General features: G+C 43.1%; 3 protein-coding genes and 1 long non-coding RNA gene across 4 annotated transcripts; 2 read left to right on the forward strand and 2 right to left on the reverse strand.

Annotated features, from left to right (window-relative positions):
* The first annotated feature begins 82,931 nt into the window (after nt 1–82,931).
* Nucleotides 82,932–124,492, forward strand: VANGL1 (VANGL planar cell polarity protein 1). Its single transcript, XM_045546895.1, has 8 exons — nt 82,932–83,077; nt 92,174–92,380; nt 99,717–99,849; nt 103,729–104,336; nt 118,103–118,236; nt 119,591–119,723; nt 120,588–120,822; nt 124,209–124,492. The coding sequence occupies exons 2-8, from the start codon at nt 92,310–92,312 to the stop codon at nt 124,467–124,469; spliced, it is 1,575 nt and encodes a 524-aa protein (XP_045402851.1). The 5' UTR covers nt 82,932–83,077; nt 92,174–92,309; the 3' UTR covers nt 124,470–124,492.
* An 8,026-nt stretch (nt 124,493–132,518) lies between these two features.
* Nucleotides 132,519–194,592, reverse strand: CASQ2 (calsequestrin 2). Its single transcript, XM_045546896.1, has 11 exons — nt 194,116–194,592; nt 172,145–172,229; nt 169,278–169,378; nt 167,078–167,189; nt 162,371–162,444; nt 155,845–155,975; nt 154,381–154,426; nt 147,703–147,757; nt 137,165–137,265; nt 135,106–135,180; nt 132,519–133,939 (listed from the first exon to the last, which is right to left on the reverse strand). Exons 1-11 carry the CDS (start codon nt 194,347–194,349, stop codon nt 133,727–133,729), a joined length of 1,227 nt encoding a protein of 408 aa, XP_045402852.1. The 5' UTR covers nt 194,350–194,592; the 3' UTR covers nt 132,519–133,726.
* Nucleotides 144,621–181,820, forward strand: LOC123635090. The gene is made up of 3 exons (XR_006734044.1): nt 144,621–144,873; nt 171,430–171,533; nt 181,687–181,820. It is a non-coding gene; the product is annotated as an uncharacterized LOC123635090 (long non-coding RNA).
* A 63,035-nt stretch (nt 194,593–257,627) lies between the features above and the next one.
* NHLH2 (nescient helix-loop-helix 2) lies at nt 257,628–260,814 on the reverse strand. Its single transcript, XM_045546897.1, has 3 exons — nt 260,691–260,814; nt 259,970–260,288; nt 257,628–258,224 (listed from the first exon to the last, which is right to left on the reverse strand). Exon 3 carries the CDS (start codon nt 258,214–258,216, stop codon nt 257,809–257,811), a length of 408 nt encoding a protein of 135 aa, XP_045402853.1. The 5' UTR covers nt 258,217–258,224; nt 259,970–260,288; nt 260,691–260,814; the 3' UTR covers nt 257,628–257,808.
* Nucleotides 260,815–288,358: the final 27,544 nt, after the last annotated feature.

Raw genomic sequence — 288,358 nt, forward strand, 5'->3', positions numbered from 1 at the left:
TCTTCTCCATCCCAATTCTAACTCTGACACTGATTCGAGCTCCCCCACCCCATCGCCTGCTCACAAAGGAGACAACATCAGCATTTGTGTAGGGCTATTCAATACTGAGCTCAAGCTGTGCAGTGTATATATAACCACATGTATGCAGTGGAAAATACTTGCAGATCATCCATCTCAATTTATGAACCTCTTTGGCAGCCTTTGTTCTATTCTCACATGTGGCTCTGCCAAGTTTATAAATACTTCCTCTGAATGACAATAAATTTGGTCTCTCCTAATCATTCACTCTACAGATAAAATCTCATTGAGGTTGCAATAGTATTGACACTTAAAGTTAACTGTTTTCTTGATTGATCTTAACATTCTAACCAAGTGGATATTGAGGGCCTCCTATTCATGGGTCATAGCTATTTGACTCAAGGATTTTTGCCTATGCGTGTCCTAACAGTTGGAAGCCAACTCACTTGGATGCCTGCCTCTCACACTGCTCTATTTTATGCAGTCAAGACAAGACCACTGATAAAACCCAGACAGTTTACAGAGGGGCCTAGAGCAGGTCATTTCTCTGGACACTTGACTGTACCACTCCAGCAACAGATAAATTTACCAGATGGAATGGAAGCAATTCATTTTTTTCCCCCCATGGAAGATGAGGTTGTCCTTTGTTTTAAAGAGCCCTGAAGACTTAACGGTAAGAAAACATATTAATACTATATCATGTCATTTCTGCTTTTTCTCTTAATTCTTTCTTCTTTATTTTCTTCTGTAACTTGCCAGGTGTTGAATATAATACCAGGTACATACAGACATTTTTTCAAAGGCATCTTTCTGCCATCACTACTATCAGCATTACAACACTCTTTATTCTTTTCTGTGTCTGCTCAGATACACAAAACTCACTTGACTGGTTTGTAAATTTTTTTAAAAAGTGGCCAATGCAGGCTACAATTATCTTAATTTTATTTTGTTGCCTGAATTGATAATTGACTGCTCAATCCTTTTTTCAATGCAATGAAAATTACCAAGTAGTTAATACCCTGACAATATGCTGTGGAAGAAAAAAATTACCTTTGAATTCTACTTTCTTTCCCTATCCAATGTCAAATAAATGTGTAGAGAGAAAAGACATGGAGACACAAAGGAGAACTAGGCAAGAGTAGAGGCCAAGGCATCATGAGGAAAGACGCGGGCGCCCAGGTGGGACCTGTGCGGTGAATCTGCTTTTGTCCCTTTTCCCTGTCCCTTCTCTTCCGTCACTCCTTTGCCTCTGTTTCCACTTTATTGCTTCTTCTTTCTTTTCTTCCCATTCTCTCCCAATTTAAAATCAATTAAAAAATGGAATCAAATAGTTATGCTTTCTTTTTCAAAGATTGTTATTACCACCTAAATAACATTGACTAATAATTTTTCTTTTGAATTTTGTACAATTTATTTACTAGTTATTAATTATTTGATAATAGGATTTATTTCTTGGATCCTTAGCCTGTTGCTTCCACGTGTCTTGAGAGGTGTAACTGTAAACGGGAAATGAAATTCCTTCCTTGTCAGAACAGAATAAGCAATGATGATTTAGGTTATTTTGGTTTTTCCTTTTATCCCTCCCTCCCTGCCTGTCCCTGGTTACTCACACTCAGCTGTGTCACTCACCTTGGATTTCTCCTGGGGGCAGTAATGACTCACAGCAGCCCACTTCCCTCCTGTGACTCCCACCTGTGACTTTCACTGCCACAGGGCTCTGGGCAGGGCTCTGTACACAACACGGTCCTCAATCAGTGAGGACTGTCGATTGGCTGAGGGCCCGCATGGCTGGCAGGCTGGCTCCTGGCCAATGCACAGTAAAGATGACACCAACCAGGCTTGGAGACATACAGAGATGGCTTCGGGGAGTTAAGAATGAGATTTCCCACTGTCAGGCTCATAGACTTTGCTGCTCCACATACCTGGATTTAAACTTTGGCTCCAGCTGTTGAACTTAGGATTGGGAGACCTTGGGCTTTTCTCATGATATATCTGAGTCTCATTTTCGTCTGTGAAACAGAGATAAAAGGCTGCCTGTCTTGTGAGATAAGATAGGTAGAGTACCCAGCATGGCACCTAGCAGATGAGAAAGAGCACCAAGGACAGAGGGGAAGAAAAGACAAAGGGCAGTCGCTAGGATCAGGCACAAATTAATTGGAGGCTGTGTCGGGGAACTGGTCCAAACAAGCCCCAGATATGTAAAGGCACCAAAGGCAAAGTTGGGATTCTGTGCTTGAGTGATGGTTATTTCCTGAACTTGCTAACTACACAGCACCATCTAGGGGCAGAGCATGCTCCAAACAGTGGTGGTCTTGGCAAGGTCTGCTGACCCCGCGGAATTCCCCTGTCCCCTTTTGCCCTTTTACCCCCAGACCTCCTCTTGCCTCTGCTCTCTTCTGTCCCACCACATGTCCTTTCCCACCCCACACTTATTCTTTTTCTTCCTCTATTGTCTCTTCCTGGTGCAGTGTTTTTCGTAGTGGGATCCTCAGGGCTTTATGAACATTCCCAAACATCTATTGTCCCTCCTGTGTTCCATGTCACTGATGTTCTTTGGATGGCACCAGAAACTCCGGGATTGGTGGTGCTGTCGCTGGACTCCCATCGTGGTGCCATGGATACAGGGTCTGGGTGTTAGCGCTGAGGGCGGTGAGAGGATGACAGTGAAAGGGACACTCTTGCTTCAGGCCTACATCCCTTGGACCCAGTTTCTCTAGTGTGAATTCCCCTGTGTGTCTTTTTTTGTTCTCTAACTAGAGAAAGGACTCTACCCAGAGAGCTCACAAGCTAAAGACAGCAGCAGAGTTTTCTCTTAAGATTAAGAAAAAAAAAAAAAAAAAACCAAAAAACACAAAACCCCAAAAAGTGAAGGACACTTTTGGCCAAGTCTGCATCTCGTGAGACAGACTTGCCAATTTCTATTCCCCATTTTAGAAATTGTGATTTAAAAACAATGCTGAATTATTTCTTTCAAAATATATTTGCAAAGAGATTTTGGATTCAGTTCAACATTCTCTCCACACCTCCCTAAATCTCTCTCATTCCTCTCAAGAGCTAAGATTTGCTTTCAAATCCCGACAAGTTGTTCTTGAAATAGCATCAAGTTTGTTCAATATAAAGTGCTTTTGAAAGCTCAATAGGAACATTGTAACATGGTAATGAATTTCCTGAAACATTATTAGAATGCGTCTCTTCCACAAACTTTACATGTTCCTGTGTTTCCAAGCAAATTATTGAATGCCAATTTAAGTGCAGAGCAGGGAAGAACAATAAATATAAACCTATATTGTTTATTCATCTTTTCCCAAACCCAAATGTTATTAAGCATACGCTTCTGCTCTGATTGTGGCCATTAGTAAACTAAAATTTGTTTGGATTTTACAAATTGTCCAGTTCACATCAGGGAGTTAGACTTAGTAAATACTTTTAAATTCCAGCAATTCTGATCAAGGCAAAAATGTATGTGGAAATAATTACCTGTGCCAACTGAAAACTAAATAAAAACACAATGAACACATTTCCTTTTCATTTTTCCCCTGCTGATGGCCATCTGTTGTATGTGTAATGGAACTACTTACCCAGTCAATTTCTCTGTCTAGAGCACGCTCTCCCTCCAAAATCTGCCTAGAAAACACCTCATCATTCTTCAAATTTCATGGAAATGCCATCTACTCGAAAAACCATCTCTTAACTCCCTGGAGCACTAAGGTGCTGCTTCTCAGTGTGCCCAGAAGACTTTGTGTATGCTTTTATTAAAGCAATGACTTTACTGTAATTTTTGGTATTAATGCTAATCTCCCTCCTGTTGCAAATGCCTTTGTTCCCAGTACAGTAGTAGCTACCACTCTGCACCAAATGCTCTTCCGAGAGCTTTACATGTGTTATTAACTCATGTAACATTTCATAGTAATTCTTGGAGGAGTGTTTCTCAAATGGGGGTCCAGGGAATCCTAGTGTTGTTGCTATGGCTTTCGTAATATATCTTGGTTGAAAAAAAGAATAAGTGTATTCTTTTGTTTGATCCTGTAACCCAATGCTAGTATTCATAGTGAGGGACTGTGATGGAACAGCCCAGTTAGCAACTTCATTAGGGGTCTTTTGGCCCTGCATGGTAGTGCAAAATTCATTTGGTAGAGTCCATTCTCAGGTTTTGGCACCACTGATAACTGGAGAGCATTTGTATTGCACAGAGAGGATGATAGTCTGCTGACCTCAGCCTCTTCCTCCTGAATTTCCTCCTGCAGCCTCACCCTTCCCACCAGAGCAAATAAGCCCTACTAGTATGAAAGCAAATCAGAAGGAAATTTTCATTTTAAGAAGGAATTTTTATGTGCTCACTTACTTCTCTGTTGCTGTACTGTTGTTGTAAACATTGCAAAACCATGGATTGTATAGGGTACAGGTGAATTATATTATGAAGTTTTTGTACTTTTTGCAATTTTCTCATTTTAAGTATTTATTAGTGTTTTATAGACACGTCTGACCATCCAAAATGACAATATTTGAAGATAACCTGTAAGATGAGACAGGAAAATACTAAGCCTAGAATGCAGTATAAGTACTAGGCCTATTTTGAGTCTGATTATGTCTCAGTAAGAAAATGTTTTTTCAAAGTCTTGCATAAAATTGTGTATCAGGCTAAGTTTTTATTCATGTGGTTTTGGCCTATGATTTGAGTAGCTTTACTATTTAACATAGTCAATAAAATTTCAGGTTGCCAATAATGCTAATTAAACTTAGTACACCGTCTTCATTTAAATGAAATCTACATAGTCTACCTTTAGAACAATTAAATCAAAATTTGGCTTAACCCAGTTATTTAACAGAAATTTGTTTTATTTGCCTTACAAACTTTTCTCAATTTATAAAAGGAAAGAAAAAAATAATTTCATAAAAGGCAAGCTAATCTTAACTTCCTTGTTTGTCAAGAAAAGTTGTCCAAAAAAATCATTTTTAGATTTAGATGGGGGAGAGTGAACTACTCTTGCACATTTTTCCATACCTCATTAGTATCTTGTATTATAGACATTTATGATAAGATTTCTAGGCCCTATTTGGATAAAGTTAAAAAAAAAGTGAAAAATTTTAAAGTAGGAAAAATCGAAGTATTCTCTAGCTATACTACTGACCTACAGAGTTAATATCCTTTGCTGGGAGGTAGAAACCACACACAAAAAAGTAGAATATATCATGCAAAATAAACAGAGCCATAGAAAAAATATGTTCTCTACTCAAAAAATCATAACAATTATAGTTAGATTGTTATATCTACAACTCCGATTATGCCATTACACTGTGAGCTGCAGATATAATAAGATTCCTGACAGCTTCAGCCTCACAGAGGGAGGAAGCAGCAGGATGGATGGATGAATGGATGGATGATGTAGATGAGCCAGGTTTAACATCTACCTGTGAGAACTTTATATGAGCAGTGATGATCCATAATTTCAACTCTTTTGTGTCCGAATTAACGTGATAAGTAAGTAATGGTATAATCCCTGAATGTGCAGATGCTTGTAAAATACCCCTGAATTAAGTCAGAAATCTGCCCTCCTCCACTCTCTTGCATCTTGCCTCACTTTTCCCCCTTCTGCCCTCTGCTCTTTTGCATTCTTGTTCCCCCTGGTCTTCCATACTCGGCACTGTTCCCACCCAGAGAGCTCAATGACCCACCTGCTCTGTGAGCTGTTCTCTCAGCAACACCAATTCCTGATTCTAGGTCTCCAGTCCTCACTCGTTTTCCTTACTCTACTTCTTGGTTCACCAAATCCTTTCAACTCTTCATTTTCACTCTGAGGCCCCGATTTCTTTGTTATCCTGCCTCTGCTACTCTGCTCCTTGCTCTTGGTGGCTTCCTGTCTGGCTGCCCTGTCTTCACCGTTCCTCAGTCCAGGCCAAGCCCGGGCCCCAGTGGCTTACGCTCCGCCACCAAGTTCCCAGACATGGCTCTCAGTTAGAATCATGGAGTCTGAAGTTTGGAAAGGACCTTAAAGGTCAACTAGTCCATGTGATGCCTGAGTGTCTGGCACAACATCCATGCTAAGAACAAGTTAGCATCAAGTATAGAATTCAAGAGAATTAAGGCTACAGGAAGAACACTTGGGTTGACAAACTTGTGTATATTTGGTTGAAGTGCTTTAGAATTGGCCTTCAAAATTGAAGAGGTCTGTCTGTGATTCCAAAATGAAATGTGTAATTAATTAATTGATTTAAACCTGTGATTATTGGTGGAGATTTTATGTATATGGTTTTTAAACATTTAAGAGAACCTAAGAAGCCATCTTTATTATTTTAGTTTATTAGACTTATGAGAAGTTTTGTCAACTTACTTAAAAAGAAATCAAGTATATTAAAATCATAAGCACAGTTTAAAATATTTGAAGGTGTTTAACTTCTCTACAGGCCCTCTTTTGCCACCCTATTTTAACATGAATCCCTTTTACCTTTCCCATCTTACTTGTTTTCACGGAAATTACCACCTTCTAATGTAGTATATAATAATAATTTATTTGCTTACTTTGCTTATTTTCTGTCCTCCCCCCATTAATATGTAAGCTTCATGAGGGTAGATGTTTTGTTTGTTTTGTTCCTGATATATCCCCAGTGCCTGGACCAGAGCTTGGCAACTGATATTTTTAGTGAATAAATAAATGAATAAGATTTATAAGTTGAACTTAAAGACGTAAGCAAGAACATGGATTTTGAATGTGTAGTTTTGATAAAGTAAGTATTATTTGTTTAAAAAAACATAAACTTCTGGGAAGTCTTTTCAGAACACAGAAATAACCCTCAGGTATACCTCAAAGTTCACTTTTAACATTTTGCAATTTCTTTCAGTTTCCTGGACCAGGAGGCTTAATGTAGAACACATAAGTACTCTCTAAGAATTCTGTCATCTCTCAAAAGGCTCACATTGTCCTTTATTACAGCAAATTTTCACCATGGAGATCATTCTCTTAGACAAGGAAAGCAGGAACGAATTAAGATCCAAGGAACTCCACTGTTTCTGTATTACTTGTCAGTGCTGCACTGTCAGGCCCAAATGGGGGACCTATTGCTTTTCCTTTTCTTGCTTTCATAGAACCTTAACAAAAAAAAAAAAAAAACTTTATTTTTTTTCTTTACACCTCAGTGCAATTGAGGTTTTAACTTTCCTGACATAGGATCATGTCAAAACGTCCTATTTAGTTCAGTTGTACTTTGTGCTATTATTTTAAAGTCCAAACTCAAAAAGAATTACCTGGCACACACAGCTACACTGGCTTCCATAGGTCTTCCCCGTCTGCTTCCACATCTGATTCAGTTCAATCGCAATCTCAGCATAGACATCAGACAAGCACCAACAGCTGCAGGACCCGTGGCACTGTGGCAGTCCCTATGGACATTGGTAGCACGCATTAGCATCTATTGCCACAATAACATTACATAGCAAACAACTCTAAAATTCAGTGGCTTAACACAATAACCAATTATTATTGCTCACAAATCCATGGGTTGACTGGACAGTTCCAGTTCTGACTGAGGTCAGCGAGGTTCACACATGGGTATGGGTTAGGTATGGGTCAACTGCAGCTTTCTTAATTTTGACTTGGCTCTCTCACATGTCTGCAGCTCTGCTGGGCCTATTAGGCTAACTCAGCTCTGCTGCCTCTAGTCTCTCGTCCTCTAGCAGCCTATCACTGGCTTGTTCTCACGGTGGAAGCAGGATGTGAGAGACAGAGATGTATGTAAGGCTTCTTGAGGCTTAGCCGCAGAGCTAGCATATTGTCACTTCCTTGGTATTCTGTTGGCCAGAAAAGGAAACAAAGTCATCCCAGATTCAAAGGATGGGGAAGTAGATTTCATCCCTTGATGAGAGGAGCCGCAAAGGGGCCATTTCTACAATGAATCTACCAATAGCATAATTGCTTCTCTGGATGATGACAAAAGAAGATGTCACCAAAGTCACCCAGAGAAGAAGAGGCTCTAAGATGATTCCACAGTGAATGGATTAATCTTCTGAGCACATGCAGGCAACACCTGAGAAAGTCAGAGCTACTTGAAAGGATTGTGAAGAGAGTTTTCCTAAAAAGCAGGAGGCAACAGAGCCTGATTGTCAATGCTGTTTTTACACCCTAGCTGGTGAACCTGAAAATATGGGTAATGTGGGAAGGTTTGCAGCACTCATATAATCCAGGCCTCCAGTGTTGCAGCAAAGTTGTGGAACACACGTAACTCTCTTTGTTCACATTACTGAATATTGGATCACATCCTGTAACGTGACATAGAAGTGTGGGTTGCTTTCTTGTAGCTCCTATATAATAGGTACTGACATATTCAACAAATTAAGTCTATTGTGTCGGTAGCACTCCATTTGATGATTTGAAGCAACCCCTGAAAGCAGCCCTACTGTCTGAGGAACTTCCTGGCCACCATGTTGCAAATGCAAGCTTCCTTCCCTGAGCCTCAAGCTTTCTCAGTCCTTAGCCTGGAGCCTGTCACATGTCCCCTCCTTTTGTTCTGTCTCATTTTCATCTGCTCTTTTGTTTGAGTAAGCAAGTAAACCCAGAAAGCAATGTTTAAGAAGGAAAACTCTAAAAACAATCAAACAAACAAAAATCCAGCTGCTATAGTTTAAAGCTCATTAATGCTTGAGGAGAAAACTGCTGAGTGTAAAATACATATCAGTAAAATTTTTGGAGGGGAATTTGGCAATATCCATCAACGTTTAAAATTTTTACACCCTTTGGTGTAGCAATTTCACTTTGGGAAGTTTATAGATAAACTTGCACAAATGTGCAAGTGTGTGTATGTGTGTTTGCACCAAGACACATCACAATACCAACTTATAAAGGATGTTGATGGCAGCATTGTAAGAGTAGGAAGCTAGTAACACATAAATGCCCATCAGTAGGGCCTGTTTAGATAAATTAAGGCACATTCATATGCTAGATTACACCCAGTCATCAAAAAGAATGAGGTAGACCTATATGTACCGATTTTGAAACATGTTTTAGATATATTGTTAAATTTTTAAAAATCAAGTTACAGAAGAGTATAATGTGTTCCTTTTGTGCTTAAAAAAAATTAGGGATGTGTATGTACACATTTTCAAGAAGAACCACTGAGAGTTATGACCTCTGTGGAGTCAGACTGAAGAGTTGTGGGGAAGACATTTTTTACTTTATACTCATTTGTACTCTTAGAAAATTTTCACCCAGGGGCACAATTTACATTTCCAATTTTAAAGTAAATTTAAATAAAAAATATATAATTAATTCAACAAACTTGTGTCAAGCATCTTCCATGCCCAAGTCATTTGTATCAATCAAGATGCTTAGTTACTGCCGGTAGAATTTACTCTCGTCCATTTCAACAGCAAGGGATTTATTATAAGATACTGGAAAACTCACAGAATTGATGGGAGAACCAGAGCACCAACTTCAAGACCAGCCTTCCAGGAATGACTCCTAGAGCTGCAGAATTGCAATGAGGGAATCATTGCCACCACCATCCCAACCCGAACTGCCTCTGCCACTGTCTAGGCCCCGCTCTTGGAACTCATTTCAAGCCAAGTCTTGCTCAGGTAAATCTGACCCATGGGATCCAAGTCATATGTCTGATCTCTAGCAGCAATGGAGGCTAGGAAATATAAGGATTAAAAAAAAAATTCTTCTATGAGAAAGTAAAATTTACAATGTGGAAAATACCCAAATGTAGAGACATGCCATGTAAAAGATGGGGGCAGTTGTTTGCTATAGGTTCCCCCTCTGGGATCCTACTCAATTAAACATATTTTATCAGAATGAAAAAAACTTACTCTAAAATTGTGCTTGTGTCAGATTGAAAATGATTGATAGTGGCAGTCTGGATTATCCCTTAGTTAATCATTTGCCAATTACGTGGGGATAGCTTTCTGGAAGAAATAACTTGAATTTCAAAGGTCACTGAAATACAAGAAATTCTGGATTAGAGGGTTTTCTCTGAGTACTGGTATAGTAGTAATGGCTACCATTCATACAATGCTTATCATATGATTAGACACCATGCCAGGGTCTTTATACATAAAAACGTGTTATGGTTAATTTTATGTGTCTACTTGACTGGGCTAAGTAATGCCCAGATAACTGGTAAAACATTATTTCTGAGAATGTCTGTGATCATGTTTCCAGAAGAGATTAGCATTTAAATCAGTAGACTGAGTAAAGAATATCACCCTCAACAATGTGGGTGGGCACCATCCAATCCACTGAAGGCCCAGATAGAGCAAGGGCAGAGGAAGGGTGAATTTTCTCTCTTCTTGAGCTGTGACATCTATCTGTTCCCGTCCTCAATACCAGAGCTCCTGGTTCTCCAGCCTTTGAACTCAGATTAGGACTTTCACCATCATCAGCCCTAGTTATCAGGCCTTTGAACTTCAACTGAATTACACTACCAGCTTTCCTGTTTCACCGGCTTGCAGACAGCCTATGGAGGGACTTCTCAGCTTCCATCATCTGAGATCATTCCCATAATAAACCTCCTTTCATCTATCTATCTATCTATTGATCGATCAATCAATCAATCTATCATCTATCCTATTGGTTCTGTTTCTCTGGAGAACCCTGACTGATACAAAAAGGAATAAAAAATTGCTTTAAAAAGTATTGCTGCAGCCACCAACCCAATGCCCTATATATGAAGAGACAGTGCAAGGAATTGGCTTATGCCATCATAGTGCTGGCTAGGCAAATTTGAAATCCACAGGATAGGCCATCCAGAGAGCAGCCTGGACTCTTGGGCATGGGCTGAAGCTGCTATTCACATGTGGAAGTTCTTCTGTAGGGAAGGTAGACCCACCCAGATGATCTATAGGAAAATTTCCCTTACAAAGTCAACTGATTATAAACTTTAATCACTTCTACAAAATACCTTCACAGCAACACCTGCATTAGTGTTTGAATGACTGGGGATTATAGCCGAGCTATACTGACACATAAAACTGACCTTCGCTCCTACCTACTACCAAAAATCCAGCAAACACAGGGGACATTTTATTTTAGAAAGACTGCTAATGGATTTCTTTAGTCATGTAAATAGGCCATTTGGCACTAGGTTGGAACAGGAGTCACTGAGAGAAGAAAGCTTTGGATTCATTTCATTCATCCAGTTCATTTACTCAACAAGTACAGTGGTCCCCCTTATCCAAAGGGGATACATTCGAAGACCCCCAGTGAATGCCTGAAACCGTGAATAAGACCAAACCCCATTGCTGTCAATCAGAACACATTTCTCTTCGTGTCTTGCACCCACAAATTTAATGCCTGTTTCATCTTAACTAAGCACTTATCAGACACTGTGGCCATAACTTTTGCAGTTTAAGATGAGACTAGTATGAATTTTTTTTTCTTCTTCACAATTTCACAGAGAGAAGATTTGTTATTACCATAGATCTTAGCAACCTCAACATATGATTTTTTTTTCTTTCCGTATTAAGTTGAGAACTTTCACCTTTTCACTTAAAGGAAGCACCTTATGGATTCTCTTTGGCATATCTGAATTTCCAGCACCACTACTCTTGCACTTTGGGGCCACTATTAAGTAAAATGAGGGTTACTTGAACATGGCACTACAATACTACAACAGTCCCCCTGATAACCAAACTGTCTACTAAGTGACTAATGGGTGGGGAGCGTAGACAGTGTGGAGATGCTGAACAAAGGGATGATTCACATCCCAGACAGGATGGAGCAGGACTGCACAAAATTTCATCATGCTCCTCAGAACAGTGTGCAATTTAAAACGTATGAATCGCTTATTTCCAGAATTTTCCATTTAATATTTTCAGACCTCAGTTGACCTTGAGTTACTAAAACTGCAGGTAACAGAAATCACAAAATGTGAAAGTGTGGATAAGGGAGACTACTGTAGCTATTGAGTACCTTACTGCATGTCATTGTTTTTGGTGCTGGGGATATATCAGGAAATAAGACAGACCAAGATTCCTGCCCCCCTGGAATTCATATTCTTTGTACAATGTAATAGAATGGTGATAATTTTGAGTTTTCTTTTGGCAGTTGGAGAGGATTACAGTTTAGAGGTCCACAATCCAAGAAAAGAGCTGAGGAAGACAGATTTGGAGAGACAAGGAGTTCCAACACAGTGGCAGTTTGGGATCAAGAAAATGATGACCAGTGAGAAATCCCTTTGTGCTGCTCATAGGTGGCTATTAAGAACAATGATATCCAGTGTTCCTATTTCCTGTTCTCTTGTAATATCTTTAATTATCCCCAAAGCATCTGTTAAAGTTGGTGACACACCTAGCCTTGGGTTAACGAAGAGTGGTAGTGCCTATGCTTGGAGCAAACCAGTGCAGAGAGAGGACAGCAGTCACAGGAAACAAGAGGGCTGGGGTGGGAGGGAGTGGAGGGGAGATGTCAAGTGTTCAGCAAGGATGGTGTATCAGTCAGGGTTCTTCTGAGACAGAACCAATAGGAGAAGATACACATATATACACACATATCTATTTGTATAATATGTGTGTGTATGTGTATATGTGTGTTTATGTATATATATTAGGTAGATAACAAGGGATTCAGGTCTCCTAGGGACAAAAGTGGCCATTGCTGCAATTCACCCCCCCACCCCGTACAGAAAATGGGCTTTCAGAGAGGCTCATGGGAGATCTGCATGTGCAGTAAGACTCAGGTCACGCAACTCCCAACTGTCCAGTCAAAGTGGTTCCATGGTGACCTCTGAACCACGAGGGAGGTCCCTATCCACACACTGTAAAATAAGATGCTGACCATAACCAAGCCCCTTTTGCACCCTTCCTTTGGCTCGCCCTTTGCTGCAACAATGGGTTTGATTGTCATTTGGGACATATGTACCATGCTCTGTAAACCTATATCTTGCTCCTGCCCTATAATCCTATCTTTCTCTCCTCAATAAACCTCATTTTCATGCTTGCCTAGCTTTGGTATGTCTGGTCATTCTTCAGCCACCAGTGTGCCAAGAACCGGCATTTCAGACTAAAACCTGACATATTCACACACATACAAAAACACACACACACACATACACACACAGTCATGCGTTCCATAACAATAGGGATATATCCTGAGAAATGTGTCATTAGGCAACTCTGCCCTTGCAGGAACATTGTAGAGTATACTTTCACAAACCTGGATGGTATAGCCTACTACACACCTGGGCTACATGGCATAGCCTATAGCTCCTAGGCTACAAACCTATACAGCATGTTACGTACTAAATACTGTAAGCAATTGGAACACAGGGGTAAGTATTTGTCTATCTAAAGATACCTAAACACAGAAGAAAAGGTACAGTAAAAATATGGCATTATAATCTAATGGGAACATCATCTTATATGGAGTCCATCATTGACCAAAACGTTACTACGAGGCACATGACTGTGTCTATACACACACACACACACACACACACACACAGGCACACCACACACACATATGTGTTAGGAGATTTATTTCAAGGAATTGGTTTACATGATTGTGAAGGCTGGCAAGTCCAAAAGCTACAGGGCTGGTCAGCAGACTGGAAACTTGAGCAGGAGCTGATGCTGCAGTCTTAAAACAGATTTACTTTTCCTTCCAGGAAATCTGTTTTGTTCTTAAGGCCTTAAGGCCTTCCAACTGGTTGGATCAGGCCTACCCACATCATCTAGTTATCTAATCTCCTTTTAAAAGGAAAGTCAATGGATTGTAGATTTTAACCACATCTGCAAAATACCTTCACAGCAACACCTAGATTTATGTTTGTCTGACTGACTGGGTACGATAGTCTGGCCAGGTTGACACACAAAGCTAACTATCACAGGCAGGAAATTGGAATGATGACCAGAAGACTCTAAACCCCTAGAGTCTAAAATTGAGAATGGAACTGGACTTTTGTGCAATGGAGCTTGAGACCATTTGTTTGTTAAGAAGAAAAGATCGACAACTTGGAAATAGGCAACAGGATGACCGCATGTCCTGTGAGTCTCATCTGGAGCACCACCTAGTAGGTCCACCCAAGGATTATCTCATTCTCTGGAGGCTTGGACACTTGTTTGACTCACTATTTACTCCTGATTACGAGATTTTACAACTTTTTAAGGGTGAAGTAAACTTGTCGAAAATGATTCTTATCTTAGTGCAATGCAAATATATTTTGTCCCATAGAAATGAAAAAAATGTTTCTATCCATAGAAAATATAATCCCCAGAAGTAACAGTCCTATTACCCTGTGGACCATTAAATTTATTATTATTTAATTTAGCAGTTTTACTCTAGTATTATTTCTTTCCATGACTATAAATATTTCTGTCTTTACTAGACTCCTTTGAACCAGTTTTACAATTTTGCTGCTTCCCTCATTAATGAGTTAAAAGGTCTTTGACATGTATACATTCTATGTTCGAGAAGTCTACTTTTAACTTTTGAAAATTTTGCTTTGCAAAAGGAAAGGGTGAATGACCGCAAAAGGCTGAATAACTTGGGGATATTTGGGTGGTACATACATCATCCTATTTAATTTTCACAAAAACACAGTAGTTTAATATTATTATTACTATTTTAATGGAGAAAGAAATAGAGACTCTCCAAGGTTAAAAATTTGTCCAGAACTACAGAAATAATATGGGTCAGAGCTAGACTCTGTTGGGGCTCAGGACATGCCACCCCAAAATATGACTGTAGGAGATGAATATGCCATCTCGAAAAATACTTCTTTGGCATACTTTGAGCACGTGATTTTAAAAAAACTGCAGACACAGTAGTAGTTCTAAAAAGCTGCCCTTTTGTAAAGACAATTTACATTTGTAAAGTAAGTCTACATTAGTAAAAATGTCTGTACCAGGAAAAGTGTTGTCTAAACTGAAAGTGGGTTAGGTCTAGGTCCAGTTGGTCCTCGCACAAAAATCCATTTATTGAGATAAGGAGGATTGCCGAGGAAGAAAGGAATTTTTAATATGATATACATCTTGCCTGGAGACCAGGAGAAGCTGCCTCAAATCCATCTCCCCAACTAACCTGGGGGCAGGTTGTGGGAGATGGTGAATCTTGACCTCAGGAAATCTGCCATGGGGCCTTCAGAATCTGAACTCCTTTGCCATGTAGAAAATATATCATTTCAGGCTAGTGTGGTGGCTCATGCTTGTAATCTTAGCACTTTGGGAGGACTAGGCAGGAGGATCACTTGAGGGTAGGAGTTTGAGGTTGCAGTGAGCTATGACAACTCCACTGCACTCCAGGCTGGGTGACAGGGCCAGATCTTGTCTCGAAAACAAAACAAAATAAAATAAAATCCTGATAAGTAGTTACTCTCTTCCATCTGACAGGACTTTCTTAACCATGTTGTAGGGGCCATGAAAAGACTTTCCCTTCTCCTTCTGAATGTTTGCTGAAAAATTAACTGAAAAAATGGCAAATTAATTGGAGAAAAGATATACAAATTTATTAATGTGCACATGGGGGAGAACCACAGAGTGATTGCTCTGTATCCCAATGGGGCCCAAATACTTATATATCCTTGTTTCAGAGGGGGTTGGGGGTGGAGGGTGGGGAGAGATAGGGAGGATAGGTAATTCTGTTGAGGGACAATAAATGATTACTAGGGAGAATGAATGGATCAGGAAGCAGAGATTAATTTGTAAATAGTCCTCTTTGGAAATTGAATGAGCCTGAGAGGTGGACATTATCTTGCAAATGGGTCTGCTCAGGTGTAGTTACATTCTTGGTCTTCTTTTCTGCAATACATAATGAGATAACTGGGAGGGGAAGAATAAACAATTGTTCTCCTTAGGTCTAGTCTTTATGTAGGGGGGGGGAGTCTCTTCCAACATCTGTTGGTCTCTAAGGGCCTTTAATTTAAAATACTCATTAAACCAGGGAGCCATATTTTGGGGTGAAGTTCCCTGCACTCCTTCGTTGTTCCTACAGTTCTTTTCCGGCTCATCCTCACTCTTCTCACTCATTCTTCAAAGTGCCACAGACTTCAGATCTTCAGCCTCCTAGACACTAGACCATGATCAATTTGTGATTATCACTCTTCAGGCATGACATCCTAAATTACATATAATAAAACTCTATATTGGGCTGACAAATGAAAAGCTGAGAACTATCAATCAACTTTCTTTTATAACAAATATTCTTTCATTATTCAGTCTAAGATTGAATTAACTTTCTTGATATTTTCAATAATTGAGGGTACATACCCATCTTGCATGCAAACAAAAAAAATCATAGGTCTTATTTGTTCCACTACTTCTGTTTTTTCCCTGTCTTTTTGGCAGCAATGAAACAGAAATACATGGCTCAGATCTAAGGAAACCATGAGAGGAGGAAAGTAGCTCAGTGCAGTCTCAGCATTTATTTTAATTTAAAGAAATTAAATTTATAGAAGATATCCTTCGTAAAGTAGCTAAGGCAGCCAGCTGCAGAGGACAAAATATATGTAAAAAACAGAGATCGAAATTTAACCAACATAGTCTAGAAAATACACTAAGGCAGACAGAGTCATTTGAAAGTTTCAAAGTGAATTTCTGAACCATAAAAATAAAATATTGCAATGACTCAAGAAATAAAGCTGTATTTTTCAAAACAAACAAATAAACCTGAATTTTGAAAATAAGTCATTTGTGTTTGGTTTCAAAAAGAGTTTAATTACATGGGGAGCTGTTTGTTTTAGCAGCTGGATGCTAATGATTGCATGAGGAAATGATAACACATGTAAATGCAATAATGGATCTTTTTATACCAAGAATAGCACTAACCTTACCTGAAATTGCTGAGTCTGTGGCACTGAGCTGTGTGAATCAGGATTTTTCTGGTTGCAGGTGACAGAAACCTATTCAAACTTGTTTTGGCAGACAGAGATTTCATATACCCGTAAGAAAGGCCACAGGGATACCCATCAAACTATCTTTGACTCTGCTTCTCTGAAAGTTAGTATCCATCTCTTCTGGACTGTGGGTGCTATGGTCATCCTACAGACTCACATCTTTGCACCCAGAGATCTGAGGCTCTCAAAGTAATCCTGGAAAGGGTTCTCACTGGCCCATTTTAGGCTTGGTTCATGCCTGTCTCTGCACAATCGACTGTGGCCATGGAAGAAGGATGATACGATTGGGCTGGCTCAGGTTAGATACTGATCTCTACGAACCCATCACTGTGGCCAGTGGAGACGGATCTAAAAGAAAATTGCAAACCTATTCAAACCACATGGTTGCTCTAGAGAGAAGAAATATATCCAGGAGAAGGTAGGAAAGTACTCTTCAGGGCATTCTGAACAATACATATTTGCCCTACAGGAATGACTAATAGTTTGATATTTCATTTTTACTCACAAAGAAACACCAAATGGCTTTTACATCAGAGTAAAATTGCTACCTATTTCAAATGATTATTCCATGTGTCAACGGAAAAAAAAAAAACCCAAACTCTGTGAAATAATTTAAAGGTTTATTCTGAAGCAAATATGTGCAACCATGCCCTGAAGAGCCATGCCCAAGAAGGCTGAGCAAGTATTCTCAGCATGGTTGAGTTACAGTTTGGTTTTATACATTTCAGGGAGACAGGGATTATACATAAAATCAAAAATTAATACGTGGAAGACATACATTAGTTTGTTCCAAAAAAGTGGGACATCTCAAAGTGGGGAATTACAGGTTATTAAGTGGGTTTAAAGATTCTTTGACTTGTAATTGGTTAAAGAAGTAAAGCTTTGTCTAAAGTCTTGGAATGTTTTAAGTTAAGATAAAAAAGTCTGTGAATCAGAGACAAGTCACCAGACATATACTGAGAGTCATGAGATCTGTTAAGTAAATTGATGACCTGCAGGTGTGGCTTAAGCTTTGCCTTGCAGAGCCTTAGGCCTGTTGATGATCTACAAAGGATATCTCCAAGAAGGGAGGGAGCATGACAAGGCACGTCTGACCTCCCTTCTCATGGCCTGCAACTCAGCTTTAGGGTATTTCTGGGGTCCCCCTAGCCCAAAAGGGGGTCCACTCAGTTGTCTGGGACGCTTAAGATTTTATTTTAGTTCACACATGTATTCTATGTGCAAAATTAGGAGCTACCATAGTGTTTTGAAGGGCCTACAGGTATAGAAAGGACTCATGGCTTTTTATGAATATGTCTCTCCCTTTCACACCTCCAAAAGCTATTGCTTCTTGGCACCCTCTATTAAGCCTTTGATAGAGTTCAAGGTGATTGGATTATTATATACTTTAGTCTCACTCTGGTTGGACTTATCTCCCTACCCTATTCCATTCCTTTGATTATTGTTCTATTCACTCACTCAACAAATAATTAATGAGTGCATATTATGTGCTAGTTGTATAGATATAAAATATATATAGAAACAAAGCATAGCCCCTGATCTTAAGGGCTACATCAAAGAGGGAACATCAGACAAATAAACAGATTATTGTAATACTGTGTAGGGGTCAAGAGAAAACTTCCTCTTTACCCTCTGAAGGTTTGCTGAAAATCAACTGACAAAGGGCAAATTAGTAGGGGGAAAAGGCATATGAATTTATTAATGTGCCATTCACCTTATCTTATGTAAAATATAGATTTCCTGGGCCTCACAAGAATGTAACCATTTTGCTAAATTTTCTTCTAGAATCCTTTTGGTTCATGCCTACATTTAAGTCTTTTATTCATCTTGAATTAATCTTTGTGAGTAGTGAGAGGTAAGAGTCCTGTTTCATTCTTCTTCATGCGGCTCTCCAAAATTCCCAGCACCATTTATTGAATAGGGCTTCTTTTCCCCAGTGTGCATTGTTGTCTGCTTTGTCAAAGATCAGTTGGCTATAGGTAGATGGTTTTATATCTGGGTTCTCTATTCTGTTCCATTGGTCTGTGTGTCCATTTTTGTGCATATACCATATTGTTTTGGTTAGTATTGCCTTGTTGTATAGTTTGAAGTCTGTCGATGTGATGCCTCTGGCTTTGTTCTTTTTCCTTAGGATTGCTTTGGCTATTTGGGCTCTTTTCTGGTTACAAATGAAACGTAGAATTATTTTTTCTAAATCTGTGAAATATGCTGTTGGTATTTTGATGGGGATTGCTTTGAATCTGTAAATCACTTTGGGTAGTATGGACATTTTAACAATGTTGATTCTACCTACCCATGACCATGACATGTTTCTCCATTTGTTTGTGTCATCTACAATTTCTTTCCTCAGTGTTTTGTAGTTCTCCTTGTAGAGATCTTTCACCTCCTTGGTTAAGTATATTCATAGGTATTTTACTTTCTTTTTAACTATTGTGAATGGTATTGAGTCTTTGATTTGACGCATCTGTGGTTTGTGTTTTTCTGGGTGCATCCTCAAACTTTGGTTTAAAAAGTCTCCATTGATTGAGATCTTTGGCCCCAGTCACTTATTTTGGCTTGTCAGAGTTCTCTGTGAAGTTACTATTAACCAGGCACCATCTTAATGTGTTGTTAAACAGTGCCTGTTTTCCCCTGGGTACTAGCCATCACTGAGTTCTCTTTTACTAGAAATGTGAAGTTGTATATTTCATGTACTTGCTTTTATGAGTCCTTTGGCTCTTCTAGGCTTTTCTTTGCTTTAGTTCAGACCACAAACCTAAGTGAGTATTTGTTAATATTTCCCCAGACCACTATTCAAGAAAAGGAACCACTTGATATTAATCATGGTGGCAGAACTCCTTAACTGACAGTCTTTTATTCAGAATTCCTGAGGCTATGGTACCTGTGGCTTACTACTGTTCAAGCTTTGTTAATCCAAGAAACTCCCTGAGGAGGTGGCTAGCAGTTTGTTAGCAAATCAAAGCCCTCAGACATTCTGTTTGAAAGGGTCTCGGGCAGGACCCAGAAACTGTAGTGTTAACAGACCCACCAGCTGATTCTGGAGTAGGTGTTTTGAAGAACAAACTCCAAAAACCTTGCAATATAGGGAGTTTTTTCCTTATTAATGAAGTATTTAGTTCGTGGGGCAAATGCATTCATTCAAGTACTTACCAAGCACTTACTAGGTGTCTCCTAACTGGATTTTCCATTTCCAATTATTTCCAATTTAAATTCCATTGTCAGTTTTCACTTTTCTTGGGAGAGTCGCCAAGGGTGAGGCTTGAAGAGACAAAGTGAAATTGGCTGCAAGAGTGGTCACTCCAGCTACAGGCCAGGAGGTGGGAGGGATGACATCCAGGCGGCTGGAAACCATCTGGTAGGAAGCAAATCCGATGATGGTCCTCACCTAAGGAACTTGGCTGTTTGTCTAAGCCTCCAGAGGGAGTGATCCCTGGCCCCATAATGTGCTGAAGCCATTTCCAGTGTTATGAGAGCATGAAGATTTCAACATGTGTGATTGGAAAGCTGAATAAGACCTTTATTTGGGCAGCAAGCAGGCCCCCTTCTGTTTTCTTAACTATTGTACTGTGACTAACAATTGAGTGTTTTATTTTGGTTATAACTTGAAAACTGTTGTGCTGCGTGTGAAATGATGTCTTATAAATATTCCACATGGAATATTCCATGTCCTCAGTTCGCTTGAGGTATTTCTGAAGGATTCCAATCCCCCAGCTTAAACATAAGCTCCATTTTAGGGCTGACCCCCAGATCAGGGGGTAAGATGCAGCTTCCTTCAAAGAGGCGTCATCCACCTCCCAGACTGGATCTTGCAAGCAAGGCAGTCCTGAACTTATGGTTAGTTGGTTTCGCTTTTTAGTTTTCTTTTTGGGAGTGGTGGTAGAATTTTATAAAGATTTGGTAGGGGAGGGTGGGGAGAGAGATGTCCCAGAGAGGAGAAGGATTTTATACCCCATACCACTGTTGGGGCTCAGAAAATAGTACCCCCAAATGAAGGCCTCAGAAGCAAAAGTTTCTCTCTGATCTTCTCCTGTCCTCTTGTCTCTCAGTCCCATCCATTCTCCCCCAAGGCTGGCCATAGAAACTAGAATCCCTCTCCCTAGGGAGGGTCACAAAGACCAGAACCCCTGTTCTCAAAGGCCATCCATAAAACCTAAAATTATTCTGTGGAAAAACTGGCCATAAAGAAATTATCTGACCTACTTTGTTTGACTGTAGGTCAAAAGACCCCCATTCCAGAGAGGGCCCTGCCTCACACCGAGAAGGAAGGAATGCTGCTCAGAGATACCAAGGATATAGACAGACAGGCCTTGCTGGGCTTCGCCACTCAGTCTATTAGCATTAGATCACACCCTTTTCGTCTAATCATATTTCTACATGGCTGTCTATACTTTGTTGAACCTAAGCATAAAAGTGGACAATTTCCCCTGTATCTTTGGGCCTTCATTCTAAAAGTTCCCATGTACACATTAAATAAATTTGTATGCCTTTTCTCCTATTAATCATTCTGTCTCGTCAGTGATTTTTCAGCAAACCTTTAGGAAGCCAAGGGCCTTGGTCCCTACACCACCTTCTGATTTTACTTATTTTAATGGGTTTGTGACTTGTCTTCAAAGAAGACTTGGATGTGTCAAATGTGTGTGTGTGTGTGTGTCTGTGTGTGTGTGTGTGTGTGTGTGTGTGTGTCGGGAGAGGCAGTGGTGCAACACCAGTTTGAGTTTTTCCGGGATGTAGAGGTAAAGCGTGTGGGGAGCAGTCTGTGTTTGCTAGGGGAGGCAGCATGAGCATGAGTGGGCGCACAGTGTTCCCATACCCGCCACCAGGCACCCGATTGCCAATCCATAGTATTTCTAAGAGCAGGGTCTGGAAAAAAAAAAAAAGGAAAGAAATGTGACTTGCTTGGTTTGCCCCCAACAAATGTGGAATTTTCAGAGTGCTGCTACTTGAAGTACATGGAGAACAATGATTTCAGCTGGGATGAAGGAAGGTGACAGACAACAAAAATTTAAGGCAGAGAGGGAAATCCCCTGGTGATGCATTCTCACCCAGCCAGTAAGCATCAGAGCCTGTGTTCCTTCCATCCCACCATGATAAAAGTAGATGTCCATGAGGACAGGACACCCCCATGGGGAAGGTGACATGTGCAATGGGCTGAGTGCTGAGCCCTTGTGGGTGGCGGGGAACCTGTGGCCTTTGGGCCACATGTGGCCTTCTGGATCCTTGAGTGTGGCCTTTTGGTTGAGGGGTCATACTTTGGGGATATGGAGGGCCACGTGTGGCCTTGAGGCCACAGGTTCCCCACACCTGAAAGTTTTGCCTGTGAGTGTTCATTTTCACCCTCTGCCTTCCCTCCTCCTTCCATTGCCACTCCAAGCACAAACATGGCTCAGGAGATATTTTTGCTCCCAGAGAAGCTTTCTGGAAGTCTTGCTCGACAGCTGCCCTAATATTATGGATTTGCAGGGCAGGACCTGCTTCTTGGGCACGTAACCTTCTAGGTTGCATGGGGCCTTATGTTTAGAAAGGTCCCAGGCTTGGGTCAATGCTCTACTTTAACCATCTTAATAATTTTTATTGTTAATAATTTTTAAGCAAGGGGACTGCAAATTATGTCAAAAGGGCTATTTACAGGGTCAGGAAGATGCTTTGGGCTCTATCAAAGTCTTTGGGTGGGAAGTCAGCAGGGAGGGCTTCCTGGTCTTGTCCCCTCTAACACAGAGAGTCTGTGAATCTCTTTAAGGCTTATTCCTCATCACCTGCCTTCTTCTTCCTTCCTGTTGGAACTGGACCTGGCAGAGGGGAGGGGAGACAGAGGGGAGAGCTTTGTTGGAAATTATTACTGCTTCTGGTAGGATCAGGAGGTAGGGAGGGCACGGAGGAAGATACTGAGTATTGGGACTGAATGAACCTTGATTAGGGGAGATAACAAGAAATTGACCTGAGAACAGGCCCTAAACACAGGGACAAATGCTGCTCAAGGGGGCAGTGGCCAGGCCTTAGTGGGATGAGCTCCTGCCATGACTACCTTTATTAGCTGAGTCTCCTTCCCCCAGATCAATACATGCCCTGGCTTGGATCCTGGGGACACCAGGGCTCAGAAACCTCATGTGGCTTGTCCTTACCTGACTTGCCTTGGGCTTGAAGTGCTGCTAAGGACAGAGCCTCTGTCTGCTGCTCCTGCCTACTGTCTGCTGGCACATACTCTGACCTCATCACCCCAGAAAGGATCAAGCTCATGAAATAGGAGAGTGCTTGAGGTCTCTTCTAATAGCTAGTACTGGCTGCTGTTTATTGAGCATTTGTTTACATACAAAGCAATGGGACATTCATTTAATCCTCAACACAGTGCTGTCAGGAAAGTCCTATTATTCTACCCATTTCATAGATGAGGAAACTGATGTTCAAGGGGAATATGTAACTTTCCAAGGTTGACAGCATTCATATTTGAATTCAGGTTTTTCTAACAACAACCTGGCTTTTTCCCATTACATTCTATTGTCTCTCTAATATCTGTCCCTCTCACTGGGCCTTGGTGTCTAATATGAATCCCACGTCAGTTACAGGTACATAAACATGTGTGTCAGTCAAGCTCCTCCTCTGCCTCCCTTTGGCACATGAAAGGAGCCCGTGGTTATTATCCCCTGTAAGCCTAAGAGATCAGGATAAAAAAGACTTCCCCTTGCCTATTGAAATGATGCATTTACTCCTTGTTCAACCATCTTGCTCTTTCCTGCTTAGTGAGCACCTTAATGATAGAGCAATGGTGATGACTAACATTTATTAAGCACGCTTTATCCACATTTCCTCATTTAATACTCACAGATACCCTGTGAGGTAGAAATTTTCATTACTTCCATTTTCAGATGATGCCACTGAAACTTGGAAAGGCTCAGAGCCAAGTTCATAGACATGTTTATGGATTCACTTAACAAACATTCTTTGAGCACCTGCCATTATGTCAGATGCTGGGCCAGACCCAAGAGTGAGCAGAATCCCACACAGAGACTGTCCAGTGGCGGGGGTAGACACAAACCAGGGTGGTCAGGGAAGACTCCTCTTAGGAGATCTAAGGTGTGATCAGGAGCTAACTAGATCAGGAGGGTATGGAATATGGGAGAGAATTTCAGCTGAGAGACCATGCTGTGGAAAACTTGTGGTGGGACGTGGCACAACCTATTCAAGCAATTGAAAGGTCAGTGAGACTGAAGGACTTGGGAATGGGGCCAGATAAGCCTAAAAAGGAAAGGAGTTACTCTGAAAGACCTTTGAGAACTTTTGAGAACTTTGATGTTTATCTTAAGGTCAAGAGAAAGCCACTGATGAGTTTTAAGCAAAGTGACAGGAACCAGATTATAGTTTGAGAAGATCACACTGAGTGCTGTGGCGTGGATAACACACTGAAGAGAGGCATGATGGGAGGTGGGTGACCACGCAGTCAGCTATTGTAGATGTCCAGAAGAAACACAGTGGTGGTTGGTGGAGGGTGGAGATGGAAAAAATGAAAAAACATGAGAGAGGGTACAGAGGTAAAATCAAAGGACTTGACTGTGATTGGATGGGAGAAGTGAGGAAGAGAACGCTTTCAAGGATTTGAATTCAGGTTTGCTAGTCTCCAAAGACTGCACTTTTAACCACTGCTCCTTAGAATTTGGTCATTCAGGATTAAGTTCAGCTGGATGTAACCAGAAACTCCAAATAACAGTAGTTTAAATTAGATACAGATTTATTTTCCACTCCCATTAAGAAGTCTGGAGGTAGTCAATTTGTGACTAGTTGAGAGTTAAGGATTTGGGCATCTTATATTTTCTTGTTCTGCCCTCCTTAGCACATAGCTTCTACTACCTGGTCCAAAATGGCAACTTGAGCAAACATTCTATCTGCATTCCATCCAGCAGGACAGGGGAAAAAGAGAAAGGTCGGGTTTCATCCCTTTGAAGGCATTTCTTGGAAGTCACAAACCAAACTTCTACTTGGATCTCATCTGTCAGAGCTTAGTCAATGGCTATACCAGCTGCACGGGAAGCTGAGAAATGTCATCTTTGTTTTGGGCAATGAAGCACCCAGCTTAAAAAACAAGGGATCAATTACTAGGAAGGGAAAAATAAATGTCAGGGTACAACTAGCAACTAGCAGGCTCAACTACAACCACTAGATTTGAGTTTGCAATGCCAAGCTATACACTAAATGATGAAAAATCAAAAGCAGAGACTCGAATATGATGAAGTAAATTTTTCTAGGTCTCAATTTTATGCATATTTTGATGTTCCATTTTTGTCCAGTTGCTAGACTGTTTGCTAGGTTAAAAATACCCACCTTTAATGAAAAATGCCATAGCCACTATGGAAAATAGTGTGGTAGTTCCTCAAAAAGTTAAACCTAGAATTATCAAATGACCCAGCAATTCCATCAGTAGGCATATACCTGAGAGAACTGAAAATACATGTTCACACAAAACTGTGTACATAAATATTCCTAGCAGCATGATTCATGGTAGACAAAAAGCAGAAACAGCGAAATGTCCATTAACTGATGAATGAATAAACAAAATACAGCCATACAAGGAAACATTATTCAGCAATAAAAAGGAAAGAAGTACTGATATATATGAGGACACAGAGGGACCTTGAAAACATTATGCTAAGTGAGAGAAGCTAGGCATAAAGGACACATATTGCATGATTCTTTTTATATGAAATGCCCAAAATAGGCAAATCCATAGAGACAGAAAATAGACTAGTGTGTGCCAGGGAATGGGGGAATGATGGAAATGTTGTAGAATAAGATAAACATGATGGTTGTACAACATACTGAACATGCTCAAAACCACTGAATTGGACACTTCAAAATGGTGATTTTCAGTTATGTGAATTATTAAATATATCTCAACTAAAAATTCATCTTTGGTTCCATATGTACTTCTTCAAAAAGGCAAAAAATCATATATATGATTTTATATATATATAAAGGTTTGGTTAAATCTAATGTTTATAAATTATAAGGATTAATTCTGGCATTTGATTCATACCCTCAGAATCATATTTTAGCCTGTAGGAAGCCAAATGTTTGTGGGTTTTGCCTGGATTTCAAGTTTTTCCTAAAGATGCCTGCTATGGACTGAATGCTTTGAGTACCCCCAAAATTCATATGTTGAACCTTACCCCCACCGTGATGAGATTAGGAGGTGGGGTCTTTGAGAGGTAATTAGGGTAAGATGAAGTCATGGGTGTGGAGCCCTCGTGAATGGGATTACTGTCTTCCTAAGAGAGCTGGCTTCCTCTCTCTGCCATGTGCCGACTCAGACCAACCCAGGTACAGTGTTAGAGGGGACTACACCAGGGCATGGATACCAGGAGGCAGGGGCACTGGGGCCATCCCAGAGCCTGGCTGCCCCAGGGAGACAGCAGACCCAGAAGCCGGAAACAGTGATGGTTGCCAAAGTGCCACACTCAGCCAAACGGGGCCTGGCTTGAATCCCGCAAAGCGAAGACCGCATCTGCCCAGCTGGAGCCACACACCAGAGGTCTGGCCATTAGTGCTGCTCTGGCAGCTGTCACTGAGGACAGCACACAGAGGGCAAAGCCACCACACCTGGAATGAGGCCTCTCTGAATTCACCTTGCCCATCACTCCCTCCATGAGCCTGGATGAGTCTCTTTCCCTCTGCAGGCCTCTGCCTCCCCTTTTGTAAGAGAGACAATGTGACTGGACCAGTGTTTTTCTATCTGGGCTCTCTTGGCCTCCGGGGATCCAAGGATATACAACAGCGTAAGCTGCAGCAGGTCTCTTTGTAAGAGTTGATTTGGGAAAACCTTAAATAAAAGTGTGCAGCTGATTAAAGATAATAAAAGGAGCAGGGTAAGCTGGAAAGCCGCTGTGCTGTGTGATTTGTAAGCTCCCTCTATGCTTTCACTTTGAGCGTCCCGATCTCCAAATCAGGAAAGCCTTGGCTATTGGCTCATTCTCCACCACGCTGAAGGTAGCAAAGAATCTGAAGTTATGCTCCACCCTGTGGTTGGCTAACCAGAGGGAAATTGCCCTCATATCACATGGCACAATAATTGTCATTCAATCATTTTCTTGTTGCCCAGAAGGGGAGCAATCATCAGGGAAGGGTAGGGTCCACGGTGTTGACATGGGGCCAATGTACCTGGATGGAAAGTGAAAGATCAGTCAGTTCCCCAGACTTGAGGCCTGAGCAGAGAGGGCCCCAGGAAGGGGCACAGGGCTGGGCTGAGCAGGGGCGTAAGCCTGGAATCCTCTGAGCCCCACTCTCCTCACCTGTAACCCCTCACAACCCAGTGAGCTCAAGGCTTGCTTGGAATTTGTATGAGGCTGTCATACACCAGGCAGTGGTGGCACATGAGGGCAGAGGGAGGGAAAGTCCCAAGGAATGGGGGACAGCCTCTGCCCAGTTCCCTCCACCCATTACTATGAGGGAATGAGGGCCAGGGTTGCCAGACCTTCACACTTTTCAGGAGAAGTCAGAAACATGGGTTTTTATGTGAAATTTTCCAATTTTTAAAATACTATGCAGGTGAAAAAAAAAAAAACAAAAAACATGTTGCTGGGCCAGATCTGATCCACTGGCCACCAGTTTGCAACCCCTGAATTCCAAATGAATGACTTCATTTAAATCAAAACGCCAAGAAAATTAGATAAAATTTTCCATTCTTCTTCTGAGACCTTCTTGGCCTCTGGAGGCACATTATTTATTCAACCATTAAGTGCCTACTGTGTGCCAGGCACAGAAAGGGTTCCAGAATGTTTACATTTTCTCATCTCCTCTCTGATCATAGATAACCTTTTCTCTCTTGTTCCGTGCATTAGGTGTGCTGTGCATGGGAATGTGGGAAGAAAGGAAGTAGAAGGGAAAAAAATATAGGCTTGGAATAAAAGTTTGGCAAATGTTTCATTCCACAAGTAGAGGGTAAAATTATGCCTCCAAATCCACGATGGTTGTGCCCTCAGCAACCAGCATGGAGCTCATGAAGTAGTTACTGAGAGACCCAGCAACAACAAAAGCGTATGTTGATTGATCACCCATTGATTATGTGCCAGCCCTAGTGGTCTTATTATTCTATCACTGGGCTATGCATGTTAGCCCTCATTGCATTTCTGGGATTCAGGGACCTCCTTTTATCACATGAGAAAACTGAGGCCTAGAGAGACTAAGTAATTTTCCCAAGTTCATAGAGCTCTCTTGGTGGGACTGGAATTTTAATAGAGATGTGCCTGACTCCAGAGCACACATTTTTAACATTATGCTGAACGAATGAATGAGTGAGCAAGCTGAAGCCCTGCTCCCTCTATCCCTCACCTTTCACTCCCCCCAGCCTCACCCTGACCTCCCAAATCATGCACTGGTTCTGAGACTTAAAGGCCTGAGTTACATTTTTGCAGATTTCCCAGAGGCACTGTGGTGCCATCACTACCCTCAGTGGCTCAGGGCATTGCCATCTGATGGGCCTCCCAGGAGCTGTCCATATTTAGGTATCCACTTAGCTCCCTTCCTGTCACACGGATACACTCAGCATCATTTGCCTTTGAAAAAAATTGGGTGAAGGGAAAAGATTCGAGAAGGCAGCATGTTTTATGGATCAAGGAGGGTTATTATTTACCAGTGCACTCGTTTCTGTTATTTTTTTCTGTACCCTAGTGTGTAATCAGAGCTCATAAAAGTGCTACTGTGTGGGAGGTCTACATTTCCTCCCGATTAAGCATCCCCAGATGTTCATAGATCCTGACACCTCATGCCTCCCTGCCTGCTTTGCTTCACCTTCCAGCCTCACTGTTCCTCTTTGTTTCAGTCGAGGAGCTCAGCATGTCCCACCCTGCGGTCGGCTAATCAGTCATCATTCCCCAACGCTGCAACTCAACGTCTGCCTAGAAGCCTGTTTCCTCCTTGATGTGGTCAGGTGCCTGCTGTCTGCTCTCATTCAGAAATCCCTCTTTCATGAGAACCTGACTCCCAAGTACAGATGGATTTCCTTGCTGCTTTTGGAAATCACCGACAGCACTCGCTTGGTGCAATCAGAGAAGTCCCTGTGTGGTGCAGGCTGACCCCATGGCTAGACAGGGATTCATCAAACATTCTTACATATTGCAGTTAGCAAACTTACAATTTCAGGAGATGCTATGATGAAATGAGGAAACACTGTGGTCCTCCAGATGGCTCTGATGGTCTAGTTTTGCAAAGTATCAGCCTTTGCAAAGGATACTCAGATGTCCCAAATGGAGGCCTCTTTGCTTTCCCCCCAAGATCCACCCAAGGACCAGCTCTGTGGGCCGATGGCTCTGGCCTGAGGACTTTGGCCTTTATAACCCAGGAAAGGACACTGCCAGGGTCTTAGAATGACCTAAGACTCGGAGACTGCAGAACTGGGATCAGATTCTCACTCTGCCACGTACAAGTTTGCGATACCAAGAAAATCACTGAATTGGGGAGCTTCATTTTCCTTGCTTATAAAATAGAAATAAGGACAAAAATGACCTCACAAAATGATTGTGAGAATTAAATATTAGCAGGTGTGAATATACTGGGGATAGAGTAGGATTTCATCAAATGTTAAATGAATTTCTGAAATGAAAGAATGAAAATGTCCCCTTTCATTTTTCCTTCTCACCATTAGGTAAAAGAAATAGCATTGCCTCAGGTGAGGAGCCTGCACCCAAGCCTGAGAACGACTGTGGGTGTGGTGGTGGGGTTCGGTTCATCCCAGTCCTGGTTTCTTGTCTCTCTGGCCAAGAAGTCTGGTGTCACGTCTTAAGTCTATTCTTTCATTTATAAAAATTTTTATTATGAAAGATTTTAAGCATACAGAAGAGTAAAAAGAACAGCATAATGAACAATATACCAGCTAGTTACAACTATTAGCACTTTGCCATGTTATATATGAATGTACATATGCATACATATATATACATGTATATGTGTACACACATATATGTATTTGCTAAACTATTATATTACATACATAATAATTCATCATCCCCATATTCTTCACCAGGCATCTCCAAAAGTTTTCATTATTTTATATAACTATTAATACAACATTATGTACTAACCAAATTAACAATTCTCTAATGTCATCTATTATCTATTTCATGTTAATATTTCCTCAGTATTTCCAAAACATATCTTGTAACTTTTTGGGGGATAGGGATCCAATCAAAGATCCATTTGGTTGTTATGTCTCTGAAATCTTTCAAAATCTGGAACAGAATATTTCCCCATCCCCCAAAAACTCACCCCCACTCCCAGCCTACATGCCATAAGCATACACTTTTGGTTCCCTTTCATGCTAAGTTTGCCCCCCAGCTAGGATGGGGACCAATCACCTGGCATGCGAGCTGGCTTTTGGAGCCAGCTTGGAGGGACGGATGTGGAGAAGTGTGGAAGGGTGTCTGGTAAAGGGAACAGCATGAGCAGAGATGCAGAAGCAGGAAAGCCAGGGGTGTGGATAGGAATCTGTTGAGCCAGTGTAACTAGAGGTGGGAGAGTCCTGCTGATACAGCCCACAGAGATGGAAAATACAAACATAGTCCATTTCCAGAAAGGACCTAACTTGTCAACCATGATATACTCAACATCCAGAAGTCAGAGCAAAGCTTTCTTCACTGTTCCCCTGGGTTTACTGCACAAGCGCACCCGGGGGATCCCTTTCCCCTCTGCCTTCCTCCTTCCGATTCACCTCCGCTGCCCTTAGGGTCTTGGCTTCACCTCACTGCCACCTTCTTTACTTCCGCTGTCAAGCCCCATGTCTCCTAGATCTTAAAGAGCAGCCCCTGTAAGGCAATCCAGTGTCTCTCCAGCTAAACTGATGGCCTCTCATGGCTCTGATCCATTATTATGCTAAAATGAGCTTAGGACGTGTGTGGTGAGAGACAAAGGGGTGAAGGCAGCAGAGAACCCTGTACTGATCAGTGAGACGGGCAGGATCTCCAAGTGGCAGGAATAGGTTTGGAAGGGTGGGTTGGATTTGGTCATCAAGGGCTTCCGAGCAAGGGATAAGAGCCCTTGAAATGTGTCAGTCTTGGAGTGATGCACAAAGTGGGTTGGAGGGAGAAGCAACCCAAGGAGGGGAAACTCAGGTGGGGACACCAGCTGGTAGGGGGTAGGGGAATCTGCAAGGTGGATGCCACTGTGCAGAAAGAATGCTGAGATAGAGAAGAAGTGGCTAAGGAATCCTCAGGACACAACCAGGGTCTGGGAGGTTAAAAGGCACCTGAGTAGAAGGCAGAATAGACTCGTTCTGCCGAGGAGGAGGAGAACCAGCCCACACCTGCGTAACAGAAGCAAGTAGGAAATCTTCCAAAAGGAAGGAGTGATAACAGTATCAATGCTGTTGCAGAGGTAATGAACTGAGCAGGAGACTTTGAATTGGGGGTCCCACAGGCAGCCTTCCTCCTCCAGAACATCACTTGCTTGTCAGCATCCCTCTTCCTTTCCTGTGGTCCTCTGCCATCCTCTGCTCATCTCTCCTCTGAACTCCAGGTCCCATCCCCATCTGCCTCCTTGCTCCATCATCTCCTGTCTCCTTTCCTCCTCCTCAGCCAATGCGGAGGCTCAAGATGCTTCTATCTTAAAAATGCAAACCAACCAACCTCCCTCAATCCTACATCTACATCTGAATCTTGTCTACATTCAAGCTCTTTGAGAAAGTTATCTTATCTGCGTCCGTTTCATCTTCTTTCATTCGTTCCTTACTGCTGTCCCCCTTCACCAAAGCTGTCCTTGTTAATGTCACTGATGAACTCCACGCTGCTCAGTCCAACTGGCAATTTTCTGCCTAAATCTTATCTGGCTTCTGTGAATCACTTGATAATATTATTAATAGTTAGTTCCTTTTGTTTACAATCTCTTCCTGCCTTGCTTTTGAAATACCACTTATTCTTGTTTTTTTTTTTTTTTTTTTTTTTTTTTTTTTGAGACAGTCTCATCTGTTGCCCGGCTAGAATGAGTGCCGTGGCGTCAGCCTAGCTCACAGCAACCTCAAACTCCTGGGCTCAAGCGATCCTACTGCCTCAGCCTCCCAAGTAGCTGGGACTACAGGCATGTGCCACCATGCCCGGCTAATTTTTTTCTATATAGATTTTTAGTTGGCCATATAATTTCTTGCTATTTTTAGTAGAGACGGGGTCTCGCTCTTGCTGAGGCTGGTCTCGAACTCCTGACCTGGAGCAATCCACCCGCCTCGGCCTCCCAGAGTGCTAGGATTACAGGCGTGAGCCACCGCGCCTGGCCTCTTGTTTTGTTTTGTTTTGTTTTGTCATCCCTCTCTGTTTGTTCCCTCTCTGTCTCCTCTACTCCAGGTCTGTCCTCAGCCATCTGTTCTTCTCATGTGGCATGGTCTTTAATGTACAGTCTGATCCTGTCTCCACCTGCACCCTCTGCCCTCGTGCTGAAAGTCCTCCAATTTGTCCCTAAGATTTTAGGATTGATAAAACTCTCAGTCATAGAGTTATATAGATATAGACATAGATATAGATATAGATACAGTCTTCTGTCTTTTAATTGTTGATTTATTTGTTGTTCTCATCCACCATCTGTAAACTTCTTTATAGGCAGAATTAAGCATTATTGAACTGTGACTCTCCAGTAATCAATAAGCTTCTGTTGAATGAATGAATGAATGAATGAGTGACAATAATCTGAATGGCATTATAATTGGATAATTCAGTGTTTAAGGGTGTGTGATCTAAGATCAATCTATTTCAGTTCAAATCCCATTTTAACTGTCATTTACAAGATCTGTGACTTTGGGCAAATTTCTTAATGCTCTATGGCTCAGTTTCCTTGTCTATATAGTTAGGCTTAATAAGAGAACCCATACCATAGGTTCAATGTGGTAATTAAATGAGGTACTTTATATAATTCATTAGCAAAATATTTAACACTTATGTGCTTAATAAATATCTGCTATTATTATCAATTTTAAATTAGGAAATCAATTGCTTTTGAGGGCTTGGAAGTTCTTTTAAAAATGTAGGTTGAATATTATTCCTGAAAATTTGTCATTAATTTTAATACTTTCTATAAATTGCCTTCATTATTGCTAATTTGCATAGTTAAAACTTGGTTTATAGCAAGGGACAATTCAGTACAGCTCCTAGCATAATTATCATAACTTCCAAAAAAAGAAGAGCTGAATTAATGAGATGATCTTACCCTGTTGATGGTCCCAAATTCAGATGGTGGGGGGATAGCATCTTTCATTCAAGGAATGAAGGAAGGAGGTGGGAATGCTGCCCCTCACTTGAGCTTCTGCAGTTTCCTGAGTCAGAAGAAGCTGGAAGATCAAGGTATATACACTTACCCACACCCCAAAGACCCACTAAATGTTTCTGCCCCTGCTCCCCAGCATAGTCCAGGGACAAGCCCTGTCTTTCACGGGTTGGAAGGGAATGGAGCTGCAAGGACATTGGATATTTGTGAAAGCAATGCTGTTAATACTTCAGACCACTTAAATAAAGCAGAGTATCCTCTAAGGCAGAATACAGATAATTTACGACCGAGCCACAGATTTGGAATATACAGGTGAGGAAACCCCCCTTGGGGACACAGGAAAACTGACTGTAGAATTTTGAAAAGCCTGTCTTGGCTACTAAGGAGCTCAGTTCTACAGCTAATTAAACAGTATCACAAACTTAGTTGAAAAACCATTGATTTGTTCAATTTCCTCTAATAATATCCCTCTACCTGCATGAACGTTTATGTTTGGACCCAATCCAGCTGTTGCTGCTACCAGCTGGTTTATAAATGCATGCTGAGACACATCTAAGAGGTAACATCTGGAAATCTTTGAATCACATTCTTCTTGCTAAAATATCCCTGGGGGAACAGGGGCCTGAAAAAGAGAAAAATCCAAACCTTTAATGGTTATCGTGAAGAATGTGACATATTAAAGTTTTTCTGTCTTAATTAAAACTTTCAGAGAACAAAACAAAAATTGACCTAAAATTCTAATTGAAAAAGCATTAATGCCATGTGTAAAGGAGTACCACCTTTCAAATTGTATTACGAAGATGTCATTCTTGATCTTTGTGAGATTGAAAATTATAAGGGCATCATGTTTAATACAAGTTTATGAAAATGTCCAACCACTTGCAAAGTCTGTGCTCAAAATCCTTTGTCTAGCAGTGGTTACAGAACCGCAGTGACCCTCCACAGATATGTTTGTATCAAGGGGTCTGGAGCAAACCACCTCCCTGGATTGTTGCATGATTTATAAACTGTAAGGGGCTACATTAACACTTGATTAGTTGCTGGTAAAGACAGGCTGCTTGGGTCAGAACTCACAGTACAGAAAATAGTCATGAAGTAGAGCCAAGTAGACACGCTTAGCTCAGGCGGGTACAAAACCACAACTCAGTCTTTATTTTCAAACCAGTGTTCAAACTATCATAGTCAATGAGTTGGTTTGTATTATGGACCTAGGGTGGAGGGTGGAGGTGGTTCTTGTTTTTATCTAACTTTGAAATTGCTATTAACTCATTGAATAGGAAATGTCTGATTTCAAATAAAAAGTTTAGTTTATTATATCTCAAACAGGAAGCAGTAAATTTTATCAAAGTATGCACCTAAACTATCGACACAGTTTTGCTACCTTAATGGTAGCTGGTTTATGCCAGCAGTAAAGAAACCTGGAGAGCAAGTGGCAATGAAATCGCAAAAGGCATTTTCCACAGCTTGTTAAGAATTGAATATTTTTCCTTGCAAGAAGTGGTCCAAAGCCTGGAAGAAGTGGTAGTCAGTTGGTGCAAGGTCTGGTGAATATGGTGGATGACAGAGAGTTTCCAAGTCCAGCCTCTGTAGTTTGAGCAGCGTTATTTGTGGGACATGTAGTCCAGCATTGTCTTGCAAGAGGATTGGCCCTGTCTCTACTGTCCAATCTCTGCTGCTTAATCACAAGCATCCTCATCACTTCATCAGACTGGTTGTAGTAGACATCTACTGTAATCAGTTGATCAGGTTTCATGAAGCTGTAGTGGATAATACCAGCGCTGAACCACCAAACAAACACCATTAGCTTTTTTTGATGAATATTTGGTTTTGTACTGTGTTTCCACACTTCATCCTTATCCAACCATTAATGTTTGTGATTGTCAAATAGAATCCACTTTTCATCACACATAACAATATGGTGTAGAAATGGTTCGCCTTTATGTAATGACAGCAAAGAAAGGCAAGCTTTGAGACGCTTTCTCTTCTGACATTCGTTTGATTCATGTGGTACCCTTCTATCCAGCTTCTTTACCTTGCCAGTTTCAAATAGTCCAATATTGTTGGAATAGTAAAGTCAAACCTTGCTGCTAACTCATGCATAGGTTGAGATGGATTCGCTTCCACTACAGCTTTCAGCTCATCATTATCCACTTTGGTCTCAGGTAGCCCACGTGGCTCATGTTCAAGATTAAAATCATCAGAATGGAACTTCTCAAACCATTGACATACTATGCATTCATTAGCCACATCCTTCCCAAACACTTCATTGATATTTCAGGCTGTCTGCACTGCATTGGTTCTATGGCAGAACTCATATTTGAAAATAACATGAATTTTTTACTTATCCATGGTTTCACAAAAATTGCTCTAAAAAAACTTTGAAAGATAATCACAAGCCAAACCATGTGTTTGAAAGAATGAGGATGTGCCTTCACAATAAAAATAATAAACAAGATGTGTCAAAGTGAAATGTCAGAGATATCAACTGTCAAACTTAGTACTTAAGGAAAATGGACATTTCATACTTAATAACCTAATTCCTATATAATGTTCTCCTAATTTGGGACTGACTGCCTTTCCTATGTGTGGATTTCAGACTTTCTGGGGCCACAGAATTATCACAAAGCATCCATGGGTCCTTATGCAGAGCCAGCCCTTAGTGTAGACTGGACAATATGCTTTTACTAGGCCCTAGAGAAATATATACTGATGAATGAATGAACAAATGATCCATCTCATTCATTTACATTTTGGTTATCTATTATTGTGTAATACTGGCTTCAGATAACAATAATTTATTTTTTCTCATGATTCTGTGTATTGACTGATGGTTCTGCTTGTTGTGTCTGGGATCACTTACATGCTGCATTCAGCTGGCAGATTAGCTGGTGACTTGTGCCGTAAGGAGGCAAGACCAGCTTTCTCTCATGCTGGCAGCCAGGTTCCAACAAAGCAAACCCCAGTGGGCAAGACTTACCCAGCAGCTGCTTGAGTCAAGTGTACTGGTGTCCACAGTCAAGCCCAGACTCAATGTGGCAGAAAATTAAACCTTGAGGTTTGATTCTTTGTGGAACCATAGTGTGATAATCTATGATATTGTAATTATTTGCAAATTCATTTAAAGGACTTACTGAATTCATAATGGCTTTTCATCATAATGTTTTCTCAATCATTAGAAGGTTAAAACTTCAGATACTCTTCTGAGGAGCCATTACATTGTTTGACTTTATAAAGGGATCCTTGTAGTCAACAAGGATGGGAACCTCTGCTCTAAATAAAGGCACCGTCTGCCAGAAATTTAAAATATTTGGTCTTATTGATGTTTGGGATGAGATTTGACACATTTGGAAAATGCTGCTTTAATGTTTATTTATTTTTCACCATGCTATGACCATGAGTATTAAATGAATGTTTTAGAAGTTAATTCATCACTGCCCCTTTGTTAGAAGAATAACATGAGGAGTTTGTTCTTTCTCATCCAAGGCAGACCATGTCACCCTGAAAGTCTCAGGCCTACCCCTGGCTCCTATGGCTTTAATGTGGCAGAAATTAAGGATAAAGTACCCAAAGTCAACCTTTGAATAATGTAACATTATAAAAAGGTGGCAACTGAGAAATATAAAACCTCTACTTTTGATGCTAGTTTTAATTGTGAAATCAAGAATGTAAGATAATGTAGCATAAAGTTTATTTATTTTAATGTCTACATACTTTTTAAAGTGCCAGACAATGACTATAAAGTGAGAAAGGCACCGGCCAATAACAGTACAGATGAGGGAAGCAGTGTACGAGTAAATTGCTAAGTTGACAGAGAGAATCTATTGCTCAGAGGATGAAATCAAAAGTAGAAACTTAAGTTTCCTGGTGAGTTGGATATTTTTCCATCTTCATTAATGGTAATGAGTCAGTATTCCGAGCAATCAATGAACTCACCATGTAGAATGACCCAGAAGGAGGAGACCCACTTCCTGTCAAAGAAATCTCCCTACAACAATCTACACTGCACAGGTGATTAAAAAGCAATTCATTGGCTCATGGCTGCCTGCAGACAACTTCGCTCCAGCAGACTCTGAGAGGCTGCATCTTGGCATGCTGCCCCCATAAGGGAGTAAGTTGTCACTCACCCCATCTTTACTGGTGCCTCCTGGGGTGCCTCCCCACTCCACCCCTACAGTTTTCTATCTGGGCCTGATTGTTTCTCTTGAGACATTTCTAACAGACCATTTTCTCAGTTTCTCTTATGTGGCTTAGCAATCCTCTCTAGTCTCTTTTTTGTTCCGTAGTTCTTTTCATTAATTTCCTCAACATGTATTGAATAGCACCTGTGTGCAAGGCTCTGTGCTACTTACTGGAGCTATACATCGGAAATGCAGTTGGTTCAGGAAGAGATATCACCAAATAGTCTCAAAAAAAAAAAAAGTAGGAATGATCATTGTAGAAGGGCAGGTCCCTGGATGACCTTGGCCAACTCGGCTCTTTCCCTTCCCGCTTGTAGTTCTCAGGATAACTGTAGAAGGTACCAAGAATGCAATGTCCTGGGATAAGGAGGAGCTCTCTGGAACAACCCAGACTATGCCCTGTTCCTTCTAGAGCAGGACGTTCTGCAACACTTGTGCTCAGTGATTTCAGTTACGCCTAGGGTATAAAGTCCAGGGCAGAGTGATTTCAGGGTCTCTCAGCTGCAACGTGACCTGGGGCACATGCAGATAAGACTCTATCCACCCTTGGCAGCTTTCTTGAGCCTTGCCATAACAGCTTGCCATAAATCCTAGGCTTCTGCTTATCTGTGCATAACAAATCTGCTTTTCCTAACTTGTTTTGCATGGGTTCTGTGTCACTGGACTAGACCTAAAAACTTTTGCAATAATAAATATCGTCAATGGTCAAATAAATAGTCAGAGGAAGGAACTGTTCCACTATTCTGCTACTCCTCCGACCACTGCTTGACAGCTTCCTTCACAGGCTTCTCTTTCTCCTTGCCAGCACTCACTTTCCACCCTCTTCTCTCCTTACTCTCCAGACAGTGCATCTATTCCTTCGGCTTCAACACCTCGTTCCCAGCCCTAGCCATTCTCCTTAACTCCCAACCACATTTTCAACCAGCTCCTAGATGTCATTATTGGAGGTTTCTAGGCCTTATCTCATGCAGCGTGTCTAAAACTGAATTCATTCTTCTGAAACTTACTCCCCCTCCTGTATGCACAGACTCCAACAATGACTACAAGCTGGAAACCTCAGGTGATGTTGATACATTCTATGTTTGGATTTCTAAATCTAATACTTCAGCAAGTGTTAGCTGGTTTCACCTTGGTTTTTATCTTTTTTACCAGTAGTTTGGTTTTACTCTTGAAATTCCTCATCTCATCCTCTTACTGATTATTTAATGACCTGGTTATTCTTTCCCAGGACCATTATACCAACTGCTTAACTGCACTCCCAACCTCCATCTCTTTCTTCTTTAAACTATGTTCTACTGTTACCAGAGTGATTCCTTTTAATATACAAAGTGATCATCCCTGCTTAATAACCTTATTGCTGTGCAGTTAAGTCCAGATTTGTTAGCATGGCATGGAAGGCTTTCACAATCTGGTCTCATTGGTGACATATAAATACCACCCCCGCCAACCATACACACTTGAACTCTTCCAAAAAACCTCAGGGCTTCTCAGAGGGAAAAATTGTCAGAGACTTGAAAATGAAGGAAAGTGATTGCTAGAAGTGCTTTCCATGAAATGCCTGCATTGTCTTACTAGGACCTTCAGGGATGATCTGACTCTATAGGGTGGTGTGCTTCTAATTGCCTTTGATTAACAAGGCTATTCTGCAACTCTGTAGCAGTAGAGATTAAATTATAGAAAACTGATAGTGATAAAAATATTTTCTTCTGAAAAATTCACTATGTTTGAACTAGGATATCTATCTTCTCCTGCCCTCAGATGTAGGTACTTCTGGTTTCTAGCCTCGAACTCAGACCAAGACTTACACCATTGGGTCCCTTGTTTCTTAGGCCTTTGGACTCAGACTGAATTACACCACCAGCTTTCTTCATTCTCCACCTTGCAGATGACAGATGGGACTTCTCAGCCTCCATAATCACCCCTTAAATCTGTGCTGATCCCTCTTTGTCAAACTCAATTGGAAGCCAGAGAACAGGAGAGCCCAAGAGGTGTCTTATGTGACGACATGCCGCCTGGTGCACTGAGATGGTAAAAACCAGCTGGTAAAGGCTATACATGGAGACAAGCAGAGGGAAGTGAACAGAGCCTGGGTTCTTGATCATATCATCTGGCTTCTGCACCATCCTCAGAACTACTTCCTATAGACTTTTTGTTATTCCCAATGCAATGGAAGTCTCTTTTAAAAAAGATATATAGACCATTGGTGCCCACATGCACCATTCGGGGGCCTGGGAATTGATCTGCCCACCCACTATAGCTGGAGCCACCACCCATGCACATCATCTGAGGATCTAGGGATTAACCTACCATGCTTGCCACTGTCAGCACCCATGCATGCTATTTGGGGGCCTGAAAACAGATCTGCCCTGCCTGTCACTGCTACCACTGGTGCCTGAGGGCTGTTCACCTGAGATCCCCATGCCCAGAAAAGCCTTGCCACAACCTCTACTAACAAATGCAGTATAAGTCACTGAGGAAGTCACAGATACCACTGATGCTGATTACAGTCAAAGAAATCATACAAAGACTACTCTACTGCATCCACTCAGATCAAAGCCAAAGCACTGTACTCCAACAACACTATAGATATATCTATAAGAAAAAGTTTTTCCCTAATAAAGACAATCCATAAAATTGGAAGAAGCAACAGTTACACCAGATGCACAGATATCAATGTAAAAACACAAGAAAAATAAAAAAGCAAATAAACCTGACACTTTCAAAGAAACATAATAATTCTTCAGTAACAAATCCTAAAGAAAAGTTATGAACCACCTTAAAGAGAATACAAAATAAAGATATTAAAGAAACTCAGTGTCTTTAGTACAAAATACGAATGAGATACAAGTGAACACAGAAAAACAATACAAAGAATCAGGAAAACAATTCATGATCTGAAGGAGAAATTCAACAAAGAGATAGATATTAAAAGAACCAAACAGAAATGCTGGGACTGAAGAAATCAATGAATGAAATAAAAATACAATTGACAGCATCAACAATAGGCAAGATCTAGGAGAAGAAAGAATTTCTGAATTTGAACACAGGTCTTTTGAAATAACCCAGCCAGACCAACAAGAAAAGAACAAAAAAGAATGACAAAATCCTATATGACATATGGGATACCCATAAAGTGACCAAATATTCAAATTCTGGGAGTTCCAGAAAGAGAAGAGATGGGCAAAGACATAAAAAAAAAAATCCTATTTAATGAAATAAAAGCTGAAAACTTCCCAAGTCTTGGAAGACATATACACATATAGATACAGGAAGCTCAAAGATTACTCAATGGATTCAACCCAAAAAGATCTTTCCAAGGCACATTATAGTCAAACTGTTAAAAGTCAAAGACAAAGAGAGAATTCTAAAACAGCAGAGAACAGCATCAAGTTACATATGTAAGGGAATTACCATCACACTAACAGCAGATTTCTCATTTGAAACCTTACAGGTTGAGAGAGAATGTTACGATATATTCAAAATGCTGAAAGAAAAAAAACCACCATACGAGAATACTATACTCAGCAAAGCTTTCCTTCAAAAATGAAGATGTAAAGTCTTTCCCAGATAAGCAAAAACTGAGGAAATTTATCACTGCTAGACCGGCCCTACAAGAAATGGTTGAAGGAATCCTACAGCTGGAAGCAAAACAATAATATCTACCATCATGAAAACATAATAAAGTATAAAACTGACTGGTATAGCAGATATACAAATGAGAAAGAGAAAGAAGTCAAACTTATCACCATAGAAAACCACCAAACTGCAAAGATAAACAATAAGACAGGAAGAAAGGAATGAAGGATATACAAAACAACCTTAAAACAATTAACAAAACGACAGGTATAAGTCCCCACCTATCAGTAACAACTTTGAATATTAACAGATTAGATACCCCATTTAAAAGATATAGACTGAATGGATTTTTAAAAATCACTTAACTGTATGTTGCCTACAACAAACTCAAGTTCACTTATAAAGACACATAGACTGAAAGTGAAGGGATGGAAAAAGATGATCCACACAAATGAAAATTAAAAGCCTGTAGAAGTAGCTATACTTACATCAGGTAAAATAAGACTTTAAGTCAAAAACTGTAAGAAGAGACAAAGAAGGTTGTTATATAATGACAAGGGGATCAATTCAGCAAGAGGACAAAACAATTCTAAACATATATGCACCCAACACCGAAGCACCCAGATATATAAAAACAAGTATTATTAGATCTCAAGGGAGAGATAGACTACAATACAATAATAGCTGAGGATTTCAATATCCCATTCTCAGCATTGAACAGATCACCTAGAGGAAAAAATCAACACAAGAACATTGGATTGAAACTTCACTTTAGACCAAATGGACCTAACAGACATTTACAGAACATTCCATCATACAGCTACAGAATATACATTCTTCTCATCATCACATAGAACATTCTATAGAATAGAGCATATGTTAGGCCATAAAACAAGTCTCAACAAATTTTAAAAAGTCAAAATTATATCGAGTATCTTCTCAGACCACAGTGAAATAAAACTAGAAATCAGTAACAAGAGGAACTTGGGAAACTGTAAAAATACATGGAAAATAAAAAACATGTTCCTAAAAGACCACTGAGTCAATGAAAAAATTAAGAAGGATATCAAAAAGATTCTTGAAACAAATTAAAATGAAAACGAAACATACCAAAACCTACGGTATACAGTAAAAGCAATGCTAACAGAAAATTTTATAGCAATACATGTCTTCATTAAAAAAGTAGAAAGATTTCAAATAAACAACCTAACAACGCACCTCAAGGAACTAGAAATGCAAGAACAAACCAAAGTTAAAAATAGTGGAAGAAAAGAAACAATAAGATCAGAGCAGAACTAAATGAAATAGAGACTAAATAAAGAATCAATGAAGTGAAAAGTTAAGTTTTTTAAAGATAAAAATTGATAAATGGCTAGCAAGACTAAGAAAAAAAGAGAGAAGACCCAAATAAATAAAATGAGAACAAAAAAAGGAGACAATACAATTGATGCCACAGAAATACAACAAATCATTAGAAACTATTATGAACAACTATACACTAACAAATTGGAAAACCTAGAGGAAATGAATAAATTCCTGGACAGATACAACCTATCAAGATTGAACCATGAAGAAATAGAAAACCTGAGCATACCAATAATGAATAACAAGGTTGAATCAGTACTAAAGTTCTCTCAACAAAAGAAAGCCCAAGACCAGATGACTCTACTGCTGAATTCTACCAAACTTATAAAGGACTAATACTAATTCTTCTCAAACTATTTCCAAATATTGAAGAGGAGGAAATTCTTTCTAGCTCATTCTATGAAGCCAGAATTATACCCTAATACCAAAACCAGATGGGGAAACACACACACACACACACACACAAAGAAAACTACAAGCCAATATGCCTAATACACATACATACAATAATCCTCAACAAAATATTGGAAAACTAAATCCAACAACACATCAAAAAGATAATACATTATTACCAAGTGGAATTTATCCCAGGGATGCAAGCATAATTCAACATATGAAAATCAATAAATATGATATATTGTATCAACAGAAGAAAGGTCAAAAACTATATGATCATTCCAAAAGACTCAGAAAAAGCATTTGATAAAATTTGACATGCCTTCATAATACATCTCTCAACAAATTAGGCATAGAAGAACATACCTCCATGTAATAAAAGTCATATATGACCAAGCCACAACTAATCCCATAATGAATTGGGAAAAGCTAAATCCTTTCTTCTAAGCTCTGGAACAAGACACAGATGCTCACTTTCTCCATTCTTATTCAACACAGGAAGACCCAGAGCAATCAGGCAGGAGAAAAAAATAAAAGGCATTCAAGTTGGAAAAGAGGAAGTCAAATTGTCCCTCTTTACAGATGACATGATCTTATATATATTAGAAAAACATGAAGACCCCACCAAAATACTCTTAGAATGGATGAATAAATTCAGTAAAGTTGCAGGATACAAAATCAATACAAATATCAGTAGCATTTCTATATGCCAATAAGGAACTTGTTTAAAAGAAATTTAAAAAGCAATCCCATTTACAATAGGCACAAAATAATAATAAAACACCTAGGAATAAATTTTGTCAAGGTGGTGAAAGATCTCTGCAAGGAAAACCACAAAACACTGGTGAAAGAAATTGAACAGATCACAAACAAATGGAAAGACATCCCATGTTCATGAATCAGAAGAATTAATATCGTTAAAATTACCATACTATCCAAAACAATTCATGGATTCAACATAATTTCTATCAAAATACCAATGGTATTCTCTACAGAAATAGAAAAACCAATTGTAAAATTTGTATGGAACCAAGAAAGAGCCCAAATAGCCAAAGCAATCCTGAGCAAAAAGAGCAAAGCTGGAGGTAATATAATGCTATCCGACTTCGAAATATATTACAAGGCTACAGTAACCAAAATAGCATGCTATTGGTATAAAAACAGACACATAGGCCAATGGAACATAATAAAGAACCTAAAAATAAATCCATGTATTTACAGCCAGCTGATTTTCAACAAAGAACATACACTGGGAAAAGGACACCTTCTTCCATAAATAGTTCTGGGAAAACTGGATATCCATATGCAGAAGAATGAAACTAAATGCCTATCTCTCACCATATACAAAAATCAACTCCAAATGGATTTAAGACTTAAACACATGACCCCAAACTATAAAACTATTAGAAGAAAACATAGAGGAAATGCTTCAAGACATTGATCTAGGCAGATTTTATGGCTAAGACCTCAAAAGTACAGCAACAAAACCAAAAATAGACAAATGGGAATCCATTAAACTAAAAAGCTTTTGCACAGCAAAGGAAACAATCAACAGAGTGCAGATACAACTTGTAGAATGGGAGAAAATATTTGCAAACTATTCATCCAATAAAAGACTAATACCCAGAATATACAAAGAACTCGAACAACTCAACAGCAAAAAAACAATCCTATTAAAAAGTGGGCAAAAGATCTGAATAAACATTTCTCAAAAAAAGACATATAAAATCGTCAAAAAGTATGTGAAAAAATGCTCAACATCACTAATCATCAGGGAAATGCAAATCAAAAACCACAGTGAGATATGATCTCATCCCAGAAAGAAAAAAAATAACAGATGCTGGTGATGATGCAGATAACAGAGAACTCTTATATACTGTTGGTAGGAATATAAATTAGTGCAGCCATTATGAAAAACAACATGGAGGTTTCTCAAAAAACTAAAAACAGAAATACTATATGATCCAGCAATCCCACTATTGATTATCCAAAAGAAAGAAAGTCAGTATATCAAAGGGTTACCTGCACCCCGATATTTATTTCAGCACCATTGGCAATAACCAAGATATGGACTCAGAATAAGTATCCATCAGCAGATGAATGAATAAGAAAATGTGACATATACACAATGGAATATTATACAGCCATAAAAATGATTGAAATCCTATTATTCACAGCAGCATGGATGGAGCTAGAGGTCATTATGTTAAGTGAAATAAGCCAGGCACAAAAACATAGATATCATATGTTCTCACTCATGTGGCAGCTGTGGAAGCTATTAATAAAAAAGTTGATTGAGATGTTTGCCTCAGTCACTTATTTTGGGTTTTCACAGCCAAGGCCTTAGCTGGAGTGTCACAAGTGAGGATGATCCTTATTTAATTGAGTATGACCAGCTACTCGAAAGGAACAGGGTTGACTTCTCTTGTCACTTATGGAGCTGTTGCCTACGGAGCCCCATTGGGAATACAGATGTGGCGTATAGGGTCCCATTCTCAAAGATGGTAAGGAAGGCCACTTCCTGGAAAGCCAGGGACCCTAGCAAATTTGGGGGACCTCAAGAAGAGAAGGATTTGCTGAAATGTATAAGCACTACAGGTGAAGTCTGGTGGAGAGAGTCCCTTGGGTTTGGGCTTTCCAGCATGCTGTTGCCTCTGCCTAAAACCTTCACCTGCACTTTTCCATCAGAAGGATTCCCAAACCAAACCCAAACATCCTTCCAGGCCTAACTCAAATGCCTCCCCATTAAGGAAGCCTTCCCTAGCTCCTCCTCTAGACAGAAGAACTCTCCCTCCCTGGTTCTCAAAGCACTTGCCTGTTTTACTTGTCCTGACACACTTAGGGCAAAGCGCAGAGCAAGATACAACATAGAGCTGAAACTATAATGACCTAATGAATGACCAAGTGATAAATGAATGACCTAATGAAGAGATGGCTTGCAGCTAAGAGGAGATATTATTTGAATTGAGATTTTGAGAGAGATCAAATTTTAAAATCGACGGTAAGCTAGGTAGAGTGAGGCTGTTGACACTGCTACCTCCTAACCACATTGTCCCACTCTTGGAATCTGCTGCCGGGAGGACTGTCCCAGTCCCTCCCAGAAAGGGGGATATGAAACCTTGGTGTGAGAAGCTTGGAAGGCAGATCTGGGCTGGAATCCTCTATCCCTCACTCTTGGGCGAACCAGCAAGTTGCCTAATCTCTCTTAGCCCTCAATTTTCCTTATCTATGGGGTGAGAAAAACAACTTCCAAATTCTAGCATGGCTGTTAGGATTTAAGCAGACAATGTCTGTAAAACATTTAGTCCAGTTACTGGCACAAAGTAAATGGTAGCTATTGTATTATTATCATCACTTCCTCCCTCAGGGTTCCCAGGGCCTATTACATTAGCAAGTTAATAAGCTGCCTGACCTAATCCTTCTCCCCTAACACATTTTTAATCCTCAGTGGTTGCTTCTACTTACCAAGGCTCTTACCTCTGGAGGTCAGGGCCTGCAATTGGTAATTTTTCCCTAGGTGGATGTGTGTGTTTCTGGGACTCCGAGGTTCTGGGTGCCCCAGGTGACTACGCCCAGCCCAGGAGTTTGTTCCCAGAAAAGTTTCTGCATGTCCCCAGTGTGTTCCACGTGTGTGGGTTTTGGCGGCTGCTGCTGAAGCCGGAGTTGCTGGGTTATGAGGCCTGGCCCCTCTTGGGTGGACTGAAGCCCTGACCCTGTATGTTAGAGAAAAAGCTGGCCCACCCACCTAGAGAAGGCAGAGGGACGGCCAGGCAGCTCTGGGTCTCAGGCAGACCAGAATTTACCTCATGAACTTATCCTAACTGAAGGGTTCCCTTAGAGACAAGGGGAGAGGACGGCTGGGAGCTAGAACTCTCCCACCCAAGCACCTGCTCCGTGTCAGATCCTCTGGGACCCTCTACAGCAGGGCCTTTCCCTGTTTGAGAAAGGCCCAGGCTACTTCTGTTTCTCAAAGCTTCTGCTACATTTTTAAGAAATGGATAAATGCTGCAATGGGATTTATAAATTTTTCATTAATACTTTTAACAAAAAGAAGTATAACTGAATAATCACATTTGGAGATAGGACAGGGCTCACACCTCAGGCTTGTCTGGTGTGGTCCTCCAGGGCGACCAGTGGAAGGGGTGTGTCCAAGGGGAGTGGGCTGCCACATGAAAGGAAGTGAACGGGCTGGAGAAACACAAGCCAGGTGCTGGGCATGGGGCACAGTTTCCTCCTGGATCTGGGTGTGAGGAGGGCCAGAGGACCCCAGCCCTTCCTTCCACAGCACTACCCAGGCTCCACTCCAGTTCAGCCCTCTGTTAATTTGTAAATGGTCATTTCTTTGACCCTGGGCCACAGTCAAGTCCCCTTACTGCAGGGCAGACTCACACGCTTGGCCCTGGGCCCCGGGAGTGCTGCTGTGGCCTGTCTGGGCTTGTGGGGTGCTCGCTGAGGTCCTGAGAACGGGAAGAGCAGGACTGAGGAGGGGCCCTGGGGAGAGAGGATGGACAGAACAACCGTGGCGAGCACCTCGCAGCTCGAGGCTCCCTCTCTCTGGGCAGAATTGAGACCCCTGGGCTTTGCGTTAGAGGGACAGGGTGGCAGCCACTGAGTGGGCTCAGCCAGGCTGACCAGCTGCAGAGCTGACCTGTGGCCTCTCAGTGCCTGTGGCTGTCCTTGATCCAGATTATGCGGCAGGAGCCCTTGTGCTTGTCCTGGGGTCCGGTGACCAGGCTGACGATGGTTCGGTTCAGCTCCAAGCCACTGGGGCCAGCCGTGGGCATAGACCCCCTGGATTCCTAGGCTTATAGTGAGAGCAGGACAAGGAGAGGGACCCTTTGCCCAGGGTCCACACATGTCCCCAGGGCCACGACCAGAGTAATACCAGAGGGTCATTCCTTGTCATTACCAAATTGTTAGTGAGCTCCTCCTCTGGGCAAAGGTTCATATTTGGCACTTTGCTCAGAGAGCAGAAGTGGCTCCCGGGTTGAGAGAGACGTGGAGAGAGCTCAGACTGCACGGCTCCTGTCCTCTCCTCCTCACCTGGAAAAGGGAAGCCAGCTGCCCCCAGCCCCATGTCACCTCCAGCTGACTTACCAAACAGGGAACATGGGGCCTGACGGGCCCCTGCTGCTGTCTGGCTGGAGAGGCTGAGGGGCGAGAGACACCCTTTTGCTCTGTTAGAGTAGAAAGACGTGAAATGGATGGGCCAGAGTGTGGGGCCGGGGCACAGCCTCCCGGCCTCCCTCTGCTTCTCCGAGTTACAGAAGCAAACAGGAGAACCGGGGAAGGGCAGAGAGGGAGAGCCATCTAACATGAATTGAACACCTCTAATTCTATGAAATTACTGTTTTCGTAGATCACGAACAATCAAATACCAGCAATTTCAACCTAATATGTGCTCGAAATATTCTCTCTTTGAGCAAAACCTGGAAGATACATGCTGTCACTTCCATTGCTCCACAGTAGGCATTAATGAATTGGCCCCAGCGTCTACAGTCAGGTAAGTTTGGGGCTGGGCACAGGTCTCTGTGGCTCCAAAGATCCACTGCATGTCCCCGTACCTCATGCTGAAATTGGGAAGACCGAACATTAGAGTGTGTGTTTCATGGTCCCAGGTTCTTATGTCGGATATTCTCTTCCTGCTCCACCAAGAGCCTTGTCCTGCCTTTTCTGCCCTGCTCTCTGCCTGCGTCAAAGACCCCCATCCTCTGGCTTTGCCTTGGGTTTGGCCAACGGGAGGCCCCCACAGAGATCCCAGGAGGCAGACACTGGGAGGAAGCAGAGATCAGAGGAAGGCCTGGTTGGGGGGTTTCTCCCCTGGCTCCCTCCAGGCCTGGCTCCCTCCAGGCCTGGCTCCCTGCCCCCCCATGTGTGCCCTCCAGTTGACCTCTGGCCCGGGGACAGGAATGGCTCTCTCCTCCCCTGTTGTTAGCACGACTGCCATCACCTTTCGTAGGTTTTCCTTAATGCTACCCATTTCCTTGTCCTTTTTTCTCTCTTGAAACTCTTGTGGGGGTGAAGGGAAACTTCCCCTTTGCCCTGGAAGTTTTGTTGAAAGATCAACTCACAATAAAGCAGACTCATAAGAGAAAGACTTATTTACTCTGCACACAGGGAGAACCACAGAGTGATTACCCAGCACCCCAATAGAGTCCAGAAGTTTATACACCCTCACTGAAGAGGGGAGGAGGAGCTGCGGAATATAGGTAATTCTGAGTGGCAGTAAGTGGTTGCTAGGGGGGATGGATAGACACTTGGGAGAATGATGGATGGGGGCAGACAGACTGACTTGTAGACAATTTTCTTTGGAAATTAAAGTAACCTGAGAGACAGATAGATATTATACTTAAAATGATTTGGGCCAGGTCTGGTTGCATCTCAATCTTCTTTCCTACAATATATTTAGCTAACAGGGAGGGGAAGGAAATCAATTGTTCTCTTTGAAGAGTCTGGTTTTCTGTGAAGAAAGAGGGAGAGCCCCTTCCGAGGCCTGCGGATCTCTAAGGGCCTTTAATCCAAAATACTCTTTATACCAAAGAGTCAGATTTTGGGGTGAAGTTTCCCCGAGCTCCTTCGCTCACCTCACCCTCCCTGACTGCGTGTGCCCCCTCTCTCCGTGGGCTCCCGGCTGACACGGCCCCCAGTTTGCTCCTTCGCTGGGCTGTGACCCTCCCGCCTTCCCTCCTCAGTGGCTCCGTGTCCCCTGTCACGCCCAGGCCCCCTGCACCATACTGCACAGACATAAGCAGCTCCAACCGTCTTTTAGACCAAAAGGCCAGAGGAGGAGGGTCCTTGACGCCAGCCTTTTGGCCAGCAGCGCTGTCAGACCACCCGGCTGTGTCCGCACACGCTGCGGGGCGGTCAGGGACACTTGCGGGGGGCGGGGGGACATCACTGCGGAAGCGGCTCATGTGCCGGGGAGTGGAGGGAAGAGCGGGCCCTGGTCCTGTCGGGGGCTGGGGAGGCAGGGAGCAGGGGGAGCCTGGGGGCCACCGTGCCACCATCGGTCCCCTAGGACAGGCAGACGAGGGGCGCTTCTCAGGAAAGAGGGACAGGACGAGCCAGGACCTGTGGCGGACCCTGCTGGGGACACACAGACACCCTGGCTGAGAGGGGTGGGGGTCTGGGCAGGGAGGAGACCCCTGAGCTCTCCCGGCTCTGCCCCTGACTGGGTCTTGGGAAAGTCACGCTGTCACTTGCCATCCCGTCTGCGGGATCAGCGTGGCCCGAGTCAGTCAGCAGAGAGTTCTCCCTGCCCGCCCTTGCCAGCAGCTGCACCTCTTCCAGGCAGACCTTCCTGGGGGTGATTGATAGCGCCAGGGTCTCATTTTGGTCAGCTGGAGAATTAGTGTGTGTGTCTGGCGCCACCTGGTGCTCCAAGGCCCACCTGCACCCTCTCAGACAGCTCTCTCCAGAAGGCAGTCTGCCTTCTTGCGGTGCAGATTTTCTCAGACTAGGCTGTACATGAAAGTCACCCGGGATGCTTGTTAAAAATGAGGATTCCTGAGATCCAAACCCTGAGGTTTTAATTTAGTTTGTCTGAGAAAGAATCCAAGTTGTGTTTTTCTAAGAATCATCACAAGGGCTTCTCTGGACCGCACTTAGAGAACCACTCTGGTGAAGGACTGTATCTCTTCAGTGTACCGTTCTGCATGGATAGTTATGACACTTGCCTGGTTTTGAGAGCCATGCTGACAACTCCCAAGTCTCTATCCTTAGGCAAAATCTCCTGAGTTTCAGCTGGTATTTTTTAATGGTTTGCTTTCTATCTCCAAAAACAGGTGCATAGAATTAACATGGCTACATCTGAATTTTTAATCTCTACATGTCATCCCAACCCCAAAATAACCCTTGTCTTAGGATTCTCCAGATAAGCAGAACCAAGAAGATGTACATATGTCTATAGAAAAAAGATGTATTAAAGGAATTGGCTCATGCACCTGTGGAGGCTGAGAAGTCCCAAGATGTGTAGTCAAGCTGGAGACCCAGGAGAACCATGGTTAAGTTCCAGTCCAAAAGCCAGCAGGCTCGAGATCCAAGAAGAACTGATATTTCAGTTCAAGTCTGAAGGCAGGAAAAGTTCAGCGTCCCAGCTCAAGGCAGTCAGGCGGGAGGAGCTCTCTCCTACCAGCCTTTTTGTTCTATTCAGGCCTTCAACTCATTGGATGAGGCCACTCAATTAGGGAGGGCAATTTGCTTTATTCAGTCTACTGAGTCACATGTTAATCTCATCCAAAAACACCTTCACAGACACACCCAGAATAATATTTGACCAACTTGACCCCATGGCCAAGTCAACACATAAAATTAAACATCACAAGTTCACCCCTTCTCCACTTGGCATGCACACACCTACTTACACCACACTTAATCTCCAACTGAAGATGATAACGTAGTTATGAATCCACTTACAATGACACAACTATCCTGTGTACAACAGAAGATACACTAACCCCTTCCCCAGAAGAGGAGATAAAATCCTTGAGTGATGTTCACTCTTCTCTGTGATTATCCCAAAACTTAAACACTATAATGTAAAATTAACAATAATGCTTAAATATTATGATATAAAGCCAGTACATGTTATTTTATATGATAAAGGAAAAAGAAAGGGAGGAAAACAAAGATATTTGATACACGCACCTGTACACATATTATATATCTTATTACCTTCTTCCACTACCCATTCTATATTCCCTTTGTTTTCATCAAGCACCCAACTGCTCTTGGTTGTTTACCTGGTGGAGTAACATAAACCTTCATTCTTGAAGGGTATGAGTCATTAATAATCCTGTTGGAACTGAGTTGTTTTGGTTTTTCATTGACCTTACTCACAGGGCACAGTAATACTGACACCCTAAGGGATCTCCTGTATTCAGACATACTCTTCCTTACCCCCACTGTGGAGTAGCAGCCCAATTTCCCTTTACAGTCTGGATCAATTGCCCCAGCCAACACCATAACTCCCTTCTCGGCCTGTTGACTCAGAGGCATGAGGAGCCCAAAGTGTCTGGGTGGCAGTCTTAACTTCCAGTTCAGTGGAATGATTGTTGCGTCTCCTGGTGGAAGCTTCCTCCCTTTGGAACTAAGACCTCTAGGCTACCTGAGCATAAGGTCACAGGAACAGGAAGCAAACACTTTGCTAGTGGATCATTGGGGTGACAGTGGTGGCACTCCTATTTCCACTACTTGATTCCTAAACCCATAAATCCTGGCTATGGGGGGAAGAGCACCGTATATGGAATGCTGATTCAGACCATATACCGCTTTCTGGAGAATCTTGCCCCAACCTCCAAGACATCACCACCTAGCTAGCACTGTTACTGAATCTTCAAAAGGCCATTCCACTGTTCTATCAGACTGGCTGCTTCATTTGGGATGTTGGGGGACATGGCAAGACCACTGGATTTCATGAGCATGTGCCCATTGCCCCACTTCCTCTTGCCTAACTGGCTTTGAGCTGGGACATCAGTGTTTTCCTACCTTCAAACTCTAACCAAAATATTGGCTCTCCCTGGGTCTCAAGCCTGCCAGCCTTTGGACTGGAACTACACCATCACCTCCAGCTTGCTCACTGCAGATCTTGGGATTTGTCTGTCTCCATAATTACAGGAGCCAATTCCCTATAATAATTAATTAATTAATCTCCTACTGGTTCTGTTTCTTTGGAAAATCCTGCCTAATATAGATTTTTGGTACTGGGTGTAAAGTTTGAACACATATCTGGGCAACCTATGGCTCAGTCAAGTTGACACATGAACCACCACAACCTTTTTCTTTCTCCTTTAAGCACCACCATATTCTCAGTCACCAAACCAGAGAACTGGGAATTGTCCTTGATTCTGTCTTCTTCCTCAGTTCCCCATAGTTATTCAGTGAGGGTTTTATGCTGATTGTGCCTCATAAACTTATGTCCTCTCCTCTCTATCCCTACTAGTATTTGAGTTCAAGCCCTTCTCCATTCTTTTGCAGACAACTCAATTGCCTCCTAAAAGGGTTTTACCAGTCCTCTCTTGCCCCTTTTTAAATCCATTCTTGTTACACTAAGATTTATTCTTCTTTCACCAAAGTGAAATTCTTGTCGATTCACTGTTTAAAACCCTTCAATAGTTTCCTACCTCCTAGACAAAGGGTCAGCAAACCTTATCTGTAAAAAGGCACACAGTAAATATTTCAGGCTTTGCAAGCCATGTGGTCTCAGTCACAATGACTCAGGTTTGCTGTTTTAGAACTAACAAAAGCAATATCCAAAATAGAAAAATTCACTGGATAGGTTTAACAGGAAAATGAAGATGTCAGAGGAAAGAATTGGTAAACTCAAAGAAATTAATCTTAAGAACAGAAAGAAAAAAAGATTTTATAAAATGAATAGAGCCCCAAGTACCTGTGAGCCAACAACATAGAAGGTCTAATACTTGTGTCATTGGAGCTGCAGAATGAGAGGAAAACAAGATGAAGGATGGAATGTATATGTCAAAAACTTCCCAAATTTGATGAAAGACAGAGTGTAAACTGGATAGACTCAAAGAAAACCATGTCTAGACTCATCATAAGCTGCTAAAAACCAAAAATAAATAAAAAATCTTGAAAATATTCAGATAAAAATAACACATCATACACAGGAAAACAGTTATTCAAATGACTATGGATTTTTCATCAAAAACCATGGAGACTAGAAGGCATTGATTGGCACAACATGTTTAAAGTGATGAAAGAAAAAAATGACAATCCAGAATTCTAAGTCCAGGAAAATGTCCTCAAGGAATGATAACAAAATATAGACACTCTCAGGTGAAGGAAAACTAAGAAAATTTGTCATAAGCCAAACTACTCTAAATAAAATGCTAAAAGAAGTTCTTTGGGCTAAAGAATAACAATACCAGAGGAAATTTTGGAACTTCAGGAATGAAGAACAAAGGAAATCATAAAATCTGGGTAAATACAGTAGACTACTTTTTTTCTCTTAATTTCTTTAACATATGCATGACTGCTAACAGCAAAAATTACAACATTGTCTCTTGGGGTTTACAATGCATATGGATGAAATATATGTGAAAATTATTTTTTTTAATGGGAGTAAAGGGACATATGTGATTGTAAGACTTCTACATTTTATTTGAAGTAGTAAAATATTAACTCTATGTAGAATGTAAAAGGAGGAAAGAAAAACAATAAAATCAGAGGGAATAAACAAAAAAACAAATCATAAAATGGTAAAGCCAATCATAAAATATTACATTATGGATAAATAGTCTCATTATATCTATTTAAAGATTAAACTTTTTCAGATTGGATTTTTATAAAGCAACACCCAATTATTGTGGCCTGTGAGAAACCTACTTTAAATATAAAAGCACAAACAGATTAAAGGTCACAGATAGAAAAAGGTATACCCTGCAAACATTAATGGAATGGCTATATTAATGTCATACAAAGTAAACTTAAGAACAAGGAATATTACCGAGGATAAAGATAGTGATCACATAATGATTAAGAGGTTAATTCACCAAAAATACATAACAATCCTAAATGTGTATACACCTGATGACCGATCTTGAAATCAGAGAAAGCAAAACTGATAGAACTAACAGGAAAAATCAATAAACCCACAATTATAGCTGAAGATTCCAACAGCCTCTCAGTAATGACAGAACAAATAGAAAATCAGCAATGGTATAGAAAACCTGAATAACACTATTGAAACAACTTGACCTAATTGACATTTATAGAACACTGCACGCAATGACAACAGCATAATGTATGTTATTTTCAAGTGCACATGAAATTTCACCAAGATAGACCATATTCTGGGCCATAAAACACACCTTAGCAAATTAAAAGAAATGAAATTGTACAAAGTATGTTCTCTGACAACAGTGGAGTTAAACTAAAAATCAGTAACAGAAAGATTTGTAAAAGCTCCAGATATTTGTTTTTTAAACAAAAAATATTTGAAATAACTCACGCGTCAAAGAAGCCATAGGGGAAACTAGAAAATATTTTGAACTTAGTGAAAATGAAATTACAACATACTAAAATTAAAGCAGTGCTCAGAGGGAGATTTACTGCATTCAATGTTTATGTTAGAAAATAAGGAAGTTTTCAAATCAGTAGTCTCAACTTTTACTTCAAAAAATTAGGAAAAGAATTGGCTAGGTGCTGTGGCTCATGCCTGTAATTCCAGCACTTTGGGAGGCTGAGGTGGGAGAATCACTTGAGCCTAAGAGTTCAAGGCTGCAGTGAGCTATGGTTGTACCTGTACTGGGCAACAGAGAAAGACCCCGTCCCTTAAAAAAAAAAAAAAGAAAGAAAGAAAGAAAAGAAAAGAAAAAGAAAATTAGGAAAAGAAAAAAGAACAAATTAGACCCAGAGCAAGCAAAGAAAGTAAATAAAGACGAGAGCAGAAGACACCAATTTTAATAACTGATATGGAAAAGAGGATATCATTATAGATTCTACATACATTTAAAAGGATAATAAAAGAATACTACAAAAGACTTTATGCCAATATATTCCATAAAATTTAAATTTAAATGAATTAATTTCTTGAAAGACACAAATTACCAAAGCCAACATGAGAAGTTAAACAATCTGAATATTTCTATATTGATAAACAGGACTCCAAGTTCATACTGCCTTGGTTTAAATCATGGTTCTACCACTACTAGCTGTGTAACCTTGAGAATGTTACCTAGTATCTCTGGGCCTCAGTTCTCCCATATGTAAAGATACTTAATAATACCTCATAAGGTTGTTCAGAGATTTAAATGAATTAATATTTGTACAGTGCTTGGAAATACTTGACACATAGTAAAGGTATAAGTGTTACTAAATAAACTACCTAAATAAAAATAAGTCTATATAAAGACTGTAGAACACCAAAAAAAAAAAAAAAGAACATTAATGTAGAGAAAAGAGGGATTAACCATAAAAATTGACAATTGAACAGATAATTGCTCAATGATAACAATGTGAGGTAAAATATAATGGAATAATATCTTCAATTTGCTATGAGAAAAATAACTAGAATTATATAACAAAAACATTTTTCAGATAAAAAAGATGAAATCAATTCATTTTTAGGCAAACAAGAACTGAAAGAGTTGATCACAAAGGACCATTATTAAAAGAAATTCCAAAGGTGTTCTTTAAAAAGAAGAAAACTTATTCCAGAAGAAATAGGTGAGCTGTGAGGAAGATTGAAAAAAATAAAACAATAAAGATATGAGTAAATCTAAGTAAAACTGACTATAATGCAGTCATTTGTAATGCCTTATGATAATAATGCCTTATGAAATTTAAAAAGAGAATGGTAACAGCTTGACAATAGCATGTAAGTTTCAAGGGGATCATCAAAGTTTGTGTTCTAAGAGTCTCTTATATTTTCAGAGGATAGTAAAAAGATTGATTAACTTTGATTAGTATGCATGTTAAAATTTCTAGATTACTATAGTATGAGACAAAGAGTGAATAACTTCTGAACTAGTAAAGTAGGAAATGGAATAAGAAAACACATTTAATTAATTTAAAAGAAGACAATAAATAAGAAAAAAATGAGATAAATAGAATGTAAAAAATAAGATGGTAGAAATAAATCCATATATCAATAATCATAATAAATATGAATGGCTTAAAAGCTGTAATTAAAAGATAAAGATTGTCAGACTAGATTTTTTAAAATTCATCTATGTGTTGGTTAAGAGACACAGCTGAAAAATAAGGATACAGAAAAACTGAATACAAAATGATGGAAAAAGATATAACAAGCAAATGTTACCAAAAGAAAGTAGTGTAGCTGTATATTAAAATGAGCAAAATAGATTTTAAAGCAAATAATATTATTACAGTTAAAGAAATTGCTACATGAAGATGAAAGATTTATTTTACCAGAAAAAAATAGAGATTCTAAACGTGTATGTACCTAGTAGCCCTAATCTATAAAAAGCAAAATTGACAGACCTACAAAGAGAATTTCCATCATGATAGATTTTATCATACTTTCTCAGTAACTAATGGACCAATCCTGGTGGAAAATCAGTAAGAATACTGAAGATTTGAACAACACAATTATCTAATGGACATACATGGAATTTTGTATACAACAACTAGAGACTATACATTTTCCTGAAGCACACATAACATCCATTTTTAAAATGATAGCCTTAAAAATCCATACATTTGAAAACTTAGAAACATACTTTCTAATAACTCATGAGTCAAAAAATTCATCACATTGGAAATTAGATATTACTTAGGTTTGGGGAAACAAACTTTGTATGCCTCAGTCTCTCAACCATCTCCTTCTTTCTCTCTCTTGGTCAGGGGTCCACCCGCACCAGGTTGCCTCTATACTTTGAACTTCAGTGAAGCGCCTCGCTTTCGGACATGGGACCTGGCTTCCTGGGAAGTCAAGGAAGGACTTTCTGGAAATGCAGGGTAAGGAGTTTCCCATGGTGTGAATCTTGACTGTTGGAAAATGGGAGATGCAAGGCAGCTGGGGAAATAAATCCCTGCCCCTTTCTCTCCCGTGCAGTTAACTCCGAGGTGGGTCCCTCATTGCAACCTTTCTGGAGAAATTTAACACACTGAGGGACCACAGCTGCTGAGTAACCACCTGCCCGTTTGTGGCTCATTGTGAAGCAGTATGTGGCACAGTGAGGCTGGTGTCACATTTCATTGCATGTTCCCTTGCCTTGCTTCTTGTTTGCTCATCCTCACTGCCCTGGGGTTGTGCTGTCCAAGCGTGTTAACATCTTCCTTATTGCTTCAGGCTCTGCTTTCTAAAGGACCTGGGCTAAGACTTAAAAGTGAATGACGATGAAAATACCACATATAAAAACTTTTGGAATACAGCTAGAACCATCTGAGAGGAAACTTTATACTTTAAATGTCTATATTAGAAAAAAGGATTGAAAATTAGTGAGTTAATTATCCTGTTAAGAAGTTAGAGAAGGAATAGAAGAAATCCAAAAGAAATAAAAGAAATAATAAAGTTAAGAGGAATTAATGAAATGAAAAACAAAGATATAGATCAATAAACCCAAAAGTTCGTTCACTGAAAATATGAGTACTTTAGAAAGACCTATGATAGAATGATCAATAAAAAATAGAAAAGACACAAACAAACTAGTAATGAAGAAAGGGACAAAAAACTACAGCAAAGATTTAAAAAAATAGTAAGCAGATATTTTAAGTAAATTTTACGCCAATGAGTGTGAAAGCCTAGGTAAAAATGACAATTGTCTAGGTATAACTTCAATACTGAGTCAAGAAGAAATAAACTGGAATAGAAGTTGAATCAGGACTTTTGATTCTCATAGCATAATGGCAGCCACCTAAAGAAAGATCTCTATAGACATCCTCCAAAAACTATACAGGATGGATGATGAGGAGAACAAGTAAGATTACTCTTAACCCGCACCTATATTGGAAGATAATTTACATACAGGTGGGGTATAAATCTATACAAGGAGTAGACCCAGCTTTAGAGCTTTCTCTGGAATGGAGAACCAAGCAGGGATTTTGTGCAAGAGAAGTGCAACAAGATCCAAGCAGTAGCAGAAAATAAATAGCCTTCGTCAGAGTACAGCACCAGAAGGAGAGCCCTCCATCCTGCATGGAGAAATACTGACAACAAGCTTGGTACTAAGTAGACCTGAGCAAAATACAGAGCCTTAAAAAGTGTGTGAGCCATACAGACTTTAGGGGAAGAGGGAGGTAACCTGGAAGAAGGAGGCATCCCTTATAGGCTGGAGACCAAAAGAAAAGAAGAAACAACTGAATTTAATGTCATCACAAACAGTGTCATGCTGGGCATGGTGGCCCATGCCTGTAATCTCAACACCTCCCAGGTGAGAGGATCACTAGAGGCCAGGAGTTCAAGACTAGACTGGGTAACATAGCAAGACCCCATCTCTACAAAAAATAAAAAAATTCACTGGGAGTGGTGGCTCACACCTGTAGTCCTAGCTGTTTGGGAGGTGGAGGCAGGTGGATTGCTTGAATCCAGGAGTTTGAGATTGCAGTGAGCTATGATGATGCCACTGCACGCTAGCCTGGGTAACAGAGGGAGATCTTGTCTCAAAAGAAAAAAAAGAGAGCGAGAGAGAGAAAAAGATAAAGAAAGAGACAGTGTCACAAAATCAGAAGTATGCATACCATTTACAACACACAGAGACACCATTCATTAAAGAAACTGAACTTCACTGTTCCAACAGAAGAGGGCACTGTTGAATTTGAAAACCCAGTGGAGCCAGCAGTCAGCCCGGTTCCCACAAAAGCAGAGCTTGAGAACAAAGCTAGCACGCAGAGGATTTATTTTGAGAAGTGATTTCAAGGAACAGGAGTGAGGGACTAGGGAAGAGTAAAAGGAAAGAGGGAAGATCAGGCCAAGGGTGCATGATCGAGCTGACTATTGCTGTAAGCAGCTGGGGCTCAGTCTTGCCGGGAACCCTCTGTGGACCCCTGGAGGATGCAGTTGTTGGCCCTGGGGCCAGAAGAGGGGGGATTTAACCCACTGGTTCCCTCATCCATTGGTTCATGTGCAGCCATGGAGTCCTCCTCAGATCTCCCTTCAAGGAAGAACTTGCTGTTTAGCTGCAAGGAGGGCACTTAGCTGAAAGCCTCCAGCTGCAGTGTCTTCGGAACCCGCCTCAGCTTTTGAGCCAAAGTCATGGTCCTCTGGGGCAGAAACAGTTAAGCGGGCATGGTGGGGGTCCTAGGGCCTTGCCGTTTCTGCCCAACGTGAGCAGTCTTTGTTCCAGAGCTCCCTGTTGGGCTAAGACCTTGTCAGATGTGCCTGACCATTTGAGGCTCTCCCTGCCCAACCCTACATCCTTTCCTGTTTTCTTTCAGAGGTGTCTGAGAACTGCACTGGGGTCTGAAGGATTTTCCTACCCAATGCTGCTTCTCCCCCTCCCCCACATTCACTTAATCTTTCATAGGAGTTACACCCAAATAAACCACTTGCACTCCTAAGTCCATTTCAGCATCTGTTTCCTGGAAGACATAACTGATACAGTCAAGGACTGCCCCTCTGGGTTACCTCCCTCAAACTTCCAGGTTTGTGCACGCCTCAGAATGGCTGGGTGGGCTCATGGGGCACTTCACGTGGGGATGCCAGAGCAACCCCAGGGAAGAGATATGCAAACTGGATGTGCAAAACTAGACATGTGCGATGCAGTGCACGCCAAATGCAGTCAGTTGATCCCTGTGCCCAGCTGGCTGCCCCAGCAGTAACTAGAGTAAAAAAGGGGTGCTGAGAAGATGTGAAGCCAGACGTATAGAGGTGTCGTCTGACACAACCAACTTCCCTTTGCACCACTCAGATTCCTGCCTAGCACTGTGTCCAAGCTGTTACGAGCCTTCAAGGTACAGCCAGACTTAAAACACAAGATGGAGCAAATAAACTGGAGGGTGCACTGCTGCAGCTGGTGCCAAAGCTAGAGTTTATATTCATCATGTCCCTCCTCTGTCACTGCTAGATTTCCCTTCCCCTCAGCCAGCGCTTCAGTGGGCCCAGGTTGCGTGCTTCGTGTGGTGCTGCAGACTTGCACTGCAGAGGGGTCAGAGCCTTTGTTGAGCTATGGAAAGTACAGCTCCTGGCTTCCAGATGTACTTGTGTTGTGCAGCAGAACCCCTAGATCTCCATGGTAGCTAGGGCCAACCACCCCTACCAGTGCTGCAACTCCTTTCTTTGCCTGCTGCTCCGCTGGCATGAAGAGCCCAAAATGAGGTAGTGTTACAGCTTCATTTTCAGTAGAGCCCTTACGTGTCCTTTGAAGGGATGCATATAACCCTTCCTCCTCCTCTGTCTCCTCCCTCCAGTAAACAGCCAGCCAGGTTCGAAAATGTCAGTCACCTCTAACTGCAAGTAAAACACTTCCCTTATTTTCTAAGAGTGGCATTCTTTGGGCACCTATACTTGACTTGAGGGTAAGGCAGCCCCCATGTAGGGGAGAGGAGGAGAAACTACAGTGTTCTTCACTCCTACTGGTTCCCTTTTAGGATCTCCTTCCTTCCTCTCTCTTTACAGGCCTGAGGTGGGTAGGGACCTCTGGACAGCTTGGCCATCCCTCAGCATCCCGTGCAGATGGGTCCAGCGCCTCTCTTTGAATGCACTAGTATTTATCATCTACCACGTTTAGTTTTCAGCAGATATTTTGAGACAACCAGAAATGTCCAATTCAAAATGAAAAGATGTTCAACTTCACTGTAGTCATAGAAATGTAATAAAAGCGATAATGAAATGTCACTTTTGACTCATAAGTTTGGCCAGAAATTAAAAAGAGCAATAACAAGCGATATTGGGCCGGACTGAGAGCAACTCTGCAAGGGGCTAATAAGAATGCAGTTATCCTTTTTTTCCTTCATATGGGGAAAGAGGCTTTTGTACCTGGAAAATACCAGTAACAGTTCATTAAAATCTAATTATGCAATATATTAAAGCTTTAATTTTTAAAACCTAGATTATCTTAAAGCTTTAAGTTCAACCTGCAAATCTTGTTCCATTTACAAAATTAGCAATTAAAAATAATTTTAAAAATCATTTCTACTGTCTCTTTGATCAATGTTCAACTAACTTAAATTTAATAGATTAAATCATTCTTAAATGTTTACTCCACTTATTTTTTAATTAATCATATTTCCTTAGACATTTGAAACTATAATCACAAACTTAATATATCAGATTCTTCCAGGCAATTGAAACTCCTGTCGTGGCAGACTTAACAAGCAAAATTGTTCTCAGCAATTATGCTACTTTTATAAATTAATAAATCAGTCTTATAAATGTGGTTAATCAGATTCTCTTACCCATTTCAAACATCATGAAAACAGAAAAGCAAACAAAACATATACAAAGCAGAGCAATAATTTAATGATTTCAAGACTTATGATGGATTCCATATAACACAACTCACACTGAAAAATTTCTCATCCATTTTTTTCATTATTTCTATACTTATTTGTATACTTGTCCAAGATTATAGATTGCTCCCGCAATCTAGGGAAAAAAATTACAGTCTCGGCAGAATGATCCTATCCAAGATGCAGGTTGAAAAGATGCCTAATTTTGCAGCCTGGTGTGAGATGTGTCTGCACCCTCTCTCTATGTATATGTCACTTGCCTACCTGTCTCATCACCCGCTTTTCTATGACACTGTGTTGGCACTGGTGGAGGTGTTGAGCCTAGATGGAGTGGTCATACAAGCCAACAAGACTTCATACCTACGGGCTGGCGAGCTTACACCTCCTCGAGTTATAATTAGAGTCTAACCTTTCCTCCACGCCAGACTTAATGGAAAATGCCATGCTAGCCCACCCCACTAGAGCACTTATACCCATTTAGATGTACAAGTTTCCATGACAAGTTTTTTTTCATTATAAAATTTGACTCTGGGTTCAAAACCAAGCCCTTTCATACTCAGCCAGGGAGGACCAGTTTAGTAGTGACACTTCCATTAATGAATCTTTTGGGGGAAAAAAAGTCCTTTCATTTCAGTTAGCCATGGCACAAACACACACACTTCCTAAATTATGTTGGCATGTCATATAGCTTGGCAGCAAATCCTTCACCCTTACCTGTTCACCCCAGGTGGAGTCACTGATACCCTCCTCCTGCCTCTACTTCTTCCTAGTTCCTCCACTCCCCTGCTTGCCATTTGGGGGGCTGAGAGAAGGTCTTGTTTATATGGACCTAACACTTCACCACCATAAGTGAGCCTGCACAGGCCGAATTAGCAACCTGATTCCACTGTTGTCTGGCTGGTCTGTCTATAGGTCTAGTCTTCAGTCTCCATTGTCAACAAAACACTCCCCTAAAACTGGAACCCTCCCTGCTATGGTTTGAATGTGTTCTCCCAAATTTCATGTGTTGGAAATTTAATCCCCAATGTGGGCTGGGCGCGGTGGCTCATGCCTGTAATCCTAGCACTCTGGGAGGCCGAGGCGGGCGGATTGTTTGAGCTCAGGAGTTCAAGACCAGCCCGAGCAAGAGCAAGACCCCGTCTCTACTAAAAATAGAAAGAATTATATGGACAGCTAAAAATATGTATATATAAAAAATTAGCCGGGCATGGTGGCACATGCCTGTAGTCCCAGCTACTCGGGAGGCTGAGGCAGTAGGATCGCTTGAGCCCAGGAGTTTGAGGTTGCTGTGAGCTAGGCTGACGCCACAGCACTCTAGCCTGGGCAACAGAGTGACACTCTGTCTCAAAAAAAAATCCCCAATGTGGCGGTATTGAAAGGTAGGACTTTTAAGAGTCCCCCAGGCTCCTTGGCTGGGACCCTCCCCTGTTGTAGCAGTGTTTCTTCAAGGGTGGCCAATGATCACGTGAAGCAGAATCACCTGAGGTGCTTGTTACGATGCAGAATCCCAGGCCACATCCTAGACATACTGAATCGTTGGGGTCGGATGTGGCAATCTGTAAATTTAAAAGGTGATTTTTATACAAAGTGGATTGTAAGAGCCATGTCCTTGATCATTCTTACCTGTGCCTTCCCTTGGACCAATGGAGGTGGCATCCTATTCCCGCTGTGAACGGCCTGGAGCTAGGACTCCATCGTCCACCCCCTGACAATTCACAGTGAGCCACTTATTGGGTATAATTCTTAACCATTTTTACTTAAAACCCAGCAAGCCCTGTATTCATGGTTTGACTTACACTCTTGCTTAATTTGACTTGACTGCTTTTGTTTTTTATTTAAAGACAATTTGTTTCGTAAGTCCCCTCTTTTTACAACTCGAAATGCTAATGTCACGCTAATTTCTCTCTTGGCTAAGTTAAGTTTCCACCTGATTGGATTACTGTATTGATCAGGGTTATTCAGAGAAAGAGAATCAATGGGATATTTATAGATATATAAGAGGAAATTAATAATGGGAATGGGCTCCCACAATTACAGAGGCCAAGAAGCCCCTCTGCAAGCTGGAGAACCAGGAAAGCCAGTGGTGTGACTCGTTCTGAGTCAGAAGGGCTGAGAACCAGGGGACCCAGTGGTGTACTCCCAATTGGAGGCTGAGGGATGGGGAAGGGGCAGTCTCAGGGTCTGAAAGCCCGAGAACTAGGAGCCCTGATGTCTAAGGGAAGGAGAAGATGAAGTCTTTGCTAAAGAAAAGAGAATTCACTCACCCTTCCTCCACCGTTTTGCTAAGTTTGGGCCCTCAGTGGCTTGGATGGTACCCACCCACATTGGTGAGGCTGGATCTTCTTGACTCAGTCTACTGATTTAAATGCTAATTTCTTCCTGAAACATCCTCACAGAAACACTCAGAAATAATGTCTTACCACCTGTGTGGGCATCTCTTAGCCCAGTCAAGTTGACACATAAAAGTAATCATCACGGACACTAAGGAGCCACCAATCACAGACTGGTAGATTTCAGGCCAAAGAACTCCTTCTTTCTGTTAGTTATAGGACTGGAAGCTTGTACTGAATTGTGCAGCTGTGGGTGTGAGGGACTTTCAGGTAGGGAGACAGACCCCTGTAGGAAAGGCAGTGAATCCTATTAGAAGATGGAGCTTTTGGATTTGAGCTACAAAATGAACCGGCTCTGCAGAGCAGGCCTGGGCAGCACCATGAAGCCCATCTTTTTCTCCTTTCCACTCTGAAGAGCAGGCCACACACCCTTCCAGATGGGACTTCACCCACCCCCTTTAACACCTGCTTTTGTGGGTTCTAACTCTCACTGAGAGATAAACCTACACAAATGATCACTCAGTTGATGTGTTATGTAATCTTCACAAGCCATCCACAGAACCATAGCATGCCAGGCCTTAGGTTGTCTTGTCCACCTCCTTCTCTGTGGATGAGGAAATGAACTGGAAGCAGGGGAGTCACGTAGAAAGGGATGGAGCCTGATGTGAACAGGTAGGGGTCTACTCGGAGCCTGGTCCTTCATTTCTAGAGCCTTCTCTATACCCTCTTAAAACCATATCGAAATGAGAGAAAGAATGAACAGTTCTCCAAATACTGCCCTGCCCTACTCCATCCATTTTTATCTCCAGCCTTAACCTCACATATTCATCCATCCATCCATCTACTTGACCGTTCCTCTTGGGTGTCAAACCTCCCATGTCTAAAACCAACCTACATCTCACCCCCTTCCAAACTTGCTCCTCCTGTGGTCTTCCTTAACTTTAGTAAATGGCAAGTCTGTCCTTCCAGTTGCTCAAGCCAAACAATGTAGACTCGTCCTTGTTCTTTCTCTCACATGCCATATTCTATCCATCAGCACATCCTGTCAGCTCCAATCTCTACAGAATCCAGTGTTACAACCAAGGTCATAGCCATTATTTCCTTTAACTGCAATCACTTCCAAATGGTTTCTCTGCTTCTACAGCTCCCTGCTCCCTGCCATCTATACTCAATACAGTACCCTGGGTGGAGGGAGGACCATATCACTGCTCTCTTGTAACGTGCCTATGGCTCCCATGTCAGCTAAAAGCTGTGGTTCTTCCCATGGGCCACAAGTCCTATATGACATATGACACAAGCCAGGGCTGCCTCCCACCCTCAGCTCCTGCTTTGTCTCCCCCACTCTCCACTTCCCCACTCTGCTCCAGCTGCCCTGGCCTGCAGGCTGCTCCTTACACTTGCCAAGCATGCTACAGACTCAAGACCTCCATGTTTCGTCTTCACTGTCCTGCCAGCTCCTGCTCCCCAGGGCTTGGACACTCGCTCCCTTGCTTCCTTCAGGCCCTGGTCAAACATCACCTAGTGGAAGGGGTCTTCTTGGCCACCCTATATAAGATTGTAATGGTGGCCCTTCTCCCCCATGCTCCCTTTCCCCTAGCTTGATTGTTCTCCAAAGTTCTTACCATCAGACATATTTTACAGTTACTTGTTTGTTTACTTATTTATTTTCTATCCCCCTGCTCTAGAATATGAACTCCAAGATAGTGGGAAATTTGTTCATTACTGAATTCCCAGCATGCAGAACAGCACATGGCACTTAGCAGTTGCTCAATAAATATTCGGTGAATAAATGGACCAATGAGTGATTCTGGGGCAGCCACTGTGAGTGGCATTTTATGCTCGTTATCTCTTTTCATCTTCATGACAAACCTGTGGGATTTTTCTGATGAGGAAACGAATCTGATGAGGAAATGAGTGCTCAGAAGGGTTCAAAACTACAAACAAAAGGTTCACAGAGCCCATTGTGATAATTGGTAGAGTCAGGATTTGAACTGAATTCTAACACTTATTCTAATATAAAGCCAAACCAAAGGAATCAAACGTACTACCCTTCTTTGGAAGATCCGCATGTTAAGATGGACACAGTATGGAGAACTTGGTAGTGTTGCATCCCTACTGGTGGAATTTCATACGCTGTAGCATTACCCTTTCCCCAGAGCCTCAAGCTGTATCCCATAGGTGCCTTCACTGCCTCTCTGCTCACTCCGTCTGCCACATGGGGTGCCTCAATAGGCCTCTCTTCATACCGTCACCCTGGGGGAGATTCCTCTCCTGTACTTCAGAGGTGACCTGGGTAATGAGAGTATGGGATCTGTATTCTGAACACCTGGATTCCAACCCTTCTCCACAGTGTACTCAGTGGGTGACCTGGGCAAGACGTGATGCTCCTTTGAGCCCAGCCTTGCTTGGCCCCCTTCATGGGGTAGTTATAAGGCCCAAAATCAGACACCTGGGCAGGTGCTCTGCAAAGTGTCACCCCGACACGTGCTGTCATATTGCCCTCTATGCTAATTCTGTCTCACTTATAGCTGGGCACTTGCATCTCACCTGAAACATTAGTACTGACGGGTGAAACACATTTCTCCAGGGCTGCTCTAAAATTGTGATTGTATCAGCAATTCCTCTCCTCGCCTCTGAGCTGTGTCACACCTTTGCTGGGGCACTCTCCTCCTGCCACTCACACCCACACCCTTTCATTTCACACACAGTTGCTTGCTCTCTTGGACACACACACAGCTTTTTCCCCCCTATTCTCAGCTTTGGATGGGCAGAATTGTCAAGAGAAGGCAGACTTGTGGGTGCAGAGTAGAGCAACTTCATTGAGGGAACACCTCAAAGAAGGCCACACAGGCAGGAAAGGGAGCATGTTTGAGAAAGCAGGCTGGGGTCTCTCTCTGCGTTGTAGATGGCGGGGTTGGAGTGGGTTGAGGGACTGCTGGGGAAACAGCTTGAAGGGAGGTAGGGCCAGGCGGTCCTGGATGGAGTGAATTGTGGCAGATGTTCTCAGCACAGTCATTTTACTGTCCTTCCTCACCCTGTATGGGGGGCAATTCTGGCTCAAGGTGTTTCAGAAATCCTCCCAGTCAGGGTTTCTGTTCTTGGTTGATGGCTGCGTTCTTGCCTCGGATAGAGGTGTGAGCGTTTGTGACCCTCACTCTCGATTTCCCACGCCCTCCCACCTCCCAGGAACCTCAGGCTTCCTGCCTGCCCCCCTTCTCCCCATCCCTGTACAGACCTCACACCCGTCTCATCACCTGCCGGTCCAAGTACATAACCTCTCTGAGAGCTTAGTGCCTGCGTGTAAAATGAGAAACTCACCTCTTTGGCTCATTGAGAGAAAAGAGAGAATACGATGATAAGAAAATGGGACTTCCTCTTAGGATGGAGAAAGCTGGAAAGCATGTTAGTCCTGCTGTAACAATAATGAAAACCTGGATAAGCTACAAAATTAGAAGTTTTAGGAGCCTGTGAGAGAGCTGAAATCAAAAGGCCATCAAGTAAACTAAACCCCAAGGAGGGACAAGGCCCTCAGATGCAAGGCTGGACACACACAAAGTCTCTCCTTCTGCACAGCGTGAGAGAAAGACGTGGTCTTCAAATAAGCGAGTAAGATGAAGTAAACTAATATGTTAACAAATTAGAAGAGGCTGTTTTCACTGGCAAGTTCTCCTTCACAAGCCTCCAAGCCTGGGGGCGGGGCAGGGCCTGAAGAGAGACTCCTTGCTGGCACAGGAGGGAGGAAGGTAACGGATAGCTGAGGGGAAAGGCACGAAGCCTGCTTGCTTCCCTGGACCTTTTCTCCCACGAAGCAAAAGCCTTAAGCCATTAGGAATGAGAGAGCAAAACTTCTAAATCCATGGCTTCTTGGAGAAGACTAGAAGTAAAACCCACTTTTCTCTGGAGAAGGTAGGAAGCCTCTCCCAGCACACAGGCAAAGAGCCATTGCTACTGGAACAAGGGTAGAAGCAAACTCCTCTACTCCTAGGGAGGGCAGGAAACCGCTTGGGTCTGGAATCCTACACTGATACTGCATGGCTGGGAATGGGCTGTCAATTTCCACCCAAGACTGGCAACAGATATAAAGCAGACTGCGGCTGCCACAGTGAGGAGGACAGGGATGTCAACTAAGCCTCACCCCTGGTCCCAGGTGCACAGAGTTCACCTAAGACTGAGACCAGTCCAGGGTGAGAGAATGCCTTGTGCCACACCATGAGCCTGGCACTGAGTTACAAGAACTCTACTGCTGAGGAAGAGGGAGACGCAGTGTGAGAAACTCCCCTCCATGGTGTCAGCGCTCAGGAATAGCTGAAAGTTGAGGGGCAAACAGAAACACTGAGAAAAAGTCACTGGCACCCCAGACCACCCTAAGCAAATGGTAATGGCAGCCCACTGCTAGAAGAATTTGAAGCCCAAACCCGTTCAACTCTTGACCAGACTGGCTCAACTCCCACCTCCTCACCTCCCACCTGCCATTCCTACATACACACTAATGGCCTAACAGGAGAAGAGGCATTTATATTTCCAGGTGTGCAGGAGAACAGGTCCCCAAATGACTCTGGTTGACCCAGCTGTTTCTTCTCTTGCTTGCAATTCAGTGGAATGCTCTGAGAATGCAATATACTGACATAAGAAGGAACTGTCTGGAATAGCCTGGGCTTTGCCCTCATTCCTCCTAGAACAGGATGCCCTGCACCACTTGTGCTCAGTGATCCAAGTTTCCCCTGGGGAATGAAACTCAGAGTGGAGTGCTTTTGGGGCCCCTCAACTGTGGTACAAAGTGGGGCACATGAACACAATATTCCATCTGCCCTGGGCAGCTTTCCTGAGCCTTGGAGGACTGGCTCACCACAGATCTGAGGTTTCTGTTGATTCTTGCTGCCCATTTGAGTAATAATGTTGCTTTAGCCAGTCACAGTGGCTAGTGACTATAATTTCAGCTACTCAAGAGGCTGAGGCAGGAGTATCACTTGAGGCTAGGAGTTCAAGATCAGCCTGGGCAACATAGTGAAATCCCATCTCTAAAAAAAAAAAAAATGAAGGAAAGTAGCCAGGCTTGGTGGCATGCACCTGTAGTTTCAGCTACTCAGGAGACTTGAGCCCAGGAGTTTGAGGTTGCAGTAAGCTATTACTGTGCCACTACACTACAGCCTAGTGACAAAGTGATACCCCTTCTCTAAAACAAAACAAAAATTAGTTGCTTTGCCTGACTTCTTGTGTGGGTGTTCTATCTAACCAGACTCATATTCTAGGTAGCTGGGTTTGTGCAAAATCTCCTGCCATATCTATGAACCTTAACAAGGGATAAATACTATGTTTCTATTGTTCTTTACACATGATTTCTTGCATTAAGTAAAAAATTATGATACAAACAAAACTGCAAGACAAAACAACCTATTTTTAAGAAATAAAGCAATCAACAAAACCAGAATCAGAGATTATTGAAACATCAGAACTATCAGACAGAAATTTTAACATAGCTAAATAATATGTTAAAGGGTCCAAGGGAAAATATAAATGCATGAAGAACTAGGGAATTTCAACAGAAAGATGGAAATGATGAGAAAGTATCTCTGCTAGAAATTAAAACCATGATATCAGAGATGAAGAATTCCTCTAATGGGCCCATGAGTAGACTGGACACAGCTGAGAAAAGAACCAGTGAATAGGTCAATAGAAACTATTCAAACTAAAACACAAAGAGATAAGTTAATGAAAAAAAGAACAAAGTATTCAAATCTGTGGGACAATATTAAATGGTCTAACATATGTATAATTTGAAGATAAAGAAGAGAGTGGAAGAAATATTTGAAGACATAATTATCATGTCTTTTTAAAAAAATGAAATACATGAAACCACGGATCTAAACGTTACAGAGAACCCCAAGCAGAACACATACTTTCAAAACACCTAGACACAGCAGTCTCCAACCTTTTTGGCACCAGGGACTGGTTTCATGGAAGACAGTTTTTCCACGGACTAGGGTGGAGTTGGGGGGGATGGTTTCAGGATGATTCAAGTGCATTACATTTATTGTGGACTTTGTTTCTATTATTATTACATTGTAATAATGAAATAATTACACAACTCACCATAATGCAGAATCAGTGGGAGCCCTGAGCTTGTTTTCCTGCAACTAGATGGTCCCCTCTGGGGGTTATGGGAGACAGTAACTGATCTGACAGGAGGCAGAGCTCAGGAAGTGATGTGAGCAAAAGGGAATGGTTGTAAATATAGGTGTTTTGCTCGCTCACCCACTGCCCACCTCCTGCTGTGCAGCCTGGTTCCTAACAGGACATGGACTGGTACCTGTCCGTTGCCTGGTGCTTGGGGACCACAGCCTAGACATATCATTGCCAAACTGCTAAATACCAAAGATAAAGAGAAAATTTGAAGGCAGCCATAGAAAATAGAACCATATATAGAGAAAGAAAGATTAGAAATACCACGATCTTGTCAGAAGCTATACAAGCCAGAAGAAACAGAGTGATATCGTTAAAGAATTGGGGGGAAAACCCTATCATTACCGAATTCTTCACCCAGAAAAAAAAACATATCTCAAAAATGAAGGCAAAATACTTTTTCAAACAAACAAAATCTAAGAGAATTAATTTCAGCCAGACCTGTTCCCCAAGAAATGTTAAAATTTAAGTTCATGTAAAATTTAAGTTTCATGTAAAAGGAGTATGATACCAAATAGAAACATGAATATAGTCAAGGAGTGGAAGAGCACATATGAGATAAACATTAAGATAAATACAAAAGGTATTATTCTGTAGTGTGTGGTGACTCATGCCTACAGTCCCAAGCTACTCAGGAGGCTGGGGTGGGAAGATCACTTGAGGCCAGAGGTTTGAGACCAGCCTGAGTAATATAGTGAGACTCTGTCTCTTAAAAAAAGGGGTAGTGGGGTGGGCATTACTCTAATTACTTATCTTAATTGCATAATAAGATAATTGGCTGACTAAAGATAAAAGAATAACGGCATCATGTAGTTTGTAAGATATCTTAAAGTGAAATATGTGACAGAAATGGCACAAAAGGATTGGGGGGAGAGATTGTAAGTATATTGTTGTTAAGTTTCTTATACTATATATGAAATATTTGAAGATAGATACAAGGTAAAGATATAAATTGTCTACCAAAGGCCAACCACTGAAAAAAATTAAAAAGGAATATAATTAATGAATTAAAAAGGGATATAAAATTAAACCACAAAGAAATAATTAATACACATGAAGGCAGGAAAAGAACAAATCAAACAAATAGAAAATGATAGTAATGTGGTAGGTGTAAAGCCAATCACATATAATTAATTTAATGGTAAATGGTCTAGGACTCCTGCTTTTAACCAAGATGGAATAAGAATCACCACATGTACTGTCCTGCTGGAAACCAAGAAACTGGACAAAATATACAAAATGATAATTTTAGGACACTGAACATTAGTCAGCAGGGGACAATGATTCCTGAGAGATAGAGAACAAACAAGGTGAGACCTATGATTGCCCAGGTGTATTCCTTTGGGAGAGTTCTAGGCTGTGGTTCAGGGAAAGCAAACCCAGGAAAAGCCTAGAAGACTATCTGATGAGATGAAGCTGTGAGTCCAGTGAAACTAAGGCAACTAGATTTTTTAGTAGAGTACCAGAAAGGAGGAGAAACTTGAGATCCAGAGAGGGTCCCTTTCAAGTATTCTACAGAGTACTGATGAGTGCACGAGTGTGAGGAAACTACCTGAGACGGAGGAAAGAACTACCCAAAAGGATTAGAGGGACTAGTACATGGCACTCACAGTGATGGGGAATAGTGCCTATTCCCACCAGCCAGGCTGGAAAACCTGACAATCCATAGAGCATTAGGTAGAGTACTCAGAAAGATCTTCCTCATTGTTGGGAAGTAATTAGCCTTAGACTTGGGTCCCACTGAACATACCTTACAAGCAAGACCTAAAAGGATCAAATTGCTTCCTATTAATTTAAGTGTATTCCAGAACAAAGCACAAGAATATTTATAGAAATACAAAAATATCCAGCACACAAGGTAAAAGTCACAATGTCTAGCATCCAATAAAAAATTAACAGGCATGCAAAGAGGGGGAAAATAAATCACTTGAAAATGACATGAAGTTGATATGGATGTTAAATTTAGCTGACAAGGACATTAAAATAGCTCTTATCACTGCATTCAATATTTCCAAAAATTTAAATTAAAACATGGATGATATAAGAGACCCAAATAAAATTTTAAGGATAAAACTACAATGTCTGAAATAAAAAGTACATTGGATGAGATTCATTACTGATTAGACACTGAAGAAGGGAAGGCTAATGAACTTGCTGGTAATTAATTCTTTCAGATTTTGTGTGAAAATTTCTTTATTTTGCCTTCATTTTTGAAAGACATTTTCACTATAGATGTATATTATATATATTCTATGCTAACGGTTTTTTTCTTTCAGTACTTTAAAGATGTTACTCTATTGTCTTCATGCTTGCATTGTTTCTGACAATAAATTTGCTGTTATTCTTATCTTAGTTCCTCTGTATATAATGTGTCTTTTTCCTCCTCTCTGGGTGCTTTTTTCTTTGTTACTGGTTTTGAGCAATTTTATTTTGAAGAATCTTGATGTTGTTTTCTTCATGTTTATTGTGCCTGGAGCCCACTGAACTTCTTGAATCTGAGAGTTTAGAATTTTCATCATATTTGGAAAATTAACTCCATTATTTCTTCATTTATTTTTTTCTATCCTCCTCCTGGGGAACTCCTAGTACATGTATATTATACCACTTGAAATTGCCCATGACTTGGTTGGTTCACTTTTTAATTATCTTTTCTCTTTATGTTTCATTTTGGACAGTTTCTATTGCTATGTCTTCAAGTTTACTAATTTTTTCTTCTACAATGTCTTATCTTTTGTTAATCCTGTCTAGTATAATTCTTATTTCAGAAATTGTAATTTTCATCTCTAGAAGCTGAACTTGGAATTTTTTTCTGCACTGTGCAATCTCATCCAGTGCTCACAGCCTACAGGTGCAGCTGGGTAATAGTTCAAGGCTGCAATTTACCCTGGCATGGGTGCAGCATGAAACCCACAGAGAAGCCCCCCCTCCCCCAATTTGGATTTGTTTTATATCTTTCAGTTCTCTAGCTTATCATGTTGAATCTTTCTTCTAGCTTTTTGAACATATGAAATACAATTAAATGACTATTTTTAATGTCTTTTTCTACTACTGGCATCATCTGTGTCAGTTCTGTTGAGTTTCAATTGATAGAAATTTTCCTCCTCATTATGGGTCATAGTCTCCTGCTTCTTTACATGTCTGGTGATTTTTTAATAGGATCTTAGGCACTGTGCATTTGCTTTGTCAGAGGATGGATATTTATGTATTCCATAAATATATTGTTGAACTTTGTTCTGGAATACAAAGTATTTGGAAACAGTTTGACACTTCCAGGTTTTGTTTCTAAGCTTTGTTGGGCACAAGCAGAGCAACATTTAATATAGGGCTTTTTTGCCACACTACTGAGGGAATAGCATTCTGATTGCACTACCCAATGCTCCACGGTCTGTGAGGTTTTCCAGCCTGGCTGGTTGTAACGGGGACTGTTTACATTCCTGGGTGAGTTCTAGGCATTGTTCCACCTTATCCATTCAAGGGATTCTTTTCTCCCACACCTGCACTGAACAGTACGCAGCTGAATACTTGAGGGGATCCTCTGTAGATTCTAGAGTTCTCTTTCTCTGTAGCTCTCTCATCTCTGTTACTCTGCACTGCAAACTCTGGTCTCCTTGGCCTCCTTGGAATCCTAGGCTTCCCTCTTCAATGCAGGGGGACCAAGAGGCTCCGTTGGGTTCCCCCTTCCTGCACCACAACCTGAAAACTCTCTCTAGGCAGCAGGCTGGGACAATTGTAGGGACAACCTAACTTGTTTCCTGCCTCTCAATGATCATTGTCTTCTGTTGCCTGATGTCCAATGTCTTGAATACTGTTGTTTCATATATTTTGTCCTAATTTATAGTCATTTCAGGTGGGAGAGTAAATCTGGCCCTGTTACTCTGTCCTGGTCCTGGTGTTTTTAAAAAAACATGTAAAACCAAGTACATATTTGAAGACTTTATTATTGAACTTAAAATGTAAAAATAATTATAAGTTCAGAACTTAAAGTCTTTTATAATTAGAAAAAGGAATTTTGTTATATTCTGTAATTTTTAATTTATTTGTCTTTGAGATTTTCATCTGGGGCACAGTGGGGGTGGGGACTGACAAATAACATTGCAAAGGAACTTTTTTTTTTAAGAAAGGGAAGGGTAGAAAGAAAAGTGGCTGGGCAGTGATCATTAATCAGGGAAGAAAGAGGGAATAAAGAAACAACAAAAAGAAATCTACCAGGTGTGGTGGTATGTGCCTGAAGTCCTAGCTAGTTGGGAGGCTGAGGTAGGAGGATTGCTTGAGCCCATTGTTCAAGTCCAGCCAGGGCAACATAGTGAGACCTCCCCTCCCCACTCTGTCTCGAAAGAAAAGAAAGAAAGAAAAGAAAGAAAGACAGAAAGAAAGAAAGAAAGAAAGAAAGAAAGAAAGAAAGAAAGGAAGGAAGGAAGGAAGGAAGGAAGGAAGGAAGGAAGGAAGGAAGGAAGGAAGGAAGGAAGGAAGGAAGGAAGGAAGGAAGGAAGGAAAGAAAGAAAGAAAGAAAGAAAGAAAGAAAGAAAGAAAGAAAGAAAGAAAGAAAGAAAGAAAGAAAAGAAAGAAAAGAAAGAAAGAAAGAAAGAAAGAATCTGTCTTGGTTATCTACAACTAGTGTAGTAGGAAAGTTCTGTGCTGGGAACCAGAAGACCTGAGGTTAGCCTCAGTCTTGTGACCTAGGGAAAGTTATTTAACCTATTCGAGTTTTTATAAAATCTCTATTTTAGATTGTTACCAGGAAAATACCATTAAATAAGATAGCAGATAAAAGATGACGATTATAATGCCTGACACATTGTAAGAACACAATAAATATTGTTTCTGACATTGTAAGAACACAATAGATATTGTTTCTATCTGTCCATTTATATAGTTCACAAATCAGCAAAGATTCAATGCAAACCCTGTTTTAAAATGTAGATTTTATTATATTCAGGTACGGTGAGGCCAACAGGTCAGAAGACAACTGCCACTGAAAAGGTAGTCTGCTACTCATAGTTCCCAAGAGGAGAGGGCATGCCATGCCGTGGCCAGAGTCGGCCAGGAGGCAGAGGGAGCAGATGGAAAACATGGGTGAGAGCCTTTATTGTGGGTCCAGTGGGAAGAATCAGGCCAGGCAGGGTTAGCAGGCTCAGGATTGGCCAGTGTGAATAATTTCAGCAGGCTCTGGGGTGTGGGGGCTGTCTCTACTTGTCTGCTACCTGACCCTGGAGTGTTTTGGGCAGGGGGATAGTGGCCCAGGATATGAGTCCCACAAGAGCCTGATAAAGCAGATGGCTGGGGTACAGGCTCTGGATTGGTTAGTTTGCACGTGAAAAGTATGTTCATGGGCGAGCCTTTATTATTTCTGGGAATTAGCTAGCCCCGGGAGGGGCTGACCCCTCCTGGGTCAGCAAGGCCCCAAAAATCAAAGCATCAGAAATACAAAAATAAAAAGGCATGAAAAATACAAACGCTGATTGCTAGGATGGGTTAACAGTGCCATCCTGCTACGCCCAGACTTGGCCCTCCCCTCGGCGGCTCCCGCAGAGACAGTGATGACTCAGGAGGGAGGGTGGATCTGCCCTGGGCCAGAAGCCAAGACCTTCCTTCCACGCCTGCGTCTCCTCCACAGCCAGGAGGAGTCTGAGCCGGGGCCAGCAGCTCCAGAGGCTGGGTCACCCTGGGGAAGTAATGCCACCTGGTGTTAGTCCAAATAATTAGTTTAACACCGTATGTGGTGTGTTATTCAAGTGTTTCTCATAAATAGTTAATGAATTACTGATGATGATGTCACAGATTAAAAAGCAACATTAAAGAAGAAACTTCCAGGTCCCAGAAGGTATCATAGTAGCCTTTGTCCAGCTCTGCCCATGGTTGGCCCCGAGTGTGAGCCTTTGCACCGCCCAGGCAAGGGTAATCATTTGGGGAACACCCAGCAGCCCCACGCCCTGTGCACTGGCTGGTGTCTTCATCAGGCTCTCTGCCCCTGGCTGGGCTCCTATCCTTTTCGATGATAACAAGGCTGCCAAAGCTGCAGGCCTGGCAGGATCCTGCTTCTGAGATCTGATATCTATCTACCTGACACTGGGCTCCCTCCTCCCAGCCCCTAAGGTAACGCTAGTGGTCGGGCCTGGGAGTGGGCCTGCCTGCCTGTCAGGGCCTGCAGAGCAGCCTGGCGCGATACCAGCGACAGGGCGACTGGGGAGTAAATGCACTTGGTCCACAGACCATGACTGCTGGTTTAGGCTCCCAGGGGCCCAGTGGCTTTATACAGAGCGTGCTTGTTTCCCGTCCACAGACTACATTCCCGAGCCCAGGCAAAGGTGTTTAAGAGGAAATCCCACCATTGCAACTGCTTTTTCAAGTTTCCACTTGAACATCCTACCCTCAACTCAAACCCGATTCATCACAGATAAAAATTACTAGACATAGAAGAGAATTTAGAGAGTATCATACTACCTCTGGGGACCCTGGAAGGGCCTCAGGATCTGTAAGCCCAATTCAAATTGTTTGTAAAAATTTGGGGAATGTGCATGTTTCTGTGGTTTCTATGCCAGTGGCAATCAGAGTCTCAAAGGGCCCTGAGAAGCCATCAGATACATCCCTGCTCAGCTGACACCATATACTGGGCTTCCTGGTCCTGCCAGAGCTTCTTGCCTCCTGCTTCATGGAGAATGCTGGGACACCCTTGACCTCCTGCACCTACCTGGTAGTCTCACCTGACTGCACCTGTACAAGGCTAGTCCTGTCACCTGTGCTCTTGAACACACCATCCTTGCCCCCCAAATTACCCCTTCTTTCTTAAATTTTGAACCTCTCTCTGGTTACTTCTCCCTGTCTGTAAAAAGGTTTAAGAGTTTCCCATGGCGAAACAAAATAATGGCACTGTCCCACCTCTGCATGTCCCTGTCTTAGCTCTGCTCCACATCGTCTGTATTTCTCTACCCACCTCTTGTTCTTTTCCCTACTGTATCGCCAGCTACACAGAATCTCTGACAACTATGTTCATTATCATTAGTCTCCCCTCTTCTGAGTTCTAAACCCACACTGCCAAAAAGCAGTATAGCTTATGGATTAAAAATGACGAATCTGGGGTCAGCAAAACTGAGTTCAAAGCCAGGCCCCACCGATTAGCAGCTGTGTGATCTTAGTCAAGTTATTTAATCTTTCTGTGCTCCAAGTTTCCTTTTCTGTAAAATGTAGATGATGTAATGCCTATATCATAGGTTGTAATGAAGAATAAATAAGACACGTAGAATACTTAGCACAGTGCCTGACCCATAATAAATGCTCAGGAATGTGAACAATTATTCTGTGCACCTGCACATCCTGCAGGTAACTTACACTCAACATGCCTAGAACGGAACTTACCTTTTCTCCTTGAACTTCCTCCTCTTCCTGGTTCCCCATTTGTGACTGAGGTTTCCCTGCAATGGCTGCATTAACTCAGGCCTGCTCATCACTGTGGGCTTCTTATGTCTCTCTGCCTTCACTTTGCCCTGTCACCAGGCCACTCTCCACACTGCAGTCAAGCTCTGCTCTTCTTATTCCTCTCCATAAAAACCCTTCAGTGGCTCCCCATTGCCTATCAAACAAAATCCAAACTTCTAAGCCTGCCAGTAGGGTGCTCTGAGCTCTGGCCCATGCCCACCCCCTCCCACCCATCCCAGTCCCTCTCCCCCCTCATCCTCCCTCATGCCAAACTGCCAACGGGTGCCCTGAAGAGCTGTCCTGCTTCACACTCTGTGCCTGCCTTTCCTTCCCCCATAACACCGTCTCATTCAGAGCCTTATCCCTCCAGACCTGCAGTTCTACAGCAGCTGCCTGGGTGGTCCCCTGCCACCAGCCAGCTCATCAGCCCTGCACGCCACCACAGATGTCACCACAGATGCACCTTCCTGACTTCCTGGACCTACTCTGTCACACTTCTGTGCCTTTGCCCAGCATGCTTCCTCCTTCTTTATCTGCCAAGTCCTCATCCGTTTCCTTCTGGTCCAGGAGTCAATAGCCAGGTGAAGCCATGCCCTCTCTGCAGGCCAAGCTGGCCTTCTCTGTGCTCCCGCGGTGCTCCCATCCTGCGCTGGTCTGTCAGGGAGGGCACTGTCACATTCGATTGCAGCAGTCTCACCCTGGCGCACCGGAGCTCCTCTAGGAGGGTACTGTACATGCCCTCACCCCGCATCTCCTATCTCCTTTCCGACTTTATGTTCTCCTTAGCACTTGTTCCCATTGGACACCCTATACATGCTGCTTGTTTGTCCCTCTCTCCTCATTAGAATATAAACTCTATGCATGCAGCTTTAATCTGTTTTGATGTATCCCCAGAGCCTAGAATAGTGACTGGTACACAGTAAGTGTTCAATAAATATTTGTGAGTAAACTGTTGAATCACTGATCAACGTTATATTACCTAGCTTTATATCTCTAGTAGCTAACATATTGCTTGGCACATAGCATTAATAGATACTAAGTATATGTTTTTTGGATGAATGAATACTTTATCATGTTGCTAGCCTGTTTTAAAAAGTTCAGAAGCTGGCCCAGTGGCCTGTGTGCCTGTAGTCCCCGCTGAGGTGGGAGTCTAGCCTGGACAACAAAGGGAAACCCTGTCTCTAAAAAATAAAATTAAATTAAAAAATTAAAAAAAAAAAACCCTTGGAAAGGACATTTCAGGCTTACCTGTAGTGTTTCAGCATGTCCCCTTAAGAAAAAAAAAAATTCAAACATCAGTGTTGGATTCCAGGTTCTCTACCTTCTAATCCTAGGCACTCAATGTTGAATCCTCTGTCTCAACATAAGCCCTCCTCTTGAGCCTGGCTGCCCTGTTCCCTGCCCTTGAGTAGATAACCAAGGTCTGCCCACTCTCCAAATAGAAATAGTACTGACCCATTTATTCAACACAGACATAGCGAGTACTTGGGATAGGCCAGTCGCTCTCCCAGCCACTGTCCCCACATACACCTACTCCATTTCTCTTTCCTCAAGGTGAGGACAAATTGACCCTCCTTTGGGAAACCTTCCCTGACCATCTAGGCCTGTGAGGCTCTTTTGGGGCATTAATGGCCCATATTACAGCACTTCATTACTGGCATTATTAACCGATAGACATATATTAATAATAAACATGTAGATTTTACAGAAAATGGCCCTTTAAAGAATCAGCACTTTTTAATATTTCAAACACTTTGGATGGAAATCTTTCTAACATTTATTTCATATCTTCTTATCTTCTTAAATAGAGTTCTGTACACGGAACAGCCATCTAGCCTTCTACAACTAAGGCTCTGTGCGTCCCTGGCTATTTTCCTGTGATGTGCAGCGTGCCAGAGGAGCAGCTGGTAAAAAGAAAGGGCAAGTGCTTTGCAATTAAACAGTCCTCACAGTGACCCCCTTGGTCACCTCCTGAATCTCTTTTAATATTTTTCTAATCTATAGTGGGCTTAGGAATCAGATAATGAAGTTAATTAGAACTGTCTATAAATTAGGTGTAAACAGTATCTAAGTGAGGCACTAGAGATTCTCCTATTTATAAAGTCTCCACCATAAAGCATAGACTTTGCACAATCTGTTTTGTGGATCAGAGGCCTTTCTTACTTAACCTTTTTTGGGGGGGAATATTCATAATTCTTGTGGCTGGTTACGTAACTTCTTTAAAAAGTGTGCCTTTAGTGCCTTTAGCATTTTATGTATTATCTTTTGTTGTTAACTACCTTTATGTGCATATATCACAAATTTTCAATTAGATCGTTCACTAGTTAGGTTATTAACTTCCCAGGGGCAATTTTATAGTCATTCATTCTGCAGCAGACACCACTTGGGTGTCCTCTAATTCAAATCAAATCTGACACTACCTACCTGGATAGCATCATGTCTCACAGGTTGAAGGCTCAGTCCCCAAGACTAAAGCTACTTCAGATGCCAGTTGCAAGTCCAGACATCCAGAACTTCTGACGGACTGGTTCCCACACCCCCCTCATCATGTTCGATTAATTTGCTGGAGAGGCCCATAGAACTCAAGGAAACACTTATATTTACTAATTTATTATAAAGGATATTTTAGAGGATACAAATAAACAGTGAGCTGGAGAGATACACAGGGTGAGGTCTGGAGGGGCTCCATCACCATGGAGTTGGGGTGTACCACCCTCCTGGGACATGGATGTGTTCTTCTTCGCCCTCCTCGAAGCGCCCATGTGTCAGGCTATCTGGAAACTCCTGAACCCAGTCCTTTTGGATTTTTATGGGAGCTTCACTGTGTAGGCAGGATTGGTTAAATCATTGGCCATTGGTGATCACTTTAATATTCAGCTCCTCTCCCCTGCCAGCTGGTGTCTACCACACAATTGGTTGCTAGCTTGGTGTATGGGGAAACACTCCCACACATTGGGTCACAGAAGCATTCCACGTTGTGAGAGTATAGTAGGAAGAAACAGAGTTTGTTTTTTCTTCTCAGCTACCCACTACAATTTTTCCTGTCTGCCAAGACCCAACTCAGATACCACCTGTGGTGTGAAGCCTTTCCTAGCCTCCCAACCAGAAACTTCTCCTATATGAATTCCCGTAGCACTCTGAATTTTTATGCTCACCTTCTTACGTTATATTGGTTATTTGCATCTTATCTCCTCAATAATGTGTAAAAACTGTTGGCTGAATGTTCCAACCCTCTGAGCACTCCCTGACAGCCAGTCCCCTCTCAAGGGTTATCTAGGGACTTTCCAAAATTCGCCTCATTAACATAAGCTCAGGTGTGATTGAAAAGGGTTTGTAATAAATAACAAAAGACTGTCTTTCACCTTTATCAGTCTGAAGCTGTTTCCACAGCTGCTCGGGGAACCAAGGACAAAAGGCCAAACACTAACAAAAGATATTGTCATTGCTCTAGTCACTTAGGAAATAACAAGGCTTACAGGAGCTGTGAGCCAGGAACCACCAAGGATGAAAACCAAAACACAGACATAATACCACAGTAGCATGCCGGGATTTGGGAAAGCTGTGAGAATAAGACTGTATGCATGCACGCATTTTTGGAGTGCGGTCTTGAGAGCACCCAATACATAATATTGTACTTCCCAAATTGAGTTTGGAACAAATGGATTCATGAAACAACTGAAGGGAAGATGGTGCCCACAACATTACCCGTATTGCTAAGGCTGAGCTGGAGGACTCAACTTCAGGCAAAAAGCAAATGAGGCTGAACCACTTGGTGACAGTCTACAAGAGCTGGGGCAGCCCTCCAGCTTACGCAAACCACCACCCAGCTCCTAAGTTTTCCAATGCTTACCTTCCCAACTTGAAGACTTAAGATTGTTGGATAAAAATGAACAGCAAATGGCATTTAAAGGTGAATTTTATTTCAAAATAGTTTACTTTGGACTACTCCTCTTTGCCACAAAAGCATCATATGGTAAGGTAGCTAGACATAATAACCTAAAGTGATTTAGAATTACTTTCTATGAAAACTCATTGAGGATCTGTATATTACGTTGGGCTATTCAGGAACATCATAACTAGAATCGGAAATCCCTGGCCTGTTTGAACCTTGAAGGTTCAACATTTTAAAGACAAGAGAGACATATTTTTATAAAGCTCTGCATTTCTGCACCTGAGGGCTGATTTGGGTGGCCAGACTGCTGGCCTTGGCTGCCTGGGTCAGCAGCATCTGCCCTCTGGAGCCCGCTGAGAGGCTGGGGGGTGGAGGGCAGATGGTCTGGGCCGCTGAGGGGGCAGCAGAGCCTGGTGGCTGTAAGTGGTGAAAATCAGCTACGCTGAACATATGGGTGTCCTCTCAAGGACGTGTGATACATGGGGGAGAAAACTGGAAATAGAGGAGATGAGGAAGAGGTGCTCAAGGGGAGTGAGGGCTTCTTGGGGCTAAAGTTCCCTGACTAAGGCTAGCTCAGGGTGGGCATGTTTCCCACTCCACTGCCCACGGTGCTCCTGCGGACAACCTTTACAAATTCAGCACTTCGTTATACACTGCTCCACTCAAAAAGCCTGTGCCTAAACACATTTGGGTCCCAGCTAGTTTAGCATGGATCCCTAATCCTACCAACACAAGACTACTTAAGTAAGAAGAGTGAAAATATTCATGAAAGTAGTTGCCAGTTGTTCAGTGACTACTGGGCATGGGCCACCTACTATCATCCTCACCGCAATCCTGCAAGGAGGACATTAGCATGCCCACAGCTTCTCAGACAGGGAAACAAACAAAGGCTCAGAGAGGGAGGCATACCTGGTTGTATCAGCACCAAACCCTCCACTCCCCACCTGCAGAGATGTGCTCTTCCAACAGTTTCTAGGAGACTGGGGCTAGGGGTAGTGCCTGGTCCTTCAGGGGAGGAGGAGGAAGAGGCTGGCAATGGTGGCCTGTAGGGTGTGGGGTGTGTGTGTGTGTTGTGTGTGTAGTTATTTGTGGGGTCAGCTCCTGGGCTACATGTGAGTTTAAGTGTGTGTTTATGGGCTGAGGCGTGCGTGCATATGACTACTTGTAGGTCAGTTCTTGGAATGTGTGTATGCGTGTAGCGCGGTTGGAGAATTAGTCCCTGAGCCGTGTGAAAATGTGGGTGGGGGCTCTGGTGAGCATAGACGAGCTTGGATTTTGTGCATGATTGTATGTGTGTGTGCATGTATGTATGTGAACTTGAGATTGCAAGTATGTTGGGGCGCTGAGGCTGCGTGTCAATCCCTGGGTCGTGCGTTTATGATATGTGTATGTGTGTCTGCCAGAAGGGTGGGCATTGGACTGTGCGTGTCCGTGCAAAAGTGAATGTGTGTGCATGTGGGGGAGTCATCCCCAGGCCCCGGTGTGTATCTAAGTGTGACTGCGCGCGCCTCTGCGTGCGTCCCTTGTATGTGGGGGAGGGGAGGGCCCTGGAGGGCAGGGGGACGCCGGCCGGGCCCCGCCCTCCGCTGCAGGTGGGCCGGGCCCGCGGCGGGGCGGCAGCGCTCGCTGCTCTTGGCTCGCGGCCGCGCCGGGCTCGCAGGGCTGGGCTCGGGCTGCGGGGCGGCGCCGGGACAGGAAGCGGAAAGCAGCAGTGCAGCGGCGGCGGGGCTCTGTCTCTCCCGGAGCCCAGCGCAGGCCGCAGAGCCGGGGCCGCTGTGAGCCGAGACCACGGCCGCGGAGCCCGCACGGCCGGCGCGGAGGTGAGTCCCGCGAGAGGCCGAGCGCGGCGCGGCGGCGGCCCCGGGGCGGACCTCCGGCGGGGAGACGCCCCCACCCCGGACCGCGCGCGCCCCTGCGCCCTCCTCCCGCAATCCCACTCCCACCACCGGACTTGGATCCCGCTAGACTGGCCTCCAGCCTCCGGCTGGAGCCCCCTCTCCTCCCGCGGACCGCCCCGGGTCGTGCTTTCCGGGACCTCACTCCGCTCCCGTCCCTGCACGGTGCGCCCCTCCTGCCCTTGCCCTGCGCTCTGCGCCGCACCCCACTCCCTCGGGTCCCAGGGTTCCCTGCCCACCCCTCGGACGTCCCCTTCTCCCCCGGCTGGCCTTGGGGGTGCGCCCCTCGGGTGTGCCAGCCGGGGCGGCGGGCGGGGAGTGGCCGAGCGTTGGTGGAGGCACCGGGCTGCTGCATCTGCCGTGCGGGGCGGGGGCCGGGCGCGCACCGTGGTTTCCATCTCTCCGCGGGGCTCGACCCGGGTAACCGCCAGCGCCCGGGGACCGCCTGGCCCTTCGCCAGGCACCGGGACAGAGCTGGCCTGTGTTCACACCTCGCTTACAGAATTGAGCCGGCCCTGGAGGCCTGGGGGGCGAGTCCGGTTGCGCCTCGGAGAGCGCAACAGGCAGGTAGGAGTTTACTTTCAAAAACGCCGGGGTGGAGCAGAGGTGTCCCTGCTGGAGGAAATCTCGCCGCGCTGGGGCAGCCTTCGCCGCCGACAGGACCTCATTTCCTCCCGCAGCCTTTGAACTGCCCCAAGCCTCGCGCCCAGAGAAGTGTGAAGCTTTATAAAAATTTAAACGCGTCTGTGGTGAAGGCAGGAGTGGGGCGGAGCCGTGGCCTGGCTACTTGGGGATGAGCTGATGAGACCTGGAGCCGGGAAATCTGTTGCTCAGCTTTCTCATCTCCAAACAAGGTCTACCAGGTCTCAAGCCTACGCCGCCGGGAAGGTGGTGTGAGCTCTCTTGGATGCTTGTTAGGAGGTGTTAGAGCGCTTTATTGTGATGATTGTGTTGGCTGGCACGTGCATTTTTGTTAAAACTCTTTTGACTGGGCTTTTGTTGGAAATGCATGTTGTATTCTTAGACACTTACTCCAAAAGCTAGCAAGCTGTAAGGAATCTGGTATTTTCACTGACATGTTTATAAATTTTACAGGGTTGCTGAAAAATATTATAACTTGTGTCACCAATCAACAATGCTAATTAGCATTCTCCTTCCCGTGGGTGGGTTGTTTGATTACACAGCTCCTAGGCTATGTAAGTGAGATGGCAGAAACTGTCTGAATCCAGGGAGACGTAATTAACTATTTTATGTAACCACTAATTATGGAGTTTTTAGAGTTAAATTAAATCAATGTGATATATTTGGGGCTTTGATTTGTAGGAGGAAACTGTTTTTTTCTACAGTTCAAAAGTAACACACTTCACCTATCCATGTGCATTAAGCATTCCCAAACGCTGGTGTCTCTCAATTTAATTAGTGAAAACGCTTGGTGTGAAATTTCACTGTTAACAATGTTGGCAGTGTAAAAATGGGAGAAGAATTTTGAGACTGGCATATTTGTAAGGACTGCTTGCCAAGCAGTACATTTTTATTATTTTATGTGTGGAGCAATAGGACAAGACCATAAAAGAAATTTAGTTTCCTTAACAAGAAACAATCCCATGATACCCTGGTCTATTGAACAATAAATAAATGTTTAGTGAATGCTGTATCCTCCCCTTCATTCCGCTAATGCACATATCCTAGATTTCAGCTATTTGGGTTGAATGGGCCCTTATCACATTGTGTTTTAATAGGAGGTTTCTGCCTTTGGGCTGCAAGCTCCTTGGGAGCTAGAACTATTTCAGATTCATTTCTTTTCTCCTACACACCCCACAATGCTTGGGACACCAAACCTGTGAGTAGGAATTGAAATTGCAAAATTCTTTGTGGGGTTATGTGTGGTTTAGGACAATTTATGATTGTTGCCTACCCTTCTTCATGTAAATAAACAATTCTGGTAATTGCTACATTGCTGTAAATTTTCCATAGCAAAGTGCCCAGGTTCTGGAGTTAGACTCTCAAAGTTCAAGCCCTGGCTCTAGCACTTACTAGTGTGTGAGCTTGGCTTCTTTAGCTGTAACAGGAAATGAGTATTTTATTTCTCTTAACAGCTTGTTCTGAGAATTAAGCAAGACATTACATGTAAATACTTAAAACAGTGCCTAACACATAGTAAGCCCTTGATAACTATAAGCTGTAAAGACTGTTATTACCATTATCTCTCTGTAAAGTTAACAGTTGGTTTGGTGTGTGATTTGGGCATCATGCTATTCTGTTTTCCTTAAGATGGATAAGATTAGGTGGGCTTGTGGCCAGACCATGCTTGTGTTAACAGTCTTGGTCTTGCTGAAGTTTGATGAAAGGGTGCATGTGTGTTTGGCTGCTGTCTCTAGCAGTGGCCTCCTGAATCCCATTTACTGGACAGCAGTCATTGGACCCAGCACCATTGGATTTACAGAGGAGGTAGTACTCATGAAGTCTGTTTTTCTGAAGTTTAAAAATCTGGCAGGGGACAAGGCAGTCACTTGAAAACAAATATACATCAGAGCACAACAGACATGTTAACCATTCACAGCTCCTCAGAAATCTATACCAAGCTGCAGGAGGTGTTTGAGAGGTAATTAATGCCTGGAGCCAAGAGCAGTTATTCTGGCAAGGTGAGTTGAAATCATTGGCAAAACAGGTAAAATGAAGTTGACATTTTCTTTCCTTGTGAATAATTACGCAAAATCATTCATTTGTAAGAGTTTTGTTGTTATAAAAGAATCGTTGTGTTTGTCACAAATGCCACGAGCCCTACAAATCCTCACATTAGTGAGGTGGGTAATGTTTTGTGGTTTATGGACCACAAGTTCAGCAAATGTTTTATAGACCTTGCCATACTTCTCCACTCCCTGTGCCTCTCCAAATAAACATGCTAACACACACAATCTTCTCTGATCTCTGCCAATCATTTCCAACCTGGGGACAGTAAATGGAGGCCTGCAAGGAACAGAATGGAAATCACTAAATTGCTCAGCTACAGTTAATAATGGTCATTATAAAGGTATTCTTTCTAACTGAGGGAATTTCACTTTTATGAATAATAACAGTGGTTTACAGTTGCTAATGATTTTTATGAATTATCTCGTTTAATCTCCACCACAGGCCTGGAAGATAAGTAAATAGAATTCTGTTGTTGCAGCTAGGGAAACTGAGGCAGAGAGAAGTTAACTTGCTCTGAGGTCACACAGCAAGTACTGATAAGACTGGAGCCAGGGTTTGAATGCTGATAGTTCTAACTCTAGAACCTAGTCTGTTTGCTACTTTTCCTCTAGAAGAGCTGACTCTAAACAAAATCATTTTAATTGTCATTTTTCCCTTCAGTGCCACATAATTAAAAATGGATACCTTAAGAAAAATGTTAGCTTCAAGATAATATAAGTACTGGAGTAAACCTTTTGGAATTCTGTGTATGGTAAAAATTAAATATTCAAAGTAATATATACAGTGTATATAAACACAGTTGTACAAGAAACTTCTTTCCCTTGGAAATACATCCACTGCAGAGGGAGTAGAATGGCCCTTTAAATTCAATGTGTCTCTCTACTCCTTGCAGGGTAACTTGCTATCCTCTAAACCAGAGCTTAATTACTCAATAGCTCTAGGCAGAGCAGTTGATGTGTTTATAATTTCCTTTTCAGGAAGGTTAGCTTATGTTTACCACTGTCATTAACATATTATTTCCTTCATATGATTTTCTGAACACTGTGTTTTTCTTTTAAGTAGTAGTCAGGTATATTTTATATGGGTGAACATGATTTTAGGGGAAGGTTCTATTCAAGGCCACGGATCTTCACTTTGCTTTTAATAAGGGGTGGTGAAGGAGGTTCTTTCTGACATTTTTGCCTGGGAATTTCAGAATTTAAGGTACTGGCATTCAGACAAAAGTCCCCTGTGCACCTGTTTCACAGTGCTCTCCTTGCCTTCGTGTGATGTGGTTTGATGAGCTGGCCCTGTCCTGGTTTCGCCTCCAGCCTCCACCCAAGCAGAGCCTGTGGCCCTTAAGGGGTGGGTGACAGGGGGACAGGATGCTCTTGGGTGGCTGCTGAAAGATGCAGCCACCAGTTTTTACTTAGTGTGTCTGGAATATAAATTCTGCCCCTGAGTAGGACTGCCAGTGAGTCAGTGGTACATCTCCATTCTTGATAGTTCTGACATCACTGCCCTATCTAATCTCTGTATCTTTTTTTCGCCTATAAAACTAACGATTTAAATAATCTCTAAGGTTTCTTCCACAGTGAATCTATGGCCTCCATGTCCTGGCACAAAACCCTTCATTCAGCAGACATTTATTGGTTGCCCACTACGTTCTAGGAGCTGGAGTGACAGCAATGAAGATGCTCCCTGTCCTCATGGAGCTTACAGGAGCCAGGACAATAAGTAATCACACAAATAAATGTATAATTGGAAGTTGTGATGGAAAGGAAGAGTACAGGGTGGTGGGAAAGGGCCTGATTTGGATCCAAGGATCAGGAAAGGCCTCTTGAAAGAAGCATTATTTAAATGGAGAGGGACAAGTAGGAATTTGGCAAAACAAGGCAGGTAAAGAGTGGGTACCAAGCTGGGTGTGGTAGTGTGGGCCTGTAGTCTCTGCTACTCAGAGGCTGAGGCAGGAGGATTGCTTGAGCCTAGGAGTTCAAGGCTGCAGTGAGCTAGGATCCCACCATTGCTCTCCAGCCTGGATGACACAGTGAAATCTTGTCTCTTAAAAAAAAAAAAAAAAAAAAACCACATACCAACAGGTCTACTGGGCTCTTCCTTACAGGACCTGGAACTAGAGGAGGAGGAGGGAGCTGGAGCGGTGGGCAGGGCATTGCATACCAAATTAAAGATTCTGTATTTTATTTAGAGTGCAGTGGAACACCATGGAAGGGTTTTAAGCAGAGAAGTGGTGTCTGCATTGTAATTTAAAAGGTCACTCTGGTCCAAACACAATATGGGTCATATCAGAGGCCAGTATGAGAGAGAGACGGCCTCAGATTCTAGGATCCACATTCACACCTTTGTATGACTCCATCCCATTCAGGCCAGTGCAACAGCCTATGGGTCTGCTACCCAGGGAACCTGATTCCTTTTCATTACTTTACTATCTTTTCTGATAAGGGATTCCTTCTGACCTTATCAGGAATTCTGTTAATTTCTTGTATATGCAAGGAAACTCTCTCATAGATATATCATTGCCGTGATAAGGTTCAGGATATGCTCTTCTGTTAAGTCTATTGAAACTCTCACCTTGGCTCAACCTCTTTTAAAATGCAATCACTCTGAATTTTATTAGCTTGCCTCCTGTGGCTTCTCCTTAATTCTCAATCAGATCTTGGATGGGACAAGAGTTGATAGCCATGGTAGAAAGAGTGTGGCTTAGAATAGGGGCCTAAACTTCTTTCCGATGGATTAAGTGAGGAGACCTGGAGGCATTGTAGTACATTACCCAGTGTTGATGGAGCCTGGAGGAAGGGGAGGATCCTCGAGGACAGGTGGAATTTAGTGACAGTGGATGTGTAGGTTGAAGTGGGAGAGAGCACTGAAGATGGCACAGGGTTAGGTCCATAGCATCGTTAGGGTGATGGTATCACCTTGGCAGAGGAAATTGGAAGGAGTAGGCTGGGACACTGGAGAGCAACTGTGGGTGGTGTTGGTAATCCCAAGGGGAGTACTAGGGATTAATTCTTTCAGTGGGTATTTGTTGGGTGCCTGTTATGTTCAGAGTATCCAGGAGCCATAGCTCCTGTCTCCAAGGAGCTCATACTATAGGAAACCCATGGATGGAGACACATAATGGGGAGAGGTTTGAGCGTCAAGGGTAACTTCATGGGGGAGAGGGGAGGGAGTGTTGGAGAAATAGCAGCATAAGTGACATCCAATTGGAGGCCAGCCAGCAGCAGAAAGAAGCTCTGTGAGGGCAGGCAGCGTGCCTTTGTCACTGCTGTGCCCTAGCACTGCTTAGTGTGGCCTCTCACAGCTGCTTATTAACCTCACAAGTGGATGAATGAATACAGGGTTGAGAAGGGCTGGAGAAGGACGAGGATGTGACCTTTGGATTTGGCTCAAAGCAGTCTCTGGCTAACTTAGAGTTGTTTCAGGGGAGTGTTGAGGATGGGGTTTGGGGTGACAGTCAAGAGGGAGGGAGTGACAGTGGATACAGACCACCCCTTGGGTAAGTACAGGGATTGTGGGAGGGAAACTGGGACAAGGGTGGTTGGTAGAGTTAGGTAAAGCCTTTCCCCAGAGGGCACTGGGGAGCCCGTGGTTTCCTTTGAGGGACATGCCTGGAGTTGCCTTAATGGATAGCTGGAGGTTTTAATGGGGATGAAGAATGAGGTCCTCTGGCAGAAGTGGAAGGAAATGAAACTTGGGTTATCATATGCCAGACACTTTACCTCGAGAGTCTCCTTTAATCCTCACAACAACTCTAGGAAGAGATAATATTAAAGGACCTCTTTTCACAGGGGTGGGAAATAGAAGCTGGGGGAGGCAAACATCTGACTCCCGATATCACAGCTGGGAAGCACCAAGCTAGGATTGGCCCAGGTTTTGAGGGGCTTGAGCCACCTGCCTCTGTGGTACCCCAGCAGCACTTAGCAACAAGTAGCTAGAAGTTGGGATGCAACAGGGAATCAGAGTTATGGGTTGGAACACAAAAGAAGTGTAGGACCTGTGAAGGGTTAATGAACCTAGAAGAGGGCAGTCAGTTTTCTGGGCCAAGCAGCCAGGCATTAGAATCTGGGGGACAGCAGAGAGCTGGGGAAGGGACTTTCAGGGAAAGAGTCTGAGTTCACAAAGGGCTGGAGATCTTGGTTGCACCTCCTAAAGCTGGTGTCTGCCAGGTATGAAGCAGGTGAGAAAGCAGCGAAGCTCAGAGCAGAAAGCAAGTGAGACTCTAAGGTGCTGAAAGCTCATGGAAATTGCTAGGCAATGGTAGGAGAGAGATGTAGAACAGGACTGAGTAGGGACAAAAAAGATGAGCCGGCTTTTGAAGTCTTCTAGGAAAGTGGAGATATGTCCAGGAGCAAAACTTAACTTTTTAAAAAATCTCTGGTATGTTCATTTTGACGTTTGATCTTTATAGTCACCCCCCACCGCCCCCGAAATAGGCTGCCTTGTTTCCTATTTATGGGACAGGAAACCTCTGAGGCCCCAAGGGGAAACTACCTTGCCTAAGGACACAGCTAGTTAGGAAGCGGTGGAGTGAGATGCAAGCCCAGCTCTGTCCGACTGCAGGTGACCTGTAGGTGAGCCACTAGCTCTCTGCTTCTTTCTAAGCTTTTCTCTTATTGAGAAAGACAAGGAGAGCATGGGGTTTTCAGAAGTGGCAAAGGGAGTACTGACGCCACCAGCTTTCATTTAGCTAGAACATCTGGAGCCTGTGCTGGGCGCTCTCATGGTTATTAGCTCTTTTAGTCTTCACAGCAACCCTGATATTTGCATTCTATAGATTCATGTTCAAATAGCTTTAATTTGACTGAGATCTCATAACTAATAAGTAAGCAAAGCCTGAGGTTGGAATCCAGCTTCAGAGACTGTGTCTGCTTATATTTTCAGATCAATGAGGAAACTGAGGCTTAAGAAGGCAAAGTGGCTTATCCCAGGTTGTACTAGAGAGTGGCTGAGCTCAGCCTAGAACCCAGGCTTCCCCATGGCTAGCTTTGGGCTCTTGATGACAGAGGAGATGTGAAATGAAGAGTCAGGACATCGAGGACAAGGGAGGCTAGCCCTGGTGGGCAGACCTTGGAAGTGAATGTGCCTCACTTCCAGGCAGAATGAATGGTTGGGGCAAACCCGTCCTAACTGGTATTTATCTGAGGCTCTGGGGCCTGAGTTGGTATGTCCCTGAGGCCTGATTCCCTCCAGACTTGTTGCTGGGGTCAGGGAAACTTGGCCTCCTCCCAGTAGGGGTAGGGGTATGGCATTTGCAGCTCTTTTGTTTTTTCTTCACACTTATCTCACTGGCTGTGTTTGCAGTTTCTGCTTCCAGGGGCCCTGGGAGAATGAACGTGTTGGGCTGAGACTAGCCGTGGGGTGAGGGGTGTAGGAAAAGACAGAACTTGTGGATCTCAGTTTTCCAGAAGTAAAGGTTTAGCATGTGGGAGCTCAGGAATGTACTTGGAAATGTTTCCAATTTATTTTTATTGCAAAGCAATATCTAATGAAAATGTGGGAAAAGACCCAGGAGCCTGCAAGTAATAAATCACCTGCTTTCATTTTCTGTGTCCCCTTTTAATCTTTGTCCTTCCATAAGTGATTTGATATGATTGTAACTGTAATGTAGATTCACTACGTATCTACAATTCTGTGTCCCACTTTTAAACTTTATCATTATATTATAAAAGCTTCAATTCTTCATAATTATCATTTTAAACAGTTATGTGATATTTCTTTGGGTGGATGAGCCATGTTTTCCTTAACTATTCCTCTGTTTTTTTGGCATTTAGATTGTTTCTAGCTTTTTTGCTATTACAAGACAATGAAGTAATGATAATTATTTATTTAAAAAAAAGAAAATAGTTTCCTAAGATAAATTCTCAGGAGCTTGGATCCTGGATTAAAGAGACAGAGAATTTTTAAAAATTGACTTTTGGAAATAACGACCAAATCCCTTAAAAGCAATTTCTCTGGGCATTGTTTTTATAACCAGTGAACTGGCAGTGGGGGCTGGGCACTGTTTCTAGGGCTGTAGACGTGGGAAGCAGCTTCCTCCAAACCAAAGCTGGTGAGTGTGCTCAGGAAATGGACCAGTGCCCAGGTCTCCCCCACCTCCGGTTTTCCTGCTGCTGTGACTGGTTCGGCTTGCTCAGCACCTATCCTGTCTCCCTCCCAGACACCTGGGGAAGCTTGTTGCTGCATGAGTGGAGCATTTAGGTTCAGATGCTTCACCTCGCTCGCTTGTTCCATAGTAGAGACCCCAGAGAGGGGGTTGCGGTTGTGTCATTTATCTTTCAGCCCCATTAAGGTTGGCTTTGAAGATTGACATCTTTTTCTCTCCCTTTTCCCCAGAATTTGTTCCTGTTGATGTGTGGCTCCTCCTCTGATTCCCAGACTCCTGGCGGTTTTATGAGTCTAGTAGGTGAAATTCTCTACCTCTAAGGAGAAGCAGTATCTGCTCCTCCATCAAGCCAGGCGCTCCATTGCTATGGATACCGAATCTACATATTCTGGATATTCTTACTACTCAAGTCATTCGAAAAAATCTCACAGACAAGGGTATGTAAGCTATAATTTATTCCACTTTTCCTTTTGGGAAAACCTGCAGGTTGGTGGGGATTTCTAGCCTCTTCAAACAATGACTCAGGTGCTGGGGGTTCAGCCCATTGGCGTGTGAGAAGCCGAGCTTTTTAAAAGTGTTTAACATGCTTGGGAATAACTACACTAGCAATTTATATTTTATAGCCACCATTAGAGTTGATGACCTTAATTTCTCACAATTAATTTTAAATTAAAGTTTCTCCCTGCAGTGGAAATGTTTTTTATTTCTAAGTACTTCTCATAGATGTCAGTTCTCTCAAAGTTTTACCAAGAATGTACATGAAAGTTTTAAAAAAGTGTTCATTTGTTGTTGCTTTTCCCTCAAAGTTGTTGACTCATTGTCCATTACGACTTTGCCTTGAGACTTATACACTGAACTGGTGGGCTTGGCCTGGTGCCTTATTTCTCTTTGGCTGGTCTTTAAGTGAACAAGCCTTGGTTTGGAACATGCTATTCTGGGTAATGGGGGCAAATTCTCCCTCCTCTGCAAAATGAACAGGTCTGCGCTGGTATTTTCTTAGGGCCTGCTGTGTAACTGACCTGTGGAATGTTTGCTGAGTAGAGGAGTGAATGAATGAAGAAATCAATGAATAAATAGGTGGTGGTGTACTGGTTAGGAATGCAGTTGGTAAAATTGTAATGCTGCCACTTCCCTAACCTCCTCATCTGTGAAGTGGGTACAGCAGTCCTCTCCTTACAGGGCTGCTGAGAAGATTAAATGAGCTGACGCATGTAAAGCAGGTAACGCAGCATGAGTAGGTCGCTAACCAGTGGCTGTATTAATGCCTTAGCACTTCAGCTCCCTGTTCCAAGGTACCAGCTGGCCCCAGCCCAGTGCCCGCCTTTGATCGCAGCTCTGCACTGGCTTGGGAACAGTGATGTTAGAGGTATTTCCCTGGCTGAGCCATTCCCCCCCCATACAGGCAGCTGAAGGCAGAGCGGAATTTTGTTTTTGAAAACAGTAATGAGGTATGCATATCTAATTTACTTATTTACCCATGAGCCCATGAGGATTTACACATAGAAAGAGGTCTAGGGGGACATTCTCCCAGTCGAGAGTAGTCATCTGCAGGAAGGGGGCTCCGCCAAAGCCGGAGACTGACAGCAACTTCCGTGTACACATTATCTTTCTGTACTCATTCAGTTTTTTACCAGTGTGTATTTTGTAATTTTAAAAAATGGATGGAATGAGGTGTAAATGAAAGGTTTTCAAAGATTATTTGATAACATGAGAAAGTGTTCATGATACCATGTTATGAAAATCAGGATTCAAAATTTTGTACATTATAATAGTTATATATACAATCATGAGATGAATATTAACATAATGACCATGCCTGTCTCTGACTATAGGATTATGGGTGGTATTTTCTTTTTAACTTTCATTATTTTCTAAATTTTTATGTATTGCTCTCATAAGAATTTGGGGAAAAGATATAAATGAGCTTGTTCTGGAGCCAAAGATGGGAAACAGAAGGAATTAGGGGCAGAGCCCAGATCCCAAGAAAGTCACAAACTCTCTGTGATAAAAATTTGATCACAAATTTCAACCAGTGGATAAACTTAGCAGATTTGGTTCAAAATAGCAGAAACTTATCAGATTTAGTTTAAAATATCAACTCTTTGGACTTAACTGGAAAAAGCAGCTCCCTTGTCAGTGTGCCAGGCATCCCATGGCAGAAGTGGGAATCTGGGGTTCTCTCGGTGCCTGGGGATGAATGGAGGAGGATGGCTCCCGGTTTTCTGTGTGGGAACCGTCCCCGACCTCCTGTGTCTGTACTCGTGTCCTGATGTTCACACCCCAGGGCCCATTGCTACGCTCTGCTGTTCCCTTAGGCCTCTCGGGCCCTCAGACACTGATACTCCAATGCCCTTGTGGTAACTTTAAGAGACTATAACTTTCAATTAAACAACATGCAGAACTCTTAGTGCGTTCTTGGACCCATGTGGAAAGTACTTGGAGAATGTTCATGCGAGCTGAGACTTTTAGTCAGTTAATCAAGGCATGTCACTGAATGCCTCCTCTGAGGACAGCTCTGAGTGAGGGATGAGCCTTGGAGATTTGTAGGTCTGCTCTGTGGGTTGCTTGGTGGCGAATTCTCTGACTGAAGGCGATGGGGGGTACAGTAGCTGTGGGGGGAAGGTTGTCATCCCTAGACATTACGTGCTGTGCTGTGGAGTACTTTGCCAGAGGGTATCGGCTCCCTTGGAGTGTCCCTGTGAAGGCTGCTCTGCTCGGGGATTTGTTGGGAATTTGAATGAAAGAGTTGGAAAGCAGGGAGGAGAACCTTGCTTTTTGGTCATTTTAGTGGAACTCCAACTCAGAGAGGAATAGTGAAATGCACCAAACTTGATATGCCTGATGATACCGTGGTCATCTTGGAGGGCTGGCCAGGCTCCAAGCAAATGACAAGTGACTCTTTTTTAACAAAGAGGTCAGTGGCCTGATTTTGTGATGCCTGCATTCTCCAGGGGATGTCCAGTTAGCTTGCTGGGAAAATGGAGCAGACTCCCGCCGACCACGTTGTTCACCTTTGGGTCTGGAGCGTGAGTGCCCTGATTTAAATGGAGCAGCTCTGCGAGGGCCCTCCCAGTCATTATCTCCTGTCCTCATGGCAGTCCTAGAAAGGCTGCAGGTGGTAGCCCCATTTTACAGGCGCTGAAATCGAGGCACAGAGAGGCTGTGTTATTATTTGCCTAGAGTTCCAAGGTTAGTAGGTGCCCTCAGCAGGTTTTGGGGCTAACTTGTTTCTTTGGAAGGGAAATGCCACTTGTTTTTTGTTTTTTTTTTTAAGACAGAGTCTCCCTTTGTTGCCCGGGCTAGAGTGAGTGCCGTGGCGTCAGCCTAGCTCACAGCAACCTCAAACTCCTGGGCTCAAGCGATCCTCCTGCCTCAGCCTCCCAAGTAACTGGGACTACAGGCGTGCGCCACCATGCCCGGCTAATTTTTTCTATATAGATTTTTAGTTGGCCAGATAATTTCTTTCTATTTTTAGTAGAGACGGGGTCTCGCTCTTGCTCAGGCTGGTCTCGAACTCCTGACCTCGAGCGATCCACCCGCCTCGGCCTCCCAGAGTGCTAGGATTACAGGCGTGAGCCACGGCGCCCGGCCGGGAAATGCCACTTTTGAAAAGCGAAGTGAAATGCACCTCATGTGACTAATTTGCTAAAATGCACAAAAAGAGGTGCCTGGGCAGTGGAGGAACCAGTGGGTCTGCTCTGAGGCTGTTTTGGAGGCTGTTTTGGAGTGCGGCATCTGTCCCGCGCTGGCCCTCACCCCCAGAGCCGGGAGGAAGCAGCTCGCCAGGCCCCAGCAGGCAGTAGAGAGAAAGGACAGGTCGTGGGTGGTGGGAGAGGAGGAAAGGGAGGAGTAACCGGTGGGGCCGCTTTCCCCAAATAGAAATAGACAAACAACAGAAACAGGACTAAATCATCTTCCCAGGACATGCTGACTGGAAGTGGGAACGGTATGGGAATTACAGGGATTCTGGCTGGAGCGAAGGGGCTACAACAGCCCCCAGGGGCTCAGCTGTAGACTCGCCCCAATAGGTGCATTTGCACGCGCACACACGCAGTGCAGACACATGCCCGGGCCTCCTGCGTGCCGCCGCTCGCTCGCCCCGCCCCGCCCCCCCCCCCCAGATATGCAGTACTTATCTTTACTCACACGGGCAGATGTTGCATGGAGGCAGATTGGGAGATAGAGACACAAAGAAAGATTCCTGTGCTGACGCAGCTGTCCAGCAAAGGCACACAGGTGATCCGGACCACTTGGGCAGAGTGAGAAAAACACACAAGTGTACTGTGTTTATGACACGCCTTTCCATGCTTTGATAGCCATTTACTGCCCTGGCACCCCACTTCCATACTCTGAGACACCAGGAGCTGATTGTCATCATCACCAGGGAACCCTCTCTCAGAGGGTACCTAGCAGCCACAGGTTTTCCCTGGAGTGACAGCATCTGAGGCACAGGGACGAGCGTTTGGGTACGTATTGCAATAAGGTGGCCACACTGAGACTCGTGCTCCTGCAGACTGGAAAGCACTGGGCAGCAGTGTTTTTGTTGGATGTCGCTCTGAAGGCCTGGCTTGGCTCAGAGACCTTCCTGGAGTAGTAATGTAGGACCGGGGATTTCTAATAAAATTTTCTAAGAAATTTTTTCAATAAAATCTGTCTGACAGGTCCCTGCTCCCTTGGTGAGCAGTACAAGCAGCAGCCGCGTGCCTGGCACAGTGCTAGTGCTGGGTTGATGGGACCTGCCGTACATCTGCCTCTCACCCGACAGTGGGAGGCTCTCGGCTCCGGGCACTCCTCAGATGTCATTGCATGCTGTCCTGAGCCTACCTCCCAACTTTGTTCATTTAATACTATTTTAATAAAGAAGCGCTGTGTATTGTAACATTGTACAGCTGAGTGTTACAGTCAACGGCTCCCATCATTGAGCCCCAGCTGTGTACAGAGCACCTTACTCATAGACTCCAAGCAGTCACTCCAGCAACCTCTTCCCCAGGAGCATTTGTGTGGGAGAATCTTGGGGAAAGTTTCCTGGACCACCTGGGGTGCTGGTGGAAAATGTAGATTTCTGTTGTCTCCCTCCCAGACATGTTCTTTGAGGGTGGGGCCAACAAATGTGCACTGGAGCTCATACCCTGGTTGGCTTTCCTGCACACTTTTTTAAGTTTAAGAAGCACTGGTTTAGGATTTCAGGCTTGGAGGATGAGAAATCTTCCTTGGATTATCAGATAATAGGCTCTTATCTGGTTAACCTCAGATGTTACCAGGGGAATTTTTAGTTGTTTTGCATTTGGGTGCCCCAGGCTCTTTAAGAGCCAGGCTGGGAGAGTTGGTGGTCTAGAGCCCTGGCTGACCACAGAGAGGCTGTTTCCAGCCCTGGATGGCTTCCCACCTGCTTTCTGGCCTGCTGGTGTTCAGGCTCCAGGAATTGGCGCTCAGTGAAAGAATTGTGATTTCCAGTGGAATTTGTGCTGTCACAGGATTTGACCCGTGGGACTAGTGAATAGCTAGATGGGTTAGGTGAGCACGTGACTTGGATGGTGGCCTAGAGTGTGATAAATGTGAGAGCGGTTGGGGAAAGTGGAAATGGATTAAGGTGGAAGAGGGGGCCTCATTCATCTGGCTGAAGGTGGGGTGGGCAGAGGAGCACTCTAGACTTAGCCTGATGCTCATTCTGAGGATTGACCAACCACATGGGAAAGCTCTCCCAAATTCTTTATTGTTTCTCACAGTGGTTGCCCTTTGAAGTGATTGTCTTTGACAACCCTGAGTGTTGGGCGCACAGCTTTGTGCTAAGGTCACAGTCCAATCGTGACTCCTAGCAGTAGCTTCAAAGGCATATTTCATAGCTCCAGTAGTTTGTCCGGGTATGAGGATGAGCATTAGGAATATTTATGCTATAGGATCTTCTTATTGCTCTTCAAAACATTGCCCCATAGTGGGTTTGAATAGAGGTGGTGGCAACACACCTGGATTTAGATCCTCCTCTGCTACTTATTACAACTTTGGGAAGTCACTTAAATTCTGTGAGCCTTCATTTCCTCATCTGTAAAATGGGGGCAATAATATTGGCCTCATAGGGTTATCGTTAGGATTGAATGAAATTAATGTAGTAAAACACTTAGCAAAGTGCTCTATAAATTGGAGTAGGGGTGGGATGACTGGCATTATTAGTTGCATCTCTAGGTACACCACCAAATTCTCTGCTTACTTGGTGGTTTCCCTGGCTGCCTTGTTAAAACACCTGAGTTGACCAGAACACATCTCTTTCTAGAATCTAATTTAGCAATAGATTGTAATTATAAATTATGCTCTAGGGACAGAGTTGTTGTCACTGAAAGATTCCCATGGGGCCATGGGAGTCTCCTGGCTCTTTGAAGGAATTAATCAATGCTTATGCCAGGGAGGTATTGATAAAGTAGAAGTTTTGGCAAGAAATCTACATTTTTTAGAGGAAAGTAGCCAGTTAATGGGAGATATGTGTATGGAGAGGAGTTACTAGTTCCATTTACATCTCTGTCCAAGGTATACTACTGTGCTTTGCAAAGTCAGTCCACGATTCCTTGCCATTGGCTAGTAGTAATAGCAATAATAAGAGCTAATGTGTATTAGCTCTGACTCCACACCCCGTATGGAGCACTGCGGTGCATTATGTGGTATTATCATTGTCCCTACTTCTCACATAAGAAAATTAAGGTTTTTCAGAGGCTGAATAACTTAGACAGGGTCACACATCTAGTCCAGACAGAGCCAAGATCTATTTGTCTCCAAATCTGCGTGCTCGATGCTACTTCTATCCTGCCTGGGAGACCGTTGGAATGAGTGCAGTTGGTTGCAGGAAGGAGGACTGATATCAAGGTGGCTGGTGGGGACAGGAGGCTCAGGAAACTTACTGACCCTTAGCCACTGAGGGGCTCCCTTGGTGGGGGCTGCCTGATTTGCTGTTGGCAGCCAGAGGCTGGGGTGCCAGTTTCCATAGGTGGTTATTGACCAGGATGAGCTCCGGGCTTGGCCACAGTGATTGGTTCCTTTTGTAATTTCAGGATTGACCCAAGGCAGGGTGTTTTCACAGTTGTCCTAGAAGACCACCCAGGAAGTTCCTCTGGAGTAAGATGATGAAGCAATTTGCTTCCTTAAAGGGCCTGAAAACACACACACAGCCTTCACACCTCTTGGTGTCTTTTGTCCTAGTTTGTTTCTGTGGGTGTCTTCAAGTTCAGCTAGAACCTATGGGAATGACTTTTAGTTTTGAATTTGTAAGAACGAGAAGTGAATGATTCTCTATACTAGTTTGGAATTTCCTTTCTTCTCTTGTCCAAGGTGTAAGGTGTACAGTGTGTCCCACATTTTTTTGGACAGACCAAAAGTCAAAAGTTAGATATTCTGCAGTGTTGTCCCAGTAAAAAAAAAAAAAAAAAAAAAAAAAAATCCTAGAAAATTGGTTTAGGCAAATTACAACCAAATCAAGTTGATAAATATTGAAGTCAAATGTGCCTTAGCTACAGAAATTCTAGAATTACAGTTTTAGGCTTTGGAAACATAAGGTCACTGTTGAGAAAAGAAGAGTGATGGTCTTTGTTTTGGGTCTTGGAATGGCAGGAAAAAAATTAAGTAGGGAGTAAAGATCAGATTACCCATTTGAAGGAAGGGTGGGTAGGTATGGGTGCCATGTGTGTGTGTAATTTCCTAAATTCAAAACCAAATTTATAATACATCTCACTGAACCCAAAGAATTAATTAACCTGGCATAAATATGCTAGCTGGTTGGATTTTTTTCAGGGAGAGAACTAGAGAGAGACACAAATCACCGCGTAATAAAGATGTCAGAGCGTCAGAAAAGTCTGTCACCATTCAAGCCCCCACCGGAGAGCCTCTGTTGGCAAACGATTCTGCTCGGACAGAGGAAGTTCAGGTAAGGCTCAGAGGTGGTCTGTAAGCACACTGCCACTTGACCAAGACTCCTTTCTGTAAATGTTTTCCTAAGTCTTGTTGCAATAGGTTCTCTTGGGTTTTTATCTTTATTTTTCTAGCATGTTAATTAGTTTATCTATGTCCCGTGGTCTCTTGTTGGCCTAAGGATAGCCTGTCCTGCCATTGGGTAGCTTGGGGATTCTTCTGACGTGTGATTGGCTGGCCTCCTCTGAAGGGTGTTGAGGACAAGCCCGCAAGGCTGACAGGGCAGTGAAGGGGAAAGTTATAGGCCAGAGTCTCCAGAGACTCATTCCAAAATGGAACAGTGTAAGAGAGGAAAGCAAAACCTAAGTAGTGTTAGGAAGTCCGTCCTGTGCAGACAAGAGCATTACTACTAGATCTATGAAATAAATCGGGGGCTACACACTCAGGGGCCTGGTAGGGAAACATAAATGAATTAAACATAAATGAATTTGCCCTGGGTCAAAAAGAAGGGGCAAAAATATAAGCAGGCTTTGGGATTAATAGCAATCTGTGCAGTACCTTAGTGTCGATGCCATGGCATGGAGCGAAGGAGTCTGTGATAAACTAGAGAATGCATTTGCTCTGTCAAGGGAACAGCAGCTCCTCAGCTCCAGATAGTTAATTGCTACTCAAGAATGCAGGGATTCAGTGTTACTGGGTCTTGCAGTGTTTAAGAAAAGCTAAGAATTATGATTTTATGTGAAATCCTAATTTCATGTAATTTTGAAACACTGGAAGTTTATTAATTTAAAAGAAAACATTATGTGGGCTCTTCTCCAGGTCCCAAGTGTCTGGCAGCCCACCTGATTTAAATAAACATCTGAGCTATATCTAGAAACATGTTTGCATGCCCTCCACACATCCTGAAATATAAGCATGTCCAGCCTTGCCCCACATAAACAAAGCAATGTATGCATACACAGCTGTAAAGATACATTACTGTAGATAAGCATGTATCTATGCACACCTGGAGATACACAGATATGTGTTTATAATCCAACAGATGGACTGAAACTGGAATTCCTCAGAGCACACAAGTTGTTCCTGGGACCCAAAGCTGCAGTTGTGGGTTGAATGTGGGGTTTGTTCAACGACAAGCATATATATGCCTTTAGTACTGTTATACTGCTTATCTTGGCTCTGGGAGGGCTGATCCTAGGATTAGACTACCCTTAAGTGCTTCGGGAGGTCAATTTCCTCCTAGATGTGGATTCAGAGGTGGTGGTAGCCCAGTGGGAAGATATTTCTTTCTTTTTTTTAGCTTCACTATACCTTGTAGCTCACTAAGAGCTACACTGGGAAGCTGTTGTATTTACCCCAGGATGATCTGGTGGGAGAAGCATTGAGATGAACATTGTAGGCTGTATTTCTCAGTAGCTATTTCCTGGAGCAATCACAACTTTGAAGGCCTCAGTTTCTTCCTTGAAAATCTAGGGGATTAAGCTGGGCACGTTGGCCCCTGACTGTAATCCCAGCTACTTGGGAGGCTGAGGCGGGAGCATCACTTGAGGCCAAGAATTTGAGACGAGCCTGGGCAACGTAATAAGACCTCATTTCTAAAAAAAATTTTAAAAAGCAAAATCTAGGATATTAGGTTAGAGGATTTTAGATCCTGTTTGTTCTAAGAACCTCAAGTTTGAAAGGACCCTTTGCACATCTACATTGTTTAGGCTCACATGCACAATTTCTTAAAATGGACAGGGGATCTAGTTAGCAACTCTGGCAGGAGAAAGGATGAGTAGCTAAATCAGAGCAGTATGGTGGTCAACAAAATGAATATAGGATACTAGTAGTAATTATTTCAGCATTGATTATCAACTGAATACTCGGCCCAATACAAAACACGGAATCCAATATTTGTTTTCACTAAGAGTGTTACAAAGAAGTCAATTTTCTGTATCCTGTGAATTTACCATATATTAAAGCAAATTGTATACTTCAAAGAACTAACAGTAGACCCACCATTTTATCCAGCAATCCCACTATTGGATATTTACCCAAAGGGAAAAAAGTCATTTTATCAAAAAGACACGTGCACTCAAATGTTTTTTGCAGCACAGTTCACAATTATAAAGATGCAAAATCAACCCAAGTGCCCATCAATTCATGAGTGGATTAATAAAATGTGGTATATGTATACTATGGAGTACTATGCAGCCATAAAAATGGTGAACTAATACTTTTGTAACAACCTGGATGAAACTAGAGACCATTCTTCTAAGCGAAGTATCACAAGAATGGAAAAACAAGCACCACATGTACTCACTATTAAATTGGAACTAATTGATCAACACCCATGTGCACATATGGTTGTAAAACTCCATGGAAACCAGGTGGGTGGGAGGGGGGAGGAGGAGATGGGTAAATTTACACCTACCAGGTATAGTGCACACCACCTTGGAGATGGCACACTTATAACTTTGACTCAATTGCACAAAAGCAAATCATGTAATTAAAATGTTTGTGCCCCTGTAATATTCTGAAATAATAAAAAAAATAAAGCAAATTGTGTATCTTTGAATTTATGACTCTCTTCCCTTGCTGATACATTTTTTTCATTTTAAAAAATTGATCTAAATTTACACACAGAGAAATGAACAGATCTTAAGTATACAGTTTGATGAATTTTAACAGATGGATATACCCATATAATGCGCACTCCTACCAAGAGATATATTTCCATCACCCCAGGAAATTCTTTTGTGCCCTTTCTACTCAATCTCTGCCCCACCCCCACTTATTGTGTTGATTTCTATCATTGTAGATCAGTTTTGCCTGTTTTTGAATGTAATATAATTAGAATCATACTGTTTCCCCCCCCAATCAGCATAATGATTTTGAGATTTATCCATATTTTGGTATGTTTCAACAGTTCATTCTTTTATTATTTTTTCTGTGTAGTATTCCATTGTATGAATCCACCACAATTTGTTATCCATTTTCCTGGTGGATGGACTTTGGGGTTGCACCATTTTGGCTGTTATGAATGAAGCTGTTAAGAACATTCTTGTATAAGTCTTTTCTGGATATATGTTTTTGTTAACTTTGGGTAAAACCTGGGAATTGCTGGGCCATATAGTTAAGCATTACATTTAAGTTTTTATGAAACTGCCAAATCAGTTTTCCAGAAGCACTGGACAGTCGTACACTTCCACCAGCAGTGTTTGAGAGTCCTGGCTGCTTCTGGCTATTGTCTTAAAAAGTAGTTTCTCTCATGGTATGTTTAGTTTGTCATGAAAACATGTTTTGGAAGGAATTTTTGAGCTGATCTGACCATAGATATAGATTCTTAAATTTGCTTAGCTTAGTCACTGAGAAATATTGTCAAACAGTGCTCGATCCTGATACTTGTTAAGTGGATCTTGCAAACATCACGTGGAGGTTTGCAGAAATAGGTGTATTCGCTGCAGGTAAGCTTGTAGGTTGCCTTGCCAAGGCCTTTGTTCTTCAGGGCTACCGCAGGGTGTACTAATAATATACATACCCAGCGTGAACTGTAAAGTGAATTGGAAAGACAGTGCAGGATAGGTGAGCTCTCACCAGGCTAGTCTAGCTACTGGATTGTTTATTGCAGGGCAGACAGCCCCAGGCCCTCAGAACCTCTCAGCGCTTTTCAACACAGCCAGATGATAATCAATGTTATGTTAATGAATCACTCAAAACAAAAAGATTAAATTATGCTTTCTCTATTTGAAAACGTAAACACATAATACAGTTTGGAAATTTCAATGAAAATTGTTAAAGTTAGAACATTCCATTTTCTAGAAGCCCCCGAGTGCGCATGGGTAAACGAGGCAGGCCCTCCATATTCTCTTTGTGGCTTTAACAAATGGCCTCGTTGTCTTCTCCTCACCAGGATGACAACTGGGGAGAGACCACCACAGCCATCACGGGCACCTCGGAGCACAGCATATCCCAGGAGGACATTGCCAGGATCAGCAAGGACATGGAGGACAGTGTGGGGCTGGACTGCAGGCGCTACCTGGGCCTCACCATCGCCTCCTTTCTTGGACTTCTAGTTTTCCTCACCCCCATCGCCTTCGTTCTGTTACCCGCGATCCTGTGGAGGGATGAGCTGGAGCCTTGTGGCACAATTTGTGAGGGACTCTTCATCTCCGTGGCGTTCAAACTCCTCATTCTGCTCATAGGGACCTGGGCCCTTTTTTTCCGGAAGCAGAGAGCTGACATGCCACGCGTGTTTGTGTTTCGTGCCCTTTTGTTGGTCCTCATCTTTCTCTTTGTGGTTTCCTATTGGCTTTTTTACGGGGTCCGAATTTTGGACTCTCGGGACCGAAATTACCAGGGCATCGTGCAATACGCAGTCTCCCTCGTGGACGCCCTCCTCTTCATCCACTACCTGGCCATCGTCCTGCTGGAGCTCAGGCAGCTGCAGCCCATGTTCACGCTGCAGGTGGTCCGCTCCACGGACGGCGAGTCCCGCTTCTACAGCTTGGGACACCTAAGGTAAGGGGGAACATTGGGGAGACAAGAAGGATGACGCTCTTCAGCGTGTGAGGGGTGATGACAGGTGCCAAGTGCTCGGACCAGGGTCTGACTCCTTTCTGTTCTGGTTTGGGGGGGGCAGCTTTGTGAGTGCCAAGATGTGTGTGGGTGATGGTGGGGAATCTGTTGCATTGAGACTCTGGACCTCGGATGGGGCAGGGCAGTGGCTGGGTCTGTTCTCAGAGTTGTTGACAACTCCCACAAGTGATGGAGAAAGAATATACATGGTGATGGCTGCCTACTTTGACCTTGAAGTTGGCCTATAGATGATAGATAAGGTGACCAGCAGCTCCATTTTGCCCAGAATGGTATATCTGGTTTACTCTGTTGTCCCAGTGGAAGTATTAATTGTTCCCTTTTTTCCCCCCTACTCTCAGAGGTATCCTGATTTGGGCAATAAATTGTAATAGTCACCCTGGTGACCCTCCAATAAAATACCAAGTGCAGGTTAGAGACTCCAAATGCGTAAGGGTTGAGTGTTTTGAAAATGTATGCATGAGGAAAAAAGTTAGAAATCAATTGGGATGTCATACTTTAAATCTATGCATAAAATCTAATTTTGTGGTTAACTGAAAGAGTGATGATCATCATTTATTTATGTGTACCTCAAGGTAAGCACTCTATGTAGATTGCATATTTAGTCTCCACAGAACCCTGTGACATAGTCCCAACGTTACAGATGAAGAACCTGGGGATTTAAGTAATTTGCACAAAATACTATGGCCAGCCTTGTTTAGGATTCACTCAGATGGCATGAAACCAGGGCTGAGTTAAGCCTCCATTATGGCTTGTCTCACTTTGTGTTTTGTGGCCTGTTTTCCCATCTGTATAATTATGGACTCCCTGAGGACAGGGGCTGCCCTCACTCCTCATAGCACCCTCGGTGCCTGGCCTGGAGCATGGCACGCAGGTGGCACTCAGCCGGTCAGTGGGTGAAGGCATAGCCCGATGTCTGACTGCGAAGCCTTTGCCCTCTCCGTGGCTTATCTGCCTCCTGGGGCAGCAGATGCTGATGTGCGTAACCTGCGTGGTGCATGGTAGGCACTTAGTTAATTGTACCTATTACTGTGATATTGTCACTGGCAAAGCAACCACCATTGCAAGGGCACACCTTAGTGGGTTTCAGAACAATTGGCCTTGTCATAGTTCTGGCTGCAGTCCAGGGGGGTGGCCCAGCGCTGGTTTGGAGTCAGGCCACACTGCCAAACCGTGTTCATGTTGGCGTGCACCCTTGTCCTTCCTCTGGCCTCTGGCTTTCCACCTGAGGACTGAATGATTCAATGTCAAGGTTGCTGCCATCCTAACTGATCCATGGAGGGGATCAGTGTCCAATTCCCTTGTCTGCTCAGGAAAATCTGGCATTTCACGTGCTTCACAGATTCCTGTAGGGTTCTGAAGGGAAGTCGGTACCTGCTGCATACTCATCTCAGACAGCTTTCTTCCCCATGTTCTACATTGGAGAGGGACCAGCAGGCTCCTATTACATATCTGCTAAGTGCAAGCCCAGGACTTGGGGTCCAGCAACACAAGGATGGCTGCCTGCAAAGCTCGGTCTGTGACCTGGGAGCTCACAGTTATTTGGGGAGAGACCAGCGCACCGCTGTACAGCAGACAGATGCTGAAACAGGTCTGGGTGCGGGTGATAGGAACACAGGAGAACAGGGGACTTCAGACTGTGGCAGCTGTAAAGCCCAGGAGATGGTCTGTCTGAGAACAGGTCTTGCTGAAGTTAACGCAGTGTAGAGGTCTGGCTGTGGTCCCCGTGGAGGTGAGTGAAACTGGGGCTCTATAAATGTAAGTAGCCAAGATACTGGCCAGGAGTGGGGCCCGCTGTGGTTTTATTTTGGGGCCTTCAGCCCTTGTTGGTGTGAATCCCACCTGTGCAGGTGGGAAAGGGTAGGGCATCTTCTCACCTTCAGTAGCCCAGGGTGGTGGGACTGACTCCCCTCCCTGGGCTCCCGCGTGCTCCTCCCTCTAAGACTGGTAGAGCTGCACACTCGATGGGGTGGGGGCAGGTTGGGGGGCAAACCACAGCGCCCGAGGAAAGTATGCCTGTGGTGTGTTCAGAAGACGTACTTAGCAGCAGCCCTGGTGTCGCACCACACTGCTGTGCTGGTCGGGGTAGAACCAGGTGGGCGAGGCCGGGCTGATTGTGCTGCACAGCTCCCAGGCTTGCTGCAGACCTTAGTCCGTCCCCACTGGGACCAACAGCTGCCCAGTCTTTCCTCCTAGAACTGAAGCCAGTGACCTCAGCTCCCCAGGAGACCCAGAGGGGGGTGAGTGTCAGCAGCCCTGGGGGAGCGGGTGCTGAGGTGGTCCCCAGCCTCCTCCTTTCAGCTGCTCTTCAGGGCCGTCTGTTTCCTCCTCTCCCTGCCTTTAATAAGGCCCCCCTTTTTCCCTCACAGGGAGCCCCTGGGTCATGAGGTGAGAGAATGGCTGGGGAAGGAGCCGTCTTTGCTGCAGAGAGAGCCCTCAGGCAGGGCCGGATGCCGAGCCAGAGCAGGCCGGGCATCTCTCCCTGCCGCCATTGTGTGGGCCCGGTCACCCGCCGGTCCCTGGGCTAAATCTGGTCCGAACCCAGCGGTGGCTGGAAGAGTCGCTGGGCCAGAAATATAACTTCTAAGCCCTTTTGTGAAGTGTGGAAACAGACAGGAGGGAAGCGGGAGCGGGATAGACAAAGTGAGTCTCGGAGATCAGAGTAGCAGGGGTCTGACAGTCGCAGGCCGTTGCTCTCCCTTCATGCGAAGCCTCCGCCGTAGCAGCAGCCTATTGGGCTTGGGCACAGGGCGCGGGTGAATTCCTTTTTTCTGTTTTCAAAGATGGTTTCATTGAATCGACTGAGCTATTTTTGAGAGTTGTTAAAAGAATGCCTACTCTTTAGTTTCTTAAAGAAAATAGGCTTCTCGTTAGCCCCCATAAAAGGCACTTGCTGTGGCACTGCTTGTTGGCAGGAATGGGGTTTGGGGCTTATTTCAAAACTTTCAGAAATGTAAAAAGTTATTGTTATTGAAAGTGAGATACCACAAATACGTTGAAACCTTTGCCCAGTGCCTTAGGAGTTACAAAGGGCCTTTCCTAGGTTTGGGCTCATTTGCCCTCCCTCCCTGCTGCCCTGTCAGGGGTCTTAGCATGTCAGGTGCCGGTATCCCCCTCAAACAGTTGAGGGCCCTGAGCCACAGGTCATAGGGGACCTGCTCAAGGTCACAAGGAGCTAGCGCCTTCCTCTGTATCACACCCCTCGCCCACTGTCCTCTCCGCAGCACCCTGGGGTCTCGGCGCAGTCGGTTTGTGACTCTCCTTGCGAACCTCACTGGTCATTTTTCTTGGCCTCTTTCTCACAGCGAGTTGCTAACTTTTCCAGAATTTCACCAGAGAGCGGCAATTTTTGATCTGACTGTATTTGGGGAGGAACTCAGAAGAATAGAAGAGACTAAAAATGACACTTAACTATCCTGATTAATAGTTTCTCAGTTTTGAAATCTTCAAAGGGAAATTCTGTGAATATTGGCAGATAGGTGCTGGTATAGTTGATTAGATCCGAGATGTAGAACAACAAAGAAAACCGTTAACAGTTACATAGTCCTTACTATGTGCCTTCTAAGCTGTTAACATGCAACTCACTTAATCTTCACGACAATCCTGTGAGATGGGTACTGATATTCTCCTTTTCAAATGAGGAAACTGAGGCACAGGAGAGTCAAGTAAGTTGTCTAAGGCCTCACATGGTTTATAATTGTGGGAGCCAGGATTGGAGCCCAGGTTCTCTGGTTCCAGAGTGATCTTAACCATTTTACCATTATTCGCTGCCTGTGAGTGGAGGGTTCATGTTCACCTCACTGCTTTAAGAGCACGTGAACAAGCTGACAAGCAGTGTTTGAGTGCTTGCCACGTGCCAGGCTGCATGCGAGCATTTCAAGCGCAGCTTCAGAGCTGGAACAGACAGAGTGCAGGGGATTGTCAGAGATGACTTGGACTCTGAGGTCTGTTCCTTAGCTCCATTAGTTATTCACTCCGTCAACCGAGCTAGACTTCTTAAATGGCAGCTCAGGGGGCAAAAGAGCACAAAAGCAGAAGCTGCCAGGCCTTTTGAGGCCCGGGGCCTGGAGCAGGCGCAGTGTGACCTCTGCTGCATCCCCCCGATGGAAGCAAGCCCCAGCCCCGGTGGAAGGAGCGAGGACTCACGAGGCAGAGAACACGCGGAAGCTCAGCACAGCGCAGCAGACTGGCACGGCCAGGACGGGCTCTTGCCCTCAGAGTCTGCTTATTCTCACTTTGTGTGTGGCTCTAACAGATTTACTTACTGATTTCTGTATGTTAAAAAGTCCAGAAGTAGCTTATTTGGAGCCTGGGCGAAGAGCTGCTTTAAAGAGATGCATGACCGTCAGTGAAAATGGTGGCTGGTAGTCATCAGCAGGGAGCGGGCCAGAAACCACGAGGACAGATGCAGCACTCAGCACCCTGGGGCACTTTCTACTCACAGTGGCCCGTTCTGTAGGATATTCATATCGCTCAAGTTCCCTCGTGCCTGATTCCGCCAGCAGATTTTAATTGTTTGGTCTGGGAACTGATCACAGAACCAACTGCCCGTGCTTTTGAAGAAATGATTCTTGGATTGCTTTTCAAACAGTGGAAGTTTGTGATTGTCCCATTATTGTGTTGAAAAAAACTGTTATGGACTGAATGTTTGGGTTTCCCCCAAATTCATACGTTGAAGCTCCAAGTCGCAGTGTGGATATATTTGGTGATGGGGCCTCTAAGGAAGTGATTGAGGTTAAATGAGGTCATAAAGTAGGGCTCTGATCCCATAGGACTGGTGTCCTTAGAGGAAGAGACTTCAGGGACCTCGCCTGTCTGCACACACATGCTTGGGAAAGGCCCCGTGAGGCCATAGGAAGAAGGCGGCTGTTCGTAAGCCAGGAAGGGAGCCCTCAGCAGGAACCGAATTGGCTAGGACCTTGATCCTGAACTTTTATCCTTCAGAACTGTGAGAAAATAAATTTCTGTTGTTTAACCCACCCACTCTGTGGTATTTTGCTATGACAGCCTGGGCTAAGACAGAAATATTATGTACACTGGTGATTTTTGACCCCAAAGCTCCAGAAAACCATGGGGTCCACTCTCCCCTGATTAAATAGAGCTCATCTTGTCCTTTCTAGCATGTGTGTGTATCCTCCCAGCTTGAATGGGGCCTTGCTTCTCTGGGCTGCACTTTGGTGTTCTAGTTTGAATTGAAGATGGAAGAGTCTCCTAGGGAGGTTAAAGTTACTCCAGGCTATATCTATAATATATCGAGCTCCTTTTGAAATCTTTGCCTCCATCCCATGTTCAAGACTGGCACCAACCAACAGTCTCAGGAGGGCCCAGAGCCATTGGCTGTGACATTGGAGATTCTTTTAAAATGATCATCAGAGGTGTTGGCTCATATTATTACGATCATGGTTTCATGTACAATCTCATTTTTAGAAATGTGTCTTTTTTTTTTACTTGTGTAATTACTTTTCAATAAAGATATTTTGCCAGCCCTCACCCCTACTACCTAAAAAAGCAAAGGACGAAAACGAGTAAGAGCTGAAAAGTAGAGTGTGAGGCTTTTGCTGAGACTCTGCTTTGCTGTGGGGGAATTTCGAAGGCGGGAATGGAGCTGCCGTTTGTGGTTAGGTCCTGTGGTGCCTGTTAAAAGTGGCTTTAATGAGAGTGTAAGGTGCTGCACACTGAAGCCCTGTGTTTATTCAGCTGCCTCCTGGCAGCAGCCACAGCTGGATGGTTTGCCCACAAGCCTTGCGCCCTCACAGCGTGGCTGCCCAAGGGGAAGGGGCGGGTGAAGGTGAAGCTGGCTTAGGTGGCCGACCTGAGGGGCCTCTGGGAGCCGGTCGAGCTCCCTGCATGCTGTGCTGTTTGTTTCCTGAAGGACTCATGCTGCAGGCCCGGCCCGGCCTTCTGCACACTCACACAGATCGATGGGTGTGATTTGGTACAGCGCATGGTGGGGCGGTGACACTCCGGAAGGCCAGTGGACGGAGGCTCCTTTCGCTCTCCTGTAAAGCCACAGCACAGCTCTGCTCTGGGCCCCGCCCGGTCTCTGTGAGTGGAGATCCAGCTGGACAGGCCAGTAGCCCCAGGCTCCAGACTTTTCCTTGTGTGCACCTGTAGTGTACTCAAGGCCAGGCCACAGGTGTTGAGGAAGGTGAGCATCTGGGTGGGTCTGGAGATGTTCTTAGTGTGTATCTAAATGTACTTCTTACAACACTCTTAACAGGCAGTTGTCTTTGATCCCCGCGTCTCTGCTGTTTATCTTGGGGTGATTCAGCACCATAATTTAAGGTGCTGGGAAAGCTGAGTTCCCATCCCAGGCAGGGGAGGTGCAGCTCAGGTTGGACCATGCAGGGAGGGGACAGTGTGACAGGGTCTGTGCCATGGCCGACAAGCAGAGCCACAAGCCCCCCAGCTGACTGTGGCAGAGCCAGACCTGTGGCCGAGGGGAAGCTGTCTCGTGGGTGCCCGGTGGGGGCGGTCTGCCGGCACCTCTGTGCTGTGGGGAAGGCAGCCAGAGGGGTCCAGCCACAACCGGCTCAGCTGCTCAGAAGGAGGTTGTCCGACAGTGTTGTCTCTGCAGTCGGAACTGCCTGCTAGATCGTGGCGTTACGCCCAGGAGTACGCGTGACAGCTCTGTGTTGTTTAGTTCCTGAGACCAGAAGAACCAGGTCATTGCATGAGCTGTTAGCTACTTCTGGTTCTCACAAACTTCTCCCAGGAGAGTGGTCTCCTCTGGGCACGCTCTGGGTGTGGTTTTCTTTGTAGTATTAGAGAGGAAATTTTCCAGTATTATACTTTATTATCGGAAATTTAAAGTGGGCACAGGAAAAGGCATGGAGAAGTGTCCTGGGTGTCCCTAGTCTGTACTTGCAGGCCATTCCCTGAGTACCAAGTCGTGTCAATTCTGCCTCCTTGGAGCTCTGGGATTACATATTCCAGGATTTCAATCTGCTTGTGCATTTTTCAGTGGGGATACTCCGAGGGCTTGTCCATAGCTGGATAGTCAAAGCAGAGGCCAGGGACACTTTCCAGCTTGCACATATTGATTCAAAGAACTTGGTTGCTGAAGCTTTCACGTACCTGAGGAGCCAGCAGGCCTGGGGCATGGCTGAGTTGGGGTAGCTGGGCCTCCCCAGCTGGACAGAGCCTCTGGTCTGTTTTCCCTCTCGGAATAGGTGGTCAAGGTCTCAGGCAGCAACCTCTGGCTCTCCTGCTTTATCCTGACAAAGCCCCACAAAACCCAGGCTTTCTCTCAGCTCGTGTGCAGTTTAACCTGGACCTGTTAATGCACCTGAGCTAATCCAGTTTCTGCCCCTCCTTGTCCTTCTCAAGTTCCAGGGTGATCATTAGCTGCTATCTGTGTGGGACTTGTGTAAGCTGACTTCCCCAATGCAGCTGTTGGACACACATTTTAATTAAAAGGCAGAAGGGTCAGGAGATATAAACACTCATGTGCCTGGATGTCAGCGAAGGCGGCAGTGGCATTCAGGAGCTAATTATATTTGCTTCTCTGGGACTCACACAAATATTGTCCTGACTGTCAGACCGAAGTCATTTATCTCCACATGCAGGGAGCAGTGGAGCCCACACATCCAGGTAGATTTAGCTTTTGTTGACGCTTCTGGGAAGTAGCAGGTGGATAAAACTGACAGCATCACCTGTCTCGCCTTGGTTGGGGGTCTTCACAAAGACCTAGGTTTGGGCCCTGAAATGCAGCCTTACCTTAAAGAGTAGGTGATGGGTGGCCTTAGTATCCAGGCAGCCTTTAGTACTGGCTTCCCTTGGTGGTCCCTGCCACTGACCCTCTCTCCTGCCCACCCTCTCCCCTCACCCCCTCACCTTGCATTCATGCAGAGCCTCAGTTAGTGATGGCGTCAGCCCAGCCTTGCCCTTCATCTGCCTCTATCCTTCCTTCCCTAAGTTTGCCGTAACAAAGTACCACAAACTGGGCGGCTTTAAGACAGTTTTCTCTCTCAGTTTCTCAGAAGTCCAAAACCCAGGTCTTGGCAGGGTGTGCTCCCTCTGAAGGCTCTAGGGAAGAGTCCCCCCCGCTTCTCCCTAGCTTCTGGTGGTTCCTGACACCCGGGTGTTCTCTGGCTTGCAGCTGCATCACTCAGTCTCTGCCCCCAGCATCGCGTGGCCTTCTTCTCTGTATGTGTCCCTGTGTGTCTTCTTTTCTTGTAAGGACGCCAGTGAGACCTTACCTAAACTAATGATGATGACATCTGCAAAGATCCTCTTTCCAAATAAGGTCACACTCTGAGGTTCCAGGTAGAGGCAAATTTTGGGAAACACTGTTCACTACAGCAGGTTTCTCAAAGCTGTCCTGTGACTGAACACTGACCCCATTGCTCCTGCTGTAGATGTTTGGGAGGATTAATACCAGCCTGTTTCTGCTCACACTGCTTCCTCTGCCTGGAATTTTCTTTACAGCCTGTTGTCCGCATGGTGTGACCATCATTCATCTTTTAAGACTTACTCCAAACCTCAGCTTTGCCTCCGCTGTGGATCTTCAACTGGAACACCTCTCCCTGCCCCATGCACAAGCTCTGTCACAGTCTCTGAATCACTCGAGGGTACCTATTGTTTGGGTGGTTGTCAACAGCACTTGGAGTGTAAGCCCAGGTCATAGAATTCAGAATTGTCCCCACTGATGTTTAAGCTTATGAGATTTAACTGCTGCGAGGTGATGTCCACATCAGCCAGCCGCCAATATATTTGGATCTCACAGGCTGTAACTGGAATTCCTGACAAGCTGCCTACGCCAGGCCTGCCCCAGTCATTTCAGTAGCCTTTCAGTAATACATTTTATGCCACTGAACACTTTGGAGCCACTGACCATGTTATAGCAGGTTTTCTGTGTTGTTACTCCCATCCTTCAGATGAAGAGTCTGAGGTTTGGGGAAGTAAATAGTTTGTTCAAGGTGAAAGAGTCAAAAAGCATGTTGTCTGGGGCTGGAGCCTGCACCCTCTACGCAATGCATGCTTCATCCCAAGGTCTTTGCGTGTAGACTGAGGCCCAGAGTGTGGTGGAGGGTGCATAGGACATTAAGTTGGTTTATTATCAGAACTTGTCTTTCAGATTTTTATGAAATAATATTTGAACTAACAAGGTGCTTCTCTCCGGGTCTGTTTAAGAAACGTACCACAAGGTTGAGCCCCTCTTCTCTGTTGCCATAGCAGTCATTTAACAGTTGTCAACAACACTGCAAGTGCTTTTGTGGTTGATTAGACACCAAAGACCATGGCATTTCACATTCCACCCTCTTTGTCCTGCAAAGAAAGCAGGCCAGTAAGGCAGCATGGTCAGCAGTGAGTTTTGAGCTAAAATGTGGCTGTCACATCCCCTCAGCCATTGCTGCACCGCCCTGACCAGGAGTTCAGATTTGAGCCAGCCTAGACCAGGCACAGCTGAGGAGGTTGCTTTCCCACTGGTGACAACATCAGCTTCTTCTGTTCCGAATATTCCATTAGCCATGTTGTCTTTTCGTTTGCATATCTGGTATTCCTGTATTTGTGTTTTCACATAGCTCTCCAGTGATTTTTTTTCTCACAATAGGCATCTCCGTGTGCTGTTTTCCGCAGATCCACGTGGTCTGTGAAAGGGCATTTCCCTGGGTAGAGACGTAGGAGGCTGCCTTGGCAAGTGGCATTAATTGAGCTCAGAGTTCTCTATCTCGGGAGAACTCTGTGCCACAGGGTTTTGGTGGGACCAAGCCCACAGTTTATACCTCAAGCCATACCTACTGTAATACAGGGTTCCTGCGTGAGAGCTGTTAGTCGGGTTACCGCCCTTTCTCACCCAATGTCATGGTGATAAGAGAGCTGGCAAGTTTCTCACCAACTCCATTTTTCTTGCCTCCCTCCTTTCCCAGAGATTATCTAATCTGGACATTGGGATTAGTTGAAGGGTTTGCTTTTGTTCATGGTTTTATGAAATAAATACTCAGGACTGATCCGAGACCTGGGAGAATGCTGGGGTTTCCTGAGTGAATAATTTAAGCGAACAAATATTATATCCCACGGAGAAAGCCCCTCATGCATGGGGGATTTACGTAGACAAGCTTTGAAGGGGCAAGACTAGGCTTGGCCAGTCTTGGCTCCCTCAAACATCACAAGTCACATGTGATGGCCATTGATGCTGTGTGCTTGGGGACAGATCATGGGGACCGAACAGTTGGAAAAGGCTTCCTGAAAGGAGTCAGTCCTGCTTTACCCATGTATGGTTCCATGCTTGGAGGATGCAGAGGAGTAGAGGCAGGAAGAATGCTGAGCCCTGGACTGGCCCGGGGAACCTGTGCTCCCTGTGTCCTGGCCTTGTGGGGCTGTGACTTAGGCCAGTGCCCTGGCACAGCAGTTGGGAGTGACTGATAGCCTGTCACAAGGGGGAATGTAGAAGAAATGTAAACAAAACAGCCTGAGTATTCAGGCTTGCCGCAGCATGGGACAGATGGCCTCTATCTCCTGATCGGTCCCGGCGTCGTCCCTGTGTTATGTACTTGGCGCAGCTCAGTGACTGACGCATTGTCATCGTCCTGAGTCATTAACAAAGCTGAAATCATGTATTGCTTAGCTCGCTCTCTTCACAAAGAAGAAGAAAGACATATGGGATTTTATTCCAAAAGATCAGAACCATTCTAAGTTGGGCACTTCAGTTATGTGTTATTTTCAGTTATGTGTTATTTTCAGTTATGTGGAAATTCTCATTCCCCAATGTTGCTAGATACGCCGAGCATCAGGCAGACCGTTTTCTGTCGGTGCGGGTCTGCACAACTCTTAGACATTTGTAAACTTTGTCCTGAGAGCCCTTCGGCTCCGGCGTAGGTTTGTCAGCCTGGGAGGCCGGCCGGGCCGCGGCTGGTTCTGAGTCACTTGCTGCCCTGTTGAGACGGCGGTCCTGGGGGAAGAGAAGGATGCCGGCGTTTTCCCCCTGTTTGGTTTTTCTGAGCAAAGGTTCTTGATCCTTTGAGGATGGTGAGAGCCACGCCTGTGATACGTGGGGTCCATCCCATGGTGCCCACCCCACCCCAGGCACATCACAGGGGACACCAGGGCTCTTCCTGAGTGGTGTTCAGGTGGGCTGCGGACCCGTCCGTGTGGGGAGCATCTGTGGAGGCCCCGTGCTGGAAGGTGGCCTGGCAGAGCCGTGCTGGAGCTGGCCATGGACAGAAGCTACTTCTCTAGGCAGCGCACTGTCTGTGGTCACGGGACAGAGGGCTGAGAAACACAGCCATAAAGCTCTGGCCCAGCCGTCCCTCCCAGGCCCTGACTGAGTTAGTGAGATTCCCTGGGCTCCTCTTTGTGGCCTGGCTGAACAGAAAAGCAAAACCCAACAACCACAGGGGAGTTTTGCTTTGAAGACAAGCCTGAAAATAATATGGGAAAAGTGCCTTTTAAGTTTTAGATTTTGATCAGGGGAATAACTTTCTATGGGAACCCAGGAGGCTAGAGATGTTTCTGTGTCGGTACAGGAAGGTGGGATGACATGGTTTGGGACCCCAGTGTGGCTGTCTGTATAAACTGAGACTTATTTCTGTGCAGGGGGACTCCCTGTCTCACTAAAGCCCAGAGACTCTGGAAAAGCAACATACGGGGGCAGGTGGTGTAGGTGCGCAAGGGAGCGTTTGTGTGTGTGCCTTATTAGGGAGAGGAGGTGGTAGATCCCTGGATGGAGTAGGAGATGAAGGATCATGTGCCCCTTGGTAGAGAATGCCAGGGACAGGAGCAGGGAGGAGGTTAGGGCCACACTGAGCTGGAGATCACCATGCAAGGCTGTCAGAGCCGGAAGAGTGGACTTCTGTATGAAGATCTGTAATGACACACGAACCCCAACTCAAGGGCCACCTACTCAGGAAAGCTACTCTTGCACCCTCCCCTATCCCGGGCAGTTAGGAAATCTTCTCTGTGCTTGCTCGGCCCCCATGTATTACAGAGCGAGAGCACACTCATTGTCATACGGTTTATGTTCATGCATCTGGCTAAGGAGAAGCTCCGTCTGTCTAGTCCCAGTGCTTGGCAGACACAGGTATTATACTTAAATATGAGAATGACAAGTGAGTGACTGAGTAATTGAATGACTATGACTTTCAAAATGTGGATTTGCTCTTAGGAATATTACATTTCCATTGTGCAAGTTTGGTTTCATCAACTTTCCCTTGACGGTGTTCCCTAGCCTCACACGATTGCACGTATCCAGGATGACATTAAATACCAACCGAATGCAGATCACCGAGCTGGGCACTGTTGGCGATATAGCTAAGAAAGCTTTCCCAGGATTTTGCTCTTAGGGAGCTTAGCCAACTTACTTCCAGATTACACTCTGTTAAACTCTTAAAGCAGAACCCCAGGGGCACCTAAGGAGGTGGATTGACAAAATTTCCAGCCGATAGGTAAGGGGCTGCATTGTCTCGGTGTGAAGTGCAGATCCCTGAGCCTCTCTGACAGTATTGGAACGCAGCGTGGTCATCCAGGCATCAAAGGCAGCCCCCTCCTGGCACTCTGGCTATTGTAACTAATCCTTGTAAGCCCATCTCCTTAGCAGAGAACTAGGAAGGAAGATCTAAAGGGCAAGATAAAATATATTTGTGGTATTTAGCACACTGGTAGTTGGTGAACAACTTAAGAGAACTGGAGATGTCAAGATGTGCACTGTTACACGGAGGCCACACGTGACAGGGAGAGGCCAAGCTGGGGATTTGTGAGTCTCAGGGGAGTGCCAGCTCTTCTGTTTATTCAAGGCGTGCTGTTGTGCAGGTCGTAGATGTTTGAGCCCCAGTTTTCTTACCTCGAATGTTTGTGAGGGTCAAATAAATGAGGTGTGTAAAACCCTTGCTGTATCCTTGCAAGCTGCTCTGCCCATCTCTTTCACAGATTCTTTTCATCTGAGACCAAGAGCGTGTTCTTTTGCCACCCAAACTCATTGCTGAGCATGGGCATCCCCCACGTCCTCCCTCCTGCTTGCTGAGATTGCCTCCTCTCTGCTCCCCGGCTGCTCTCTGTGGTCCATGCAGGTGGTAGGTTGGAGACCTAGGGCACAGGGACAGGGATGGCCTCCTTCATGCCCCTCTGCTAAGGGCCAGAGACAGCACTCCAAGGCCTGGGGGCCTCGCAGACCAAGAAAGGTCAAATGGTCTCAGCTGAGGCCTTCTTTTAAGTGGCTGGATGGATGCATGCCCTGTACGGATGCAGTTGTTCTGGTCTGTATGAAACCTAAACCCCGGGATTTCTTACACCCAGGGACAGTGAGGCACAGGGACAAAACGCTGAACTGGGACCTAAGAAACCTGAATCTGCTCTTTATTCTTTCACTCATTAGCTCTGCAACCATCAGTGAGTCTCTTGCCCATTTTGGGATCCTCAGTTTCTTCTTTTGTAAACTGAGGAAAAATAGAAAATGCTCTGTATAGCTAAACCTAGATGCAAGTTATGAGTTGTAACTTCTACCTCTTTCAACTATTGGCCAGGTGGGATGTGGCTGATGACATAGCCCAGAAGAAGGCATAGAAGCCACTTGGCCACGGGTCTCAGTTTTATCTTTAAATTGTCATCCTGGAGACAAAAGGTGTGGTGGAACCCAGACTTCTGTGTGAGATTATCTTTGCTGTTTTGTTACTTTACATGACTCCAAAACATTTTCACTTAGAAACTACTTACTCAGTCAAAAAGTTTTGCATTAATTTTCTCTTTTTTCTCAGTATTCAGCGAGCAGCATTGGTGGTTCTGGAAAATTACTACAAAGATTTCACCATCTATAACCCGAACCTCCTAACAGCCTCCAAATTCCGAGCAGCCAAGCACATGGCCGGGCTGAAAGTCTACAATGTAGACGGTATGTGCCTGGAACCCGTGTCTGTGGTGTGTGTGGTGGGCACACGGGCGACTGCTTAGTTTCAACTTCTTGGTACGTTTGGTTCTACTTCCCCTCTGTGCTTACCTTTATGGTGCTTTCTCATTTCAGAACAATTTCTTTTCCTTTTCTTTTTTAATGCAGGTAGACATTTTTAGAAGAATATTGACTTACAGTCTACATATGTGGGAAGCTCATTCATTTTGGGATTTTATGATTGAAAATAATAGTGGTGTGTCTCCCACCTCCTGCTGGGAACACCTTGTATTGAAAGCTGCTTTTGAAAATTTGGATAAATTACCCAAAGACTCAGCAAGCTACCTAAATCTACAAGACTAGAAATCTCAGTAGTTCAGGCATCTGGTGAGACACTTACAGGCGTTTCTCAATCCTGGCCAGGAGCTGGAGTTGAGTGGGTGTCAGGAGGCTGGAGGCCGGGCTGGGGAAGCCTGAGCTGGGTTTCAGGGTATCAGATGGTTTAGTGCAAGAAACAGGACACGGTGTCATTTCTTCCTGGGTACCTTGGGTGAAGGCAAGAGTTTGCAAAGCCTGGGAGAGGATCATGTTGTCAACAAATCAAGTGATTTATATATAGTATCAATTTTTAGTGGCAATGTTACCTGTGATCTGAAAACTTAGCAAGCAGCGATTCCCAGTCGTGAAACCAAGTCACCAGGCAAGTAGGTTATCCACAAGAAAGCCTAAAATCTTTCTGAAGAGTGAAGGTGGTCAGTGGTCATAGAACAAGGCAGGAGTTGTAAGCCTGTATTAATAAATGGGCCATTACGTGTGTCCTCAAGCGTTGGTATTTTCTGTATGTTGTGGCTGCCATGGCATTCCATCCTGGCTTGTTTGCCAGTGTGTAATCAGTGTCTTGTGTCCCTTGACTTTCTTTGTTCCCCGTCTGTCCATGTTCTCCTTGTCCCTCTCATTCTTTCTCATTGTCTTGTTGCTGAAATGTGATGCCCCAGCTGCCCTTATGGCCAAACTGAAACTTGATGTAACAGATGGTAAGTGACATCTCCGGCACACTCTGTGTATTGTTTTTGGCCAACGTTTTAATTGTCGGACCTTCTTCATCCCCTTCTGAGTTCTTTTTCTATTTCCAGTGATCAGATCAGGGTTTAGGGAGACTTCCCTGCTTTCATGCCTTGAGTTGTACGTAGTGAGCGCGGAGTGGGGCCATTGTTTGCCTCCTGGGAAGTTACCTTCAGGATTGGTGTGTGCTTCCCTGGGGCGGGTGACAGCACTGACAGACTGTGCTACTAGTTTTCTGCTCAATTTTCCAGCCCCTTAGTATTAAAACTATTCTTCCTCGTCCGTCCTTTCCCCAAAGGCCCCAGTAACAACGCCACTGGGCAGTCCCGGGCGATGATCGCTGCCGCCGCCCGCCGCAGAGACTCAAGCCACAATGAGCTGTACTACGAAGAGGCGGAGCACGAGCGGCGAGTAAAGAAGCGGAAAGCAAGGTATACCACCCTCCTGCCGCCAACGCCCTCGTGTTGCAGACTTCTTTCTTTTCTTACTGCTAGAGTGAGGTTTCTGTTTATAAACATGACCTGCTTGAGCCTTTAGTGTACTTTGCTCCAGTGTTTCTCAAACGTGAGCACGGATGGCATCACTGGGAGGGCTCGTTCAAACACAGATTGCAGGTTCCAGGCCCTGCAGAGGTTCCTGCAAAAGTTCAGTAGGTCCTGGGTTGGGCCCAAGAATTGGCATTTCTAAGAAATTCCCGGGCGATGCTGACGCTGCTGGTCCACTCTCCGAGTGAGCCTGCCCTACCTCCCCAGAGCCTCGCTGGTTTTCACAGTCTGGTCGTGTTGACTGAAGGGGACAGCACTGATTTCCATCGCGTGTGCTGTGCCTCTTCCTTCCTTTTCCCGGGGACTGCTGGTCGGTGTGGGTGGCTGGATCAAGGGGACGCGGTTCTGGCTCTTTATAAGGCTGCTTCTGCACCACCAGGCACCTCTCTGCGCAGAGCCTTTTTTAGCCAGAGTTTGAGAGGCCTTTGAATTCTTTTCATCTAACCCTTCATTGTAGAGATGAAAAAAGGATTGCAGTGAGTTTCCCAAGCTTATCAGTGGCAGGATTGGGAACAGAGTTCATCTCGCAGTCCTGGGGCTCCTTCCTCCTCACCCCTGTGGCCCCCATTTTGCATATTATTTTTGCATTGCCTCCCTTTCTCCCTCCCCTCTCAACCCTCTGGGGGACAGCCGGGGATGTGAGCAGAATGATTGGGCCACGGCAGGGTGGGCAGGTGTCTCTCCAGGTTCTGCGTGACTCTGTTCTCAAGCGGCAGGCCCTGTCCTGATGACTGTTACATCGCCTTCCAGGCTGGTGGTCGCAGTGGAAGAGGCCTTCATCCACATCCAGCGTCTGCAGGCCGAGGAGCAGCAGAAAGCCCCCGGGGAGGTGATGGACCCCAGGGAGGCCGCCCAGGCCATTTTCCCCTCCATGGCCAGGGCCCTCCAGAAGTACCTGCGCACCACGCGGCAGCAGCACTACCACAGCATGGAGAGCATCCTGCAGCACCTGGCCTTCTGCATCTCCAACAGCATGACCCCAAAGGTGCGCTGCCCTGGGCTGGCTCTGCCGGCGTCAGCCTGGCTTGTCACTGAGCTTGGCCAGTCACGTATTAGGGTGTTACTCGACACGATAAAATCACAGGCTGCTTCTCTGAAACACCGAGTAATAGGAATTAGTGGTTCCCACTTATTTTATAATATTACATTTGCTTTTTAAATGTGCCTTTCAAAGGCCTCTAGATTCTAGCGGAGGAGAGAATTTCACTGAGAGACAGTATAGAGTAGCGACTGGGGTGCTCTGTGGACTCTGGAGCCGAGTTGACTCATTCTAACCTGGCTTCTCCACCAGTGAGCTGTGTAGTCTTGGGTAAGTAGCTTAATGGCTCTGTGCCTCGGTTTCCTAACCTGTAAATTGGTGATAATACTAATAACTACCTCCTGGTTGTTTTGGGAGTACTTAAAACAGTACCTGTCATATGATAAGGACTGACTAAATAGCTATTATTATTATTAGCAGTAGAAATAATGCCATTAGGTATTTTGGATATTGTGAAATTTGTTTTACTGAATGGTCTTTTGGATTATATTAGCACACTTTTAGGGATATTACAAGAAATAGCTGTATACCTAATAGAGGGGAGCAGCCAAGTAGGCAGACTGGAGTAAGGGGGTAGCATGTGACTTCTCTAAAGAGAGGTGGGTTTAAATCCTGGTTCCACCACTTAACTGGTTTGTGACTATGCACAGGTCACTCTACACTTATTTCAAAATGGGGATCATAGTAATATCTACCTGATAGAGTTGTTGTGTAAAAATTATTAATACATTAAATATGGCAACATGGCAAATAAATCATATAGTAGAAAATAAATGAATTTGGCATGTAGCATGCATGTAACATTTGGTAGCTATTGTTTATAATAAGGACTGTGTTCATACATTGCACCATATATATGTCCTACTGATTACGTGGTCAATCACTAACAACCCTTAGGAAAGCAATACAGAAATACTCAGTAAGAAACCATAAGGTCTTCTGTATTCTTTGATTCACTAATCTCCCTCCTAGGAAAAGTATTCAGCACAATCAGATATATACAGGAATATACACAAAGATGGTTTTTGTAAAATAAGCTGTAATAACTCCAAACTGGAAATAAATTGAAACTGTAACAGTGGCTTATAAATTATGGTATATCACCTTTTGAGTCATGGAAAAATCTTTGTTAGAATGTTAAGGTACGAAAAGCAGAGTGCAGAAAGGTATGAACACTGTGGTTGCAAATGAGGAAAATACGTGTGCGTTAGCAAAGGGATGGCACACGCCATGTAGAATGAAAATTGTTTTCCTTTTTTCAAGGCTTTTAAGTTTCCCGGTTGCTTTCTATTTCATTTAAAAATTTTATACTTTTCGGAATTAAAAATAATAGCTGTTATTTGTATAAAAATCCAAACATTAAAACAAAGTATAATGTAGAAGGTGAAGTTTTCAATCTAAAGCTATCCCTTGGCTGTCTTTTCATGTCAGTAAATACAGACCCAACTCATTCCGTTAATGGCTGCATTTTACTGTACCAAACTGATTGCCTGTGGATGCACATTTGGATTAAAGGTTTCATTAGTCAAAGTGAGGGCTGGCTGTTTTGATAATCAAATTTTACTGGAGCACAGCCACTCCCTTTTATTTACATATGACCTATGACTGCTTTCACTCTGCACCAGCAGAGTTGAGTAGCTGGGACATAATATGGCTTAAAAAAACTGAATATATTTACATTTATAGAAAAGTTTGCTAACCCCTAGTCTAAACAGTATTGCAGGGAATACTTCTTTACATAAGTATTTGTGCAAGTATTTCTGAAGGATAAATTTCCAGTAGAGGAACAGCTGCATCAAAGTTATAGATCTGCCAAATTGTCCTTCTAGGAGGTGTTACCATTTTATACAGTTTGCCTCAGATATCTGGGAATTTTTATCTCTCCATATAATTGGCATCTTTGCATATCATTCTTTTTAATCTTTGTCCATCTAAGAGGAGGAAAATGTTTTTAAATTATTTTAATTTATATTTCTTTAGTTATTTATATGACAGAAGATTTTTTCATGTTAACTTTCCATTAATATTTATTCTTCTGTAAATTATTAGTTTCATTTCTCTAATCATTGAGTTATTTCTTTTTTTTATGATTCGTAAGTGCTGTTTTTATATTAGAAGTGTGGAAGTAGGCAAGGCTCTATTTTCTGCCTTGCAGTAGATGCCACGCAGATCAGACATGATATACCTGGCCACAGCAGTGAGGTGTGGGTGGAAGGGGAGACCACTTAGAAACTGTCCTTGACTCTGTCTGGGACCAGATGGACATATCCCGGTATGTTTCCATCAGTGTTACTGGCTCACTCTTTCCTTTTCTCACATCTAAGTCAGTGTATGTATTAATATTTGATTGAATTCACATGCTGTTGAACTCATCGTATGTGCCAGGCACATTGGAAATTCAAATTTAAAAAAACATGGCTCCTGCCCTTCAGGAGAGTGAAGTCTAGCATGAGGAGTGGACAAGCAAGCCAGCAATCATTGTTCCCGAGGGAAAACGTCACACGAGAGTTGACGATCATAGTGGCTTGGAGGAGGGCGTGGTAATCTGTCTGAGCGCTTCGGGGGAAGTGGTTTCAGAAGATTTGAAGGGCAAGGAGGAATGTGCTGAGTGACAGCGTTTAGCAAGAGGAGCAGCATATGCAATGGTGTAGCACAGTCGGGGGAGGGAAGGTGCATAGCCATGTGTGCACTCGGTTCAACATAAAATAATCACCACTCACTCACTCACAGCCAGGCATTGCTGCGGGTGCGTTCTGAGGGTAACCCTTCCATCCTTACAGCAGCCCTGTGAGTCAGGTAGTGTTACTGTCTCCACTTACAGAGAGGCTGAATAACCTGTGCAAAGTCACAACCAGGAAGTGGTAGAGTTGTACAGTTTTTGTTCCTGCAAGAATATTCCTGTGTCTATTCAGCTCATATTCACTAAGTGTTTCTTCGGGCCTGGTACTTGCCCGGGCCCTGAGGAACTTTCAGTTCAGGAGGAGGAGGAGGTAGAGGGACATGTTTAGTGGGGCCTGTACCCATGGAGGGGGTGAGGCATCAGTGATGGCTTCCAGGCAAACGCTGATGGCAGCCGGCCCACATTCCCTCACCTCCGTGGTTACCGCCACCCTGCAAAGGAGAAGGAGGACGTCCAAGAAGTCTTCCCTCCCCAATGGTGATGCAATTGTGAAGGTCCGGTGGGAATTCACTGTGATAATCTGGGCTCTGCTCTAAGGTCTCGGTCTATTTGGAAAACATTTTTTGTAGGTATAAGAATGGGTAGCCGCCTGGCAGGACTTCCCTGGGAATGGGGTGTTTCTTCCCTAATATCCTTTCTCCTCTGCTTTCAGGCCTTCCTAGAACGTTACCTCAGCGCGGGCCCCACCCTGCAGTATGACAAGGATCGCTGGCTCTCTATGCAGTGGAGGCTTGTTAGTGACGAGGCTGTGACTAATGGATTACGGGATGGGATTGTTTTCGTCCTTAAATGCTTGGACTTCAGCCTTGTGGTCAATGTGAAGAAAATTCCATTCATCTTACTCTCTGAGGAGTTCATAGACCCCAAATCTCACAAATTTGTCCTTCGCTTGCAGTCTGAGACGTCCGTTTAAAAGTTCTATATTTGTGGGTTTATATTAAAAAAAGAAGAATATATATATAGATATATATATATATATGTATACCAGAGGGGTGTCCTTTTTTTATTCTTCATTGCTGACTGAAACTGGCAGATGATAGACCAGTATCCCTTGACCATCTGCACTTTATTTGGAAGGAAGCAGGGGATGTCCACCCTGAAAAAAAGTGACTGATGACATCTGACTTTTGTAACTGGGACTTCTCAAGAAGCCGTTCCCTGGAGTTTCTGTCACAGCTGTAAACCAAAGCGGAGCTGGTGCATTCTTGGGAGCCTCGCCTTACAACAATCAGTTCCCGCCTTTCGTGCAGGACCACGTCCCCCATCGCTTCTGGTCGACCCACTTGTAGATTTCTAGGGGACACATCTTTATTCTCTTTCAGGAAACCAGTCGCTGCACGTCCACATTTGTATTTGTGTATGTAAATGTCCAGTACCACATCACCCTCGAATGTCGTGGGCAGTTCAGGAAATGCCTGCCTTCATCTTTGTTCTTTGTTGCCTTAGGTTCTTCAGAGAAAGATCACAACAAAAAACGTGCACTGTCAGTTTACAGCTGTTAAGTGATTTGATTTTTTATTTCTCCCAAAGAGAAAACCCACCTGCCCCATTTCTGATCCTGCCCCTCTACTGTCTTGAAGCAGGGAGCCCCTTCCTAGCCCTGTGACTGCCCACCCAGTCTCTAGCCCCTCCCACCTTCACCTGGCTAGCAGCCCTGGCCAGGGGAGCTCAGCCTTTCCGAGCCCACGGGGACCTGGCTGTCCCCATGTGCCCTCAGGCTCTTTGCACTGCTGCAGGTCAGTCCCACAGTGACGTGTGGAGTGTCCACCCGGCGGAACACGGGGAGAGCAAGCCTGCCCGATGCCCTCTCAGGCTGCAGTAGGAGCCCCACCCTGCCCAGTCCTCCTCCGTGCTGCGCCACACCAACCAGGAGAGGACCAACACTGTGACCCTGGGGCCGGTGGGTGCAGGTTGGAGCTGTGCAATTTCCTGGGGAGGTATGTTCCCACAAAGCTCCTACCAAGCTGCCCTGCCAAGGGAGACCAAATAATGCCAACCACACCGGCAACTACTGCTGTCCAATCCCTGTGTTTTCTGACCACTGTCACTGTGCAGCTCATCACCTCTGCCATTTACTACCAGGAAAGGGGCTTGTTTAGCTCCTGATGTGTAAATTACTCTGACTTATTAGTAGGGTGGGGATAAGGAAAATGGACACTCTGCGAGTTTGTGAAAGGGAGAGTAGAGAGCCAATCTTGTCCAGAATGATTCATCTGTGACCTGTTTCTTAAATGCAGCTGGTTTCAGTGGGCTTTCCCCTGGTCCTGGGGAGCAGGCGCTGCCAGTGTTGTGGGCAGAAGAGCCATCCTGGGGGGGGCCCTGCTGTAGGGGAGCCCCTTAAGGAGCCACATCTAGACACCTTGCAGGGGGCTGTCTATGCCTCCGTTTGCCTTCCTGCATCAGCAACAAAACTTTTAGAAGTATTTACTCCTGCTTTTCCCAGTATTTAGGGTAATCGGTTACCTTGTGTTAGTAAAGGATCGCACTGTCAAAATGCTCCTTGTGTGTACCCTTACTGTTTTAAGTATTCCACATGTGGTACAGTATTTCGGTTGTCATTTTTAAATCAGAATTGGCTTTGGATATTTGTAATACACCTGTACCTGAAAAATTAAACACCATTCTTGAATCAACAGCCTTCAGCTCAAAAAGATATGCTGGAAAAGGAAGGGGAAACCCAGGGGTGTGGCGTGGAGCCAAGATGTACTATTTAACTACATGGTTTCGTTTATGAAAAACACATACCGTGTAACCATGGTGCTTTTGTTCTTCTCAGTTTTTGCCTTTAGGTCCCTTCAAACTGAAAATTCCTTATGAATGTCTTTCTCAGGAAATATTTGGGGAGGTGGGGTAAGGGGTGGTGACTGTGTGTGAGACTTCGGCTGTGTTAGAGGCTGCTGCAGCATCGACACGGTGCAGTTGGAAGTGCCATCAATATATGTGCATATAGTTAATAAAATTCATCAGCATTCTAAAATACTGTGCTTCCAACCATATCTTAAATTACCTGTCCAGAAGGGGCCATGGTTAGATTCATTTGCTTTGGCATGTGCATTCCCAGCAGGGTGAAGAAAGGCTTAAATTAAGGAATTTATTTTCTCTCCCCCACCCCCCAGTCTTAGTATAGAAGAATGTCAGACCTTCTGAAATTATTGTCTCTGTTTTAAATTGAGTATTGATTTTTTTACATTGACTTTGTATTGCGTCCTTTTTGAAAGAATAACAAAATAAAATGCAGGATCTTTGTAAAGCCTTTGCACTTTCAACCTCTTAATAGCTTGAGTTACTGGTGCAGTGGGAACAATGTAAATGACATTAAAAATACTTAAGGTTTCAGAAAGCTGCATTAAACAGTTGAACACAATGCATTTTCATTTCAGTTCTTGGAACCAGTAGGCTATTCTTTTTAAAAGGGGATAAACTGTGCCCTAAGGCTAGTAGAATATAAATTCATATTATAGGAGACAGGATTTCATTTGCCTTAGATGTTTATAGATTTTCTGTAATTTTCAACCTAAGTTATTAAAATTCAAACATTGAATGTTAAAGAGAAGAACTTAATGAGGAGTATATATCTGAGATTGCTCTTTTTCCCTGATTGTTTAAAACCTGTTCTTAATTGTGGACTTTTGAAGATATGACAACTTTTAATAGTTCATGAACTGAATGTTTAAAAAGTCTGCATTCTTAGAGTTGGAAGGGATTTTAAGGCAATGTAGTTCATCCTTCCTTTGCATTATCAAAATGTTAGGTCAAAATTCATAATACTTTTGCTAAGGTGGATAAAGTAAGCCCTAGAGAAAATGCTTGCCCGACAATTTTTTGCCCAACCATTACCTCCCTTTTCCCCTCTTTGTCCGTCCATTTTGAAATCTGCGTAGAGGACAGATTCTTCACAGCAACGGGTGAGAGGTAGCCCTCCTGTATTTATCCTATTGTGGTTCATTGTCTGGATTTGGGGCTCCGTTTTTAATGGGGTGGCTGGCTGGATAGGTGCTCACCCGCCCTGATCTTTACCGTAGGGGTGAGCTCTCATGCTGTTCCATCTTCACTTCCCAGTGTATGTATTTACACAATAGCTGAGCCCTGTGGGATGCCACTGGTGTATTGAACTGACAGAAATGGATTACGCATGGCTGAGGGTTCCAGCCACTCAATGAAACAGACAAATTTGAGTCCTTGATTCTTCAATCTGGGCCCTGCTATGTAAGCCTTCCTAAATGGGGGTGCCTATTTGTGGGTATTTGATTCCATATATGTGAGCATTTCTCTGTGAAACATCTTAACATCCATGTTATCTGTAGCACATGGGTATGTATCTCAGCAGATACATGGGCCTATGTATATGGCTGAGTGTAGCAGGGTGTATGTGTTTCTATTATGTCCTAATGCCTGGGAGATTTCCTAATAGCTCCTGTCTTTAGGACATTACTCTAAAGCCAGTGACTTCTACCTCCCCTACTTTATTCCTTTTCCTCACTTGCACTTGCTCTCCCCGCCCCCCAGTAAATGGCTTTAGCACAGCAGTGTCTTCTGAGAGCCTGCTGTCCTGCAGGCACGTCCATTAGACTCCTGGCTTTAAAACCCAGGGACGAAAACAGCAAGAAACAGACAAAGGTCAAGCTCTGTGAGAATTAACTGCTCAAACTTAACTACCCTGGAAGCCTTACTATATATTTCTTAATATAACTTAAAAATTGGCCTTTATTAAAAAAACGATTGGTTACTAAAAGCACAGAAATGTTAGCATATTTATTGAAATAATCCTGCAGTAGAGACCCTGAGATTATAAAGTGATGTAAGTATTTCTGGGTAGTGTTTGTGTTTTATGGATTTCTTACAAAAATAAATCACTACTGTGAATTTACTACTTACTGTGTAACCTTGCGGTGGTATTCCATTATAAATAAACTATGAATTATTCTTAAGCCCATAGCAGAGTTCTTGATTGATACTCAGTGCAATAGTGAATTGAGATAGTTTAGATACTGTTGAAATAACTGTATTGAGCTTTAACCAAATGGATGCTCAGAAAATTAGATTTGACAAAACATATTTTGGTCAAAGGAAGAAGGGAAGGGGACTAACACTTTTATCAGATGTTGTATATCAGATACACAGCCTTGCTATGCCCACATTCTTCTAAGGTAGGCATTATCTCAGTTTTACAGGTGAGAAAAAGGAAGATCAGAGAGGAAGGGACTTGCCCAAGGTCTCATGGCTGGTAAATGGGATTTCAGATGAGGTGTTTGGTTGATTCCAGTCCCTCAGTCTACTATACCTTGAAGTATGATCCAAATGATTTGGCATTTCTGGGTGTGGAGGAGGGACCTAGAGACAACCTTGAATCAAAATCTGGGGTTGGGCGTTCACTGGGAGGTGGGACCTCTTTCACTTTGGGTTTACACCATGTGGTCCCTTGGGAAGTTTCCCCACCGTGCTGGCAGATTTGTTAGGAAATTCGACGGAAAGACTTGAGAATCCTCCTCCCCCAGGAAAACTCAGTCCTGGCAGTGTTGCACCTGCTGCGAGATAAGGCATTATTGTTCCCGGCAGCCACTTTTGCTTTTGTCTCACCCACCCCCCACCCCCACCCTGTTGGCTTGGGCAAGATGTGCACCTTGGGCACAGGGAGACGTGCAGGGGCTGGGCCTGGCTTCTTCCTGGGGCTATTGTAACATTAAGCTCCAACTGCTTACCCTGGTTGGGGTGAGAGAGGGGCTGTCTGCAGGCCCAGCCTGGGGAGGTTTGGAGCTGGAGTCCCTGGCCACCAGCATTCTCAGCAGGCCGTGTGCATCCCACTGTCTTCCCCACACTTGCCCTCAAGACTCGACAGAACAGACATAAAATAGGATTCTGAAAACACCGTTTCTTTGCTATTCCCATGTCTAAGTTTTGATTCAGTTGGGCACAAACCATCTTTTTCTGCCCTGCTGTTTGCTTTCAGTGGAGAACAGGAGGGGAAGATGGTGCTCACGCCTTTCGGCATTGCTTCTCATTGGGAATTAAGAGGAACTTTCAAAGGGTGGGTAAGAAATGTAAAACTACTGATTAAAATTAGATTTTGGGACTCTGTGAGTCCCTTTTTACTGGGTTCTGTCCGATTTCTACATAACCCAATTTGTTTTGTTTCACCTGTAAAATAAATCTCTGTCATGGGTTGTTTTAGAGTCTCTATAAGAAAACCATAGATTCCTAAAACCTGATGCAGACAGTGAAAAGTTACTTTCAATATGGCGCAAAGAGCCTGCAATTTATGTCTTTCTCAGCTTAAAAATATCAGTGTTTTGTCCTTATCTTAGTGGAAGAAAGGCACTTATTTTAAGCTTCAGGGACAAATGTGACAAACCCCAGGCTTTTATCTTTGGAGTGTCTTTGGCACTTATTTTGGCACTGAAATAATACTTGGGTAACTTTTGAATGTACAGATGTCTGGTTTTGTATGTGTTATGTTTATCTGGGTTTTCACTGTGGGCATGGGCTTTCACGGTGAAGTTGCTCATCATGTAGGAATGTTTAAACCCCAGAAAGCCCTCATCTGTGAGGACCAGAGACTGTTGGTCAGGGAATCAGTGATGGGGCTCAGGCATCTGATCTGCAGGTGACAAGGTCAGTTCAACACAAGTTGTAGGAAATATAGACATTTGCACATCATCACCTTTCTAGGGCCAGGTAGAAGGATGTGACAGTTGCTTTTCATTAGCGCCCGTTAGTTATAGAAGCAGTGGACTATTCACTTAGTGTTGATCATGAGTCTTTAAAAAAAGGAACACGAAAATCTAAACTTTGGTGATAATTTCCTATTTTTACAATGGATTCACTGTAGGCTTTAATTAAATGGCAAACTCATCTGGGACCCCTAAATTATGTCATGATTAACCAAATTTGATTTCCAAGCAGTCCTTCATGAGTATAACTATTTCATAGAGTGCAGAATGGCAGCAAGCATGAGGGTAGGGGTAGATACTGGCTCACTGAGGTGATGAATTTAACGCACCTTGTGAATGACCCCTTCCTCAACAAAGATGCTAGCAAGGGGATCAGAGAGGCCTCGGCCAGATCTTACTTGAGAGAAGATTATTTGACAAATGCTTTTTCTAGAAGGACTTTATATTTCTGGATTTCTAATCCAGCATCAATATGGAAAATTCAGTGATGAAACCATCTGTCTCTATCTGATAGTTATAACTGCAAAAAATGTGGCTAGGGATCTTTTATGTTCTTTCCAATCAGTTAATACCGTACTTTGTAAGTAAGAGGGGCAGTTTTGGCAGCCAGCCTCTGCTCATGGTCACCGCAGGTGTATGACGAAGCTGGGTGGTGGGTGCTATCAAGACATTTCTCAATGTGTAAATGAATGAATTATACTCCCCACAACCATCTGCACAAGTCTGTTTACTTAATTCATAAAGTTTATGCTATGAAACCTCTTCTCATTGTGATGGCAGTAACAATGTGAGTGTCTCTAACAGACACAGCGTACCTGTCATCCAAGTTATTTTGTTCCCATCAGGGTCCTCCAGTTATAGCCCTCCCCCATCCCAAATCACTGTAAAACATCTTACACATTACATTTTTCATACTGTAAACTTGCAAAATAAATTGAAATCCCAAATTGTATGTTGCTTATTTTCTTCCGTGTGATTATCTCAATCTAAAAAGTTGTTTACTTTTTAGGACATGTTTTCTCTCTTGCATGATTTTGATACCCTCTTAAGACAACCTGTCATATTTCTATGAAATCCAAGACAATTATAATGATAGACTGGGAAAGCAGAGTTACCATTATAACAAAAACTACTGATTGTCAATCATTTTATGGTGAAGAAAATATTCTAAATGAATAGATAATTAAAAATGAAATCCTTAGGCTCTAAAAGTTGGAGATGAAACAGACCTATTGAATAAACCAGCAAGTGAAAAAATCTTTATGAAGGAGAAAAGTGGATGTGGGGGCTAGTGAATATCGAATTGGTTTTGTGAGTGGCTTGGTAATTTAATTTAAATTATCGACTTATTTTAGATAGAACTATTTAAAGGGAACTTGATTGTTTGAAAAAGAAATGTTAAAGCTTGCCTTCTGCTAGATTCAGCTATCCTTAACCTGCACAGAATCCTGATAACACAGAAATTCTTATCTGTTGCATGGACAGGAATCAGTGAAAGAAATTGGCTTGAAGATATTCATCGTATAGATTATTGATAAGCTCTGTTTCTTTGAGCCCTAGCCAAAATATGTACAATTTATATCTGCACAAGTAAACCCTGCTAATATACCCTGTAAGCTCTGTTATCCAACAGTGCTAGGGAATTACAGTATAGGTATTCTGCTTAATTAATTATTTATCCATCATCTCAATAAAGGAGTGTTTACTTTGTGATGGGCAAAGTGCTAAGTGCTGGGATCCAAAGGTAAATAAATTCCTTGCCACTAAAAAGGTTACAATTTCGTGAAAGAACAGACATGCAAATATGTTATAATTTAAATAAGTACTATGGTCCAGGATATGAACAAAATGCCATGGGAGCAGAGGGAAAGGGGCACCTTCAGGTCACCCAGACAATGGGATGGATCAGCCCCATCCAGACTGGGACTCCATGGAGAGGAGGAGAAGTTTAGGGGAGAAGGTAATGAGTTCAGGTCTTGTTGTGTTGCGATTGAAGTGCTTGTACCACATCCAAGTCAAGATGTTCAGAAGCAGTTGAATGAGTGGGTCTAAAACTAAGGCAAGAGGTCAAGGTCAGAGACCCATATTTGGAGGTCATGAGCACACAGATGGTAGTTGATGGGCATGATGATATTGCCATGGATGAGTATAGAGTTGAGAGATGCTGTGAAACACCATCATTTAAGGGGCAGGCAGAGGAAGAGGAGCCAGAACAGAAAACAGAGAAGGTTTAGAGAGGTAGGACGGGAGCCAGATGAGAATGAACAGGATCAGAAAAATCAAGATAGCCTCAGTATTTTCAAAATACGAGTTTAATGACAGAGTTAGTTAGCTACTATTCCACAAAAGATTTTCCCAGTGTCTTACACATGTGTTAAAAGATTGAGAAAATAAATTAGAACTTTATACTGCACACTTAACGCTAAAACTACCAAGCACAACATAACTTTAGACAGCTCAGAAGGCACTTTGGGATTTTTTTTCCAGTGCTTCGGGGCATCGTTATGAGCTCCAATTATCGTTGCCCTGGTCAGCTGTGGGAGTGCTGATGAATGGAGAGTTAATTGACCGCTGGATAAAGCAACCTTTACTCTAAGTGGGAAGTGTCACTAGCAGCAACAGAGAAGGGGTATTCAGATCCCAGCCCGGGCCAGGCAGCCAGCTGACCTCATCAGAGACATGAACCCATCAGAAAAATTTAAAACCTTTAATTCTTCCAGTTTCTCACCTCCCAACCTCCCCCCCCCACTACTGCTGATGAATTATGTGAGACTTGCCACCTAGAGAAAAGTTCAGAGAGCAAATTAACCTCCCATTCCAGTACCCCAATATACTAGAAATGACGGTGACACCTGTACACATGTGTCAAGGCCTTTCAATAGCCATCCAAGGCTTGGCTCTGAGTTCTTAATGGTCTGACCCACATTTGAAATAATAATTTTAATAGAGCCTAGAGCAGCTGATTTATAAATTTGTTTCCAAGGCTGAGCCTTCCCTCAGAGGGATCCTCTTGGCTTGAGGAGGGATCCCCACTGACGTTCTAGGTGTAGGGGGGCTAAACTGATTACTTGTGCGTCTTCCCTGGGCCCTGGTTATAAGCTCACTCCATGCTTGTGAGTTAGCAAGCTGCCAATTCTGTTACTGTCATAGCCAAAGGCAACAAGTAAACTTGTGTTAGGGGATTGTTCTCCCCAGGCTGCTAGATTCCAGCACTGCCACGACCCCTGATGGTATGGCAAAGAGCAAGAGCTGTTCCGTGACAGTCAACATGGGAATAATTCCCCTCCTGTCCCTGCTGCGGGGACTGCTGGATGTGGAAAGGCATGTGCTGAATGGTACAGCTTCTGATGAGAAGGGAGAGGGAAAAGAGCTGATGGCAAAGGGAAAGGAGCTGGAGCTGGCTGGGCGTGGGGCAGGGCTGCTTGCCACTGCCTTGTGCGATTATCTGTATGGTAGTGGGTAGCTGTGATTTTGTTTTCACCAGAATCATCTGGAGTTGGGGCTATTCATCCTCATCATCACTGTCATCATTATCGTCTTCATCAGAATTATCATTGTCATCATCATCATTGTCATCATCATCATCATCTTCATCTTCATTGTCATCGTCTTCAGTGTTTATCTTTCCAGAAAGAACATCCTCAATCCAGTCTTCCAGCTCCTCAGCTGTGGGCAGGTCATCGTCATCTGGAATATCCATCCAGACACTGTCAGCCTGCAGTGAGGGACAGAATGAGTGAGAGGGACAGAATGAGTGAGTCTGCATGAAGGTTGAACAGGACGGGAGAGTTCCAAGTAGCTGTGCTGAATGGGCTCCTAGTTCTCTTATACTTATCAGGAGTGTACACATGGTTAAATGGAAACGCCAAGTTGCAGAATGGTGTGTGTAGTATCCTATTTGTGTAACAGAAAAGGAAATGTGTATTGCATTACCCAGTGGAATTGTATGTACGAAGGATATCCACCCGCCAATGGTTCCCCCAGGGAAAGAGACCAGGGATTGGCTCAGACCAGTGGGAAATACTTTCCCTCTTTGCCATCTATCCTACTTTTCCATTTTAAAATGTTTTAAATTTGAGCATATTTTTAAAATTATTATCATTATTAATTTTAAAAGAGGTTTACAAAATAAATAAATGTAGAGTTTCCTAGGTGACTGAACACCTACCAACAGGGCAAAAGGACATTGCTAACTGGCCCCATTCCCAAGAGATCCCACCTCAATTAATTACGGCTCTAATGATCCTCTGTGATCATCATCATCATTGTCACCATCATGTATCTGTCACCATTTCTGTTTTGTTATGGTGGAATTGTATCAGATGTCTGGACTGAGGTCTAAAATTCCTCATGATCTGCCAGTGCACCTACTGGCCTATCCCACCCGCAGCTCAGCAGTAACTGAATTGTGAGAAGAATCCCTTGACACATGATTTTCTTCCTTCCCTTTTATAAGCCTGGCCTCCTGGCCATGGGGTGGTAGCCTGCATGGGCTTCTGAGCTACAACCTCCCCATCACCCATCGTGCAATGACAGCTCCAGGTATGGATGTTCTTGTATAAAGAGACCTTTGTTCCAGACCTTGTTTGGCTATAGGAGAGTTTACTCAGCTGGAAAGTTCTCAATCAGTGAGTCAGGTCAGGCCAGTCCCATAGCAAGGAGATGTGCCCATGGAAGAAAGCCATGGAACCGTAGATTGGGACTGGCTCAGAAACCAGGCCAAGGCCACCCTGGCAAGTTTCCTGAGCTCAGACAGGACCAAAAGTCCTGCTCATTTCTGAAGGAGCTGGACTCCTATGGACGATCCCACAATCTAGGCTGCAGAGCAGAAGACAGGGCAGGCTGAGTGTGCCTGAGCAAGACTTCATGGGGGACACTCACATCTGTCACATTCACCACCCCAATCTGTGGCCTGAATAGGTCAATCTTGAAGGTCTTCTCCCAGTAGGCAACAAGCTGCAGCAATAAAAAATAAGATTAGACAGCAGGCAGGAGGCGTTCCCTGTCAAAGCCACTTTGTGTGGCTGGACCCACCCAGCGTCCCATCACAGTAACTAGTTCACCATTGGTTAAAGGGCTCCTAAACAGCTGGGGGCACTTAAGAAATTGAAGACTTGGCCCCAGCCCTCAAGCACTTTAAATTTAAAACATTAAATAAAAGATGTCATAGCACAAACTATGAAAACATATAATAGATAAGCTTCTACAGCTGTAAGGAAGAATGTTACAGAGATAGTCCAATGTTGATTCCCAAATTTCTTGTGGCTCTTTCATAGTTTACAGAGCCATTTCCCTACACCTCTCTTTCAATGTCCCATTTTAAAAATCCCATCTCTTGTGCCACTCTGCTACATGAGATGGCTGGGGAAGCCATGTTGTGCCCTAAATTGACACACAGGTAAGAAGAAGGCTTCTTCATTCAGGCAGCCATGGGCTCCACGTGGACAAATCTCCAACTGGGGCAGGACTGAAGGAGCAAGAGGTGACAGGGTTAAGAAAACGGAGGTGGACGATCAGTGAAGGAAAGTCTTCCTGGAAAATATATGGCCTAATGGGAACTGGGGACATTCAGGAATCTGGGAATCAGAATAATCTGAAATTTTCTCCTTTGCAAAAACCAAGGCAAACATATAGAACTGGCCAGGAGAACTGCAGACCATCTGCAAACTTGCATAACAGAACAGTGAAATAAACTAGAAATACAAACAGGCAGAAGCTAAATAAACAAAACCGTGCTGTATGCAGTCTTGCATGGCCATGATGTTATTATAATTACCCAGTGTGATGACATTGGTCTCAAGGGTCAGGGAAGTCTCTGCCTTTGAGTCACCCACCCTCTAGGTAGGATTGGGTTTCAGGACCCTTGCGATCACCAAATCTCTCTGCTTTTCTCTACTTAATCATAGTATCATCAGTCATGATCTATGCAACTAATGATAATTCCCAGAATATAAAGTTATAATTTATAGCCTAATGGTAACTAAACTTGTACGGATTATGAGCAGTTTGCTCTTACCTAAAGCAGTCACTAGATAGACCAAGTTTTGGCATCACATAGACCTAGGTTGGAATATCACACATATCACTTATTAGCTTTAACCTCCCTGCTATCATTTTTTTCATCTGTGTGATAGGGGTTATAATAGTACCTACTTTATGGGGTTGTTGAGAGGATTAGCTGTGACGATGTGTGTAAAGAACTTACGATAGTTCCAGACACACAGTAGAGTATATTAGCCAACTTCATTATCTTTACCACTGGCTTCAATTCATGTATTGTACAAATTCTGTTTATTCTTTTTAAAACTAAGCATAATCAAAGCTTCCTGGCCATGGATCACTGACACTCACAACAGTTTGGATTTCAAAGTTCTTACACATTCAACACTATACTAAGTCCGAGGAGAATATGGTGAACAAGACAGGCATGCTCTCTGCCCTCAAAGAGGTTCCTCCTTCTCTCCACAAAGTTCTTAACTCTATGAAAAGTGTTCATCTCTGATTTTTAGTACTTAGTAATTCTGGTTGCCTCCAAGTGAGGGCCACACCCAGGAAATAAAAGGGGTTCTAGGGAGGGGCAGTGGTGGGGTGAGGGGCAACTATGGAGCTGCTGCAGAAGGAATTAACCCCGCTCACTTGGGTGTCTCTGCCACACACAACCCCCCCCACCCACAAAAGGGTCTCCAACCCTAGGCCTCCAACCTCGGGTCTCCAGGGAGTGAGAATAGTAAGTCTAGCCATTTCAGTGTCAACACCAGGCCCCAAGTTCCATGCTGCCCCTAGGGCCAAGATCTCTCATACTGGATGGAGGTGGCCACTGGGTTTCTTCAAGTGCTCCTACCTATTTCACCTCCTCCTTGATGTGTGAGGGTCTTATATTAAACACAAACATGGGGCTGTGGAGGTGAACAAGGGCAGGGCCCTGGCCGGAACCACTCACCAGAGGAAAGTCATCCGGGTCGATCCAGAGGATGCTCAGGTCAGGGTTGTCAGTATTGTCCCGGGCAACCTGTTTCAGGATCTCCAGGAACTCGTAGCCATCTGAAGCAGGATTCAAGAAGGTTGATCAACCCCTGCACACACATGGCTTCTAACATGGAGAGCCGAGTGCAGTTTTTCCAAAAGGGTTTCTTAGGCCATTTGGTATATACCCTCGATTACAGGATTATTCTATAAAATGAGTCAGATGAGAGCTCCAGCCACAAAGCAGCTTATACAAAGGAAACAATAAAAAATTTGAACAAAGGATTAAAAGTTCATGGGGAACTGGCTGGTTTTTAACTGAAAGCCAAGCTCCCTTTGTTCATCTGTATGTGAAAACTGACCAGTCCTGGGTCAGAAATGTCAGTGCCAGAACAGAGAACCCCTGCCTGTCCTCATGGATCCTGTGTCATCTCTTAAAACAGATAATTTGCTAGTCCTCAGAGATCCCCATAGCATTTGCTCTGTGGACCAAGAACATTTAAGTCTGGACCCTTAGTTTTCTATGACCTGGGATTCCTAAAACCTTCAGACTTGGTGAGCTTGTGAGGTACAGTTGGTTTCACAGCTTTGAGATATGGGTAAATTTGGGTAAATGATGTTCCCTTGTATGCAGTGCCCTCCTTCTATTTAGGCAGCAGCCTTCATTGCCTCCAGGGGAGGGATGATTCATAAGAAAAGCAAAGACAGACCATATAAGCCTCAAGAACACAAGCTTTTTAGCCTCACAAGCCTAAACCTTGAAGGACTGGGAGCACACAATTTTCGCCATAGGCAAAAAATTAGGAGAATGTTTAGTAAGAGATAGCATACTTTCAACCCACAGCACCACTGCCCCACCCACCCCAGCTAGGAACAGAGAAAAGAGTTGAGATCCTACAAGTTTCTGAGAATAAACTCTGTGCTTCTGTGTGTGTGTGTGTGTGTGTGTGTGTGTGTGTGTGTGTGTACACGTGTGCATGTTCAGGAGCACAAGCTATGTGTGCATGTGTGTCCACATACATGATCTCCATAGTTTCAGGGAATCCCAGGGTATAGGAGACCCATGCTTTGTTTCAGAATGAAACTCAGGAAAATGGAAAGACCCCAGAATCTCTTAGAGAACCCCTTTAGTGCAGGAGCCCTAGGGCAGAACAGCCTGGCAGAAGGCCCCACCAGGTGTCCGTGGTTCTGAGGAATATGGACAAGCTGGGAGGGGAGGCTGACGGGAAGCAGTCCTGCAGCTGGCATGAACAGGACCAGCGGTAACCTGCTTGCAGCAAGGGCCAGATATCGGACAGAATGACAGACTTCTTTGTAGATGCCAGTGTGGACGGATGGCGATGACTCCTACCAGATGCACAGACCCCAGTGGGTGTGGGGGACCACTAATTGTCAGACCCAGTTTCCACCACTGAGTGGCATACAGCTCAAAAAAAGAAAATTTAGGTTCAGTTCTAAACAATAAAAGTTACATTTCTTGCATAGCTAAATTTTGGGGCTGAAATTTATACCTTTAAAACAAGCAGTTCTCCAACTGCTTGGGAATTCAGTGTGGTAACTGCCTTTTCTTTACAAAGTTTTTCTTTTGCCCAGAGTCCTAGCAAACTCAAGCTCCTTTCTGTGGCCTCTGACAAACCTCTCCTCTCTCCAGGCACGCTAGCCTTTGTTTGACTTTTTCAGACTCTTAGTAAAGGTTTTTCTGCACACTTCCTTATCGCTAATACATTCCAGGAAAAATGCATACTATTCTTAGCAGCACTGCTTCTGGTCTGTGTAGTCACTTTAAGTGTTGCTAGCTCACCCTGAAGACTCAGATTGAGCCCCCCCAGGCCTTATTACCTGGAGAGCAGAGCGACCTCTAGTGGAGAAGAGGGTCTTTGTGTCCCGCAGCCCCTTCCTGCAGAGATGCAGGGTTGCTCTAGGTGGTTTTTCAACCTCTGCTCATAACTATATTACAAATGAGATTATAGGTCAGACACCTAAAATTGACATGGCCCAATGCTTTAGAGTTCATTTATTTGTCATTGCAGGGATCCAGGTGGAGGTGGGGTAGGGGTCCTACTCTTGCTGCCTGTGGGTGTGGCTGAGAAGGTCAAGCCCCTCCAGAGTGTCACTGGTGCCCATGTGAACACTATGGCTCCTCCTCTGGGTACATGACCGTGTCACAGGAGAGGAAAATACGGTGCCACCTTGATTATCTGTAGACTTAGGGATCATGATACACAGACCACGAGGGGGAATTCCACCCAAACAACTTCAGTTGCTGTTTCCAGCTGCAGAGAAGAAAGGAATGATAAAGGAAGTGACATTGCCAGGACTCTGAAAGACGAGAGAGAGTCAAATGTAAAAGTGACCTTCCTTGACAAATCTGAAATTCACAAATCGGATGAAATTCAACAGCACAGACCCCAATGCAAGTAGAAAGTGAATTTGAGGTGCATAAAGGATAAGGAGATACTGTCCAGGCACAGCGTTGTATATGGGCAAGATCTGTGATCAGAGGTACAAGCTGAATATACAACACAGTGCTGTCATTTTCTGATGGGAAAAACCAACATAACGTTGGAATTTATAAAGAAGGATATTACATACAAGAACATATATCACATTCCTACTCTATATTCTAGAGCAGGTTTAGAGATGAAAAGAAAAAGCTTGAAAAAACAAAATTGAGTTCTGCAAGAAAAATCAAATGGACTACAGTTTTTACATAAACAAGAGAAGTCAAAAGTGTAACTTAACATCCATTTTCCAGATGATGAAATGTTTGTATCTACAGAGGAGCAAGGAAATCCTAAAAACCATTCATACGATATGTTGATAAGTAAGGTTACATTAAACCTGGAGAAGTTTCATCTAGATCCAAGGACAGCTTTTTGACTTTCGGGGTGATAGATTCTATCATGGGCGACTGTCTATGTCCCTGAATATTTTCAATAACAGAACACAGGCTGTTTTTCAGGGAGGCAGCCCAGCATGACACTTAAACACACAGACTCTGGGGCCAAATGACCTTGGCTCAAATCCTGGGTGTGCACTTAGCGTGTGACTTAGGGCAAGTTATTTAACATCTTGTTCCCTTGTCTGCAAAATGGGAATGATGACAATAACAGTATCCACTTCATAAGGTGGTTGAGCTAAATGAGTCAGCATCTCTGAAGCACTTAGTGCCTGGCATGCAGTAAGGTTTAGCCATTATTCTTCCTAAAATCTGACATTTTCATGTCTGAATGCAAGAATGCTGGATGGAACCCTCCAAACCTGGCCATTCATCTGTTCATTCAATACGAATATAAAGTGCGGTGATCTGGGCACCAGGAGTGGGGTAGTTACAGTTTTGGATCCATGTGATAGAGAAGATGCTCACAGAAAATTCCACCAAGACAGTACATCATGGGGCAGTTCCTTCCTGCTACTGTTGCTACTTCTGTGACCGAAGGCTTCAGGGATGGTTGTACCGGCTGGTGTGACTATGAGAACCCTGCCTCAATCACTGGGTTAGAGTAAGGTTTGATTTCTTTGTTTTTAGGCATTAGCTCACTTGAGTTTTCCTGATATGAGGCTTACAAACCTCAGAGGCTCTCCCCTCTTCAGACCCCAGCCTTGAGCGTGGACTTAGTTGAATGGATTCTCATGCAGCTGGGAAAGCTGAGCTAAGGCAGCTAAACTGGTCTCACAGGTATTCAGTTGCTAAAATTGTAAATTACAAGTTCAATTTCCCCCTAAAGAGGGCTTCTGCTTCCTTGTAAAACTGGCAGACCCTCTGGAAAAGGTAAACATCCACTGTGGATCCTCCCTTTTCGACCAGGAAGGGGCAGGTGTAGGAAGCCATATTTCACTCCTGTAATTCAGTGTTATGCACAGGAATGGTTCACAGTTGCAATTGCATGCATGAATGAATGAGTTTGCAATGAGTAAATATTTCCTTTATTAGTGACAGGCCTAGCTTAGAAGTCTTTTAAGATTGTAACCACTTATCTTTCAGACGGAATAGCCCATAATTCAAAAAAAAGTCGGTCAAGAGAAAAAGAAAATATTCAGAGATTTGTAGCAGGCTAACGGTTATCTGGACATAGCAACTACAGGATTATTCTCTGCAGTTATTAGAAAAGCACCAATTCTCTAAGCCAGAAGAGACCCCCAAACATCCCAAATATCCAGGTAGGTGAATAGTCCCACTCAAAACATTTGCCTGTCTTTTCTCTTGAATATTTCCAGCGCTGAAAACCTTTGACCTTCCTAAAGTTGACTACAGAATTGGTAATTCTAACAGCCAAGGAACTTTTTCTCACTTCTAACTGAAACCTCCTGTTTTCCCAAGAAGTTCAATTGTTTATGGACACAGGACATTGTTCTTCATATGCAGAAAGCGTGTAATCGTGCCTCCACAACCTTATTTTATGAGTATTTATTGATAATCATGCCTCCACAACCTTTATTTTATGAGCATTTATTGATCACTTGCTGAGTACTTTTGCATTTAATCTTTATAGCTAGTCTTAATGGAGGTTAGGAAGATTTTCTTATCTCCATTTTTAAAAGGATGGAATTGAGACCCAGGTAGAATAAATAAATTGAACAGCATCACATGTGAGCAAGTGTTAGAGCCGGGAGTCTAACTCAGGTCTTCAGTCTGCCCATCTAGAGCTATTTCCATGACCTCTGCCCTCTGAGGTCTCAGCACTCCTACCAATGTGGCTGGCACCTTCCTTCTTCAAGTTTGTGCTTGAGATCCCCAAGCCTGGGGTGAAAGCTTCAACATCAGGGAAACAGGGGTTGGGACGCTGAGAAACTGCCCACGGGTGCAGCCTTGGTGCTGGTGGCTGGTCTCTGCCTCGCCCACGGAGTAGACCCTTCCCTACTTCTAACCACACTGCTGAGTCCTCTCCTCCCCGCAGCCACAGCGTGAGGGCTTGGTTAACTCGGTGATGGCTCTGAGTGGGACTGGAGTCTCAGAGATGGACCTAAACAAAGAAGAGGGACCTGGAGCTGTGAGAACTGCGATTCCTTCCCTGCCACACGGGCTTTGAGTCCTGAGAGTCCATGACCCAGGGCTGAGGGATGCATGTTCAGCCAGAAGGTTTCCCACGGCAGGCGAGTGGCCTCTGGGAATCACATCTTTGCGGGAGGAGAAACCAGTGATTATCCTCTCCCGTTTCCCTGGCAGGGACTGGTGGGAATGAGGTTGCACCAGGCCCTGGGGGACCAGTTCTAGGCCAGGCACAGCCATTTTGGGAGCCACAGTGCCACTCTGCAGAGGCACTTGTGTCTCAGACCAAGCAGTCGCCCAGGAGCAAACAGGCCTTCAGCCTGCTGCCCACCCTGTCCTGCTTCCCGTCCTCGTGCCCCCTCTTCTTGGGGACCCGGCTGTGCTCATTCCACACAGGCACTGGGAGAAACCCTCCCTGGCTCCGTGCCACGGGTCTCTGCTCTAGGAAGAGAGGCCTAGGCTTGGGAGAGCTGAGCTCTCAGAGTGGGGGCCTGACATTGCTCGTGGGGCAGGTAGACAATAAGTGGCAGGGGCTGGCATCATGCAGCTTGGAGGTTGTGTCTGGAGAGGGCACGAAGCTGGAGTCTGAAGACATTGCACAGTCACTTAACCTCTCTGGAACTTCCATTTCCTCCTCTGAGTACGGAGAGATGACTGTCTCATGACCACAGGCTTGTTGACAGTAGCAGGAGGCTATCATTATGGTGTGAAGATCATGAGGCTCATGCAGAGGGCTATAAAGACTTTCTCTGCCTTCTTCCTTTCCCTCTTCCACACATCACCCTTTTATTCATTTTAAGTTTTCTTCCCCTTGACATTTGTCCCTCACTGATGGGAGGGGTTCAGCTTTTCATCAGGCAGGTATGTTTTGAGTGCCCACAACGTATCAGGCCTTAGGCCAGGTGCTGAGACACAAAGATGTATAGGGCAGGTGACTGCCCTCAGGTACTCGCTCAGAAAGGCTTCTCAAGCCAGAGCCCACTCAGTAGGTGTGGAATCCTCAAAAAGCAGCATGGCATCTGAACTTGGGCCCTTGGGAGAGCCTCAAGAGGACAGACAAGGCTGGGAGGTCTCTTTCGACAAGATAGAGTTGCCAAGAAGTCACCAGTGAGAGTGAGACATCCACTTAGGACAGGGGACATTATGTGGGCCCTGTGGCTTTGAGATGGCACTTGGGACACATGAATACCCTACCACTCCTTACCACAACCCTGTTTCTCTGCTCTGTCTTCTCCTGGCCCTAGGACCCCAGAATTGGTGAAAAAGTCAAATGATACATTGTCATAATGGAGAGAGGCTTAAAGCAGTGGTTACAGAGCCCAGACTTGGAGCTGGCCTGCTGGGTTTGAATCCCACCTCCACCACTTATTATCCATGTGAGCCTGGGCCGTTATTGAACTTCCCTGTACCTGTGTTTCCTCATCTGTACACTGGGAAAGAGAATAACAGTACCTGCCACACAGGGCTGTGGCGAAGATTAAATGCATTGATGTTTGTTAAGTGCTTGGAACAACGTTTAGCACACAGTAAGAACTAAATGTCAAATTTGAAAAACCAAATTTAAATCTGAAAGCTCAAAGAAGAGGTTAGTGTTCCTATTTGGGACAACCGGTCTCAAAAACATTTCGCAAGAACCCGAGGCCATCGATGCTCAGGAGGAGGAACAGGGCCTGGAGACCTTCCTTGCAGGGCCCATCACTGATTCTGTTCCACGCGCGCAGACAGCAGCCTGTCCTTGCGTTTCCAGCTTGTTAGCGCCAATATTCCCGGTGCCCTTGGAGGATATGCATCCAGCACGCACTCATGTAGAAAGGCCGCTTTGCAAAGCTTTCATCAAGTGTTGTAAAGAAGATGTCAGCCTGACACAGGCACATCTGGGGGCGGCAGGGGAGAGAGTCGCTCGTTTTCAAACCTGTCAAACCAGCAGCTCTGGCCGGCGCTCTGAGCGCAGGAGCCTGGGGAACCAGGCAGCCGGCAGGGGCAGAGCGCGGAGAAACGTCCTTGCCGGCCAGGCCCGCCCGCGGGGGTGACAGCCTGCAGCGGGAGGGACCCAGCGATCGCCCTCCAGGGCCGGAGAGCGGACCCGCCTCCCCCCGGGGAAGGCCGCCTGCCCTCAGCTCTCCACAGCGGGTGAACACAAGCTCGTGGCTGCGAGTGTCACGTTGGAATTGCTAGAAGACAGTCCCCTGGGGGACCCAGGTCCCTGGCACACACGTTTGTTGCTGCTGCTGTATAATCTTAGATCCCAAATATGCGAACATCAGAGGACAGCAGTCGGAGGAAGTCGGGCTTTTCTTCACTAACCCGGCTCCCGGGCGTCAGGCGGTTCTGCTCTCTGCTCACTTCCCTGTCCCTCCCCTGCTCTCCTCTCCCGCGGGGCACAGTGCCGCAGCACTGCGCATGCTCAGAGCCTGCCCGGGCCAGGCCTTGCTGGGGAGGTGCTGTCACAGCGTCGTAGCGGGTCGGTGCCCGGAAGGAGCCCTCAGGAGGTCTAATCCCACGCGCTGTGCCTAAAACCCTGTGATCTTGAGCACGCCCTTGAACGTCTCTGGATCTCCGTTTTCTGAGAAGCCAGACACCTCCAGCCTTATTCCAACTCCACTGCTTCCCAGAGAGGTGAACTCTCTCTGCCTCAGCTTCCTCAGTCGGAAAATGGGAATGAAAATAGTACCTCCCTCATGGGGTGGCTGTGTCAGGTAAGCACACAGTGACAATCATCACCTTCATCAGAGTCACCACGCCTTCAGAGGTCAAGAAAGCCTGCTAGAATTTGAATCTTGGCTTAGAACATGAGTGATTTGGGCAAGTTATTTAACCTCTAAGACTCACTTTTCTCAACTGACACTGGAATAATAAGAATCATACACACGTTAGAGTAGCTTTAGGGACTAAATGGGATCATCTATGTAAAGTTTCCAGCATAGTTTCTCAACACTGTTAGCTCTTTAAGAACTGTATTATTTTCCTGGATATATGACCTTCCCTCGGCCAGGGGGCAGGTAGCAGTTTGGTTGGGACAATAAATAGGCTGTGTATAACTTGTTAGCAAGAGCAAAGTATCCAGAGGAACTGTCATTTTGCAGGAATGAAATTCCTAGTCCTGCAGCCAGGCCCCTCAGCCTAGGTTACACATCAGTGCCCTGCAGGTGAATCACTGATTAACCACAGAGTCAGAGTCAGAGACTTTCACAGACAAGCCTTTCCCTTTCCCAACCCAGCCCAGAGTAGTAAGGCCCTCCCTGGCTGAAAGAAGAGGCTTAGAGAGCCCCTATCCCTCCCCCACCCTCAGCTCAGCGGCAATACTGCTTATAGCTTCCCAGTGACAAGCCCCAGCTTGGGCCCTTGTGGGGAAAGGCACAGCTTGGGGCCCAGGGATATTTGTACAAGGAGGAGGTGGAAGCAGTTTCAGGAGTTTGATTCATTAGAGCAGCAATCTCCGTCAAACAGGTTCTTGCAACTCCAGAGAGGCCTCTTTGTTCCATTGTTCCAGAGAGCCAGACAGGCCTCCCCACAGTCCTGGAAGGGGCAGGTGGGGCGGGGAAGGAAGCCCCCTGGAGTCTGGCCAGCAGGCTGCTGCCCATGGCAACCTCATCTCTGTTCACTCAATGCCAGGGATCCGATTCTGTTTGATTATACCGCATAAACCGTAGGCAACTGGCTTCCTTTGTTGTTTGCTCCTCCAGGGGCAGAGGGGTGGCCAGAATCTGTCCAAGGAAGCTGAAACCACACTGGCAGTTTTTTTCTTTTGGACAAAGACTAGATTTCCTTGAAGAGATTTTCCAACTCTGTAAGTCTATGATGGAAAATCTGGCATATCAATGGACATTTGGAAAGTTTAATGAAAAAAAGTAGGAGAGCTCTCAGATAATTTGGAACCTAAATTTTGTTTTGAAACAATGGAATATTATTCAGCCCTAAAAAGGAATGAAGTTCTAAAACATGCTATATAATGGATATGACTTAAAAATATCCTCAGTGAAAGATGCCAGACACAAAAGGCCACATATTATATGATTCTATCTGTATGAAATGTCCAGAAAAGGCAAATCTTACAGGTAGTAAGTAGTGGTTGCAGAGGTGGCAGGGAATGGGAATGACTGCAGATGTTTGCACAACTTCATGAATATACTAAAACTCACTGAATTGTATACTTTAAAAGGGTGACTATAATGATATGTGGATTATATCTTGATTTAAAAACCTGTATGATAAAAAATTTAGGTTTCAGTCTGTAAGAAACTATAGAGGCTGATAAAGTATTATCAAAAAAATTTTTAAAAGCTGGTCTGACAGTGAAGAAATTGGGGCTCAGTCTGGGTCAGTCATCACACTATCTAATCATCTGCCCAACAAATATTTATTGAGCACCTACCATGTGTCAAGGCACTGTGTGAGAATAAGGTATATATTGATGAACAAGATAACCTTCCCCTCCATGATCTGCCACTGCGTTTTCTTGGGCAGTTTGTTTAACTTCTCTGAGCCTCTGTTTCCTGATCTATCCAGTGGAAGTTATCTCTAGATCTCTTCCTAGGAGTGTACAAGAGGTTGAGATCACCGGCAAATACCACTGAATCCTGCATTACCTGGAACTGTGGTTCCCAAACCTGATGGTGCATCAGAACTTGCCGCAGGGCCCTGCAAAATCCTGGCCTCCTGAAGGTGCTGTCTCAGCCAAACCCAGCCAGAGGTGGGTTTGGTGCTTGCAGTTTTGTGCAGCGTCAGGGTTTGGAATGTCTGCCCAAGCTTCTCAAAGCCCAAGGCCTGGCTGCTAAGCCATCCTCAGTGAAGATCTTTGTCTTCTCTGGTTGCATTCTAGATTGTTCCAGATTTTCTAAAACGCACTTCAGAATCTCCATTTGCACTTTCCCTTTAGAGAGCCTATGTCTCACAGAGCACTGCCGTAGGGATCTAGCATTTTACCACCTACAAAAATAATTTTTCCTGTACTTCACTTTCCACCAGTGTTGAAAAGAGTGAAACCAGGGAAAAGTTGTCCAAGTTCCAAAAATAGAACAAAGTTACTCATTTATAGGGTCATCTTGCACTTTCAAAATAAGTTGCTTGTTTTGTCCAGTTCTCATTATTTAGGGGAATATTTTCTATTCAGTTTCCTAAGCACAGACAATATTTTATGGATCAAAGTATACATTTATAATTATTTTAAGGTAGGATTGTGATTTATATAGGCTAGATCACAATGTTGATAAATAAACTTGCAATGTGAACAGAACTTCACACACACACACACATACACACATTCATAAAGCTAGGATGTTTTCATACTCTCCCCAGTGCCTGGTTCTCCTTCTTAGTTTGGGCAGCTAAATGGAATATTTGAGATTCTGATCTGTCCACACCTCCTCTCCCCTTAGTAATGTGCACAACAGGCGACCACCAGGGGGTGCCCAACATCTTGCGGTTTGATTGTAGATGGACGTGAGGGAAGAGACAGGTGAGGGCTGACAAAGGTGAGAAGTCAGTTTTTGATAAAGGCATAAAAGAGGCGCTTGAGGTTTTCCTACCTGGGTCGCTCTTCTCTGCAAACGCCACAATGTGGATCCCATTTATGTCATCTTCCTATAGGAGAGAAGAATCAAAGATTACACACCCAGGTGGAAAGATACAAAGGAGTGTGAGCCAGGGACAGGGACTCAGAGGCTGGAATGGAAATGGGGGAGGCAGGGAGAGGTGTGGAAGGAGGCGTGCACATCGAGGAGGGGGATGGTGATGAGCAACTGGCAGGAATGCATGGGGTTTTGATCAGGGATTTGGATAAATGAGTTGGCAAGACAGGAAAACACCAACTACAAAACAAGACATGAGCACTAAATGGGTCTCACTCCCGTGGTCTGGTGGGTCCAGGAGAGCAGCAGCAAAAGGCAGAATGAGGAAGAATGTGAGTGTGGGTTATCAGGCGCTGCAAGAGCAGCAGTCACTCTGGAGGCAGCTCAGCAAATGCAGCTGTCAGTCTCGGTTTGAACAAGTCACCACCAGCGATACAATCAGTGATGCACCAGATTATGAAAACTTACGAATACTGCGGACAGATCCTGAAACTAACCCCAAATGAGCAGCAGACAGGAATCAATTAGGTCAATGGAGGTCAACTGAGGTCAGTAAGGATATGGGTCGATGCTGTTTACGTAAGAATCATGTATAGGTGTAGTACTTCTGTTAGGACTCTGCCTACACCTCTTATTGAAGAAACAGAACCCAGTAGGGGACACTTTGCTGACTGTGACCTCCAAGTGGTTTCCCTGGGGTCCTTTCTGTTCTCTCCCCAAAGCTTGTCAAATCAGTATAAGCCCCCAGAGTATCTCTATGAGTGTGGGATGCTCCAGGAAGAGGCTGGAAGTTGGGCCCGGGAAGGTTGAGTGTGTGTGACTGAGAAAAGTGGGTATGGCCATGGGGGCAGGGGTAAGGAAAAGAAACTAGAAGAGTATTTTAAATCTATGGGCAAGCAAAGGGCATTTCATGTTTCTATGTCCTGGACAGAGAGGACCACATGCCTTATATGCATTGCATCTCCCTTGCATTGGTTGTTCCCAGAGAAAGAAGAGCAAGAGCTTGGAGGGGCCTCTGTTACAAGAAATGTCATCTTGGCCATGTGCGATGGTTCATGCCTATAATCCTAGCTTTTGGGAGGCTGAGACAGGAGGATCACTTGAGGCCAGGAATTCTGAGACCAGCCTAGGCAACAAAGCGAGACCCCATCTCTACAAAAAATTTTAAAAAATTATCCAGACATGGTGGCACATGCCTGTAGTCCCAGCTACTCGGGAGGCTGAGGCAGGAGGATCACTTGAGCCTAGGATTTCAAGGCTGTAGTGAGCTATGATGGTGTCACTGCACTCCAGCCTAGGAGACAGAGTAAGGCCCTATCTCTAAAATAAATAAATATGATCCTGAGGAGCCTGGGAGGAATATGTGTGAGAACAAGGCACCTGGGGACAAAGCCAGGCGAATACTGATTATGGCAGACATGGGGAGAGGGATTCACTGGGCACCCTGAATGTCATATCAGAATCATCCTATGGAAAAAACTCCAGGCGTCTCAACCCTCCCATGATCTCTGTTTCTATTTCAATTGATTTTAATGCCGGTGCAATCCTATCTAAATGCTAATTTTTTTCTTTGAGTTTGGAATTGACAAAACCTCCAAAAATTCTAAGAGAGATTAAATGGAAAATATTATTATTAAAAACAAGAGAGTGGGCACTGCCTTGGTCAGATTCTGTGGGGAATTGAATTTTACAGATGTATATGCGTGTGTGTGTGTGTGTGTGTGTGCGCGCTGGTTTATTACACAAATCCGACAGCAACCAGAAGGGGAGTCTGAGGTTTCACTGTTTTACATTTGCTATTATCGCCAGACAGAATATCCCAATCAGTTCTCATTAGGCTATCCTGTGCCTCTGTCTCCTGCCATCAGCTGGAAGTGCGTGCTGTTAATTCTGTGAAGCAGGCTTCATTTCTGTGTGCCCTTCTAGGACGCACTTGGAAATTGGTTTTAGAATTAAGAATCCATATTGGTTTTCTAAGACGCTGCTCATAATACGGCTGTCAGTCCCCGGACCTGAGACAGTCCCTGGATGGAGAACTGTCACCAAGGGAAAGAGTGTCTCTTTGTGCGTCTCAGAGATTCAGCACACAAGCCTGCCTTGAACACCCTCGAAGAAGCAAGCCTGTGCTAGGAGCCAGGTATTTTCAGTGATAAACTCACAGGGCAAGAGTCCATGGGCAAACTGGGAGTCTGGGTTACTCAGCAAGAACCCAGCATGCACAGGGGAGGAGGAAAGCAGCTGATGTCAGGACAGAGCGCCAGCGACTTCCTCTGAACCCCACAGCCTTTGCTACCCAGATCACCCATTTGGACTTTAGATCACATTGTCTTGGAAATTCTTTTTAATTGCACAAATCTTCCCTCCTCAACTGGATGGCAAGCTCTCTGAGGGAAGGGTTTATGCCTTAAAAATGCCAATGATGATTAAAAGGGCAACAATATCTGCCATTTGCCACTTTATATGAGTACATTGTAAGTCCATCATCTTGAAATCTCAAATGAAAGTCACTCCTATTTAATGCTTACAGAATTGAAGTGACTTACCCAGAGCTGGAAGTGACAGAAGTGGGATTCAAGCCAGTCTGTCTGGCCCCAAAGCCCACTGTCTTGGTTCATTCAGGCTGCTCTAACAAAATATCACAAACTGGGTAGCTTATAAACAATAGAGATTTATTTTTCACTGTTCTAGAGGCTGGGGAGCCAAGGCACCAGCAGATTCAGTGTCTGGTGAGACCCCGCTTTCTGGCCTATAGACAGTGCCTTCCTGCTGTGTCCTCATGTAGTGCAAAGGTCACTCACTAGTGGCCCTCTGGACCCTTTTTTATAAGGGCACTGATCCCATCATGAGGACAGAGCCCTCATGACCTAATCACCTCCGAAAGACCCTACGTCTTAATACCATCACCTTGAAGGTTAGGATTTCAACATGTGAGTTTTGAGGGGACACAAACATTCAGGCCACAGCACCCACACTCTTTCTTTCTCACCACCACGAGCGGTAGAACAGCCTCCATGAATTGATGGCTCCTCTACAGGGTTTGCAGAAAGTGTTGCAAACTCAGATCAGTGGCTCTTACTGAAGTCGAAAGAAGCAGAAAAGGGACCTGTATATAAAGTGACTGAGCACAAGATCCCCCAAAGAACTGGAGACTTGGGAATGACTTTGATGAACACCTTCCTCTGAACTCCCCAGCACGTTGTACGGCCCTCTCTCACAGCAGGGAGCGTACTGGGCTGGTGTTATATGTCCTGAGACTGTTTCTTCTACTCAGCCCTGAGCTTCTATGGACAGGACAGCAACATTCATTTTTATAACCTCAGGGCTTAGCATGGAGGTTCTTTTTAATGTCTATTGACTCAAAAGAAAAATATGGCTATACAAATCTTACTCATTGAAGAATATTAGACAATATTAGAGATATCAAGAAGAAACCAAACTTATCAATTATCCACCAATCAGATATATTACTACTGTTAATATTTTGCTCTGTTTCCTTCCAGTCTTTGTTGAATGTGTGTTCTCATGTGGAATGAAGAGACGCAAGGAAAAAATGCAGCTAAAACTAGCAGGCTCTGTAATTAAGGTGCAATGAATTGACCTAGCACTTGTCTGGGGGGCTCTAGCCCTGCCTGGGAAGTACTTTGCTGTTGTAGTAGAGGGAAGATTCCCTTAGAAGTAATTGCTGACTCCCATCCCCTGGGGACAGTTGCCCAGGACTCTCTCTGACCAGTTGTCAGGATGGAGTGTAGTGTCTCCAAGGAGAACGACAGGTCAGTGCTGGGTCTGGATTGCCCTGCTTCACCTTGACGTTCACTGAATATTCAAAATAAATAAATAAGTAGCTCTCTGATTTATACACAGCAAATGTTACTGGACACCAATTTATTTAGTGATAATATACGATGTGCTTTCTATGGTTTGCTGCTTTAAAAACCTGCACAACTGGGGAAAGAAAAAGGTCAATAGTTGCTTTTGCCCTTGCTAGATTTCCTGTCTTATTTAAATATGTTGTAATGTCTGGGGAAGAGGGTGTTGAAGATAAAGACTTTTAAGTTCATTAACGGGTCACGTTCTACAACATCTGCAGTTTAGGTTGCTGTGGCCAAGTGGCCAATGGAGGTGCCACTCTTTGGAGAAGGGTCCTTCTAGGGGGCACAGGTGGGTGGGGAGGGGGTCTAGGGAGCTGTTTCCCAGAGGTCCTTCTGACTCAATTAATTTCCGCTGCTTCTTTTATAAGGATTTAAAGATGATCCTGGAGGGGCCTGTCCTGCCTTTCCTCCCTCGCTGGAGACTTGGATGGAGGGGCTGGCTAGGTCTGGTAAGGGCCTCGGGGAAGTCGGTGGCTATTCCAGAATGAGGTGTTGGGAAGGAATAAGTCATTCTAGTTGCCCTTGTCTCTACCTGGTTAAATCCAATACACCACCCTTCCCCAATTGGGAAACAATTCAATATGCAATAATGTGGAAAATATGAGCCATCACGGTTATTTTATATTACAGCAAAAGGCTGTAATTTATCTTATTCATTAAGAGAAAAGAGAGCAGAGTATGGGTTCCAATGAAGACAGCGAACTTCCTTTTTGAACACCTATCTGCCTCTGAGATAACACGAGGGAGCATTTTTGCAGGAGTGTGAGGTGTTGGTGTCTGTGGTCAGGGGAGGATGCAGGCTCTGCAGCTCTGGAGTGTCATGATCTCAGTGTGACACTGCTGTGTCAGTAAGGACAGTCTGGGAGAAGGGTTCTACAGTTTTACATTCTCACCCTTTCCAAAACCTACATAATTGAGACGTGTCTCTTAGGGATAAAGGAAATAAAAAGAAAACCCAAAGATAAATCCATAGCAGAACAGAACAGCAATAATCACTCTTAAGTTAAAATGGTACTTTGTGTCAAGAAAAATCAAGACAGAGCAAGAATGTATTCCAGATTAAAGGCAACCAAAGAAACAAAGCAAGTGTGAGATCCTGGATTGGATCCTGGGCTGGGAAAAAGAAAAGTTTTTCTCTTGCAATAAAGGATGGGACAACTGGTCAGTTTGAATAAGGTCTATAGATTATATAGTGGAATTATATCAGTGTTAATTTCCTGATTTTGATAATTGTACCATGGTTATATGAGAGAAAGTGCTTTTCAGAAAACACCTGAAGTATTTAGGGATAAAGGGGAATTGTATTTGCTACTTATTCTCATCTCAAACAGTTCAGAAAGAAAATATTTACATATATAAAGAGAAAGGGAGAGTATGATAAAGCAAAGGTGGTAAAATGTTAATATTTAGGGAATCTGGGTGAAGAAATAATGAAATTCTTTGTACTCTTTTTGTAAGTCCGAAATTATTGTAGAGTCAAAAGTAAAAGCACTTTTAAAAGAATATTATTTTTAAAGCACTGTTATACCCTTTTGTTATTATTATTTTTGAATCTAGTAATAAAATCTTTTAAAGGTTAACCTTTTGAAAGGTTTAAATGTTAGGAAAATATGTTTCTATTGTGCTGAGTTGTTCTTAAATAACCCATTCCTCTAGACTGGATTATTTGCCCTTCAGTGTCTTGTGAAATGTTTATTCTACCTTCAAACATCCAAATAAGTCACAAGCCGATAAAACAGTAAGTGTCAAGTTACTCCCTGTTTCTGTTCATCCATCACTTTTGACTCTGAATCAAAGAACTAGCTAAATAAATGCTTCCATGTTAATCCCTTTCTCCCCCCAACTCCAAGTGGTTCCTTGTGGGGACATGGCCACTCTGGGGAGGTACACTGGAGAGGACAGGAGATTTGGCTCCAGATGGCTAAATTTAAGTTCCAAGAACTAATACTTATTAATTCTGTGTTCCTGAGTAGTCAGTCTCACCTGTGTGAGCATCACTTTCTCCATATATAAAATGGGACCAAACTAATATTCATTCTGCATCATTCTCTAGAGCTTTTGAAGGGTCCAAGTAAGATGATTCATGAAATCCTTTGAAAAATGGTTCACCAACTTTGGTGGTTATTATTTATGGAATTCTATACAAAGCCAAGGCTGGGAGCTGGGGGAATATCTCCAAGGCCCTCTTTCTAATATTCTTTGAGCCACCTGACATGTTGTCCATGACACAGCCTAGAGGACAGCTGGCTTAGCTGCTTCCCAGTGCCTTGAGGTGACATTTACAAGAACAGCTATGATTAATTAAACAAGTGTCTACTGTGCTCTGAACTCTTCATATCACTCATCCTTACAAAGTGTCCCAATTTTAAATGGGAAAACTAAAGCTCAGAAAGACCACATGATTGGTGTAGGACACAAAGCTACAAGGTGGTCCCCAAGTCTGTATGACTTTACAGCCTGAGCTCCTTCCACCACGTTACCCTGGGTATCTGGTAGCCAGTGCATGGAATCGTAGTCATGTGGGAAGTGAACTCAGAGACAGAGTAATTTTGACTTGTAAGTAGCACCAAAGAGGCTAAACTTGTGTCCATGGAGAACTGGGTTTTAACTGAATGTGATGTTGTCCATGTTTCAAACACCGCACCATCCAGACACCCACCCCAGCCAAATAAGACTTAGTTTGAGTCTGGAGACTTAATCAAAAGGACACTACTCTTGGGGAATATACTCATTTCTAAAAGGCAGAAAGAGCTTGCCACTTTCTTACCCATGTTTCAAACATATCTTCTGGGCGTAGGCGACGTAGAGTGGGTCTGGAAAAAAAAAAAAAGAGTTTCCTTGAGTAGGAATCACCATGGGGGATACTGCAGCCTCAACACAATGAAATGTAGGGTGAGAGGTTGGTGCATTTGTGAAGAGCCCCATAAACCCCTTCTTCCCTGAGGAAGTAGACCTGCTCTACCCTGCTGTGTCGGACAGAGCTGGGCCTAAACCACTCAGCCTTTTCACAGACACACTTGACCCAAGGATTATAAAGTCTATTACAAACAGTGGGTCAGAGGCCACAGGGTCAGCTCATTCCCAGGGCAAGAAGCTGTTTCCCTCCTCACACACAGGTGCCAGTGCTGAGAGCCTGCAGCCGGCCTGGAATGAGGAAACATCACAGAGAAAACAGAAACTCTCAGTTCCCCTAGCCCAGAAGTACCTTTGTTCTATCACCAGAGTCATCCATCAAAAGCCCTTTAGGGATGTTTGGGGGAACAGGTGGGACCTATATTTTGCTCAAAGTTCACGTCTTTCTGAATGTTGGCAAGTAGTGCTAGACATGTTAATATTTGTTCCTCCAAGTCCTGCCTCCCTGAAGGGGCTAGGACTGTCCAGGTGAGGAGATCATGGTGCTCCGAGTTCAGTGAACACACCTGTGCATATGCGGAAAGGGTGGCCGAGGGGGGCAGTGAGCCCACTGCCATGTTCCATGTTCCCGTATTGTCCCTCCCTCAAGAGCAGGGGTCAGCAAACTACAGCTGGTGGGCCAAATCCAGCCAGTGACTTCTGTTTTTGTAAATGAACTTGTACTGGGACACAGCCACACCCCTTTGTTTACACGTGGTCTGTAGCTGCTTTCAGGCTGCAGTGGCAGAGTTGCGTGGTTGCAACAGAGGCCATCTGGCCCACAGAGCCTGGAATATTTACTGCTTGGTTCTGTAGGGAAAAAGGTTGCTGATTCATGCTACGGCTACTCTAAATGGTAACAAGTCTTCCTCTCCCAGAAGTTCTATGTACAGAATGTTCATCCTTGGCTAAGTTACTTAACTACTCTTGAGTCCAGTTCCTTGATCTCTAAAGTTGGTATAGCAATAATTACCCTGTAAGGTTAGATAAAATTGTTTTCATAAAGCACTCAGCATGGTACCTGGCACATAGGAAGCTTTCAATAAATTGCTATCATTTTTAGTGTAGAATTTTATTTATATCTTGCTCTGGCTCTAAGGTGATTTGCTGACTGGCGGGAGGTAGTCTAATCCTGCTTGCAAGTGCAGACCCATATTCAGATGGAGTAACATCCCTGCTATTTATCAATGACCAACACAGCTGTACTGCTGAGGTCTGCTCTTTTGGGGTACTGACTCTAGGATGCTGCTCTTGGTGGGTCTGAGATGTCAGCACTGAGAGGCTCTTCCCCATTCTCCAGACCCTGGAACCCCCATCCCTTGCATGCCATCTCAGGCACCTTTGGTGTTCCTTCACAAACTCCACGATCTCCTCTTCTGTGTAAGGTTTGTCAGGGATGGCAATGGGCTCATCCATAAATGGCTCATAGAAGTCAACCTCATTCATCTTCAAGGACAATTTCTTTGCAACCTGTAATAGTAAGAAATAAAATGAAGTTTATTGGAATGCTAGTCTAGAGAAGCAATGGGCTGTCCATCTAGGGGTAGTGTGTGGTGTGTGTATTCTCTGGCAAAGACAGGAGAGCACATGCAGTTTTAACTTCAATGTTGAAGTGATAGGAACACATCACTTAAGTCCTGGGCTGAATAGAAAGAACAACTCTTATTTGGCAAATGAGTGTCAAATCGGGGCTGGGAACAGCTGGAATTAAAAGTGGAAAATTTAATTCTATAATCGCCATCACTCTACTGTATTTATCAGGGCTGGAGGGGGACGCAAAGCCAACGGAGCATGTTTACTGTCCTGAGCTGTGTGGATTTCATTGAACCAATTTTGATAGAACAGGCGATTGACGGAAATTCTGAAAACATTAGGTACTCAGAATCAGAAGCCAACTCATTAATCTGTCCTTGATCAGCTCACAAGCTCTGATTGCTGTTTGGGTTGAGGGGCTGGCCCTACGGTTAAATCTCTCAGAGCCAGGCTTGCTTGACGGTTTGTCAGGCTCTAGGAACCAGTCATAAGGCGACCAACCGTCCTGCTTTGCTCAGGGCAGAGGAGTTTCCCGGGATGCAGGACTTTCAGTGCTAAACCTGGATAGACCCCAGCAAGCCAGGATGAGTTGCTCACCCTGTAACAGATATTAAATAAAAAGCTCAGGGCGCCAGCCCACAGCCTGGAAGACGTTTTCTGTCTTGATTCAAGTGGCCACATGGTCAGTGTGTTGTCAAGGCAGAATGGTTGCTGTGTTGGCCAGCACAGCTGCTGAACTCAGGACCTCTCTTTGTGAAATGATTTGAGAGGCCTGGAATGTGCAATGCTCTATAGAAAACCAAATGCCATTCTTTTCTCGTTCCGAGCTGTGATCCAAGAAAGCACAGGGATGAACAGTGGTTCCCTTGACACTGATGGGGAGTTGCCTAAGAGCTGACATTCTGTGGTGGTAACCCATGGCGCAGTGACCCCGGGCAGCTGTGACCATCTGGGGAGGGGGAGGAATTGGGTATACATAAACTCTTACACAAGGAGGTGCATTCTGAGGAAGCCCTGGTATTCATAGGGTTTTTGTCAGCAATTGCTGTCAATTCCAGGTCACTATACTCCAAAAGACAGTTCTTATAATTCTTAAGGGAAAGAAATGCTATCATCCTGCTTAGAGATAAAGAAAACAGGCCACGTTAAGAGCTACAGTCGGTCGAAGGGGATTTTATTGTCATTTTGATTTTAAGAGGGGGAGATGTGAAGTTTTTTCTTGCTTTTTCCCTCTTCTCTGGGATATGGGGTGGCATGGATGACGGGGGCATGAGGCAGGGAGCTGGGGAGGGGCAGCGAATGTACAACCAGTGTCTGAGTTTACACACAGTTCTTTGCCAAGCTGAGCCTCGGGTAGAGTGGGCTTGAGAACAACAGTGGGGTCTGGGTTTTTGAGTTCACTTACTATGTTAGGAACCAGAAAACTGTGCTTCTATGAGTTGGGAAGTGATCAAATGAACAGAAACAGTAATAACAGCAAACATACAGGGTATTTATTATGTGCCAGGCAGTATTTCTAAGTGTTTTAGGTTTATTAATATATTTAATCCTCACTTTGATTGTATGAGGTAAGAATATTATTATACTTATTTTACAAGTGAGGAACCTGAGGTGCAATTGGGTAAGCAATCTGTTACAATCATGCATCTGGAGGGAGTAGACCCAGAATTCAAACCCAGGCCATGGAGTATTCTAAACCTCCAACTTGCCTGTATTCCAACTTCCTTTTCATTTGAAAATTACCTTCTCCTTGACAGTCTAAATATACATGTCTGTAAATATTGCATTGGCACTGCACATGTTTTCGTGAGATATTTCCTTGCTCCTCTTGTAACATGTTCTCATCAATTCATCCCCCACCAGAGTGTGCTGTGATTGGCCTCGTGAAGGGGCCGCTCAGAACCATGGCCACGGCAGGCAGCATGGGCATGTGAGTGTGAGTCTGTGCGTGAGTGTGGGGGCAGCAGTCTCTGGTTCCCGAATGCAGTGTCTGCGTCCACAGTGTTAGGTCTATGAATGTGAAATTGGATTTTCTTGGCCTTAAGTTTAAGTCTTGGGAACCCTGAGTAGAATTTTCTAGAGGTCTCTTCACTGTTTCCCACCCCCCATGAAGTGCCCCCTTCTTATATCTCAGAGGACCCCTTTATTTTATCCTTGTAATTGCATCTTAGATGGTAAGGACTGAAGGAGAATTTGACTGATTGAAGCATTTATTCATTAATTTATTGAACAAATATTTGCCTGGGCCTGCTGTATCCAAGGCCCTGTGCTGGGAGCAGAGCCGGTTCATGGGCATTGCAATTACGTGAGAACAGATTACACCAATAAGAGCTGAAAAGGCCCAAAAAAATGAGTATTTTCATGCTTTTCTTCTTTTTTAACTAATTGGAATAGATTTTGACAAAGACAAGAAAACTACAAGGTACAATGCCATTTTTCTGATATTTGCATGTATATAAATTTTAATACAGATAGTTTTCCTACACGTTAGCAAGACGTTTCAGTCACTGGCAGTGAAAACAACTCAAAGTGAATTTAGGCCTCCTCAGTATCTATCTTCTCTACTGACTTTGTTCGGATAGTCACAGCTCCCTTTGGCCCTAATGTGATTCAAAAGGGAAAGTGGTTTTTCATCTGACCGGTCACTCAGAGAGAAAGGACCAGGCTAGTGGGAGGAGACGTGGGATAGTAAGAACTGACGCTTCTCAGCCTGCAAGGTGCAGCAGAGTGGACATCAGCTTGGCTCTCTGACACTTGCTTCCTCCAACTGCTTCCTTGGAGAGGCTGGGCCTTTGTGTGGCTTGATTTAGGATGGGGATCAGCAGTTCAGCAATGGTCCCAAACCTGTGTGCCCTGTAAAAATTCCCTGGGACATTCAGAGGATGCAGATTTCCGGACCTTGTCACAACCCTAAAAAAATCCAAGTTTCCAGGGGTGGGGCCAACAGATTAATGGTTTTAAAGGCTCTTTGAGGTATACCAATATGGACAGTGGTTGGGAACTACTGACTCCCAAATCTACATCAGCAGCCTTGACATCTCACTCTCATTATGGTTCTTCCACTCATGTGATATATTTACTGGTTTGTTTATTTATTTACTTTCTGTCTTTTCATCTCCTCTTCCCCACACTGAACTCTAAATTCTACAAGAGGAGGAATCTGTTTTGCTCAACATTGTGTCCCTGGCACTGAGAAGACTGCCTGGCACATAAAAGACACTCAATAAATACTTGTTGAGTCAATGAATGAATTAATGAAAGACACCTCCAGTTGAATGTTTTCCCAACTTGTAGAAAATAGGACTTATAACCCCATCTATGTTCCTCGATAGATTCTTCTTCCTAGATTTCCAATGTTTTCAGTAGCTTCACAATTTTGCTGTCTTGAAGTCAAAACTTGCTATCTTAAATTGTTTTGGGGTCTTTTCTTTCTCTAATTCATCTCATTAATGGCCAGGTCCTCTTGTCACATCAACTTTTGCCAGTTAGTTTTTTCATCTCTGTGATTGTGTTAGTGCTTTCTCGTCCCTTTCCTTTCCTGGTTTTAAACCTCTACAAAACACGTCCAGGTGCGTGTGAGATTCCTGTGTGTGGTGTACAAACATCTTTTCAGCCACCTCCTGTCATTTATTACTTTCCCCCACCTCTGTTCTAGCACCCCCTGCTGGACACCATTGGGTACAGCCATGCCTTCTGGACCCCACCCGCCCCCTGCCCTCTCCGCTGCTCCAACCGAGGGGTCCAAGTTCTTAAGTCCCAAATGGCATCAGAGTCCTCTCAGTGCAATAGCTCTCCCCACATGTGTCTTTCTTTTTTTTAATGTCACGAAACTCCACAGGCTATATGAAAAGTGGCACTTATGACTCAGTGTCTTACAGAGTTTTCAGTAAAGCAGCTTTCCGAGTTTTTAATTATAGCCTGACCTCACCTCCTCATGGGCCACAGACATGAAGCCATATAGTTGGACTGGGAGGGGCTTCTGAAAACAGACACTGCCCTGAACTCAGAGTGGAACCACTCCTCTAAGAACTAAGGCTGTGCTGCTTGGTCAGGCTTGTCTGCTGCCTCTGTTCTTTTCTGGTGGGTCCTTACCCAGGGGCCACCTTAGCTATTCCTGGCCCATCAGAACTAAACGTCAGTAATGGATGCAGCTTAGGCTTCTCTGTATCTCCCCTTCTCTACTAACACGCTATCCCAACCTCCCGTCCTCCTGAGCCTAGAGGACTACCTTCTTACCATATAGTACTCACAGCTAGCTAACATTGAACGCTTACTGTGTGCCAGACACGAGCTAAGCATCGTACATATATTGCTTCTTTCTCTGAGTATAGTAGGACAAAGCACTGACTTAGAAGTCAGGCTGACCTGAGATTATAGCAAGCTTCACGATTTGTTAACTACGTGACCATGAGTCAATCGCTTAATCTCTCAGTGCCTCAGCTGCCTGCTCTGTGGCATGAGAATGCTGATTTCTCCCTTGCAGGGGTGTTGAGGAGATGAAATGAGAAAACCTCCATAAAGCTCTTAGCACAGACTCTGTCACACAATACGTACTTAATAAATGATAGTTATAATAAATGATAGCTCAAGATCAATAAATGAGCTTAATAAATGATAGCTCAAGATCTCTCCCAACCCTAATCCCATGAATTAGGGTAAACTTTTTTCAAGTTTAGATTATATTACTTAGATTATAGACCTCTCTTCTGGATTACAAGCTTGAAGATAGGGCTGTACCCATAGAAATGGCTCAACATATACATGAACTGAATGCAATCTCGTTTTCTCATGCCTTTTTCCTGCCACCACCCCCATGTGCTTCCTCTTGTTTTCCACGGAATACTTAACTCACCATAATGTAAAGGCCCAGCACTGTCCACCAGCCATCTACTTCTCCATAAGCCACTCTCCGATTAACTTTTACTTGAATTTGGTCAAGAACTTAGTTTGTCCTAGATTTATTTGTTCCAGAAAATATGGTGATTTAGGGGTTTCTATTGAGGGGTGTGTGTGTTATGTGTGTGGGGGGAGGTGGGATGGGTGTGTGTGTCATATGTATGTGTTATGCATGCATGCATGTGGGGGGAGGGTGTACCCTGAATCTCAAGGGCAGGTATACAGACTTTTATTTAGTAGTGTGGTATAGAAGAAAGGAAGCAGGTTTGGGGCACAGATTCTCCTAAATTGGGATCTCAGTGCTACTATTCATTTGCTGAAGACCTTGGATATTGCTTAACCTTTCTAAATCTGTTTTCTTTTCCAGGAAATAGTTCTTACCTTTCAAAGGTATTTAAAGAATTAGAGATAAGATCAGTGCAACATATCAAATTGTTTCCATCACATAGAAAACACTCAATAAATAGTAGCCACTTTAGTAGTAACGGGAGCCAGGGTACGGTACTCTGACTGCAGTAGAACCCGGATAAATTACCCATTGATTCAAGGTCTATCTCTGCTGTTATTTGGCTTATAATATCAATTTCCACATCCAGAAAATAGAAAGCATTTGTATTGTAGAAAAGCACATCCACGATACCTCCAGAAGATGTAGGTAACTTTCTAAAGCACCAGGGCTTCAGATGGTCAATGCCCCTCCGCATTTCAACACCCACCCCAGCCCAGGAGGAGGGGAAGTGTGCAACCCCGGGAGGGGAGAGGGTGCCTCCTAAAGGCAAAGGAAGCAATGGCTCTGTGGCCAGGCACACCCTGGGCTCACATATTTTCCATTCTCAGTGTATGAGAAGATAAGGATGTGCCCTCACTTTTCACTGGATGTTTTTAGAAATAGCCTTATGTCCTCTGACTTAATCCTCTTTGTACTCATCTCTCATTCAATAGTGATCGACTGCCATGTTCTTAACACTTCTGGAGAATGGGGCAAAATGGTTCATGTTGCTAAAAGAAAAGAAAGAGTGCCTAGCACTCTGGGAGGCCGAGGCGGGTGGATTGCTCGAGGTCAGGAGTTTGAGACCAGCCTCAGCAAGAGCGAGACCCCGTCTCTACTAAAAAAAAAAAAAAAAAAAAAAATAGAAAGAAATTATCTGGTCAACTAAAATATATATATATATTGAAAAAATTAGCCGGACAGGGTGGCGCATGCCTGTAGTCCCAGCTACTGGGGAGGCTGAGGCAGTAGGATCGCTTAAACCCAGGAGTTTGAGGTTGCTGTGAGCTAGGCTGACGCCACGGCACTCACTCTAGCCCCGGCAACACAGCGAGACTCTGTCTCAAAAAAAAAAAAAAAAAAAAGAAAAGAAAGAGTGGTGAGAAGTTCAAATTTTAATGCTTCATGCCTACGAAACTGTTCAAATGGGGGTTTCATAGGTACTTACCCCTTTGTCAAAGGTGGCAAAAAATTTGATGTAAGGCTGGAAGTGTTCAGATGCTTCTTCAAAAGCCTTGTAATCTAAGAGGAAAGAAAGGGTGAGACATTTTCAAGATGCACACTGCAGTATCTTCTCTTGTAAATGATGCAGAGATAGTGGAAAGCCAATTAATCCTGACTGGATAATTATTTAGTAGATATTTAAGTAGGTAATAATTTAGTACTACATAAACCCATGATTTCTCCCAAGGAGTTTGAGTTGACTGGCATTGAATTGCCCGGGAGAAGATCTCTTCACTACGCTTTTATGAAGTTCATAGATGGAAAACAGGAAACCGAGAAAGGACAAAGGAGAGAAAAAGACATGTGAAACTCCAAACCAAAAGAAAAAAGTCCTTCCACTCAAACTCACTGCTAGTTATAATCATTCCCTCTAGAGAAAGTGCACTTTGCCATATAAATGAGCCCTAAATAAGAAGGAAATTCACCTTAATGTGTAAAGCGACCTCAATCAAAAATGACATCACAGCAGCATTTTACACTTTTTAGCAAGAGGTCCCCTCTTGGTGAATCCTAGTTTTCTTTTCTTTTTTTTGAAGTGTGTTTTTTCCTTTTTTAATTCTGTTGCCTTGAGAGGATTATCTAAATTTAATCAAGCCTATGCTTGACTCTGGTCCCAAACTTGAGTCCAAATTGGTCAAGGTAGGCATGAGACCACGTGAGTGTGGAAATGCTGGGCCTTGGCACACCTAGGCAGTTACTTGGTGAAGTTACTCACAGTCAAGCCTTCGATGTGAGACGGTGGTAATCGTGGGGGTGGTGGTTGTTCTGAATAAACTCCGTAACTCTGAGAATCACTGAGCCTATGATTTATTCTTAACAAGATTAACTTTTTTCCATTTTATGGAATTTCACATCCCTTAACAATAAGAAGTATAAACTTTTGCTAGAATTCTGGGACCGTGCAGAATTTTCTAAGACTTTATAAAAAACACTGTGTTTTTAGAATAATGCTGGCTCAGGGGATAGCAAGATAAGTAAGAAAAAGACACTGATCTCAAAAGGCTCTCAGCCTAGCAGGAGCTATGGACCCTTAAACAATCACAGGGCAATGCAATAGTTGTTATAATAGAGGTGAGTGCAACTCACTCAGAGAAGAGAGGAGTTGAACATTTACAAGAACACTTGTACATACTGATACACACTTGTACTAACTCATCCACATAAAGATATCCTGTAGCCTGATAGCTGGGGTAGAGGATTGGGTAAGCGGGGAGAAGATGGTTGGGAGCATTTGAAGAATGAATAGATAGAGGGTGAGGAAGTAGAATGGCTAAAGCAATACCTAAGCCGTCTGTGTCTAAAGCTGCAATGTGCTCCATCAGAATCCCCTGTCTCCCTTTCCTCAATCTCCCTGTTCCCGATAAATTTCTCCTCCACTCTGGGAACTCCCGCCATGATGGAAGGAAGGGCTTCGGCCTGTGTTAGGAGCCCCTTTCTTCTCTTGGAGAGCTGGTCTACATCACTTAAGATGAAGGGTGGGGCAAGGTGACCCCTCAGGTTGGTTATTCAAGATGAGGTTAAACCTGTAGCCTCACCCAAATAGCAATTGTCTTCCAGGATACTGCACCTCGTCTTCTGCTGGGTCTGATCTCGTGTAATCTCTAGATTTTTCCTGCCCCCACGTCCTGTTTTGATGCTGACTGGCTTCTTCCTGGTTCCTCCCAGTCTGACTCCCCAGTTTCCTTGAAGACTCTTTTCCCTTCTGGAATAGGCTGCTGAACATTCAGCCCCCTCCACCTTACTAAAGATTTATCTAAGCATTTTCCTCATCTCTCAGGGTTTTCCCTTCTGAATATAAGTATACCAGACTTTAGTCACGGGGTGTGGTTGACAGCACCAGCTAGAAACTCAGGAGAGAAATGCTCGGAATAACACCATTTGTCTTACAAAGAAGAGCCAAACCAATTTGTTGGGGATAAAACATACATAGAAGTCGGTGAACATGTGAAAATATTTTGAAAACACTGCCCAAGTTCATGTACTGATGGTGCAGGTACAATGACAAGAAGGTATAAAGACTTTACACTTTCTTTCTGAAAATCTTGAGATTCAAGTAATATTTACAGAAAAGCTCTGTCATATAAAGGTTTGCCTGTGGATCTGAATTCCACATAAAAGGTTGTAAAAAAAAGGTGACTAATAACATGTAAACTAACGTAGGTTACCTGTTTAAGGAGAGTTTTATGAAGAGCTTATCAGCTAAGAAGTAGATTGAAAGGTAAATTGTGAATTACACTCACTTTGAAAAATTTTGAGGGATAATTATGGGTTTCAAAAAATGAGGGACCTTGCTGAGAACCTACCTGACTGTATTTAATTGAAAATTGCAAGGACCATGTGTAATAGATAATATACTGACAAAGTTTATTAATTTAAAAGCAAAAATTCAACCTTAAAAAGGAGGTTAAAATGATTCACTAGCAATTTTATTATTTAAATTTTAAGAATAATTATTAAGACCAGTAAAGTAATATCTGTACCTTCCTAGGAAAAACTTTATTATTATTCTGAAATATAGAATATGAAAAAGTTGAATTAGATTTGCAATCCTTTCAAATCCATCCAAATTATCGTAAGGAATACGAACATTACATTTATCAATGAAAAGAAAAGTAACAGCTATCTGATTGAAAGAATGTGCATACCCTTGAAGGACACTTTAGAGATTGAATTATATGAATTATGTCCAATGACAAGAAAAGAATGTTCATCAGTCAAAGAAAAAGCAATGAATATTGTCCTCCCATCCACATGTACAAGTGATGTCTCTTGTCAATGGTGACTATCAAGAATTTGAAGAGATCATCATTTAAAATCTCGATCAGGAATTGCATGTTGTTATTTCAAGCATAAAACCAATATCAAAAAGCCACATTCTTGGAAGCAAGCACAAGATGCTTATTCAAAATATTAGAATATTTTATTTGGAAATTTTTTACAATGCAGCATGTGATATATTTCCTATTATTTTGTTTTTTGTTATTTTTATATAACATAGTAGGTAAAAAAAAATTTGTTCATTAAGCCCAAATCTCTTCCACTTTATCCACACTTTATGCCATTGAAGCATCATCATATTTTATGTGTGCAATGCCCTCAGTTTGCGAAGTCTTGTGTATAGTGTATAAACTCTAAAGTCAGATTCCTGGGATTTCAGTCTTGGCTCCACCACTTATCACCATGTGTGATAACGGGGGAGTTAGTTGAAACTTTCTGTTCCACCCTTTCATCATTATTAAAATGCAGATAACAATGGTAACCACCTCACAGGCTTGTTGTGAGAATGAAATTAAGATATCCACATAAGCTCCTAGCGTAGGCCTGGCATACGAAGTGTGTTAATTAAGTGGCGTTGTTATGATTACTGGTTTAGGGTAGGGGAAGAAAGGAACTGGAAGGTGTGTTCTTTATCCTAACCATGGCCTTGCCTCCCTCCATCTGCCATCCTGAGCTTAATGGAGGAGGAAAGAGAAACATAAGGATGGAGCCAAATTGAGAGGGAAGGACTGAGAAGAAAAAGGGGAAACAGAAGGACATGAAATAAAGGGGAGAGAGTAGAAGGGGCAGGAGAAGAAGCCCAGCGTAGTCAGCACGGACATGGAAGTGTGAGAATTGAAATAAAGTCGCCTAAAGAAGAACCGGGGCAAAACTCCCCTGCTAGCCACCTCCCCCAACACGTCCATTTGAAGCAAATGAGTGAGAAGAGGGTTAAATTGGGGCACAGGAGAGAGAAAATAGGTGGGTGGTGGCTGGTGAAATGGCTAAGGATGCTAGTGGACAGATTGGGTAAAGAAATGGTTTGCAAATAATTTCAAAATATTTTGTGGTTTCCAGAAATAGTCATAAGCAGCTCACGTTTACAGCTCCTACTTGTAGGAAGGCTGCCAGATTCTCTTTCATAGTCACGCCCGCCCCCTCTCTCCAAGGCTGAGACACCAGAAAAAGGCTTAACTCACTGGGCCCATGCTGCCAAAGCAGTGTTTTTTTAAGGTACAGTACTCAAGTAGTTACCTTCCTGGTCCCTTCTCCCTGTTCTTCCTGACTCCCACCCGCCACCCTCTCATGCCGGTGATGATGCCACCCTAGGTCCATGTGCCCACCCAAAACCTGCCCACAAAGCTTTCAAAGGGAACATGCCCAAGGGTGGGGCTGCACTATGGCAGGCAGCCTCGGTGGTCAGCTGCGGGCTTGGCCAGCAATTTTCCACATTCTGTAGCAGCTGCTTAGTCTATTCCTACCCAATTTTTCCTCCCATGCTTTCCAATTGACTGAGAAGCGCTCCAGCTGGTGACCACGAAAACTGCCAATGTCAGGGAAACAGTTCACTGTTGGTCCCGTTATGGGAGAGAATCCAACTGGGAGGTGGGCAGGTGGGAAAAGTGAAGGAAGCGCTTTCCTCTCTTCTGTAAAACATTCACCCACCTTCGAGGCCAGAGAACACGGCCCAGCCTTAATGTCCTTGCAGCTCCCCTCCCTGTCCTGCGTAATTTTTGCAACTATTTTCCACTGCGCTAGGCACAGGAAGGATTCTAACCTCTATTCTACCGAGCAAAAGAGATGCCAAAGATCCCTTCGCTTTTGGGATGTTCTAACATATCTTGCTGGGAATGTAGGCTTTAGACTGACAGTCTGGGGAAGACAGACCACTTACATTCTGAGTCCTCACTCTTGAAAAAGCCGATGAGTTTGATCTGGTCCTCAATGCGTTCAAAGGCTTGGACTTCCAGTTTGGTGTTAAGGATCTCCACTGGGTCTTCAATTAGCTGAAATGACACACACACACACACACACACACACACACACACACACACACACACACACGCAAATATGTTCAAATTAGAGAACTCTTTCTCCACTGGGGGAGAAGTTGTGGTGGGCTTTGTGGTTGGTGCCTCAACCCACCTCCACCCCAGCGAGCCCAGAAGCAGCACCTTTTGAAGAATTGTTCTTGACTCAAGGGGTGGAATGATTGGTTTGGGGATAATTTTCTAGGAATAATTCTATTCCTCTTTCCAGTTTCTAAATTTATTTTATTTTTAAATTAACAAATTATAGTAGTATATATTTATGGGGTACAAAATGATGTTATGACTTATGAATAGAATGCAAAATAATTAAATCAAGCCAATTAACATATTCATCACCTCAAATACTTATGATTCTTTGTGATGAAAACATTTGAAATTTACTCTTAGTGATTTTGAAATGTATAATACATTATTATTATATTTACCGTATTCATCATGCTGTGTAATATATCTCAAAAAACCCTTATTCCTCCTGTCTCATTGAGGCTTTGTACCCTTTGACCATTGTCTCCCAACTCCCTCATCTCTCTCAGCCTCTGGTAACCACCATTCTACTCTCTGCTTCTATGAGTTCAACTGTTTTAGATTCTACATAAAAGTGACAACATGTGGTATTAGTCTTTCTGTGCCTGGCTTATTTCACTTAGCATAATGTTCTCCAATTACATCTGTATGGTTGCAAATGACAAATTTTTTTCTTTTTTATGACTGAATAGTATTCCATTGTGCACATATAACACATTTTCTTTATCCATCCATCTGTTGATGGACACTTAGGTTGATTCCATAACTTCTCTTCCAGTTATTGCTTCAGGAATGGGCAAGTGACTGATCCAATGAGGATAGATTTGCTGAAGGCTTTGGGAAAGTTCTTTCCTTTCATGAGAGTGATGGGAAGCAAAATCTGTTTTTTTCTATCAGCAGAAATGAATTCAGAGAAGTGATGTATCAGCTCCTGCTGCTGGCCATCTTATAACTAGCTTGAGAATAATCAGCTTGAGGACACAGGCAACAGACTGAAAACAGAATTACCTGTGATTTACAAAGAAAAATGGAGCTAAAGCCCTGATTTGATCAAGTCTAAAATCTGCTCTAACTCTGGTCTTCTACTTATGTGGCTCAATCACATTATTTATTATTTAAAGCAGTTAGAGTCCCATTTCCAAAAGCCTCTCCCTAGCTGATAAAGTTGGGGCAGTGCCATGTTGGCCCAGAGTTGTTCTGTTGCCCTTCTCAACTTTCTTAGGGCTTGCAGTAGGGGTCAATGGGATGGCCAGGTTGGGTCAATGGGCACTTTATTTGGTAGGAGGTGGCCTTCAAATCACTTCTAACTTTCTCTCTGGCTTTTGAGGCTGTAGAGAAAGAGCAATAGACCACTGGGTACCAGGTGGTAGATGAGGAATTATCAGTATGGATTCAATAGTAGGTATTTTATCTGTGCAAGAATATGTGTTAAAAGCATTGAACTTCACAGCTGTTACTGAAAGTGTGAGTTCATCTATGGACGAAATATTTTATTTTTACAGAGTGTGTTCCTCCATGCATGTGGATCTGAGGGTGTGGTACCTTCATGCTGAAAGTGAGTGTAATACTGGGGCCTTTTTAGTGTTGCCCTTTCTTTCTGTTGCTCTGAGGTGACATGGCTGATTGGTACTCCTGTTTCTCCTCTCTCGTCAGGTGACTAGTTATCCCCCCCTTTCCCACATCCTCCACCTCTTCTTCGTCAGCTCTGGAGCAAAGCCGAGGGAATGTCAGTGGATGTTGGTGTATAAGTGGTAAAAGAATTGACATGTTACCACTACATGGTCCTGACTTTTGACCCTCTGGTCACTAATCAACAGTTTCTAGGGTGACTTAGGAGCCAGTTTCCAAGGAGAAGTAGTGCAATGATGCAGGTGCTCCTTAGTTTCTTGTGGAGCCTGAGAAACCTGTCTTAGACCAGGTCAGGTTCTCCAGCTTCCCTGTTCTCACTTTGGGGTTTTACCTCCCTCTCTATTTGAGTCCAGACAGCTCCAAGCAGGGTCACTGTGCATAAATACTTACATCTAAAAGAAACTCCACTAAAACATCAGCTGCAAACTCGCCATCAAACTCAATTGTGCGATCACCCTTAAGAATGTATAGGCTTCCTTCTTCATTAAAACCTGGAAGAAACAAAGAGGCCCAAGAACAATGTCATCCTGATGGCAGAGCCATTGCATCGGCTCAGGCCTGGTCAGGGTCCCTGAGTGATGGTGGGGTCCCGGTTAGGGGAACTAGCACTGACCCAAGCACCGGTTTCCCCAAAACAGCACTTCTGAAGGGCTCCCAAAGTGGACATTTAATTTGAATAACTCAAGAACTAACAATTCCAACAGGGTTTTAATTTAAAAGAAAAATCTGTTCTCCACCTCACCACTACTTCAGTTTTCCAAGCATACTGCTGACCTATGTCATTCTCCTTATCAAAAATTTTTAATGGCCACTGTCCACCTCACTCATTAGCCTGGCATTCGAGTCCTTCGACAACCTAGTGCCAGCCTCGTCTCTTTCATTTTCCCTTGGGTAAACCTGCACTCCTGTGAGTGCTCCCTAGTCCCCTGTGCAACTCCCTTTGTCATGTTATAACACACTGTTATCACGGGGTATAAAAAGGAAAAGTCACAGAGCATGATTCTCTACACTTCAGTTCCCCTGTTCCCCAAACCTGGAGCGACCTCCATCTTGGTTAGCTCCTCCAGGCCTCAGCTTAGGACTCATTTTTCCTAAGAAGCTCATCCCAATCTCACTGGGCTCATGTGTGATCTTTCCTCAGCCCCATTTACAGGTCCTCACTGTCACAGTGCATTCTCTGAGGGCAGGATCATTGTCTTCTTTGTACCCCAGTGTCTCTCACAGAGCCTGGTGACGTGGGCACCTTGTAAGTGTATGTGGCAGAACCAGCAGCTTGCTTTCCTGTTCTAGCTGGATCTCACACGTCTTCCCTACCCAGTTAGCTGACAGAAGCTGCAAGGGCAGGTTCTGCATCTTCTCCTTTCCTGCTTTCCAGCGCCCTTGGTGTACTGCTGTGTTCTTTCACAAATGCTTGCTGGAAAACTGCATTCCCCTCCCCCCAGGAATGCTGAATAGCTGAGGCTGGCGTTTAGTCCAGCTGCATGGCTTACTTGATTCCATAGATTAATTGTTTTCAAACTCTCTGTTAGCTGGACAATGTTTTCTCCAAATGAACTCTTCTTTAGAACCTCTAGGGGCAGGAAGGCTGGATGCTGCCTACTGTGTCCCAAGTCATGTCTGAGGAGCCCCTGGCACAATGGGGAGTGCCATTTGTAAATCAAAAGGAGCGACAGGCCAGGTAGTCCTGGAGCCCTGGATGGCTGATTTTTTTTTAAAAGGTACCATAGGGAATATTGTCACTCTCCTGTTGGATTTTGCCTTGAGCGAAACCAGTTAGAAGGCTAGTGCACTGCTTCAGGCACAACCTGATAAGGTAAATGGAAGTGGTGAGGAAGCTGAAGGAGCAGGTTCACGAAGTACAACCAATGTCCTGTAAAACCCCATGATCAAATAGCCAGACGGAACCTGCCCCAATTCCTCCCAGCTGAGATCGGACAAAAGTTTGTTTAGACGGACCAAGCCCTGTCAAGTCCTTTGCTGCTCGTCTTTATGAATACTTGCCAAGCTGGTCTTCCCTGAAGTTTTAGATCGGTGGGACACTAGCATTTTCCTCTAACTGCATTTACTGCAAATTCTCCCAAATTCAACTTCTCATTAAAACGATGGGAAGGGAGAAGACTAGGAGGCAGTAGGCTGCTGGGGGAGGAGGCAGGACTCATTAAATTGTTTTGGACTCCAGGGGAAGAGTTGAACGTATTTTGCTCCCATGCTCATTGGGAAAAATATTTCTTAATGTGTCTCCAGGGAAAGAGATATCCCAGACATCCTTAATAATTCATTATCATTTTATAGTCATGAGTTCTTCTTTGTGTCTAACATAAACAGTCTCTTATAATTTAAATTTTTTTTTTAAAAATCTGGTCTTCTTGAAAATAAAATAGAAAATGGTTGTTTGTAATTTTCTAGGATAATGAACTCTTTGTATCTGAAGGTATTTATTGAACCACCACTAATCTTTTTTATTCTGTGCTTACTACTCCAAATCCAATTAACCTTTCTTCAAAGGTCCTGTTTTATCACCTCCTGCTATTTTTTTTAACAGCCATTCTTCACTGGTCATGCAGAAAAAGCCAAATGGCAGTACATGTGTGCGGTGTTTGGACACCAGAGGAGTTACCTATATTCTCTCTCTTTGGGATTACAGAGGTAAGACTCTTAAAGTGCACTTGCCCTTAAACACGACATATTGACACGAGAGATTACAACTTCCATTGCGTGGTCACTTAACCGTTACTTCACCTAAATCCTCCCTCTCGTCTTTGGTGATAGTGCCCAGCTGGGGTTAGCCTTAAAGTTAGAAACTACTGGGACCCTTGAGTCACCACTAGCAATGCTATCTTTTGTTGGCTGCTTCAGCCAAGAAGCAAGGAAATAATAAATGATGGAAGAAGAGATTTTAACTCTCTCAGAGAGATCACCACAGTGGTGAGATAAGAGAAGCTGGCCTTTTAGTCTGCTTTAGGAGCTGAAAATAAAGGCTTGAACCTTTAGTGTCACTTTCTCCACGAAGCAACCCTCTTCACTGTACTGTTACAAAGATATATTACTTGATTAATATGAAACCACTTAATCTTAAACCACAGGCCTATCTTTACTTTTGTGGAGCTCTTCTTGAACCCAAGACTAACGTATCCCAGACCATTTTATATTTATTTTAAAACAGCCCAGTTATCTTACAAGAATAAATGCAACTTTTTTTTTTTTTGCAAAATACACTGTTTCTTTCTGATATACAGTATCTCAAAAATCACACTTACCCAGTTTCTTGGCAAGCCTGGCTTCTTTCTTGGAATCCACCATCACAAAGCCTATGTCTTTATGTTCCAGGATCTGGGCCACAAGCTGAAGGGACAAATAGAAGGATGAGTAGGATAAGGACAAAAGTTGGTAGGAAATACCACACTGCTGCTGCATTCATAGGAGGGTTTTCCTCCATACTTTCCTCCATACTTCCTGTTACTCTGTGACCCAATCAAGCAGAAGCGAAGGGATCCTATGCTTGTCCCCTCAGAAGAGGGAAAATTCAGGAGAATGCTGAGAACCAAGAAGAGAAAATCTGAGGAACAGGCCAAAGATTAAAGATTTGGAAGAATAAATCTACTATCACATACCATTTCCTGCCCTCAGAGCAGATAAAATTTGGATCAGGAGAGAGGAGAATCAGAAAGGAAGCATGGATACCTAACAAGGGGCCCTGGGCCCTTACCCAGCCGCAAACGGACCGGGGATGGAGTGAGGACACAAGAGGACCTGAGCACAAAGGAAGCCTCTGGCCCCATATCCAAGCATAGCTCTCCAGTCTTCCGGTCCTTGGGCTTGTGGAGTAGGGATGCTCCTGGGGCATATCTGCCAATAGACCTGAAAGGTTTTTTGCAGCACATTTAGAGAAAGAATGACTGGAGTATTGGGATCGGGGGAGCAAGGAGGATGTAGCAGTGTCTTAGAGGGACAGATGGCTGAAAACTGCTCGGGGTAGAAACTGGCAGAGCTGATGACATCAAGCACAGTATTGGCATCGTAAGTTTCCTGAAACTTAGATATGAGCAAGTAGAGAGACCTTCAACTGACCGAGATCTAATTCTTGCCATCTGGCTGAAGGGGGGTGTGAAACAGAAATGAAATGGAGAAGCTACCAGGAAAATCATAAACTACTAATGCTACTTTTTTTTCATTAAACTTTTTTTTTTTTTTTGATACAGAGTCTTGCTCTGTTGCCCGGCCTAGAGTGAGTGCCGTGGCATCAGCCTAGCTCACAGCAACCTCAAACTCCTGGGCTTAAGCGATCCTCCTGCCTCAGCCTCCCGTAGCTGGGACTACAGGCATGCGCCACCATGCCCAGCTAATTTTTCCCATATACATTTTTAGTTGTCCAGACAATTTTTTTTATTTCTATTTTTAGTAGAGTCGGGGTCTCGCCCAGGCTGGTCTCGAACTCCTGACCTTGAGCAGTCCACTCTCCTCGGCCTCCCAGAGGGCCAGGACCACAGGCATGAGCCACCCCGCCCGGCCTCATTAAACTTTTTAAAAAAGGTAGTTGTAGATTAGCATGCAGTTGTAAGCAATAATACACAGACACCCCTTGTACATTTTATATAGTTTCCCCTAATAGCAACATCTCGCAAAACTGATACAATATCGCAAACTGGATATTGATGTTGATACAGTTAAGGTGCAGAGCATTTCCATCACCACAAGGATCCCTCTGGTGTCCTGAATAGTCACACCCTCTGGTTCCTGCCCCCATCCCCTCTTTAACCCTGAGCAACCACTAATTAATCTGTTCTCCACTTCTATTAATATAATTTTGTCATTTCAAGGATGTTATATAAATATAATCATATAGTATGTAACCTTTTGAGATTTTCTTTCTCTATTTATTCCTTCCTTCCTTTCGTTCTTTCTTTTGTTCTTTCTTTTAGTAAAAGTTTTATAGTTTATACCCAGGCATGGTGGTTCATGGCTGTAATCCCAGCATTTTGGGAGGCCAAGGCAGGAAGGTTGCTTGAGTCCAGGAGTTTGAGACCAGCCTGTGTAATATAGTGAGACCCTGTCTCTATAAAAAATAATATAAAAAAAATTATCTGGGCATGGTGGCATATGCTTGTAGCCCCAGCTGTTTAGGAGGCTAAGGTAGGAGGATTGCTTCAGCCTAGAAGTTCAAGGTTGCAGTGAACTATGATCACCGCACTTTAGCCTGGGAGATCAAGTGATCTAAATCTAAATAAATAGTTTTATAATTTTACATTTGACATTTAAGTTCGTGATCCATTTTGAGTTAAATTTTGTGTACAGTGTGAGACAGGTTGAGGGTTTTTTTGTTGTTGTTTTTGGCCAATAGATGTCCAACTGTTCCTCACCATTTGTTGAAAAGACTGTCTTTCATCCATTGAATTGCTTCTCCACCCTTGTTAAAAATCAGTTGGTATTTTCATGTGGGTCTATGTCTGGTTCCTCTATTCTGTTTCATTGATCTATGTGTCTGTCCCTCTGCTGATACCACATAGTCTTGGTTACATTTGCTATATATTAAATCTCGAAAACAGGTAGGCTGCGTCTTCCCATTTTATTCTTCTTTTTCAAAATTACTATAGCTATACTAAATACTTTAGCATTTCCATATAAACTTTAGAATAATATTGTTTACAGCAAAAAAAATTTTGCTAGAATTTTGGTAGGACTTGAATTAACTTGAGGAGAATGATATATTTACTATGCTGACTCTTCTAATTCATGAATGTGTTATGTCTCTCCATTTAAATTAATCTTCTTTGGTTTCTTTCATCAGTATTGCATAGTTTTCAGCATATAAGTATTGTACAACTTTTGTTAGATTTATACCTAAGTATTTAAATTACTTCAGTAACCATTATATTTTTAATTTTAGTGTCCATGTGTTTATTTCTAGTATATAAATATATTATACACTTAATTTGTTTATGTTTATTTTGTATCTTACAACCCTGTTTTACTCACTTATTAGTTCTAAGAAGTTTTTGTTTTGTTTTTCATAGATTGCTTGGGATTTTCTATGTAGACAATCTTATCATTTGCAAATAATTTCTTCCTTTCCAATCTCTAGGCCTTTTTATTTTCTTATGTTTTCTTATTGCACTGGCCAGAACTTCTGGCACTATTTTGAATAACAGTGCTAAGTGTTTTTTCTTTGTTTCTCAATCTCAGGGATTTGTTTATTTTTCCTTCCAATTCTCTCAGTTTTCTACACGTTTTGCAGTTCTGTTGTTTGCTGCAGATACCTTTAGGGTTTCTTGTCTTCTAGGTGTATTGACCCTGGATCTAGCTGGCTCCACAGCTCACACTATACATCCTTCTACTTTCTGTTCTATAGTTGCATCTTTCATATCTTCTTCATTCCTATGTTTTTCTTTCATTTTTCCCAGCACCTGTGGCTTCTCCCGTGGCTTTCGTCTCCTGTTATAACTTCCTGAGGTCTTTCTTTGCCTATTCATTCTTCCCTCCCTGACCTTCTCACCTGCTCCTCATTCTCCCTCTTTCTCTCTGGCTCCTACCACTCCCTTCCTCTGAGAGGCAGGAGACTGGGCAGAAGCACAGAGAGCTGCCCTGAGGGGTGGCCTTGGTGGGGAGAAGGTAACAAATGGCACTGCTGCCCCTCCCCCTTGGCCCAACCCCCATGCAGTTTTCTTCTTGGATTTTGGCTGGGACTAGGACAGACTTAGGATGAAAGGCAGCATCAGTGTTTGTGTATGACTCATCTTGAGCTTTCCTACAATGCCTAAATAGACCAGTCTTTCTGCAAGGTCACTTGTCTTTCATCTATTGCATTCAAATTATTAGACAAGGTCATTGTTGAATGAGTTTTCTGGTTTTCGGTGTAAGCCACTCTGTCCCATTTAATGCTGTCAAAACCTTAAGCTAAATGTTCCCTTGTCTATCATTGAAAGTCAATACTGATGAGACCTAATGGCTTTGTGACATAGTAAGTTGTCCTTCTCCTAGAATTTGAGCCTCTGACAGTGGTTCTTAGTGTGCATAAAAATCACCTGGGGGATGAAATGGGGCTTCCTGGACCTCAGCACCGAAGAATAGAGAATAGAGCTGGATGGAGCTCAGGAATCCACATTTTTATAAACCGCACTACCACACCCCATGATTCTGACACAGCAGATCTCAAACCACACCCTGGAAAACACTGCTATAAATGGTTGTCAGTTCATCCAAGTGACATGTCATAGAGTTCTACCTGTGACCCATGGGCCCACGCTTGGCATAGGAAAGAAGTATTAATAACAGTAAGAATAACAAACAAGAAAGAAATTAACTCTGAGAATTAAACAGGGAATTTAACTCTGACCTCTCCTAGGCATATACTACCATATTTTGTTCTTAGGTAGATGCAAATGTGTGCCTCTCCTAGGCATGGAAAGCATGGCCTTCTAGTCATCTTATTGATATTTATATGTGACTTTTGGAGATATAAGAGTGGGAGGTGCTATCTCAAATGAATACAATTCTGTTTTCCTGACTTCCTGGTTAGCTAAGTGCAGCCAATCATCGTCCTGTGCGGTGGATGGCTAGACAGAGCAGGCAATCACAGATGGGCCAGGATTCCATGCTAGCTGGGGCCTGCCCGCCTCCTCCCTGGCACCCTTAAAATCCCAGCAGCACTCCCGTCATCCTCGCCTCCCACCCTGATTAGGCCCCAAGCCTGCCCACTTGAGCTCTGTCATCACTGCCGTCAGCCTCAGCAAGCACCCTCCGTAGGCCTAAGCTGAGGGTGGCTAGGGCTGGGAGCAACCCCAGAGAGCAGTGAGGCTGGAGGGGGAGAAGGGGTGTGGTGGAAGCCTGGGGCATTCTGGGCTGACTCCTGCCATGGCCTGGCCCCCTCAGGACCAGGGGCCCCTGCTGGGCCAAGGGGCAGACAGGACACTGCCTCTCACATTTGGCTCAGCCCTGCCTCTGCCTTTGCTCCGGCCTTAAATCTCTAGCTCACATGTTCGCCTCTCTTCTCTCCTGCAGCCCAGTGTCACTGTGCTCTCAGGTCGCTGCCAGCCCTAGTCACCCTCATCTGCAGAGCCCAGCTCTAGGCTCCCCTTTCACCCCATTCTCCTATCTGGAACTCCAGCAGCTCAGCACAGGAGCACAGTGGCGCTTATTCTATAATTGTCGGAGTGGCGCATAAGTCTCTTTGGTATTGTGACTCTTTCCTTCCTAAGAAGGGCCCTGTGTTGGGCTCCTTCTGTATCTTGCACAGTTCCTTGGAGACACTCAGCATACTTGGGGATGAATGGAGGGATTGGTCTGAGTATATCACAAGTTCAAGGGGCCTGTGAGCCAAAGACACAAGAGACAATTGTCACCAAAAACAGCGACTAAGAGTTAAATGTATGAGTAGAAAAGGAAGCATCAGTATGTCTCATAAATTCCCAGAAAATTGGCATTCTCTTTTTAGATGTGATTGCAATTTTCTCTTATTGACTTATAACCATTCCTCTGCTGGTTTTGTTTGTTTGGTTGGTTGGTTACTTCTCAGACAGTCTTGCCTGCCGTCCGTCCATCCCAGAGAGCGGAGCTGTCTCTCATCGGTTGGTTATGTGCAGCCCCTGGGCATTGGTCAGTGTTTATTCTTTCTAGAAACATTAGGATTTGCTCTAACCATTGCTGATTCTTTCGAGTACAAGAAGAACTTTTTAAAAAGGTCTATGTAAATAATATGCATAATTCAATAGGAAAGAAGTGGATATTTATAGTATAGCCATACTTGGTCTTTTTTAATATTGTATCCTGTAGGTATTTATTGCATCACTGTCACCTCTGCAAAGCCAGGGTCCAAGTAGATCTCATCTTCAAATGAATAAATGACCCATGGAATAGTATATCCCAGTAGTTAAAAGCACAGGCCTTAGAATCAGAGACCTGGATTCCTGACTTGGTCACAAGCCTGTGCTGTGACTCCAATGTCAAATGTGGACAATAACAATATCTATTTCATAGGATGGTTTTGAAGATTAACTGAAATAATTTATATGAAGTGCTTGGCACAGTTCTTGGCAAGCAGTACGTGCTTAATAAACATTAGATTTTCTTCTCAGTATTATGACAGGTGGATAGGGTTCTGGATCCTGTGCCAATTCAATAGTACCATAGCCTAAAGTATTGTAACAGAAAGAGAACAACAACCATTAATCGAAGACCTACTGTGTTAAGGTACTGTGCAAAACAAAAATGTGTAAGATGCATGTCAGCTTCAAGAACCTGGTGATTTAATGAAGGTGGAAACTATTAAACAATAAAAAAAATTAGCTCTAGATGCTAAAGGACTGGGACAGAAAAGGGCTTAGGAGACTTAGAGAGAGTGAGCTCATGGGCTGGGGATCAAATCATGCAGAGCCTAGCGGGCTGTGGTAAGTACGGTGGACTTAATTCCCACGCACTGGGGATGAATCTCAAATCCCTAACATGGCCAACAGCATGGTTTGGACCACCTGCCTTTCTGGCCTCATTTGGGGTCACGCTGTCTCTTAGCTAATGCAGTCTTCTTCAGCGCCTCAAAACAGCAAGCTCCTTCCTGGCTCAGGTCTTTGCACAGGATCACCTCATTCAGCTGTGCTCCAGCGCCCTAGGCAGGGCATGGCTTCAGCCGCCTGCAGGGGGCGCCTTGTCCTAATTCACCCCACACATGCTGTGCCTCCACAAACGCCCTTCCCTCTTTCTAGAAGACCCTTCCCCCCATTCTTTGACAACTTCTCCTGTTCCTGAAGTCTACACTTAAATGTCAGCTCCTCAAAAGACATTCCCTAACTCCCAATCTCAGTTTTTACTCTTTTTATCCCTTTCTACCCTTGACCGTAGTGCCCTCTGCTTGTCATTTGCAACCCTTTCTCAGTTTGTAAGTGCACATCAACTTACATGATTATTTGTCTATCAACTGCCATGTAAGCTCCGTGTCCATGTCTGTTTTTCTCCCTACGTTATCTCCAGCACCTGGTACAGTACCTGGGCAGAGTAGATCTCAAAACATAGTAGTTTCTTACATAAAAGAATGAGGGAAGGGGGAGGCTGCTTGGAAGAGGGGGCCCAGCGAGACCTTGGAAGAGGAGTGTGAGGACGGGCGGATGGGACAGCAAGGGCACCCCGGGAAGAAGAAAGGCCTGAGCAGAGGCGTGCAGGGGTGGTTGTGCGGGGGTGTGGGGGAGAACAGGCTGAGCTACTTGAGCAGTAGACTTACTTGGGGGGCTGAAAGGAGTCCTGTGTTAAGGCCTATGAGAAAAAGAGTGTGAAGGATTTTGAATATTAGGACTGGAAGTTCTGATTTGGAAGTTGTTTGAGTAGAAGAACAATATGACTAATTTGAGTTTGGGGAGGGTGTATCTGAGGGTGTAGACCAGAGAGACAGAAAGGACAGTGGAAAAGAAACATGGCCAGTGGGGAGGCTGATGCCACAGTCTGAGTGGGCGATGGTGCTGGTCTCAGACCATGGCAGTGGCAATGAGAGAAGTGACTCCTGCAGGGGATGCTACAAGTTGAGAATCAGTCAGACCAGGTAACTCTTCCTTGGCTTTGGAGAGAGAACGGAGGGAGACCAAAGAAGAGGGAGGAGGAGAGATGATTTCAGCGTCTCCAGCCAGGGCACGGAGCGAAGCACACACAGTGACATCAGGAGGCCATGCCAGGACCAGGGGCAAGCTTCTCAGGGTGGAGTCAGATGCAGTGAGTCCATGGTAATGGAAGTGCATCCAGGAGCGTGAGTGGGCGACTAGGCCTGGGGAAGGGTCCTGAGTGGAGCTGTGGGAGTGAGAGGTGAAGGCGTGAGGGCAGGGGACACGGGAGCCTGCAAGAAAGCCACAGGGTCAAGGGCTGGCTGCCTCAGAGACAAGAGCAAGAAAAGCTCGTCCTGGAGGCCAAGAGGAGCTGTAGGAGAAGTGAGAGGAGGACAAGGACCCTAGCATCATGACTCCAAAGTCATGGAGGAGCAGGTGGGCTTATCAAATGTTGCAGGGAGTCAAGGAGGGGTGGGACCCTCGTGAGGTCTCTCATTTCAGGACTGGTAAGTCGTGGGTGACCTTTTAGAGAAGAGCCAGGACAGAAGCCAAAGCACTGGGAGTTAAACGGTTGAGTGGGTGGCAAGGACAAGTTAGAGCGCGTGTGGATCACTTGTTGAAGAAGTTTGCCTGTGACATTACGGGTAAACTAGCACAGCAGCAAGGGCCTTGCAGGACAGCACCCCCAATGCTCCACGTCCCTCCAATCAGCCCTCGTCCAGGGAGGGAAAGACAAGAAGAAAGCCCCTTTGTACCACCTCCCAAGACCTGTCTTGTGGAGGAGAAAGACTCACCTACCTCGTGCTCAGAGGGAAGGAGGGGAGGGTGTGGGGCAGTAGAGAAAAAGGAGGTGGCTACTTATTAAAGAGAGGTGGGTGGGCATTACTTTCTGCAAGGTCAGGAATCTGAAAAAAAAACAATTGGAACTGAGGAGCCTGTGGGGAATGTCACAGATCTCTGCTCAGAGTGAATGTCCCTCAGGCCAGTCATTAAAAATACCCTGGCTGCAGCGCTGCTCTTTCCACGGAAGCCAAGAGCCAAACGGCTGTTTTTACCCACTGTCCCTGATACCATCTGGCGCCATGTCAAACGATTCAACAACTGTGTGTCCTCCCTGAAACCGGAGAGCTGGCGTTTATCTCCGGTAATCTCCCATCACTTTCTGGTGCCCTCGAATTAGTCCTGGGCTATGTATAGCCGGGCGGTTGGCACATGACATAGCCGTGGAGGAGGCTGGCCGAGGGATGGGACAGCTATTTTACAGGATTCAAGAGAATATTGGGGCCTCTTGGATCTGGAAAGGGTGGCCCCTGAAAGAGGCTTGGGGGCAGAGGGAGGCTGTTGATTGTTTTTATTGGCACTTTGGGACTGTCACCTTGGTCAATGCCTAGGAAGAGATCCAAGGGCGGACGCTGTGTATTTTTTCCACAGTCTGAGAGGCAGTGTAACGACAACAACAATACAAATAGCATTTACTGGGTGTTTACTACATGCGAGTTACTGCTCCAACTACCTTACAAGAATTATCTTACTGAATCTTTACAGAACCCTCATGAGGTAGAGGCTTGCAGATGAGGAAATGGAGGCACAGAGTGGTTGACCGACTTGCCCAGGGCTGTGCAGAGCTTAAGTGACCCCACCGGGATCCCCACCCCGACACTCTGGCTCCAGAGCCCGACTCCCATTCATTCCATTCTACTCCTGCACTCCTGACCTCCGAGAGACCTGGGCCCCAACCCTGGCTTGACTGTTTATCAGCTGTGAGACTCCGAGTGGGTCACAATTTATCTGATCTCAATTTTCTAATCTAAAAAATGAGATCTAATCTTGCAGAAGTAACATGTTTACAAGTGTTAGTGAACGTTCCCTACGCATTAACTACACGCAGACCCCACTGCACTAAGGCAGTGGTTCTTGAACCTGGGTGCACATCGGCATTCTTGAAAACAGATTGCAGGGTCCGCCCCAGAGTGTCTGATTCAGCAGGTCTGGGGTGGGATCCAAGAATCTGCATTTCTGACCAGGGCCCAGGACCTGGTCTTGGGCCCACACACCGAGAACCACCGCTCTACCACAGTCTCTAACACACAACCACAATCTTTCATTGTGTAGTATTTTATAATGTCCAAACTGACAGAATGAGGGAGGCTGTCCCTGAAGGCCAGGCTTTTTGTTTGTTATATTTTGTTTTATACTAAAAATATTGCTGCAATGGGATTTTTAAAAACTAGATCTGTCCAACATGGGGCTAAGCCATGCCTTTTTCCAATTTTTCTCAACAGAATTCTGTGCCCCAGGGCCTGTGAAGACGCAGTCTGGCAGCCCAAAACCTGACCTCCTCTGGTAGTCCCTCCTGCCAACTCTCCCTGGGAAAATGTCCCACACAGTGTCAGTGCTTTTCTGGAGCCAGAGAGAGATCAGCCCCTTTTAAACTAACCTTCAATGAAGGTTGATACTCTTCATTTGAAAAAGGGGGATGGGAGGGCTTCAGCTCATGGAGAGACCTCCTAAATGTAAAATAATGGCTGGACAAACAGATCTTTGCCCTATCTCTTCCACAGGGCACATTAAAAACAAAAGAGGAACCCATTACTGCTTGGCTGAACTTTATGAAATATCTGACCAGTGTTTATTTTGATGGCATCTAAGAATGACAACAAACATCATTCCTAACTAACTTGGGTGGAGAGTGGCGGTTTCCACGGGCTTTCACGTACACAGTGATTTCCAGAGCAGCCCTTTACTGAGCACCAAGCCTGTGCTGGTCACTTCACACATCACCTGTTTCATCTTTATAAGAACCCCATGAGAAAGGTACAGTGGTTTATAGTTTACAAAGGAGGTACCCCTCAAATCACTGCCTTGAGGACTTAAGTGGCCTGCCTGCGGTCATAGAGCTAGTGCAAGGATTCAAACCCAGGTGGGTCTAACTCCAAACCTGTGCGTCCTACACTGCCAGACACTGTTGCCAATTGCCATTTATGTGCTATATACACTTCTCCCCACACTTTCTGGGGATGCACTAATTTCCATCACGTGTAAATAGAGTATGTGTGGTCAGGCTCACGGTCAGGTTTCCTAAGCCAGAGTGGCTGTGCATGTCGTGTAAGGTACAGGCAGGTGAGCAGGTGAGAGAGCACCTGTGGCTGGCCTGGCCAGCCCAGAATATGGCAGATGGCGAGGAGAGGCCTGCCTGGCTTGGGCACCTGGGCAGCCGGCGGGCCCTCCTGGAACCAGGCACTCTGGGCATGCAGAAGCAGCTCCTGCCTGCCCAGCCCATCACATTGCAAGATGCCTCACTGGCCGTTTTCCTGGGTGGCTGTCCAAACAGAAACAGCTTATCAGGATAATTACAGCCTATCACATCCAGTTGATCAAACAGAGAAGTCTTGCAGGGGTGGGGAACCTGCGGCCTTCTAGGTCCTTAAGTGTGGCCTTTTGACTGAATCCAAATTTTACAGAACAAATCCTTTTATTAAAAGTCCTGTAGCAGAGAAAGATGAAACTTTTCTTGCCTCCTTTGGTGCTTAAAAAAGAACAATCTTGAAATCAGAAGGGCGCAGATTCCCCACCCCCCTCCCCGCCACCACGAGGCTTCTTTGAATAGGCGCAGTACTTCAGGGCGCTGGCTTTCTGGATTGAAGTCATTTTAGATGTGTGCTAAGGCCAAGCTGATAATTATATAAAAATACTCCATGCCAACCTGTGAAGCTCAAACTGCTAGACAGTAAGTAGGGCTGCTCATTTTGAAGAAAAATCTTGTGATTCTGAAACATGTTTTATTTCTTACTTTTTTTTTTACTGCTTTGTATTATAATAGCCCTTATAATGTTTCCATAATGGTGACTTGCATGGTAGCTCATGTCCCCTTTTAACAATTTATAACTTTTGGAGGAGGTTGACCTAAGGAATATGGTGATCAGGTATCCTATGTGTGCTTGAGGGCTGTTTGGGGTGAGAGTAGTGAGAGAAGAAGATTTCATTTCTTAGTCAATAGAGTATTTTCCATTTTGTAAAACCTCTATTTCCTTATTAATTTTATAGGAGAAGGAAGAATTTAACTATAATGAGCTCAATCCATGCTCTTAAAAATAGCACTGGTTGTTCTTTCACCATCTCGCTCCAAGCATCGGTTGTATTACTGAGAAGTATTCAGCAAGCTCTCATCAAAGAGTTCAACAGCACTGGGCTTTACAGAGAACTGCAATTTAAAAGTGAGCATCTCCTGAGAGAGTAGGGGCTCTATATGAGGATTCGTTCTCAATGCCAAACCAAAATAAGCCTGACCTCGTCTGATTTTTCAGAGTGGAGCAGGTGTTGAGTTTGGAGAGTGCCATCTTTGGGCAGTAAACAGTTGGAAAAAAAACCCTGAATCCTGTGTGTGTTGCTATTCTCTGCCTAGTATTCCCACATCGCTCCATCTGTAGATTTACTTGACTCCAGCAACTTTCATTTTGCCTTCCTCTCTTGGGGTTTGGAAATGCAATCACTAGGACATTTTCCAGTGCTAAATAGGTTTAGAATGCATGGTCAGCCTTATAAAGCCCAGAGGTTTCTGCCCACGTGTGTATATATTTTGGGCTGAGAGTCCCATGGTTAAAAAAATAAAATCAGTTTTACCCATATTTTGGTGGGATTAAGCAAGGGTAACAAACAGGCCCCTGAAGCTGACAGATTCAATCTCTTTACTATTGTTCTCAATACTTTTTAAAAATTTAATTTAACTTAAAAACAGAAATCAAGGATAAATATATTTTCAGTATAGGCAATGCATTTATAATCCCTTGCCTTTTTTTTCTCTCTCTCTCCATCTATCCATGCATCCATACATCCATCCAGCAAACATTTATTAAATTCCAAGTAGGTGTTAAGCACTAGTCCATTTGCTCACACTCATCATTTAGGTTCAACACGTAGTAGAGTCAGACAATTTAATGTTGCTCAAGTGTGGGTGAAAATCCAGAGTACAAACTAAAGACACTTGTCCCTTCATAAGTTGGCACTGCCTACAAACATGAGGTAATCCCTTTCAGCTGCTCCTTGGCATAGTGGAAGGAACTTGTCATTTGGAACCAAATAAGTGTGGGTTCAAACCCTGCTTCATGCTCTGCTATTTTATAGCTTAGTGACTTTGAGAAATTTTGACTTAACTCTCTAGCCCATTTCTCTGCCTGTAATGTGAGAATATGTTGTAAGAATTAAATAAAATAACTTACATAAAGCACCCGTATGGGACATGGTTTATGGTACGTTCATAATACATGCTATCTCCCTTCTCCTCCTTCTCTTTCTGTTCATTCAACATTTGTTCAACAAATACTGTGGAATACCCACTGAGTCAGGCAGTGATCTACAGAAAGGAGTAGAACAAAATCCTTGCCTTTGTGGATTTTACATTCTATAGAGGGTATCAAAAATATACAATATGTCAGCCAAGTACTATAGAGAAAAACAAATCAGGGAATAGGAGGTACAAGGAGCGCTGGGAGAATATGGTTCACATAGGTGGTCAGGGTGCTAAGTTCTTTGATAAGGTGACATTTAGGCATAGACCTAAAGGAAGCGAGTTCTTACCATCAACAAAAGAGGACCATCTCTTTAGACGTCAGGGGCCAGGCCATCTGTGTCTTTGTAGGTGACATGGTTTGGGTGTGGTTTGTCCCCGCCTAAACTCAGGTTGAAATTTTATTCCCAATGTGTCAGTGTTGGGAGGTGGGGTCCAGTGGGAGGTGTTTGAGTCATGGAGGCAGATCCCCCAGGAATAGATTAATGCCCTCCTGGGTGGGGTGAGTAAGTTCTCATGGGAATGGGTTTATTCCTTCCCAAGAGAGCAGGTTGTTAAAAAAAAGTCGGCTTCCTTGGGGTCTCTGTCTTGCTTCCTCTCTCACCATGTGATCTCTTTGCATGTGCCTGTTCCACTTGCGCTCTCTGCTTTCTGCTTTCCACCATGAGTTAAAGTAGCATGAGGCCCTCACCAGATGTAGCTGCCAGTCTTGAACTTTCCAGACACCAGAATCATAAGCCAAATAAACCTCTTTTCTTTATAAGTTACCAAGCCTCAGGTATTCTGTTATAACAACACTAAACAGACTAAGACAGAAAATAAGACCAATATTTCATGAATAAATGAAAAAATGAATATTTCTACTCAAGTGTTCACAAGACTTAGCTTCACATTATGGAACACTCTCCAGTTGCACTGAGAAGCTTTCCCATAGTTTCCTATTGAACATCATAGCATCTTAGTATCCCACAACCATATACTCCAGGGTTCTCAGATTTGTCATCTCTTGGAAGAAAGGGGTAGTAAGCCACAGCAACCACATATTAATAGATGCATGTCTTCTATTTCTAAAAGTCAATCCTGGCCCCTGACCTAAGTGTCTAAGAACACTTAGAAGGGCACCTTCTGATTTGGTCTTAGAAAACCAGGCAGTTCCACTGGAAAGCTCTCAAATAGAGCAAGGCTTCTCTAGTCCAAGATCGTTCTCTTCCAAGGAGGTCCAAAGTATTAATCACTGACTGTGTGAGTGAGGGGTCAGTGGGAGAATCCAGGCTGAGTCTCAGACAGACCTAAATCCTTGCACCCTCAGAACCAACTTAACATCCCAACAGCTCTCTAAATCAGAGGTATACCAACAGGTCCAATAGACCAAAGACCAAAGACCAACATGATTCCAGTCATCCAGAAAATTTCTCCAACCTAATAGACTGGGACACAGCTTGCAAACTTTAATGTGCCTACAAACTTCCCAGGGATCCCATTTAAATGTAGATTCTGCTTCTGGGACGGGGCCTGGGAGTCTTCATTACTAACATGCTCATGGATAATGCCACTGTCACTAGTCTGGGGACCACATTTTGAGCACTGAGGCTCAAGTGGTCTTCAAACTTCGCTGCACATTAGGACTGCCAAGTGAGCTTTTAAAAATTATAGTGTTTGGACATCACCCCTCATCCAATGACCAGTTAAACTAGTATCTGGGAGGGATGAGGCCCAGGCAACAATATTTTTACAAACTCCTTAGGTGATTCCAGTATGCAACCAAAGTTAAGAACTACTGCAGTTGACTAAGAACAGGTACGGAAGTTCAAGTGACAGGTGAAGGGAAAGCACGTCAATAAGCACCAATTATTTTTCAAGCACTTAATTAGTCATTCTACATAGAAGAATTTCTTCAAAAATAACTGACATAACAAAAATAATACCTGACTCTTGTATAACTTCTTATGATTTTATAAGAAATTCTTACTTACCTGCTTTCATTTAATTCTCTTAAGTCATTGAGGTAGAAACTACATGGTTGATTTTTTATGGATGATTTTATATATGGATTATATAAATGAATGGAATGAGGTGAATCTCTGTGACTTGCCCAGGTTCAAACAATGGATAAATGGAAGAGAAGTTCAGATGCTCTGAATCCCACTGTCTGCTGCTCCCCAGTACTGCTACCTTGTCTGGGGTTGGACGTGTGAGGATAGCTGTGCTCTTAGAGTACACACGAGCCCTGTCAACGATGCTGGGAACATGGCAAAGTCTGAAAAGGCTGCAGTCGCTTCCAGCTAAAGGTTACTTTTCTCTGGTATACAGATCAATTAGGAGCCTGAGAGCTGAACAAAGAAGGGAGCTCAGTCTGTTAGGGACCGTAGCAGACTGAGAGCGGTGGCACCAAGAGACCCACCACACAGCTGCAGAAGCTAGAGGCCTACATTGCACAGGATTCTGATGATAGATTCTGCCGTGGGTTATGGAGCCAGTCTCTCCCTCCTCTGCAGGTCCTAATGGATAACCCGTGCTAGAATCACCACCTAACAATTATTGGAAACTAACCTGGGTACCAGAACTGGAAAATTGGTCATAACAGCAACTTTCTTGCCAATGGATAGGGCATTTCCAATATTTTTTAGGTAGTGGTCCTGCCATTTAATACCCAAGAAAGCTTGGGAAGGAGCCCCTCGGCACATTGTGTGTGGATGGTGGCAGAGTGTCCTCACAGCTTCTATGTGGTGAGCTAAAGTGAGATCTTCTTAAGCAGGAAGAGCACAAGGACCCCAACGAGGGGGCAGTGAGGAGCAGCCTCAGACCTTGAACTCTAGCTGTGGCCTGTTGAAAAACGACAGGAGCAGCAGGTCAGCCTGGTGTTCAACTACCGAGATGATGTGGCTGTTTTTGTGCTGAGACACCAGATTGCCTGCCGGTGCGAGGGACCTAGTTCACCCTAAACAAATGAACAAAGTTCTACTGTTCACAATGTGGGAAGCATTGCTCTTTCATCATCCATTCATTCATTCTTTCATTCATTCATGCAAAGATTACTGAGTGTCTGTTAGAAGCAATGAATATTTGATGAATGAATAATTATTTCTATTCAGGGATTCACAGTACTTATTTTCACGTCCTGAAACATTCACTGACTTGCCTGAGACAATCCCCCATAGCTTCCCCAAACCCAATAAATGAACACCGGTTACAGGTTGGGCTATTTCCTTGCACCCCTTGTCTCCTACCCCCACCTGCCACCTAAAACACACATACACAGTTAACAGCATTGACTTTACATGTGAAGTATGTGAATACGAAGTGAAAAGTGCCCAGAGACCCTAAAACGGAGCTCTGAGGTCCACGTGTGTTTTCTTTCTCCTTTCCTTCTAGAGAAGGTTTACGTGGCTATAAAATTGCTTCTGTAAATGTGAAGTTCACCAGTAAAAGGCTTTTTCCCTTTCCTGCCTTCCTTTTCAGTTTGGGATGCTGGTTTCCTAGCACAGGAGTGGTGCAGAGGACAGGGCAGGCTGAGGGCCCTGGAGTGAAGAATGAGACTCATGTGGAGGCCAGAGGGGGAGGGAAGGGCCGGTGATCCCCCATCCCAGCTTAGGTGTTGGGCAGAACGGGGATGCCACGTCCAGGGAGCTCGGGAACTCGCATCTGGGACACCATGCTGCTCACGCACCGCCAGCTGGGACTCCTTCTGCCACATTGTCACATGACACGTTCATTCATTCCATTATGCTTTTAATTCACAAGTGGGTCCTTGATTTTTGCCCAATGTGAACTTGTTTCAGCTTTTTCTCTGTTTGTTTTTGACTTTCTTTTTTGGTTCCCCTAGGACCAAGTTTGCTTTGATTTCAGGTGGCTTCCAATCTAGAGGGAGAAATCCGACATGTCCCCATGCGGAGAATGAGTAAGTTATGATATGAATAGAAGGAGTTAGAAGGAAACTGGGAGCCCCTCTCCTAGGGAGTGAGACAACGTGACTGAGAATGGGGAGGGGCCTGAATTAATAAGCGGTGTTGACCGGGTTGCAGAATGTACACAGCACAGGTGCAGCAAAGCCCTGGAGTACAGAGGGCATGCTAAACAGAGGGGGCATGAGAGTGTGACCCCGGGCAAGTCACTCCTCTGCAGGGCTCAGCTGGCTGTGAATAAGCAATATGGCACTGTATTTCCCGTCCCAAGCTCCAGAGGCCTGGTTTTCTAGTCTGTAAACTGATGGGGGTAGGCTGTGTTGTGCTGGAAATCCTGACTGCGAAGGGGAATGTGGGCTGAAAGTAGCCAGCATCTGTTAAGTACCTTCTGTGTTCCAGAAGCTGCGCTCTTGCAGCGCTGCCTCATTCAGTCCTTGCAACAATGCAGTCGTCTCCCCTCTGCAAATAACCAGGTCTACCTGATTTGGAAGCTGGTGTTAGAGCATGCCATCCCTCAAGCATTTTAACCTGAGGGAAGATGGTGGTGTTGAAGGACTTTCTCTGGCAATTTACGAACAAGATAGGAGCGACAGCTTGCACAGCAATTTCAAGGTGAAAGCGGAAGCAGCAAGCAAAGGAGCAAGGGGAAACTGAATTCATGGCTGTGTCCCCCTCTTTGTCTGTGAGTCCTCTAATGCTAGTAGGACTTGGACACTGTGCTGTGACTAAATTTACTATCTTGGCTGAAGCTGCAAGAGACAGCACACAAAATTGCAACTCCCTTTATAATTTGTGCTGACACCCTGATAGAAAAATGAGAAAAAGCATAGAAAAATAATTCATGGAAGAAAAAAATATGTAAGTGGCAAATAATTTTAGGAAAAAAAATCAGTCTAGCCAAAAGTCAAAGATATGTTCATTAAAACGAAAATGAAAATCTAAGCAGAGGCCAGGTGCAGTGTGCAGTGGCTCACACCTGTAATCCCAGCACTTTGGAAGGCTGAGGCAGGAGGATCGCTGAAGCCAGGAGTTTGAGGCCAGCATGGGCAACACAGCGAGACTCCATCTCTATAAAAAGTAAGAAAAATTAGCCAGATGTGGTGGCACACACCTGTAGTCCTAGCCACTTGGGAGGCTGAGGTGGGAGGATTGCTTGAGCCTAGGAGTTTGAGGCAGCAGTGAGCTATGATGATGCCACTGCACACCAGCCTGGGCAACAGAGCAAGACCCTGTCTCAAAAACAAAAAAGAAAAAAAAAAAGGAAAACTCCAAATAGACAAAGATTTTAAAATCCCAGAAAACTGTGTCAGGACCCCAAAATACGGAAAATATTTTTAAAATATGTATGGTGATATAGTGGAATACTATGCTGGCATTAACATTAGGTTTGCAAAGAATATACAATTATTTAATGACATGGAAATGAAAAAACTGAAAACAAACCTGCATAAATGGTGCGATCCCAACTGAAAAATGTTTGTTTATATATAGAAAAAAATACTGGAAAGAAATCTATCAGAACATTAACCACGCTTATTTGGGGGTGTGATTTTTATTGCCTCTTTTAAGTCCTTTTCCATATAGTCTGAACTTTCTGAATGAGTATGTGCTATTTTGTTGATGAAGAGTGCCCAGCCAGGGATCAGGGTCACCAGCTGCTTAAGCCAAGGCTCCATCTATGAACTGAGGGATCCAGAGCAATCTAGATGAGTGCCAAGGCCCTTTGAGCTCTAACGTTTCATTCATTCCTTCGCTCACGTAACAAGCATGTATAGCACATCTGCACAGAACTGTGGGCCAAGCACTGACCCTTGGGCCCCCCAGAGCTAGACCCTGGCAGACTGGAAAGCAAAGTCTGAGTCTGGTGCCTCCTGGTGTCATTTTACTTGGCCTTTTCCTGCTAAGCTTTTAGTGGCCTTATATTCTCTCTCTTCTCTTCCCCTTGTCAAACGCTGTTTTTACAACAGATTTAGACTCGGGCATATGGGATGTAAATGATTGGCAACATCTTAAAGGGCTACCTCTCCCAGAGGGACTGCGCTAAGTAGGAATAACAATCTTATCCTAAAGGAATGAGGCCCTCCTGGCCAAACTTTAGGAAAAAGCTAGTGGATGGAAAAATATTTGAGAACTATCAGAATCTTTGCTTTTACAATTCCCTCCCCTGCCCTTTCTATCTTGCCTGGTAAATTCCTGCTCATTTCAGAAACCACTTCTGGCTCTTCCTCTTCCCTCTGAACTCCCAGAGAAACTTAAACGTTGCTCTGCTGTTACACAGACCCCATTGCACTGTAGCTTTTTGTTTGCATGTCTCCTTCAGCATTAGGCTGTGAGCCACTCGCGTGCCTCATTTTCTCTGTATCCACAGCATCTGCCGCAGGGCCCAACACAGAGTGAGTGGCAGAGACTGACTGACTGCACAGCATTTCAAGCTCCTCATCAGACCGTGACCTCCCTGCCCCCTGGATGGGCTGTTTCTGGGTCTGTTTATTGACATCCCTGAGAGATACAGATAAAATGTACATGATGACCACAGTGCCTTTGGAGCTTTCTCAGAATGGGGTAGCTCTTGTGTGAAGAGTTATAAGCGTCTAATCCCTAAAAATTCCTCGGATTTTTCAACCTGGGGATGACGACTCATCATTAGAGAGTGAAATCAACTTAATAGGTTGGGATCAAATTTTTTTAAGTGAAATAGAATAGACCAGAAGAGAAAATAGAAGAGGAAGGAATTGCTTAAAAAGCCAAGTAATAAGTATTGTCCCATGAAACTTTTGTTTCAGTTGCGTGTGTATGTGTCTGTGTGTACTAGGTCATGGTGGGTTACGGTAACATACGTGGGAAGCCGCCTTCCTAAGCTGCTAGGAGGCAGGGAGCCGGCTCCCCTCAGCGGCTGGGTCGTGCCCAGGCCACACTGCCTGTGGACGTGCACTGAGGGCTGCCTTCTCTATTCTCTGCACCCACCTAACAGCTGTAGCCCTGGAACTGGCAGAATATTTTTCTTAGTGCAAGTTTGGAGTCCAGGAGATTAAGGGGACAAAATAATTGTTTTGACCATGAAGAAAACTTAAAGACTCATACATATTCTCTCTTTCTATTCACGGAATTCCCAGAGCCCTTTTCCCCCTGGACACTGAGAAGCAAAGCCTGCACCTGACAGTTGTCTCAACACAGGCCCGGCCCTCTCCCGCCTTCACTGACGGAGCCCAGGCCTCCTCCCTGGCTCGGACTTTTGCATGAGCAGTGCTGCCAAGACTACGTGCTCCTCAGCCCTGTTGGTGACACAGCTGGCATCACCAGGCCCAGGCCCATAGGCTGAGCAACTCTAAGGAAGACTCTAGAAAGAATATTAAACAGGGTATTCAGCAGCTCCCTGTGCACTGTCTCACTGATTCCAGGAGTAGTGCAGTGTAGGGAACAAGACTGCCTTCACCTGCACTAGCTGTGTGGCCTTGGGCAACGTAGCCTCTCTGCCTCAGTTTCCCCATCTATAAAATGGGGATAGTAATTGTACCTACTTTACAGAGTTATTGTAAGGATTAAGCAAGCTAACATACACAAAGTGCTTAGAACAGTCCCTGCACAAGTAAGCACTCCATAAATATTCATTATCATTATTTGATCATCCTTTAAGGCTGTATGATAGTTATTATTTTTTCCTTATTTATAGATAAGAAATTAAGTAACCTGCCTTGTGTCACGTGTCTAGTAGAAGCAAAGCCAGAACTGAAATCCAGATCTTCTGACTCCAAGTTCTGTGTCCTTTTTCCCTAATGATGCCCCACCCCAGCATTAAGAGCCTGAGGGGCATCGGGCTAGCCCCTGTGCAGAGCTCCCCCGCCGGTCTCAGCCGGGCGGCACCCACTCCGGAAAGGGGCACTCTCGGATCAAAGGTGTCTGGAGGGATTGTGAGCCCAGGGGAAGCCCCTCCTTCTGATTTTGCTTGAGGGCCCAGAACTTAGAGTCGGGAAGGTATATACTTGGGGCAGATACACATACGTATTTCTTCTTTTAAAAAAATATGATAGGGAATCAGAAATGGCTGTCACTGCCTTCACTGGCCACCCAAAGGCATTCTGAGTTCCAGCCTAGCTGAACAGTGTGGGGCGTATACAGGAGAATCCTTATGCCTTCAATTAACATGTTCACAGAAATATCTCTCAATAATTGACTATGGCAGTTTGAGATGAAATGATCACGTAAGTGTTGATTTCATGGGCCAAGCAGCAGCTATGCTCTGTGTCTTATTCTTTCCCAGCCTGTGATGTTCTCATTCCTGTAGCTCAAAGACCTAATAACCGTCCCTGCTTTCTCTTCTCTTGCAACCTGCAGAGGGAACTGAACATCCACATTCAGCCCTCAGGAACCTGAGGAAAAATATAATGAGAGTGGTGATATTTTTTAAATGCTTAGCATTTGTCAACCGGAGCTCTCTGTCATAACCACCCCACCACATAAAAATCCTGTGAAAGGAGGTGTGTGTTTGTATGCTGATTGGAAGACACTTTAGGATTCTGAAGTGTTTTTTAAATCATCCAAGATAGTTTTGATATATTGAGGATGGTTTTGCTGGATTTTATTACAGTGAATTTTTAAAAAAAAAATTCAAATCCACATGGGTTTTATATGGCAATACTGTTAGTCAAACTATTTAGTTAACCTGAGTTCTCTGGCCGTGCTGGTTAATAGACTGTAATTCTCAGACAGCATTTTTCGCAGATTTGCGCCTAGGCTGGGCATGGGGACTGAGGAGAAGTCTCAGTAGCCACTAGGATTCTTGGCACCCAGGTGTCCTACAGTGTAAGCGATCTTGAGCTGTCCAGGAGGAGCTGCGGGAGTAGTTTCTGAGGCACTTGCAGAGGACTAGAAAATGGGCCCTGGTGCCAGGTTACAAACAGGCCACGTAATGCAGATAAAATAAGAACTGACTTCAGCATCTGCCCTAAACGCACACCAAGAACTTTCTGAGGGAAAAAAAAAAAAATCCCGTTAATGAACATGCAGCTCAGATCTCCCACAGCTGTATCTGTGATGCTGACTGAAGGCAAATCACAAGAGAAAAAAATCCGACCCGTGAAGAAAGGCAAGGTCAAACGACCCTGGTATCTCCAGAATGACAACGGGGCGGCTCCAGGGAGCAAGAGCGGGACGTGGCACTGAATGAAACCACACACGGGATCCTTGAATTTCATTCCAGCCGGGAGTTTTAACAATAGATTTAACTTTCTCTCCCAAAAGACAGTGGCTGGGACAAGGGCTCTTGGAAAGTCCCCAGGAGCATGATATGAAAGACTTTAAATCAGACACATCCCTGTGCAACACGTTCTGTCCTCTCCACCCCTCATTGTTCGCACATCCCAGCTTTGCAACAAGGTCATCTACTGGTTTACGGGGGAGACCAGAATGCAGCAGACCTCAGTATGCCTTGTCTGCACCCTCATTCCCACACCCACACCCTGGCCGAAGACGCACCCCGACACCCACGCTCACCCATGCGTGGCCAGCGTGCCCCTTTGCCCACTCACCTCGAGCACAATTTCTTTCAGCTGGAACTGTTTTTGGGCGACTTTATCTGAAGACACCGGCTCATGGTAGTAGAGGCAGAGCACGTCGTATTTCTTCAAAACCTGCTTGAAGTTCTTCTCAGAAAGACTTACGACTCGGTCCTTCCCATCATACGTGGGGAAGTTAAGCCCCTCTTCTGCCCTGCAAGAGGTCAGCAAATAGACCCCCACAACAAACAGATGAGTTCTCTTCATTTGGGAAAAGTTTTGTTTCTTGTTCCCAAAAATACTTCTTGCAGGAGAGAGGACAAAAGATTCTCGGAAGTCTTGTTGAGCTGAGTGGGGAGCAGAAAGGCTGATTTGGTCTCTCTTCTTTGCCCCTCCTGGGGCCAAAAAGTGACACTTCACCTCCTTGGGTCCAGCTAGCTCTGAAATCGTGGGCTTGGGACAAAGAGCGGAGGCTCACACACACACGCTCGTAGAATGGGAGCCAGGCTAGGGAGGCTGGCAGGCCAAGCCCCAGATACCTTACATAGCTCTGCCCAGCCCCTGTCTCATTAGGAACTCCATTTTTAGGATGCAGTTGTTTCAGGCTAAAAATAAATCATGCAATGAATAAAAAGTTAGATATGACACTGTTGAGGGATTCGCTGATACGGTCTGTCAGTGTGGCGGAGAGGGAGGAGGCAGGAGGACATAGAGGATGTCCACACATGAAGTAAGGAGGCTAAGAGGTCAAAGGAGAGAAAGAAACTCAAGAGGGAGGGAGGAAAAATGAGAGGAGAGAGAGATAAGGGACTACGGCACCAATAAGCAAAGGGAGAAGTTGGAACACCCAGAATGCCACTCACACATTATGGAGTTCTTAAATGACTCCAGGGAGGTCATTCAGCCTGTCCCCTCCTGGCAGGCTGCTCATACCCTGCCACCACCGTGACATGGAACAAAACAGAGCCCCTAGATGGTGGACTTCACCTTCTGTCCCTGTCTTTCCCTGCCTCCCGTCCTCTCTTCTCAGAAACCCTCTGCCGGCCACTGGGCCAGGGACACCCTTTCCCACCAGCCCTGCACACAAAGCTCCAGAGGCCCCTGCCCACCTGGGCTTCAGCTCCTTTCCTACTGTCCCTGCCCACAGCCAAACCCTGCAGCTGCCAGGAGAACCTGTCCCCATTTTAAAATTAAATAAATCAAGGTTCAACAGTGTCCCTCAGAAACCCTCTTGGGTTTTCTGTTATCATCCCTGTCATATTTCTTCTGTTTATATTCACCCTTAATGCATCATTTTTCCCCTTTCAGTTTCATTTAGACAGACTGGCGTAGACGGTCCTGGAGCCAGACAGATCAGAGCTCAAATCCCTGCTCTGCTGTTTAAGAGCTGATGAACTTTGGAGGATCACTCGCCCTCTCTGATTTTCTGTTTCCCCCCGTGTAAAATGGAGATGATTATAACTATAAGGTTTGGAACATCTAGATGGAAAAACATGGCACAAAGTAGCTGCTTAAAAACGGTAGCTATTGTACTTACTTCATTCTCACTGGAGGTGGTGGAACGTTGGTTACTATAATAATTATTTATCGGTATCTAATATTAACGGTCTGTGCACCCTTTCCTGTCCATTTTCTCCTTGAATCCAGCAGGCGGTTTGGGCAGAAGTGATCAGTGCTCACTTTACACCGGAGCTAACCGAGGTTCGGAGAGAGCAGCTACTCAGCTGAGGCGGCGGAGTTACTGATTGCCAGGGTGAGGATTCAGCCTCACCTCCGAGCCGCTGCCCCTGCCCACCCTGCCTCTGACCCTGGCGATTCCCCTGCAGACACCCCTTTTCCTAAGTGGCTCCCTGACCGTCTGGTCAAACAATGGTCCAGCCATGTCTTTCCACTGTTCAGAGGAATCTACAGCCTCACGATTCTGGCCAAGTTTGTGTCTTCCTTCAGTTGTAAAATCAGCTTTGGAAACAGGACTCTACCATGCTCCACTTGCGTAAGGCCTAGAAGAAAAAGAGCAGCTCGGTGGCCTCTCTGAGTGAGGTGAGGTCCCCACTGCAGCCGGAGGGCCTTGTGCTCAGAGTCGTGGCTGAGGAGTTGTCTCCACGCTGCACTTTCACGTCCAGGAAGCCAGTGCCTTGGAGCCCCTCCATGAGGCCCTGGACAGCGTTCCGTTCTTTCTCATGGTACAGTTTCTGTGTTTTTTTAAAGATGGAGCCAAGAATAACTACTCTGACAAGCACTTAGCTTTCCAGGTCATTGGCAAGCATGCAAGAGCGTTGCTTTCTTTAGAACATTTAGGGGGAAAATAGATTTCTGAGTGAAACAATGTATGTCTTGTCTTTTCGAGGTCAGCCTCCCAAAACTGTTCCCAGTTGTCTCAATCTCATTGGGTTACCTTTATTTAGAATTTGCTCTACTTTTCTTAATATATAAGTAGTTTTCTTAAAAAAAAATTTTTTTACCTGATACTGAAAAACTGGGAAATATTTAAAGTCAGAGTCTTTGAATTTCCTACAATTGATAAAACTACCAGGGCAAAGGGATAATTTTTTAAAATTTAGTTTAGCCCTAACGTATGGCTTACAACCGAAAGCCCCAGTTGTGGAAACTTTCTGTCCCTCGACTGTGGACTGTATTTGGGGCCAAGCAGCCCAGCCCTGAGGACACGCAGCCCCTGCCATACGCGGCAGGGATCAGGTTTCCCGTGCATCTGCGGTAGATGTGAGCACCTAAATTTGTGTCCCACTGTCAGGAAGAGGTGGGTTTTCATGGCTCCCATTTAATGTTCCAGCCTTATTTTTGCCTGCCTTTTATTTTCCTATTTTTGTTTTTCCTCTGCTTTATTGCTCACTAATTTTAATTTATTTATTTTTTAAAGAAGGACAGCTGCACACATTTCTGAGTCAACTTTGCACCCTGCAAATCAGCCTTTTTATTCCAATTTTAGCTGCAGCCCAAGCCAGTGTGTCCTGAGCTCCGGGTTTATGTGGTTGTGCTGAAATATGTGTGTTTTTATGTACTATTAGCAAGCACTTTTTGCTCCGTTTTTTTGAACAAGAAGGGGTGAAACAAAATGAACAAATCAATGCAAAGGAATGCTAATTATCACGATATATGCCATAGGCTCCTTGATTTGTTAACCTCTTCCAGGCCTTCACTGTGTGAGTGAGTGTCACCTAGAACCCCTAATCTAACCTAGTCCCTTTCATTTGTTTATTCTTGACAGGCGGCAGAATGATTTTGCATATATTATTTAATTTGATCTTCACAATAATCGATTTTACAGAGAATCAGGACTTGAAGCCACGGGCTTTCATTTATTTGTCAATTAAACACACTTTTATGCAGCATCTTCTACTTGCCAGACACACTTCTGGGTACTGGGGATGGATACATTGCAAACCTGAGCTCACCCGGCATGCACGCTAGAAGGGAGACAGACAAGAATCAAAACCAAAATGTGCGTGTGTGTGTGTGTGTGTGTGTGTGTGTGTGTGTGTGTGTGCATGTGCGTGCGTGCATGTGCGTGCCTGCAAGGTGGTGTGGAGCAGAGGCAGGTGCTCTGAAGAACTGAGAAGGCAAGGAGAGAGCCGGTGGAGGTGGATGGGTGGTTGGGGGAAGCATGTTTGAGGGCAGAGCATGGGGAGGAGCTGGGGGTGAGGAGAGAGTGAGGCAGGAGCAGGCTGCTGAGGGAGGAGACCTGGGCAGGGGTGAAGAGGTGGACGCCCCCACTCTCAAGGCCTAAGGGCACTTCGCCAGCTCTGGGGGAGATGAGGCTAGAAGACATTTTATCCACCTCTTTAATTTTCTCTCCAACTATCTTATGTAGGAATAACACCTACGTGCTCACGCCTACATGTGAACGTCTGCAGGTTCCTATCTAAGCACCTCTGAGGTGGCTCCAAGTGAGAGAACCAGGAGACCTGGGCTCGGCCTACCTGTGTGACCTGAGTCGGGTCCCCTCACCCTCGGGCCCTCACGTTTCCAATTTGTGAAAAAGGGTCAGATTCACCGATCTCTTACGACCCTTTCTGACCCCCAAATTTTAAAATCTGTGAGAACATTTTCTTTTGCCAGAATAGGCCTGGGCACAGCCCACAGGTCTGAGGAAGTCTGATGAGTGTTACCTGCGGAGGAGGGTTTTGATAGGTGTGACTCTTGACAAGTCCACCCTTGCCTCTTCTCCAAGGCGAAGATCTACCATGTCACTGCCTCCAGAGGTCCCTTCTCTGGCTAAAATACTCCACCCAGTGGACAAAAGAGAACATGGCATCTTTCTTTGCTCTTGTTCTGCTGGGCCACTGGCCAGAGAAGTACAGCCTGTTGTTGGCCTGGGATAGAGTGTGCAGAAATGTTTGTGTCTAGAGCCTTGTGCTCCACAGCCTCGGGCATCCTCTGGGCAGGGAGTACAGGCCTGCTAACAACACCAAGGCCCTTCTTTTCTCTTAACTCTGAATATCAGGTGGCCACAGGAGCCTTCCCACCTTCCAGCTCAGGAAATTCCCAAGCAGATCCAAGCAGAAAGAGGTCAGTGCTAGCTTGACAAAGAGCCTTAAAGCTCCACCAACACAATTCCAGTTTTGACAAATATCTCTTCCTCAGAGCAGCCCTCAGTGTAGACCAGGGGCTGACATTCACGCCCCGGAACATACTGTACTTCTTGGAAACAGCCCTCCCCCTGGGGATTCTCCCCTCTCCCACCAGCTGAACTGAGCCTTGTTGGAGCAGGGACAGCATCTGTTCCTAGTAGTCCCCACAACCAGCCTGGTGCCTAGAGTAGTTCTCAGCAAATATTTATTAAATAAATTTTTAGCATTACTTTGTGCCAAGACTTATATTAAGTACTTAAGAATATAATGCATTTATTCCTCTTAACAATCTTATGAGGTTGGTACTTTTAGGATCCCCACTTAACAGATGGGTAAACTAAGGCAAAGAGAGGTTAAGTAACTTGCCTAGGGTCACATGGCTAGTAATGGCAGAGCTGATATTTGAACCCAGCAGGCGAGCCCCTGTGTCTGTTCTCTACCAACTGTAACCGCCGGCTAGATGGCTCTCTCAGGGAGGTCACGGGGTCACTTAGACAAGCAGGCATTGCCACAGAACAACAGCTGCTGCCCACAACGTGAGACTGCTCAGTCGGGGATAGAGTTTGGTTTTTAGCCCTACACCGGATCACCTCCTCTGCTTTCTGTGTGTACAGGAGGAAGGGAGAAGGGAACTAATGTTTTCAATGCTTGCTATAAGCCAGTCACTGGCTCATGACATTTTATGCATCATCTCACTTCAATTTCCTCAAGCTGGATATTATTCCTTCCATTTCTCAGATGAGGAAACTGAGGTTCCTAAGCAAGGTCAAGTAGTGTGCCTAAGTCACCCAGCTAATTTGCAGAGCCCGAATTTGAACCTGGTCTGTCTTGCTTGTTATGACCCCAGACTTCTCTGCTGAAAGAGGGGAGCCTTCTCTGTCTCCTCCAGAGAAAATGGAAAAACAGATTACACAGAATCTCTAGGACAAGGAAATAAAGGGAAACCAGGTATTTTAACAGGAGGAACAAGAGGAATAGTTTAACAGAAAGAAAGGAAGGAAAGAAAATGAGGAATTTCATTCAGAAGAAAAAGTGGACAAGAACAGATACATGGAAAGTTTAAGGTGAATTTGCCCTGGAGCTAGAGGGAAATTGCAGACGTCCTAGGGGTAGCAATAAAGGAACAGAAAAAAGCCTGAATTTCGAGGTCACATCAAAGTATCCAAATGGAAGGCATGGTAGGCAGGACAATCCTTCCTCCCCCACCTGGATGTGCAGGTCCTAATCCTCAGATCCTGTCACTGTGTTACCTTCTATGGCAAGAAGGACTTTGCAGATGTGACTGCGAGGAGGATCTTGAGATGGGGCCATGACCCTGGGTTATCCTGGTGGGCCCAGTGTGATCACAGGGGTCCTGGGGAAAGAGGCAGGCGGGTCAGAGTGAGAGCGGAAGACGTGAGGGTAGACGTGGGGGTCAGAGGGACGCAGGGGCAGCAGCCGAGGAACACAGGCAGCCCCTCGCGGGGGGAAGAGGCAAGGCAGGGGTTCCACTCAGGACCCCCAGAAGAAGCGCAGCCCTGCCTAACTGTGAGATCACACATCTGTGCTGCTTTAACCACTAAGTCTGTGGCAATTTGTTACAGCAGCAAGAGGGAACTAACACAGAGGGTGACACAGTGAAAACTGACTCCCAACGTGAAGAAAAGCTGCCTATCCTGTGGTCCCAGCTGTTTTACCTGTAAGAATAGTCTCTCTCTCTGTCTAGTTCCCTTGCCTGCACTGAACAGGTGAGAGAGCAGTTTAGCGCAGTATAGTTCATCGGGCCCTTTTACATTCATGGTTCTTTTGATCCCCACTCAAAGGTGGGACATGTGTCTCTTTGGGCAAGTCACTTCACACCTCTCAGGACCTCTAAAATAATCTGCATCCGCATTCCCCTACCTCCTTGACGTCCCTTTTTATAGTATTAGACAATCTCACAATGTCTCCCTTTAGGAATTAAAAAAAGTTGTCATTCTTGCATAATATATCGAAGAAGAATTGATTTTCAAATATTTTTAGATTGCCATATTCCAGACTCTATTACAAAGTTTGTTTTACTATCATTCCTAATAATAATCATTAATACAGAATAAAGATAAATTTCAATTTGCCAGTTTATAAACCATTCATTCTGTTTAATTTAATTAAAATAATTATGCAAGAGAAAGATTGATTTGTCAGCAAATGTTTAAACAGAACATTGGTTTGGGAAGCAAATATATATAAGAAAGAAAGATTAGAATCTTTTCTTTTTAAAATTTATAATTTAAATTGAGATATAATTGACATACAATGAACTACACATATTTGAGGTGTAAAATTTGATATGTTTTGACATATGCATACACCCATGAAACCATCGCCACAATCAAGATAGTGAATATATCCACTGCCCACAAGTTTCTCGAGTCCTACTATAATCCATTCTCCTCCCTATCCCCTACCCCAGTCCCCAGGCAGCCTCTGATCTTTTTTGTCACTATCAGGTAGCAAACATTACCTACTTTTGGGGGGACTCTGGCTTCTTTCACTTAGCATAATTATTTTGAGACTCAATAATGCTGCATATATTAATATTCCATTCATTTTTACCCCTAACTAGAATTACATTGTTTCAACATACACAATTTGTTTATCTATTCCCCCATTAGTGGAAATTTGAGTTGTTTTCACATATAAATCTATTATGAACATTAAATTTAGGTCTGTGATTCATTTTGGCTAATATAATGTGAATTATAATATAATAAAAGGTTTTTTTTTTATAAGGATATCCAATTGTCTTTGTACCATTTCTTGAAAAGACTGTCCATCTCCACTGAACTGCCTTTACATCTTTATTAAAAATTGGTTATCTGTGTATCTGTAAGTCAATTTCTGGCCTCTCTATTTTGTTCCTTTGATCTATTTATCTCTTTAAATGTCAATACCACGTAGTTTTGATTACTGTAGCTTTGAAAGTCTCGAAATCAGGTAGTGGTAGTCCTCTGTCATCGTTCTTTTTCAAGTTGTTTTGGCTATTCTAGGTCCTTTGCATTTCCACATGAACTTCGTCAGCTTGTCAAGTTCCAAAATATATATGTATATCTGTTGGGATTTTGTTTGAGGAGAATTGATATCTTGGCAATAGTGAGTCTCCAGAAACATGAACATAGTATATCTCTCCGTAAATTTAAGTCTTTAATTTCTTTCAGCAATATCTTATAGTTTTCACTGTACAGTTCATATATCTTTTATCAGATTTATCTTTAAGTATTTCATATTTTTGATGCTTGTAAAATGATAAATGAAAAAATTTGTATTTTCATTTGTTGACAATAAATAGAAATACAATTGATTTTTGTATATTGATCTTATATCCTGTAAACTTGCTAACTTCACTTATTTGTTCTAGAAGCTGTTTTTTAGATTCCATTGGATATTCTACATAGATGGTATGTCATCTGCAAATAAAGACCTTTTGATTTCTTCACTTAAAATTTGAATACCTTTTTTTTGGTTTGTTTGTTTGCCTTATTGTACCGACTGGGACCTCCATTCATTGTTGAATAGACATGGTGAAAGTAGACATCTTTGTCTTGTCCCTGATCTCAGGAGAAAAGAGTTCAGTTTTTCACCACTAGGCATGGTGGTAGCTGTAGATGCCCTTTATTGGGTTAAGGATGTTTACCTTTTTTTTTTTTTTTTTTTTTTGAGACAGAGTCTCGCTCTGTTGCCCTGGCTAGAGTGCTGTGGCGTCAGCCTAGCTCACAGCAACCTCAAACTCCTGGGCTCAAGCGATCCTCCTGCCTCAGCCTCCCGAGTAGCTGGGACTACAGGTATGTGCCACCATGCCCGGCTAGTTTTTTCTATATATATTTTTAGTTGTCCAGATAATTTCTTTCTATTTTTAATAGAAACAGGGTCTTGCTCTTGCTCAGGCTGGTCTTGCACTCCTGACCTTGAATGATCCACCCGCCTTGGCCTCCCAGAGTGCTAGGATTACAGGCTTGAGCCACCGTGCCCGGCCAGAAGTTTACTTCTTTTCCTAGTTAGTTGTCTGAGAGTTTTTTTTTTTTTTAATCAAGAATGGATATTTAAAAAAAGAATGGATGTTGAATTTTGTCAAATACATTTTCTACATCTATTGAAATGACCATATGATTTTCCTTTTTAACTTTGTTTATTTGGTAAATTACCAAATTGATCAATTGATTTTGGAAAGTTTAATCAACCTTCAATTTATAATATAAACCCCATTTGGTCATGATGTGTTATCCTTCTTATAAATTTTTGTATTTCATTTACTAAAATTTTATTTAAAATTTTTGTACCTTTGTTCATTACAGATATTTATCTATAGTGCATTGTGTAGATCTAGGTTGCCATCTGGTATTGTTTTTCTTCTGCCAGAATGAGTTCCTTTAAGATTTTCATGGTACAGGCCTGCAGATGATAATTCTTTGACTTTTTATTTTGTTTGAATATGTTTTTATTGTGCTTTTTTTTTGAAAGATATTTTCACTGGGTAAAAGTTTTAGGCTGACAATTTTTTTTTATTCAGTTCCTAGAATTGTTGCTCCATGATCATCTTGTTTGCATTATTTCCTACAAGCAATTACTGTCATCCTTACATTTGTTCCATATATATAACTTTTCTTTTGTCTTCTGCCTGTTGGCTGTTTTCAAATTTTTCTTTTTATCAATAGTTTTGGATAATTTGATTATGATGTACCCTGGTTTAGTGGTTTAGTTTTCATCATGTTTCTTGTGCTTGGGGTTTATTGAACTCCTTGGATCTGTGGGTTCATAGTTTTCCTCAAATTTGTTAAATGTTTGGCCATTATTTCTTCAAATAACTTTTCTGCATCCTCCCTCACTTAAGGATGCCAGTTATACAAAGATTAAGCCACTTGGGATTGCCTCGCTGAGGTTCTTTTCATTTTCTAAAATTCCTTCGTTCTCACATTGTTGCATTTGAGATATTTTCTATTGCTGTGTCTTCAAGTTCACTAATCTTTTCTTCTTCAACATATAATCTTTGTTAATACAGGTAGCATATTTTTCATCTTGGACATTATGGTTTTCATCTCTAAAAGTCTGATTTGGGTCTTTTTTATATCTTGTCTTGAATTACACTTTTGAACACACGCAATACTATTATAATAACTGTTTTAATGTCCTTGTCTGCTAATTCTAACATCTGTGGCAGTTCTAAGTTGGTTTCAATTATTATAATTCTCATTATTATGAGTCATATTTTTCTGCTTCTTTGAATGCCTAATAGTATTTGATTGGATGCCAGACCTCGTGAATTTTAGTTCATTGGAAGCTATATTACTCATTTTTGTAAATCTTTTTGACCTTTGTTCTGAGATGTGATTAAGTTATTTAGAAATGCTTTGATCAATTCAAGTCTTAATTTTAAGATTTTTCTTTGGCAGGACTAGAGCAGCATCTAGCCTGAGACTAATTATTCTCCACTATCAAGGTAAGACTCTTCTGAAAGTCTACCCAATGTCCTGTGAATTATGAGCTTTCTCAGCCTGGTTGGTGGAAGTAGAAACCATTACTGGCTCTGTGTGAGCACTTTTCCCTCTAGTATTACCCTTTAGATTATTTGTTTCCCCAGTCTTGTGTAGTTTGCTTAAAACACACACACTGATCAGTACTCTGCTCAGTACTTGAGGGCAACCCTCTGCCAATCTTTAAGGTTCTCTCCCTGTGCAGTTCTCTTCTTTGATGTGCTAGCCTGTGAACTTTAGTCTCCTTGGTCTTCTGGATCCTCAGCTCCATCTTTTCAACATAGGGACTCTGCCTTGGTTACTCCTCCTCTGCCACTGCCTAAAAGCTCTCTCTAGGCAGGATGCTGGAGCAATCACAGGGTTTAAATCATTTGCTTCCCATATCTCAGGGATCATACTCTTTCATTGCCTAATGTGAGAACTGTTTTTTTCAAATGTTTTTATTTTATTTTTAATTATTTTGTTGTTTTAGATGGGAGGGTAAATTGGTCACTGCTACTACCTTTTGGCTGGAAGCAGAAGTCTTAGGGAATTGAAATGTATTGTCCTAGTCAATTTGGACTGCTTTAATAGAATACCATAGACAGGGTAGCTTATCAACAACAAAAGTTTATTTCTCACAGTTCTGGAGGTTGGGAAGTCCAAGATCAAGATGCCGGCAGATTTGGTGTCTGGTGAGGGCCTGCATCCTGGTTCATAGACGGCTGTCTTCTCTCTGTATCCTCACATGGTAGAAGGGCTGAGGAACCTCTCTGGGGTTTCTTTGATAAGGGCAGTAATCCCATTTATGGGGGCTACACCCTCATGATCTAATCTAAAGGCCCTACCTCCAAATACCATCACACTGAGGGTTAAGATTTTAACCTATGAATTTGAGGGGTGCATAAACAGTGTATAGCATTTGGCTATGGATTATATAAGCAAAAGTAGGCAAAAACTGCTTTCATGAGCTGTCATTCTTGGAGGTTGTACTTAAGTAGTCTAGTTTTTATACTTTCATTGTTTATTTCTAAATAATTATAAAAGCTAATGGTTTAACAGTGAAATTATATTAGGATGCAAGTAACTAAATCCAATGCAAGCTAGCTTAGCTTGTATAACTAGAAAGAGGGAGGACTGTAGGGTCAGTATGATTCATCTGCTCAATAATGACATCAGGATTTTTTCTGTTTTTATCTCTCTGCTCTGCCTTCTCTTGTCTTAAACTCTCATCATCCAGACTGTGCGTGGTTGTTGAATGATGACTGCAAACAACTCCTGGGCTCCATACTTTTTCTTCTACTTCCAGAAAGAGAGCATGGAGATTTTTTTGCCCTAGAAGCCAGCAGCAGCTATATTCTCCAATCTCATAAACTAAAATTGAGTTGTGTGCCTACCTCTGAGTCCAGGTAATGCTCTTATACTGAATCACTCAGAATCTGGTGGCGTCAGCTCCCTGAAATCCCCGGGCTGCCAGAAAGGGGTGGATACCCAAATGACACTCAGGGCATTGTCAAAAGTCAGAAGAATGAGGGGATGCAATCTCAGTGTCCACTTGTGTGGGCGTCAGGCCATTTGTCAGCACTTTGGGACAACTACCACAGCATTAGTGTGAGTAATGTCATTCCTCATAAATGAAAAGCCAAATATTTTATAATTATGATAGTATGTTTTGGACTCTGAATTTTAGATATTTTGGAGACATTGGATGTGTAAATTGGGATTTGGGTCAGATAAATTAAAGTAAGGAGGTTATGAAGATCACTTCCAGATGAATTTGCAGAATTAATAATATGTGTATGCTTCCTCTTAACTTGTGTTTCAGCACCAATGTTCCTTGTATTTCTCGTCTTTGTACAATAGTATATTATAAGCCCAGACCAGATAACATAATGGCTAAGAATAAAGGTAATTGAAAGCTCTACAAGAATCAAAACCACCATGGCAGCTGTGTGACTATCCGAGTGCCCAAGTCAGGAGGTGGCCCCTCTGACCCCACTAAGGACCATGTGGACTAGTATATTTAATTGGAGGCTCGAAGCAGTTTTAAGTGGCAAGATATTTAAGTTAGTATTTTAGATACTTATAAAAAAATAAAATTGAACAAGAAACCTTAGTGTTATTAATGTTATGAATACTGGAAACACTGTCACATCCCCCAGCTAAGCAGTGCCAGAACAGATCACGTGTAGGGCTCACTGTGTCCCTAGCACTATGCCACACACTTTACATGCAACGGTGAATGTCTGTCCTCACAGATACCATGTGAGGTAGTCACTGTGATTACTGACAGTTTGAAGATACATAAACTGAGGAGAAAAGAGATGGAATTCTTTTGCCCAGTGTCACACAATAATAAGCAATGAAGCTGCAGTCAGAGCAGCTGGGATTCTGGCTCCAAAGTATGTGTAATTAACCACTACACTGTGTGCCTCTGTTAAGTGCTTGGAGAAAATATTTTAGACAAATATTAATAATGGCTTTTGGCTTCACAGATACAAATAAATCAACATAAGTGTTGGATTTTTAGCAGAGGTCTGTGTATTCCACACCTAGCTGTAGTCTCAGGAAATGTTACTGCAAGTGCTTTTACTTCTTCAGAGGCTCAGGACCAGAAGGCTAGATCAGTGGTTCTCAGCAGGGGTGATTTTGCTTCCCAGAAGACATTTGGCAATGTCTGGAAACATTTTTGATGGTCACAATTCAGAGGGGAGGAGGTTGGGGCGTTACTGGCCCCTAGCGAACAGAGGCCAGTGATGTACTAAATGTTCAATATTACACAAGACAACTTCCCGCAACAAGGAATTGTCTAATACAAAAATGTCACTAGAGCTGTGGTTGAAAAATCCTGAGCTAGACTGAAACAGAGCTCAGGATGTGCTCACTGAGATTCTGTCTCTGTGGACTTTACTCAGGATTTTGGTCCTTGTGACTTCAGCAGCAGTTATCTTACTTAGCCCTGCTCACAGAGCCTGAAGAGTATGTGACACATGTCATTCCCTGCTGGTACCTGAGCACTGGTTTTGGCTCATGTCTCTAGGCCCAGCTCTCTTTATAGCCCTGTCTCCTTGCCTCGTGACCTAGGCATAAGCTTAGATTGGGAAGAACACTTTCTCATTAACTATTCCAGGAGAAGTATTTGCAGCATGCCTGGCTCTTTTATGTTTCTTGAGTTATGCTTTAATATCGTTGATTCCTCTCTCTGACCATCCTATTTGCTAATTATCATACTCAGCACACGACTAGCCTGATGGAGCCGAGGTGCTCAAGCTTCTGTCGCATTTTGTCCTGTGGTCAGAGTTCTCAAGAGCTGTAAAGTGCATGGACACATGGACGATATGAAGCATGGAGTGGTTTCTTCTGTAGTGGCACCCTGAGGCCTGTGGGCTCTCATGAGCAGGAATGATACCCTCTAGATCACCACCCTCTAGTGGCTCCAGGAATAGCCACTGTATCTTGCAGCGTCTGGTCTGGGTTTGTAGCATCCAGAAACATTCCTTTGTCACTCCTTCTCAGGGCAAAGGAACGGCTAATCCTCCCTCTGACTCATAACTAAAGCCATCTTCCAAAGCGGTGAGGTTGCAGAGCTTGAGGGAGGGAAACTATGGCCCCAAATACCTACTCCACCTGTTTGCTGGTCCAAAAAATTTCTACAGATTCAGTTAATATTATCCTGCACTCCAATCTTATAGATGAGAATCCTTAAACTCAGAAAAGTTAAGTGACTTTACTGATGTGACACAACAAATAAGCTAGATATCCATGTCTATATATTTCAAATTCTCTATTCTTTGATGGGTTATGTCCAAGAAATTCTTGGCCTTATTACATACTGGGAAGGACTAACCAAATTATCCAAGGGTCTAAGCAACAAGGATATGCCCCCAGTGACAAACCCAAATGGAATTTCTAGACGTGAAAAATAAAATACAGATGGTTCCCAAGTAACAACAGTTTGACTTATGATTTTTCTACTTAACAAAGGTGTGACAGCAACATGCATTCAGTAGAAACCATACCTTGAGTACCCATACAACCATTCTGATTTTCACTTTCAGTGCAGCATTAAATAAATTACATGAGATAATCAACACTTTTTAAAAATAATATAGGCTTTGTATTAGATTTTGCCCAACTATAGGTTAGTGTGAGTGTTCTGACCATGTTTAAGGTAGGGTAGGCTAAGCTACAATGTTCTGTAGGTTAGGTATATTAAATGCATTTTTGACTAATAATATTTTCATTTTATGATGGGTTTATTGGGATATAACCCCATCATAAGTTGAGGAGCATCTCAACAAAAAGTACTTAACAAAACTCAACATCCTTTCATGATTAAAAAAAACTATCAGCAAATGAGAAACAGAAAGGAATTTCCTCAACTTGAAAAAGAGCAATTTCAAAAAAAAAGAAAACCTTTAAATAACTTCATACTTCATAGTGAAACACTGAATACATTTTTCCCCCTAAAATTAAGCAGGAATGTCAGCTCTCACCACTTTTATTGAATACTGTACTGGAGGCCTAGCCAGTGCAATAAGGCAAGAAAAAGAAATGTAACATTTACAGATTAGAAAGGAAAAAATAAAATTGTCCCCATTTGTAGATGACATGATTGCCTTTGTAGAAAATTCTAAGGAATTTACAATAAGACCCTCTAGAACTAATCAGGAATTTAGCAAGTTTATAAGATATAATGTCAATATGTAAAAATCAGTTTTATTTCTATATAATGGTAATGGAAAATTGAAAAGTAATTTAAATATACCACCTACAATAAAAACATTTACAGGAATAAATTTAACAACAGATATACAAGACCTTTACACTAAAAGCTACCAAATATTGCTAAGAGAAATGAAGGAATACCTAAATAAATGAAACAATACACCATGCTTATGGATTGGAAAATGCAATATTGTTAAGATTTTAATGCTCCCCAAACTGAAATATTGATTCAATTTAATCCTAATGAAAATCTCAGGAGTCATTTTTATAGAAATTGGAAAGCTGACTTTAAAATTTATATGGAAATACAAGGGACCATGACTACTCAAAATGATTTTGAAGAAGAAGAAAGCTTGACAACTTAAGCTACTTGATTTCAAGACTTACTATAAGTCTTGAGTGTGACGACTCATGCCTGTAATCTCAGCACTTTGGGAGGCTGAGGCGGGAGGATCACTTGAGGCCAGAATTTTGTAACTAGCCTGGGAAAAACAGTGAGATCCCATCTCTGCAAAAAAAATAGTAATAATTAAAAATTTTAGCCAGGCATGGTGATGCACACCTATAGTCCTCGATACTCAACAGGCTGAGGTGGGAAGATTGCTTGAGTTCAGGAGTCTGAGGTTATATGGAGTGAGCTATGATCACACCACTGCATTCCAGCCTGGGCAACAGAGCAAGACCGTGTCTCAAAAAAAAAAATAAATAAATAAAAAGAAAAGAAAGGCTTACTATAAAGCTGCGTTAATGAAGATAATGTTATGTTGCCATAAGCCTAAACACAATGTAACAAAATAGAGAGCTGAGAAGTAGACTCACACAAATGTGATCAATTGATTTTTAACAATGTTGCCAAGATAATTCAATGGGGAAAGGATAGGGCTTTCAAAAAATAGTGTTAGAAAAATGGATGTTCATATGAAAAAAAATTAAACTCAAACCTCACTTCACACCATACAGAAAAATTAAATAATGCCTTATGGACCTAAATGGAAGTGCTAAAAAAATTAATACTTTTGGTTATGTGGGAGAAAATATTTGTGACTGTTAATTGGGTAAAGTCTCCTTAGATAAAACACACACACAAAAAAAAAAACATAAAAGAAAAAAAATTGATAAATTGGACTTCATTAAAATTAAATTTGATTTTTAAAGGATGCCATTAAGAAAATGAAAGTCACAAACTGCATGGACAAATTTGCAAAGCACACAGCCAATGAATAACTTGCATCCAGAATATATAAATAACTTTTACAATAAGACAAACAATCCAATTAATAATTGAGCAAAAGATTTGAATTGACACTTTACCAAAGAAGATTTATGAATGGCAAATAAACGTGTGAAACAATGCTTAACATCACTAGTCACTAGAGAAACACGCATTAAAATCAGAGCAAGATATCACTACTTTACTCACTGGAATAGCTACAATTAAAAGGACTGACCACACTAAGTGTGAAGCAACTGGAAACTCAGACATTTCTGGTAGGAGTATGACAAATAGTTCACCCACTTTGGAAAACATATTGGTTGTTTCTTTTAGTGTTAAACATACACTTACCATACAATTCAACAATCTCCTAGGTATTTATCCAAGACAAGAAAAAATTCATATCCAAAGACCTGTGAACAAATTTCATGGCAGCTTTATGCATAATAGCCAAAAACTAGAAACAAACCAAATTATGAAAAGATAAAACTTTATGGCATATCCATATAATGGACTACTCATCAATAAAAAGGAATAAACCGCTGATATATGTAACAACATGAGTGAATCTCAAAGCATTATACTTAGTGAAGGAAACCAGATACAAAAGACCACATACTACATGATTCTACATAAATGAAATTCCAGAAAAGGCAAAATTATAGCTGTTAATTTTTCGAGAACTTTATGAGTTGATTATTAAACACAGCCAATATTAAACACAGACAGAACTGAGACTGGCAGAGAAGGAAGAAAAGAACATGCCAGGCAAGGGAAACAAAAGCAAAAAGCAAGGGACAGTCTGGCTGGCGTGAAGGCTGTGCACAGCCTTAATGAGCAGTAATGCTGTGAACAGACCCTGGACCCAGACCGAGGGAAGCTGGGAGTCACGGGTTTTATGGATATCTGCTGTTTTTCTTTCTCCCTACATTCCCCCACCCTTCTTGTCATAACATCCTTTTACCCCAGCCATGCTGCTCCTGCAGACTCTGCCCCCCGCAGAGCATGCCCCACCGCTGTCCACAGGGATAGGTCCAAGGATGGACACACAGCCCGGGATGGTCCAAGCAGAGTCCTCCCAAGCAGATATGGTATGTCAAAGGATGTTTTCCCCTCTCTGGTCACTAAGCCTGAAGCATGACAGTCCACAGCTGACTCAAGACACAGCAGGAGGAGATAACAGAATGAACATATAAGAGAAGCAGAGTTAAGAGAAGGAAAAGAAGAAGTTTTGAATCTTGAGTTATGGTTGCTTCAGATCAGCTCTCCCTGTCCTTCCTGAGGTTGAATATGTGAACCAATAAATTCTCCCTTTTTTGTTCAACCTGGATAAAGTTTTTTCTGTCCTTTGAAACCAAAGATTTGTAAGTAGTACACCATGCTCAGGATTTTAACATATATTCTTCATCCCTGAAAACCAGAATTTGTGTGTAAAAGAGCACAGGGAAGGGACCCAAGTCTTTTACAGCCAGGCGTCCTGCTGTTGGGAAGGGTTTAGTTCCAATCTTCCACCTAGTCTTAGGGGACACTGTAGCAGATGAGGTGACCCCTGGACCTTGGAACAGGAAAGATCTTCAAAGCCATCTAGGCCAGTAATTTGCTGTGGTTTTCAAACTGGGTTCCTGGAGCTGTTGGCTTCCACAGAAGTGCCCAGGAAATATTAAGGGGCCCACAGGGAAGTTTTAGGCTGTCCTGCTCCAGTGATGGCGAGCCGACTGCTGACAGCAAGGCGACTGGAAGCATCCTGACTAGCACAGATAGCACATCCCAAGCATTTATGCAGTAATCTGTCACAACATGCACACTGCAAGGAAACTGTTTTCTTATGAAATCAAACCCCAGAGTCCTCCAAGGAGTGAGCAGAGAAGAATGCGGGAAGGAGAATCCCTCCGAGGAGGAGGGGCCACTGCACAAGGACTCTTAGAATCCACTCCCCTGCATCTCACCTCCCACTCGAGATTCTAACGCTAGGGTCCGTCAGTTTCCATTTAAAACTCAGGATAAATGGTGGACAAAATTGATTCCCTTGGTTCTTCATAGCACAGCTGAGACAACCTGACATTTTCAAACAGAATTTAACTAAACACTAAAGGAGAACAAAACTGAAATTATAACAGACAGTACAAATAGCAACTTTCCAGAGTACTGATTTCTGATCCTAAGGTAACCAACCACATGGTGGTCTCAGGATGGTGTGATAATTTAGATTATTGTTTAGTGAATATTCATTCCCTATCCTTTCCCACTGTGGATGGAATATATATCCCCATCCCATTGATGTTGAGCTTTGTTATGCGACTTTCTTTACCCAATAGAATGTTAACGGACATGACATGGACAGAGAGACCTTAAATGTGCCTTGTGGCTTGGCTTTTGCATCCAGCGTTCTACGATGAGAAGAACAAGCCTTTGGTAGCACTTTTCCTTCAGCCTGGACCCTAGAATGCCATGTGGACCAGAGCTAAACTCAACCTGAAACCAGGAGACCCACCTAATCAACCCAGAGCCTGAAGCAGAGACTCCCAGGTGGCCCATCCTAGATCAGCTAAATTGCAGAAAATCTGCAGACCATGAGCATGGATGGAAAGGCTGGTTGTGGTGCTCCTGGGTGCCAAGATGACTTGTTTCTCGGCATTCTGATGGCAATGGTTGACTAATACAGACAATGCCATGTCACAGGTCCTGTCTACAATCCCTTCCTTGGAGCAAGCCCTGCTACTCAGGACATCCTGACCTTATTCCCTCTGGCCAGTGAAACTGAGTGAGGCACAGCACCTGTCTCTAGCCCCTTGCTGAAGGGAAGTTTACTGTCTAGCTCAGGAAAAGTCCTGTCTTATCACCATCCCCATAGTGGAAAGTAGCCTTGCTATAAATAGCATAATAGTCCAGAATAGCATAAAATGCATCTCAGCAGACAGTAATTGATGCCGTGTGTGGGCAGGGCTGGCTCACCTGCAGCTGCCCACGCTCTTCCCACTGCTCATCCTTCCCTTCTTTGTGCAGTTATCACAACTTATCCTCAGTTCTCAGTGCAGTTGACACTTTTGTAGTGGCCTTCCCCGATGGGTTCAAGTCCCCAGTAGCCACTCTACTGTTTCTTCACAGCACGTAGAGGTGCAATTTTGCATTTCCTTGTAGGGAGATTTAGTTAATATCTATGTGCCCCACCGTCTGTGAGCCCCATGAAGGCAGGGACAAGCTTGAGGAAGTTTTGCTCAGCACTCCATGCCCAGTGCCTAGTACCATGCCTGGTCCATGGAGCTGTTAGTAAATATCTACTGAATAGACCGGGCGCATGTCTCTCCCCAGGCAACAGAGCTGCCTCTTACTTAGGTGATCATTTGATTACCTGCGTTTTCTCTCCTTTCTCCACCACAGCTTAGGAACCCAAACAGTTCTGCCCACAAGTGCAAGGTCTCTTCTTGCCCCCCAAATCATAAAAACAGAATCAAAGAGATCACAAAAAAGTCTCACCATCTGCATCTTGAATGTGAGGGCACATCCTCCCCAATTAACAAAGGGGGAAACTGAGGCACATTGCTCCCCGACCCCCACCCCGCCCCAAGTTTACTCAGCCAGCCATTGGCAAGTGTTAGAGCTGTTGACAGGAAATTGGTTCTGCCCCCTTTCGTTGTCACTGTGGGCATAAATTGTTTTCCTTCTCTAATGATGACTTTGGCACCAAATACCACAGGTCTGAAATACCCGTTCCTTGTTAAGCAGCCCTGGCTTGAGAGGGTCCACGAGTGAATAAGGACGGATTGGGAGCCGTCCACTGGCCAGGTGTTTGGTAGCAGCTGCCATTTCCCTTCTTTTGTTTTTTCTACCATCACCGGTTTTAACCCTCATCTAGAAGGCCACTTTGTCTGGGACAGGGAGGTAATTTAGTCTCGCGTCTGTTTGGCAGCTTCCTGATTGCCAGCTGAGCCTGATTACACAGTCTGTGTGCCTGTCCCAGGACAGACGTGCTGCTGCCGCTCCGGAGGAGGGAGGCAGCTCCAATTGTGGAATTGCACTTTGGAGTCTCACTTCCAACACCTCCGTGTGGCTAACTCAGACCCGGTTTCAGCAGGCAACCGGCTCCCAGTTCCACACTCGATTTCAAAGCTAGCTGCGCTCACTTTCTCTCTCCAGCAGGGGTCCTAATACACGGACCAGGCTCTTGTCTCCATCCAGACCTCAGGCCTGCTCCTTTCCTAGGTGATCTTTGGATTTTCTGGGGTTTCTGTCCTTTCCCTAGCAAGAACAACTTCCATTCATGAATTTAACAAGTTTAACGAAAACACTGGGCAAACATTTATTAAGGACTTCTGTGCCAGGAACTTGAGATGTAGGTGGAGTAAGACACAGTTCTGACCCCGGAGCTGTCAGAATAGAGACAGAGACAGACACGCAGTGGATGCAGAGACAGACATGCATTTCTGGGTGGGAATCCAGGAGAAGAGCCTAGTTTTCCCAGAGCAGGGGTGGAGGGGAGTGGTTCTGCAAGGCTTCACAGAAGAAGTGCCATCTTGATTATTAAAGGGATTAACCGGGATTTATTACTATGTGTAACTGAATACACACAGAGGCATGGAAATCTAAGATGTGCGAGGTGAGGCAATAGCACGAGTAGTCATGTCCATGGTGGCTTAGAGGATGGCACGTGATCAGATACGCATGCAGACATGCTGTGAGGGCCCCGGGAAAGAGGAGGGGTGGAAGATGAGGCTGGAAAGTTGAGCTGAGATCAGAGGGTAAAGGGTGTTTTATGACAAGGGTGCTATATGACAAGCTATGAGGCAAGCAGAGTTACAAGCGTCCATTACAAACATCAGCACTTGTTTGAACACGAAGCAGGTCATGGAGCTTTCTGTAGGAAAATATTATTTTCATATGATAGATTAAATATTTTTTCTGGAAGATAAAACACGTGACACAAATAAAACAAGGTAGATTACTTCTAAAAGATCACTTCCATCAAGTGCTATTAGGGCTAGATTGTGAATAATTGTGGAATGAGAAGCTGTGGCTGACATCCAGTGAGCTTGCAGTGTGCCAGACACCGCACAAACTCTCCACATATAGTCGCCTTGCTTGACCCTTAGAGCAGCACTAGAAGGCAGAGATTACTGTCATCATCCCCATTTGGTAGTTGAAGAAAGTGCCTAAAGTGCTGGGCATTTGGTGAGTAATGCAATTTGAAGCCAATCAGCCCAGTTCCAGGGATGATGCAGTAACCTTTATGCTCTTTGGGAGACAACCAGAATCCTAAGCTGATGAGTGTTTAGGATTTCCTAATTTCCTACAGGCAGTAGGGAGCCACAGAGGATTCTGAGCATGGAGGAGATCTAATCAATTGGTGATGACTTCTCTTTGTTGAACAAATAAGGAAGACAGAGGAAATACTTGCAGGACTTTCAGGGGCAGCACTTCCAACAGCGAGGCAGAGAAGGTGGGCCTTTGGGAAATGTCAGTCCTAGGGAGGCCAGGCTGGTGAATCGGGCTCTGCTGAAGAAAGGCCGTGCTAGCTGTGTATGTAAGCCTCCAACTGCAGAGTGACAGCCTCCGAGGACAGGGGGCTGCCTGTGCATATCAAAGAATAGCCTTCCGTAGGTCCCTGTGGCACAGACCCTGGTTGCCTACTGGTCTTTTCTTTCAGTCTTCCATATGCCTTAAATCACCCCTCAGCAGGAGCACCTGCAATTATGAAGTCAGAGATTCTAAGTTAAATTCCCTTTGTCTTCTTAGAACTAAATTCAGCAATATAAGGACACTCTCATAAATGTCAGGTAGTAAAGACCTTGCCAGTCCAAACACCTAAAACGATGCGCATGTTCCCCAACAAGCAGAGGCGAAAGCTGCTCGCATCAATGACCGCTGCTGGGTGCTTTCAGAATTCCTGCAGCGTGAGATGCCTTTCACCCCTTGCACTGGAGTTATTTCCCTCCGAATCACCATTTCACAGCTTCCCGGCCTTATCTGCTTTGTTCTTTTCTGACCACTTTCCAAACTAACCTCAGTATCTTGCCCGGCTCTTCCTGGGGCCTGCAAATCCTCTGTAATGAGTAGCCATCTGCAGGTTCATCTTTGTGCCGTCTCCCCTCCCCCTTCGGACTGGTAATGAAAATATTAAACAGGACTAAACCAGTCCTGACCCTGCTGCACCCTGCTGGACAGCTCCCCTTGGGACTGGCTGCCTTTCATCACTTGCCTTTCTTCCTTGCAGTTGTTTGTCCGATTTATAGTCATTCTCCCCTGTCCTCAGCTTTGTCAGTCTGAACCGATTGTGCAGGTAAAATTGCTGAGAGCTATCCCGAGCTTTTCTAGTTAAAGTCCAGTTCTATGTCTTTTTCCATACAGCAGGAAACAATTTGGGTAAAAACTGAATAACTCCACATTAAATATCAGCAGATTTTTATGTAATCTGGATAGTTGACTATTTTATTTTCAAGGGGTTCCTTGGGATCCTGTGTTCATGAGTTAACAATTGCTAATAAAAAGTAAAAATCCTGTGTTCATGAGTTAACAATTGCTAATAAAAAGTAAAAATTTTACTCAGTTTCTCTTTTTGATCATAAACTCAGACTTGGGGCATTTTGTGCCTCAGTTTCTTGAGATGTAAATAAAATGAGCTAATTTGTGTTACAACAAACTCCGGGAAATGTTGGACAAAACTACAAAGGTTTGTTTATCCTTCAGAAACGCTTTGTCTTTTGACACAAATAATCCCCCTCTCTCCCCTCCACCCCCATTTGGAGATCTCACCAAGAGCGATGCTGCCAGACAGCTCCATTTCATTTTTAGTCTGCATGTTCCATACCTCTAGAAGTCCTGGAAGAAGAAGAGGAGCATACGGCTCCTCTGGGACTGCATTCTGAATGTATGGCTGTGTATGAAATATAAATGCATCTGCTCCTGGACACAGTTTTCTTTTTTCCTTGCCCTCCTGAGATCCGGGGCTCATCTCGTCAAAAGCTCAGGTGCATCTAGCCATGAGAAGACATCTTTTCAGGCTCTCTTCATCTTTGCCTCAGTACCCTCATCACAGTAATGAGGATGGACAGAGATTTAAAAGCAAATATGATCTAACGAATAGGGCAGACCACTTTCTAATCCACATCCAGAACAAAAGATAGCACTTCCCGGAATTAGTTCATCAGGAGGGAAGCACTCTCATCTAGTTCTGTAAAACCTTTCCCTTTCTCTCAAAATATTCAAAACGTCTTATACTTTTAGAAGGACCATAAAGAGAGAGCTATCAATATTGGTCTATAGTTTAAAATTTTTTGTGACATTTTTCTTGGTCAGGAATGCTTTAACAAACAAGAAGACCATCCAAACTGGAAACCTTAATCGTATTTTTTACAGCACAACTGAACAAAAGAGCATGAAATAATAGGAACTCAACCACTCTCCATATATTTTAACTCTATTATATAGAGAAAAGATATAATAAATGTACAAAGAATTGTATAGTTCACAGAACACCTTTATCTTTCATCGCCAATATATTATTTGCACTTAAGATATCACTATACATGATGAAGGAATTTCTGAAAATAAAAATATGTTAAATATAGTATATGTAACAGATTGATTTAGTCTATACACATATTTGTTTGTGTTGCATATTATATAGGCACATATTTTTGTAAATGTGTTTCTAAAAACCTATATGAATGCAATTTCACTGCTTAGTGGTCTCTTTGATAAGGGGATGTGGGTCTGCAGTCTGGCTTTCTTTGTACCTGGGTATGTCAGGTCTCAATGGCAATGGAGTGGGAGCTGTCCTGTTTCTGAGTCCCTGAAGCCCAGGTTGTATTTGTGTATGGGGAGAGTTAATGAGAACAGAATGGTTTTCTTCCCCCAGCTTCCCCAATCCCATCTGTTCAAACAAAAGGCTGAAAGGGAAAGAGAACCGAGACCCTGCTGGTCAAGGGGGGGAGGAATAATAACACATATCCTTGGGCAACATTTCAGCACATGCAACCTTTTTATACTGTGCTTAAGCTTTTATTCAGACAAAGGAAGTCAGGCCAATACAGGTTTCATTTTTTTTTAAATGAAAAAAAAAATACATTAGGCCCAAAGGCTAGTGTTTTTTTTTTTTTTTCCGATGACTACATTTGTAAAAGTCTAGATTGAAAAATGGAAAATATGAAACGGAAGAAAAAAGCGATTTTTTATAGTGAAATCTGCTGAGTAACCCACCTGTGTGGGCAGTTGTGGAAGACCAATTTCACTTACTAGGCATGAAGTTCAAAGCACAAGTAATTAACATTGTAACAAAAGGAATAAAAGAAGACACTTCCCTCACTTCCTAAGGAGAGTCTATGAAAATACTGTAATTTCCAGTGGTGGATAAGAAAACCAGTTGCCTTCCATCCCTTGGGTCAATGGCTTGTCCATAGAAGCGTGGCAAGCAGCTCTGGAAGGTCAGAGCGACTCTCCCTGGAGCAGTCCATGGAGCTTGACTGGCTCCTGGAGATGGCTGCTAGAATCCCAGTGGGACACCCTTAAGGGATTATTTCACAATTTGTGGATGCTCTGATACATGCTACTGTTCATCAAGGCAGAAGAAAAGGTTTCCTGGATATTTACTCCACTAAGTTTAAGCTGGCGTTATTAGACACTTTTACCCTAGATAGGAAAGTGAATTTGCCATCAAACTATAAGTTTTCCTCTATCTGTATTAGAAACCTTATAGTTCAAGTCAGTCATCACAACTGGTGCATTGTCATCACATACAAACAGCCTTATCATTTTTTTGAAAGTGTATCAAATGAATTATACCCTTTTCTCTTGAGTTAACTTTGATGCTATCACTTCTGTGAAAAGCAAGATAAGAAGGGGATGAAGAAATTCACAAACCGAGATTGCCAAGGAGCTGAGATGTCTAGGTCACTACATATTTGAAAACGGAAGGAGCCTACATCTTCAGAATGTTTCCCAAAAGATGAAAAAAGAGAAAAGAAGGGGAAAATTATTAATAACAAGTAAATGTGAGCATTAAGAAATGTCATCTTAGGATCTCCTTGGAATTGTGTAAGTCTAAGGAAATTTCATAAAGAAATGCAGTTAGGGCATCCAGGACACCCTGAGGTACAGAGTCTGGCTCCGTTCATAGAAGGTCCATCAGCTACCCAAGAAAGGCAAATCAGACCTAAAATCTCAGGAGGCATAGTCTCTGAAAAAGGGAGACATTTTCTGAAGGAGGGGGTGGCCTTTGAAGGACAAGCAAATTTTGTAAAGCACAAGTTTAGCAAATCTTGATCATCTGGATAGAATATTTTCCCATAAATGTTGACTTTCACTGTGTTGTCAACATTCAATTATGCATACAAACAGGAGGCAAAGCAGGCAGAAGACAGTCTAAAGTGGTGATTGAGCATAATCATATTATCTGGCTTTCACCTACATCATATTATTCATTTTTTACAAAGCATTTTCTTTCCTCATTATTTATTTTTGCTTGGGCTAATTTCAAAATGAGTTTTTATTCCCTCGGTACACCGGTCAGGGCTGGCCCAGAATGAAAAACACACCCCTGATGATCCACTGAGAATGTATTAATAATCCACAGCATTAATAACTGGTGAGCTGAATGCATTTGCCTACTCCATTTTCCTTCTTCATCCCTAAAGGAAAATGGGAATATAAATATTCCTACTTTACGGAGATGAGTTCTTTAAAGGATTGGCTACAAAAAAAAATTTTTTTTTCGTTAACAAAATTAGATTTTGCCATGAATGCCTGTCTCAAAACTAAAGTTGTGAACCATGTAAAAAGTCTCACTCTTGGGGATAAGAGGAACCATGTTTAAAAAATAACACGCTTCTAAAGATCATACGTTTAAAGAAAAGGTGATCAAGGCTAAATTATTGGATGATCATCATTAGATGATCTTTATTATACTTCCACAGTAAGTCACAAGCGACAAATATGCCACAGTTAGGACAGACTGCTTAGGTATGACAAGGACTCCCCCACCATCTCTTCCAGCCCTGCAGTTTCAGGCAACTTAAAAGAATGTTTGTCCTGTTAGTTTTCGACACCATTTTATGTAAGGTTATCATACAAGTAAATGGGACTCCTTTTCTCTGCCATCATTCACGAGGAGTATATACCTTTGAAAGAGCTGTTGTTTTTTGCATACTTGACTTAAATTCATATTTATCAATGTATTCCATAACCATTCATTGTGAGACACTGAACAAAGGCTATAACTGATTTGAAAAAGCTGGTGTCTGGGTGCATGTGAGAGAGCAGAGGATATGGTCTGCCAGGTTCGTGGTGGAGGAGGGTGAGGAGGAGGCACTGGAGGTGGAAAACCGAGAGGGTGTGAGATCACTGCAAAAGTGGTATACCGCCAAGATACTGCAGGTTTGGTTCCAGACCACTCTAATAAAGCATGTATCAAAATAAAGCAAGTCATATGAATTTTTTTGTTTCCCAGTACATATAAAAGTTATGTTTACACTACACTATAGTCTACTAAGTGTGCAGTAGCATTATGAATTATTATTATATAAAAAAATAATGTATATGTTATACCTTAACTTAAAAATGCCATATTGCTAAACATTGCTAGCGATCATCTGAGCCTTCTGTGAGTGGTATTCTTTTTGCTGGTGGAGGGTCCTGCCTCGATGATGATGGCTGCTGACTGATCAGGGTGGTGGTTGCTGAAGACTGGGGTGGCTGTGGTAATTTCTTAAAATAAGACAACAATGAAGTTTGCCACATTGATTGACCCTTCCTTTCACAAAAGATTTCTCTGTAGCATGTGATGCTGTTTGATAGCATTTTACCCACAGTAGAACTTCTTTCAAAATTAGACTCAATCCTCTGAAATCCTGCTGCTGCCTTATCAGCTAAGTTTATGAAATGCTCTAAATTCTTCATTGTCATGTCAACAATATTCATAGCATTTTCACCAGGGGTAGATTCCATCTCAAGAAACCTCTTTCTTTGCTCATCCGTAATAAGCAACTACTCATCCATTCAAGATTTAACGTGGGATTGCAGCAGTTCAGTCTCCTCTCAGGCTCCACTTTTAATGCTAGTTCTCTTGCTATTTCCTCCACATACACAGTTGCTTCCATCACTGGAGTCTTGAGCCCCTCAGCACCATCCATGATGCTCGGGGTCAACGTCTTCCAAACTCTTGTTAATGTTGCTATTTTGATCTCCTCCCATGTATTAAGAACTCATGTTCTTAATAACACCTAGAACAGTGAATCCTTTCCAGAAGGTTTTCAATTTAATTTGCCCAGATGCATGAGAAGAATCACTATCCATGGTAAGTCTCACCTTACAAAATGTATTTCTTAAATAATAAGACTGAAAGCCAAAATTACTCCTTGATCCATGGACTGCAGAATGGATGTTGTGTTAGCAGGCATGAAAACGAACATTAATCTCCTTGTACATCTCCATCAGAGCTCTTGGGTGACCAGGTTCATTGTCAATGAGCAGTAATATTTTGAAAGGAGTCTTTTTTTCTGAATAGTAGATCTCAACAGTGGGCTTAAAATATTCAGTAAATAATGCCGTAAACAGATGTGCTGTCATCCAAACTTTGTTTTTCTGTTGATAGAGCATAAGCAGAGTAGATTTAGCATAATTATTAAGGGCCCTACGATTTTCAGAATAGTATATGAGCATTGGCTTGGACTTTAAAAGTCACCGGCTGCATTAGCTCCTAACAAGAAAGTCAGCCTGTCCTTTGAAGCTTTGAAGCCAGGCATTGTCTTCTTCTCTCTAGCTATTAAAGTCCTAGATGACATCTTCTTCCAATGAAAGACTGTTTCACCTACATTGAAAATCTATTGTTCACTGTAGCCACCTTTATCAAGGATCTTCGCTAGATCGTCTGGATAACTTGCTGCAGCTTCTAGGTCAGCACTTGCTGCTTCACCTTGCACTTTTATGTTATGGAGATGGCTTCTTTCCTTAAACCTCACAAACCAACCTCTACCATCTTCAAACTTTCTTCCTCACCTCTCTCAGCCTTCATAAAACTGAAGAGAGTTAGGGCCTTGTTCTGGATTAGGCTTTGGCTTAAGGAAATGTTATGGCTGGTTTGATCTTCTATCCAGACCACTAAAACTTTTTCCGTATCAGCAATAAAACTGTTTTGCTTTCTTATCATGCGTGTATTCGTTGGAGTAGCACTTTTAATTTCTTTCAAGAACTTTTCCTTTGCATTCATAACTTGGCTAACTCTTTGAAGCAAGAGGCCTAGCTTTTGGCCTATCTTGGCTTTTGCCATGTCTTCCTCGCTAAGCTTAATCGTTTTTAGCTTTCGTTTTAAAGTGAGAGCTGTGCGACTCTTCCTTTCACTTGAACGCTTGGAGGCCATTGTAGGGTTATTAATTGACCTAATTTCAATATTGTTGTGTCTCAGGTAGTAGAAAGGCCCAAAAAGAGGGTAAGAGACTGGGGAACAGCTGGTCAGTGCAGCAGTCAGAACACACACAACATTTATGGATTACATTTGCTGTCTTATATGGGTGCCGTTTGTGGTGACCCAAAACAATTAAAGTAGTAACATCAAAGATCACTGATCACAGATCACCATAATAGATATAATAATCATAATAAAGTTTGAAATATTGCAAGAGTTACCAAAATGTGATACAGAGACATGAAGTGAGCACATGCTGTTGGAAAAAAATGGCACTGATAGACTTCCTTTACACAGGGTTGCCACAAACCTTCAATTTGTAAAAAACACACTATCTGCAAAGCACAATAAAACAAATTGTGGGCATATTAGTGATTATAGCTGATCCTTGAACAACATGAGTCTGAACTGTGCAGGTCCAGTTATAGACGGATTTCCTTCCATCTCTGCCACCTCTGACACTGCAAGACCAACCCCTCCTCTTCCTCTTCCCCCTTAGCCTACTCAACATGAAGACGATGAGGACGAAGTTTTTTATGATTATCCACTTCCACTTAATGAACAGTAAATATTTTTTCTCTTCCTTATGATTTTCTTAATAACATTTTTTCTGTGGCTTACTTTGTTATAAGAATATAGTACATAATATATATAACATATAAAACATGTATCAATCGACGTTATCAGTAAGACTTCTGGTCAACAGTAGGCTATTAGTTAGGTGTTTGGGGGAGTCAAAAGTTATACCCAGATTTTCAACTGTGCTGGGTTGAGGGAAGGTCAGCGTCCCTAACCCTCATGTTGTTCAATGACGGCACTTTTTTTTTTAACCTGGTTTAACCAAATTCTTCCTCACTAAATGAATTAGTGGCAGTGAGAGATTCCTGCAAAGACACAGCAGACTGAAGCAAACAACAGAATGACAGAGCCAACATTCTACTCTTGGCATGAGTTCTCCGTCAGCCATATTATGAGCTAAAAGCGAAATCAACATAATTGAATCTGACAAAAAGCTAGCCAAAACATTAAAAATTATCAAAGACTCTTTGAAATATAGATCTGTAACATTAACCACACGGCATGACCTATATGGTATTAATATATAGATCTTTATAAGGTGGATCTTTTGGGCCATGTCTGCCATGAAAAACTAGTGGGGAAATAAGCTGGGCTTAGAACCACAGCTTTGAATTACTACATTGTAAAATATTAAATTAAGTATTTTTTTAAATAGGTTATATCCAACTTCATTGCTCTCACTAAAAATGTTATTATAAATTATAATATTAAGAGTACAAGGGGTTTTTCTAGCATTAATAAAGTAAAATAATTTTAGAAATATTGTTAAGTTCATCTTTCTCATTTGTTCTAGTTATTATGCTGCTGAACAAGTCATCCCAAAACTTAGTGGCTTAGAACAACAACAAATTCGATTTTATTCACTATTTTGCGATTTGGGCAAAGCTCTGCAGGGATAGCTTGTCTCTGCTACACAGGGTGGCACCTGGGTTGGAAAAATTGTTTGAAAACCTCATTTGGGAGATTGAAGGAAAGTAAAATGCAATGTGCATTTGCATAACATAGCCAATACTCAACATATTTTAGCTTTTTCATCCTTCCTCATTGGCCTAGAGACTAACAGCTGGGGTTAATACATCATAAAACAGAATTTCACTAGGACCTCTCACCTTAATTAATCTCTCTTTCCCTCATATTCTGATAGCCTATTATGCCTTTGTTACCGTATTTCTCACTTTTGTTTTTCATTTAAGTTATGTACATAGATGTTATTATGTAAGACCAAGTCTTATTCAGCTCTGTATACTCAGCAGTTGGTAGGATGCTTTACATACAGTGCATGCCTCTAAAAATATTGAGTAGAATGGACTTCCTAAAGTTACAGGAGCTTTCCTCCAGGGGTGGCCGTTGGTGGTGGGAGAGCTGAGTTGATTGACTTAGGAGGAGGGGGGAGTGCACTATGGTAGTCTGTGCCTCAGACCAACAACTCTCCTTAGCGTGTCCCACATATCTCCCAAGCCAGCTCTGAGAGGCATAATCGTAAGTGGGTGGAAGAGCATGACTTGATCCTTAACCCAAAGAATGGTAAATACCTACTGCGCACCTTTGCCACAGATGCTGATGTCTCTGATCCTGTGGCCCAGGGTGAAGTGGATATAGCCCTGGATTGGCAGCCATGACCTGTATCACTGACTGGGTGTAGTCCTTGGGCAGTTAACTCTTGGTTTCCTTATCTGTAAAGGGGTGGAGTTGTATTAGTAAATTCTTAGGTGCCCCACAGCTTGGAAAGGTTGTGATTCTCAAAACCCCTGAGATGTGGTTCTATATGGGTAGTTATGATGGTGAAGCAAAAGTAGTCACTCCAATTCATGGCCTGAATATGGCACTATCTCCCAGGCTTATGGTTTAAAGAAAACCATTGAAAATATAAATTATTCTTCTTATATCCCCTATGCCTAGCATCATACCTGACTCAAGATAAGTGCTTAGAATATTTGTTGAGTGCGATATAATAAAGAATAGAGCCGGTCTTTGTCCCTGGTTCCTGGCACACAGTTTCAGAAACCTTGGAATTTTCTGAGTGATAGGTGTATCTTTTATTTTTGTAAGAGCCCCTTTTGATCATACCTGAGTTTATGCTAATGAATTCAGAGCCCATATCTTAAGGTGGCTTGTGGTATGACCTTAGATAGTATCAAGGAAAGGATTGACCATGCCAGAAACACCAAGCGTGTCATTTGAAGGTTGGGACTTTCAGCCCCACTACCTGACCTCCAAGGAGGAAAGGGGAGCTAGAGCTTGAGTTCAATCACTTGGCCAATTATTTAATCAATCATACCTAGGTGATGAAACCCTGGATAAAAACTCTGAAGACCAGAGACCAGAGGTGCTTCCTGCTTGGTGAAGAGATTGATGTGTTGCTAAGGTGACACACCCAAGAGAGCAAAGGAGCTCTGAGCCTTTTTCCCAGACCTTCCTTTATGTGTCTCTTCCATTTGGTTGGTCCTGAGTTGTAACCTTTATAATAAAAGCTTAATTGTAAGTATAGTGCTTCCAGTGAGTTCTGTGAGTCCTTCTAGTAAATGATCAAATCTCAATGGGGTCATGGGAACCCCTAAATTTGTAGCCAAACCCAACAGAAGTGTAGGTATCTTGGGGACACCACTTTTGGCTAGCATCTGAAGTAAGGTCAATCTTCATGGGGACCTTGCTCTCTAACTTGTAGGATCTGATGCTAACTTCAAGTAAGTAGTATCAGAATCAAAGGACTTTGCCCTTAGGGTGTGGGGTCTGCACTAACTCAGGAGTGAATCGAATTGTAAGACACCCAGTTGGTATTGGAAAATTGATGTTGGAACATAGTATTTGCACAGGTCATAATAAGTACCATTAATGAGCACCTACTCTGTGCCAGGCACTGTTCTGGTTGCTTTGCATTTATTACCTCATCTAATCCTTACAACAAAACTTCAGGGTAGATGTCATCATCATTTCCATTTTCCATGTAGGAAACTGAGGCATAGAGGAGTCATTTCAATGTTACACATCTAGTAAAACTGGATTTAAACCCAAGCAATTAGGCTTCAGAGCCCATACCCTAAATCACTACCCCTACACAGTCCTACTACTCTACCCTGTCTTCTTGATCCTCAACCAGCTGAAACAAAACAAAAAGTGTCAGACTTGAAGATTTAGGACATACCTAATGGCAAATATTCAGAAATATGGATGTCGGGGGCAGTGGCTCACGCCTGTAATCCTAGCACTCTGGGAGGCCAAGGCAGGAGGATCTCTTGAGGCCAGTAGTCTGAGATCAGCCTGGAGAAGAGCAAGACCCTGTTTCTACAAAAAAATAGAAAAATTAGCTGGGCATGGTGGCGTGAGCAGAGGCAAAGGCAGGAAGGTCGCTTGAGCCCAGGAGTTTGAGGTTGTAGTGAGCTATGATGATGCCACTGCACTCTAGCCTGGGTGACAGAACAAGACCCTGTTTCAAAACAACAAAACAGAAATATGGAAAAGATTTCTTCTGAGACACTTCATAAAACAGGCTGTGATATGGTTGCCGGTTCCTTGAGAATGAAAATGATGCCACATGCCTCATATCAACTCAGGTATTAAGTGTGAAATTCCTCAGACCCTATTAATCAAAGTAATCACCAGAATCAGTATTCATTAAACAGTCATGTGCACGGACAAAAGTTAATCACAAAGAAGACATAGATGCTGCACCCAAGTTGGCTCTGCCTGAAAGGCAAGATAACACTAATGGAGACAAACCTTTCTCCCTGTCTTGGGAAGAGGGAGGGTAGAAGAAAGTCCCACTTATCTGAATGGGCTTGAAGCACTCCACAGCTGCCCCTATGCCCTCCTCATATCTCTTCGTATGTAAAGTATTTTCTGTTTGGAGGACAGAGCAAGTCTAGATTAATGGCAGGGCTGGTGACCCCTATCTGTAAAGGGCCTTGGCCCCTCATAAAAATACTTAATAGAGTTCTTTCCCTTTAATTGCATGCCACAATCTTAGGGGGCCATCCATCTCTGTGGATGCTCCGGGCACTAGCCTCCCTTTGTAATGTGGAATCAGCTGATGAGGCCAGAGGTCCCAAGGCAGTACACCATCTGGCCAAGGTCATGGGTGGCAGATTACCAATTAGGAAGCATGGCAGGGAGGATGTTGTGTGGCTGGGGGCCAGGAATAGATGGTGGATCAGCCATTAGGAAGGAAATCGGTGTAGGTGTTGCAACAGATTAATACACAAATCTTTGCTCTCAGGGGATCCTGCATGAAATCTTAGATTTGGCCACTAGGAGCTTTCAGAGGTGGAAAAAGAAGCAACTTTATTAATAGATGAGCATGCACTTAGGGCAGTGTTTCTCAGACTTTAATGTGCATATGAATCACCTAGAGATCTTGTTAAAATGAAGCTTTGGATTCAGTGGGTCTGAGATCGGCCTGAGATTTTGCATTTATAATAACCCAGGAGATGCCAATGCTGTTGGGCCATAGACTACGCTTGGAAGCAACAGCTGGGAACACATGCTGCCTGATTCTCTGCTTCCCCTCCAGAGGCCTCACCTGCAATAATCTATATGGTTGGAGCCTGGTTTCTATAGACTTGCCTTCTACTCCAACTTCTTAGATGAAATGAAGTTTCTCTTGTACGGTAATGTATGTTAATGGCCAATAAGAAAGGACAGGTCTCTACACTTTGTTTTTTCTTTTTCTTATCATTTACTTTTAATTGTACAGGTAATACATGAATATATCTGTAGTACTTTAGCTAAACCAACATGATATCATTTAATCTGTGAATTCTTTCTTCTCTCTCTTTAACATAAGGACTCATTTTTTAAAAAAACTACAATACCATTATTATTCTCAACAAGGTTAATAATAATATCTATATCATCTAAAATCTACTCTATGTTCAAATTCAGGTAATTGTCCCAGAAATGTCTTTTTATGGTTAAATTGTTTGAATTAAGATTTAAACCACATCTACACATTGCATTTGGTTGATTTCACTCAAATCTTTTTTAATCTCTAAGTTTCTGTTATTATTATTATTATTATTTTACTATTTAATTCAATTTATTTGTTGAAGAAACTAGGTTATTTTCCCTGGGAATTTTCCTCATTCTGAATTTTGCCTGATTGTATCCTCATGGTGCTATTTAACATGTTCCTTTATCCCCCGTATTTCCTGTAAATGGGTAGACTTAACTAGATTCAGTCTTTCTTTTTTTCTTTTCTGGCAGTAGTACTCTGTCAATGGTGCTGTGTGCTTTCTATCCCCAGCACACTGGGAGGAACATAATAACTGGCTGTTTCACTTTTAGAGACATTGGGATTGATCATTGGGTTCAGATTCTATTAAGCTGAACCATCTGTTATAAAGTCTTCCATCACCCTTTCACTTAATGATTTTAGATGTCACTGACAACCCTGGGTTGCACTCTTGAAAGTGTTCCCTTAACGTCCTGTACTTCCCTGTTACAACACTTTATTCTTCAGTTTTCTCTGCCTGATGGTAATTTCCCTCAAGGCAGAATCGTGTCTCTCCCTGTCACAGCACCTAACCCCGTACCTGGCATATAGTTGGTATTCAATAGTGAAATGAATGAATGAAGTCTGCCCCTAACATCTGACAGCAGTGGATGTCTGCCATAGGTTGGTTCTCAGTTATGTATGTGCAGGAGTGTCAGGGGCTCTTAAAGGCCAGCTAATATCAAAGGCACTCCTTCCAGGAATTCCACCCAACATTGGCTCACACAGGCCTCAGAGACAAGGTAGTACTCCAGCCATGACTGGAGTTCCCAAGTCCCTTGGTGCTACAGAGGAGATAAGGAGAGAAAAGGAAGAGATATGTTATAGAGCTGTTTCCAATCTCTGAATCAAGAAAACACACCGCAGGGTCAGGCACATAGTGACAGGCAGAGACTCACTGCGGGCACAGATAAGTACCTGCTTTGGGAGTGAATCATGGAGATACTCCAGGCAACAGTGTGTTGCATGACTAATGTGAGCCCTAATATCCCATTTCAGAGTGGAGGGGTCACTGATGCTTGCACTGAACTTTTATCCCCTCTTCCAGGAAGTCTTTGAATTTGCCTAGGACCTGGAAAAGCCCTCACTGGAACTATTCCACTAGTGGGGTAGTAAATGACCTTTGAACTTCTTTGTGACATTAGTGACCGGGAGGAAAGGGAGGTTGCTGGAATAGCCTGGCTCAAGGAGCAAGACCTTAGTTTTTGGAGACTGAAGGGTTAATGGCAGCCTGCCCAGTAGGGGAAGCCCTAATCAAGGAAGATGCCTGTGGTGAGTTGGCATGCACAGGAAATGCTAGGAGGTGTCCTAAAGACACCTTTACAAGAAGTATGTAAGATTAAAAGGGAACTGATAACTTTCCAGGTTCCAAATGCTAGCAACCTCATTCTCTTCCCTCGTACTCCCGTTGCCAATATGAGTCTGCACACCAACACCCAAGCCTATACTTTAAAACAGTGGCTCCCAGCTGGAGACAATTTTGTCCCCTAAGGGACATATCAATGTTTGAAGACATTTTTGGTGTCCAGGACTACATGCATCTAGGGGGTACGTGCACAAGACAGACCCCCACGACAAAGAATTATCTGACCCAAAATGTCAATCGTGCTGAGATTAAGAAGTCCTACCTTAAAACAATCTTTTGTTCATTTGCCGGTATAGTGACATTGAATCATACAAACTCTCAGACTCTTAAGTCTCCTATTGTTCTTATGTCCTTCATCTGAATTCCTAAAATCACACTCTCAAGTTTCTAGGACTCTTCCTTCAGAGTTATCATAGAAATGTCCTAAATGTCTTTCTTATTGGACAAGTCTCCACCCCATGCCCACCCCCACCCCAAGTATCTTATTTCCTACTTTCTTTCTCTGGTCTTTTTTTTTTCTTTTCAGTTCTGCTTTTCACATCTCATACTGTTTTAGGAAACAGAGAACAGAAATATAGAAACCAACTAATGAAACAAATGAAAACATCTCTGGTTAAAAATATTTATTCTCTATGAATACTCCCTACATTCCCTATTTCAGAGTTAAGGAAGGTCTTCCCAAAATCCAGTTAACCAAGGAACTTTTGGGGGCCACCTTCATTCGAAATTATAGGACATATACTTGGCAGAAAATATTAGGAGGTTTTAACTTTGCTGAATTTAAAAAAGGAAAGCTATGATCTCTCTGTGATGTTGAGTTGCCTTAAATATTTTGGTGTTTTGGTGGTATAACACCCAAGTGATAGAGTTGGAGAGTTGCTGAAACCCTCCAGCCCTTGCTCTTTCCCCATAAAATAAAGGGCTGTCCCCAGGATCCCCCACTCTCCAGGGGCTAGATTGAAAGGTTTCTGGAAATAGTCAAAAGAGTTGCAAGCTAAGCAGGCAGGACAAGTTGGATTGAAAATAGAAATATGTTTTAGCAGGTTTGTCACATCCGCTCATGCCTATTCCTAGGAGTATTATGATCTCCTTAAATCATCTTCATTGTCATCATCATCATCACCATGGGCAAGTGCTAATGCATGACTTACCAATTCCCAATCTTCAGAATAATTTTTGAAGTACTGTAGAATGTAAATAATTTTCTCAAGTTTAGGCAGAAGTGAAATGTTTACATGTACATATATTCAGGGAGAGGGTCAGGGATGGGAGTAAAATGGAAAGGAGAGAATGTCTGAAATACCAAAAACTGGTCTCAGGCCCCTGAGTGCCCAAGAAGACAGACCAGCCACCATCACCCACTGACAAGTCAGCCTTACCACCTGTAGAGATCCATGATAGTAAACGCCACGTGGTAGGTTCCCTACCTTTCATGTTTCTTTCCTGTTACCTCTTAGAACTATACACAACCTAAATTTTCCACTTTCTCAGTCTGTGGATTTAAGTAAAATTATGGTACCATCAATCAGCCAAAGTTTCTATTTTTGCCCGCACTTGTGCCCACCTGCCTCACCTCAAGTCCTTCCCTTCCCCATCCCCATATTTTTGATAATCACCAAAGAGGGGCCCTGCATGTGCTCTAAAAACTAGTCTGCCCACTCTGATCACTACCTGCCATCTGTCATCTTTTTCCTCTTGTACTCCTCCCCTGATTGATGTCTGTCAATCACAAAGCCTCTAGGAGTGGCAGTATTGCTACTTTCTGTGGTGTCCTCCTCCCCACCCCCGGGAAGCCAAGATCCATTCCACATGCTCCCAGCCACCCCCAGTCCTTAAAGTTCCAGAGCTGTGCTGAGTTTCATGGCAAAGTGGGAAATACCTTTTCCTCACCTCTGCATGGATCTGCAGCTGCCCCCCAAAGCAGAGTTGAGTTCACAGAGTTGAACAAAGACTTTCAGGAGAACAGTGCCTGCTTCTGATGCAGCAATGAGACCAAGAAAACACAGACACACACACACACACACACACACACACACACACACACACACACACACACACACGCTTGTATAACAAGCAGTAGCAGAGCCTGAGTCTCTTTTTAGAAAATAAAGTTTTCCAAAATAAGCAGAGACTGTGGAGGTAGAACTCTACCAGAAATCTAGATCTTTTTTTTCCATCTTTCCCATTTTTCTCCTTCCAGTTAAGGTATCTCAAGCATCCCACTTTCCAGTTATGGATCCTGCTTTTTATAAATGTCTATTCCAGGGATTTTCTAAGATTTAAAAAAATAGCTGAGGTGAGAGGATCACATGAGCCCATCTCTACGTCTTACAATACAAGAAATACCTTACAAATTTGAAATCATAGTTTTAAAACCTATATATGCTTCCCATGAAAGCCTCCATACTACTAAGGCAAAGCTTTAGATTCAAGTTTCACTGAGTTTCTCCTCACTGAGGAGACAGTAGTGGAAGAAGAGATGGTAGTGGAAGGCAAACTTCCCTTTTGATGTCATTTCCTGGAACCTGCTGCCTTTTCCTGCTCAGGATCCTGGTCTTACATGGAATGTTAGGTCCTAGAAAGACCTTAGCAACATGCAGTGGACACAGTCAGGTTGCCTGACTCAACCTCCCTCCTCACCTCCTAGCGTGCTTCCTGTGCTGTGACTGCTGGTGAGTTCTTTTACATTTCCCAAGCTTTCCTTGCAACTAGGGTCTTGTACGCAACTTAGGTTCTGCCACTTATATGAACCAGCCAAGATTTGAAGAGTGGAAGTGAGGAAGAGGCCATCTTCTCGCTCTATGGCTACTGTTGCTGGTGAGCCAGGTGGAAGACACAGGGCATGTCCTGCAGTAGTGTCAGTCCCCAGCTTCCTGGTGTCAAGAGGCCGTTGAGGTGGAGGCAGCAGAGTTGCGCATCCTTGGTCAGTGGGCGTGGCAGTGTGTACATGGCAGCTTGACAGTACCAGTGGTGGCTTTCTGGAGGCCCAGCCTAGGATCCACTCTGTCAGCCCTTCCTGTAGCCTTGTACTACTTCGTTTCCTGTATTAAATTTCTTTCTGCTTAAAATAACCAAATTTTAGTTTTTGGAATTGAACCCTGCCTCTACATGGCTGTAAACAATAAAGAAAGTCCTATCTTGCTTGCCACAGTCTAGGTGCCGATCTGAGGGCCCCAGTGGTAGCAGGGAGTGAGAGACAATGAAGAGGAAGCCGGGCCAGGATGTGGGACCAGGGGAGGGGTGTACTGTGAGGCTTGGTTGTGAGGAGCCCTCAGGCTTTGCAAATGTGCTCAAAGATGTCGTCAATTTAGCTGAAACATGGCAAAATGTTCCCAGTGCCTAGGTTTGCAGTCGAATACAACGATGGGCTTGGGTGGCATGGTGACCAAAAACACCTGCTCCCCCGAGCCCTTGTCTGAATACATGTGAAGAGGAGGTAGGCACCACTTACTAAGTATGTCACATGTCTTATAAACAAGCCAACAAAATGATAAAAGTGAGGAGTAATATTGTGCATAAGAAGTTTGTATTCACATAGGGTCAAAAACCTCAGGTTTTCTGGCTGTGGATTATACCCATTGCTGAGAAGTTAAATTTCCCTGTTGGATCACAGCATGTCATTCGAATAACCTATAAATTTCCAGCACAGCAATGTATTGCATTTCTAGGGCATACTGTAGATACTCACATCTGTCGTTCAGGGTAAATTCTGCTTTCCAGTATCTGGAAATTGCTTACAGTTACGGGCCCAATTTTGACACAACTATCTGGCAAAAGAAACAAACTGGAGGGGTGGAGGGAGGACAATTAGACATTTTTGGAAAAGCTGAAAATGAAAAGGTGAATTTCTGCGTTGGATAAAAGGTCAGAATCAAAGCAAGACCCCCCAAGGCCACTGGGAGACGAATAGAGAGGGCTTGGATTCTGGGTAAGCTGGGAAACATCCGCCTGGGACCCGCTCCGTGCAGCACACACAGTGTTTCACCTACATTGTTTGCACAGGATGTAATCAGGGTGAAATGCCACATCGGCTGCATGCCTCCCTAACCACCCCTCTTCCGCCACCCTGGGTGGGGTACGTGTTAGAGGCCCCCAGAACTACCCTCAGGCTTGACAATTCATTAGAGGGTCTCACGGGTCTCAAAGAAGCTGCTGTACTCACAGTTACAGGATTAAAATCAGTGAAGGGAAAAGACACGTGGGGCAAAGTCCAGGAGAACCAGGTGCAAACTTCCAGGTGTCCCCTCCCAGTGGGGTTGCACAGGATGTGTTTGATTCTCTCGGGAGTGGTGTGTGATAACACACACACAGTGCTGCCAATCAAAGAAGCTCACTTAAGTCTTGGTGTCCAGGGTTTTTATTGCGGGGCGGGGAGGGGGGGTCTGTCATGTAGGCTTGCTGCACTCGTGTGCCTTGACTCCAGCTACTTAGACTCCAGCCCCCCAGAGCAAACACAGGTGTTCAGCACGGGTCACATTGTTAGCATAAACTATCTGAGCTAACTGGTAACATGGGACACAAGGCCTCAGGCATTCACAAAACCCCTTAACAAGCAGAATATTCCAGGGCCTCAGAGCTCATCTCCTGGGAACTGGCCAAGGGGCATCGCTGAAGTCAGGCCTTCCTTGGGAATGGACAGGGTTTGAGCAACCCAGACCTCCTGAGCTAATCCTGTTCTTCCTGGAAGGAGGAGGAGTTTGGGGGGCACCCATCTTGGTCAGTGGCCCCAGGACTAAAGCCTTGCTCCATAGAGTCTCAACACATCACAACAGCAGTGTCCTGGCACCCACAGGTGTTCAGCCAGATCATCTGTCCTGGGCGTAAGGCCTGATCAGAGTCCACGCTAATCACAGGCAGTTCACGGAAAGGCATCCGACATGGAGTGAGGGTGGGGCTTGGTGTGTGTGTGGATTTTTTCCTTTTTGTGTGGTATGTTGTTTACCGGATGATTCTCCCGCATCCCTACGGCCCTTCCCTGTCCCTCGTTATTTGTATGGTACAAGCAATAAAAACACTCCTTTCAGACCAGGGAAAAAGAAAGGAGAGCTGGTGAGTGCACACGCAGTGGAGAGCTGCTGAGAGTGGAAAACCAGCTGCAGGATGCAGCTGAGGACATGAATCTTCCAGAAGGGAACCTCACCCCTTTGTCCCCACCCAAGACCACCCCTAAGTGTTGCCCGTTTTGCCCTTAAACATTTCTCAGACCTGCCCCTCCTCTGCCTTCTGCCACTATTCCCCAGTCCAGATGAACGTCATCGCTCACCTGTACCATTGCCACAGCCTCCTCCTGGCCTCCGGGCCACTGTCTCTTCCCCGCTGCAGCCAGAGTGGGCTTCACTGAGTGCGGGTCTGCCCCTCAGTGGCTCCCCAAGGCCTGTAGGAGGAAACCCAAGCTCCACGACTCTGTACGTAACATTCAGCCTCCTTCCTCCCCCGCCTCTCACCTTCACCTCTGGCAACCCAAGTTGCTTGTAGTTCTCAGTACAGAGCTCGTTGGTTCTCTGACTGGGCTGTACCTTTGCATCGGGAACCAATCACAACCCTGAAAGACACAATCCCGAACACCATAATCCCAAATCATCAAAGTCCCAAAAATATAATTCTGGAAAAATTCTTTAAAAGATACTTTATTTGAGAAACAAATAAAAACATGCCAGAGCACTTCATAAGCCACTTTGCACAATAAAATAGACAATAATATATCTTTGCAAACATAAACACACAGGTATACTAATGACAGTTGCATAACAGTTATGAGCGGATGAATCATATTCATAAAGAAATAGGTCAAACGGGGAAATGTATAAACACACATCACTGTGGTTGATAATTGTGTGTACCCAGCTTTATAACCACAGCCATCTGAAATATCGCGGTGAACAGCCTAAGTCTTTTGATGCTATCGGTCAAAAACCGCAACGGGCTGTGACGGCACATGCTGCCACCAAAAGAGCTGAGATCTTGAGAAATTTCATCTTTCACAGAAGAAGTTGTACAAAAGGGACATCTCTTCATTTATTGAGGAAGCTTCAATGTTTTCTGATGTCCTAGGCAGCAGAAGAAAATTCTGTCCCAGCTCCGAGACCAATGCTCCTTCTGTATTTGTTCTCTCTGGGCCCAGCCAATTGGATGGTGCCTACCAACACTGAGGGCAGATCTACGCAGACTCACGCAGTAATCTCCCCTGGAAAGGATCTCACAGACAAACCCAAAAACCTGCTTTACCGAGTTTCTAGCTATTCCTTAATCCAGTCAAGAGGACACCTAAAATTAAATCCACAAATCCACTGCTTGTCAAATTGGCAGCCACATACATCTCCTCAGACCATACTTAATTTCCAAATAAAGACAATAACAAGGTGATAGTTCTGCCTCATGTGATGCAACTATCCTGTGATTGTAATTTTGGGGATTTTAGACTGTAGAGATTTTAATCTTTCAGGATTTTAATATGCGGGATCATGGTATTCAGGATTGCGTCTTTCCAGATTATGATCCAAACTTCTTTGTCCCAGTCCTACTGTCTATGGCATTGCTATCTTCCAACTTCCTCACCTTAGCTCAGCTACCCTCTACTCCTGGACTGAGACAAAGTATTAATATCACCTTAGAAAGTCTTCTCCCTCCCTTCTCACCCCCACAAGACAGGTTTTTGCTCTCATCTGTGTACTTAATGATCTGTTCACTTGTCCACCTTCACTTCTAGAATACTGTCCTTGAGGACAGAGATGGTGCCTTATTAATTTTTCTTTCAAATACCTACCACAGTACCTGCCACCTAGTAGGTGCTCAATAATTGCTTAGAGTATGAATAAATGAATGAGTGAATTAATAAATGCATGAGTAGATGTGAGAATGAGTCCAACTTGAGCCAGACTTGTCTCGCCCGCTTTTTGAGAAGTCCTTCTTTCTCTTAGGCAATTTCTTGCACCAGTCAGAAGCATAAATTCTGAGTGAGTATCTCAGTTCTGCTGCTTAGTGGCCGTGTGAGCTCAGGCCAGTTAGCTAATCTCTCAATCTCAGTTTTCTTAGAGTAAAGCGGGGACCATAATCATGGGGTTATTGTCGATATTCAATGACATGAGGACTATGAAGTGGCCAGTCTAGTGCCTGCTACATAGTGCTTCTCATAGGGAGGTGCTTTTATTACTCCTAATTGATTTGCTTCTATAGCCTGTTTGGTCTCCCACCTGGAACAACTGGAAAAACCCTCATTGCTATAACTTTCTTGAATCTATTTCCAAGTCTCATATTCAGCTGATGGCAAAATGTCCCATTCTCCTGAGATCGGGCTTTTGGTGGAAGTAGGGAAGCCAAGGTCCCAAAACTGGGGTCTGCTGGCATTGTTTGCCTGGAGCCTGCCCTTCTAGATCTCCTAATCATTTGCCTCCTTTGATTACAGGAGTTAATTGCCCACCAGGTCCTCAGAATTCTAACTCCAGTTGTCACTGTCATTGCTAGTAGACCTTAGGATTTAGAGATAAGGGCCTCACTCACTGAGATCATGGCCTCTCCTACTGTCTTACCCCTAATCATTTTGCTTCTGATCCACCCTCAAACTACTGTCCAAGTTCACTGTCCTCAGGAGTCATTATGGAGGCTAAGTGAATGCCTGTGAGGTGTTTATCAGGATGCCTGGATCACAGTGAGTACTCAATAAATGGTCACTGTTGTCAGATCTGATATCATTCCTCTGCTTAGAAGCTTTCATGGGTCTGCCACTGTTTATAGCATGAAGGCCAAATTCCTGAGCTCAGCATTCAAGGCTGTTGATGATCAAAACTCCAGCACCCTGAACTTTTCCAGCCCTGTCCTTGCCTTGCAACGTTCTCATTGAGAATGCCTTTTCCCCACTTTGCCTGTTGAAACCTGCCCACTGAGGCCCAGGGCAAACACAATTTCCATGAAGCATTTCCTGATTCACTTAGATGTAATTAATCACCTTTTCTCTTGGGCTCCCATAGGGTTTAATTTAGATTTCCACTGTACCCGCTTTTACCCTATGTTTGTGTTAGTTAATTCTATCGGACTTCTTACCTCCCTCCAAGTAGAGAATAAACCCACAGCGCAAATGAATGTTGGCTGAATTGTTGAATACAAAGATGTTATGATCAGCAGTAGAAAATACATGGGTGGGGCAGACTAAGCCTGCAAAATAGAGCTGCAAGAAAGGCTCTTGGAGTAGGATTAGAGAAGGTATGTGAGGGCAATATGCCAAAGAGAAGCTTATCAGAGCCAGGGTGACTAAGCTTCTAAGGGCCAGAGTAGTCTTGGGAAGGTGTCTGCTCAGACTTTATTTGAGTGGGGACTGATCTAAGATTAACTGGCTCCACCCCTTTATGTGCTGTGTTGCCTCAGGGATACAAGAAAATAGAGGTGTTTTATACCCATGCTTGACTCCTCCTGCCACCTGCAGTTAATCCAGCTGAACACAGGTTCCAACTCTCTGCATTGTCCCAAGTCAGGTGAAAAAGAGGGTTAGAGAGAGGGGAGACCCTAACTATGCACCCAGAAACCCAGTGTGGAAGGGAATGGGATTCCTTCTGCAGATGGCTCTGAGGGCAGAACCTATGGGGGCAAGGAGGCAGGACTTGGGCCATTCCTCCTCAGACACAAAACTCTCCAGCTTTCCCTTCATTGCTGCTATTTGTCTGTAGCTTTATTCTAAAAGTTAAAAATCAATAAATAGACTTGAATAAGTGAAAAAAAAATTTATGTTCTTGAATAGGAAGACTCAACATCTTTTTTTCCTAAGTTTATTAACTTTCTGTAATACCATAAAAATATCATCAGGCTTTTTTTTTCTGGAGCTAGACAGGTTGATTATAAAGTCTATTTGGAAGAAAAACCAAATAAGTGAGGCTGTAAAAACTGTGAGAAGAGCAGTGGGACTGGGTTGAATATCTGGCCCTACCAGATATTAAAGCACAATGCAAAGCTTCTCTGAGCCATAATGAAAACGGATGGTATTCGTCCATGAATAGACAGACAGAACAATGGAACAAAATTTCTAAAAATCTAGCAATACTCAATTGCATATGAAAATTTAGTATATGATTAATGGAAAAGTTCTGTTATTAGGTGCATGCATATTTAAGATTGTTATATCTTCTCAATAAATTAACCATTTTATCATTTAAAAATGTCCCTCTTTCTCTCTGGTACTACATCTTGCTTTAAATTCTACTTTGTCTAATAGTAATATAGCCACATCAGATGTATTATTATTACTGTTTGCATAATATATCTTTTTTCATTCTTTTACTTTTAACCTATTGGGACTTTGAATTGAAAGTATATCTTTCTTCGATCTTATTATTTGGGCTTGGAGGGAGTTGACTACAATTTCAGATATTTTTGGTTCACCTATGGATTGGATGCTGGGAAGTTTCCAGAATCCAATCACCATGAGGATGCACAGAGCTAGATGATTTCTTTGCTTATTAGCCCCTCCTCTACTGCTATTCTCTCAGGAAAACTTGGATGAAAACCCCTACTTCTGGTAATCTGTCTTAAATATACACTAATGAAAATATCAAAAGATACATGCACAAGATTATGTTATATATTGCAGTGGTATTTATAGTAATGATAGTCTAATAACAATCTAAATGTCCAGCATTAGGGAACTTTTCCTATAATCTACAATACATCTACACAACAGAATACTATACAGCTATAAAAAAGGAATTACCTAGGATTAAAATGATTGGATTGTGTACTAAGCATATGTTTAACTTTGGAAGAAAATGACAGGATATGTCCACACAAATACTGGCACATGAATGTTCATAGCAGCTTTATGTGTAAGAGTCAAAACTGGAAACAGCCCAAATATCCATAAATTGCTGAATGATTAATTGTGGTATATCCATTCAATGGAATGCTATTCAGCAATAAAAAGAAACAAACTATTGATATGTGGATGAATCTTAAAAATATTGTGCTGAGTGAAAGACACCAGGAAGAAAAGAGAACAGTATACAATTCCATTTACATAAATTTCTCAAAAGTGAAATTTAATCTATAGTGACAGAAGGCTGATCAGAGATTGTCTGGAGACATGGGTAGACAGAGGGGTGAACTACAAAGAGGTACAAGGAAATGTATGGAAGCAATAAAAATGTTTGTTATCTGGTTTTGGTGTATGCATATGTCAAAAGAGATCAAATTATATACTTTAAATATTTGTAGTTTATTATTACCTTTCAATTATACCTCATTATACCTAGGTAAAAATTATTTTTAAAAGGAATATGAATATTTCTACATGTTATGGAGTGATTTCCAGGATATATTAGATAAAAATATAATATGAAGAGAAATAAGTATAGTATGTCACCATTTATCTAAAAAAGTGAGAGATAAGAATAAACACAAATATGTGGGTATGTACACCTCTCCACATACATAAATGTGTATATGTATACATACAGTTGTGTGTATCTATATATAAAAGGACAATCCATAAAAGCAAGTTTATATATATATACAGAGAGAGAGGGAATAGAGTGGGGGTGGTAACAGGGATATAAAATAAATACTTTAAATATATCTAATTCCATAGGTATGGCTTTTGAACCATATAAGTAGTTTCCATAATTCTAAAACAAAATTAAATTTAAAAAAGCAATCCTGAAAAATAGAAAGCAAAAATGAAACAAATGATTCTAATATAAGTCCAGTTGGTAGCATTACCACATAGAGAGAAACTATTTCAACTAACTTTAAAATACAAGAACTGTGACTATGCATACCTAGGAGTATATACTCCAAGACAAAAACAACTGCCAGAAAAAAATCTTAGTCTGTTTTACTTATTGTATTTTCCACAGTAGTGCTGGTTCTGTTACTCTTAATATTGTTTTGTGTTTTTATGTAGGATAAAGCAAATAAATAAGTATGTTTTTGTCACTGAGAACTGCTGCATTCAGCATGGAAGAAAGGAGACAGAGCTATAAAAACAAAAGAGGGCAGCTAAAAGCCCTACAGTCTTGAATTTGAATTGGAAGTAATGATTTATCCTAAAGCAAAACAAGCAAACAAAAATATTTCCTAGCTCATTATATTGAAAAGGTTTAGTAACAATGGCCAAGCCAGTGGCAATGAGAATTCCTATACCCAGATTGTGGTTTATTAGCACCATTGTGTACTAAAAACAGCTAGAATGCCTTGGAGAAATGGCAGATTCAAGATCTGGGGAAGGAAACATGTAAGACTATCTTGGAACATCTTATCATATCAAATGCAAGAATACTGTATTTGAAACATTACTGAGATCATGTCAAAAGGACCTGGAACCAACTTGAAAAGTCTCTCATGGCCGCAAATAGGACTACTTTAGTATTAATAAGGATAATAACTGCAATGAATGGAAACACACCAATTCCTTTAAATCCACGATTTCAGTAACACATAGAAAACGTTAAAAAATTGTATTAGTCACCTTTGGAAGATGCTAGAGAATCAACTCATTAATGAAAACTGGCAAATAAGGGGAAAGAGGCAATAATTTATTCTGTCTTTCCTATTTGAGGTGCACCTCAGGTTAACCAAATGGTTGACAACAGGCAGTTTATCTTCATAGAAGTGTCCCAAAGAATAAGTGGAGAAGGAATGATAGAATTAGAAAAAACAATTATAATCGCTAATGAATTAATGAGCCTAGGCCATGATCATCAATGGCTGCTAATATCAAGAAAAAGAGACCCAACTAGACATTATGAGCCTCCTGACAGAAGTACATACTACTGCCTATGAGGCAGACTTGCCAAAAATCCAAATTTGAATCTGGCCAATCCTCTAGATCCACTTCCCAATTTACGGAAAATGCAAAATCTCCACAATAGGGGTTTAATTTTAAAAATACAGACTGTGAGAAACTCAATAGACAAAACAATTTGGTATCTACAAATAAATAAAAATAAATGCAAGGATAGGAAAGATCCAAAGAGATATAAGAAGCATATCAATCAATATACAGAGTTTATTTGAAAGACTATTTATCATTTACAGCTAAATACTAAACTATTTATGGATGTAATGATATGAAGACTTGGATATATTTCCAAACAATACAGAAAATGGGGAGAGGAAGAAAGTGGGAAGTGCAAAACAAACTATAAACAACATTTACATTTTATGACCTTGCAAATATTATTCACAGCAAAGTGGAGTAGTGTACTATGGTCCCAAAGTCCCAATATCCATGCCTCTCAAAGAAAATGTTTCTAACATCAAAGCTAAACACTCCTTTCATGCAATATATTATAATAATTGCTAAATATTTTGTTACATTTTAGTGTTTTGTATCTGGACCATGCCTTTCTAACACATTTCATCTTTCAAAATAGGTTCCAGTTTTTTTCTTGAAGCCCACTAACTTCTTGTTCATATTTCGACTGGCTGCTTCATATTGGAATTTTAACATTTTTATTAAACTTTGTATTTTTCCTGATGTTTCTAATGACAATTCTAATTGCTTAAGCATACCCTCAAGTTTATTTTTCCTCATATCTCAAGTATATAGAGTCCCTTTTATAATCAGTTACCTTCATCCTGATATCATCCATCTTTCCTGCTCCAAACTGGACTATTTTCTTTTTAAGTTAGCTGTACCATTGCCATCCTGGGATGTTGCTTCTTTGTTCTCCTAAATAAGATGCACTCTTTTTTGGATTTCATATTATCTTGGTTTTATTCTTGTTGTTGTTTTAAGCCCTTGTTTTTCTCCATAGTATGTATTAAAATAATTTACTAAAAAAGGACATGTGAAAGGCAAACTTCCTACAGTCTTGCATGTTTAAAAAAGGTTTCATTTTGTCTTCACACTTGATTGATAACTTGGCTGGGTATAAAATTCCAATTTCAAAATCATTTTTCCCTCAAGCATTTGAAGGTGATGTTTTATTTTCTTTTGCATAAATGTTCTGATATCAATGCAAATAATATTCTTTTATAGGACATCTTTTTTTCCCCCTGAAAACTCTTAGAATCTTCTCTGTATCTTTGGAGATCTAAAACTTCCACTTGAGGCCATTATCCTAAATGAAGTAACTCATGATCCAAAAAAACAAATACTGCATGTTCTCACTAAGCTATGGGTACACAGAGGCATACGATGGACACTGGAGACTCAGAAGGGGAAAAGGTGGGAGGAGGGTGAGAGAAGAAAAGTTACCTATCAGGTATAATGTACATTTTTCAGATGATGGGAACACCAAAAGCCCAGATACTACCACTATACAATTCATCCATGTAACCAAAACCACTTGTTCTCCTAAATCTATTGAAATAAAAAATTTTTGGAAAAATCCACAGTCTATTTTCAAATAAAAAAAATTGTCTTAATAATGTACATATCTTTAGGTGTTTCTGCATTCATCCTGCTCAACACTTAGTATAATAACAATGAAATAAAATTTACTGAGTTCTTACATGCATCATGATACATCAGGAATTGGTCTAAGTGCCTTGTATATGTTATTAGACACAACAACCCTGTGAGGTAAGTAAGATTATTTCCCCCACTTTACAGATGAGAAAATGGAAGCAGCCTATATAACAAGGCCCTTTCAATTTAAATAAGTGAAACAATTCCTTTTATCTATGGAAAATTTTATTGTATTACTTCTTTGTAATTTTTCCCCTGCATTTATTTCATTTTCTCTTTCTAGAATTACTATTTTTGATCTCCTGACAGGAATCTCCATATTATTTATCTTTTGTCTTATAATTTCCATATTTTTGTTCAGTATTATGAAAGATTTTCCTGTCTTTATTATTTAACTCCGCTAATTTTTTTCTTCATGAATTATATTGTTTTACTCCAAAAAGTTATGTTGATCTCTGATTTTCTTTTTTCTTACCTTTTCTTGATGAATATAACACTTTTAATATAACACTTCTTTTAATATAATCTCTTGAGGATACTACACAAGTTATTTTAATAGTTATCTATTTTCTGAATTATCTTTCTTAATTTCAACATCAGATTTACTTATCTTAAGAGTGAAGTCAGCAAGATGGCAGAACAAGACTTTCTAGTACTCATTCCCTCAGAAAAACATTGACCAAACAACTATTCATGCACAAAAATACTTTCGTAAGACCTAAGAAATCCCGGTGAGTGATTACAGCACCTGGGTGGAGCACAGAAATAAGTAAAGATACCTCAAAGAAGGTAGAAAGGACCCTACCATATTGATTTTCAAAATGGCTGTACCATTTTACATTCCTACCAATAGTATATGAGAGTTCCAGATGTTCAACATCCTTGTCAGCACTTGGTATTATAAGTTTTCTGGTTTTTTTTTTTTTTTAGTTATTTGAATAGTTGCATGGCGATATCTCATCACGGATTTAATTTGCATTTAATTTTAATAACTAATATATTGAACATCTTTGTATGTGATATTTGCCATTCATATCCTTTCTTTGGTGAAGTGGCCATTTAAATCTTTTGCTCATTTTTAAATTGGGTTGTGTGTTATCTTATTGAGAACTCTTTATGTATTGTAGATGTAGTCTAAGCACCATTTTAAATATTTTCTTTCAAAGGTCCCTTGAAGAAGGTACTATTATTATATCCAGTTTATAGGTGATGAAACCAGAGAACAGGAAAGTTAAGTAATTTATTCAAAGTCTCATGACCAGTAAGTAGTGGCAGCACTGGGATTTGAAAACAGGCAGTCTGATTCTAGAGCTCTTGCTCTAAACATGGGCTGGCAAACTTTTATAGGGGCCAGATAGTAACAATTTTAAGTTTTGAGGACCATAAAGCCTCTGTTGCAACTACTCAACTCTGCCATTGTAGCTCAAGGGCACTTAGAAACAATACATAAATAGGTGTGTATGGCTATGTTCCAACAAAACTTCATTTACATACACTGAAATTTGAATTTCATGTAGTGTTCACATTGTGAGTATTGCCAACCCTTAATCTATAAACCATGATACTGTACTGCCTTCCACTTGAGCTATTGACACTTTCCATTCATGTGTCCCCAAGCACCAAAGTTCTAAGTACTGTCAATACAATATTTATCTTCTTGTCTTAAAATTGTATAGCCCTCTTATAATTACTCATACTGTCCATGATGCACAATGGCATATAAGTACTTGGTAAATATCTGTTGAATTGAATTGAAATAACTGAATTGAATTGACATATGGATGAGACACATTTCACTCCTGATCCTCTTCCCAACTATTTTTTTATTAATAATTACTGGGCACCTTCTCCACAATTGTTGTCTTTTATATGTCATAGTTATTATCTTTCATAATAATGGATTTAATGATTTCATAATATTTGTCTCCCTCCCTGCAAGGTTTCCATGTTAAAACCCTTTTGAACAATTTACAAAGCTTGCTATGATGTTCTTCTAGTTCACATTAAAATAATTAATTGAGGGCATGTTATATACCAGGCACATCACAGGTGCTGATGATTCAATGGCCAATGAGTCAGACTGCCTGCCTTGGAGGAGCTCATAACCTAGGAGAGGAGTCAGAAAAATAAATAGGCCAGTATAGTGCAGTGATATTAGTGTTATGATAGAGGCTGGTGCAAGGGGTAATGGGAGCATTTAGAAGGCCCCCAGCCTTGTAAATAAGGGTCTGTATAAATTGACTCTTGCCAGGAGCCTTGCATTTTGGTATTGTAAGTCTCAGGAGGGTGGGAGTGGGTGAAGGGAATCTTTGAAACAATCTTTGGGGGTACCTACTCACTTTCTGAATCCTCCTTTCCTTACCAATTTAATGACTTTCAAATGTAAGAAGCTAAAACATTACCTGTCCCTTTGATCCCTTTCATTTCATGCAGGGACTCCTATTTATCAGGGACACTTTTTGGTTTCTTCTGGCTGCATAATTCATTCTCACATGAGTCAGAAAGATGGGCAGCCTGTTTGGCCCCCCGTGAATTCCCACTCAAATCTGGGAAGAGAGCAGAGTTCCTAGCAGCACTGTGAGGCCTACATTCCACATCAGCATATTTGGTCGCTGGATCATCTTGAAACTAGTTTTCCTTTACCTGTCATGGTCTGTGAATCTTTCTGAATTTGGATCCTGGGATATGACTTCTTCCTTTTTTTGTTCACACTGTGGACTTGTCCAGGCTACATTTCTCCTCCTGTAGACTGTGTTTATCAATGGCTGAGCATACTCTTGCCTGTAGCTCTGCAGGTGACACCAGCATGAAGCGCCAAGGTGTCTGCATTAATGTTTGTACTGCAGGGTATGCAGAGCGGAGAATGCCATGGAAAGCAACAAGTTGCTGTGTGCTGTTGTGTTACGGTAAGAAAGGCAGAATGGGGTGGAAACTGCTGGGAGACAAGGGTTTCCAATCACCAGCTTGTTACATACACTATCCTGAGATAGTTTCCCTTTTTTATCATTATACCTATTGTGTGAATGTTTCACATGTTGATTGCGCCTTTTCTCTTGGAAGAGCTGCAGAATGTGGCTCCTTTTGCAAATCCCACTGTGCTTTGATTCCAGAGCCCATCTCTTAATGCCACCATTTCTTTGAGGGGCAAACCTCCAAGAGATAGAATGTCCAATAGAAGAGTATACCTGATAAAAATTCCCTTGTTCTTTGTACTAGAAAATAAATTTAGCATCACACTCTGTCCATCTGGACATCATTAATATTGTCAACCACTCCCTCCAATAGCCTTTAATGTCTAAATAATTACTCCCTGTGGCCATAATCCGACATGATGTCACTCCCCTCCTGATTTGCATTTCATAGATAACAGACAGCTTGGGAATTACAGGAGCCTTTGTGAGCTGTTCTGAAAGCCTAACACTTACTCCCACCATCACCTCAATCACATCATGGCCCCTCCTCTAAATCTGTCACCAAACTGCACAACCTTCCCCCACTCAATTACCTTTTCCTTCTGTTACACCATCGTTGGCTCTGTCTTTACCGAGCTCAACAACCTGATTGATAACTGGAAACAAAGTTGACTAATCAAGACATTTCAGTGCTTTGCTTAATGTTGATATCCTTGCCTGGAATTTTGACTTTTCACTCCTGTGTGTGATGAAAATATATCCCTCTAATATACTAATCCCTTCTCCACTGTGGCCCCCCCTCTTCACAGACACACAGCCACCCTCCCTGGGCCAGCCTAATGCCAGGGCCAAGGTTGTTTCTCTGGGTCCGCTGGTGGGTTTCTCTTCCCTGTCAGTCACCCAGGCCTGGACAAGCAGAAACGCTTTCATGGAGCCAGATAAGAATGAGGCCAAAGCATGGACTACGAAGAGATTAAGAGTTGTTCCTTTTTTGTAAATTTACTTCCTTTTATTTTTTAGCTCTCTTTACATATTTTTTTTCCTTTAATTTCTCCTTTTCTTCCCCCGTCACTGCTCAATTCCCCTTCTTGCTGGCCTCTTAACCAACTCTTGGCTTCCCTCTTCCCAGTTAGTGATTTTTCTTTTCTGTGGCTAGATTTGGTCTTTGTCTACACAATGCCAAACATCTAGATGTATAGTAAAAACATGCTGTCAAATATCCAGATGTTTTCCAAACATCTGGGTATTTGGGCACGTAACAGCAACAACAGCAGATTAAGGGAATTAATGTTTCACTTTTCAGTCCTCACTTGATGTGGGATGGACAGTCTTATCAGCCACAACCTAAACATGGCCCAGTATCTGCTAGCAATTCTTTTTCCCTCTCATATGGGGAATTATCTCTGTCAATCATTTTACCGTCAAAGAAAAAAGGAAGACATTTGTCTCTTCTTGGGTCCGCAGTCCATCATCGCTCTATGCCTCAGTTTTTTGCTCATTGTAAAAGCTGGTAGGAACTGACAATTTCTTTAACCTTTCCCACCCCAGAGGCAGGGAGAAAGAATGAGGCACGTGAAACACTGTTTTCTCCATACAAGCCTGGAGAATTTGACAAGAACTCGTTTCTTATTAGGACCACTCTCCATCTGGTCTGAGATGTGATTTTCTCCTCATTCTCTCCTGTATTCTTTGTACCACTCCATTTACAAGAGAAGGCAAAATGATGGCAATTTATTATTCCTGTCCGCTGTTTGCTACAAAGGGCCCACATTATCTGTTTATATTTTTCTCAGGTAGCTTAGAATAACATTGTTGTGCCCCACTGGGGCCTTCAGTAGAAGGCTGATCTCTGGGGACAGCCCCAGACAGCAAAATGTTCGTCGTTATATCTGGTTATATCTGGCAGCCTCAGAGCAACTTCCAAACGTTAACGAAGCTGCATGGCATCGCCACTGCAGCATCGGCGCTAACCCTGTCACTGAAGGACAATTCAGAGGTGCAGCGGCTGTGCCCCTCCAGGGCTAAAGTCAGGGCGGTGCGCGCTGTGTCTACACGTGCAAGTTAATTAAAGTCTGTGTGTGCGTGTGTGAGTGAGCAAGTTATTCTAAACTAAAAGACTAAGGTAAATGGATCTGTTGGATGTTCCTGTTTTCAGCAGACTAGAGACACGGCCCCTAAGTCAGGGGAGTCAGAAAACGTATCGGTCAATTTAGTGAAAACCAATTCCAGTGTGACGCGATGTCGCAGCGCGGATGCACCCAGGTGAGGGCGGCTGGCCCCCGCCGCCTCTTGTCCCCACGCATGTCCCGGGGTCGCAACCCTGGTCGCTGGGTGTCCCACGACTGCGCCAGGCAGAGGAGGCGCGGCGGGCACGGGCTGGGCTTCCTGCTCTCCGCTGCGACTGGCCGCTCCCCTCCCTTTCCCTTCCCTGTTCCCCCTCCCCCTCCCCGTCCCCGCTCGCAGCCCCCCCAACCTTCTCCCAGAGGAGGTGACAGACGGGCCTGTAATTTGGTTCCATTCGCTCGACTGGAGCAACACCTGCCCCCCTCCCCTGGGACGCGAGGGTCTCATCCCAAACCGTAGGAGAAGCCAAAGACAAATCCGGGCCCACATGCAAATACGACGGGGAGAGGAACACAGTCTTGGAGCTCACGCTGCACGCCAGCCACAGCTCGCCTTCTGCCTGCAACCCAGGCCATCAAATAACTGAAGTTCCAACGAGTAAACATCACCCAAAACTTTAATTTTCAGGTTTTAACTTTAAAAATAATAATATATAATAATAATAATAATAATAATAATAATAATTAGCTATTATTGCAGTAAGCAGCATTTCCTTCCACTCACACCACATCACAGTACAAGTGCCTGGCATTATTAGGCTGTACTGGTAGCAAAGATGAGACGTGGAGCCAGGTAGAAAGAGCAAGGTGATAGGAGATCTGCAAGTGCGTGTCTGAGGGCTGTTGGCCCACGTGGCATCTGGCACACCCACCAGACAATAGCTGTGCATCCCTGGATGGGATCATTTCCTTTGTGTAAGGCTCTTAGCGCCCACATGTAGCCTCTCTATTAAGGACAGCACTCATTTCTTTTTCTGTTTATCTAGAATTGCACAGGGGCACAAACCACTAAGACTTTCTGAATATTTCCCCAAGTCTAAGTGTTGTCAGGATCATCTTTTGAGAGTGACTCATTCTGGATCCTCCTGAGGCTTGAAGGCGTGATGTTGTCAGCAAGAAACCTCCTAAAGTCGCACTCAGAACCACAACCCCGCAACGCCTTCCTCACCTGCTCCACTTCTTTGTGACGTTAAAGTCTCTCCTTGTGGCATAGAGAGGACAAGTCCAAAGAACCAGGCCAATGTCTAGTCAAGGGCCCGGGCTGCTTAACAGAAAATGTGTTCAAACTTTCAATTGCTGTATTTTTTTTTAATTTCATAAAAACAGGAAACTTGTACTTTCTTCCTTTTATCAAAGCATAAGCTTTTGAATAGTATTGCCCTTCAGGTTTATTTTCCTGTCTAAATCCTTACTAGCAATGTGATCTCAGGTATGTTACCTAACTTCTCTGTGTCCTCATCTGTAACTCAGGAATAATAACGCCTTCTACCTCACTGAGTTTTTAGAGGATTACATGATTTAATAATAGAAAGTGCCTGGCACAGGGTAAGTGCGATGCCTGAGCAGTTGTCTTTGCAGATATTGTTATCAGCTCCCAGGCTGCAACCCAGGGCAGACGGCAAAGCACAGGATTGGTGCGAAAGGGTTCCAGGTGGCTCCACCCCTGAAGGATGTGTGAGACTGTGAGCATGTCACTTAACCACGTAGAATATCAGTGTCACCTCTGTTCCAGGGGTGTGAGGGGCTCACATAGATAGCATAGGTCATGAAGCTTCCAGAACTGAAAAGCTCAAACAAGGGGCACTTGTTACGGTTGTTAATGACCCTCAGGCCTCCAGGCTGCTGCTGTCAGGGAGGGCTAGCAGGTCCTCACTCCCAAGACCCCAGAGAGCCTCCTACTCCAGGTCACCTCCTGACTCCAGTGCCTGACCAATGACTAAGAGACCACGTCTGATTTTTTTCGTTAATCTTTAAAATCTGCATATTTGGGCTCTGGTAGCGTGTCCACTCTAGCATGTTCCAGTGGTCCCTGCTACCTTCTCCTTTACCCTTGGCTGTAGTTTTAGCCAGCCACCAACTGCCAGCTACCCACACATACCCTGCAGGGCAGCTTTGGACTATAGAATGGTCTTCTGTTATGCTCACCCACGGCGGGGCGGGGGTGGGTGGTGAGGTGGGCACTCACGTCCAACACGTGTGTACAAGAAAGTGCCAAGGTTAGGGAGGACAAGGAGACAGGGGGTGAGTTTTTAAAATAGAAGAAGGATGACCAGAAAGAGGATCCAACTGCTGAAGGAAAAGAGTCATCGAGAAAGGTGGGTCAGACCAGCTGTGACATTGCTCTCAAAATATAAGTGCTCACAGATGATTTTCAGGAAATGCTGTTCATTTGTTTCGCTGTGATTATGGTATACTTGTAGTGTTAAAAGAAAAAAAAAAGAGTCTTTGTCTTTTGAGAGATGCTTGCTGATGTTTTTGTGGATAAAATGATGTGATGTTTGAGATTTGCTTCAAAAAGACCTAAGGCTTAGTGGGAGAGAGGGTAAGAGTATATATGAAAATGTACTTATTGAAGGTGGGCGCTGGGTATATTCAAATCCATTTTACTGTTTTCTTGACTTTTGTAGATGTTTTAAAATTTTTCCATAAGAGTGTTTTTTTTTTTAGACAGAGTCTTGCTCTGTTGTCGGGGCTAGAGTGAGTGTCGTGGCGTCAGCCTAGCTCACAGCAACCTCAAACTCCTGGGCTTAAGCGATCCTACTGCCTCAGCCTCCCAAGTAGCCGGGACTACAGGCATGTGCTACCATGCCCGGCTAATGTTTTCTATATATATTTTTTTAGTTGGCCAGATAATTTCTTTCTATTTTTAGTAGAAATGGGGTCTCACTCTTTTTCAGGCTGGTCTCGAACTCCTGACCTCAAGCCATCCACCTGCCTCGGCCTCCCAGAGTGCTAAGATTACAGGCGTGAGCCACTGCCCCCAGCCTTGAGTGTTTTTAAAAATGTAGTTGCTCAGGAAATTCATGCTGATTGACTTGTACTCACCAGGCCCCAGTCGGCTCATACCTGTGCTGAGCCCGTCACAGAGCTCCACCCTCCAGCACAGTTCCCTCCTGCCAGCTCGGGGAACATTCTCTAGACTTCCTTACTTCTTACCAGTGCACGGGTATTGCTCCACAGAGTCATCTCTGGAGGGAATTTCTTTCCTCTCCCTCTCTTCAGTCAGTGTGACCCTGTGTCCCTCTCTAGCAGACTGACCCCAGTGGCCTTTTCCTTCTAGTTATTCCATCCTGACCCCAGGAAACCCCACGGAAGACACCTATACACACCCACACACACACCCCTACCAATCATGCCACCTTTCTCATGATCCAAGAAGTTCCTGAAGTCTCCCCTTTTCCTGATATCTTTCTGGGATGTGCAGCAAGGAGATAAAAAAACTTCCCTCCTGACCTGGAAATAGTGAAATTGAACAGGAAATTCCAACAGTCTCTCTCTCTCCATTCATTACCTCAAGCATAATTTAACTGTTAAATTCCATTTTTAAAATGGTCGCCCACCATAAACGTTAATACAGTGAGTGCTATTAAATTTAACATGCACCAGACATGTTCTAAGTGCTATACTTGAATTAACCAATTAATCTTTCTAACAATGCTACTGGCTAGGTACTATATCTCCCCCATTTTAGAGGTGAAAAAACTGAGGCACAAAAATAAGTACTTTGTTCAAGGCTGTAGCCAGTTAGTAAGAGTGCTGGGATTTGAACACTGGCATGCATTGTCAGAGTCCGTGCTCCTGGCCACTCTGCTGTAGTGCCTACTGCAGCATTCAGTGCTATGGGGAAAACCAAGATGAACAGAGAAAAGGCATAGGCCAGGCTCCGACATGAAGTGGAATGGGGCTTTCAGACATGTACATCACTTTAAATACGCGCATTTGTGGTTTATTCCATAGTTCACTATTAACTTCCCTATAATGTTTTCTGTCTTATAGCACAGGGATTATTTTTGTCTGCCTTTTTGTAGAGTTGGTAATATGTCAGTCATATGCAGATGGATACAGTTGGTAGAAACCACAAATCATTCATGCATTAATGAATTAAAACTAGTCTTAGTTTCTCCTGTACAACTTTCTAAGCATACTACAAATACAAAGGTAACAAATAATAGTAGTTCACATTTATTGAGCAATTACTATGTTTTCCTATTCTGATAGCACTATACATTATCCCATGGAAAATTCATAACATGAATTTGAGATAACTACATATATTGTCCCATCCTACAGATGAAAACAGAGGCTTAGGAGATATAGTAACATGTTCAATGTCATACATTTAGAATAAGTTGGAGCCAGGATCTAAACTCCAGAGTCTCAGGTCTCAAACACAGGGATGGGAGAAACAGATAAATTCTGGTATAACACTGAGACTCAGAGAACAGAGCAGCTAATGCTGCCCAAAGAAATTGGGGAAAGCTTTGCAAAGGTATGTTTGGTTACATTTCAGGTAGGTCACAGTGGGATAAAATAAGGTTAGAGGACAGTAATATAAGCAGAGGAAGAAAGGAAGGAGCAAAGCCCAGGTTATAAAGGACCTGGCATCTCTGGGGAAGTGAAGAGAACCAGATTTGGCAGGAACATTTAACCTTGGGGAGAGTAGAGGGGCTGAAGGTGGTGCTAGAGACAGTCTGGAACAAGATTGTGAAAGATCTCTATGTCCAGATCAGGAACTTGAATTTTATTTTATTTTTTTAAATAGGCAATGAGGAGTTTTCAGGCAGGAGAATGGCATGGTAATTTTAAAAGATGGTTCTAGGGGAAGGGTGAGAATGGCCGGCACGTACCCAGGAGTGTGGGTGGGGAGCCTGAGAAGCCCACCCCACCCATGTGGCGGTGAATAATGTGGACAGCATCAGGTTAGCTCCCATCTCCCGTCAGGAAGGGCTGGCCCAGGGCTGCCACTAGTATATAGAGTCTTCTTGCAAAGTAGAAAAAGGCTCCCCTTCCTCCAGTTTACCCCAAGCCAGGGCACACGCCTGAGTTGGCATACGGAACATACACTCAGTTTTGGCCTCCGCTCATCTGCTTGGCTGGGCAGCCTTGTGCACTGCAGACCCTGCACTCCATTGGCATTGCAGGAGCTGAAGCTTCCCCTAAGCACAGGATGGAGAGATGCAGTGTGGGGGCCAAGGGTAGTGTTTGTGCATGGCACGGCCACCCCTCTATCAAAGGACAAGTGTAGATTGGGATGGGTAGGGCCACTGACAACGTGGCTTCATGACCCCGGGCAAGTTAATTTCTTTAAGCCTCAATTTCTTCCTCTGTTAAATGGAGACATAAAAGTACTTACCTCGTAGAATCATTTTGAGAATTACATGAGATAATGCATGCAAAGCACTTCACTCAGTAAGCACATAGGGCACCGCTCAACACAGGTTAGCTATGCTAGTGGTAAATGGGATAGCCCATCGAAGCCTGGAAAAGGGTATTGGTTGTACTGCTCTTGTGTTGGCTCTCCCCTCCCCCTTCACCCCTTCCACCCCAAACCTCAGTGGGAAGAAGACTGGTATCCAGAGATGGACAGCAGTGAGGGGAGCTGGATAAATCACGGCATCACAGAGTTTGGCTCTGTCTACTTACCTGATCACAGCAGTGTGATGACATGTGTTCATGGGGCAGGGCCACCGGAGGAAGCCCCCAAAATAGGGTCCTTATGGGAAGCAGATATTCCCTCTGGGGTTCCCCACTCTCTTCCAGCCCCGGTCCTCTCCATACCTACTTCCTCTCTCCTTGACTGCCCTTCCTTTTCCACTCCATCCTACCAACCATGCCCTGCCACTGCCCCTCCCCTTGTCCTCCCTCTAGAAGCGAAGGGTTTTTGCCCAGGACTTTTGCCCCTTGCTCTCTGGAAGTCTCCAGGCAGTGGTAGAAGTGAGGAGAAGGCTATCTGGGCAGGGAAATAGTCAGCAAAGGTGGCCTTGTCGGCTGAGCAGCTGGGGCTAGGCTTTCTGGGGAGCAGCAATGCCCTGGTGAGTTGTTGAGCAGCTGGGGACAGAGAGAAGAAGGTGAAAGAGCAGCAGGAAGAAGCATGGTTCGGGGTCCGTCTCAGGAAACACCGAGTTAGGAGCAAAGGATGAGGCTGAGGCTGGCTGGGGTAGGGTGAGTGATCTGCATGAGCTGTTTTGGTGGCATGGGTGCTCAGAACATAACAGGATTTGAAAAGGAAGGGCAGTGCAAGTGGTAGCAGTTGTGGAAGCTATTAACTGTTAGGCAGGTCTAAGTATCCGCACAGAGGTACATTCCCCTACGAACCCTCTCTAAGTTACTGCCCAGCACCAGCACCAGCACCAGCACCTCCAGCTACTATTCTCTATTTCTTTACCCTGCCTTATTTTTCTTTATAGCATTTAGCATTATCTAAAATTAAATATTGTTTACTTATTGTCAATGTACTGCTCTTCTCCAGTAGACTTTGTCTCATATGTTGCTCTATTTTTAACATCTAGAACGATGCCTGGCACACAGTAGGTCCTTAATAAATAACTGTTGAATGTAAGAATGAATAACCACCATCGTCAGCATTAGACCATCACCATTACTCCCTCAGTCATGGCTGAACAATCACTGCCTCCACTCAGGGGATGAGTCCGTCACCCTCTGGTCTAGCAGAGTGCCACAGTACTTCGTTTCTCTTTGGAGGGTGCTCAGCAGCTTTGGATTTGAAATGACATCGCGAGCCGGGCGCGGTGGCTCATGCCTGTAATCCTAGCACTCTGGGAGGCCAAGGCGGCTGGATCGCTTGAGGTCAGGAGTTCGAGACCAGCCTGAGCAAGAGTGAGACCCCATCTCTACTAAAAATAGAAACAAATTATCTGGCCAACTAAAAATATATACAGAAAAAAATTAGCCGGGTATGGTGGTGCATGCCTGTAGTCCCAGCTACTCGGGAGGCTGAGGCAGGAGAATTGCTTGAGCCCAGGAGTTTGAGGTTGCTGTGAGCTAGGCTGACGCCACGGCACTCACTCTAGCCCAGGCAACAGAGCGAGACTCTGTCTCAAAAAAAAAAAAAAAAAAAGACGTGAAGATTCTCTCCTGGGATCACATGGGCTGTGTAGGCAGGAAGGGATGCTGCTCTTTCTTTAAATCTAAAAGCAAGGGCCTTTCATCTAGGGAGGCGAATTAATAGGTCCCTGCTAGATGTGAATGGGAAGACTGGATCGGTCAGTTGGAAGTTGGGCTCATAAACGAGGAAAGGGAGGCCCTTGGAAGGTTTCCAGAGGTTACAAGTTGACTTCATGTCCTTGGCATAGGAGCAAGGCCCATTTTTCTGTCATATAATAGACAGGTGCTATAAGGACTAGGAGTAATCACTTCTCCCCACTGCCGAGGTGAGAACCCCTACAGACACTCATGTGTCTTTGCAGGTCAGACAGTTATCCAGCCATTGCTGTAGTGGCCAGGACATTGTTCAGATACAAGGCAAAGGAAGGTGCTGTTCTTTTTCACGTCCTAAAAAGTGTTTTCCTACTATGCACCTCCAGATAAAGAAGAGAATGAAGTTCTACTTATTAGGTATCTGTGATACCTAGGTGAAAAGTGAAAAACACTTGCAATCCCACAAACATTTTATATTCATAATACCAAGCATCCACATAATTGCATTTACTCTGAAACTAGAGACTTGGTGTGCCATAGACTCAGAGTTCATAATATTCTATATATGTGTGTGTGCATATAGTTTTTAAGTTATTTACATCTTCTGCTTATAGACAATATATTTCACATTTTTATACTAGCCATAGGCTTTTGTAGATGCCGTTCTTTCTATCTCAAGGTTGGTCCAGGGCTTAATATTTTTCTCTTCTTTGCAGGTGGCATGTCTTGAACCTATGTACTGATTAGACACCTGAGTGTTACATTACAGTATACACCTTGTTCTTAACAAGTCCTGTGAAGACTGGGCATCCTCATATCAGGGTCTTCTTCTCGCTGCCATTAAGGAGTGATGTGACTTAGTGCAGGTCACTCCTTGGGCCTCAGTTTCCCAACTCTAATTTGAAGAGGTTGCTTTATAGAGTTACTAAGTTCCCTTTTAGAGCAAAAGAATCTACAATCCAAGTAATATTTTATATAAACACTGTACTTCTTTTCCTCATGGAGAGTAGCATGTCACTACCGTATGTGGGGCATCTATTTATAGACTGATCCATGTCCAAGTTTAGAAAGGACATCAAATATCTCAATACATAAATATGCTTATGTTCCTTTCTAAGGAATTGAGTCCACTAAGATATTTCATGCTCAGCCAGCATGTTCATTATTTTGAGACAGTATTCTTAAAATAAAGGAGAGGACTTCATTTGATACCTTTATTTATATGCAAAACAGCGCACCATTCATGAGATATGAAAACCTCGCCAGATAGAAACCAGATTATATCTATTTTCACTACAAAATATTGCATCATATAAAGCAACAGAGACACAAAAAAACCCTGAAAAAGACTAAAATCTTTGGATAGCAGATGTGGTTTTTTTCCCTTGTCTCTAAAATACACTCCTTGTGTTAAGAGTTTCACAGCTGAGAACATGAAACATTTTCAGGTTATAGACTTTTTTTTGGTGTCACAGAGGAAAGTAGTTCTGAATTCTTTTTTTTTTTTTTTTAGGAAAATAACTTAATTTCCTAAAAGCATCCCACGCACAAACATCACACACACACACGAAGAAGCTACTCTCCTTTTAAACAGTTTGTAAAGTACTTTCCAGACATAACTACAGGTAAGAATAACACACTTACTTTTTTAAAAAACTATAATAGTGAAGTGCTAGTGTTGCTGATCTCACAACAAAAAAAAAAAAAACCTTTCAAGAAGGAACATCTTAATATATAAAATATGTTTAGAAACAGGGAGAATGTGGGAGATTTGTTATACAAGTGCAATATAATTAGAGCAAAAAGAAAGACCACAGTATAATCTCAACAAACACGTAAAAAGTTAGACATTATTCCACAGGAAAAAGTGTAAACACTTGACTATAAATAAATTGGCACAGAGTATCCAAAGTAAAATTATCACCACTCTGAAAAATAAATGTCTTGAAAAAAATACTCTACTCCTTCTAACATAAATAAAAATAGGTTGTCTTTTTCTAACTGCACCTATGGGTCCACATGTTTAAGGTCACAAATAGATGTTTTTGGATATATAAAGGGGCACTTTGCCTGAAAAAGTAATCAGATATTAAATTTTCCATTTAAATATGGATTTTCTTGTCTACCTTAGTGTCATATCTTGGGGATAAAATCTCACCAAGCTCAAATCCTCCCACAGTGTGTCTATTTGTTCTCAATGTGTCTTTTTAACCTTGCCAAAGATTCAGGGTTTATTTGGATTCTAATATAATCTTTCTTTTCACAACAGAGTGGAAAGTTTCCTGTCCCACCTTTCTGTACCTAAAATCTCCGTATGGAAGAGATTCCTTCCTCTCCCCTCCTCCCCAATGCTTGGTGATTTGTCAATTAGAAAAATTCCAGATAGTCTAAAGTTATGAGCCTATATCCTCTGAGCTTCTGCCCTCATTCTTTCAAAACATGAAGATTTGTGGGAGATCAAAGTAGGAGAACTCAAAGTCTCCAGTGGGTTAAAGCGACAACCCTTACAGGGATCCCAACACCCCGAGGGGAGGCCCGGAGGCGGCTCCTCTCCGGTGCCTCCAGGAGGTTCTCCTGGCCCGGAAAATGCCCCCCGTGAGCCCCGGGGCTCGCCAGACAGCCCCACCTCCCTGCTTCGGAGACCTTCCCTCGATGCCCGGCTGACCAGAGAGAACAGGTTGCGAGCTTCTTCCCCCATCCGAGTCTCTGGCGGCTGCCGTCCCGCTGGGCCACTGCCGCCTGTGCCATCCCCGCGGCGGCCGCCCGGGTGGGCAGCGTTTCGCCGACGCCCGCACAGGCGGCCTCCCGCGCCGCCCCCCGCCCTACACGTCCAGGACGTGGTTGAGATAGGAGATGTAGCAGATGGCCAGGCGCAGGATCTCGATCTTGGAGAGCTTCTTGTCCGGGGGCAGCGTGGGCAGCAGTTTGCGGAGCTCGGCGAAGGCCAGGTTGAAGGCCTCCACGCGGATGCGCTCGCGGGTGGCGTGGGCTGAGCGGTACTTGGCCGTGGCGCGCCGGCGGCGGCGCTTCTCCTCGCGGCTCAGCTGCTGCGGGTGCGGGTAGAGCGCGGCCCGGCTGCCGCCCCTGCCGTCGCCCTCGGCCTCCTCCACCGGCTCCAGGTCCGACACGCTGCCCAGCACCTTGGCGTCCGTGCCGCCCAGAGACTCCGGGTCCGAGTGCGCCGAGCTGGGGTGGTCCGAGTCCGCAGCTTGGTCCGGGCTCAGCATCATTTTGGAGGCTGAGGAGGGAGTCAGAAGAGCAATCAGTGAAAGGAATCGGGGTCTTCCTTTGCCGTGAAGGGTGGCGGGCGAGGGCCTACCGCGGCGGCCCTCCCCGCGGACGCGCGCCCCGGGCCTTCTCCCCGCCAAAGGCCGGTGCGCCGGGAGGGAGGACGTGAGCCCCGCGCCCCCCCACCACGCGCCAGCCGGCCGGGGCTCGGCTTGGGCCTGGCCGCATTCCCGACCCGACACCTCGGCCTGCAGGAGGCCAAGACCGGCCCGTGGCCCGGGGCCTGCCGGAGGACCGCAGGCCCGAGGATCCGTGACTTGGTTTCTGTCTCCTCCGGCCAAACGCCACCTGCGCTATTCCGCCTCCCTCACTTCATCCCCGTCCCAGACAAACGAATGATTCCGAACGCGGACACATCTGGGTTTTAACGGGGACGGGGACTAGCACAGCGCACCTTCTGCCCCGAGGGCCTCGGGCGAGGCACTGGACAAACCGCGGCGCCTGAGGGCCTGGCGCCGGCCTGGGGCTGCGCGGGGGCGCCCCGCGCCGGGGTGCGGGCGGACAGGACCCCCCATCCCCGAGCGCAGGCGGAGAGCGGGGAGGTTCGCTGTGCCCCTTGCGCTTCTCCGAAATAATAAAGAAATGACTAAAACGTGCAGGCTCCTTTCAAAAGAAAATTGACTCCCGTGCCCTCGCAGGCTTCCAGAGCACCATCTGTCACCCAGACAGCCACACACATAGGGGACCTAGGGACGCGGCGACTTGGCTAAGACAATGCGCCCGGCACACTGCCGACCACCTCACGGGAAAATGCCGGCGGCCGGGTCGCGGCGGGCGGAGAGTCTAGAGAGGGACGGGAAGGGCCCGCGGGGCGCCGGGAGGAGCTGGTGCCGCGCGTGTTGCCCCCGCACGAGCTGCATCTCCGCTGGCAAAGTCCGGGCGCTCCAGGGAGCTGAGCCCGGCAGCCCGCCGCTGTCCCCCGGGCGGCCTGGCCAAGGCCGGGCGTGTGCCTGCTCAGCCTTCCTCTAACTGTGCCCTCTCGGAAAAGCCACCTCTCCGGGCTTTTCCCGGGTGGCTGCAGGACCAGCCCCGACTGTGCGCCTTCTGGGAGGGGGCCGCTCAGAACCGCTGGGCTTCGGGGGAAATCGGGCTGCGCGCACCGCCCGCGGGCGTCGGGAGGGAGGACCCGGCTGCGAACCCGGGGCCCCCGGCGTGTGCCTCCCGAGCGACGCCGGGCGCGGGAGAAATCTGCGTTGGCGACGTGTTAGGAGGGTTTGCTCCTGGAGAAACAAAAGCAAGGGGATGTGTGATCGGTTCCCAGCACTGCACTTGCTTAGGAGAGAATTGGGCTCCAAAACGGCTTTCATTTCCCTGCGAGGAAAACAGGTCCTCTAAGGCAAAATAAAAACAAATGCTCCAAGTAAACTGCATGTGACTCCCCACGGGCTTTTCTCGGGTTCATTTATAAGTAGAACGACTTGCACCTACACAGTCGGCATGAAAGGGCAGAAATACATAGGTGAGTAATGGAAAAATACAATAAGCCAAGACATAGTTGTAGTTCGGATAAAAAGTTCTTGGGTTACCCTCAAAGCATGTTACATTCTCCTCCAGATATCTTTTAAAAATATTCATAAATAGTATGTCGCATATGCATTTTATCTCTTTAGCTATGCTAGAATGCATTTATAAATGCAATATGAATAATCTAACTTAGTTTCAAGCTAGGAAAAAAATGATTTAAAGGAGTCTTACCTTGCAAAAGCCTTTTCGATAATCTTTTCTCCAATCTTTTAGAGTTAAAATTCCAGGGAATAGCGAGGAGAAATTCCGGAAAATGTTAAAAGCAGCAAATATTTATTACATTCAAAAATGAAAAAGCAGCTGTCATCTCGCTAGCGTCCACAGCGAGGGATGATAATATCTCAGGATGTGGACGATATGAATGATTGTTCACTTAGTAGCTCAAAAAACCCTTTTCCTTTTAATTGCTCTCAAACATTTCAAGAAATTCGTTGATGATTTTTTAAACGACGTGTTGAAAAGTCTCGTGCCTTTTTCCTCTTCTAGGTCTCTATAAATAACAAAAGAGATGCAGAGATAAACACAATCACATCAAAGGGCTGATTCCTCCACTTTCTAATAGCAGAATAATCAATAAGAAAGATGGTTAAGATAAGATTCCGCTCCTGCAGGACTCCTTTCCTTCCCTTAATACAGCTGAGCAGAAACTGGGAAGTGCAGGGCAGAGATATGATCTTGCTCATAAGTGATTTTTTTTTTTTTTGAGATAAGGCTTTGTTCAGCTGATGTCTCCCCTGTTCTCAGGAACACAATACTGTAACTCGGAGCTAAGGTTGCCTCTTCCTCTTCCCTCATTTACTTGTGTGCTGTACAAACAGACACCTATTTTCCAGTTCCAAAGTCTTTCAAGGCTTGGTTACATTCCCCCATCCCCACCCCCTCCTCTCTTTACCTTGTAGCAAAATATATATAGTCAGTGGCTTGGAGATGCTTGGAGAAAGGTTGGTGAAAGTGAACGTCTCCTGAAGTAACAGTGACAGGGAAGCAGAGAAAGAAAGGGAGAGGGTGGGAGAGCCAGAGCTAAGAGGCAGAGATGCGAGTGTGGCTTCTTGGCTCTCCTGGTACCAATTGATTCAGCCTGGAGATGGTGGAAGAGATAAAGGCTTAAGACAGGGGATGGAATTTTTTTTTCCTCTAAATTGATATTTAATGGGAAATCCTATTGGACAGAAACCTGGACATGAGTCACTTAATTGGACTTGACATCTGTCACAGTGTGGGAGTTTTCACAGCCCAAATATTTTAGCAGATCAGATTCCCACTGAATCTGTGCCATAAAATATAACAGTTGAAAGCAGTCCATGATAGAAACCTTAGCCTTTAAACAGAGTCTTTAGATGTAATCAGGCGATTTCTCTTTTTCACATTAGTGATGCAGTATTTAAGTGCAAATAAATAATAAAGCGACAATGGAAAAATTCCCCTGGCATATTACAAACTAGCATCTTTCCTTAATGTTTAGAAAAATATTTGTGTCCAGAACATGGAAACATACAAGGCGCTACAATGAATATAAAGTATTCAGACATGCAACAGCTTACACTTATTAAAGATCATTTACATATTAAAAGACATTTCAACAAGGTGTGATTAAGCACATTAATATTTTCGAGAGATAACCTCCTATCTTCTATCTTATCAATAGATGATAAGAACTTTTCAATAGATTAAATCATTGATGGAACTAGAAAGAGAATCCACACATTCAGGGACAGGGACTACCATATGAGACAATTCTACTTTTCTGCATGTTTGTTTTTCTCTTCACCCACTCATTCATTCAAGTTAAAATATGACATATTACATGTGCTGATTATTGCACTTCATTCTTGCCGGTATTAACATGCAAATACATTTAGCTGTGTGGCAGTGCATCGGGCTATGATGTAAACACATGCAGATCACCAGTGTATTCCAGCATGTAAAGCCTTTGCCTTGTATGACCCCACAGCCCCGAATTTATGCAGTTTATAACAAAAAGGAAACTCTAGTTCAATTATTTTGCAACTTTATAGGGATAATGTTAGTTACCATCAATTGCATATTATTTGTGATCATTTTTAGCTCTTTTGATCTTTCAAGCTTCAAAGAAATAACAGAGTATTACCACCTTACTCCTACCTCCCCAATCCCTGGGGCAACATTTGGGTAGGAGGAGTCCTCACTTCCCCTCTTTTATCATTTTTCCCCCAAATAGTTTTATCCTCAAGGGGAGGGGTGTTGAGCAGCCCGCCTCTGAGAATGACCCTCTGGGTTTTCTCATAGCTGCCACAGTACTATTTGCCTTTGCACACATTCTTCCTTCTCTGGGAGATTCCTGGACCAGAATGGGGTGGGGGCAGGAGAAAGCAGAGAGTACCTCCACAGAATAAGGGCACCAACATGTCACAGCTTTGCTCCTGCCCATCCCCAACACAGAAGTATATTTTAGATATCCCCAGGACATTTAAGTGGAAACAGAAGTCGGCCTCATGCAGGTGGCAATGGAAACAGGTGAGTGGATAAACTCCCCAGGGTGGCGAAGATGAAGGGAGAAGGGAGGTTTTCCTAGTCTGGCTAGGAATAGCCAACAGTAAGCATTCACGCACAACCACACACAGATATACATGCCCAGATACCTGTACCTCCTCACCCTCCATTACTTATACAAGCTTGCTGGCTCTATCAGACTGCTACACATGCAGACTGATGGATTGAAAAAACCTGGTGACTCTAATCACCATAGCTCTAGAGTGGGCAGCTGCTAGAGTGGAAAGGGACTAGCATCTCTGGTTACCCTGGTGTTGGAGGATGGAGATGGGTGGTTGCCTATCAGGGCAGATGCAATTCTGCTATGGTGTGTGAGAAACCAGGCAAATTCTTTTTTATATTCAGGCTTACTCATTCTACACTGACAGCAGCATGTATGTAAATCAATACTTAGATGGGTAAGCCTGTGTAAACAGGTACACACTCAGACCCATACATAGCCATGCCTAACCACTCTGGCATAGACACAAACATAGATTCACATTCACACACACGCACTCTTTCTTCCAGGAAAGCTTGCTACTCCCTCTCCTCCCACCACCACCTTTGCCTTTTCTAAGACCTCCTGGGCACAGATGGCCCCTCCTTCTGTGCTCCGTAAGCGCTCCTTTCATATCTCCCTTAGAGACTAGGCATTGTGTGCAGTGATTCTGGCTTTTCACACTGCCTCCCTTACCAGGCTGGGATGCTCCCAGGGGAGGTCTCTAGTATATATCCCCAGCACTGACGTCTGAGCTTGACGTTGTGCAAGTACTCAATCATTGATAGTGAGTGAGTCCTTGTGTACAGAGGCACCCAGGATATTTGTAACATAGAAACACTTCCACCGAAGGAACTCACCGTTTCAGTTGTATCAGTTTTCTCTCCTGTAAAAGTGAGAATAAGAATCCTGCCCTTTTCATTTCACGGGCTTATGAGACTCGATGTATGTGAAAATATTTGATAAAATGCTAAGCACCATACAAATTAAGATATTATGGAATCTAGGGGTAATATTAAATAATATTATTAAACTAATAAAAAGGTGGTAAGAGTGATTGAGAAAGCCAGCCTTCCCGGCTCTCTCATATGCTAGCTGTGTGAACTTATGCTAGCTGTGAGTCACTTAACATTTCTGGACCTCAGTTTTCTAATCTATAAAATGGGAATAACTAAAGTATATTATGTTATATTGCTATGTTAGGTCATGTTTTTTCTGAAGGTAACAAAACAATTGGCGTAAAGTGCTTAAACCAATGCCTAAAACTCATACTCAATAAATATTGGCTATTAATATTGCTAGCAATATTATTACTCAATATAAAAACATATTGAGAACCAGATATATATTTGCATAGAAATATAAAAATATTCAGATATACTCACTCAGACTGTGTATGTGTGTGCACGCATGTGTGCATGTATGTGTCCATAGCTCTAACCCACAGTGAGCATTTCCATGTGTCAGACATCGGTCTAGGGACTTTGCCCATATTAACTCATTTAACTTCACCATGAACCCATGAGGTAGGTATTGTTGTTGTCCCAATTTTGCGTATAAAGAAACTAGGATATGAAAAAGATGGTAATCTATTCAAGGTCACATAGCTAATAAATTATGCAGCCAAGATTTAGGCTCTGTAGGTCTAAATTTAGAAACTGGACTCTCAACCATGACCTACTACTGCTTCTGTGGTCATTGTATACTACACAAATATACCCATGAAGAAGGACTATTCACCACGTGAAATGCATATACGGAAGAAGAAACACACATACCCTCCAAATGTAGATGAATGTTGCCACCTTTGGCATTCAGGGGTTGTCAGTGATTCAATACATTTTTAAATACTTACTGTGCATCTAGTATTGTGGCAGACAATACTGTTGGACTACACAGGCCATTAGACAGCTGTTTCCAATCTATTTTCTTAAATTTTGCACCCCATCAGTAAAATGTTGAGTATACATATCCAGTATACGTGTATTTATTATTAATAAACCTTATACATGTACTACTGTGCTAGCATATTGTATAATTACAATGTATACTCAAAATATATTTTAAAAGAATGATAAACATAAAATTAATAATGTTTATAAAATAATTAATTTTATTTATTAATAGGACAAAATCTATTAACAGCATAAGGTATTACTCGTATAATTTTTGAGAACAATAGCCTTCATTTTGTTGCAGTTTATAACGTGGTCTGATGGTCTGCCTTTAAGCTCAATTTATTTAGAATCTGATTTTTATGGCTGATATAGCAGAAAAAGATGTACTATAAAAATTCAGGTGTTATCATCACAAAACTAAGTATATGAGGTGATAGATATGGTAATTAACTTGATTTAATCACTCCACAATATATACATATATCAAAATATCTCATTGTATACCGTAAATGTATACAGTTTTTTATTTATCAATTAAGAAAAATAATAAAAAAATGGAAATAATCCAAATGTCCATCAACTCATGAATGGATAAACAGGATGTAATATATCTAGGCAATGGAATACTTTTTGGCGATAAAAAGGAACAAAGTACTGATACATGTTACAACATGGATGAACCTCAAAAACACCATGTTGAATGAGAGAAGCCAGACACAAAAGACCACATATTGTGTGATTCCATTCATATGAAAGGTCCAGAATAGGCAAATCTGTAGAGACGGAGAGTAGATTAGCGGCTGCACGGGGCTGAGGCAGGGGTAGTAGAGGAGTGACTGCTAATGGCACAGGGTTTCATTTTGGAAATGATGAAATATTCTAAAATTAGATTTTGGTGATGATTTCACAACTCTGTAAATATACTAAAAAATATTACTTCAAATTCCTTATGGAAAATTCTTACATGCTAATTATTTAATGAATAAATTTTTTGATGGTCTCTCTGACCCCAGATTCTTTACATTCATTTGAGGCAAAGCAGCCTTTTCCTCAGTGATTATCCCTTCATAATTTTTCCATAAATTGTTACTTTTATTAAAGATCATTTTAGTTGTGACTATATCTTCTCCCATACATTGTTTCGTTATGCTCCCTTAAAAAATGTTCTTTGTGTATTTCAGGAAATTCTGAAACAGAATCTGTAAAGTACCATGAATCGAAACATGTTAGAAATAGCTGCTATTCTATTATCCCAATAAACAGCAAATTTACATAATACAACACTATGTAAATTGATCTAATACTTGTTTCTTCAAATCTTCAGCAATATTCAGCAGTGCTTCTTAGTTGTCTCTCAGTAGAATTTACCAACATGGGAAAGCATTTTGTTTTATGACCTTATTGGTTTCTATGTACTATTACAGCTATTTCACCAAGAGTTTGGCTTTTGCTATAAAATAAGAAACTTCAAAAGAGGCTTCTAAAAATTTGTCTTTATATATAGTGAATATATATATAAGTATATATGGTACTTAATCTAGTACTTTTAAATAGCATGATTTTAAACATCACTAGTTGCTCATGTAACCAACACAGTCAAAATACAGAACATTTCCATCACTCTAACAAATTTCTTGTGTCTCTTAGCAGCCAGTCTTTTCATCCATGCCCAACTTCAGTAAACCACTGATCTTATTTCTATTCCTATAGTTTTGCCTTTTCCAGATTGTCATGAAAATAGAATTGCACAGTGGGTAGACTTTTGAGTCTGGCTTCTTTTACTTGGCATAAAATTTTTTATATTTACCCATGTTAGTGCATGTATTAGTAGTTCATTCTTTTTTATTACTGAGTAGTGTTCCATCATACAAATGTAGTGCAATTTGTTCATCCACTCACAAATTATTGTAATAGACATTTGGTCACTTTCCAGTTTGGGTATATTAAAAATACAGCTGATAAATCTGCATAGCCATGCATAAAGAGGTATTTATGAGGGCATGTGCATTCATATCTCCTGGGTAAATAACTAAGAGTGAAATTGTCGGGTCATAATGGTGAGTGTATATTTAACTTTATAACAAACTGCCAAACTGTTTTACAAAGTAGTTGCACCATTTTACATTTTCACCAGCAATGCTGAGTTTCTCCACATCTTTACTACATTTGTTATTGTTAGCTTTTTAAAAATTATTACTATTTTAGGGCATCATAATTGGTGTCCAGTTGTATCTCTTTGTGATTTATTTTATATTTACTCCCTTTTCAGCTTTATTGAGGTATAATTTATGTATATAAACTGCATGTATTTAAAGCATACAATGTATTGAGTTTTGATATGTGTATACAATCTTGCAACAATCACCACAATCAAGACAGTAAACATATCCATCGTACTCTGTAATCCATCCCCCTTGCTTCATACTTTCTCCTCCTCACCCCACAGGAAACCACTAGTTTACTTTCTGTCACTAGAGATTATTTTGGGTTTTTTTAGAATTTTACATAAATAAATCATATGTTTTCTTTTTTGTCTGCCTTCTTTTAATGAGCCATGATTTTGAGATTCATCCACGTTCCTGTGTATCAGTAGTCTGTTCTTTATTGCTAAGTAGTATTTATCTTATCCTTTTCAGAGCTCTACATTTGACTGTGTAGATCCAAACTTCTATCTGGTAACACATTCCTTCGGCCTGGAGAACTTCCTCTTTTATTTGTTTGTTTGTTTGTTTGAGACAGAGTCTCGCTCTGTCACTCTGGGTAGAGTGCAGTGGTGTTATAATAGCTCACTGCAACCTCAAACTCCTGGGCTCAAGCAGTCCTCTTTCCTCAGCCTCCTGAGTAACTGGGCACTCTCCAAGCTGAGCTAATTTTTCTATTTTTAGTAGAGTCAGGGTCTTGCTCTGCAACTGGAACTCCTGGAACTCCTGAGCTCAGACGATCCTCCCACCTCAGCCTCTCAGAGTGCTAGGATGATAGGTGTGAGCCACCGAGCCAGTGGAACTCCCTTTAAAGTTTATTACTGAGCAGGTAAGCTGGCACTAAATTTTCTCACCTATTGCTTTCTGAAAGTGTCTCTGCTTTCATTTCTGAAAGCTTTACTCTGAGTGTAGAATTCTAAGTCAATAGTTTTTTAAAAATTTTTCTTTCACTACTTTAAAGATGCTGCTCCATTTCTTTTTGGCTTGTATAGTTTCTGATGAGAAGTCTACTCTAATTCTTATCTTTGTTCTTCTGTATATAGTGCCTTCCCCCCTGTCTCACCCCAGCAGCCTTTAAAATTTTCTGTTTCCAGCAGGTTGACTCTGAGGTTTCTAGGTTTGTGTGAGGTTTTTCTTTGTTTAATGTATATCGTGTTTGGGGTTGTTTGAGCTTGGATCTGTGATTTGCTGTTATTTATTATATTTGAAAAATTCTTGGCCATTATTTCTTCAAATATCTATTCTGCTCCATTCACTTTCTCTTATCATTCTGGGACTCCAATTACATATACATTATTACATTTGATACTGTCCCACATCTCTTGGATTTCCAGTTCTGATTTTATTCTCTTGCTCTTTTTTGTTTTTTGTTTTTTTGTTTGTTTGTTTTGTCTGGGTAATTTCTATTGACAGATCTTCAAGTTAATTGATTCTTTTACCTGGGTTCAGTCTACTGAGGAGTATGTTGAAAACATTTTTCATCTCCAATATTGAGTTTTTAATGTTTAGCGCTTCCAGCTTTCTTCTGAAATTCCTTATCTGTTTATTCATGCTATCGATATTTTCTACTATATCCTTTTACATATTAATCATAGTTATGTAAAGTCCCTGTCTGCTAGCTCCAACATCTGGATATTACCTGAGTTCACTTCTATTGATTGCATTGTCTCTTGACAGTGTGTGTGTGTGAGATGGAATTTTTGAGTGAATGCCAGACTCTGCATGTAGAAGAGTAGAAACTGAGGTAAATATTATTATTACTGGGAAATGAACATGATTCTTCTTGTGTAAGGCTGTTAATCTGAAGAATTGACTCAATTTAGTCAGGAATTGAGCTCAGTTTAGGTTTTGTTGTTGCTATGGTTACCGTCACGGCACAACAGGCTACAAATTCTTCTGTTGGTGGGTTATCTTTGCCTTGTGCTTAGGATGGGAGCTTGTATGCCAGAGGCTTTTCTCAGATTTTTTGCTCCACTATCAGATTTCCTGCATGCCTGCAGCACAGAGAAGGTCTCTCACCATGGGATTGCCCCATCCCCAGCTTTAGACCGCTATTGCTTGTTACTTTGTGCCAGGCTTGTGTTGGGTGCAAGAGGATTTCTCTGTTGTTCTACTCCAGTCTAAGACCTGGGGAGAGCCTGTGACACTGGGCCTCCCTCTGCATTTCTGCTTCTCCTCCTTGTAGTAGCCAAATCCTGCTTTGTATTTGTGGTTGATATTGGGCAGGAGTTCTCTTCCTCTCTCCCAGTGATAGGAGACCCCTGCATGCTATTAGTTTAAGCTCTTAGGTCCAAGAAAAGGCCAGAGATAGCCTTTTCTTATGCCCTTCCCTTCCCTCCACAATGCATCTTTTCAATAATCTTTGCTGCTTCTCTCCAGAAGTTTAATGCTTTTCCTTCACTTGACAGTAGGATCTGGGGAACTGCATGGTGTTTACCCTGCAGGCCTACTGTACATTGCTCTACCCATAGTCTTTTTAAAAATTGATACATAATAATTGGACATATATATGGAGTATGTGTGATATTTTGATACCTGTGTACAATGTGCAGTGATCAAATCAAGGTATTTAGAATATCCATCACATCAAACATTTATCATATCTTTGTATGAGAACATTTCAAATCTTCTCTTCCAGCTATTTTGAATATAATAAGTTATTGTTAACTACAGTCACCCCACTGTGCTATCAAAAAATAGAACTTAGTCCTATTTAACTACATGTTTGCACCCATTAACCAACCTCTTTTACCCCCTCTCCCTTTCCAGCCTCTGGTAACCACCACTCTACTCTCTACCTCCATGAGATCAACTCTTTTAGCCCCAGCATATGAGTAAGAACATGATATTTGTCTTTCTGTGCCTGGCTTATTTTGGTTACCATAATGACCTCCAGTTCCATCCTCATTGCTGCAAAAGACAGAACTTAATTTTTTTTAATATCTCAATAATATTCCATTGTGTATATAAACCACATTTTCTTTAACCATTCATCTGTTTGTGGACATTTAGGTTGATTCCATATCTTGGCTATTGTGACTAGTGCTGCAATGACCATTGGGGTGCAGGTAACTCTTTGACATACTGATTCCCTTTCTTTGGCTAAATACCCAGTAATGGGATTGCTGGATAATATAGTAGTTATGTTTTTAGTTTTTTGAGAAACTTCCATAGTGTTTTCCATAATGTCTGTACTAATTAACATTCCCACCAATAGTGTATAATAGTTCCCTTTCTGCATCCTTGCCACCATTTGTTATTTTTTTTTTTTTTGTCTTTTTTCCAGTAGCCATTCTAGCTAGAGTAAGATGATATTTCCTTGTGGTTTTGATTTGTTTGGATTTCTTATATATTCTGGATATTAGTCCCTTGTCAAGTGAACAGTTTGCAAATATTTTTTCCCATTCTACAGTTTGTCTCTTCACTCTGTTGTTTCCTTTGCTGTGCAAAAGCTTTTTAGTTTTATATTGTCCCATTTGTTTATTTTTGGTTTTGTCATCTGTGCTTTTACAGTCTTAGCCATAAAATCCTTACCTAGGCCCATGTCCTAAAGTGTTTCCCTAAGTTTTCTTCTAGTAGTTTTATAGTTGTAGGTCTTACATTTAAGACTTTAATCCTTTTTGAGTTGATTTCATGTATGGTGAGAGATAGGGGTCTAATTTCATTCTTTTGCTTATGTATATCCAGTTTTCCTAGCACCATTTATTAAAGAAAGTGTCCTTTCCCCAATGTGTGTTTTTGCACCTTTGTTGAAAATCAGGTGGCTGTAAATACATGCATTTATTTTTGCATTCTCTATTCCATTTCCTTGGTCTATGTGTCTGTTCTCATAATAATTCCATGCTGTTTTGGTTACTATAGCTTTGTGGTATATTTTGAAGTCAGGTAGTGTGATGCTTCTAGTTTCATACTATTGTTCAGTATTGCTTTGGCTATTCAGGGTCATTTGCAGTTCCATACAAATTTTAAGATTGTTTTTTCTATTTCTATGAAGAAAGTTATTGGTATTTTGATTAGGATAGCACTGAATCTGTAGAATGCTTTGGGTGTATAGTCATTTTAATAATATTAACTCTTCTCATCTGTGAGCATGGAATGTCTTTCCATTTGTTTGTGTCCTGTTCCATTTCTTTCATCAGTTCTTTGCAGTTTTAATTGTAAAGGTCTTTCACCTCCTTGGTTAAATTTATTCCTAGGTATTTAATATTTTTCTACCTTTTGTAAGTGAGTTTGCTTCTTAATTTCTTTTTCAGCTAATTCATTATTGGTATATAGAAACACTATTGATTTTTTTTTTTGAGGAGAAGAAAAGAGGAGTTTATTAATTTGCCAGCAAATGAGGAGGATGGAAACTACTGTCAAAAATGCCATCATCCTAATAAGAAGTAGAAATACAGAGCTTTTAAGGGGAGGGTTTCAGCTTCAGGCAATTGCTGTTCCATCCCATCTCCAGGGAAGACAATCTTGTGACCTCTGCCTACCTGGGAGGCCCACCTGGACCTCCTGGACTTCAAGCCCCATGGACAGTTCTGCTGAGCCGTCTCTTGTAACACAAACAACAAAAGACATTGCCCTGCCCCTCTCAACCACTCTCCTGAGGCAGGGATGCAGGTTTTAGTTCCCCAAAGAGTCAGTGAGGTTTTAAAGAGACAGAAAACATTTTTGCCATTTTTTTTAGGCCATTCTCTCTATTACATATTCCTGCCTGTCAATTTTACCCTTCTATATCTATGGGAGAAGGGGTGACGTAGTCCTCGATCTACTTCTTGCTGAATTGAGGCAATGTTTTAGGTGGAAGATTTATACTTATATATGCCATTGTAAAGCTTTGGCAGTATATTTACAACAACAGACTACCAGGCAAAAAAAAAAAAAAAAAGACATAAGCAACAATAACAATGAGGATTGACAAGGCAAAATGGACTATCACCCTGTATACAATGTCTGATACAGGGCTGGGTTAGAAAGAAACAGAGGACCTCTGAGTACAGAGCTATTAGTTGCACCCTGTAGGTGATCCAAGAGACTGGCTTCTGCAAATTCAAAAATCATATATAGCACTGAACAAGGCTTAGGAAGACAAATCCAGCAGCAAGACAGATGAACAAAAGAGGCAATAGTCCAGGGAAATCCTCACTAAAGTTGTCTTTCCATCCTACAGACAGAACAAATAATCAAAGAAATGTTACCAAAAATATCAACATTTTCATGTTTAACTTTTCCTTAAACAGATACTTAGATCACCTAAAGGCTGGCCCTTCCACTGAGAGCTTGGGTCCCCTTCTTCCATGGGGTAACTCTTTACTGTGGTATTATATGATGGACCCAAGCTTTTACTTCTGACAATTTCAACAAGGTGTGAATTGTTAGAGGCACTTCATAGAGTCCCTTCCACTTCTCTGCTTCCAGCCAGGATGGGGACCTGAAAGAGGCAAACTTATGCATAGGGATTAGTACCTCGTCCACTCATTTGACATACTGCTTTCCTCTGTTTTCTTTACTTGTGGTTATTTTATTCATGGTTGTATTACCATACTTACCTTGGGGTGCTAGGAAGGGTTCTTGTAAACTATTTTGTAGAGGCTTAACTTAAGCCTGCTTCTGAGGGCCACCCTTATCCAAAAGAGGACAAGAGGCGATACTCTATCCCAGTTTCCTGCATCAATTCCAGGATGCATGCAATTTTCATTCTAAATGTAGGACTTTGCTTACTTGCTGGGTCATCTCTGCTGCAGAGAGGGACCATTATCACTCTGTGAGGAGGAGAGGAGCCTATGAACATCTTGATGACCTGCAGGATCATTGAGTTCACCATGTCCAGCCTTGGAGAAATGGTTTACCAGGTTCCCACTGGGAGTCTACTAGAAGAAATTTATGGGCAACCACAGGACATTGTGCAGCAGATCCAGGTACAGAGAGTGGGAAACAAAGAATCCCCTGATGGGAACTGCCATGGTGTAGCCAAACACAGTGATACCTTGAGCTGCTGAGCTATCTCTGCAGTGGCCTGTCCATGGCCTCCATCCCCAGCATGCCATTCTCCATCTGCTTGGCCTCTTCCTGTGGACTGCTGATGCCCGTCATACCATCATCTTCTGAGGCCTAATCCAATAACCCAACACATATAGTATCTTGTACCATTTACTTGAACTTTGACAAAATAATTCCAGTTATAAGACAGAATAATTCAAGGTTTCATTTAACTGCCACTTGTCCTCACACTCCAGCACGTACACTGAGTTGTAATAAAACCATTCTCCTTAGACATAGGTTCACAGCTACAAATTGACCATTCAACCAAAATTTTTCCCAAGGGACTTTTAGATGGAACTTTCCTATGTTGCAACAAAATCTTACAAACAAACACAGACAATACAAGGAATCCCCAACACAAAATGCCATGGCCAACCAAATGGGAACCACAAAATGAGAACCGACTTCTCAGTTGAGAATCAGCATCTCCTAATACAAAAGGGAACAAATTGAGAACCAAATCCTCTCAGATGAGAGAACTAACATCTCCCAATCACCCCTCATTCCCTGGGAACCGCAAATGAGCTCAATTGAAACCATGTTTCTTAATTTCACTCAACCTCTTGACTTCCACCCACAAATGGCACCTCAAAACAAATCCAGTAGGGAGGTCTGAACCCCACCCCACAAATGGGTGAACTTAAGGTCTTGGTGTCTGGGGAACTTTACTTACAAATGGCCATAGCTGTCGCAATGCTTCACAAATCTCTTTTCTTCTCCTCAACTCAGTTCAGTTTGTGGGGAGCTGGTCTAATTCTGGGAGAAAGAGATGGAAGTTCCTGGAGCTAAAATGCTCCAGCAGCTTCTGGGAACATCCTGTACTCACTCACCTCAAAAAGAAGCCACTCCTACTGGAGAAGATCTATGGCTTGTCCTGGGGCTGATCCCTGCCTCCTCCAGCAGTCACAGGGTGCCATTCCACCCCACCGGGGTGCTGATGGAACCCTGGGACACCAAATCTGTTACCAAAAGCTCGGCATTTGTCCTCGAGGCCACATCAGAAGAATGAGAGCAAATGGTTTGAGGAGAAGGAAAGAGGAGTTTGTTAATTTGGCACCAAATGAGGATGATGGAGACCCTTGTCTAAAAATGCCATCATCCTCCACTATTCATTTTTGTATATTGATTTTGTATCCTGCAACTTTACTGAATTAATTTATTAGTTCTAACAGATTTTTGGTGGAGTCTTTAGGTTTTTCTATATATAAGATCATGTCATTTTCAAAGAGGGATCATTTGACTTCTTTTCTAATTTGGATGCCTTGTATTTCTTTCTCTTGCCTGATTGCTGGTCTAAGACTTTCAGTACTGTGTTGAATAAGAACAGTGAAAGCAGGCATCCTTGTCTTATTCCAGTTCTTAGAGGAAAGACTTTCAGATTTTCATCTCATTCAGTATGATGTTAGCTGTGAGTCATCATATATGGCCTTTATTATATGGAAGTATGTTCTTTATATGTCTAATTTGTTGAAAGTTTTTATTGTAAAGGGATATTGAATTTTATCAAATGTTTTTTGTGTCTACTGAGATGATCATATGGTTTTTGTTTTCCATTCTGTTGATGTGATGTATCACATTTGTTGTTTTGTATATATTGAACCATCCTTACATCCCTGGGATAAATCCTATTTGATCGTGGTGCATTATCTTTTCTATGTGCCATTGGATTCAGTTTACTAGTATTTTGTTAAGGATTTTTCCATCTATGTTCATTGGGGATATTGGCTTATAGTTTTCTTTTTTTGTATGTGTATACTTTTCTGGTTTTGGTATCAGAATAATTTAGGCCTCATAGAAGGAATTAAGGAGAATTCCCTTCTCTTTAATTTTTTGCAATAGCTCAGGAGGAATTGGTGCTAGCTCTTTTTTATAAGTTTAGTAGATTTCAGCAGTAAAGCCATCTATTCCTGGGCTATGCCTTATTTGGAGACCTTTATACTCATGTACTCATTGTTGGTCTGCTCAGGTTTTCTATTTCTTCCTGGTTCAATATTGGTAGGCTATATGGGTCCAAGAATTTATCATTTTTCTCTAAGTTTTCTAGTTTGTTAGCTATATAGTTCATAATGGTCTCTGATCATCCTTTGTCTTTTGGTATTATCAGTTATAATATCTTCTTTTTCATTTTTGATTTTATTTATTTGGGTCTTCTTTCTTTTTTTTCTTGGTTAGTCTAGCTAGGAGTTTATCGATTTTTGTTTATCTTTTTAAAAGTCTTTTTACTTCATTGATCCTTTGTATTTATTCTAGTCTATATTTCATTTGGTTCTGCTTCACTCTTTATTATTTCTTTCCTTCCACTAATTTTTGGTTTGGTTTGTTTTGCTTTTTAGTTTTTGAGCTGCATTATTATATTGTCTATTTGAAATCTTTCTGTTTTTTTTGATGGAGGTGTTTATTGCTATAAAATTTTCTCTAGCACTGCTTTTTCTGTATCCCATAGGTTTTAGTATGTTTTGTTTCCAATTTCATTTGTTTTAGGGATATTTTAATTTCCTTCTTAATTTCTTCATTGAACCAATGGTTGTTCAGGAGCAGGTACTTTAATTTCCATGTGTTTGTATAATTTCCAAAGTTCCTCTTGTTATTGATTTCAAGTTTTATTTCATTGTAGTCTGATAAGATACTTGATATAATTTTGTTTTTTAAAAATTTATTCAGACTTATTTTGTGGGCTAATATATGGCCTATCCTGGAGAATCTTCCATGTGCCAATAAGAAGAATATATTCTATAGCTATTGAATGAAACATTCTGTAATTATCTGTTAGATCCATTTTGTCTATAGTGCAGATTATTTCTTTGTTGACCTTCTGTCTAGACAATCTGTCCAATGCTGAATGTGGGGTGTTGAAGTCCCCAACTATTTTTGTATTGTGGTCTATCTCTCTCTTTAATTCTAATAATATTAGCTTTATATTAATATGTCTGGGTGCTTTTCTATTGGGTACACATAAATTTACAGTTGTTATATCCTCTTGATGAATAAATTTTTTATCATTATATAATGACCTCATTTGTCTTTTTAAATGTTTTTGACTTAAAGTCTATTTTGTCTCATATAAATATAGCTACTCTTGTACACTTTTAGTTTCCATTTGTGTGGCATGTTTTTTTTCCCATCCCTTCATTTTCAGTCTATGTGTGTCTTTATAGGTAAAATGAATTTCTTGTAGGCAGCATCTAGTTGTATCATTAAAAAAAATCCATTTAGCCAGTCTGTATCTTTCAAGGGGGAATTTAAACTGCTTACATTTAAGGTTTTTTGATAGGTAAAGACCTACTCATGTCATCTTGGGAATTATTTTCTGACTGTTGTATATAGCCTTTGTTCTCTTTTATTGTTTACCTTTATAATTTTATAGTTTTTTTGCAGTGATAACATTTAACTCCTTTCTCTTTCTCATTTGTGTATTTGCTCTACCAGTAAGTTTTATATCAATACTTTTGTGTGTTTTCATAATGGTAGATATTGTCCTTTTGCTTTCAGTTGTAGAACTTTCTTAAGCAATTCTTGTAAAGCTAGTCTAGTGGTGATGAATTCCCTTAGGTTTTGCTTGCCTGGGAAAGACCTTATTTCTCCTTCATTTTTGTAGGATAGCTTTGCTAGGTATAGTATTTTTGATGGTAGTTTTTTTTTTTTCTTTCAGCACTTTAAATATATCATCCCATTCTCTCCTAGCCTGCAAAGTTTCTGCTGAGCAGTCCACTGTTATTCTGATGGAGATTTCCTTATATGTGACTTGATGCTTTTCTTTGCTTTTAGAATTCTCTTTGTCTTTGACTTTTGATAGTTTGACTATAATGTGCCTTGGAGAAGACATTTTTGGGTTCAATCTATTTGGGGATCTTTGGGCTTCCTGTATCTGGATGTCTATATCTCTTGCAAGACTTGGGAAGTTTTCAGCTATTATTTTGTTAAATAGATCTTGTATGCCTTTGCCTATCTCTTCTCCTTCTGGAACTCTCAAAATTCAAATATTTGGTCACTTTATGGTGTCCCATATGTCATGTAGGCTTTCTCCATTTTTTCTATTCTTTTTTGTCTGACAGGGTCATTTCTAAAGATCTGTCTTCAAGTTCAGAAATTCTTTCTTCTGATTAATCTAGTCTATTGTTGAAGATCTCTGTTTTAATTTTATTTCATTCAGTGAATTATGCAGTTCCAAGATTTCTGTTCAGTTCTTCTTTATTGTGTCTATCTCTCTTGAATTTCTCATTCAGATCAATAATTATTTTCCTGATTTCTTTGCATGGTTTTTTGTATTCTGTATCTCACTGAATTTCTTTAATATAATTACTTTGAGTTCTTTTTTGGGGATTTCATATAGTTCCTTTTTTTTTTTTGGTATCTGCTACTGGAGGATTATTATGTTTCTTTGAAGGTGTCATGTTTTCTTGCTTTTTCATGTTTCTTGTGTTCATACATTGATATTGGCACATCCAGTCTAACAGTTCTTCCAATTTTTTGGATTGGCTTTCATAGAGAAAGACTTTTTCATATATATACATATACACACACACACACATACACACATATATACCCATACATATATGTAGTGTTAATTAAGTAGGGTTCTTTGGCATTGATTCTGAGCTGGCCTGGTAGCATAGTTTCTGTATTATTTCTTTGACTATCATCAGTGTCAATGTTATCTGTGAGTTCTTCAGTGGCTTAGGCTATGGCTATTGGTAGAGCCTGCACTGAAGCTTTTCTGGGGAAAGGGATGCCAGGCACATTGGCTCTCAGGTACCAGTGGTAGTGGTGGCAGGCTGGGGATGCCCGTCCTTGGGCCCTTGGGCAGCATATGCAGGTGCCAGTGGTTATGGGCCCTGGTAGGCAGGTCTTTGGGCCCCTGGGCATTATGTGTATCATTGGTGGCAGTAGTGGCTGCAGGCTAACCCTCAGGACCCTGAGCAGTATACATGGGTACCAGTGGTGGTGGCGGCAGGCTGAGTGGGCTGGTCCCCAGGGCCCTGGGTGGCATGCACAAGTGGGCACCAGTGGCAGTGGTGGCAAGATGGGTGGGCCCCTTCCTGGACCTGCTGGAGGTGAATGTGGGCACTAGTGGCATGCAGGGTGGGCCTGTCCTTATGTCTCTGGATGGCACGTGCATGTGCCAGTGGTAGCAGACTGGGTGGGCCTATATCCATGTCCCTGGACAGCACATGCAGGCCCAACTATAGTCTTTTTCATGAGTTCTCAGTAGAGATCCATGGAGAGGAGGTCCATGAATCACTATAACCTTCCTTGATTGGGTCCTCACCGTTCTGGACTGGCACACTAGCCCATACTTGGCCTTTTGTAGTTCCTAAAATATGTGGCTGATTTCTTCTTCCCCACTTGCACTGTGGACCATAACTTTTTCTCATGTGGTCTGCCATAGGTGAGAGAGTTTGTGTCTTCCACCTCTCCATAGAATGACTTATCTCTTTTTGGAACTGAGGTTATTCTATTGTCTTTTGATCTCAGTTTTCTGATAGGTTCAATAAAGTTATTATTTTGTATTTATTTGGACCTTTCTCATTGTTAGGATTACAGCAACATTCTTCAGAGTTTTGTACATCCTAAGCTGAATGAAAAACCATGCTTAATTGTTAAAAATTTTCATTATTATGATGGCATTGAACTATCATTAGGTACATCTCAAGGTAAAAGATACACTGAGATTTTCATTCTTAATTAATTGACATTCATGATAATTTTTAATATTTGGACGAATACTTGTTAAATTAGATCAATATTATTTTTTATTGAAATATGGCTGGTGAAGTGTTCTTATCAGGAGTAGAAAGAGTGTCAGCTGCTACTTTCTTGTGGTTTGCTTGTGCTTGCATTATTAATGTTACCTTTAAGTGATGGTATCTTTAAATGAATTATTTTTAGACCACTTGTCTCTTTGTGAGGGTTAATTTTCTTAAAGCTAAATAATACCATTGCAACCTCTTAACCAAGCACACTCAAAGTGCAATACATCATGGTGAACTGATAGTGATTAAACGACAGAGGTTTCTACTGTCAACCACTCTAAGTTTGAGAACTCCCACTCTGCCCTATGATCCTTTTATATCATACATTACATATGACTATATGACATAGATACCAACTGAAGGAATCAGGATCAACTCACGTATTAAATATTAGTAAAGCTTAATTTCTTCACCCCCCCATTGTTCCCCTCAATGCCTTAGTATAGGCCTATTACTTTATACTCAGGCAACACATACTTATTCAGTGAATAAATGAATGCATAATCCCTGCCTTCAGACAGCCTTGTCAGTCACCAAATGGATTGGGTCAATTATTACAGTCATGGGAAAAAAATAGAAACCTATCTAAGATGATATATAATAACTAAATTGTACCCTACTGATGACAACATCCATTCAGTATTTGAAAATGGAGTTGAATACAAATTGACGTCTTGGAGAAAGGTACCTAGAAAAGATCCACTTGGGCTGAACCTTAAGATTGGGGAGCATTTCAGTAGTCGAAGACAAAAATGGCCTTTTTCATCAAAGACAACAACACATGCAAAGTGGAACAGGCAAGGCTAGGTACATACATGATAATAAAGGGTGGAAGCAGTGCTCCCTGCAACGTGACCACACCAACAGTGCTCCCTGCAACGTGACCACACCAGCAGCATGTGGGGGAGAGCTGAGGGACCTATTCAGGCAGAGGCACACCCTGGTCTCCAGTGCCTTCTAGCTGGTTCAGCAGAAGCCAATGCACTGGGGCAGCCACAGAACCACAGAAGCTAAGGTAGGATGGATATCACCATGGCCTCTTCTTCCTCCATGTCACATGCTAATGCATAAATTTATCCTTGCTTGGCTTACTTGCTTTCAAAATCCAATATTTATTTAGTGATTAAAATGAGGCAAATACTATACAAGACATCAGAGTTAAAGAAGAAGAAGATGTCTTTCCTGCCCTTAAGGAACTTAGTCTTATGAGAGAGACAGCTGCATAAAGCAAATATCAAAAGTGTCATGTACTGAGTATCAACACCAAGTTTGCATAGCACATTACAGGAGATCAGAGGAGAGACAACTAATCCAGTTCTGGGGGAAAAGGGAGACAGGATGATGAGGAATGATGCACAGTGGAGACAGCTTAGAGAAAGGAAAAACAAAGCTGTGTCCCAAAGACTGAATAGGAGTTATTCAGGTAATGAGGGACTAACAGAGCTATTCTAAGCAGAAGAAAAACAAATGCGACTAGATAGAAAAGTGTAAGGCAGGTAGGAGAGGGGAATTAGCACAGAACACTAAGCAGGGACCTGTTCATTGAGGGCCTTAAACAACATGGTAACCTAGAAAGAGATTAAACAATGGGAAAGATCTGAATCATGTTAGATTTATGTTGCCAATACAAAAGCAAACAAAAGGAAAGAAGACCTGTTAGAAAACAGCAGTAGTGATTGCACTGAGAGATAATAGTGACTGGAGTCCAGGTAGAGAAGAGGGGATAGATACAAGGAATATAGCCATGGTGATAGCAGGACTTGACTAACTGGGTATGAAACTGCACAAGGACAGACCTAAAATCTCCACCTTGGAACAGGTTGGGGATAATCAAAAGAATAAAAGATTTAGAGGTAGATAATATATTTGGTTTTGAACATAAGGAGTTTGAGGGACTAGTGGGACCTCCAGATGAAAGTTTCCATCAGGTAGTTGGACCACAAAGCCTGGATATTAGGGCAGCAGGCTGGACTGGAAACAGTTCTCAGTGTATGTGTGACAGCTGAAACCAGAGATGCAGATGAGATGACCCTGGGAACAATGTGCATAGTTAAAGAACAGCAGGGCAAGTGCAGCTGGGTAAATGAGCCATAGTCCAGTGAATGACCACAAATCCTTCCAAGAACCAAGGACAAGTCCCTGAAGCATCAGCAACATTTAAAATGGGCACAGAGGAGAGAAGTCCACAAGGAATCAGCAAAGGAATGATCCAAGAAGAACAAAGAGGAACAGGAGAAGAGAGGATCCCAGAAGCCAAGAGGATAAAGCATTTCAAAAAGGAGGGAGTGATCCTGGTGTCAAATGTAGCAGAGAATTCCAGAAAAAGAAAGAATGAAAAATCTTCCTTGGATTTAGCAACGTCAAGGTTACTGGTAATCTTACATACAGTGTCCCAGTGGTGGAAGCAGGAGCCAGCTTCTCCTGGGCCCAGGCTGAAGGGAGGAAAGGGAGGAGGATCCCACAGACTGAGCGGGACTAAGGGAGCCTAGGAGTTGAGGTCGCTCTGAGACTGAAGAGGAGCTTAGCAGGAGAGTGGGAAAGAGAGGCATTGTGGCCAGAGAGCAGCACTGCTGCAGGGAGGACTCTCAGTTCCATGGGAAGGGTGACCCGAGAAGACTGGTGGTGACGTCGAGGACATCAAGGAGGAGTCAGGCTGGGAGCTGCACTGGCTGTCCATGTGGAAACTGAAGTCACTGGATGATGAGCAGGGAGACCAGGAGGATGAGCAGGGAGACCGGGAAGCTGAGCAATTTTCAGTGCATTTGGGGAAATGGCAGGAAATCAGTACGTGACAGAGATGAGAGGGCAGAGTGTGGTGACTCCCACCTCAAAGGAGCCGAGATATTTACTGAGGGCAGAAGAGAGTGGTCCAGGGCAGCCTTGGAAAATGAGGCCAACTTGAGGGTTTTAGGGGTGTGGAGAAGGGGCAGCTTCCCCGAGAGAGGGCCCAGGGGAGGGACTGGAGAGTGAGTATGCCTACCATGGAGCAGGAGTTTCTCAGGACACACAGTAAAAAGGTCTGAGAGGAGGGAACGCTGGAGGGCAAATCAGGGAAGAGGAGGCCCACAGCACTTTGGGCTGAGGGTGGGAGAGGCTGGAACATGAAGATGCCAGGAGCTGGAGCTGAGGGCAGGATGATGGACTCAGGGGCCTCAGGGCTCAATTGGACAAAGAGCTGCTTTTGTAAGGAGGTGACCTGAGGCCCCTGAGGTGAGCCCAGAGTCCCACTAAGCCAGAGATCGGGAGCCTGTGGCTGGGGGAGCCCTGCGTGCCCAGAGCATAGGCTTCAGCTGCAACCCCAGGAGCCTCAGCCCTTGGGCGACAAGAGGCTGGGAGGTCAGCTCCTCGCTGCTGTCGAGCTCCCAAGCCTTCTGGGCCTGCACGGTGCCACCCTGATTTTCCTTTCACTCTGCTTCCCCTAGATCCCTCCTGTCACATCTGCCCCCTTCCCCCCATGGCACCTTATAACACTGGCCCACCAAGGGGAAAAAGAGTCTACATAGCCCTTTGAGAACCAATTATATATTTTAAGATTTCTTGATAGAAATTGGCCAAGATTTTTTTTAACAATTCTAATAAAAAAATTTTTGATAGACACTGCTTGCTCAAAGGACCATTTTAAATATTATTTAACTTTTTCATAATGACTAGGGACCTCCTGTCTGTCTTGAAAAGAAGCAGCATGTATGTAAGTGAACGGTGGTGACCAGGTCAGCATTATCAACGTCAGTCACATGTCATGTTGTACACATTGGTGCTCACGAGACCACTGAGATGGACTAGCAGCAGCCTCTATGCTAATGCCACTCTAATGAGCCTTGGTGCACTTGTTGTTGTCATTGTTCTGTCTCTTCCCTTTACTCCTCTATTACCTCCCTGCTTCTTCTAATCACTTGCTTCATTCTTCACGTAATCGTCTAGGTGAGATCAGGAAGGCAATCCTGCCTCTCTCATGGGCATGGGGTCACCCACTTGGACTTTGTGACTGCTGTTTGCTGCTCGGAGAACTTTGAGCCTTCCTCCAGAATTGGGACTGTGTTCAGCTTGGCCCAGATTGCCTGACTTTATGTATTTATCCAATGAAATATCTATTGACTACTTACCTGCCGGGCTCTGAGCTAGGAACTGGGAGCAAACAAGAAAACAGAGTCTCTGTCCTCCTGCAGCATAGAGTTTGGAAGCAGAAACAGCAATAAACAAACCAAGAAACAAAAATTATAAGCTGACAAAAAATAAATAAAACAAGTAAACAGAATGGTGAACTAGAGAACACGGGTCTTTCTTTGAGGGGTGTGTGGTGAGAAGGGTTAATTTAGATTGAGTGACCATAGAAGGCCAGTTTCAGAAGTGATATTTAAGGTGAATCTTGAAGGATGAGGAGAGCCTGCCAGGCAGAGCTGGAGCAAGAGGGACCCCAGCATGAGGACTGTGTGTTCAAAGGCCCTGAGGAGGAGCTTGTAAGGAAATCAAAGAAAAGCTGTCTGGCCAGAACATGGTGAGCGAGTGAGGGGAAGACAGGCACCATATGTGGGTGACAAGAAGACAGGCCAGACCATGTCAGGTGATGGAGGGCATGGCAGGTACTCCCAGGAGTTTGGATTTAATTCTGAGTTAGTTGGAAGTCTCGTAATCCCCAAATGTCTAAGGGGGATTTTCTATTTTATAATTCTTTATATATTAATTAGTTGGAATTCTGTAAGAACAAGCTATCTCTTCTCCTTGTTTATTTATTTAATCAAGTATGTATTTATATAAGTATGGATTCATTGATACTCATTTTATTCTATGGTTTATATCCATTCTATCATTATTGATTTTTGTTGCCTAAATTTTCCAGATTTGGCCATTGGGGACCACCTTAAGTTGGTTCCTGTGTCCTTTCAATATGTCTTCATCATTTTTGAACATTTTCTTACTTTTTCAACCACAGATGTTCCAGGCTCATCTTGTACTTTCCCTGCCCTGGCCCTGAAATCGGTCATTTCTCCAAAGATCTCTGGTTCTTTTTGTGTAGAATGCATTGTAGAAACCAAGATCTGGGCTGTAGGTGTGCTTATTACTGGTAGGTTGTCATTGTTTCTTGGCTTTCTTGGGGGAAAGAGCTAGAAAATATAAGTTTGAATATATACATTTATTAATGTGTTCATACCTATTTCTCCATCTATCTGCATATATTAAAAACTGATATCCCTTATTGCAATCCATTACTACAGGGTTCCTTCCAGCCTCCCCTCCTTCCTTGTTTGAAATTCCTTTCTCTGACAGTGAGAAACCTGGCTCAAATTATGTACTATGAACTCATTTATTTGCTTAGTTCTACTAGAGTACACATAAGGTGCTTTCAAAATTACCAAGGCATACCCTTGTAAAAATAATTTACTACCTGGACTACAGTATTGGTGTAGAGTTCTTTCTTTCTTTAGCCTTATAGTATCTGTGATGGTCAGTTTTATGTGTCAACTTGGCTGAATTATAGTCCTCAACCACTCAAGTATTCAAACCTGTGAAGGCATTTTGTAGATAGATTTAAAGCCTATAATCAGTTGATTTGAAGTAAGGGAGATTATCCTAATAATCTAGGTAGTCCTGATTCAATTGATTGAAAGGCCTGAAGAGCAAAACTGAGGCTTCCCTGAGGAAGAAGAAACCCCACCTGTGGATAACAGGTCCAGCTCACACCCGAGCTCCAGCCTGCCCTCCTAGTGGCCTGCCCGTGAATTTCTGACTTGCCTAGCCAGCTCCCACAATATTTCAAGCCCACTCCTCACAATGAGTCTCTTAATATGTATGTCCCACTGACCTATTTCTCTGGTCAAACTCTGACTGACGCACTATCTGATCAAAATAATGTCTTCCAAATTCACTTATTTTTTTCCCCAACCCCTTCAGTGTAATTATGTTATTCATTTATAATTCAGTTAGGTTCACTTGTTAGTGTTTGGGTTTCATTTTTGTTTCTCCCACATCATGGCTGATTATAATTATTTTTTTAAATTTTGGGGTATGTTAAAAACATGGTTTTAAAAGTCAAAACTAGACAACAATGTATACTCATAAAAGTCACTCATCTTTCATCCCTTCTGTTTCATCCCCATCCCCCTATTCCATCTGCTCTACTGCCATCTGCTCTGCATGTCCTCAGTCTTGATAGTCTCTGGTATGCACTTCCTCTGTTTCTCTTGACACAGTGAACAGATATATGCATATTTCCTTATGTTCCCTTATTCCTTACGTAAAAGAGCGTATTGTAGATACTGTTTTGTCTTTCCTTTCTGCTTTAACAATATATCCTGCAGAAACATTTCTACTGAAGTAGAAATCACTCTACTTCAGTTCCTGAGATTCTCCTCATCCCTTTTTAGAGCTGCATAGCACTCCATTATGTGGCTGTCCCATAGCTTGTTCAATCAGTCTCCTGTGGATGGGCATTTAGATTGTTTCCAGTATCTTGCAAATATAAGCAATACTTATATCTTAAGTAACGTCAATTTTTACAAATAAAATAGAGTTCTTATTTCATACTGTTCTGGGTAGGCTTGTAAATCTTGAGGTCCAGAGAGAGAACAGCATGAAAGACCTTGGGGAATGGGCAGCAGTGTGCAGGTCAAACTTGGTGATGGAAATGTTACATTATAGGGAAAATGATCCCACATTGTGTACAGCGATGAAAGGAAGGGCAGATGAATTGCAATATATTCTGTAAATCAGTGTATGTATAAGAGGAGTATATGTGCCCCAAGAGAAGTACAAGTTAATTCTTTGGGGTACAGAAAGAAAACACTCAACTTTCATTTTATATTTAACTTTCAGCTAAAAATGAAATGTGTTACTATTAGTTACTACATAGACTGACACCGATGACCTCACTGGGGCAGTGTCAGCTAGTCACAAGCCAGGTGGGTACTCTGCAGCAGGGAGGGGCTGGCAGTGGAAACCTCCCCTGTCATTTCACTCTCAGTGAATTGCAATGCACCGTAGACTAAGTGCTATAGCATATCACAGGATAGATTCATTAAAGCAAGACCTTTAAAACGTAGAAGAATCTTCACAGTGCACTTGTAATGAAATTAGGAGTAACTATGAAAATCCTTTGTACATCAGAGAAATCTGCTAGTGAACTCATAAAAAATTACTTTGAAAAGCTGTGAACTTAGAAATACAATTTAACATTTTTCTGTTACAAAAAGAGAAGTGCTCCAAAGTTACTGACTTTTTCTGACAACATATGACATTAAGTAGTTTGTAATCAAGCATATATTTTATATTTTCAAAAAAAAAACATTCTTCTCCTTCAAAGTAACAAAGAATGTGAAAGTGATAATGTTTCAAAAGAAATTGATGCTTTTGATAAATTATTTAGAAAAATGAAAATATTTTCTTATCAGAAAAAATGTTATGTCATCTATTAAAAAACACATTATATCTGTACCCTTAAAAACAATTTAGGAACAGCTTTTAGTCCGCTTAAAATTTTTCTAAAACATAGGCTTTCAATGAGTTTTAAACCCAGATGTTTTAAATATCAAAATTCAATGTTTTCTGATTAGTTTGCGAGGAGAAGTAGTTTAGAGCAGGGGGAAATGGAGCTTTACTAGCCAAATTTCAATGAAAGCCAGCATGCTCAAGCAACGATACACCTCTTCCATCAGGATCTATACATATTGTAAGATATCTTCTCACTTATAGCAATATTTAAAACGCAGAATCAGGATAGACTAAGCTGGAAACCAAAACTTTGAATTGCTGAATCATAGTATTAAGCCAGGATTTAAAAAATTAACAAAGCCGGGCGCCGTGGCTCACGCCTGTAATCCTAGCCCTCTGGGAGGCCGAGGCGGGTGGATCGCTCGAGGTCAGGAGTTCGAGACCAGCCTGAGCAAGAGCGAGACCCCGTCTCTACTAAAAATGGAAAGAAATTAGCTGGCCAACCAAAAATATATATAGAAAAAATTAGCCGGGCATGGTGGCGCATGCCTGTAGTCCCAGCTACTTGGGAGGCTGAGGCAGTAGGATCGCTTAAGCCCAGGAGTTTGAGGTTGCTGTGAGCTAGGCTGACGCCACGGCACTCACTCTAGCCCGGGCAGCAGAGCCAGACTCTGTCTCAAAAAAAAAAAAAAAAAAATTAACAGAGCATATTCAGTTATGTTGTTCTCTCTATATATTATTTGTTAATATTAATGTTAGGGAGGTTGAAAGCAGTTTTCTATTATTAATAAACAAAATGAATAGTATTTTAAAATATAATTCATTTGTTATTTAGGTATTCTCCTTTTGGGAATATGGATGCCTTATAATGCATATAATATATCAGTATCTTGGTACTAATGTGTAAATTATAAATAAACAAACGAGCATATGCTGAGGCAGTGTGTTCAAACAACTTTTGATTGATTGTGATATGTGTCCAAGATGTTTGGAAAACATCTTCTAGAGAATATATTTAGCAAATGACATTTTCACCATTAATACCTAACTAGCAGACTTTGAAAAATTATTTCTTTTTTTTCCCAATTTTCAGAATAATAGGCTGGTGTCCCGTCTACCTCTAAAGGTGATCAATGAGATTTTATTTGCTTTGTCCCTTTTTTCTGTTTGTGTGTGTGTACAAAAACATATGTATATACATATACATAAAATCTTTCTCTAACCATTTGAGAATGAATAGCAGATTGTTTTCCTTTATTCCTAAATATTTCAATATATATTTCCTAAGAACAAGGACATAGCCATAGTACAGTTACCAAATCAGGAAATTAATGTTGCTATTTACAGCAGAATTTAAAGATGTTGATTTAATCTGATCAGAAAATAAATGTAAAACTGATGAAGTCAAAGGTGAAAATCAATCTAATGTCTTTACCTGAGTTGGCCCATCTGAAATATAGAAACTAAACCTGTTCTACAGACCTCACAAAATGCTATGAACATTAAGAAAATGTTGAAAGGGCTTTGAAAAAAAAAAAATGTCATATAAGGTGAAGATGTCATAATCATTTTCTGTCAATTTTATTATTTGTGTGTGTGTGGGTTGTTTTTAAATTATTTTAAGCAGTGTTTTCAAATGCTAGGCTACCTTATGTGTGTGTATACATATACACATACATATATATATATATGTATCTCCACTGGTTAAATTTACTATTAGACTGAAAAGAAAAGCCTCAGGCATAATATAGTCTACAATTATGACCAGGAGCCCAGCAGCAATATAACATGCAAGGCGAGAGGCAAGAGCTGTGGATGAAACATCACGGTCCCGAGTCTGTGGGTAGAGAGCTGCGATGCTGCCTCACCGTGTTTAGTGAAAGAGACTGGACTCGATTCAGAGCTAGTGCAACGTGCTGCTAATTATCAATACTATCAGATTGGCAGAAGTTAGGTGAAAGGGGGAGGAAAACAGCCATGGCAACTTAATGGCATGGTTACCAAGAGTCCCCAAGAGGCCAGGGACTCAGAAGCAAACAAGAATAGCAATTGAGAGGAACTAGAGTCAGTTGTTTTCAACTTGACTCTCAGGTGGTAGGAACATCAAAGGAAGCATTCTGAAATCTGCTTGCCGTGTGTGTGTGTGTGTGTGTGTGTGTGTGTGTGTGTGTGTGTGTGTGTGTGTCTCAGATGGGCCATAAATGCCACCGGTCTCCCTGGAAAAGGTAAAAGGGCCTGAGGAAACACTTCCTGCTTTCCTTAGCAGAGAGGACAAAGTTTTCCCAGGCTGGGTGGAAAAAATAACCCAGAATGTAGTAAAAATGAGGAGAAGTTTTTAAAAAGGCAAAAAGCGTATGACTTGGAGTCAAAAGAAAAAGAACAGAAACTTTCCAGCCATGGAGCTAGTTCCCTGAGCCCTAATGGCTGTCCTGCGTAGGCTGAGTCCAGCTCTTCTGAGGAAAAGGCAGCATCGCCGACCCTCGAGGACCAGCAAGAGAACATCAGGCACTGACAGGCTTGAGAAGTCCTGACCTGGACATCAGGCAAAGAAATGAGCAGAAGGTGGTTCACTCCCTCCTGAAGCTGATGGAGAAACCCACTCAGATCTCACAAGGCAAACCAGGTTTTCTCATTTTTGCTTCTGGCTGAGGTTTGTCGTTTCAGAAGGGACAGGAGGAGAGAAGAAGTGAACAGCTGGCTATATAGATGGTGTCCAAAAACAAGGATTTGGTTTCCTAAACCAG

The sequence above is a fragment of the Lemur catta genome, chromosome 3 (assembly GCF_020740605.2).
Source record: "Lemur catta isolate mLemCat1 chromosome 3, mLemCat1.pri, whole genome shotgun sequence".
NCBI lineage: Eukaryota > Metazoa > Chordata > Mammalia > Primates > Lemuridae > Lemur > Lemur catta.

Excerpts from the sequence above, each read along its gene's own strand:
- VANGL1 (XM_045546895.1), top strand. The coding sequence starts at position 92,310 with ATGGATACCGAATCTACATATTCTGGATATTCTTACTACTCAAGTCAT. Across the intron at positions 104,337-118,102 it reads TACAGCTTGGGACACCTAAG|TATTCAGCGAGCAGCATTGG; the intron begins GTAAGGGGGAAC and ends CTTTTTTCTCAG. Across the intron at positions 120,823-124,208 it reads CCAACAGCATGACCCCAAAG|GCCTTCCTAGAACGTTACCT; the intron begins GTGCGCTGCCCT and ends CTCTGCTTTCAG.
- CASQ2 (XM_045546896.1), bottom strand. The coding sequence starts at position 194,349 with ATGAAGAGAACTCATCTGTTTGTTGTGGGGGTCTATTTGCTGACCTCT. Across the intron at positions 167,190-169,277 it reads TAGTGGAGTTTCTTTTAGAT|CTAATTGAAGACCCAGTGGA; the intron begins GTAAGTATTTAT and ends GTGTCATTTCAG. Across the intron at positions 135,181-137,164 it reads ACCCGGATGACTTTCCTCTG|CTTGTTGCCTACTGGGAGAA; the intron begins GTGAGTGGTTCC and ends TTATTGCTGCAG.
- NHLH2 (XM_045546897.1), bottom strand. The coding sequence starts at position 258,216 with ATGATGCTGAGCCCGGACCAAGCTGCGGACTCGGACCACCCCAGCTCG.